Genomic DNA, 285,568 nt, shown 5'->3' on the forward strand with positions numbered 1-285,568 from the left:
TATCTATTTTTTGATTTCCTCTTTGATTTCTTTAGTGATCTCTTGGTTATTTAGTAACGTATTGTTTAGCCTCCATGTGTTTGTGTTTTTTACATTTTTTTCCCTGTAATTCATTTCTAATCTCATAGCGTTGTGGTCAGAAAAGATGCTTGATATGATTTCAATTTTCTTAAATTTACTGAGGCTTGATTTGTGACCCAAGATGTGATCTATCCTAGAGAATGTTCCGTGTGCACTTGAGAAGAAAGTATAATCTGCTGTTTTTGGATTGAATGTCCTATAAATACCAATTAAATCTATCTGGTCTGTTGTGTCATTTAAAGCTTGTGTTTCCTTATTTATTTTTATTTTGGATGATCTGTCCATTGGTGTAAGTGAGGTGTTAAGGTCCCCCACTATTATTGTGTTACTGTTGATTTCCTCTTTTATAGCTGTTAGCAGTTACCTTATGTATTGAGGTGCTCTTAGGTTGGGTGCATATATATTTATAATTGTTATATCTTCTTGGATTGATCTCTTGATCATTATGTAGTGTCCTTCCTTGTCTCTTGTAACATTCTTTTTTTTTTTTTTTTTTTTGCCAGTTTTGCTTTATTTATTTATTTATTTATGGCTATGTTGGGTCTTCGTTTCTGTGCGAGGGCTTTCTCTAGTTGTGGCAAGCGGGGGCCACACTTCATCGCGGTGCGCGGGCCTCTCACTGTCGCGGCCTGTCTTGTTGCAGAGCACAGGCTCCAGACGCGCAGGCTCAGTAGCCGTGGCTCACGGGCCCAGCCGCTCTGTGGCATGTGGGATCTTCCCGGACCAGGACTCAAACCTGTGTCCCCTGCATTGGCAGGCAGACTCTCAACCACTGCGCCACCAGGGAAGCCCCTCTTGTAACATTCTTTATTTTAAGGTCTATTTTATCTGATACGAGTATTGCTACTCCAGCTTTCTTTTGATTTCCATTTGCATGGAATATCTGTTTCCATCCCCTCACTTTCAGTCTGTATGTGTCCCTAGGTCTGAAGTGGGTCTCTTGTAGACAACATATAATGGGTCTTGTTTTTGTATCCATTCAGCAAGGCTGTGTCTTTTGGTTGAAGCATTTAATCCATTCATGTTTAAGGTAATTATCAATATGTATGTTCCTATGACCATTTTCTTAATTGTTTTGGGTTTGTTTTTGTAGATCCTTTTCTTCACTTGTGTTTCCCACTTAGAGAAGTTCCTTTAGCATTTGTTGTAGAGCTGGTTTGGTGGTGCTGAATTCTCTTAGCTTTTGCTTGTCTGTAAAGCTTTTGATTTCTCCATCGAATCTGAATGAGATCCTTGCCGGCTAGAGTAATCTTGGTTGTAGGTTCTTCCCTTTCATCACTTTAAGTATATCATGCCACTCCCTTCTGGCTTGTAGAGTTTCTGCTGAGAAATCAGCTGTTAACCTTATGGGAGTTCCCTTGTATGTTATTTGTCGTTTTTCCCTTGCTGCTTTCATTAATTTTTCTTTGTCTTTAATTTTTGCCAGTTTGTTTACTATGTGTCTCAGCGTGTTTCTCCTTGGGTTTATCCTGTATAGGACTCACTGTGCTTCCTGGACTTGGGTGGCTATTTCCTTTCCCACGTTAGGGAAGTTTTCAACTATAATCTCTTCAAATATTTTCTCTGGTACTTTCTCTCTCTCTTCTCCTTCTGGGACCCCTATAATGCGAATGTTGTTGCGTTTAATGTTGTCCCAGAGGTCTCTTAGGCTGTCTTCATTTCTTTTCATTCTTTTGTCTTTATTCTGTTCCGCAGCAGTGAATTCCACCATTATGTCTTCCAGGTTACTTATCCATTCTTCTGCCTCAGTTATTCTGCTCTTGATTCCTTGTAGTGTAGTTTTCATTTCAGTTATTGTATTGTTCATCTCTGTTTGTTTGTTCTTTAATTCTTCTAGGTCTTTGTTAAACATTTCTTGCATCTTCTCGATCTTTGCCTCCATTGTTTTTCCGAGGTCCTGGATCATCTTCACTATCATTATTCTGAATTCTTTTTCTGGAAGGTTACCTATCTCCACTTCATTTAGTTGTTTTTCTGGGGTTTTATCTTGTTCCTTCATCTGGTACATAGCCCTCTGCCTTTTCATCTTGTCTGTCTTTCTGTGAATGTGGTTTTTGTTCCACAGGCTGCAGGATTGTAGTTCTTCTTGCTTCTGCTGTCTGCCCTCTGGTGGATGAGGCTATCTAAGAGGCTTGATGGGAAGGGCTGGTGGTGGGTAGAGCTGACTTTTGCTCTGGTGGGCAGAGCTCAGTAAAACTTTAATCGACTTGACTGTTGATGGGTAGGGCTGGGTTCCCTACCTGTTGGTTGTTTGGCCTGAGGCAACCCAACACTAGAGCCTACCTGGGCTCTTTGGTGGGGCTAATGACAGACTCTGGGAGGGCTCATGCCAAGGAGTACTTCCCAGAACTTATGCTGTCAGTGTCCTTGTCCCCACGCTGAGCCACAGCCCCCCCCCCCCGCCTCTGCAGGAGACCCTCCAACACTAGCAGGTAGGTCTGGTTCAGTCTCCAGTGGGTTCACTGCTCCTTCCCCTGGGTCCCGATGTGCACACTACTTTGTGTGTGCCCTCCAAGAGTGGAGTCTCTGTTTCCCCCAGTCCTGTCAAAGTCCTGCAATCAAATCCCACTAGCCTTCAAAGTCTGATTCTCTAGGAATTCCTCTTCCCGTTGCCAGACCCCCAGGTTGGGAAGCCTGACGTGGGGCTCAGAACCTTCACTCCAGTGGGTGGACTTCTGTGGTATAAGTGTTCTCCAGTCTGTGAGTCACCCACCCAGCAGTTATGGGATTTGATTTTACTGTGATTGCGCCCCTCCTGCCGTCTCATTTTGGCTTCTCCTTTGTCTTTGGATGTGGGGTATCTTTTTTGGTGAGTTCCAGTGTCTTCCTGTCGATGATTGTCCAGCAGCTGGTTGTGATTCTGGTGTTCTCACAAGAAGGAGTGACAGCACGTCCTTCTACTCTGCCATCTTGGTTCCTCTCCCTGGTGTTTATAACATTGATGTCTGGGGAAAATACAGTCCCTCTCACCCCATTTGCATAATGGAACTTGGTCATCTTGTGTTTGTCTGATGTTTCCTGGCAATTCGATTCCAGTTATGCATTCTTGTCGACAATACTGCAGAGGTGATGTTGCTTCGTTCTCAATGAATCAAATCTGGAGTCTCACCATGTCCGTTTGCTCCTCGTTGGTGATGCTCACTTTTACCACCCAGTGGAGGTGTTGGTCTGATTTCTCCACTGTAGAATTACTATTTTCCTTCTTTCTGTTAATGTGCAGTCTGCTGGAAGATATTCTGTACCTTATCAAAATGTCCCCCTGGGTTCAGTATCCATTCAGGCTTCTAGCCTGATTCAGTGTTTACTAAGATGGTTGTAAAATGCTGGTTTAAACTCTCAAATGTAGCCCAAAGACAACAGAATAGAAAAGAAAAAAATATGAGAGGTTTTTGTTCTGATTATATCAGAACCTGATAAACGAGAACTGGGTACATTTTCCCAGCATCTGGCACAATGCTTAAGAATAATGACTTGCATGTCTACCTGATATCACTAGTTACTAGCTATGTGATCTTGACCTTGGGCAAGTTACTTGGTTTCTCAAATCTATATCTTGCTCCTCTGCAAAATGAGGTTATTCGTATTTGACTCAGAAGATTTTTTTAACATCTTTATTGGAGTACAATTGCTTTACAATGGTGTGTTAGTTTCTGCTTTATATCAAAGTGAATCAGCTATATATATATATACATATATATATATATATATATATCCCTATATCTTCTCCTTCTTGCATCTCCCTCCCACCCTCCCTATCCCACCCCTCTAGGAGGTCACAAAGCACCGAGCTGATCTCCCTGTGCTATGCGGCTGCTTCCCACTAGCTATCTATTTTATATTTGGTAGTGCATATATGTCCATGCCACTCTCTTACTTTGACTCAGAAGATTCTTATAAGGTGTGATGGTTAATTTTATGTGTCAACTTGACAGGGCTAAGGGATGCCTAGGTAGCTCGTACATGTCATTTCTGGGTATGTCTGTAAGGATGTTTCCAGAAGAGATTAGTATTTGAATTGGTAGACTGAGTAAAGATCACCCTCATTAATGTGGGTGGGCGTCATTCAATCGTTTGAGGATCTGAATAGAATAAAAAGGTGGAGGATGGGGATACATGTATACGTATAGCTGATTCACTTTGTTATACAGCAGAAACTAACACACCATTGTAAAGCAATTTTACTCCAATAAAGATGTTAAAAAAAAAAAAGGTGGAGGAAGGGTGAGTTTGAATTTCTGTTGTTTAAGCCACAAGGTCTCTGGTATTTTGTTATGACAGCCCAGGCTAAGATAATTACTGAGTTTTTTGACACCCTCTTAAATTTTGCACCTGTGAGACACTTACCTCACCCTAGTCCTGGCCTTGCTGCACTGTGAACATCCTGAGGTCATATCTCATCTGTCTTGTTCACTGCTGAATTCCTAGTATGTTGTACCCAGTAGGCCCTCCACAAATATTTGTTGAAGGGTACATGAATGATTGCATTTGGGCATCCCACCTGGGCTCTCTGGCCTTGCTGACCTCGTGGTGATTATTTACACCATTCCCACAAGAAAGGACATGCAGTGCCTGCCTTGCCCTGGAGTAGGATTCGTTGTCAGGCATCAGCCTCTTGTTAGTTACAGTCACATCCAATTCACATACCACACAACTCACCACTTTAAATCACACAATTCAACAGTTTTTAAAATATATTCAGGGGGCTTCCCTGGTGGCGCAGTGGTTGGGAGTCCGTCTGCCAATGCAGGGAACACGAGTTCGTGCCCCAGTCCGGGAGGATTCCACCTGCCGCGGAGCGGCTGGGCCCGCGTGTCTGGAGCCTGTGCTCCGCAGCGGGAGAGGCCACGACGGTGAGAGGCCCATGCAAAAAAAAAAAAAAAAAAAAAAAAAAAAAAAAATATATATATATATATATATATATTCAGAATTACACAACCATATACGTTCAGAGTCATACAGCCACATATATACACATACTATAGAACTATTATAGCTCTACAGTGTTGTACTATCTTAGCAGGACAAACACCCCTAAATTGCAATCTTTCTCTTAGCTATTATCATCTGTTTATTCTTTTTCAAAACACTGACAATATTTTATCAGTTTTCAAATATGGATTGATCTGTAGATTGGAATTGCATTCAATCTATATAAATATTAATGGAGGGTAACTGACATCTTTAAGTGTTGTCTTTGTAGCAGGAATATTCAAGCCATCTTTATCTCTTAGTAAACTTAAAACTTTTTCTTTAGGAGGCTCCTGTACATGTCTTTTTAGTGTTAGTGCTAGAGATCCTATGCCCCTGTAGATGAGGTTTTCTTCCCAATGTATTTTCTGTTAGAAAATCAATAGGCAGGGAATTCCCTGGCTGGTTCAGTGGTTGGGACTCTGTGCTTTCACTGCTGAGGGTTCAGGTCCTATCCCTGGTCGAGGAACTAAGATCCCACAAGCCATGTGGCATGGCCAAAAGAAAGAAAGAAAAGAAAATCAATAGGCAAGTGTTGTGTCTTGTATTTATCCTGTATTCAGCCACTTTACCGAGTGCTCTTTTTAACTCTAGGGGGTTTTACATTATTTCTCTTAAGTTTTCTAGGTATGTCATCATTTCATCTGCATTCCTCTTAATTTTTGAAATCTCTACAAGAAACAGCACTCTAGTTAATGTTTCCCTGACTTCTCTTACGCAAAGCCATTTGGTTCTTCCTTGATGCTGTCTGTTAGGCCTCTTACTTCTACTTCTCTTTTTCCTTCCTAAGCCCCAGAGGACCCTCATCCAGTGACCTAGACGGTTCCCAATCTAGCCCATTCCTTTCCCCTCACTTCGCGATCCATCTTGCCAACTTCCCTCCCTCCCCACTCCTCTTACTACATCCTTCAGAATTACATCTGTATTCATTAAGACTGTCAGTTTCAAGTGGCAAAAATCCAGCTCAGACTGGGTTGAGTATTGGATCACACTTCTGAAAAACGTGACTGGATCCAAGGGTTTTATACTGATATCAAGACTTGCTCTCCAGCTCTATTTTCTTCCAAGATGAGTTAATCCTCAGACAGATTCTCTCCTTGAGATCACTTCTAGGTACTACAGACTAACTTCCTACAGTTTATCAGTGTCAGTGGAATAAGAGGGCTTTTCTCTCCCAAGGATTCTTTTAAATTCCAGAACGAACTGTTGTCAGACTGGCTTGGGTAAAACATACAGCATCTGTGCTAATAATAACCTCCTCCCTTTGCTTAGTGTTCCTGCCATAGTACTCATGTTTATAGGAGGCTTTCAAAATCTTCTATATTTCTCTGTAAAAGAGTGGTTTGTTCATATATAAAATTTTAGGGGGAAAGAAGTGCTTCCCATTAATAAGTTAACATTTCCACCTGGAGCCATTGCTGTCCCTTTAAAGACTAGAAGCCTTAGAGAGGCAAAGGCCTTGATGAGCAAAATCCCAACCTAGAAACCATTAAGGAAATGACTTCCAAACAAATTTAACTCTATGTAAATTGAAAACAAAGTTTGAAAACTCCTAAAAAATGTCAAAAGGCAAGAAAGAAACTGAGATGATTATTTGCAACATGCGACAAAGGGCCAATTTCCTTAAGTTGTAAAGAGCTCTTACAAATCACTAAGAAAAAGATCCACAGTCCAGAAAAGGGGAGGGAGGAAAGAGACAAGGATTAAAGATGAAGAAATTCAAGTGGCCTTTAAGCATAAGAAAAAAAAAGTCTCAACCTTCTTTACAACTAAAAGAAAGTTGCAGCAATCTAGACTTTTGATAATACGCAGTGGTGCCTGGCAGGCCATATTATGATGGAACTAATAAGCATCTTTGGGCCCTGCTGGGAATGTATATTTGTGCATCTTTGATGGAGGACAGCATGGCAATGTTGAGCAAATTATAAAATGCACATAAACCTTGACTTAGCAATTCCACTTAGGAATTTAGTATCCCACAGTTCTTCATATATGTGTGCCTCAAAGTCAAGTGTACGGCATTATTTATAATAGCAAAAAACTAGAAACAACCTAAACACTAATCTCTGGGGTCTGGTTCAATATTTTATGGTGAATTCACACAACAGGAACCTACACAGCCATGAAAAAGACCATTAACCAATACAGTTGTGTACCTGGAGCGTCTACCACCTGCTGAGGTCATTTTGAACACCTCTCTCTTCTATACAATAAAACTATTTTCAGTAATAATCATGAAATTAGACAACAACAATAGTCAGAAAAAAAGTGGAGAGAGTGAAATTTGTCTTATTTCACTTTTTATTGGGTTGGCCAAAAAGTTCATTCGGTTTTAAGTAAAAGTAAAAGACGTTTTTCGTTTTCACCAAGATTTGTATTGAACAACATATTCACTAAACGAATGAACTTTTTGGCCATCCCAATATATGTAAAATCATGCCAGTAAAAAAAAAAACTTCAAAATTAAAATATTTCAGTACAAAATAGGAAAAGAAGTAATGGATCAGAACTTTTTAATTACATTAATGTGTTTTGTGACAAAAGGGGGAAAAAGTTATGCCTACATATTTTCTGTCACAGTGATGAACAGTAACATTACATTTTGAGTTTTTAAACCTTAACTTTTGCAAATATTGCCAACATCTTCATGGCTACCGTTCTTTTTTGCATATGCATGTTCAATAGATGTGAAGGCCATGCAAACAGTTAGAAAAAGTCTTAAAAACATAAGGATAAACTTGGTAGATACTCATAAAAATTCGTTTTCACAATACATTCCAGAAAAATGCAATATCGTCCATGTCTGTTTCTTCGGCTCAATTCTTGCAACTTTCCAATGTCTCCAGAGATGAAAGTTTCCAGCACAACAATTTTATTAGAGAATTCACTATATTCAGTGAAAATTTCTGAAGTTTTTCTTCTGCAAAAATCAGTGAAAATGGCTGAATGACAGCAACTGTGGAAATAAATGAAGATCAACCGAATGAGAACAAACAAAGGCTATTTATTCAGAGCTTGGGACAACAAGGGAGTCAGCCACCATCATTTGTGTTTGGGCAGGGAATCAAAGGCCGGGAGAGCAGTGAGAAAGCCTGCATAGTGGGGAAAAAGGGAAGGCATCAGGGATGCGTCAACTGGATGTTGTTGGCACAGGGAACTGGACGTGGGCTAACTAGAAGCAGGGCATCCTCTGTGATTATCTAAGGGTACATATTTGGCTTTCTCTAATTGGTCCTAAGTTGGAAGTGGGGACAAAAACTAGGGAAGCCGGCAGTTTTTAATCAAGTCCTGGCCATTTTGAGCCAACAGTTACGGAGTTATTTTTTGGCTTTCCTGGATTATTACTGGAGATGGTTGGCAGGTTGGCTTCCTGGGCTGTGTGTTATAGGTACGGTGTTGGTTTCCTGAGCAGGTAGCTACAGGTTGTGAGTCAGAGGTCTGATTTTATATGTGGTCTGGCTTTTGTCCATTTATATATCTGTCTCTTGTGTACACTGATGTTATTTCATTCTTTGCTTTAGAACAAGCTTCCAATCATGGGTGGAAATAAAATGTCAGGGTTTAAATGCCTTGATTAATTTTTTTTCCAGTAAAACCATTCTCTTTTGTCTTCTGTCACTCTTCTTTGAAATTTGGAATTTGTCTGATGTTTTCTCATGATTATTTCAGGGTTATGGGTTATTGGGAGGAAAACCACAGAGGTAGAGTGTCATTTTCATCACATCACATTGAGGGTATGTCCTATAAACATAAGTTATGACTGGGACTTCCCTGGTGGTCTAGTGGTTAAGAATCCACCTTCCAATGCAGGGGATGCAGGTTCGATACCTGGTCGGGGAACTAAGATCACACACGCAGTGGGGCAAGTAAGCCCACACACCACAACTACTGAGCCAGCACACCACAACTAGAGAGAAACCCACATGCTGCAACAAAGAGCCCGTGCACCGCAGCGTGCCGCAACTAAGACCCGACGCAGCCCAAAATAGAATAAATATTAAAAAATAAACCAAAAAACCCCCATAATTTATGACTGTTGATGTTGACCTTGACCTGACCTCTTTTTAAATTAAAAAAATATATATTATGACACCATAAGAACTGTTACACCTGGTGATTTCAGCAAGTTTTCAAGATAAAAGATCAATATACAAAAAAATCAATTGTATTTCTGTATATTAGCAATGAAGTATCCAAAAATGAAATCAAGAAAATAATTCCATTTACAAAAAGTATCAAAAAGAATAAAATAATTAGGAATTTTGTTAAATTAAATAGTAATTATTATTAAATAATAATTATTAAATGGGAATTTTGTTAAAATTTTGTTAAATTTAACAAAAGAAGTGTAAGACTTGTACACTGAAAACTATAAAATACCATTGAAAGAAACTGAAGAAGACCCAAATAAATGGAAAGACATGTTCATGGAAAGAATGGTTTAATATTGTTAAGATGGCAACACCCATAAACTGATCTACAGATTCAACGCAATCCCTATCAAAATCCCATCTGGCTTTTTGCAGAAATTGACAGGCTGATCCTAACTCAGAATAGCCAAAATAATCTTGAAAAAGAAGAATGAAGTTGTATTACTTAAATTTCCCGATTTCAAAACTTACTACAAAGCTACTGTAATTAAGAGAGTGTAGGGACTTCCCTGCTGGCGCAGTGGTTAAGATCCGCCTGTCAGTGCAGGGGACACGGGTTCGAGCCCTGGTTCAGGAAGATCCCACATGCCGCAAAGTAACTAAGGCTGTGTGCCACAACTACTGAGCCTGTGCTGTGGAGCCCGCGAGCCACAACTACTGAAGTCTGCGCAGCTAGAGCCCGTGCTCCACAAGAGAAGCCACCGCAATGAGAAGCCCGCACACCACAACAAAGAATAGCCCCCGCTCGCCGCAACTAGAGAAAGCCAGCACTCAGCAACAAAGACCCAACACAGCCAATAAATAAATAAATATTAAAAAACAAACAACCACAAAAAGACTGTATAGAACTGGTATAAGGATAGGCATGTAGATTAGAAGAATAGAATTGAAAGTCCAGAAATAAACCCATACATTTATGGTCAACTGATTTTCTACAAGGTTGCCAAGACAATTCAATGGGGGAAAGAAGAACTTTTCAACAAATGGTGCTGGGACAACAGGATATCACATGCAAAATAATGAAGTTAGACCCTCATATTTAAAAATTAACGCAAAATAGGCCAACTATAAAATTCTTAGAAGAAACATAGGTGTAAATCTTTGTGACCTTGGGTTAGGCACTGGTTTCTTAGATAGGGCACCTAAAACACATGTAACCAAAGAACAAACAGATGAATTTGGCTTCACTGAAATTAAAAACTTCTGTGCTTCAAAGGACACTATCAAGAAAATAAGATAGGGACTTCCCTGGTGGTCCAGTGGCTAAGACTCTGCACTCCCAGTGCAGGGGTCCCAGGTTCGATCCCTGGTCAGGGAACTAGAGCCCGTGCACTGCAACTGAAGATCCTGCATGCCACAACTGAAGATGCTGCATGCTGCAACGAATATCCTGCATGCTGCAATTAAGACTCAGCACAGCCAAATAAATAAATATTAAAAATAAAATGAGGAGACAACCTACAGAAAAGAAAATATTTGCAAATTATTTATCTATTAAGAGTCTAGTATCCAGAATATGCAAAGAACTTTTATAACACAACAATAAAAGAATGGATAGTCCAATTTAAAAATGAGCAAAGGATTTGAATAGACATTTCTCCAAAGAACATATACAAATGGCCAAAAAACACATGAAAAGATGCTCAACATCATTAGGCATTAGGGAAATGCAAACCCAAACCTCAGTGGGATACTGCTTCACACACACTAGGGTGGCTATAATCAAAAAGAAGAACAATAACAAGTGTTGGCCAGGGTACAGAGAAATTGGAAGTCTTGTACATTTCTGATGGGAGTATAAAATGGTGCAGACACTTTGGAAATTTTGGCAGTTCCTCAAAAAGTTAAACATAGAGTTACACATAACTTACCAGCAATTCCACTCCTAAATATATGCCCAGGAGAAGTGAAAACATATGTACACAAAAACTTTTACATGAATGTTCATAAAGCCATTGTTCACAATATCCAGAAAGTGGAAACAACCCAAATGTCCATGAGTAGTGACTTAAGTTTTTTTTTAATTAATTAATTTTATTTTATTTATTTTTGGCTGTGTTGGGCCTTCATTGCTGTGCGAGGGCTTTCTCTAGTTGTGGCGAGCAGGGGGTACTCTTCGTTGCGGTGCACGGGCTTCTCATTGCGGTGTCTTCTCTTGTTGCAGAGCATGGGCTCTAGGCATGCTGTAATAGTTGTGGCGTGCGGGCTCAGTAGTTGTGGCTCGCGGGCTCTAGAGTGCAGGCTCAGTAGTTGTGGTGCACAGGCCCAGTTGCTCCACGGCCTGTGGGATCTTCCTGGACCAGGGTTATGAACCCATGTCCCCTGCATTGGCGGGCAGATTCTTAAACACTGCACCACCCGGGAAGCCGCGAGTTAAGATTCTAAGCATGATCTAGTGAAAGCCTACTGGGCACTGAAATGCCAAGAACTCCAAGCTGAATCATTGAGTAAAACTATCAAATTGCAGAACTTTATATACCATATGATACACTCGCATAAATGTGCACATGTGATCATACCCCTACACACAAATCAACACCGTACTTGTTATGGGTACATAGACAGGCACGTACATGCATAGAAAAAAGTCTGGAAGGAAACTCAGCAAGAAAATAATGGTGGACCCCTGTGGGGAGGGGCCTGCAGAGGAGGTGGGCTTAACAATGACGATCTTAGCTATAATATTAGTACTAACACTTAGTGATGCCACTGGTGCCAGGCACCTTTCCAAGTGCTTTACAGGTATTACGATCCTCGTAACAGCCTGGGGAGGTGGTACCGTAATCCTCCCAAGTTTTATACAGCAGGAAACTGAGGCCCAAGAGGGGAGCCACTTGCCCATGGTCCTTCTACATCCTATAGGGATCGTGGTGGGGGTAACAACACAGATAGCTGCTCCACAGAAGTCTGTTAAATAGAATACAACTTGACAAACGTAAAATTAGTTCCAGGGCTTCCCTGCTGGCTCAGTGGTTAAGAATCCTCCTGCCAATGGAGGGGACATGGATTCGAGCCCTGGTCTGAGAATATCCCACATGCTGCGGAGCAACTAAGCCCGTGCGCCACAACTACTGAAGCCCACGCGCCTAGAGCCCGTGCTCCACAACAAGAGAAGCCACCGCAATGAGAAGCCCGTGCACCGCAAGGAAGAGAAGCCCCCGCTCGCTGCAACTAGAGAAAGCCCGTGCGCAACAAAGACCCAACGCAGCCAAAAATAAAAATAAAGTTATTAAAAAAAAAATTAGTTCCAAGCCTGGAAGGGGGACCAGCTCTGAGTTTCACAACAAAGCCACCTGCAGTTCCACTGCCTCCAAAAACCTGAACATTGTAATTCTTTTTTTTTTGTTCTTCACATATTTAAAAAGCCTTTATTCACATGTAACTCTTTTTAAACAATACAATACTGAGGTTTTTTTATTTAATTAATTAATTTATTTTTGGCTGCGTTGGGTCTTCGCTGCTGCATGCGGGCTTTCTCTAGTTGCGGCGAGCGGGGGCTACTCTTTGTTGCGGTGGTCAGGGTTCTCATTGCGGTGGTTTCTCGTTGTGGAGCATGGGCTCTAGGCACGTAGGCTCAGTAGTTGTGGCATGTGGGCTCTAGAGCACAGGCTCAGTAGTTGTGGCGCACGGGCTCTAGAGCGCAGGCTCAGTAGTTGTGGCGCACGGGCTTAGGTTGCTCCGCGGCATGTGGTATCTTCCCGGATCAGGGCTCGAACCCGTGTCCCCTGCCTTGGCAGGTGGATTCTCAGCCACTGCGCCACCAGGTAAGTCCCTGAGATTTTTTTTTTTTTTTAATGGTTTAATCCCATTAGAACATAAGCTCCACGACAGCGGGGATTTTTGTCTGTTTTCTTCCCTAGCATATACGAAGCACCCAGACCATGCCTGCCACATAGCAGACACTTATATACTGGTAGTTGAGGAAATAATTACAGCAAAACTAAACAATAATTAAAATATCAAGAACGCTACTTACTCAAAAACTTCTAAAGGGACAGTAATATCATGAAGTTGCTGTCTGCACTTATCGATACCCTGTAAGCCAGTAACAATAAAATTCCTATCTCCTGATTGTCTTTTCAAACAAGGAATTGCCAATACTGGGGGGCAGGAACCAATAGGAATAAGGGCAGGAGGCTTTGAGAATCTGATGAAAAATACGAGCCTTCTCTCAAAAACATTCACCCTGAGGTGGCGGGGATTTTGTGTGCGGTGTCAGACAACGCCCGGGGTGGGCGACTCCAGTTCAAGCATCCATCCTCAAAGCAGCTTCTGGTTGAGCCCGGCCTGGCTGCTGGGCTGGAAGTCGCTGATGATGATGCCGAGCTGCCGGATGTTCTCCACGAACTTCTCCAGGTGCTCCTCCAGGTGGTCGAACTTCTCGGCCATCGCCCGGCCGTCCGCACCGCCGCAGGCTCCCTCCCGTCCCGGCGCCTCTTGTAATTCTTTTTAATTTCACAAAATTTTCTTTTTAAAAAAATTTTATTGAAGCATAGTGATTTATAATGTATTAATTTCTGCTGTACAGCAAAGTGATTCAGTTATACACCTATATATCCTTTTTCATATTCTTTTCCATGGTGGTTTATCACAGGATGTTGAATCTAGTTCCCTGTGCTCTACAGGAGGTCCTTGTTGTTTCTCCATCCCTATATGTAATAGTACTGCATCTGCTAACCCCACCCTCCCCATCCTTCCCTCCCCCACACACCCTCCCCCTTGGCAAACACCAGGCTGTCCTCTCTGTCTCTGAGTCTGTTTCTGTTTTGTAGATATCTGAACATTGTAATTTTTTTTTTTTTTTTTTTTTTTTTTTTATTTTTTAAAATTTTTTTTTTAAACCCACATTTGTTTATTTATTTTTATTTTTGGCTATGTTGGCTCTTCACTTCTGTGCGAGGGCTTTCTCTAGTTGTGGCAAGCGGGGGGTCACTCTTCATCGCGGTGCGCGGGCCTCTCACTATCGAGGCCTCTCCTGTTGCTGGAGCACAGGCTCCAGATGCGCAGGCTCAGTAGCTGTGGCTCACGGGCCCAGTTGTTCCGCGGCTGAACATTGTAATTTTTAAATGAGGCACACATGCATGATATTTGCTTCTGAAAATGAATAAAATGAAAATAAGAGAAATCTCTGGGGAGAGCCAGAGTCTCCATATTCTGGATCTTGAACTTGCCCTGTCAACTTGCTTCCTTGAAGTTGGAGGATGTAAAGTTTTCCAAACAGAATCTAGAGAGGGTTCCAAGAGGATTTCTGCTAAGCTGGATCTAGGCTGGGAGGTCGGGAGAATTTTTACTTTTTTAGCATAGCTCACTGAAGGACCTGATGGCGACCTGTCAGGAACGTAAGTGACTAATCAAAGATCAGCAGTAGCTGTAACATAATCTTGAGGGAGGTCCAGTTTCCAGTTCTTATCACTCTCCAGCAGCCCTGTGTGCACACAGGGGGGTGGCCATAGGGCGCAGTCACTGCCTCCCGTGATAAATTATGAATACTGCTCCGCCCAGCAAGGTAGAGTCACCTCATACTTTGCTACTGAGCGTCAGGCGTCGCAGGAGCATAAGCCAGTGGGAAGCAAGCTTTGAATGGCTTAAGCGGAATCATTGCTAACAACCCAGTCTCTTCTGTGCAGGATGGCATCCAAGGTAATGGGACTCAAAGGTGGCCTCGCTGTGACATTCTCTCTTCTACCTGGAGCCACCTAGACACAGTAATACCTGGGCTTCCAGTAGGCATGGGGAGAGAACAGGACTCATGGATAAGATTCTGAAATTGGTGAAAATTTTATTTAAGGCAGTCTTTGGATGCCTCCCTTTTGTTGGTTGGAGGAGGTGTGATCACTGAGAACTGAAATGTGGTGTGTTACAGATTCATTTCAAATTGGTCTAGAGCAGAGCCTTCAATCAAACATTCTGTGGTGATGGAAGTGGTCTGTATTCTTGATGTCCACTGTAGTAGCCCCAGGCCATGTGTGACCTTTGAGTGCTTGTGATCTGGCTGCTGTGACTGGAGAACTAAATTAAAAGTTTTTCTTTATCCTAATAGCCACATGTGGCCCGTGGCTACTGTGTTGAGCAGCCCAGCTAGAACCTTAAATAATAGATGGTGACCTAATAGTGAAGAAAATCGTAGGTAATTATTGCCCTTAGATGTAAGACTACCTGTAAATTTTCTTTTTTATCCCAGATATATTGTGTTTATTCTTAGACCTGGTAACTCCAAATTATCCCAGGTAAAAATCACCTTAAAAAGCGAAAACAGATATTTTCATTAGCCTGTAGACAATGAGAAAATTCTCCTGAGGTGACTGAAGATAGAATTTGAGTGTCAGACCTATTGCCTTTTTCCAGGAATTAATTACAAGGCATAGATCTAGAAGGACACTTTTTTTCTGGTTCCCCCCCTTTTTGGGGGCATAACCGTCCCATACATTATCTATTCAGAAAAAATTATTTGTTGAAGGATTATTTCTCCTTCTCTAGACAGTCAAAAAGGTTACAGAAGCATTTATATATATATAGTTAGAATAATTTAGTAGCTGGCCACAGAACCCTCCTGCACAATGAAGAAACTCTAGATACAGCTTGTCATCGAGCCGTTCAGTCAATGATTCATTTCTATAGCACCTAATACTGTCTCCTTGGCAACCGGTAACTCCAAAAGGCACTGTCCTTGACCGAAAATGTATTTGAATGCCCAGAGGTCCTGGTTTCACTTGCCATTCCTGCATTATATCTTTTTTTTTTTGTCTGCGTCGGGTCTTCTTTGCTGCGCACAGGCTTTCTCTAGTTGTGGCGAGCGAGGGCTATTCTTCGTTGCGGTGCGCGGGCTTCTTATTGCGATGGCTTGTTGTGGAGCACGTGCTCTAGGCACGTGGGCTTCAGTAGTTGTGGCTCGCAGGCTCAGTAGTTGTGGCGTGGGGGCTTAGTTACTCCACGGCATGTGGGATCTTCCCGGACCAGGGCTTGAACCCGTGTCCCCTGCATTGGCAGGCGGATTCTTAACCACTGAGCCAGCAGGGAAGCCCCCTGCATCATATCTTAAAATAGGAACTCTGGGAAGCCTGATTCACTGGGAAAAATAATTTGGTTGATTGGTGGAGAGGAGTATTCACTGTGGATGGGGTCTTCAGAGGAAATGGCACAGGTAGACCTGTCCTCAAGCAAGGTCATGTGTGGTATTTTCTATTGTCATGGCCATATGAAATTCATGTAGAAATTCATGCAGATGTATCTATATGTGGTTATACTTTTTTTTTTTTTTTTGCGGTACGCGGGCCTCTCACTGCTGCGGCCTCTCCCGTTGCGGAGCACAGGCTCCAGACGCGCAGGCTCAGTGGCCATGGCTCATGGGCCCAGCAGCTCCACGGCACGTGGGATCTTCCCGGACCGGGGCACGAAACCGTGTCCCCTGCATTGGCAGGCAGACCCTGAACCACTGCACCACCAGGGAAGCCCTATACTTTTTTTTTTAATGAAGGAAGTTATCCTTCCTTAATTGGTGAATTAATTCCCAGACTCACTTGGTAAACCATTATTGGAATGGAATACTACTCCATAATAAAAAAGAACAAACTATTGGTCCATCCAAGTTGTTGGGTGGATCTCAAAGTCATTATGCTGAGCGAAAAAACATGTCAAAGGTTTGTATACTGTACGTCTTCATGTAATTTTTGAAATGATATTGATTATAGAGATGGAAAACAGATTCCTGGTTGCCAGGAGTTAGAGAGAGGATGGTTGATGTGACTGTACAGGGTAACATATCTTTAGGGATAATGGAGCAATTCTGTATCTTGATTGTCATGGTGGTTACATGAATCCTTACATGTGATGAAATTACATAGAACTACACACACACACACACACACGAATGCATGTAAAAACTAGTGAAATCCGAATAAAACCTGAAAACTGTCCCAATGTCAATTTCCTAGTAGTAAAGTTATATTACCTCTGGGGGACTTGGGTAAAGGTTACATGGGATATCTCTGTATTATTTTTGCAACTTCTTATGGGTCTATAATTAGTTCAAAATAAAAAGTTGAAACTTATTTGGAAATATTAGAGATGAAGCCGTTTAAAAGTGATCTCAGAGGGAGCTGGGTTTGATGAGAGAAGCAAAATGACGAACTTAAAGACACATGAATAGTGATGCTGATAATAACTGAGTACTTCGCTCCTGCCGCTTGACTGGGCATCATCCATGTTTGCGTATTTCCATATGCTCCTCACTTTATGCAGATCATGTGGTCAGTTGCCTCATTCCTTCAAGTTAACTGGATTGTAGGGACTTGGTCAGAAATCAGAAAACTCTCCTATCAGGTAATAAGGAAGAGATTCATAGTTTACATCCATGTTCAATATCTATAGAGGATGGCTTTCATCATGTTTCAAATAAGTACTTCGCCATGGTTCAAGTATATTTTGTGACTTTATATATTTTGTGCCTTTATGACACATCAAAGAGTCAAAATGCAGGCTTCCCTGGTGGCTCAGTGGTTGAGAGTCCGCCTGCTGATGCAGGGGACACGGGTTCGTGCCCCGGTCCGGGAAGATCCCACATGCCGTGGAGCGGCTGGGCCCGTGAGCCATGGCCGCTGAGCTTGCGCGTCCAGAGCCTGTGCTCCGCAACGGGAGAGGCCACAACAGTGAGAGGCCTACGTACTGCAAAAAAAAAAAAAAAAAAAAGAGTCAAAATGCAATAAGCAATTTTTAAACTTTTTATTTTTAAAATATAGACATAAAAAGTTTCAGAAATTGTACAGAGAAGATCCCATGTACCCTTAACTCAGTGTGCCTCTATGGCTACATCTTACAGAGGTATAGTCAATATTTAAACCAGGACAGATGACATTGGTACGAAGTGCATGTGTAGTTCCCTGCCACTTTTTTATCACATCTGTAGATCCATGGAACAGTCACCACAATGTATTTATTTTTATGCTGGTGTCTTAAGTGCTAATTAAGTGAGCTCATTAAGCCTCTAAGAAATTTATTCTCCTGTTCTGTTAAGAGGTGGTTTCACTAGAATGTAGGTGAAGGTGGTGTCCAAGTAATATGATGGGTTCAGAGAATAATTGGTCTGGATGAGTTGCATCTTGGGTTTCATTTCCAATAACTTCATTTTTAATTTTGCCACTAATTTTGGTGTGGCTTATTTTTAAAGCAAAGCTGCATCTAAACCAGGCTGCATGTTTTTGTTATTACTACTATGAAAACTCTTATGAACGCTTTCCTCCAGTCCACTTCCACTATCTTACCTTATTTTTTGACTAGCAAAATAAATATTTTATACTAAAATCTTGAAGAAAAGCAAAATCACACAGAATTTTACAGCAGGAACTTATGACACTTTTAAGTAACTTTGTAGTTAACCACTTTTTACTAGAATCAGAGAAAAGCCATTTAAAAGGTTAGTCATTGAGTGCAGGCTTGTTGTCTTGTTCACTGTTCCTATAATTGTGTTTTATTTCTAAAGAGATTATAAATTCCCGATAAGGACCAGGTACCAACCACAATGCCTTGCACACAGTAGATGATCAGAAAATATTTGCTAACTGGTTGATCAGGTGCTGTGTTCATTTGAAAAATAAGAAGAAAGCCCCCATAATTATGATGATTTTGATTGTGCTCATTGTCGTGGTCTGAACGCGGGTTGGGGAAGAATTTCCAGACACAAGGCAGAATGTAAAGAAGACAGAATTTATTAGAGGGAAGGGTCGCTGCCAGAACAGACTTCCTAGTAGTCTGGGAGAGTTGAGCCCGAACGTGTGCTATTGATCAGTTTTTATAGCCAGAAAACAAGGAATGGTCCGAGGTGAAAATTTCATTTACTGATTGGTCAAGGCACATATACCTTCCTTCTATAGGGTGGAAGTGGGACAAGGCATATGCCTTTCCTTATTTGGGACAGGTCCCGTTGCCCAGGTGGGCATTGCCCAGGTGGGCTCAGGAATTTCTTAACCATTGGTAGGGAGGCGATAAAGAGTCCGATAGGGGGTGTGTCGCTAAAGCTTTTTCAGGCAGGGTCGTCCTTTGTCCTTGAAGCACCATTGTCCTTGGGGCACCACATCATGTCCCTATTTAATTGGATCACTCAAATTTCCAGTGTGATCATTGGCTTCTTAAGTGGACAGTACAGATTCTAGGGTCAACATTTCCAGTAGTAGTTTTAGCAGGCTCTGTAAAATTTTCTCTGCTTGAATCTAACGTAAATGATTCCATGGTAGTTGGAGAAGCTGGTTCCAATTATGCTTTTTTACCCCCATCACTTTCATTTAAAGAAAATAAAACTCTATTTTCTCTCCCCTTTGATTTTCTAGATGTTCAGGATTCTGTCAGATGAGCTTTACTCTCTCTCTTTGCTTCAGAATTTGTTTTACTAGTGGAACAAGAGGATGCCCTCAATATGGTTCAGAAGATGAAGGTTTTTTTCCTCTTTTCAAGGCTAGATCCTTTGTTGTCACAGAAGCCTGGCTCTGCTCATAATTCCACTTTTAATGAAGTCTTTAAAAGATGACATGTAATGATGAAAATAATTCTAGTTCTTAATACTTTAATATCAGGGGTACTTGGCCATAAGACTTAAACAATACCATTGTGGCCCAGAGAACTTATTGGGAAATTAACTGTTGCCTGAATTTTGATTTCTAACCTTGTAATTCTGCAGGTCTCAATTCCAGATGATCTTATACCATGTGATCTTTTATAGTGTCATTCTTAATTTATGAGAATCATGTTATTTTAGAAAAATGACATAAAATCACATATAAAACAGTATCCCAGTATTTTTACACACACACATACACATGGGTGGGAAAGACTAAAAGGAATATTCCAGAAGGAAAACAGTGGTAATTTCTGAGTGGTGGGATTATGGGTACTTTTTATTCTCCTCATCACATTTTCCCAAAATGTCTAAAATGAACATGTAATTCTTTTATAATCAGACAGGAAAAGAAAAGATAGCATTTTAAAAGAGCTATATTTATGGGGGGCTTTTAATAGTTGCCTATTTAATAAGTATACTTTTCATCCTCATCTCCCTACTTTATCTCATCAGAAACCATTCAGTGTTTTTTGTTTTTGTTTTTTTCTTTTGGCTGAGCCGCGTGGCTTGCGGGATCTTAGTTCTCAGATCAGGGATTGAACCGGGACCCTGCAGTGAAAGCGCAGAGTCCTAACCACTGGACCAGGGAAGTCCCAGAAACCATTCAGTGTTAATAGCAAAATCCAGAAAAGTAAATTTAAAAAAATGGTACACATTGATCTTTATTTGTGGCATATTTGTCCCCAAGGGATACGTGTGGTCTCCCCTTTTCTCCTCTCTCCCAGTCTCCCTCTCTCCCCCTCCCCTTCAGTGAGCCCTTTTCTCAACACTAATTCTTTCTCCATTTTCTCATTCATTCTGCCTCAGGGGAATTACAGTTTCCTTTTACTTTCAATCTTCCTTAACTTAAAAATTTTTCCTAGATCACTGGGTCTTAACATGGGTTTTCTTCAAACAGTAAGGTGCATACCAATCACAGAGGGCTATTGTTAAAATGCAGATTCTGACTCACTAGTTCTGGGGCAGAGCCTGAGACTCTGTAATTCTAACAAGCACCCAGGTGATGCTGATACCTTGCACCACAGCTTGAGGAGCAGAGTTATAATTATGGTCCTGGGCTACCTTCATTGGAATGGCCTGGGGTACCCGTTAAACACGCAGATTCCTGGGCCTACCCTCTGCACGGTCCCAGGCTTCACCCGGAGATCCTCCTGCGTGTTGAAGTTTGAGAACCACTGCCTTAGCTTTAAGTGATTGCTAACTGTGCTGGACGCCACAGCCATTTTTCCCTGAGTGTTAGGAAAGCACCCCTTTGGGGATGGGGAATAGTTTAAAAAGCTGTGTTGAAAGTTGTCTATTCTGTGATGTCTGTTAATTTCCTCATTGTCCCACAAGGATGTGGACTGGGTAGGGGGGTACCCTGGGAAAATTCCAGGCCACACATTAGCATTTGTTGTTCCAGATAGGTTTTAGTATAATCCATGGCCAATGTCCAGTTTCTGTTGAGTGTTTGCAAGGCTCCCAGACCACGAACCATCTTTCTTTCCAGTGAAAGATAGCTGAGGATACCAGGAAGATTCTCCTTCAGGCAAGAAAATGCTTCTTTTATAAATTCATCTATAAACTCAGGGAAATGGGACTTCAAGAACTTCCATGGACTTGAGCAAAGGCTAAAAGTAATTAGGATAGATATCCTCCATTCAAAATTACTAGGTTGTACCACCATATTCATTGCAGCATCATTTATAATAGCTAAGACATGGAAGCAACCTAAGTATCCATCGATAGATGAGTGGATAAAGAAAATGTGGTGTAAATATACAATGGACAATTAGCCATAAAAAAAGAAGGAAATCTTGCCACTTGTGACAGCATGGATGGATCTTGAGGGCATTATGCTAAGTGAAATAAGTCAGGCAGAGAAAGACAAATACTGTATGGTATTACTTATATGTTGAATCTTTTTTTTAATTAAACTATTGTTGATTTACAATATTGTGTTACTTTCAGGTGTACAGCAAAGTGATTCAATTTTATATATATATATATATATAATTACATATTATATATATATTCTTTTTCAGATTCTTTTCCATTATGGGTTATTACAAAATATTGAATATACTTCCCTATGCTATAGAGTAAATCCTTATTGTTTATCTATTTTACATATAGTGGTCTATACCTGTTAATCCCATGCTCCTAATTTATCCCTCCCCTCCCCCTTCCATGCTGAATCTCAAAAACAAAATAAAACAAAAACCCAAGCTCATAGATACAGAGAACAGATCGGTGGTTGCCAGAGTTGGGGGTTGGGCAAAATGGATGAAGGTGGTCAAAAGATAACAAACTTCCAGTTATAAAATAAATAAGTCATGGGGCTGTAACGTACAGTATGGTGACTACAGTTAATAATATTGTAACTATATTTGAAAGTTGCTAAAAGAGACCTTGAAAGTCTCATCAAAGAAGAAAAATTGTGTAACTATGTAAGCTAATGGCTGTTAACTAGACTTTGTCGTGATCCTTTCCTAATGTATACAAAAATCAAATCATGTTGTACACCTGAAACTAATATAATGTTATATGTCAGTTACACCTCAATTTTAAAAAAAGGATGTGTATGGAGGAAAACAATGTTGTAAACATCCAAAGATCTTTTTTCTAATATTTACTGATCTAATTTATTTACTTATTGTTGGGAAGTAGTGAGAGAAGTCTAGCCCTTGCATTTGTTATTGTTTAGTCCTTTATGCTGAAAAGTATGTGCAGTTAATGGCCACTTCTTTCTCCACCTGCAACTCCCATGGGGCAATTAAGGCTCCATGAACTGCTCTAATTCTTACTAGGAGACCATCTAATCCCTAAAGTAATTTAGAAGCATTATTCTGTTTACTGATATTCATAATTATATGCATTCAGTCACTAGATTAAGAGGCCGCAGTTGGATAATCAAAAGCTGACGGTTTTCTTGTCGTTACATGAAAAGATAGTCCCTCTTTTCAGCCGTTGAGCCATCAGTGTTGAGCAAATTGGATACATAAAAACTTGCAATATTATAATGCTCTTATCACTCAAGTATGAGCCTTGTAATTTCCACAGCTGAGACCCCTTCAATCAAAATACCAGGCCATGCTTTCTTTCTGGAGGTCTGTTTGGTTTAAATTTTAGCTGCCACTGAGTGCTATCATTCAGACTTGGGGATGGTGCCTTCAGAAGGGTTTTCTTGAGAGCTAGAAGTGTTGTCTGTTTATGGAGCAAACACTAAGTTCTACTCGAGAAACTGCTACCTACTGTTTGCACACTAATTTTTGGTTTGTGTTTGGTGAGCAAAGAAGCAGCTGTGGGTCTGGAAAAGGAACATCTCACCTCGAGTTCTCAACGACCTTATTTTTCAGCGTCTAACAATGCTAACTGTAAAAATCTTAACTAAGAAGAATCCTAGCCACAGTTTGAGGGATGTAGCATAAACTATCAAACGTTTGTTTGGAAAGGGTTATATCTGAAATTCCACTATGCTTCTGTTGGTGTGTGCAGCTTTTAAATACCGTGGATTCAGAAGTCTGGTTCTAAGGAATAGAGACATTTTTTATAAAGGACCAATAGTAAATATTTTAGGTTTTGTGGACCGTCAGCCTCTGTTGCAACTACTCAAATCTGTCATAGCAGGAAAGCAGCCACAGACAGACAAACACAATATCGTGGCTGTGAATTTCATATGATTTTCTCATGTCTTAAAAAAAAATTATTATTATTTGTTTTTGGTAAAAACAGGTGGTTGTCTGAATTTGGCCTGTGGGCCATGGTTTGCTATTCTCTGACACGGGGCATCAAAACTGTTTTGTTTTTAGAATTTCATTGACCACTGACTGAGCTTCTGTAACTAGCTTCATTATGAATTTTGCTTTCTCCTTAAGTACCCACTGATTTTCTCCAGCATCTTTTCGCTGTTTGACTCTGTGACCAGAGGCAGTTTCCTATGACACATCAAGGTGATAATAAGAAGCAAGTGTAACATGCAAACCTCAGGATTGCTATAAAAATAACCATAAAGTGACATGAGTCATTTTTGAGAATCTATGACAGCCAAGCCCATCGGTACTCACTGGTTTCTTATCAGCATCACTAGGTGGTATATAATCTTCATACAGTTGCAAAGTAGAAACAGCGCCAGAGGTGTTTTAGATTTGTACATATTCCCGTATGGTTAGCTACATCTTTTTTTTTTTTTTTTTTTTTTTTGCTGTACGCGGGCCTCTCACTGTTGCGGCCTCTCCCATTGCGGAGCACAGGCTCCGGACACCAGGCTCAGTGGCCATGGCTCACGGGCCCAGCCGCTCCGCGGCATGTGGGATCCTCCCGGACTGGGGCACGAACCCGTGTCCCCTGCATCGGCAGGCGGACTCTCAACCACTGCGCCACCAGGGAAGCCCTAGCTACATCTTAATCTGGCCAGACTTTCAAGATGGGATTTTCCCCACCACCTTAGGGAAGGATCCTCTGGTGTTAAAACTATTTTATTCCTTTGAGTACCTTTAAAAAATTGGCTCTAAGATAAATGTTTCCCAACTTTTCCTACGAATTGGCTTCTAGGTCTTTGGGTCTGAGTTTTGAGTTAAATTTTTTAATGGAGGCATGAAAGGAATATAGATACAGCCCATCGGGAGTTGGCATGTAGTCTTTCGCTGATGGAGCAAATGTTTCAAACTGTTGTTATTCAAGATGGTTTTCAGTGTCTGTGCCCGGGAGATGGCCCTTCACTACGGGAGGGTGGGAGGTGACTGGGAGCTGCCTCACTAACTAACAGAACTGCGGGCCGGATTTCTGGCCTGAACCCAGACGTGTCAGCGCCTCGTAGCTCCTAGGGAACCTGACAGGCAATTGTATTATGAAAGCTGACATGCTGAATGGGCCGCTTTTAACGATATTCTTTACCTGTCTCTTTGTGTTAAAGTGGGAACGAGCAAAGTAGGAGAGGAGAGAGTCAAGGAGGGCGGGAGGGAGCCGGCAGGTGGACTAAAATATCGGGCGGGTTTCATGTGCGGAGCCCAATGTAGACTGCGTAACAAGAAAGGGTTGCACAGAACAAATCTCTTTTGTTTCCTGTCATCTTTAAATGAGTGTCAAAGTAGGCAGGGGGGCTTTGACCGTTAACCGCACAATTTAGCCAGCCTGTTGTGTCCTGTGGGCCCCACCTCCTTGGAGTTTCTCAGATTAGAAAAGAAGACCCCAGCCCCTTATAAATGGGGCATCTCTTGTTCTTTGTGTCCAGACTGCCCAGTGTGAAATCCACAGTGACGTTAAATGTTTTCTAATGAATAATTACTGAAAGGAAATGGAGGACTATATGTGTAATGGATTGTAGCGCATTAAAATGTTTTATTTTGCGCACAAAAATGTTGTCCTTCACAAGCACCGTGATTGTTGCAAAAAGGCCTTTGTGCCGGACCTGTTTCAATGGATTATCTGCAAGCGTTTCCATCCCAAATGGGAATCAAAGGCCGCTTTTGGCAAACTAATGTTTTTCAAGATGGCAGCCATGAAACACATTTAGTATTTAAAGTTGCGGGGTTTAAAGGAATGTTTGAACTCGGGAGATTTTCTCACTTACTTTCCCCCCTTTTGATTTGGGAAAGGGTAGCAGCTCCCCACCCCCGACCTCTGTCCTGTTCCAGCAGCCGAGGGACGGTCCTCCTTTAGTGACTCTTGGAGCCTATTTCTTAGAGACAAGCAAAGATGTCCCAGGCGTGGGTGGTTGGCACTTTCTCTTGGCTAAATTTCATTTTATTTTTTTCTTGGATGCATGTGGATGAATATGTGACTGCAGAGTATTGCAAATGTCACCTTGTGGTGAACTTATTAAGAACTTCCCGGTGGGTTTTACGGGGCAAACTATTGGGATTTGAGTGGCTATTTAGTGTCTAAGCATTGAGATCCTTGGGTGTGTGTGCCAGCTCTAATCGGTTTATGACAAAACTAATGGGAGTTTCTGTGCTGCTTGAATTGGCGCGGGGATATCTACTTCAGAGTTTCAATACTGTTTTGTTGCCAGTGAGACAACTGCCAAAGCAAGGGTCTTCTCTCTCTTTCCCTGGAATTTTACTAGTACTAACGTGAGTGTGCTGAGGACAAGAATAGCTGTGCCTGATGCTTGGCGAAATTTTTCTGGAAGGTAATGTTCCAAACTCTTTGGTCATCTGCTTTCATGGGGTCGAGGGTAAATGTGTTCATTCCCTGGAAGAAGTCTCATTGGTCCTCATGGATGTAGCCAAAGACATCCACAGTCTTGCTTTTTTCCATGGGATTAATCATATTGAAGTATTGTACTAAGAAAAAAAGACCAGATACGCATTTCTCATCTGCGAATTAAAGATGTCGACAGAAGTGGGTCTTGCTTGCAAGATGCTGCCTGAAATCCTCGTTGGTTTTTAAGCTTTAGATAAGAGACACAGCCACAGGATTCTGTGTTAGAAATAGATACAAAAATCAACAGTTTTAACAGGTACAACAGAGTATTGATCTCCTTTCCGATAATGTAAACACAACTTCCATCCCCCGAGTCTTTCTCTGTTGGTTTATCCTGGTTACCTGCTGTCTTCACAAGTCTAACGAATTTTCCAGGTGAAACAAGGCTTCTCAGTGACTTAGCTTTCCCAGCTAAGATTTTATAGAGAATAAATGAAAAATAAAAGTGTGCACTTGCTCACAGGCACTGCTCTCCTACATTCTTTATCTTGAGAGGAAACATGACGATTAAGATGTGATTTTTTTTTGGTTTTGTTTTTTAATTTAGTTATTTTTGGCCGCATTGGGTCTTCATTGCTGCACACAGGTGTTCTCTAGTTGTGGTGAGTGGGGCTACTCTTTGTTGTGGTGCATGGGCTTCTCATTGCGGTGGCTTCTCTTGTTGCGGAGTACGGGCTCTAGATGCGCGAGCTTCAGTAGTTGTGGCACACATGCTCAGTCGTTGCAGCTCACGGGCTCTAGAGCACAGGCTCAGTAGTTGTGCTGCACAGGCTTAGTTGCTCCACGACATGTTGGATCTTCCTGGACCAGGGCTCGAACCCGTGTCCCCTGCATTGGCAGGCAGATTCTTAACCACTGTGCCACCAGGGAAGCCCCAAGATGTGATGTTTTTTAAAAGGCTTTTTATTGTGGGGTATAACCCACACACTGAAAAGAGTATAAATAAATGTGCAGTTTGATTAATTATTATAAAGCTCACACCCATATAACCACCATTCTGGTTACCCCAGAAGCCCCTCATGTGCCTCTTTCATTCAACTCCTTTCATAGCTACTATTCATGACTTTTTTTTTAATCAATTGCTGAGCATTTGCAAACAAAAATTACAGTTTAAAAAAAATCAGACTAGTTTCACAAAGTGGAAGCATCTAGATGATTTTAACTGGTACAGAGATGGCATAGTTGTGTGCTCATGTGTATTGGGGAAAAGAACTAGCAAACCGAATGCATCACTGTTCAGATACTATTACTTAGAACAAAATGAAAGTAGGCCTTGTTGCTGATCTTGCATCAATACAAAGAAAAACAACTGAGTCAGTAATAGAAAAAGGTCAGACTTGGACCCAGCAAAAGTCACAACTGAAACGTGCAGTGACTGGATTCATTAATGATTGTCTTTTGGATGGAGCAGATTGCTTCCAGTTTAAGTTTGGAAAGAGAAAGCAGATATCCAATAGCCTTTATTGTTCAGCCACCAAAGCCTTTGTAATTCTGTCAGCAAAAATGAGAGCTTTTACCCACAAGCTACAAGTCACCAAATAACTGTTGAGGAACATCAAGGTGTGTCCTTGTTATTTCGTTGATGGAGGGCAGGGCGCCACTGATCGAGAGATTTATTGAAAGGGCATATCCCTGTATTGAACCTCATGGTTTAAAATTTGAGCTCTAGCTTGAGCCCAAAGATCATCCTTTTTCTACTGAATTTATAAAAAAAATTCTATCCATTATGTTATTGTTACCAAACGCAAATTCATGTGCCTGATGCACAGTGAGGCCAAACAAACCAAAACCCTGGAGTTTGGAGCAGAGAAAGGTTTATTGCAGGGCCATGCAAAGAGGCGGGGGCTTGTGGCCCCCAAACCCCCAAATCCTTGAAGGGTTTCAGCAAAGCACTTTTTTTTTTTTTTTTTTTTTGCGATATGCGGGCCTCTCACTGTTGTGGCCTCTCCCGTTGCGGAGCACAGGCTCCGGATGAGCAGGCTCAGCGGCCATGGCTCACGGGCCCAGCCGCTCCGTGGCATATGGGATCCTCCCGGACCGGGGCACGCACCCGTATCCCCTGCATCGGCAGGCGGACTCTCAACCACTGCGCCACCAGGGAGGCCCAGCAAAGCACTTTTAAAGGCAAGGTGAGGGAGGGCCATGGTTACTTGTTGCAAACTTCTTGGTGTGGGAATCCTTTGTTTTTGCAGCTGTCCACATAGGTCAGGTCACCTTGTTCCTGTAAACCTCCAAGACAAATTTTATTCTCTGTTCTGCAACTTTTTATCTCTGTGTGAATGGAGTCTTAAAGGTCAGAGCCCTGAGAATAGGCTACCCTGTATATTTCAGGCTATAGGCAAAATTCTTTTACAAAAGATGCAGAGCCAGCATGACTAAGCACAGGAAAAGGAACAGATCTAATATGGAGTCAGATTTGTTCTTCCCTATTACATTATGTCTTATTTCACTGGTTACAAGCAATAGAAATAACCCTAATTAGGCCAAAAAGGAATTACTTTTTTCTTTTCTTTTGACCTTAGATGCAGGTGACAAAGATGGAGTGTCCCCAGTTCATATCACACATTGTGGTCTTTGTGAAGCCTCTCTCCCGATTTGTTCTCCTCCTTCTTCTCCCCGCCGTTCACCTTCCCAGTTAGAGATTCCCTCCCCCTCACGGCATTTGGAACACATCCTTAAATATGGCTATATCCATGTGCAACATGTAGCTTTGTTTTGCATGTTGCTTAAAGGGTAACTTTGTTTCTTTGTCCGTCATAATGCATGTAATATCTTTCCACGATACTGTGACTTCCCTGGCGATCCAGTGGTTAAGACTCCTTGCTTCCACTGCAGGGGGAATGGGTTCTATCCCTGGTTGGGGAAGCTCCACGTGCCTGCAGTGCAGCTGGGGGAGAAAAAAAAAAAGATTCCCTGGGGTGCATCTCCCATGCTATTCAGTCCCTAGTGGTAAACACTGAGGTGACCTCCAAACTGAGCTGTGAGTAATGACCATTTCCCTTCTTTATATTGCTGCAATCAAGGTCTAAGTCCCTGGAGAGAGAAATCTGGAAGTCTGAGCTGTGTCTTCCACCCTCTTCTTGGCTAAAGGAGGTGGGAGCATCTTACTGGACTGGACCACCTGACACCTTCCAGTGGGAGAGAGGACATACCTGTGGCAGGGGTGTAGTCAGAGGAGGAGGTACAAGGGCTGTGAGAGCAAAAACAGACATTTAGTACCACGATAGGAAAAAGAAATAACAATACTCTTGGACTCAGTGTCTGACCAGGCACTGGAAAAAGCAGACAGACACAAGAAGTGGGAACAGTGTGGACAACCGAGTACCTGTCACCTCATGTAACTCTGGCCCACATCCCAGTCCAGTCTGGGACTATTAGCATATATTTGCATATATATTTTGCAGTCACAGTACACATGTACATTTGTACTCTGCTGCTCTCCCTTAAAAGGGAGAAAACATTGGCTGCATAATCTCATAAACATTACTTTAATCTCTATACATACTCTCTCCAGTTGGTGTAATATACTTGACTCTTTACTGTTGTAAATTTAATGTAGATTTTAGAGAACACCACAAAAACATAGAAACATCAGTTGTTCGAAATATTTCCTTAGCAGAAATTCTCAGGCACAGCATTACTGGACCAAAGGTATAATAATTATTCTAATGATTTTTTTTTTTTTACATATGACATTACCTTTCTAGAGAGAATCAAAACTTACTATGCTACTTGCAGTATATTTGGTTTTAATCTCACCTCAACCTTGCAAGTATTGTGTATTATTCTCTCCCTTACTTGATATTTTCTGGTAAAAGCATGATGCTGTTGTTATTTTCATTTGTATGAATTTAAATATTACTGATGTTGAGCACCAATAGGTAATCTTTGGCCCAGATGTCAGGTACTGCACAGGCAACAGTAGGGATGGCAGTAACGTAGCTCAGTCCGGGGCATGTTCCTTATTCCAATTTTGTTGCAAAACTGAAAATGCTTCCCAGGCAAGTGGCAGTATGTAGGCAAAGCCAAAGGAGATCAAGCTTCTATTTAAAGAATGACTTTGGGATTTTTCTTCCCATCCTTTGCTTCCATCTCATACTTTTCCCCTCTGGCACTTGGAGCCACGTGGGGGCGGGTGGTAAGCTTGGAGTTGGGTGCAAGAGCTCTGGAGTCAAGCCTCCCTCACTTACCATCCGTGGGCCTTAGTTCTTTCCTCTTTTGAAAAATCAAGATATGTGCTATTATCTTTGTAATGGGGCTTTGTAAGGAATAAATGAGATGATGAGATGGTTGACATAAGGCTAAGGACCCAGCACCAGCACCCAGGGTGCATTTGTGGCCCATCCTCCATCACAGAAGGAGGGTGAGATGCCTCTCTGAGACCCACTGCCACCCAGACCACGGAGATGTGCCTTCCCTGGAACTTCATGTGCTTTTTCTTTTCAGTTCACTTCTTTTTGCCAAAACTTCTCAAACCTGTGTCCCATCAACTTTAGGCACTACAATCGAACCCAAAGCAAAGGGGTCCAGTGGTGAGTTTTTAGCCAAAGCTACAATCTATCCAAGATAGGGGGGTTTGGAGAAGTTTGGGGGTCCCCATCTGTACCCCTCAAGTCTAACCACATAGAGATCCTTGAAACAGCCCTAGAACTGGCTTTGAGGCCATTGTATCTGGTGGTTTTATTTTGTGGTTTAAGTAGGATGAGCAAATCGATTCAAGGTTCCAGAACAATCTCCTTGCCACAGAACCAGAAGCTCTAAATGCAGGACACATCTGTGGTTCTCACTCAGATGCAGATAAACCTGTTATATGAAAGGGATGAAGTACTATGTTGGAACATTGAAACAGACATAGAAAAACACTTGCATTTGCTACATAAAAGGCCAAATTGAGTAGAGAAAGAAGAATGAGTTGGGAGTGATGGGTGTGTGTTGAATCCCAGCTCAGCCCCTTACCGGCTGTAGGAACTTAGTCAATTCTCACTATTATTACTACATCCATTGTTATCTTATTATTTACTACTTCTGGGGGAGGGACTACTTTTTATTTGGTGCTACCTCGTATCCTTACAACAAACCTATTAAAGAAATATTGTGGGCTTCCCTGGTGGCGCAGTGGTTGGGAGTCCGCCTGCCGATGCAGGGGACACGGGTTCGTGCCCCGGTCCGGGAAGATCCCACATGCCGCGGAGCGGCTGGGCCCATGAGCCATGGCTGCTGAGCCTGCACGTCCGGAGCCTGTGCTCCGCAACGGGAGAAGCCACAACAGTGAGAGGCCTGCGTACTGCAAAAAAAAAAATAATAATAAATAAATAAATAGTGTGGGCTTCCCTGTTGGCGCAGTGGTTGAGAGTCCGCCTGCCAATGCAGGGAACGGGTTCGAGCCCTGGTCCGGGAGGATCCCACATGCCGTGGGGCAACTAGGCCCATGAGCCACAACTGCTGAGCCTGCGCTCTAGAGCCCGCAAACCGCAACTGCTGAGCCCGCGTGCCACAACTACTGGGGCCCGCACGCCTGGAGCCCATGCTCTGCAGGGACAGGCCACTGCAATGAGAAGCCCACACATCGTGAACTCGCTGCAACTGGGGAAAGCCCGTGTGCAGCAAAGAAGACCCAATGAAGCCAAAAATAAATAAAATAAATAAATTTATTAAAAAATATATATATATTGTGACCTCACGTTATATGGTAGCAACCTATTTGGGAGATTCTTTATAGAAGTTCTTTATAGAAGAACCTTTATAGAGTTCCATTGTATTGCATGTACCATAATTTAATTTACCTGTTTCCCTATTGATGAATATTTGGACTTTATCTTTGTGAGATCATATATAATAGGATAAATACAAATAAAATTACTGCATCAAAGAATGTGTACTTAATTTTTAAAATATAATAGCAAATTACATTTCATTGCCGGACTCACAAAGAGTATGTTCTCAAACTTTACCTGTCAAATTGCTAAAAATGAGAAATGGTATTTCAATAGTATTTTGATATATTTTAAATAGCATTTCTCTTTGGAGAGAAGTTAAGTATTTTTTCCTTGTGTTTAAAAGACAAATTTTCATGTTCTTTTCTGTGAATTATTGTTTATATCCTTTGTCCACTTTGGGGGTGTATGTATGTGGAAGGGTGTTCAATTTTTTCTTATTGATTTATGGAAGCTCTTATATTAAGGAAATGAGTCATTTGTCTGAGCTGTGTGTTGCAAATATTCTTTTCCAAAATTGTTTTTATCTTTTGGCTCTGCTTTGGATGTTTTTTCCTAGGCTGAAATTTTTCTATGTAGTTGATCAGTCTTTTCTTCTGTGGCTTCTGAATTTTGTATCATAGTTAGAAAGGCATTCCTCCCTTCACCTGTATTTTCTTCTAATATTTTATTTTATAATTTTCTTTTTTAATGTTTCAATCTGTGATCCTCTGGGATTTGTTTTGGTTTCTATTGTTTTTGATAAATGTAATTATCAAGAATGAAATGAAACTTTATCAAATGCCTTTTCAGAATCTATGAGATGCATAGTTTTTCCACTCTTGATCAATTGATATGGTAGATCTATTATTAATAGATTTTCTAATATTGAATTCCTGGAATAAATCCCACTTGGTCACGTTTTACTATTCCTATATTGTTACATTGAATTCTGTTTATTAATCACTTATTGAGGAAATTAGTATTGATATACCTAAATGAAGTTAGCTTAGTTTTTTTTTTTTTTTTTTTTTTTCGGTATGCGGGCCTCTCACTGTTGTGGCCTCTCCTGTTGCAGAGCAAAGGCTCCGGATGCACAGGCTCAGCAGCCATGGCTCACGGGCCTAGCCGCTCTGCGGCATGTGGGATCTTCCCGGGCCGGGGCACAAGCCCGTGTCCCCTGCATCGGCAGGTGGACTCTCAACCACTGCGCCACCAGGGAAGCCCTAGCTTAGTTTTTAAAAATATTTTTATTACAAAATACCATACATGGAAAAGAATATGTATGTGTGTGACTTAAAGAATAATAACTATATGCTTCCACCCAGTGTAAGATACTAAGTACAGTCCTCGGTTTTCCTGGTAGTTGGATCACCTGTGAATGTATCCTTAAGCAACATACTGCTTAATTTTGCTTGTTTGGGACCTTGATTAAAACAGAATGAAACTACAGATATATGTGTATATTCTTATGTGACTTGCTTTCTTTGAATGATGCTGCTTTTTTTTTTTTTTTTATAAATCGAACTATGTTGATGGGCCTGATTGTGATTCATTCACTTTCACAGCTGTGCACAACATAATAGTTGAATTAAACCTCTTTGTTGAATCTCCTTATCCAGGATCTGGCATGTATTTCCATTTCTTGAAGTCTTGTTTTGTGTGCTTCTGCAGTGTGTTAAAAAGACCATGGATTCTGGAATCAGACTGTTGAGGTTTGAATCTCTGTCAACTATACTATCTGTGTGGCATGTTATTTAACCTCTCTGAGCCTCAGTTTTCACACCTGAAAAATGGCAGTAAAGTACCTATTACCTCATAGGGTTGTTGAAAGGTTTCAAATGAATTCATATATGAAAAGTACTTGAGGTAGTGCATGGTGCTCTGTATAACTGTTTGGTATGGCTATAGCATTATGTGATAGCGATAGCCATGTATTTCATTATTGTTAGAACTTGAGGTTGTTCCCTGTCTTAGCTCGTTACAAATAATACTGCTGAGTGCTTCTTGTGTTTGTCCCTCACTGCACATAAACAAGAGGAATGAAGTTGCTTGGTCATAGGGTGTGTGTCCTCAACTTTTACTAGGCTATGCTAAATTGTTTTCCAAAGTAGTTGTACCCATTTATACTCCTATCCACAGAGTTTGAGAATTTCTGTTGCTGGACATTTTTGCTATCCTGTCCTATCAGGTTTTTAAAGTTTTACCAATTTGTTAAGTATGCAGTTGTATTCCATTGGGGTAAAAATTTGCCTATTTTGTATTTTTATTGGCCATTTCATTCTTCAACAAAATGCCTGTTTGTCATGGAGCCGGTTGGTTTTTCTTATTCATCCCTAAATTCTCTTTATGTGTTAGAAATAGTTTTTCTTTCACGCTGTACCTTTTCTTTTCACTTTTTAACTATCTTTTGATAAACAAAACTCTTGATTTTCATACAGTCAAGATTGCATGTCATTCCCTTTATGGTTGATATATTTTTGTATGAATTATGAAGAAATCCTACCCCATGGTGATGAAGATAACTTTTACATTCTCTCCTAAAGATTTATAGTTTTGCCTTTCACATTTAGATCTTGATTTTTGTCACATCTTTGAGATATAATTCACATACCATTCAGGCAATTCACCCTCTAAAATGTACAACTCAAGTTTGTTATTATCAATATATTCAGTTGTACAACCATCACCAAAATCAATTTTAGAACATTTTCACCACCTTAAAAAGAAAACTTGGGCTTCCCTGGTGGCACAGTGGTTGAGAGTCCGCCTGCTGATGCAGGGGACGCGGGTTCGTGCCCCGGTCCGGGAGGATCCCACATGTCGCGGAGCGGCTGTGCCCGTGAACAATGGCCGCTGGGCCTGCGCGTCCGGAGCCTGTGCTCCGCAACGGGAGAGGCCACAGCGGTGAGAGGCCCGCGTACCGTGCAAAAAAAAAAAAAAAAAAGCAAACTTTTATACTATAGCAGTCACTTCTCATTTCCTCCCAAACCCACTAACACTTGGCAACCACTAATTAACTTTCCATCTCTATATATTTGCCAGTTCTGGACATTTCATATAAATGGAATCATGTGATCTCTTGTGACTAGGTTCTTTCACTTAGCATAGTGTTTTCAAAGTTTATCCATGTTATGTATCAGTACTTCATTCCTTTTTATTGCCAATTAACATTCCATTGTATGGATACACTACATTTTGTTTTTGCATTCATCAGTTGATGGACATTTGGGTTGTTCCCACTTTGGGGCCATTATGAATAATGCTGCTGTGAGCATGTCTACATGAGTTTTTGTGTGGACACATGTTTCCATTTCTCTTGGGTATATACCTGAGAGGAGAACTGCTGGGTCATATGGGAAGTCTATATTTAACATTTTGGGGAACTGCTAGACTGTTTTCCAAAGTGGCTGCACCATTTTATATTCCATCAACAGTGTGTGAGGGTTCCAATTTTTCCACTTCCTTGCCAACACTTGCTGTTGTCTGACATTTTGATTGTAGCCATACTAGTGGGTATGAAGTGATGGCTTATTGTGATTTTGATTTGCATTTTCCTATTTCAACTCTTTTAATATACAGACTATCTTGCAGTGTTCTCCCACAAATGATGAAGAAACTAGATAGTTTGTTCCATAGAATTCCCCAGGCTGGATTTAGGTGATTGTGGTGGAAGCATTTTTTCTTTAAAGTGTTTCTCATTCTTTGTTTTCCTTAGAATTGGAAATTAGATTCCAGACCTGTGCAGCCTAAACACTAGTCACTAGCCTAAACACTTTGGCTATTTAAATCTAAATTAATTAAAATTAAATTAATATTTCAGTTCCTCGGTCTCATCATATTTCAAATGCTCAGAGGCCACGTATGGCTCATGGCTGCTACATTGGACAGTGAAACTGCAGAATATTTTCATCATCTCAGAAAGTTCTATTCTTTTGAAGTGTTGGCCTGATCAGGTTCAGTGAGGCTTAATCAAGATTAAGCTGTGCGAATTTAGAGCTTCCGGGTAAGATGGCGGAAGAGTAAGACGCGGAGATCACCTTCCTCCCCACGGATACACCAGAAATACAGCTACACGTGGAACAACTCCTACAGAACACCTACTGAACGCTGGCAGAAGACCCCAGACCTCCCAAAAGGCAAGAAACTCCCCACATACCTGGGTAGGGCAAAGCGGAGAGATCCCCACACAGAGGATCGGTGCCGAGCGGCACTCACCAGCCCGAGAGGCTTGTCTGCTCGCCCACCTGGGCGGGCGGCGCTGGAAGCTGAGGCTCGGGCTTCGGTCAGAGCGCAGGGAGAGGACTGGGGCTGGCGGCGAGAACTCAGCCTGAGGGGGGCTAGTGTGCCACAGCTGGCCGGCAGGGAGTCCGGGAAGACTCTGGAGCTGCTGAAGAGGCAAGAGACTTTTTCCTCCCTCTTGGTTTCCTGGTGCGCGAGGAGAGGGGATTAAGAGCGCTGCTTGGAGGGGCTCCACAGACGGGCGCGAGTCGCGACTGAAAGCGCGGAGCCCAGTGACGGGTGTGGGACGCTGGGGCTGCTGCTGCCGCCGCCAAGAAGCCTGTGTGCGAGCACAGGTCACTGTCCACACCGCCCTTCCGGGAGCCTGTGCAGCCCGCCACTGCCGGGGTCCCGGGATCCAGGGGCGGCTTCCCTGGGAGAACGCACGGCGCGCCTCGGGCTGGTGCAACGTCACGCCGACCTCTGCCGCTGCAGGCTCGCCCCGCACTCCGTGCCCCTCCCTCCCCCCCAGGCCTGAGTGAGCCAGAGTCCCCGAAGAGGCTGTTCCTTTAACCCTGTCCTGTCTGAGCAAAGAACAGACGCCCTCCGGCGACCTACACGCAGAGGCGGGGCCAAATCCAAAGCTGAGACCCAGGAGCTGCGAGAACAAAGAAGAGAAAGGGAAACCTCTCCCAGCAGCCTCAGAAGCAGCGGATTAAAGCTCCACAATCAACTTGATGTACCCTGCATCTGTGGAATACATGAATAGACAACAAATCATCCCAAATTGAGGAGCCAGGAGTCAGTGCTGTGCCTCTGAGGTGGGAGAGCCAACTTCAGGACACTGGCCCACAAGAGACCTCCCAGCTCCACATAATATCAAACGGCGAAAATCTTCCAGAGGTCTCCATCTCAACACCAGCACCCACCTTCAGTCAACGACCAGCAAGCTACAGTGCTGGACACCCTATGCCAAACAACTAGCAAGACAGGAACACAACGCCACCCATTAGCAGAGAGGTGGCCTCAAATCATAAAAAGTCCGCAGACACCCCAAAACACACCACCAGACGTGGACCTGCCCACCAGAAAGACAAGGTCCTGCCTCATCCACCAGAACACAGGCACTAGTCCCCTCCACCAGGAAGCCTACACATCCCACTGAACCAACCTTAGCCACTGGGGACAGACACCAAAAACAACGGGAACTACGAACCTGCAGCCTGCAAAAAGGAGACCCCAAACACAGTAACATAAGCAAAATGAGAAGACAGAAAAACACACAGCATGAGAAGGAGCAAGATAAAAACCCACCAGACCTAACAAATGAAGAGGTAATAGGCAGTCTACCTGAAAAAGAATTCAGAATAATGATGGTAAAGATGATCCAAGATTCTATTTCCCAGATCCAAAATCTTGGAAATAGAATAGACAAAATGCAAGAAACAGTTAACAAGGACCTAGAAGAACTAAAGATGAATCAAGCATCGATTAAAAACACAATAAATGAAATAAAAAATACTCTAGATGGGATCAATAGCAGAATAACTGAGGCAGAAGAACAGATAAGTGAGGTGGAAGATAAAATAGTGGAAATAACTGCTGCAGAGCAAAATAAAGAAAAAAGAATGAAAAGAACAGAGGACAGTCTCAGAGACCTCTGGGACAACATTAAACGCACCAACATTCGAATTATAGGGGTTCCAGAAGAAGAAGAGAAAAAGAAAGGGACTGAGAAAATATTTGAAGAGATTATAGTTGAAAACTTCCCTAATATGGGAAAGGAAATAGTTAATCAAGTCCAGGAGGCACAGAGAGTCCCATACAGAATAAATCCAAGGAGAAATACGCCAAGACACATATTAATCAAACTGTCAAAAATTAAACACAAAGAAATCATATTAAAAGCAGCAAGGCAAAAACAACAAATAACACACAAGGGAACCCCCATCAGGATAACAGCTGATCTCTCAGCAGAAACTCTACAAGCCAGAAGGGAGTGGCAGGACATAATTAAAGTGATGAAGGAGAAAAACCTGCAACCAAGATTACTCTACCCAGCAAGGATCTCATTCAGATTTGATGAAGAAATTAAAACGTTTACAGACAAGCAAAAGCTGAGAGAGTTCAGCACCACCAAGCCAGCTTTACAACAAATGCTAAAGGAACTTCTCTAGGCAAGAAACACAACAGAAGGAAAAGACCTACAATAACGAACCCAAAACAATTAAGAAAATGGGAATAGGAACATACATATCGATAATTACCTTAAATGTAAATGGACTAAATGCTCCCACCAAAAGACACAGAGTGGCTGAATGGATACAAAAACAAGACCCATATATATGCTGTCTACAAGAGACCCACTTCAGATCTAGAGACACATACAGACTGAAAGTAAGGGGATGGAAAAAGATATTCCATGCAAATGGAAACCAGAAGAAAGCTGGAGTAGCAATTCTCATATCAGACAAAATAGACTTTAAAATAAAGACTACTAGAAGAGACAAAGAAGGACACTACATAATGATCAAGGGATCGATCCAAAAAGAAGATATAACAATTGTAAATATTTATGCACCCAACATAGGAGCACCTCAATACATAAGGCAAATACTAACAGCCATAAAAGGAGAAATCAACAGTAACACAATCATAGTAGGGGACTTTAACACCCCACTTTCACCAATGGACAGATCATCCAAAATGAAAATAAATAAGGAAACACAAGCTTTAAATGATACATTAAACAAGATGGACTTAATTGATATTTATAAGACATTCCATCCAAAAACAACAGAATACACATTTTTCTCAAGTGCTCATGGAACATTCTCCAGGATAGATCATATCTTGGGTCACAAGTTAAGCCTTGGTAAATTTAAGAAAATTGAAATTGTATCAAGTATCTTTTCCGACCACAATGCTATGAGACTAGATATCAATTACAGGAAAAGAGCTGTAAAAAATACAAACACATGGAGGCTAAACAATACACTACTTAACAACGAAGTGATCACTGAAGAAATCAAAGAGGAAATTTAAAAATACTTAGAAACAAATGACAATGGAGACACGACGACCCAAAACCTATGGGATGCAGCAAAAGCAGTTCTAAGAGGGAAGTTTATAGCAATACAATCCCACCTTAAGAAACAGGAAACTTCTCGAATAAACAACCTAACCTTGCACCTAAAGCAATTAGAGAAAGAAGAACAAAAACATCCCAAAGTTAGCAGAAGGAAAGAAATCATAAAAATCAGATCAGAAATAAATGAAAAAGAAATGAAGGAAACGATAGCAAAGATCAATAAAACTAAAAGCTGGTTCTTTGAGAAGATAAACAAAATTGATAAACCATTAGCCAGACTCATCAAGAAAAAAAGGGAGAAGACTCAAATCAATAGAATTAGAAATGAAAAAGGAGAAGTAACAACTGACACTGCAGAAATACAAAAGATCATGAGAGATTACTACAAGCAACTCTATGCCAATAAAATGGACAACCTGGAAGAAATGGACAAATTCTTAGAAAAGCACAACCTGCCAAGACTGAATCAGGAAGAAATAGAAAATATGAACAGACCAATCACAAGCACTGAAATTGAAGCTGTGATAAAAAAATCTTCCAACAAACAAAAGCCCAGGACCAGATGGCTTCACAGGCGAATTCTATCAAGCATTTAGAGAAGAGCTAACACCTATCCTTCTCAAACTCTTCCAAAATATAGCAGAGGGAGGAACACTCCCAAACTCATTCTACGAGGCCACCATCACCTTGATACCAAAACCAGACAAGGATATCACAAAGAAAGAAAACTACAGGCCAATATCACTGATGAACATAGATGCAAAAATCCTCAACAAAATACTAGCAAACCGAATCCAACAGCACATTAAAAGGATCATACACCATGATCAAGTGGGGTTTATTCCAGGAATGCAAGGATTCTTCAATATATGCAAATCAATCAACGTGATACACCATATTAAGAAATTGAAGGAGAAAAACCATATGATCATCTCAATAGATGCAGAGAAAGCTTTCGACAAAATTCAACACCCATTTATGATAAAAACCCTGCAGAAAGTAGGCATAGAGGGAACTTTCCTCAACATAATAAAGGCCATATATGACAAACCCACAGCCAGCATCGTCCTCAATGGTGAAAAACTGAAACCATTTCCACTAAGATCAGGAACAAGACAAGGTTGCCCACTCTCACCACTCTTATTCAACCTAGTTTTGGAAGTTTTAGCCACAGCAATCAGAGAAGAAAAGGAAATAAAAGGAATCCAAATCGGAAAAGAAGAAGTAAAGCTGTCACTGTTTGCAGATGACATGATACTATACATAGAGAATCCTAAAGATGCTACCAGAAAACTAATAGAGCTAATCAATGAATTTGGTAAAGTTGCAGGATACAAAATTAATGCACAGAAATCTCTGGCATTCCTATACACTAATGATGAAAAATCTGAAAGTGAAATCAAGGAAACACTCCCATTTACCATTGCAACAAAAAGAATAAAATATCTAGGAATAAACCTACCTAAGGAGACAAAAGACCTGTATGCAGAAAATTATAAGACACTGATGAAAGAAATTAAAGATGATACAAATAGATGGAGAGATGTACCATGTTCTTGGATTGGAAGAATCAACATTGTGAAAATGACTCTACTACCCAAAGCAATCTACAGATTCAATGCAATCCCTATCAAACTACCACTGGCATTTTTCACAGAACTAGAACAAAAAATTTCACAATTTGTATGGAAACACAAAAGACCCCGAATAGCCAAAGCAATCCTGAGAACGAAAAATGGAGCTGGAGGAATCAGGCTCCCTGACTTCAGACTATACTACAAAGCTACAGTAATCAAGACAGTATGGTACTGGCACGAAAACAGAAAGATAGATCAATGGAACAGGATAGAAAGCCCAGAGATAAACCCACGGACATATGGTCACCTTATCTTTGATAAAGGAGGCAGGAATGTACAGTGGAGACAGGACAGTCTCTTCAATAAGTGGTGCTGGGAAAACTGGATAGGGACATGTAAAAGTATGAGATTAGATCACTCCCTAACACCATACACAAAAATAAGCTCAAAATGGATTAAAGACCTAAATGTAAGGCCAGACACTATCAAACTCTTAGAGGAAAACATAGGCAGAACACTCTATGACATAAATCAGAGCAAGATCCTTTTTGACCCACCTCCTAGAGAAATGGAAATAAAGACAAAAATAAACACATGGGACCTAATGAAACTTAAAAGCTTTTGCACAGCAAAGGAAACCATAAACAAGACCAAAAGACAACCCTCAGAATGGGAGAAAATATTTGCAAATGAAGCAACTGACAAAGGATTAATCTCCAAAATTTATAAGCAGCTCATGCAGCTCAATAACAAAAAAACAAACAACCCAATCCAAAAATGGGCAGAAGACCTAAATAGACATTTCTCCACAGAAGATATACAGACTGCCAACAAACACATGAAAGGATGCTCAACATCTTTACTCATTAGAGAAATGCAAATCAAAACTACAATGAGATATCATCTCACACCAGTCAGAATGGCCATCATCAAAAAATCTAGAAACAATAAATGCTGGAGAGGGTGTGGAAAAAAGGGAACACTCTTGCACTGCTGGTGGGAATGTGAATTGGTACAGCCACTATGGAGAACGGTATGGAGGTTCCTTAAAAAACTACAAATAAAAGTACCATATGACCCAGCAATCCCACTACTGGGCATATACCCTGAGAAAACCATAATTCAAAAAGAGACATGTACCAAAATGTTCATAGCAGCCCTATTTACAATAGCCCGGAGATGGAAACAACCTAAGTGTCCATCATCGGATGAATGGGTAAAGAAGATGTGGCACATATATACAATGGAATATTACTCAGCCATAAAAAGAAATGAAATTGAGCTATTTGTAATGAGGTGGATGGACCTAGAGTCTGTCATACAGAGTGAAGTAAGTCAGAAAGAGAAAGACAAATACTGTATGCTGACACATATATATGGAATTTAAGAAAAAAAAATGTCATGAAGAACCTAGGGGTAAGACAGGAATAAAGACACAGACCTACTAGAGAATGGACTTGAGGATATGGGGAGGGGGAAGGGTAAGCTGTGACAAAGTGAAAGAGCAGCATGGACATATATACACTACCAAACGTAAGGTAGATGGCTAGTGGGAAGCAGCTGCATAGCACAGGGAGATCAGCTCGGAGCTTTGTGACCGGAGATCAGCTCGGAGCTTTGTGACCGCCTGGAGGGGTGGGATAGGGAGGGTGGGAGGGAGACGCAAAAGGGAGGGGATATGGGAACATATGTATATGTATAACTGATTAAATTTGTTATAAAGCAAAAAATAAATAAATTTAAAAAAAAAGATTAAGCTGTGCATGATTTGAATCCATTGAAATCTGAGATTTGCTTTATGACCCAGGTGGTCAGTTTTTGTCGGTGCTCTATGTGCTAAATGTATACTGTGCGATTGTGGGGTGTAGTGTTATACTTGTGTTAGCTAATTGTGCTGTGTAGATTTTCTCTGTCCTACTGATGTTTTGGCCATTGTTTTCTGTCAGTTGCTGACAGAGGTTAGTTAAGGTCTTCCACTATTAGACTGTCTGAATAAACTACAGTGCAGTTGACCCCTGAACAACATGGGGGTTAGGGGTGCCGACCCTCTGTGTAGTCGAAAATCCACTTATAACTTATAGTTCATCCTCCGCAGATTCAACCAGCCACAGGTCCTGTAGTACTGCTGAAAAGCAGTTTACTCTTGAAAAAAATCTGCATTTAAGTGGACCCACAAAGTTCAAACCCGTGTTTGTTCAAGGGTCAACTGTATAGTATGAACATACAGTGGAGTACTTTGCATCTAAAAAGGAATGAGGAATGTCATTTTAAACAACTCTGAAGGGATCTCCGGGATAGATTTCCCAATGAAAAGACAGGTGGAAAATTAGCATGTAGAGTTTCCAAGCGTATGCCTAAGAAAGGGGGGAAACAAATCTACGTGTGTATTTGCTTCCATTTAAGAAAAGAAACAATTTTAGCATTTTAAAGCTTTTGAAATTGTTGTTTACAGTGGGAAGAAGGGAATAGGGTGGAAGGGACTGGCGTGGGAGCTAGCTCTTTGAATATGCTTTATTTTGTTTTTGGCACCATTAAATACATTTTACATAATGATAAAACAAAATTTTAAAATTAGTCTCGCCAAATAAGGAATAAAACAACAGGAATGAACCTAAATATGTATCTGGTTGCTGGTATAGATGGCCACATGGAAACCAACTATTTCAAGGGAGCTTAAAAACACAGTAATGTGCCTATACAAACCCAGTGAAGTACATTCTGAAGACGAATAATTTAAAAAATTTCAAACTCTCTTCAGTAATCATGTTGATGATGGTGTTCGTATTGCTATTTTGAGACTGGTGTGTGTATTGTGGAATAAAGCCAATGAGTAATTGACTGTGTCACTGAACTGGAATTTTAGATAGGAGAAAGAGGAAGAGATATAAGTAAAATAAGATTAAGCACAAGCCCCTTAGTTGTGTGTATGAATTGGTAGAATCAGAATAAACCCATGACGTATTTTATTTTAAGAATACTTCCTTGCTCTCTAGTGAAAAGCCTTAGAAACAATGATCAACCCAGTGGCAATGAGCACCCCTAGTGTCTAATTATGGTATCTACCACCTCCCCCCTGAAAGAAACCAGAGCTCCTTGGGTAGATTCAAGGTCTGGGCTGACAATATATAAAATAAACCTAAAAACAGCTTGGCATTTTAATAAGCATGGGAAGCTATCAAAGACTATTAAGGCCATGTCAAAAGGACTAAAGAGCCCACTTAAAAGGTTCCCACAGGCCAAAAATCGGATAATTTTAGCATCAGTAAGGATAAATAATTGCCATGGAATGAAATATATCAAATACATTTAAACCTACTAGCTCATAATATTAAAAACTCATTGTCCCCTTTGAAGGATGCTACAGAACTAACTGATTATTCTGAAAATGGGAAATCAAGCATTTATCCTGCCTTTTTTTTTTTTCAAACTGTACCTCAGGGTAACCAAGTAATTGATAAGGTTTCTCTTTATAGAAAGATCCCAGCTAATAAATGAAGAAGTGGTAGAACTGGAACGTTACCATTTTTTTTGCAGTCTTCTAAGAAAATGTGGATTTAGGCAATGTGTATAAGAGCACTGACATCTCAAAATGACAGTGAGACCTTATGTGCCTTCCGCTGGAAGTACACTTCACTGCCTATAAAGTCTTTTTGCCTGAGTAAAACTCAAGCCTGTATTTGATAAGTCCTCTAAGTCAAACTACCAGTTTTTAGGAAATGCAGGGCAAAGAAAAACATGTTAAATGACCCCATAAGTATGCAGTCAACAAAAATCCAGAAGGTGGGAAATTCTATAGGACAAATGGTCCAATTTCTTCAACAAATACACTGCAAGAAAAAAGGAGAGGGAGCCCATAGAACAAGAGAGACTTGAAAGACCCATTGAGTAAATTCAATGTGTAGACCTTGTTTGGATCCTAATTTGAGCAAACCAACTATACCAATATCATATAAGATAGAGAAATTTGAACACTGATTGTGTATGATAATTAACATCAAGGAATTATGTGAAGGTCTTTAAATATGATAATGGTGTTGTGTACATATAATTTAAGAGCTTTTTACCTTTTAGAGATACCTACTGAAATATTTATAGATAGTGATATGGTATCTGTGACTTACCTTGAATGAATCCCTCCAGTGTCAGGAGGAGTGGCGAGGCATAGCTGAAGTAAGAGGGGCCGTCAGTTAATATTTGTTGAGGCTGAGTAATGGGTACATTGGGTTTGGTATGCATTTGATACTTTTGTGTGTGAACATTTTTTCATAATAAAACTTTAACTGTATATATTTACAGGAAAAGAGTTCTTTAGGGAAATATTTGAGGTAAAAAATAGTACTGGTGGTATACTGATATGACTATAAATGTAAAGGAAGTCATCAAATAATGAAGATTGGGGAACATGATACAGGGGACATGCAGGGGTTTGCAAACTCTCCTTTGCCCTCAGGGTTCCTCAGACTCTCTCCCAAGGAGACTTTCCCTTCCACCTTAATCAGAAAGTCTCTGCTTTTTAATTTTGTATATTGAGGTTTCTTATGACTTACCTTGAACAAAGTGTTCTGAAGTATAAAATAAAATTCAAAAGCTACAACTCTAGGACTTACTTTCTCCCTTAAAAAAATGCCTCCTCATTTTCCAAGCTTAAGGATAGTAGCCAAACCTGTTGGCTGAGTTTAACATGCAAGAGCTGTGGTTCACATTCAAACTGCTATTCTACCAATGGAAAAGCCTTTTGGCATCTGTATTAGTCAGGTTAAGCAGCCTTAGGCTACAGTAACAAACAGCCCCCCAACTCTCAGAAGTTTACCATAACAGAAGTTTATTTCTTGTGTTCACAAAGTCTACTAGGGTCTGGATGATTCTTTGGAACTTCTCCATGTGATGACTCAGGAATCTAGGCTGTTTTGGTTTTGTGGCTCATCCATTCAGTGAGAGAAATTCTCAATCATTGCAGCACTGAAGGAGTCCTAATAACCCACCAAAGGGTCTGGCACAAATGTCACTTCTATTCACAACCTGTTGTCTAGAAGTAGTTATGTGACACCACCTAAATGCAAGGGGAAATGTGGGGCAGCCCATGGAATATCTGGCAGGCATTTCTGTTGCTGCCAAAGCATCTCACCATCTTTATTCACATTGTGCCCACCTCCTGCACTGCCCTCCATCCCCCGGACACACTGGGTCAAGCACTAGATTGTGTAGAAGGTGATATGATCAGATCACCATTGACAACATGATGCTTCCAAAACATTGGTCCCGTTGGGAGCATCTCATTGAATCCCTTGCCTTCAGATGAGTGAAATACCGAAACCATCCAAGACAAAGGGTGGCCTGCTTTATTTTGCAGTGTCTGCTGCAGAGCTTGCAAACTAATGTCCCATGAGGCTAAATACATGCTATAGGACTTTACATAAAATTCTACATTTTAAACTTCTCTTGAGGAATTGAAAGGTTTGGCAACACAAGCCGTATATCCGTCAACCAGCCAAAACTGAGCAGTGGCTGCACACAGATGGCCATTCACTCCCTAGTCTTAAGTGAGTCCCGGCCACCTGCAGCTTGATTGAATCCCAGTACCTGCTCTTTAGGTAGCAGAGTTTGTGATCACTGCTGTGTGTGTTTGCGTGGTGGTATCTACTACAGTTTTATTACCCCAAAGATGGAGTTATTTCATAGGTATAGTAAAGACCTCTCACTCTTTAATTTCCCTCTTATCTGGTCATTTATGGTGTTAATGTTCTCTTCTTGATAAAGTCTCTTAATCGTCTTCTTTTTGGTCAAAGCTGAAACCCTTCAATTTCTTTATTACTGTCCCCCTTTCTGCTCCAATATTCATCCCTCTGACCATTCTTGTCAATATCATTAGGATCCTCTAGCTTGTTCACACCTTCTAAAGGTTATTTTGAAACAAACTAGATAAAAGAAATCCAGATATTAGAATTGAAATACTGCAACAAACAAAACTCCAGGCTGACATGGATAGACTGTGTTTTGGCCCTTGCAGGTTAAAATTATTGTCACATTCCTTAATCTAAGAGGTTTTGTCAAATATCTTTGGGCTGGAAGTTCGCATAAGGCACTGGGGCTGACTGCAGGACTCACTCCTGTAAGCATGCTGTGGCTCCCATCTCTAGGACTGGAATAAGAAAGAAGCTTTGTTACGATCTCTGCACCCTCCACCCGCAGAGATCTAACTGCAGTGATATTTGTGGGTACAGCTCCAGAAATTACTTCAGACTCCAGCCCACTCCTAAGTTAATATGGGGCTTGTTGACTACTTACCAGCGGATTTCTTTTTTGCTTTATTATGGTCTTGTTTCTAATAATCTATTAATATTAATGAGGACAGAAGCCAGTACTCACAGAACTGATATTGTATCTGGCACTGTTCCAAGAGCTTTCCATGGTTCTGTTCAAACCAATAACCCTATGAAGTAGGTACAATTATATTCCATTTTACAGACATGAAACAGACTGGGGCTTGGAGAGATTAAGAGACTTTCCCAAGGATTTGAAGCTGGACAGACTCATGTTCCACAGTCCTTGTGCTTCATCACTATGCTATACTGCCTCCCTTATAAAAAATATTTAAAACGGGAATATTTGTAATCACTAATATAGTTTGATCTAAATGCATCGTTTTCATTCTTAGCAGGTGATTGTGCCTTCTAGCTCCATTTAGCTAGTGAAGGGAGACACCTGGTGGTGATCTTGTTTTTTAAAACTTTTCATTATGGAAAATTACAAGCAAATACAAAGTAAACAGAAGAGTATAATCCCTCCTGTACCCATCACCTGGCTTCAACAATTATGAACATTCTGCCATCCTGTTATCATTTTTACCTCCACGTACTCCCTGTCCTCTCCCCACTTGATTATTTTTTATGGTTCTTTTTAAAACAAAATGTACATGTATCATAATGTCCAACATCGTAACCATTTATCTTGACAAATAGATACACCCATGTAACTCAGAGTCCTCTCAAGTTAGGGTATATTTCCATCACTCCAAAAATGTCCTCGGCCAGGCAGTCCCCCCATAACCAGGCAACAATTGTTGTGATTTTCACTGTCGATTAGTTTTGCTTGTCCTAGAATTTCATATAAATGGAATCATACAGCGTGCAGTCTTTTGTGTCTGAGTGCTTTCACTCAGCATAATGTCTGTGTCATTGTGCATACCTGTCATTTCTCTTTTATTCCTGTACCCATTCGATTGTATAGATGTTCCACAACCATTCTCCAGTTGATAGGAATTTGGACTGTTTCCAGTTTGGGACCATCATGAATAAATTTGATGCAAACCTTCATGTTCCAGTCTTTTTGTGGATATATGTCTACATTGCTCTTGTGTAAATACTTAGGAATGGAATTGCTGGATGAAAGGGTAGAGGTTTGGTTAACTTCATTAGAAACTGCCAGACTTTTCCCCAGTGGTTCCATCGCTTTACCTTCCTGCCAGCAATGTATGAGAGTTCTGTCTGCTCCACAATCTTGGGAATGTTCGATGTCATCAGTCTTTTTCGTGTGAACTCTTCTGGTGGCATCTCATTGCGGTTCTGATGTGCATTTCTCTGATTACTAATGATGAGCACTTTCCTATGTGCTTATTGACCATCTGTCTATCTTCCTTTGTGAAGCAGCCATTCAAGTCTTTTGCCCAATTTCTGTGTTTTTTGCTTTTTTTTAACTGAGCTGTTGGAGTCTTTTATTCTAGACACAAATTCTTTGCAGGTATATAGTTCATGAACATTTTTTTTTGCCAGTCTATGGCTTGCTGATTCATTTCTTAACAGTATCTTCTGATGAGAAGGTTTATATTTGATGAAGTTCTAATTTCTTTTTCTTTTGTCTCTTATAGTTATTTCTTCCTGTGTCCTAAGAAAATTTTGCCTTTCTCTGGATGAAAAGATATTCCCCTCTATTTTCTCCTAGTAGCTTTACAGATCTTGCATTTATATCTAGATCTAAAATCCATCTCAAATGAATATATATTAACTCTATATACTTATATATACATATATAAATGTATATAATATACAATATATTTTATTGTATAATATACATATGTATGTAGTCTGATGTAGGGGTTGAAATGCAATTTTTCCTTATAGATATCCAGTTGTTTGTACACCATTGGTTGAAAAGATTTTCCTTTTCCGCACCAAGTGGTTTTGGTACCTTTGACAAAAATCAGTTGACACACAGTCTTGATTATTTAACGAAGTGTGAGTCCTCTAGCTTTGTTTTTCTTTTTCAAGATGGTTGCGGCTATTCTAGGAACTTTGCACAGCCATATGTGCCAGGTGTCCATTTATTGTCTCTCAGATCCAAATTCACCATTCCGTACCTGCTCTGGGATAATGAAGTGGACTCCTTAAACATTTCTCCTTGAAGAAGGCATGATGTCAGTCTTTGTCACTAGAAGGTGCTGGAAGGACATTGCAATAGCAGACGGTTTCTCCTCACAGCTCCTTTTGTGATGTTTTGCTTTTCCTTGCCTTTCAGCTGCCATCAGCTGCACAGTGGGATGTGGCAGGCAGACATACACGGACTGTGTGCCCAGAGCACAGAGTCCCTTGTGACTTTGCAGCCCTGGCCTGGTCACCACCTTGCCACAGTCCTCCCAGTACAGACATCACACACTCCAGCCCTCCTACCCACAGCAGCTCCCCACTTCCTCTGCACACCCCCAGCCTCAGCTTCCCTGAGCCCTGGAGAGCTGTTTCCCACGGCCCTCCCAACCCAAACAGGGCAGCACCAGGTCTCCCGCCCAGCGGTGATCCGGCTCCCTTTGCTTGTCTGTTCCTGGGAGGGTTGTTCTGCTGCCTGGTCTGCCCTTAGTAACCTAGCAAGATTCTCCACCATCCAGCGCGCTGCCACCAACCTTCTCCGGGGAGGTCTGAAGCCCAGCCTTTGGGAGGAGACCCTCCAAGTTTGTCCTTTGTCGATGTTGAAATATTCCTCTGCAACAAGATAGTCTCCTTTTGACCAATGTTCTCATCACTCATCTTTGAATTACATAGCAAGTTGAGGCAACTAACATTCAGTGAGTACAGCATGGTCAGGAAAGCAGGCTATAGGGCCAGGCTATCTAGGTGCATATTCTGACTCTGCCTTTTGGCAGGTCTTGGACATGTTTTATAACCTCTCTGTCCTCAGTGTTCTCGCCTGTAGAATGGGCATGATAAGAGCATAGGGTCAGAATGAGGATCAAGAGAGATAATACATGTCAAGCATTTAGTGTAGTGACTAACATAGTAAATGCTCAGTTCCTGGCAGCAGCCGCTGTTACTACAGTTATTGCTTTTACTATCATTACTTGTATCCCTAACTGGATCATAAATGCTTAATGAAGAGAGCATAATTTAATCTCTGCTCTCAGCTATCCCCAGAGTTTGGGATCTTACTATTTCCATTTTAGACGAGCAATAAAAATGACAGAATAAGCGAGTTGCTGAGGAATGTTCTGTTTCCTGTAGAAAGAAGAAGTGGGACGGAAGCACATTCGTCTGCACATGGAAGGCGCGCTGACTGCCCGGGACAAGGTCGGGGTGCAGGATTTTGTGTTGTTGGATGCCTACACCAGTGAATCTGCTTTTCTGGACAACCTTCGCAAGCGTTTCAGCGAGAACCTCATCTATGTAATGTAACCCGTTTCTCAGCTGTTTTTCCTAGAGTGGTGGCTCCCTTCTGGTCTTGTCTCGATGATCATGAACAGTATCACTCTAATTAGGTTAGGCATTAAAGGGGGGTGTCGAGGGACCACTGTCAGGTACACTTTGATTCTTTGAATTAAGACTTTTGTGTCTGCTGGTGGCAGAGACCCAACTTAAATCAGCCTAAGCTGCAAGAGGGAATCTATCAACCTATGTAACTTCAGGGTCCAGAAATAGATCTAGGGTCTAAGGGTGATGTCTTGAGGACTCTTTCCCATCCCTCTGCTTTCTTTTGCATCAGTTTCCTTCTGGAGCAGCCTCTCTGCATGGTGGCGAGGTGACTGCCAGCAGAACCAGGCTGATATGTTATCCTCTTAAAGCTGCTACTGAGGGCTTCCCTGGTGGCGCAGTGGTTGAGAGTCCGCCTGCCGATGCAGGGGATACGGGTTCGTGCCCCGGTCCAGGAAGATCCCACATGCCGCGGAGCGGCTGGGCCGCTGAGCCTGCGCGTCCGGAGCCTGTGATCCGCAACGGAAGAGGCCACAACAGTGAGAGGCCCGCGTACCGCAAAAAAAAAAAAAAAAAAAAGGAAAGCTGCTACTGAGAAGGGAGCAAGTCTTCTGGGAGATGGAGGATTGGCCCATGTTGGGTCATGTGTCTATCTCTGAACCAATCCCCATAGGTAGAAATGAGGAATATTCTGACTGGCCAGGCTATTCCCAGGCCCACTTCTAGAGGTGAGGGATGAGGCCAGTGGCCCCCTGACCTCATGATATGGACTGAGAGCTGGAGAAGTTCTCTCAGAGGAATCTGTTGGAAGAAGGGGGACTTGATGCCAGGCAGGCAAAAATAAGAGATGTCCACCATATCCCAGGAATCTTCAAGGGTCAAGACTGCATTATTTTACCAGAACTCTGTTCAAGTTGGTCTCCTTGCTTCTAGTGGTCAATTTTTATTAAGATCTCCATTTATCACTCCACCTTGGTTTGATTGGTTGCTGTTCAGGTAAATTCCTTTAAGGGTGCAGTCAACAGTGTTTCTGTGTGTGTGTGTGTGTGTGTGTGTGTCTGTGTGGGTGGGTGTGTTATTGTTTAATTTTATTAGCTTTTGCTAAGAGTAAATGAGATGATCAGAAGCAGTTTAAAAATATTAAAAAAATTAAAAAAATTTTTTTTTCTTATAGTTATTTTGTTTGTAATAGTGCATGTGACTTAGTCTACATGTGGAAACCAAGGTTACCAAAAGAAACAAGCAAAGTGTTTCTCAGAGTGTACATTTTTAATCGTGGAAATAAATTTCATCTATAAGTTTATGTATAAGCAGAAGAGAAATAGTATGGTTTGGGGAAGTATAAGTGGGATGATAGGATCATCATGGATAAACGAAATGTTTCCAACCTGAACAGGTAAATTTCAGAAACTGTGTTCTATCTTGGAAGATTTCTACTGATGGAAGCGATGCAGAGTTTTAGTCAAAATACTCATCTGTGATCCGGTTCTCTGAGTTTGTCCTAGAGATTGGAAACAATAGTTGGAATGATTTTAGCATAATTTAATGTAGGCTTGAGTACCTCCAGCTTTTGAGACTCTGAAATGAAAAGCAACAAACAAACTCAGAATCTGAAAATACCAGATATATTTTTTGTACCATTTTTATTTATTTATTTTTTTTTGCGGTACGCAGTCCTCTCACTGTTGTGGCCTCTCCCGTTGTGGAGCACAGGCTCCGGATGCGCAGGCTCAGCGGCCATGGCTCACGGGCCCAGCCGCTCCGCGGCATGTGGGATCTTCCCGGACCGGGGCACAAACCCGTGTCCCCTGCATTGGCAGGCGGACTCTCAACCACTGCACCACCAGGGAAGCCCTATACCATTTTTAAAGGTTACTTTCCATTTACAGTTCTTACAAAATATTGGCTCTATTCCCCGTGTTGTACAATACATCCTTGAACCTATCTTACACCCAATAGTTTGTACATCCCACCCCCAAACCTATATCTTGCTCTCCCCCACCTCTCCCCACTGGTAACCACTAGTTTATTCTCTATATCTGAGTACCAGATGTATTTTTTTTTAATACTGGGATTTTTAAAAATAAATTTATTTATTTTACTTATTTATTTTTGGCTGCATTGGGTCTTCGTTGCTGCACGCAGGCTTTCTCTAGTTGCAGTGAGTGGGGGCTACTCTTCATTGCAGTGCAGGGCTTCACCGCAACTACTGAAGCCCACGCACCTAGAGCCCGTGCTCCAGATGTATTTTTAAAGGAGCCTAAATATTTATTTTTATATATAAGAGCTTAGAACTTTTATTCATAATCATATTCCAAGAAGCTTTCTTTAGTGGCTATATTACACATATAAGTACTTCAAACGCTTGAATATTAGTTGAATCCAACAGTGAGATCTAGAGAAATAAATGCCAGTAGTGGGAGCGTTTGCCCAGTTTTAGATGGCAGGTATATATGCTTGCCCTGCTTTCACTCAGTCACCAGAAGGACCTTTGTGAAACACAAATCAATCAGATTATGGTGTACACCCTCAAAGTCATCTCTTTTACAGAATAGTTCAGGGCAGTGTTTCATTTCAGTAGCGGGGAGTGGGCCCTCTGACATCCATTGCATGTGGAATGACACCCTGCATGGTCTCAGCTCACACCCTCCCCAACATCCTCTCTACCATTTTCTAGTCTCCCCTCCCTCACTGGCCTCCAACGTAGAGCCACACATGTCCCCTCAGCCTGAGATGCCCTTCCTGCCTACATTTTTCATGACAGGCTCATCATCCTTCAAGTCTCAGCTCAGATGTCATCTCCTTAGAGAAGCCTCCCAAAGCCCACTAGCTAAGGTGGCCTTCCTTAGTCATTCACTCACTCATTACTCTCTTTATGCCTTTCTTAGCACACTAATTGAAGCAGTCGTGGTCCCTCGGCTGTTTGTCTGCCTGCCTATGTCATGTAGGCTCCATAACAGCAGAGAGCGCCCCCCCTCCCCACCTGTCTTATTTATCGTGTTATAGTCCCAGCACTGAAGGAATATAGCACGTGATGGTCTTTTGCTGTAGCCATTTGCACCCCGAAATTCCTCACTAGGGCTTTGGTCTGTTCCTCTAGACGTATATTGGGACCCTCCTTGTGTCTGTGAACCCATACCAGGAGCTTGGAATCTACACTGTGAGCCAGATGGAACTTTATCAAGGGGTCAATTTCTTTGAACTGCCACCGCATGTGTAAGTAGCACCCATGAGGTCAGCAATAGGAGTATTTTCCTTGCTTTCTACCTCTCTTTTTTTCCCCTCTCTCCCTTCACCCCACCCATCCACCTACCACCCATCCAGCCATTCATCTACCCACCCACATACCCACCCATCCACCTATTCACCCACCCATCCATTCATCCACCCACCCATCCATCTACCCATCCATTATCCATCCACCCAACCATGTACATCCTTGATGCATGCTCATTAGGTTGTGTATCTCACTTAAACTGCTGCCTTTCAACAGTGGAAAACATCAGGAGATCAAATCTAAGCTTAAATATGATGAGAAGTAGAATCTTTGTATGACTCCTGAGAAATCTAAATGTGGCTAGGGAGGTGTCTTCTCTTGGAAATGGATTGCTATAGTGCCTTCTACTGCTACCTGAATGTCATGGCAGCTGAGAAGAATGCCCATTAGTAGGAACTTACCAGGGCTGCAGATCCATAGGAAAAGCAATTTCCTGCCTGGTCTATATATGACTTGGGCTTTGCTGAATTTCCCAGTTCTCCTCCTTGGTTGACTTCTGGGCTAATATCTAGGTTCCCCCTTCATTTTTCTTGGTGATTCACCTATTCCACTCCCAAGGCATTTATGAACCTTTCTGCCTCACCACCACCAGTGATTTCTGAAATACTCAGCTTTCAAACTCAGCCACATACTAAAATTATACCCTTGAGAGACCTTCCTGCTTTGTTTTCTGATATTGTAGATAAAGCTCTTATACTAGTTTTACCTCTTGTCCTAAGGTTATCACAGAACTTTTCAAATCTTTTTGGTTTCCTGTCTCTATACTCTTAGTACTTTAGGTTTCGAAGGGAAGGAAACACGAGATCTTATATCTATTGAGTTACCCAATATTTAGACAAAATGTTATTTCCACCTACAGTTAATAGAGCATCTCTTGGGGATGTAACTTAGTATGTAGCTTATTCTTATAAGAAGTGTTGATAGATTTTTAAAAAATTGGTAAATTTTGAAAAATCTTTTTATTCCTGCCCCAATTCTTCACTGTAACTCTTCTATTGTTAGAGTTTTGATATCTAGTATACACTGTGAGTGATCAGTCAGTGGGTCATGGTGAAGGTTTGCTATCTGTCTGAACTAAGTGCCTTGTACCACAATCTGGACGTGGCTTCTGGGAGGCAGAGTACTTTGTCCTTCTGCTCTGGTGGGCATCAGAGTCAAGGGAAGGAGTGTTATAGTCACTTCCATTCCTTGCGTTTCTGTCTCACTACTTCCCCAGCTACGCGATAGCTGACAACGCTTACCGCATGATGTGCTCTGAGCTAAATAACCACTTCATCCTCATTTCTGGAGAGAGCGGGGCAGGGAAAACGGAGGCCTCCAAGAAGATTCTCCAGTATTTTGCAGTGACCTGCCCAATGACTGAGTCACTACAAATAGCCCGTGACAGACTGCTACTCTCCAATCCAGTGCTGGAGGTGAGCGATCTTTGAGGACCTAGAGAGGGCAGTTCCAGGGAGGTCACCAAGTAAGAAGAATCTTCTGTTCGGGTAGGTCGGTCAAAATGGGCAGGTCTGGAAGTTAAGAAGAGGGCAGTGGATCACATGGGTAGTATTGTGGTTGAAGGGCGTGACCTTGAAGTCCAGCAGGCCTGGAGACTAACGCTGGGGCAGTCATGCACCAGCAAGCTTCTGCAGTCACTCCCCATCTGGAGAATGGGTCTACTCATAGTACCTACCTCTTAAGAGGTTTTGAGGATTAAACAAGATGAATGCATAAAAAGCACACAGCAGAATTAGTAAGCACTAAAATAATACTCTTATTATTTATTAATATTTTTATTGTTTAATTAAAATCATTTTGATGATTATTATTTCTACTATTGCAATTCACTGACTTGCTGGATGATTTTGAACACGTTATTTTCTCCTGTGTTTTGGTTGCTCTTTGCATAAAAGGTGTTTATGGTTGAAGGGATTTTCCCAGTAGACCTTTGGCCTGAACAGTTTACATCTTTGATATAGGAAGGTGTCTGGTGATGGGGGCCATTAACTGTGCCCTTCTAGAACAGCAAGGGCCTAGGGTCCTACCTACCTCTCCTTAGGCCATTTCCAATCTATTCCTAGATTGGATTCTAGGGAGAAGATATTTTTCCCTTCTTTTCTCTGGTCCAGCCCCAAAATTTGGCATCAAATCCTCTGTAAATAGTGATTCCTTCTTAGAAGATAAAGTATGGCTTTCATTCCTGGTTCCCCCTCCCCTCCTCCAATGAGCATGTCATTTAGGGTCAGGAATTCAATGAGCATGGCGAATGACTTAAATGGCACTGAATGACACTTAATGTCATTGAGTGACACATTAAGTGACACTGAATGACACTTAATGACTTAAATGGCAGTGAATGACAATTTGGTTCAGTCTCCCCTCCCTTTGTATTCCAAGGCCTTTGGAAATGCCAAAACACTCCGGAATGACAACTCCAGCAGATTTGGAAAATACATGGACATACAGTTTGACTTTAAGGTACACTGAAGTTCCTATTACTGCTTCATGGGGACCCCTTAACTTGCCAGTAATGGAAACCCATCTCAAGGCACCTTAAGGGAGGAAGGGCATTTATTCGCTCAAAAAGTTGAAAAATCCAGGATTAGTGCTAGTTCTAGGAAATGCAAATAAAGACCACAATGACATATTTTACTATGTGGGCAAAAATTAAGAAGTCTGATAATACCAGGTGTTGGTGAAGATGTGGATCATTAGGAACTCTCACACATTGCTGGCGGGGAGGACATTGGTACAGCCCATTTGGAAAACAATGTATCATCTTGTGATGTTGAAATCACATAATCTAAGGTGGAGCCATTCCACGCCTGGAGATATTCCTACAGATGTGCAAAGATGCCCACAACAGCACTGCTCACGATGGTAAAGGGACTGGAAAAGAACCAACACATCTCGAGAGAGCTGAATGCCCATCAACAGGAGAATGGCCAAATAGTAGGATGCTCACACAATGAGATGTTTTATGGCAGTGAGAGCATGTGAACGCCAGCTACGCACAATGTAGACAGGTCATGAGAACGTGCTGGGTGTCAGTGTGATGCCATTTCTTAAAAAACTTGAAAACATTCCAAAGTAAACAATATATTGCTTATGTGTACATAATTATATGACATGGGTTGGCAAACTTATTTGGAGAGGGCCAGATAGTAAATATTTCAGGCTTTAGGGACCATACAGCCTCTGTCTCAACTACTCAACTCTGCTCTTGTAGCATGAAAGTAGCCAGAGACAACACATACTGAATGAGTGTGGTAGTGTTGTACACAGAGTTTAAATGAGGCTAATGCAAGTAGGAGGGGTAGACAGAGTTCTCAAGGACATATAATTCCAAGTGACAAAATGACACTTAGGCTAGAGAACAGTAACTGGCTGAGCATTCGGTGTAGTGGTGAGGACACACTGACTCAGTTTCCCAGAGGCTGGAACATGGGTGTCTGGTGGTGTGTGCATAGACTTTGAAAAAAATTTAATAATGATATATATTTTTTCACTTTTTATTGAAAGTCAACACATAGTAAAAAGGACACAAATCATGTATACAGCTTGATAAATTTTTTACATACGAATCTACCTGTGTAACCACCACTCAGATCAAGATATAAAAATTTCTAGCACCTAGAAGGTTCTCCTACCTGTCTCTGACAATACCCCCCCCTTCCCAAAGGTGATCGCTCTTCTGACCTCTATAATCACAGATTAATTTTGCTGCTTCTTGAACTTCAGAAAAATGGAATTATACAATTGTTCTATTTTGTTTGGCCTCTTTCAATCAACATGTCTGTGAGATTCAACCATGTTGCTGCATGGAATTGTTCATTTTTTGATTGCTCGACTTTTGTCACCATTTATCTGTTCTCCTGTGTTGGACATTTGGGTTGTATCCAATTTGGGGCTATTGCAAATAGTGCTGTGAACATTCTTGTACCTCTTTTAGTAGATATAAGCACATTCCTTTATGTTGGGTATATATCCAGGGGTGGCATTGCTGGGTTCTTACCAGCAATGTTATAATTGAGAGTTTCAGTTTTTCCACACTCTTGCCAACATTTGGTATTGTCAGTCCTTTTAGTTTTAGGCATTCTGGTGGGGTATAGTGGTTTCTCACTGTAGTTTAAATTTGTATCTCCCTGATTTTTAATGAAATTTTGCCCGTTGGTCATTTAAAAATTCTCTTGTATGTTAAAGTCTCTTGCTCATTTTTAATTGGGCTGTCTGGTTTTTTTTTCTTATTGATTTGCAAGTGTTCTATATATGTTCTGGAATACAAACCCTTTATTGGATATCTTATTTAAAGCAATAATTAAGACAGTGTGATGTTGGCACAAGAATATATAAAGAGGCTGATGGATCAGAAGAGAGTCGAGAAAGACCCCTCCCCCCACCCCGCTCACGTATATGGTCACCAGACTTATGACCAAAGCACCACTGTGATTCAGTATGCATAGAATTGTCTTTCCAATAAATGGTGCTGGTCAACTGGAAATCCATATGGAGGATAAAGAGATCTTTGGCCTCAACTTCACCCCATATACAAAAATTGAATAATGAAGGATCACAGTCCTCAACGTGAATGGTAAAACAGTTGCTTCTAGACAAAAACACAGAAAATATCTTCATGACCGTGGGCGTAGGCAAAACTCTTTTTGAAACGGAACCCAGAAAACACTAATCCTAGAAGATCGTTAGATCAGACTTGATTCAAATTCAGAATTTCAGTTCCTCAGAAGACACCAGTAAGAGAGTGGTTTGATTATTGGGGTTTTTTTTCCCTGAATTTTTTGTTCTCTTTTGAAGGGCATTCCTGTAGGCGGGCATATCATCAGTTACTTGATAGAAAAGTCTCGAGTCGTCTATCAAAATCACGGTGAACGGAATTTCCACATCTTCTACCAGCTGCTAGAGGGTGGGGAAGAAGAGCTCCTTGCTTACCTGGGACTTGAGCGAGATCCCCAGCTGTATAAATACCTCTCACAGGTTGGAAAGACCAGCACCTGGTTCTGGTGGCCCTTGGAGGGGGGGATCAGGGGTGTTTGGGGGACTTCTGTGGGGTGTTCAGTAACTTTCTCATTACCATTGTGGAGGTATTCTACTGATTGGTGTCTTGACCCCTCCTTTTACACCTGGCAGGTATATCATCTTGGTAAAGTAACCGATATCTCGGTGAGTGGTTCTCAGCCCTGGCTGAAGTTAGAATCACCCAAGGAGCTTTTGAAACACACAAATGCCTGGGCTCTACTTTCCAGAGATTCATATTTAATTGGTCTAGAGCAAGACCTGGACATCAGGGTGGTTTTATTATTTTTTTCTTATAATTTTTTTTATTATAAACATTTTCAGTTTTCAGAAAAGTTGAATCAATATCATTACACGCCTCACTCACATTAAAAAATTACCACTTTGCTATATCTGTTCTATCATCTAACTTCTGCTGAACCATTTTTAAAGCAATTTGCGATTTTATGGCACTTCCGTCACAAATAATTCAGCATGTAGCTTCTAAAAATAAGAGTATTTTCTTATACCGTGCTACCATATTGAACCTTAAAAATTAACAATAATTTCCTTATATCATCTACTAACTAGTCTATAGTCAAATTTTCCATTGTCCTCAAAATACTATCTATAGCAGTTTCTTCTAACTAAGATAAAATCATGCATCAGTTATTATGTTTCTTTCAATCTAGACTCTTAATTCTTTTCATAAAATTAACAGTGTGAAGATGCTAGAGCAGTAAATTGAGATTAAATATTTTTGTAAGGACACTGCATAGATGCTCTGCGTAGGCATCCTGCATCATCTCAGCAGACACATGTTGTCCATTGCTTCACTGTTACTGATGCGAATTTTTTTTTTTTTTTTTTTTTTTGTGGTATGCGGGCATCTCACTGTTGTGGCCTCTCGCGTTGTGGAGCACAGGCTCCGGACATGCAGGCTCAGCGGCCATGGCTCATGGGCCCAGCCGCTACGCGGCATGTGGGATCTTCCCGGACTGGGGCACGAAACCGTGTCCCCTGCATCAGTAGGCGGACTCTCAACCACTGTGCCACCAGGGAAGCCCGTGATGCGAATTTGATCACTAGGTTAAGGTGGTGACAGATCTTTCCACTGTAGAAATATTTTCCATCAGGTTGTTTTAAACATTCCTTGGTGATTAAATGTAATTCAGTGAATCCCCTGGATATTCTAATGCACAGCTGCGGTGAGAGCTTCTGGTCTAGTGTGATAGAAACACACTGTCTATCTGTGTCCACAGCCTATGGTACTTCATTCTGTTTCAGAACTAGTTTGGCAAAGACTTTTTGCACCTTCCTGCCTTCCATCCCGAGAACTGTTTTCTGCGAAGTGAATTAACATACTCCCTTATAGAAATAGTTCAGACCATTTCTATGAGCAATCCTAGGATGTAGTGTTGTACAAAGTGGCTTCCAGAATTTAACTTCCCAGCACTAATTTTTTTGCAACCAGCACTAGGGTGTGGGATGCTCAGGATGTAGTGTACCTCTCAGTGTTTGATGTCGCTAGCACCTTTTTGCCCCAAGATTTTTGGATTTTTCTCTTCTCTCTGGGCCTGGCTTGAACGGAGGTCACTTGGCAGAGTACAAAGCAGGGACATCATTTAAGAAAGAGAGCCAGGTCTTATAAAGTGAATATTGTAAAATCAAGACCAGCGTGTTATAGTAAATCATGGAGGAAAAGATGACTTGATGGAAATGTATTTTGAAAAATGCAGCTAAATCAGGAAGATAAAAGAATCTCATTTTATACTTAACAAACTTTGTACTAATTCTTAGAACAAAGAATAAATCAAATTTGATTTTTTTTCTTTTTGAGGACCTCATTTTTCCAACAGAGCTGTATGGAAGCATCACCTTTGGCTTTTCATAGCATGATCAGAGGATCAATTTGTTACACTCCTTGAGGACTTCATCCATTAAGGATGGATTTCATCCATTTAAGAGGACTCCATTTATGTAGGGCTTCTCCTAACCATTCGATTATCAAATCACTCTCTTTGGGAATGTATCACGCCTTTATCCTTGCCGATTTTTTCTGGCCCGATTAATTTGGCAAGATCCTCATGCCACAGTGGCTTTGGAAATGGCTCAAGCAATTCACCAGTATTATTTTGATCGATTTCCTATTCTCCTGTAACTTTGGCAAACTTTGTGACTGCTTTGTAGTATATTTGCACTGCTTCCAAACCTCTAGGTGTCCTCTGAGGACTGACTTAGACTAGCCCTGCCCTTGGAGAGGCAAGGGCAGATGTTGCTAGTTGTGTGGGATAGCTGGGAGGTTGCAGATTTAACATTGGCCAGTTCACTGGTGAATATTTTCATGGTATGACACCTTTGTTTTCCCCACACAACAAGGAACTCTTTTAAGGTAACAAATCTTCAGATAATCAGGAAACTAGGAATACTCTGCACTACAAAAGCAAAAACAAAAATAACAGCGACAACAACAAACCCTCATCTAGAAGGTTTTCTCTTTAAATTGTGGTACTGGTAGTCTGTTACTTGTTTAAAAGACAGCCTCTGAGTTAATGGGGAAAGTCTTATTGCACTTCCTGCAGAATCTGTGTTTCTCTAGCTGCCAAACTTTTATTTCCTTGAGTGAAGGAAATCCTGCAGTGAAGTTTCTGATGTTGGTTGCTAAGTGTGTCAAGATTGTTTTCTGAATTTAAACACTGTCATTTTCCTGTATGTTTCAGCAGATACCTATTGAGACAAGTGTTTCCAATTTATTCAGAAAAATGGCAAGAAAACCTATCTATTTTTAAAAACACACTAAAGATATACCACTGATATGTAACTTTGAAAGTTTTCCCAGACAGATTTTTAAACAAAATTACAAATAAATTTGAAAAAAGCAGCAGTTGGCAAATCGTCAGGTGCTAAACAGTTAGAATAAAATCCATTTTTTTCACAGCTCAGAACATTATAGAACTAGCTTTTTCGTGCTTGTAGAGAAAATCATTTTGATTAGGAGTAGGTGTTTATAAGCCTAACTGTCCTTATAAAAATGCTGTTAAGAGACCCAATTCTGTGTCAACAGGGCCACTGTGCCAAAGAGTCGTCTATTAATGACAAGAATGACTGGAAAACTGTTTCCAATGCCTTTTCTGTCATCGATTTTACTGAAGATGATCTTGAGGTATGAGCCCCCCGAGGGCAGAGATGCCAGTAGTCAGGTCTGGGATTGTGGAAACCATCCTGGTTTCTTGGTGATTACACAGTAGGGTTGCCAGATTCAGCAGATAAAAACATAGGACACTTAGGTACATTTGAATTTCAGATAAACACTGACTAATTTTTGAGTAGAAGTATGTCCCGACATTGCATGGGACAAACTTCATACTAAAAATTAGTCATTGCTCATAAATACACTACCATGTGTAAAACAGATAGCTCGTAGGAACCTGCTGTATAGCACAGGGAGCTCAGCTCGGTGCTCTGTAACGACCTAGATGGGTGGGATGGGTGGGGGGGAGGTTCAAGAGGGAGGGGATATATGTATACATATAGCTGGTTCACTTCATTGTACAGCAGAAACTAACACAACATTGTAAAGAAATTTTACTCCAATAGAAAAAAGAAAAAAAAATTAGTCATTGCTTACTTGAAATTCAAATGTTAACTGGGCATTCTGCATGTTATCTAGCAGCCCTGAATTTTCCCCATGTTGGGTGCCAGCAGGTGGTCATGTTTCCTCTTCCCCTTAAACCCAATCTCAAATATTTAATCCCTTAGAATGCTAGGAATATCATTTATTTATGCTTCTATATTGGAACAAACTGGACCAAATTGTAGGATTTATAAACAGTTCGTTTTTACATCTTTTTGTCCTTGTTTTCTGGGTGGGGGGGGTGGATTGTTAAACTATTGATCTTTCAAGGACCAGGATATAATTTAAAAAATATATATATATGTATGTATATATACACATATGTGTATATATATACACACACATATACACACATATATCTGGGATCGTGACATTTGAACATTAGATGGGTGGGGAGGCACAGGGTGATATCAAAATAGCAGTGTCTTGTGCTGGAGATGAGTGAGGCATCATCCTGCCCTCCGCCCAGGCTCTTTCCCGGCTTCCCTTAATATCTGGGGAAGGAGGAAACTCCATTCGTTCTGTGAGCTCCAGGCTGGAGTTCAGGGGCGGGGAGTTCTCCCTCGGGTATCTCCTCCGATGATATTTATCAATTAGAAGGCCACCGTCTTCTCTCCCTGCCTTCCTCACCACTTCCCACATTCCTAGAATCTCTTTGGAATTATTGCCAGTGTCCTACACCTGGGGAACATCTGTTTTGAAGAGAACCAGCAAGGCTGTGCCTCCATACCAGTCACCCACGAGATCAAATGGATTGCCAAGGTGATGGTCCAATTTGGGAGAGCCCCGGTGCGGGGGGAGCAGACACTCTCAGAGAAGGAGAGGCGGGGGAGGGGAGCGAGGCAGCCGGATGCCCATGTCCCACATGGCTCACATCGTGTTCTCCCAGCTGACACTGGTTAGGAGGTTTAAAGAGCATGGGGGTAGATGAGGGAGTGGGAAAAAGCCAGTTGGTTGAAAGACCAAATATGATCTGTTTTGCCTTAAAGCACAATTAGTAGGGCAGGTACACCTGGACCTGGAAACGCTTTATTAGTGAGTAAAGTTGGCTTACTGAATGGCATTTTGATTTCCATTTATTCAGCTCCTAGGGGTCCACCCATGGGTCCTTCTGGAAGCTCTCACCCATAGAAAGATTGAAGCCAAAACGGAGGAGGTAAAAATGGCTCTAGGTGGAAATGTACCCGCCCTTCCCACCACTGCTGCCAGCAGGATGGTGGCCCTAGGGGAGGCCAGACGCCTGAATCCTGCCCGCCAGGTCCTGTGTGGTCCAGCTTCTGTCAGCATCTCCTGCCTTAACTTGCCCATCCCCCAACATCCCACCATCACAAGCTCTCTGTGCCTCACACTCACCCTGCCTTCCCTCCACAGAGTCTTTGCATATGCTGTTCCCTCTGCTGGAACACTTTTCCCTATGCTTCTTTTAGTTAACCCAGCCTTATCCTTCAGTTCCCAGGGATCATTTCTTCAGAGTCCTTTCCCTGCTCATCCCACCCCTACCCTAAAGCACCATATGTATCTCCTTATAGCACTTGTCACTCTCAGCTTGAGAGCAACATGATGCTTCTTTGTGTGACTTGTTGAATGTCCCCCTGCCAAATGTGAGCCCACAAAGGCTGGAACTGTTTGTCTTAGTCATGGCTATATATCAGCAGAGTGCCTGGCACTCAAGAAATAGCATGAACAGCACAGGCGGGAGGGGCATCTTTCCCCAGCAAGTATCCTTCCCTAGTCATCTTTAAAGCCTAGGTTGAACACTCAGGAGGCCTTTTAATTCTTTTAACCTCTGTAAAGGGTGTTACCTGTCGTTCTTCTCAGGTCATATGCCCATTGACGCTAGAACTCTCTGCCTACGCTAGAGATGCAATGGCAAAGGCCGTTTACGGACGAACATTTACTTGGCTGGTCAACAAAATCAATTCCTCCTTAGTGAACAAGGTTGGTCCACACACATTGGATAATGTGCTCACTAACACGGTAATGTTTTATAACCAATATCTTTACTCTAAAGAATTTGTGAGAATTGACTGTATGCTCCTGGTGGGCAGGGATGGTGTCTTTTCACGTCTACATTTCCAGTGTCTAGCACACAGTAGGCTCACAAAAGTGCATGCTGAATGATCTTGGCTGTGTGTTCCCAAGTGTGGGACACACAGCGTTTCAAGTATGCCAGGTGGCTTTAAGTATACACAGAAGCTTTTCCTTTTAACAGTATATTTTAATGTGTATAAGAAAAAACAGGCTGACTCCTTCGAATTTACCCTATGGGCATGTTTCCTTTTTAAGTGGAGTTATTTAAATTAAAAAGAGAGTTTACTCAAAGCTGGAAATTAAGGAAATGATGTGAGGGCAACGGGGGTACATAGATGTGGTGAGACTATTGGAGGAAGCATGCAAAGGACAGATTTGGATACATGGACTCAGCACATCATATACAATGTTAAATTGTGTCCCTTAAAAAAAAAAAAAAGACATGCTCTCTTTAAATAGCCATCCTTGTGGGACAATACTTGGTCCTCTGTTGAAAATGATATCCAAAGTATCTGCCTTCCCTCCTGGATAAACATCTCCTTCCTGCTGTTTATAGCTTCCTTCTTTCCTTCCCTCCCTCCCTCCCTTCCTTGTTTTCTCTTTTTTTTTCTCTCTCTCTTCCTCTTCTTTTCTCTCCCTCTTTCTCTATCTCTTTTTTCTTTTTTCTTTTTTGGATTGAATGTGGGATTGGGAGGCTGAAGAGGGCTGAAGCAAGGAAGTGAATCAGAAGATGAAGGTTTCACTGCTCCGGTGATGGATAAGGAAGCTGGGATGGGATCTGGGGAGGCTGCAGGCAGGAAGAGGCAGGCTGTGAGCCATTGCTGGAGAGAGAAGGCATGAGATTTATAGCCAAATCCCAGATTCGGGGACAGCTACCAGGTTTTGAGGGTCACAAAGTAAACAACCTTAACAATTAATGGTGTGTGTTACTTTGACTAGGATTTCACTGGGAAAACTGTGATTGGATTGCTGGATATCTATGGGTTTGAAGTCTTTGACAAGAATGGGTGAGTTCATTGTTACCCACTGGTTCTTTGTTTTTCTTTAAGGTCTGAGTCTGGTTTATGGCATCTCTGATGTTATTGGAAGTCATTTTCCTATTTCTAGAAATTCTCCAGATTTGCATAGCCCCTACCTAATAGACTTTTCTAGAACCGGAATAACTATAAAAAATGCAAATGTCTTTTAGCTTGACTCTTCTGGTCTATTTAGTAAATGATTTTTTTAATAAGGGGTTTTGGTTTTTCTGTATGGAAAAGCATCCTTAAACATAAGTAAAAGCAATTTTTTAAAACTTGGTCTACTCACGTAGCTTTCGTTACTTAGATCTTTTGCACCTCTAGTTTTGAACAGTTCTGTATAAATTACTGCAATGAGAAACTCCAGCAACTATTAATTGAGAGAACCCTAAAGGCGGAACAGGCAGAATATGAACTGGAAGGCATAGAGGTAATTTCGATGTTTCGATGTTTTCTCCTCCTTTGATTTCTTAACCGAGCAAAAGACATTTACTTGAGAAATATTATTTCATTGGAGATCTTTCCGGATTGGTACTAAGGATTATTTTTCACTCCTTCTCTGCTTATTTCATGGGAAGTTATTTTGATATTCAGCAAGTATTCTTTGTGAAATGTTAGAGATAAAAATCAGATTTGGGAAAAACAGTTGGAAAATCAATTTAAAAGAATTATATTTGATGTTCATCTTAATCCTTCTTGGAGAATATTTTTCCTCTTTGTCATTTTAGTGGGAGCCAATTCAGTATTTCAACAACAAGATCATCTGTGACTTGGTAGAAGAGAGACACAAAGGAATCATTTCCATTCTGGTGAGAAAATTAACATTGACTTGGGGCCCATTCAGTGGTATTTACAATACCCCGGAAGATCTTTTCCCCAGGCTTACAAAGGGTTAAGAGTGAAATCCACTGGATTATTGAAGGATGCAAGGTGAACTTTTTTGCTGAATTTTTGCTCCAGGCTTTAGGCTGAGCTTCCTCCTCTTGTTCAGATTCACAGACCTAAATTATAGCCCATCAGGAGATCACAAGGAAAGACCTTTTATAATGAAAGCATGCGTGTCTCTCTTCGATAGACATGGCAGGATGAGCCAGGGAACTGGGGACCTGGTTTAGGTTCTTGGGGGAAGGGCTGCTTTCACCCTTAGCACTGAGCAGGGAGACAGAAGACTTAAAGGAAGGCTTTATAAAGAATATCCACGGATCCTGAGCTGAGGCTCTGTGAGGTGGGCCTGTGACCTTGTTTTAAACTATTGTGACTTCTGAGAACATCAGGGTCCTCGAATCCACAATTGTTCCACTTCAAACATCAATGTCTCTAACAAATTCTGAAGGCCAGTGAGAAATGACTTCCCTGCCTTGCCTTCCATTCAGGATCATCTGTACTACGGTTTGCCTCCCTGTTAATGAGAATTACTGGTCCCCTTCCTCCTCCTGCCTCCCCGACAACTAACTGCTGTGTGAACCCACGATTCTGAAGCACAGCAGGGACATTGATGGGTGGTGACTGTAGTCGCCAGGAACATAGGCACCACCTCGATTCAAATCCCAGCCCTACTGCTTATTAGCTGTGTAAGCTTAGGTAGGTGTCTTAACCTCTCTGAGCTCCAATTTCATCATCTTTCAGTGGGTCCAATGATAACAGCACTTACCTCAGAGAGGAGCTGTAAGGACAAATTAAGTGAAATAATACATGCAGAGGGCTTAGAACTATACCTGGTGCATGGCAAGCATTCAGACTCTATCCGTTCAACAAATACCTATTGAATGCTTACTTTGTGCCAGGATTCTGCCTTGTGCTTTGGGACATGGCAGTGGACAAAACAGGTCAAAACAGCTGCACTCAGAGGCTTTAAATTCTAGCATGGAGAGACTAACAACAAACAGGTGAATGGGCAAAATGCATAGATTGTGCAATGGAGAAAAAAGCAGGAAAGATTAGATGTGCTGGAGAGGGAGGTTCAATTTTAGGTAAGATGGCCTAGGAAGGATTCTCTGAGAAGGTGACATTTGAGCAAAGACCTGAAGGGGGGGACAAGCTGTGTGGACGTCCAGGAAGCACAGACTGATGTAAGCCAGTACATGTATGTTCAATGTGCCTGCAGATTGCTAGACTAGTATTTTTAAATACCTTAGTAATAAGTACTTGTTTCTATTTGGTTTGCCATAGGTGGAATCAGAAAGCATAGAAATGTTGCATTGTAAGAATTGTTTCACCAACATGAACCCAGCTTTTTTGTTGTTTTAATAAAAGCTACAGGGTTGATTCATTTTTTTAAGATAGTCAATTAAATGTTATCACTGTTGAGGACCCAAAACAGGAAATAGACATAGCTTGTGAAATAGGAAAGGTTAGACTCAACTAGTTTTACGGCTTGCTTTCCCTGAGGGCTTTGCTCCTAGTAAAAGAGGGTATGTTCTTGGCCAGCTGGTTACGAGTGGTTAAGAGACAATGAAGTTGAGTGTTTCAGCTGGTTATGAAAGCTGCGAAGTGTCCCTGGGAAGACTTTGGACATAGGCGTCAGACAGGTGGGAGAGTTGACTTTTCATGGAAATTTCCAGTCTCTCGGGTTCCAAGGTTCCCTGATCAGATTTGAGAAGCTGAGCACATGTGATGGATTACCCTTCCTCCCCCAGAAATGTTCACCCAAACTTGTGTGAGATGATATATTTCAATCCACTACATTTTGCCCCAGCTGGTGGGAGCATTTAAACTTGGAATTGATGGAGGGTGGTGCCATGAACAGACTTCTCTTTCTGTTTTGTAGGATGAAGAATGTATTCGTCCTGGTCCTGCTACAGACTTGAGTTTCCTGGAGAGATTGGAAGAGAAAGTGGGCAAGCACGCACACTTCCAAACGTAGGTGTCTCATTGCGAGGCTGTTGCATGGGGGAAGGTCATTAGAGTTGACCTTTGAACAACACGAGTTTTAACTGCATGGGTCCACTTATACATGGGTTTTTTTTTTTTTTTTCAATAGTAAATACTTATAGTACTACGTGATCCCATCCCCTGTTGGTTGAATCCATGGATACGGAAGGCCAGCTATGAGTTATACACAAATTTTTGACTGCGTGGAGGTCGGTGCCCCTAAACCCAATGTTGTTCAAGGGTCAACTGTATCTCCATTATCTTGGATATATGGACAGTACTCTCCAAGAGTACAGATACTTCTTCATTCCTAGAAATATCACGATGATACGCCAACTGCACACCTTTTGTTGGTAGGGGTCAAGCTCATGTGAATTCCAAGTAGAATTTTTTTTTTAAGATTTTGTGTCTTTATTCATCATCATTTCATTTTGGACATGTCCACATGCATGAAATGTCTCTTCTTAATTCAGGTATAAAATTCATGCAGTGGTGTATGTAGATCTGAATTGTACAACCAGATGAATTATGATATTTGTGTCTACCCACATCACCATCCCACAGATGAAGACATAGAGCATTTACAGCACCCCAGAAAATCAACTAGAAATTTAACATAGTCTTTGAGACAAGGAGGAGAGAATTTAAGGGCATGTGCTCTGGAGTCGTAGGGAGCTGGTTATGAATCCCAGTTCAGCCACTTATTAGACACGTGACTTTGGGCAAGCAATACTCCTGAGTTTGAGTTTCCCCTTCTACAAGATGGGATAATTAATATACCTACCATATAGCATTGTAGATGACTACATAAATCACCTAGTGTAATTTCTGCCCATAGCAAAGATTCAGTAAATTGTAGTGGCTTCATCAAACCTCTTATAGACTATTGAAAGGCTGAATAAGTGGAACTGGATAAGTATATGAATCAAGAATGGGAAAATAAGTTGTAACATCTTCACAAATGGGATAATATATGGCCATGAGAATGAACAATCTATAATACATGCAATAATGTAGGTAAACCACAAAAGCATACAATCAAGAGAAATCAGACACAAAAGAGTACATACTATATGGTTCCATTCCTATGAAATATCAAGCCAGGTAAAAACAACCTCTTCTGTTAGCTGTCAGGTTGTCCCTGGAGAGGGCTCAAGGTTGGGAGTTCTCAGGGACTAGTAATGTTCTGTCTCTTGATCTGATGCGAGTCACACAGAAGAATTCAGCTTGCAAAAATTCACTGAGCTGTGCACTTGGGATACGTGTGTACATAATATATATGTGTATACATTTCAAAAAATTTATTAAAACTTATGAATCACCAGGATCTGAAAAACAATGTTTCATCAGTATTTTAGTCTCTCAGCATCATAAAAATGTAAAGTAGTAAAACTGACTCTTAGGCATCACCTAGAAAAATGGAAGTTATTTCATTGTACACATAAATGTGTTTCTGTGACTCATGTATTTTTTTTTTCCATTCCTCGGTGCTTATGAGAAGGAAGGATCTAATTTTAGAGAGACCTTGGTCTGTAGCCAGAAGAAATAGGAGGCAAGTTTTCCTGGGAGCTGCCCTTTGTGGTTAGCTTTCAGTGCTGGCCTTCAGCTGATTGTCACAATCCTAAACAACTCTTTTGCTTTATATGTTGGTGCATTTTGTTGCAGTGAAGTAGAAAGTTTCAGTTCGTGTCTATTTCTGTCTTGCTGCAGCCGGAAGCTGGCAGGTCCAAAGGGCAGAAAGAGGATTGGCTGGATGGAGTTCCGGCTCTTCCACTATGCGGGAGAGGTCACATACTGCACCAAGGGTGAGTGTCTGTGGGGCACAGGTTACAGGTCACAGCCATGCAGGTGCCCCCGAGTCCACTGAAAAACTGCTGCACATCTGTCTCAAATGTTCCCTAGCCCCGCGTGCAAACATGCCATTTTAAAAGTATTTTAAAAGTTTTTACTTTTATATATAACCACTTTATTGTGATAATTCACATAGCATCTATTTCACCCATTTAAAGTGTGCAGTTCAACGGTTTTTAGTATATTCACTCTGCAACTGTGCAATTATCGCCGCATTCTGTTTTAGAACATTTCCCCATCACCCCAAGAAGAGCCCCTTTACTCATTAGCAGTCACACCCCGTTTTCCCCCAGCCCGCCTCCCCCAGCCCTAGGCAACAAACCAGTCTACTTTCTGTCTCTGTAGATTTGCCTATTCTGGACATTTCATAGAAATGGAATCACACAACATGTGGACTTCTGTGTCTGGCTTCTTTCACTTATACAATGTATAATGTTTTCAGGGTTCATCCACGTTGTCATTCCTGTTTAATTGCCAGATAATATTCCATTGCATGGTTACACCACATTTTGTTTATCCCTTCATCAGTTGATGGGCATTTGGGTTGTTTCCTCTTTTTCGCTATTATAAATAATGCTGTTGTGGACATTTTTTCAAAGCATTTTTCAAACACTTTCTTTTGTCACTTCTGCTTTAGGTTCTAGATAATTTTTACTTCTAAATAAGTTTATTTTGCTAAAAAATCTTTAAAAAGTAAAATACTGTATATTAGGTTTTTTCCCTTAAGTACAGAGTGGTATAAAAAAGAAAAAACGTTTTACATAGGACAAATCTCTCTATGTATATAACATTGATTTTTGTTTAAAGAATAAAGTAATACACATGCAAGGCTAGAAATTTCTGACAGTACAGAAAAGTACAAAAGGAAAACTAAAAACCCCTTTTATTCTTAGTCTCTCCCTGAGGTAAATACAAGAACCAACTGGAAAATACAAATGTCTTATGCATATACTTATACACGTGGGGACGTGCATGTGTGCGCACACACACACACACACACATCTAAATAACACATATTGTTATTTTGTGTTATCTCTTTTGCATTTTTCATTTAATGGATATTAGCAATCATTTGGACTCCAACTAATATTCATTGAGCTGTCACGATGGGCCAGGCACTGTCCCAAATGCTTTACCTCTGTTGCTCATTTAGACCTTACAGAACCCACCCTGTGAGGTGGGTAGCCTTATTAGCCCCCTTTTAATCTATGAGACACTGAACTCAGAGACGTTAAATAACTTGACCAAGGTCACACACCCAGGCCTCTTGCCTCCAGACCTGCATTTGCTCTCCATAGCAGCAGACAGATTCCTCTGCATTTCTTCTGAAAAGCTACAGGTACTCCCTGTGGGGCTGTGTCCTGTCATCTGTTTGATGGCCTCTCGTTGTTCCCCGCTTTGTCTCTTGTAAACACTGGTGTGTTTGACATTTTTGTCTATTCCACTTAGCCAATTTGTGCACATTATATACCTAGGATAAATTCCCAGAAGTGGCATTGCTAAGTTAAAGATTCTATCAGAAGTTCCTTTTGACCACTTCTGGGCGTATATCCAAAAGAACTGAAAGCAGGAACGCAAACAGATATTTGTACAGCCATGTGCATAGGAGCATTATTCACAATAGCCTAAAGGTGGAAGCAACTCAAGTGTCCATCGATGGATGAACGGATAAACAAAATGTATTCTATCCTTTCAATGGAACATTATTCAGGCTTAAAAAGGTAAGAAATGCTGGCACCTGCTACAACATGGATGAACCTTGAAAACATTATGCTAAGTGAAATAAGCCAAACATGAAAGGACAAATCCATTCCACTTACGTGAGGTACGTAGTCAAATTCATAAAGACAGAAAGTAAAGTAGGGGTTATCAGGGGCTTCAGGGAGGAGGAATGGGGAATTAGTGTTTAACCAGTACAAATTTTCAGTTGGGGAAAAAGAAGTGTTCTGGATATGGATGGATGGTCGCACAACAATATGAATTCGCTTAACGCCACTGAACTATACACTTAAAGATAGTTTAAATGGTAAATTTTATGTTATGTATGTTTTACTGCAATAAAAATGTTAGTTTTGATAAGTCCAAATTGTCATCTAAAAAGGTTGTATCTTAGACATTGCTGATGCATCTTTTTTTTTCCTGATGCATGTCATCTTTAGCTGGTTTTGACTTTATAATGCCATCTAGTTACTAATTTTTTTTTTTTTTTTTTTTTTTTTTTTTTTTTTTTTTTTGCGGTACGCGGGCCTCTCACTGTTGTGGCCTCTCCCGTTGCGGAGCACAGGCTCCGGACGCGCAGGCTCAGCGGCCATGGCTCACGGGCCCAGCCGCTCCACGGCATGTGGGATCCTCCCAGACCGGGGCACGAACCCATGTCCCCTGCATTGGCAGGTGGACTCCCAACCACTGCGCCACCAGGGAAGCCCCCTCTAATTACTAATGTAATTACTAACTGGCTAGGTTTTAAGTGAGCATTGATAAGCCAAGTTTTAAAATTCGAAATAATGTGTCTTCCTTTGATGCCATTGGGTACCACTAGTCCAAGTGCTTGAGCTTGATTTTTGTCAGTGGTGGGGTGATTTTCTCATCCATCTACATAGTCTCACCTGGCCGCCCTTGGAAATCAGCTCCCTTCCATCGTTTCAATGTCATTCATTGTATGTGTAGTTCTTTACTAGCACGTGTACAATACTCAGTGTAAAGACTCTACATTCATGTGATAGCTCATCGGGGTTTAGCGTGTAGCATGTGAGCTATAGGTCAGTTCTGAGGACTTGGTTCTTGACCAAGGATGGAGTTATCCCCCCAGGGACATCTAGCAGTGTCTAGAGATCTGGCATCTAGTGGGTAGAGGCCAGGGCTGCTGCTAAACATCCACAATACACAGGACAGCCCCCAAAACAAAGAATGATCCAGCCCCAAATGTCAGTATTGCCAAGGCTGAGAAACTCTAATCCTAAAAGATTATTTTAGAATTTCCCTTTACAATCAGTTGGGACGGAATTGTATTTTTAGTCAAAAACATTGATTCAGGGATTTCTTATTCAATGTTTTACAGGATTCTTGGAAAAAAACAATGATCTCCTCTACAGACATCTGAAAGAAGTAAGTCGGAAACTTAAGTACATGTATTTCTGATGATTATGAGATATCACCTGTGATACTGACTTTGGGGTGGATTTGGCCTTCTGGATTTTTCTCTTCCATACATTATATTAGAACTCCAGCATGTCATGGCCGGAACAGACATTTAAGATCATCTGTATGAACACTTGACTCAACAAACCCATTCATATGTGTGTGGTGTCCCTCCTGTGTGCCAGGCATGGTACTAGCTCTGGGGTCTCACTGGTGAACAAGACAGTCCTCGTTCTCATGGGGCTTATCATCGGGGGCTGGGGGCAGGGTGGGGAGGGAGGGAGGAGTGGCTGAGAATAAATATATACACAATTAAGTTATCCATCAGTGAGAAGTGCTATGAAGAAAATAAGGAACTATGATTGAGAGGGACATGTTTTTGTTTTTGTTTTTTGCGATACACAGGCCTCCCACCGCTGCGGCCTCCCCCGCCGCGGAGCACAGGCTCCGGACGCGCAGGCCCAGTGGCGATGGCCCACGGGCCCAGCCGCTCCGCGGCATGCGGGATCCTCCCAGACCGGGGCACGAACCCGCGTCCCCTGCATCGGCAGGCGGACTCCCAGCCACTGCGCCACCAGGAAAGCCCCTGAGAGGGACATTTTAAATTTAGTTTAAGTGGTCAGAGAAAACACCCTCGTTGAGGTGACTTTGAACTGAAACCTGAATGAGAAGGATCTTGGCCTTGGAAAGATCAGGGGCTACTCCAGGTAGAGAGACCAGCATGTGCAAAGGCCCCAAGGCCCAGGTGAGCTCAGCATGTGTTCAGTGAGGGGCAGTGTTAGAGGGGGCTGAGAGCTCAGCAGGATGAGGTCCCCAGGGAGGAGTAGAGATCTTGTCTTGCAACAGTGGGAATACACTGGGGTGACACAATCCAAGGATGAAGAAACTGAGACCCAGAGAGATCATGACTTGTTCAAGATCATATCTCAAGGTGGGGCTGGAACCCGGTTATGCCCCTGGGGCTACCAATGAAATTCCATCTCTTTTCATATGCCTCACTGATCAGAGAAACCTTGGGGTTTTTTAAGCCTTTATTTTGTATTAAAATAGTTAACTGTTTTTTAAAAATTGGATCGTATTTAATGAGCTTGGTTTATAAAAAGCTTAAATAAACCTAGAGAGACATTTTCAGAGAGAACATGCAAATGGTTCATCTCAGGAGTGTTTTCTGCCTTTCCCTATTTTTCTCCACCACTTTAGGACCACTTGTCCCAACCTCTGGGATTCAGGATGGATAAGCGATTCCTAACTTTGGATGTTTGCTCCAGGCGGTGCTCTCTGGGTCTGAGTCTCAGCCTGACCCTGTCCCAGCTCGGGGGTCTCATGGCAGATTTCCCCATCGGTGAAGTGGGTCTGTTGATGCCTTCCTCTTGGAGTGGAAGGTCCTGTTGGACAAATGGGAGACAGTATTCCCCTTGTGGCTTTCCCCTCTGTGGGCATTGCCCAGCCCCTTCACAAACCCATCCATGGAGGGTGCTTCCCACAGGAAGAATCTCTAAATCTCCCACTTTTTCCACCAGGGCTGAAGTTCCCTGTACTTTCTGAGATGGATGCTTTCTAATTTTTAAAATTTCCTATCTGCAAATTACTCTCTCATGCCACTGTGAGTTTAAAATTGGGGTGAGTTTTTAAAAATTCTTTTCTAAATTTTAACTGTGGCAAAATACACATAATATGAAATTTACGATGTCAGTCATTTTAAAGTGCACAGTTCAGTTGTGTTAAGTACATTCCCATTGTTGTGCAATCCACCTCCAGAACTCTTTTCATCTTGCAAAACTGGAACTCTGTACCCGTTAACCACTAACTCCCTTATTCCCCCTCCCCTCCAGCCCTTGGCAACCACTATTCTACCTTCTATATGAATTTGGCTACTCTAGGTACTTATATAAGTGAAATTACACAGTATTTGTCTTTTGTATCTGGCTTGTTTCACTTAGCATCATGTTGTCAAGCTTCATCCATGTTATTGCATGTGTCAGAATTTCCTTCCTTTTTAAGGCTGAATCATTCTCCATCCTATGGCTATAAGGAAAAAAAATTTGTGTGTGTGTCAAATTAAAATTTTTGAAAAGATATGCACAGAAGGAAAAATCAGACATACCAAAGCTGATGTCCTTGGACCCATGTCACCAAGTCCCTCTCCTGAGAGCCAGTTTATTGTGTATCCTCCCAGGGATGGTACAGACCACGACGTGTGTATGTGTGTATGTGTGTGTGTGTGTGTGTATGTATGTGTGTGTCTCCCCCTTTTTCTTTTCTCTTCATACACACTATGCATGTGGTCCTGCATCTTACTATTTTTCACTTAACACCATATCTTGGAGATCATTCTTAAAAAGCTGGTTTGTTCTGTAGCAGCCTAGCTGGACTGGAAATAATTATTGCTTCATCATGTCCAAGGAAAAATAATCAGATGGCCTCACCAAGTAGACAAAGCACTGGATATAGTACAGATCTTCCTCAACTTACATGGGTTACATCCTGATAAACCCATCATATATTGAAAATATCATAAACTGAAAATGCATTGACTACACCTAACTACTGAACATCATAGCTTAGCCTAGCCCATCTTAAAAGTGCTCAGAATGGTTACATTAGCCTACAGTTGGGCCAAATCACCTAATACAAAGCCTATTCTATAATAAATTATTGAATATCTCATGTTATTGATTGAATACTGTAATGAAAGTGAAAAACAGAATGATTTTGAGTATATTGGTGGTTCACCCTCATGATCGCATGGCTGACTGGGAGCCGTGGCTTGCTGGGCTGCCCAGCATCATGAGAGTGTTGTAAGCCCGGGAAAAGATCAAAAACCAAAATTCAAAGTATGGTTTCTATTGAATGTTCATCACTTTCACACCACTGTAAAGTCAAACCATCGTAAGTCGGGGACAGTCGGTATTTGAACATTTTCTTCTACATATGATTGTGTTGTTTTTTTTAAATTAATTAAATTTTTTTGGCTGTGTTGCGTCTTCATTGTGGTGCATGGGCTTCTCGTTGCAGAGCACGGGCTCTAAGTGTGCAGGCTTCAGTAGTCGTGGCACGCGGACTCAGTAGTTGTGGCTCACGGGCTCTATCTAGAGCGCAGGCTCAGTAGCTATGGCTCACGGGCTTAGTTGCTCCGCGGCATGTGGGATATTCCCGGACCAGGGCTCGAACCCGTGTCCCCTGCATTGGCAGGCGGATTCGTAATCACTGCGCCACCAGGGAAGTCCCTATGATTGTGGGTTTTTTTTTTTTTTTTTTTTTTTTTGCGGTACACGGGCCTCTCACTGTTGTGGCCTTTCCCGTTGCGGAGCCCAGGCTCCGGACGCGCAGGCTCGGTGGCATGGCTCACGGGCCCAGCCGCTCCGCAGCATGTGGGATCTTCCTGGACCGGGGCACGAACCTGTGTCCCCTGCATTGGCAGGCGGATTCGTAATCACTGCACCACCAGGGAAGCCCCTATGATTGTGTTTTTTCCCCTCTTCTTCTTCAAGTGCTCCCAAGGCAGATGGCTCTGGTCCATTGTACACACTTACGTGAACTTTCCTGAAGACCCCTTACTGATTTCTGAAGCAGCAAATGTGGTACTCATTTCTCTTTACCTACAGGTGCTGTGCAGGTCCAAAAACAGAATCCTGAAGGAATGCTTCCGGGTGGCCGAGTTAGAAAACCGGAAAAGGCCACCAACAGTGAGTGGCAGGGGGAAATGCCTGTGCAAAATTGGAAAGGTAGCAAAAATCACCCAGAGGGTGCAAGTACTTTAGTTACCTATGCTTTTTAAGCTATCCTCTCCTTTTTTGGGAAGTATTACTCTCTAAATGTTCTACTAAATATATATTTTCCAAGGTTAGAACCAGTGTGTTCATTTGCAGACATTCATTGAGCACCTACTGTGTGTCAGGCACTGTGCTGGGCACAGGGGTATCTACCAATAACGGAACATACAGTGTTCCTGCCCTCGTGGGGTTTACAGTCTAGTGGGAGATAGTATAGGAAGATACAGTAAGTCCCCTACACACAGACCTTCAAGTTGCGAACTTTCAAAGCCGTAGATGTGCATGCCAACAACGTCAGGCATGAGTGAAATTGCAGCTTGCCCTCCATCTCCCATTGCTGACGATCCTTCAGCTCTACCGTCTCCCACCTCCTCTCCCTCCTCCAGTCAGTAACTTTTCTTGCCTGTTCCCTCGATGCCAGCCCCTGTGTGCCAGCTGTTGTACTATACTACTGTACTTTTCAAGGTGCTATACTGTAAGATTAAAAATGTTTTCTTATTTTTTGTGTTTGTTTTTAATTCACTGTTTGTGTGAAAAGTATTATAAACCTATTACAGTACAGTACTACATAGCCGATTGTGTTAGGCCAGTACCTAGGCTAACTTTGTTGGACTTATGAACAAATTGGACTTAATGTGCTCTCAGAACGGAATTTGTTCATATGTAGGGGACTTACTGTATCATCAAATAAAGAAAGAAATTACAGCAGTGCGAGTGTCATAAAGGAAGCTTGGTAACAAGGAAACAGGAAGGTGGTGGAGGGTGACTGGCTCAGCGGCAATGCTGGCTCCTACGAGGTGCTCACTTTGTATTCTCCAAGTGAGGGAAGCATCCTGGAAAGATGCTTGTCCAGCCTCCACTTGACCAGACTGAGCTTGGGCTTCTCAGGCCAGGACATCCAAAGCGTTCTCTTAATGGACAAAACAATCTGTGACAGGTAACAAGCAGAACAGTCTGTCGAGCATTTGGGTCTAAAGGGCCAGTCTTGTGATTTAACCAGTCTTCTCTGTATAAATGGGGAGCAACAGCGTCTGTTTAGCTCATTCTCTCTCTCCCTGCAGGTGGGGACTCAGTTTAAAAACAGTCTGAGCAGCCTTCTGGAAATTCTCATCTCTAAGGAACCTTCGTACATCCGTTGCATCAAGCCCAACGAGAGTAAAGAACCCAGTGAGTTGTGAATTGTTCAGGACACTGAGCTCAGAGAAATGAGGCTGGGTGGAAAACCAAGATGACAGTGGGCAAAGTCCTAAAAAACACCACAGGCTTGCTGCTTGTTCTCTGTATTAAATGATAGAAGGCAAATGAATAAGGAGGAGGGTTCCTTTCATGGTCCTGTGTAAGCTTTGCTCAGAGCGTGGCCAGTTTCAGGACTAACACAGCTGAGCCAAGCAGACCTCAGAGGTGAGGGGAAGCAACCCTGCTTCTCTCCAGCCAGTGAAGAATCTTCCAAAATCGTCTATGACTTGGGTATTTTCTAAGCTCGTGCCATGGTCTCATAACAAAGCTGTACAGTCAAAGGCTTATAGAATCCAGGCAGGAAGAGCGAAACAGACCAGCTGTAATGCAATAGGGAACAGAGGGGACTGTGGCCAGCTGGAGAGAGCACACCCTGTCTAAAGGGGCAGTCCTCCTTCCTTAGGGCCATTTGTTGCCATGTGGGGCTCTAGGCCCAGAATGGCCAGATCTCATGGGTTTTCAGGAGAAACCAGAAATTCAGACTTTCCTGTAAAATTCCCCCATTAAGAGAAACACAATTAGGACCTAACAAAACATGCCTCGTGGCCAGACCCAGCCCACATATCGTCAGCTTACAGCCTCTGGTCTGCCTTGGTTGAAACAGAGCCACAGGGTCCTTCACTGTCACTCTTCCTTCTGTGTTTCCAAAGGCAAGTTCGATGACTTCCTCATAAGGCATCAGGTCAAGTACCTGGGGCTGATGGAGCACCTGCGGGTGAGACGGGCTGGCTTTGCGTACCGACGGAAATACGAGCATTTCTTGCAAAGGTAAAGTTTGTTTTGTTGATCTGAAGCCAGTGAAGTGTGTGGCGATGAACAAAAGGCCACCCCCCAGGGAACTCCATTTGCTTCTTAACTGCTGTAGCGGTGACAGTGATGAACACTGACATTTCAGAGAATAGGAAGCTGACTTAGTTTGCCACCTTCTCTTCATTTCGCTAAGTCCCTAACTTCTTGGAATCTAGGAAGTACAAGACGCGATGCACAGACTTGCCCCCAGGGGGCAGACGTGGGACATGCACCCTTGGGGTCTGTACTTGGCTGGGGAAGACCCTTCCCATGGTGACCATGGGTGCTGGTTTTAGCGCGGTCAGTCTGGGAGCAATCCCCTTGGCCTCGTGGGCTGTCCAGAGACACAGGTGTAGTGGTGATAACATGGGCGTTGGAGCCACAGATTCTTGGGTGGGAATCCCCATTCTTTCTCTTCCAACTGAGACCTAATTCCTCATGTGTAACACGGGGATTAAATTGCTCTCGAGGAGTTTGGAAGGATTTAATCATACATCCACCACCACTATTACTGTGGCCCAAATTGCTTGTGCATGCAGTTGGGCTGCATGTCGTTTGTGCTACCAAGAAAACAACACATTGTTACACTCGCAAGAGAAGCATAATCAAATGGTTCTTTTTGTGGGTCAGCATGGTTGAATATCAGTAATTTCATATTTTAACTTAATATTAGACTTCTTTTTTATTTAAAAAAATTTTTTAAGTTGTAGTTGATTGACAATGTTGTGCCAGTCTCTGCTGTATAGAAAAGTGACTCAGCTATACACATATATACATTCTTTTTTTAATATTCTTTTTCACTATGGTTTATCCCAGGAGATTGGATCTAGTTCCCTGTGCTCTACAGTAGGACCTTGTTGTTTATCCATTCTAAATGTCATAGTTTGCATCTATTAACCCTGAACTCCCAGTCCATCCCTTTCCCTCCTCTTCTTGCCCTTGGCAACCACAAGTCTGATCTCTATGTCTGTGAGTCTATTTCTGTTTTGTAGATAGGTTCATTTGTGAATATTAGGCTTCTTTTGAAGTACAACTTCATAATTATAAAAAGCACATTCATGAGGTTACATTTTCAATCCAATTCCTCGCATTTTGCAATTTACATCAAGATCCTGTGCTCTGAAACTTCATTTTTTGGTGCTCTTATTTTCAGCCCCGCATTTAATCTCAGATTTTTCTCTACCCACGGATCTTGCTTATTTTTCTCCCATGAGCCTCGTGTCTTGATAATTAATATCTGTTTATATGCATTTATTAAGTAACCATCTCTTTCCTCACTGTTGTTTTTTAATGATTTACCTGCCGATCTAAACCTCTGATGAGTATCATCAGCATTAACCTTTTGAGTTGATACAATTTCAGCTAAATACACTGAGGATTTTATTGACCTGTGTGTTTCTATCTTGAGAAACAGTGTAAGTGTCTTTGGGTTTTAGAAACAGTAAAAAGAGTTACAGACAACCCCACCCCAAATACTACCTTGGAAGGCTCAGCGGGGCCCGGGACCCCAGCCTTGGAGATCTCTGCCCGGCTTTGCTCTACGCTATAGGTACATTTGGATAAGCATCTCCATCCCAATCCTCACAGATGAAACACCATCACAGGTGTCCCCCTGGAGGCCCGTCTGGAAGGCAGGTAGGAAGGAAACATGGGACCGTCAAGCAGCCTAGTGTCAGAGGCTGGTTGTCACCCCACTCTCCTTTTTGTCCTCTCTCCTTTTTTCTTTCATCTGTCACCATTTGGGGACCACATTGCCAGTGGATAGCCATGGTTTTCTTTCCCTAAACAGCTTCATTGAGATATAATTCACCGACTGTACAATTCACCCACTTAAAGCATCAGTGATTTCTGGTATTCACAGATCTATGCAAGCACAGTCCATCTGAGAACACTTGCATGCCCTCAAAAAGAAACCTCATACCCTTTAGCTATAAATGCCCTAACTCCTTACCACCGTGCCCCAGCCCTAAGCCACCACCACTCTCTACTTTCCGTCTTTATAGATTTCCCTATTCTGAACACTTCATACAAGTGTGGTCGTATCATATATGGACTTTAGTGTCTGGCTTCTTTCCCTTAGCATGATGCTTTTTTTTTTTTTTTTTTCCGCGGTGTGCAGGCCTCTCACTGTTGCGGCCTCTCCCATTGCGGAGCCCAGGCTCCGGACGCGCAGGCCCAGCGGCCATGGCTCACAGGCCCAGCTGCTCCGCGGCATGTGGGATCTTCCCGGACCGGGGCACGAACCCATGTCCCCTGCATCGGCAGGCGGACTCTCAACCACTGCGCCACCAGGGAAGCCCAGCATGATGCTTTTAATGTTCATCTCTGTTATAGCATATGTCAGCACTTCATTCCTTTTTATGGCTGAATGATACTCAATTGTGTGGACAACATTTTATTTATCCATTCTTCTGTTGATGGGCATTTGGGTTGTTTCCATTATTTGGCTATTCTGAATAATGCTGCTGGGAGCACTCAAGTATAAGTTTTAGTGTGATCATATGCTTTCATTTCTTTGGGCACATACCTAGGAGTAGATTACTGGGTCAGATGATAACTCAGTGTTTGTTTGAGGATCTGCCAGTCTTTTTGCCAGGGTTTGTGTGTGTGGTGGGTAAGGGTTAGGTGGGGGGAACCTCCTTGACACACCAGTTTTGTTCATCAGCGACTTGTCATTCACCCTTATCTCATCCATTTTTCTGAATCTGAAGTCTAGTGAAGATGGAAGCAGCGCCACTGCCCACCCCAGCCCCAAAACACACAGGCATTTGCCGTTCCAGTCTTCCTGCGTTTTTTCCTACTTTGCTGCTGTCGGGCTTGTTTATTCTTTCTGTAAATACTAGTGAGCCCCTGCTTTGTACCAGCACTGTCCAAGGTGCTGGCTAACAGCAGTGAACAAGACAGACCCCACCCCTGCCCATATGGAGTGTACTTTCTACTGGCGATAACAAGGAGATATAGGAGGTCAGGTGGGGCGTACATTCTTTGAAGGAAAATGAATCCGGGTTGGGGAAAGAGTGGTCCAGGAGGGCCTCTCCAAGTAAGGAAGGGAGCCATGGGGATAACTGGAGGCAGCTGTCTGGGCAGGAGAGCCTGGAGGTGGGAAGTGGGCAGCTTGAGGACCAGCTAGGAGGCTGGCATTGTTGCAGGACAGTGGCCCAGGGGAAGGCAGGAGAGGCCCATGGGAATGGGCTGGAGATGTCCGAATGTGTGCACCCTCCCTGGCACTGCTTCCCTTGACCAGGGAGCGACTGCATCTCAGAGTTAAACAGGACAGACGTTATGAGTCCCTCTACCCTGCAGGCATTTAAAGCATCTCCCCATCTCCTCTGTGTCTGTCTAGCCCATGTTTAGACAGCTTTGATGGTGTGTGCTAGTGATGGGCCTGCAGCAGACAGGAGGGAGCAGGGCCCGGCGTTGCTCTGCGTTCCCTGGGGTTGGCATGTGTCTGTACCTTTGTGTGTGGCAGTAACAGAGGGAAGTAATCAGGGAAGAACATGTGACACATAATGCCTTAGTTCAGGCTGCTATGACAAAGTACCATAAACTGGGTGCCTCATAAACAACAGAAGTTTATTTCTCACAGTTCTGGAGGCTAGAAGTCCAAGATCAGGGAGCCAGCACGGTCAGGTTCTGGTGAGAGCCCTCTTGTGGATTGCACCCTGCTCTCTTCTCATCACGTCCTCACATGGTGGAAAGAGGGCAAGGGAGATCTCTGGGGTCTCTTTTATAAGGGAACAAATCCCAAGGGTGAGGGATCCACCCTCCTGACCTAATCACCTCCCAAAGGCCCCATCTCCTAATACCATCATATTGGGGGCTAAGATTCTTCAACATATGAATTTGGGGGTGGGAGGGCACAAACATTCAGTTCATTGCAATGTCCTTAATGGATTTTCTCATAAAACATAATTCCAGGAAAATAAACATGTTCTTAATGGTTTGACATTTGATTTTAAAGTAATACAAACCATATAATGATATTAAGGGAAGTGTAATAGGAATACCGTAGCTAACATTTTTTGAAGTCTCAGACTGTGCCAAATACTTTCCATGGGGTATCTCATTTCAACCTTGTGACGACCCCACAAGGAAGATCCTGTCATTCATTGTTTATGCTGCAAAGTGAGGAAGTGAAGCGACTTGTTCAGCTCCTGAGATGGGCTCCAACCCAAGCAGTGCGGTTCTAGTCCCGTGGCTCCAGTTGTATCACTTCTAGCCTTAGTCCACAGGCACTTCTGAATTCTGCATTCACTTTTCATTATATTACAGACATCATGGTTATCTTTATCGTGACCACATGTTAGAAGGGAGTTGCATTTTATACTGAAATCAGGTTCTTAAGTCAACCTTGGCTCCAAAATTACCCTTGAAAAATCCCTCCGTCACTTATCAAGCATGATACCTTTTCTTCCCGTGCTGGACCATACTTGTTTATACATTCCTTTGTCTGTTGATGGACATTTGGGTTGTTTCCACCTTGTGTCAATTATAAATAAGGACGCTCCGAATATTCACGTATAAGCTTTTGTGCGGACATATGTTTTCATGTCTCTTGCGTATACACCAAGGAGCAGAATTGAGTTTCTTGGGTAGAGTGTCTGATGAGGTCATTGTTCTATGAAGACAAGCCAAACCTCCCACCCTGTTGAAACAGTTCCTCGTTTCTTTATTGCTGAGTATATATCGTTGAATTCTAGGAAGTGGGTGTGATGAGTCTACTCTGTTACTCTGAGTGGTTGGCGTGCCCAGCGGAGTGAAGCTGACCTCTAGGGGAGCTAGTTAGTGTAAGGTCTGCGGCTTCCTAAACATGCCTCTCCCCTCCCTAGGTACAAGTCCTTGTGCCCAGACACCTGGCCGCACTGGCACGGGCCTCCAGCAGAGGGCGTAGAGCGGCTGATCAAGTACATTGGCTACGAGCCCGAGGAGTACAAGTTAGGGAGGTGAGTGTCCCGGAAATCACTGTCAAAGTGTTTTCCTAATCGATCTGTATCCATCTTGAGCCTGGAGATTCATTCTTCAGGAGTTTACGTAGATTTATAAGCAGATACTCGCATTCACTCAATTTAAATGCATCTCTGTAAAGAAAAAACTCTCCTGTGTGTCTCTACTCTCAACGCTTCCCTCACACTCAAAACACTCCATCACACTTCTAACACCAGCTGGGTGTCCTATAATTAAACTCACTTCTGACAGTCTACCTGGAGATGGTGTCAGATCCCGCAGGTTAAGGGCTCAGTATCCCAAGACTGTCCATCCTCCCTTCAGAGACCAATCACAAGTCCAGTTTGTCACCTGTGTTTCTGACCAATCAGCTATAAATTGGAGGTCCCCATGACCCCCTCCTTGGGTTTGATTAATTTTTCTAGAGTAGCTCAAAGAATCAGGAAAATACTTACTGGATTACCAGTTTATTACAAAAGGATATAACTTGGGAACAGCCAGATAGAAGAGATACACAGGGCAAGGTATGTGGGAGGGGGTGCGGAGGTCCCATGCTCTCTCCAGGTGCACCCAGATCTCTAAATCATGCCTTTTTGGGGTTTTATAGAGGCACAAGCATGACTGATAAATTCATTGGCCAGTGGTCATTCATTCAACCTCACGCCCCTCTCCCCTCCCCAGGAGTGGGGCTGAAAGTTCCAACCCTCTAATCTCAAGGTTGGTTTCCTTGGCAACCAGTTCCCATCCTTAGGTTATCTAGGGGCTTTCCAAACATCAGCTGTTAGCATAAACTCAGGTGTGGTGTGGTTGAAAGGGGTTTGTTATAAATAATAAAAGACACCTGGAGAAAGGGGGTGGGGAGGGATAAATTGGGAATTTGGGATTAGCAGATACAAACTACTATACATATAAAATAAACAACATGGTCCTACCGTATAGCACAGGGAACTATATTCCATATACTATAATAAACCATAATAGAAAAGAATTTTTAAAAAGACACCCATTTCCCCTTTATCACTTTGAAGCTATTTCAGGAACAAAAACCAAAAGATTATAGCAAAAGATGCCCCATTGCTCTAATCACTTAGGAAATTACAAGGGTTTTGGGAGCTGTGACACTGGAACGGGACAAAGACCAAATACATATTTCTTATTATAAAGCACCACATCACAAGCGCTAAATGGTTAGAAAGGCTACATAGCTGCCTATTGGAGGAGGTTAAGTATAAAGGAGCCCTGGGTTCTAAACCTGCACTGGAGACTGGGATGAGTTTCTTTGTGTGCAAAATGAGGAGGGTGCCAGTGTGAATTCCCTAATCTCTCTGTGCCTACATTCTTTCATTGTTCAAAATGTATGCATGACTTCTCAGAGGGGATATCAGGACTTCTGCAATGAGAAAGCTCCTCTAGCATCTCCCAGAAAGTGGTGTTCTAGAACTCTAGGTATCATTACTGTAGAGTTGTCGTCCGTGAGCAGGAGGACTTTTCGTACACATTGAAAGCGTCAAGGCAGAACTCAGTGGGGTGAACCAGGATAATTTTCATCTGTTCTCTTAGACATTTTGGTCAGCGTTCATTTGATTGCGAAGAACAGGGCCCACGCATGAAGAGGATCTACTCCCAGGCCGCAGAGATTCCAGCGTCAGGGATCTCTGCCTTTGAATCTGTCAGTGGGCTTTCCCTGCCAACTTGTACATGGCCCTCTGTGACCACCCTGGCCCCATTCCATCCTTTATCCTTCTATTCTGGGCCCTGCTCCAAGGAGCAGTCACTTTTCCAAGCCAGATTTCTGAGGAATAGGGCTTAGCACATCCAGTGGGAGGTGGGTCATGGAGGTCAGAGGTGTTATCTGTCCCCGGTATAAAACCTCTGATGGGTTCACGTGGCACGATGCACTGCTGTCCCCCAGTGGCTGGCCTGGGAAGTTTCCCTTAAAGGGTGGGTTACCGGGGAGCCTGAGAGGGCAGGCAATATGAGCTCAATATTTATAATTTATCTTTGCTGGCTGATGGGATCTTCTCCTAAACTTAGACCCATATTCTCTGTCATCACTTTTTAAAGCCCAGGGAAGTCACTTTGGGTTAGGAAGGTGAATTAACTTCCTAGGGCTGCCTAATGAATTAACTACAGACTGGTTGGCTTAAAACAACAGAAATTTATTTTCTCACATTTCTGGAGGCCAGAAGGCCAAAATCTGGGTGTTGGCAGGGCCGTGCTCCCTCTGATGTCTCTCTGGGAGGATGCTTCCTTGCTGCTTCCAGTGGCTCCTGACATCCCTTGGCTTGTGGCAGTATCTCTGCCTGCAGTCTTCACGTGGCCTTCTCCCCTGCGTCTGTGTCTTTCCCTCTCTCTTATAAGAACACTCTCATTGGATTTAGTGTGATTTTATCTCAATCTTTACCTTGATGACATCTGCAAAAACCGTATTTCCAAATAAGAATCACATTCTGAGGATCTAAGTGGATGTGACTTTGGGGGCGGGGGGAGGACACTATTGAATCCACTACAGATGGTGATGACCAGTTAATAATTAAAACATTTTTTTCATTTCTAGATCCAAAATATTCATTCGCTTCCCCAGAACTTTGTTTGCTACTGAAGATGCCTTTGAACTTAGTAAACATCAATTAGGTATGTTTTTTTTTTCCTGCCCTGATTTTAACAGAATGTGATATGAACAAGCTTAGCTTGGGAAACATCTTAAACATGGGTGTTTGATATAATGTTAGAAGCCCGGCTTTGGAAATCCAGAACAAGGTAACAGGATTATAAGATACAGGTGAATTTATGCCTTAACCCAGAACAAGGCAACAGGATTATGAGACACAGGTGAATTTATCCCTTATGTTTGGAGGGCTGTCATGGATGCACCTGGAAACTTAAACACTGCAGTTCTGCCTCATTTTTAGTTTGGATCCAACTTTGTTGTGCCACACCAGGACCTAAACCGATGGAGTCCATCCCCCTTAAATGAAGGTTTTTTTGTTTTGTTTTGTTTTTTTGCGGTACGCGGGCCTCTCACTGTTGTGGCCTCTCCCGTTGTGGAGCACAGGCTCCGGACGCGCAGGCTCAGCGGCCACGGCTCATGGGCCCAGCCGCTCCACGGCATGTGGGATCTTCCCGGACCGGGGCACGAACCCGTGTCCCCTGCGTCGGCAGGTGGACTCTCAACCACTGCGCCACCAGGGAAGCCCAAGGTTTTTTTAAGACTTCATTTGTGTAAGTGTCTGATGTCGGAAGGTGTAGCTGTGAAGCCCACAGCCGGGGAGTCTGTTGTGAATATGGTAACTGAGAAAACTTAGACGGGAGGAAAATGCAAGAAATCACAAATCAAAATGACCAGGGGGTAGGGGCTTCCCCTTTGAGGTCTCACCTGGCCGGCTGAGACCAGCTCTGCCCGAGTCACCTCAGTGCTTTGCTGTATTCAGGATCTCATCGTATTCTCGGAACAAACCTGTGGACGACTGCCATTATCTCCACTTTACCTGTGGGGAAGTTGAGGCCCAACAGCAGCAGACCGGGGGTTTGAGTGTGTGTCTGTCTGGCTTCAGGGCGTGGGCTCGTAACCACTGTGCTTGGTGGTCTGTTTTTGACCCCTCCGGCAGTGGACACTGATCACCCAGATCAGGTTCATGGGCAGGTGCTGAGTGTGGGAGCCTGGGTTAACATTTCTCCCCAGCTCCCAGGGGATGTGATGCTGCTGGTGTGCGGGACCCTCGAGGAGCTTGGTCTGTGGGGGGACCCCAGTCACTGGGTGGAGGGGGCACGCTGTGAATGGAGGAGCTACAGGGCCTGTGTGTGGTTCCACAGCCCTGGGTTCACACTCCTGCTTCATAGCCGCATGGTTGCCTCGCACCTGGCAAGGGTCTTCACCGGCTGGGTCTGTGATCCCCTTTGTGAAATGTGCTGATGCCTGCCTGCCCGCCTGCCTGCCTGCCTTGCAGGGTTGGGTGGGAGGATGAAATACAATGCCTAGAACCAGGGGCCAGCAAGCCCTCCAGACGGTGGTTCTGTTCCTTAGCTGGGGGAAGGCAAGAGGAAGAAAGGGAGCCCCAGTTACTGGCCAGCTCTGGCGCTCAGGCTGAATGTAACCCGCCCACTCTCGTTTCTGTCCTATCGTATCCCGTGGCTTCCTGTCACCTCTACCCTGCACGCCCCTAGGGCCACTGCCGACACCTCCTCTGAAGGTCACACCTACCAAGCTGCGCAACTGAAAGCCATTTCACCAAAAGTTTTGTTTTCTTTTAAGTTGCGAGAATCCAAGCCACGTACAAAGGCTGCCTGGAAAGGAGAGCATACGTGAGAAAAAGACAAGCAGGTAAGAACTGAACAGGACCTCTCAGGTTTGCCATGGCCCCCAGTTTCCCTCTTATCCACGTGGCACCTAGACCCACAGGCTCCTTTGAGCATCCTTTTTGCCTGCCTGGCCTTGAAACCTCGGTGTCGGGCATTCTCGGGGTCTGGTTCTGGGGCCTCATTTTTACTCTATATAACAATGTAGCCTTTACTTGTTCCACACGTTTTATTTGATCCACAACATATGCATGTGTTTTTTAAATTTATTTTTGGCTGAGTTGGGTCTTCATTGCAGTGCGCGGGCTTCTCACTGCGGTGGCTTCTCTTGTTGCAGAGCACAGGCTCTAGGCATGCAGGCTTCAGTAGTTGTGGCTCGCGGGCTCTAGAGCGCAGGCTCAGTAGTTGTGGCGCACGGGCTTAGTTGCTCTGCGGCATGTGGGATCTTCCCGGACCAGGGCTCGAACCCACGTCCCTTCCACTGGCAGGCGGATTCTTAACCACTGTGCCACCAGGGAATTCCATGCATGTTTAAAGAATAATTTTTTTAAAGGTTACTAACACCATGAGTGCACTTGGAGCCCCTGCACTTTGTCCCTCCCCAATCACTTCTCAGCAGCCCCCCCAACACACACACTATTCTTTTGAACTTTGCATTATTTCCTTGTTTTTCTTTATAATTTTATCATCTATGGATGCATCACTAAATAATATACTTGTAGGCTGGAATGTTTTGAACTCCATAATATTATGCTGTTTGTATTTTTCTTCTGCGACATTTCTATTGCAATAAAACTTTACTTACAGACACAGGTGGCCAGCCCGAGGGCCGCAGTTTCCTGACCCCTGTGTGCTATATGAGCGTACCATAATTTAGCTGTTCCGTTGATGGACATTTGGGTTGTTTCCAGTTGTTTGTTTTTGTAACAATGTGGCCATGAGGAATAAAATAAAAGCATTTTAAATATCTGAATTAACTGGAAAAACAACCTGAAAAGCATTTAAAAATTGGGACACAAGCCAGATATCTGATTTTTGTGTCCCAATTTATGTATCCCCATTTTTTAACGTAGACAACTAAAACTAAACGCAGGGTGAGACAAAGCAAATGCAGTGGCGAGACTAATCTGTGCTGTCAAGTGCCACTCCGGTCCCTCAAGAAGACCTCAGAAAACTGACCCCTTGCATAATTTTGGAGCTTCCCTTGATGCTTCCCAGCACCCTCTGCTCCTCTGTCACTCTGGTTCAGTTGTCCGTCTGGGCACGTCCAGGTAGAGGCTGATGACTCTCATCCCACTTTCCATCTCGAGGGCTAGCGGAGTGCTGTGCTGGGCATCCAGGTGTTTGTGGAGTGGATGAATAATTCTGGAAAAGGCTTTTGTATTTAAGTGATTGTGCTCACCTTCTAATGCCAGCAGTGAACTCTTTCAGCCATTAAACTTGAAGCCCACTGGCGTGGAGCCCTGGCTCGGAAGGAGGCCAAAAGGAGAAAGTGGGCTGTGCAGATTATAAGAAAGTAAGTTCTCAGTTGGGTCCAGTAGGGAGGAAAGGTCTCTAAGTGCTATTGTGCTGCAGAGGGTGGTCATGGACTTGGAGGTTTTGGCTTTGGGCAGAAAAGTAATCTTCCCTGCAGGATGTCAACCCTTAGGAATTCTGTTCCATCTCCTTCCTCTGAGCTCCCTAATTTGACAGGGATCACAACTCAGAACGTTTGTTGTTTCTCTTAGCCTAGTTCAAAAGTCACAAAGTCGAATGCCTTCTGAGGCCAGGCAGGGACAGCAAGTCTCATGAGCCTGGGATAAGGCAATAAAGTAGGGTAGGGACTGCGGCAAACTGGAAAGCTCAGTCCACCTAAGAGGGGCAGTCACTACTCCACTTTAGCAGACTGTGGCCAGGCCAGTGTTGGCAGATCTTTTTTTTTTCAAGGAAAGCTGGAAATCTGGCTTTCATGTAATACTTCCCAGTTTGTTGTTGTTGTTGTTGGCAATGAATTCAAGTCACTCAAAACAAAACAAAAAAAAAATGGTGTGGGTGAAATAGAACGTATCTTTGGGCCAGATTTGGCCTGTGGCCCTACTTGGCGAACAAAATCATCTCCACCGTTTTGGCCACCGTTGAATCAAACCAGTGGGGGAGAGAACGCAAGTTTCAGTGAAGAAATGGGAAGTGAAGAAATAGAAAACGAACAAAACTCTCTCCCGCTTAGGTTCATAAAGGGATTCATCAATCGCAACAAGCCCCTCTGTCCTGACAATGAGGAGTTCGTTGTGTACGTGCGGAAGAATTACATCTTGAATCTTCGGTATCATGTCCCAAAGAACGTCTTGGACAAGAGCTGGCTGAGGCCTCCTGGCCTCTTGGAAAATGTAAGGACTGTTCTAGAACTCACGTTGCAAATGACGTGGGCACGGATGGAGCTTAACTTGTGTACTTTTTGGTGCTGCTTCCCTTTCCTTGAAAGGGCTGCCTCAGCGGACAAACCACTTCCCTGCAAGAGCGATGCCCAAGGAATTTAACTCTTCACAGTTCGTATATCCTCTCTAGAATTACAAAGCCCGTGGAGGTCTGTTTACACAGAGCACTCTTGAATGGTTTCTGTCCTTGATGTAACATTTCAGATGGGTTTAGGGACTGTTGCCTAGAACAGTGTTTCTCAGAAGATGCTCTGGGGACCCTCTGTGTCTGGAGCACAGAGTGGGGGTGACTAAGATTCCTGGGCCCCAACCCGGGCCCATTGAATCGGCGTCTCTAGGAACCTCCTGGCCAGCAACTCAGGTGGCTCAAAACTCATTCAGGATTAGGAACAGGGCTTCCCTGGTGGCGCAGTGGTTGAGAGTCCGCCTGCCAATGCAGGGGACACGGGTTCGTGCCCTGGTCCGGGAAGATCCCACATGCCGCAGAGTGGCTGGGTCCGTGACCCATGGCCGCTGAGCCTGCGCGTCTGGAGCCTGTGCTCCGCAACGGGAGAGGCCACAACAGTGAGAGGCCCGCATACCACAAAAAAAAACAACAACTAGGAACCACTAGTTTAGCAGTAGCGAACAGTGAGTCCAAGACTGGAAGATGAGCTGCTTTCTTTGACTAGAAAATATTAAGGCTGTCCTTTACCTCAAAGTGAATTCAGCTGTGCTTTCAAAGCTTCTGTTTTGGCAGCTGAAGCCTAAAGCGGGGGCGGGTGAGGGAGGCAGGTGGAAAAGAAGAGTGTTCTCCACGCAGGCATCGAATCTGCTCAGGAAAATGTGCGTGAGGAACCTGGTCCGGAAGTACTGCCAAGGGATCACAGCCGAGAGGAAAGCCCTGGTAGGGACGTGGCGTTGCGGGCAGGTGGCAAGATGCTGGAGGGGTGGGTGCTGGCCTCTGGAGGGTCAGCAGTCCTCACCCACCATCTCACCTGTAAGCCAAGGGTCACACAAGGCTCATGCCTCATACATGCTTTGAGGATAAAATGCATGGAGACCACTTAGCACAGAGCCCTTGTTAACTGGCAGCTGTTAAAAAGTAGCATCGCTCTTTTGTTACCATGGGAACACCATCTAGACGACCTCAGAACTGCAAAGCATGCAGGGCCCCTTCTCTGCTGGTGGCATAGTTCTGTTTATGTTCATTTGCTGGTCGGCAGACTTTTTCTGTAAAGAGCTAGAGGGTAATATTCTAGGCTTTGCCGGCCACACCATCTCTGTTGAAATTATTCTGCCCTGGTACACACAAGCTGCCAGAGACAACCTGTAAATGAATGGCATGGCTGCGCTCCAAAAAATTTTTTTACTGGATTTGGCGCACGGGCTGTAGTTCGGGATCTCTGACCTAGAAGAAACTGGCAACTCTGAAAATTCCACTTCCAGGAAGTCAGTGCAAGCAGAGACAAGCGTAAGTGTCAACGTCAGACTCTAATCAGTAGAATTTTTGGAGCATTTTGGCCAAAGCCAAATGTGTTTGACTTCTATGTGTTCTGACTCCTATGCAAAAGTATGACAAGGCTCCTGAGGAGCCTTACTTATTCAGGGAAGCAAGCACTAGTGTGGACCTCTTTAGGTCCCCAAAAGCCTCATGGCTACCATTTTGTACTTTTAATTATGTATTACCAGATGCAGCAAAAGGCGATTACAAGTGAAATATTCAGGGGAAGGAAAGAAGGCTATGCAGAAAGCTTAAATCAACCCTTTGCCAACAGCCGAATAGGTAAGTCCCTTTTTTCATCTATGTGCTCACTTCCCCTATTTAAGAAAAAAAAAGTCAAAGGAAGATGCTTGATCCACATTTCCTGACAGCTATCTCCCAGGTTGAGCTCTTGGTCACAGAGGGACAGAAAACCAGCAGATGCCAGTGGCTTGTGCACTGGGGTGGTATTTAGTGATGATTCGCTGTGTTCTGGTTGCTTCCTTAGATGAAGGAGACATTAATCCCAAAGTGCTTCAACTCATCAGCAGTGAGAAAATCCAGGTAAGGAAATGTGTGTCCTTGCCTGAGACGAGACTACCCCGTGGGGTCTGAGAACAGGGTCTGTCTTCTACGTGAAGGGGGTCTGGAAGCACTATTTAAAGGCAGGGGTGCGTGTGCGTGGGCCGGGCTCTCAGCTGTGATGCTCTGGGTGTTAAGATGACAGGGATCACGATAACGTGACTGTTAGGTACCTGTGGCTGTTCTTATGGTCCTCATCTGTCACCCAGGAACTGTGTTTGGCTTTCTATGAAGTTGAGAGAAACGCAGGCATACACTTAATCATTAAACATCCCCTATCAGAAGCAGTGTGCCTGGGCGCCGACGTGGGTTTCATAACTTAGCTGTGTGATCCTGGGCAGGTGACTTGTGATCCTGGGCAGGTGACTTACGCCTTCAGTGCCTCCATCCTTCTGTGAATGGGGAGGACGGAGGGGTTGATGGTGTGAAGGGCACAGGCCTGGCATGCGGCAGCTGGTGACTGGCTCCAGTGGCTGCTCGGTCACTTCGGTCCCTGGGGACTAGACACCTGTGACTAGGTTGGATTATCCTCTGGCTGTCAGGGCTCTTAATGCCTGCAGAGCATCTTCATCTCTGCTGACCTTTCAGAGCAGCCCCGTGAGGCAAGTGGCTGTGGCCTTGAATACCTCAGAAGGTCAACGCCATAGGCAGAGCCAGGAATCACAGCCTTTCACGCAGAGAGCCAGGGTTCAGGGAAAACTCGTTTATGCAAAATCCATTTGAGCCCCTCTCCATTCGGGCGCTCGAAGCAACGTTTCCAGAGGCCGAGTAACAAGGCACTCGGTACGCGGCCGCCCTCCCCCGCGAAGCAAGCGTCGCCTCGTAGTGACGGTCACCTCCTTGCAGTACGGCATCCCGGTCATTAAATATGACAGGAAAGGCTTCAAGACACGGCAGAGGCAACTCATTCTCACTGAGAAAGCAGCTTACGTGGTGGAACTTGCCAAAATCAAGCAGAAAATAGAGTACCCTGCGCTCAAAGGTAAGAAGCAGGCAATCTTCAGAAAATTCACTGGGTTGACTCAGCTCCCGGGCACACCAGCAATGAAGCAGCCTTTCATTGAAAGAGTGAAGAGTGCCCACAAAACCCAGGGCCGCCCGGGCTGTGCCTCTTATTCTAGCATAAACGCCAACGGCATCTCACTCCGGCATCCGGGTCGGACACTAGGCACCTTTAACAGGGACCAGCTTTTTATTCTGAGCACAGGTGCTGACTGCAGGGCCACCCCACTTGGCCCAGCTAGGAGGGAAAAAGCCTGGGGTTGGGGACCCCCAAGGCACGCCTTTTTTCTGTATTAATGTCAAGTTGTCCAGTTCCTGGCCTCTAACTTTGGATCTGTCCTAAGGTGTCTCTACCAGCAGCTTCAGTGACGGAATCTTAGTCATTCACGTTTCGCCAGAACACAACAAGCAAAAGGTAACACAGCTACAGGGCTGCTAACAGAGGGAAACACTGCCAAAATCTTTAGCTGCCCCCAGTGAAACCTCAGTGATGTTCTTCTTTGAAGCCGCTACCACTGAACCGGCCGTGTTCTCTCCTCTCTGTCGCAGGGGGATGCCGTCTTACAGTGCAAACACATATTTGAGGCAGTTACTAAACTCGTCATGCTGGTTAAGAAGGAGAACATTGTAAATGTTGTTCAGGGAAGGTAGGTGGTTGCGTCTGTACTCAGGAAGTCATTCAATGTTAAGTGTCTATTAACAGATCAAGGAAGACGCAAATGTTAATCGTTTCACCCAGGCCTGCCCCTCCCCGCAAAGTAAGAACTGCCTACCCGCAAGGGGTGGGGTACCCTTGCCCCCTCCGATCACCAGCTTTCTTCCCTCCTCACCCCCTAGGACTTGGGCTCCACAGAAATGAAGTCAGTGATCACTTATTCACCCAAGGGAATAAACAGTGGTTTCACCATCTAGTTTTCAAAGGAGGTGCTTATGGTCCTAAGGGAATTTGTCACCCAGTGAAATGGGGACCCCCCCTCCCCTGGGCGAGAGCAGGTGCCAACCACACCTCTGCTGTTGATGCCTGTGGAAGAACTGTGCTAAACTGATTTGAAAATAACTACAGGAAGGCATGGCCATTTTCCCAGTTGCAGAAACGGTTTTCTTTCGATCACTCAAATAGACGATAAAACTCTGTAATGAAACAGGAATTTGATCTTGAAACTAGTAAGCACCACAAGTGAATTTCTTTTGCAGACCCAAAGCTGAAGGAAAAAATAGAGTATGCCAGTAATTTATCACTTTGTGTATTTTAAGTTTGCAGTTTTATATTAGTCCTGGAAAAGAAGGCACAATAGTTTTTGACACCGGACCAGAAGAACAAATCTATAAAGATAAAAACGGACAGTTAACAGTGGTGAGTGGCCGTGTCTGGGGAGGGGGAGGTGTAAGCAGTTTCAAATAAGACTATAGGTTAAAATTCTCCCTATTTCAGTCCTCCTGTCGATTGACCAGAATCAGAATCTAGTTTATTTCTCCCTCTGTCCCTGATTCTACGTTGAAAAATAGGAAGGAATGGGTACTAGAGGTGTACATTCAAAACTGGATGAAAAGGAAAACAGTTTACTCACATTTGTCAGTGAACCAGAAGTTGACATTAAACTTTCCACAATATTTATTAAATGTCAAAGCCCAACTCTTCACTGGGTGTCAAAGGCCTTGTGCCCTATCATGTGGTTCTCAAGTGAGTCTCCACGGGGGAAACTCCTGGCGAGCTTCGAAAAATACCAGTGTGTGTGTCTCCCCCGACCCGCTCCCCGACACCATGACGTAACTGGCTGGGGATGAGGCCTGGGCTCTGGAAAACAAGGATCCCAGGACTGAGGAGGAGAGGTTTGGGAACCAGGCACATCTTAAGAAGTCGAGCCTGAGTGCTCGGTGCTTTTGCCCTCCCTAGCAAGTCTGATCCAATTCTGCTGGCAAATGACAAACTGAAAGCTGAGGGGGATGAATCTTTAAAACGTAGTTTGTAGCAAATTATGAATACCTGGTATATATATACAAACTAAAAAATGGTCTGACAACATGGACTGTCTCATACACATTTAACGATGAAATTGTTTTGTGGACAAAGAGTACATGTAATTGCCCCCAGATACCGTTAACTCCTTTGGGGACAAGTTAAAATACTGAAGCATGAGTTTTAATGTAAAGTATAAGGTGACTTTTCAGTTTACATGCTGTAAACTTACCCCCATTCCTCCCTGGCTGGCTCAGGCTGAAGCTGAGAGGCCTCAGTGAGCCCACTTCTGGACGTGGCTTGTCTCACGGGAGGTGGGGCAGGAGACGGTGCGGGGGACGGGGCTTGGCCGCTCGCGGCTTGTCCACGTCCCCCTCAGCCACGTGGGCGGCTGCACCGCTAACTGCCGCCTCCTGAGTGAGAGGAGAGACCTCTAAACCTCAGCGTGTACCTTCCCCAGGTGTCGGTCCGCATGAAGTCCTGATGGAGGATGACGTCTGATCTCTCCCATCGCCGTTTCTGCTGCAACTGAGGAAAGCACCCAGGAAGCTTGAATTTGGTCCAGCTAGCGACACCTTCAAGCAAAGGTTCCAGCAGCTCTAGGAAAAGGATCGTCCCTGAAGAAGCAGAGTGGCATCTTATGCCAAAGGCCAAACCCTCAGGTGTTCTGTCACACGGCATGTTCTCTTTAGGGAGCCAACCTCAAGTCACCCAAGGGGGTGATTTTAAACATCCCCAATAGGACCTACACTTGACGGGCACTTGAACGTGTCAGTATGGGGGGATGACAGATTCTCTTTGTCATGCTGCCCCTGAGGCACAATGAAGTATTATACGTGGTCTGAGAGCATAAAGCTGCAAAATCTGAATTCTGCTTTAAATAAATGGAACTCAGAAACATACCCAATTCCTTCACGGCTTTAGGTTCCACGTGGTGAGGTGTAGCTCTCCCCACCCCAAACCTGCAGTCGGGGGCAACAGCAGCCAACTGCTGTTTCACAAGCCCAGCAGCATTTCCACCCAAGACTTCCTTCCAGTGTTTGAGTTCAAACACTGGAAAAATGACTCATCTTTTCCACCCTGAGCAGCAACCTTTAGGTGGTGAAGTAGAAGGTGGGATCTCTGCTCTCTTTCCTGTGAACTGCACTTCAGTTCAGTGGCTGGACTGTGCTGGGTGTTTCTGAAAAGACCCAGAAAAACAGATTTAAGTAGAAGCGTTATATAACTTTTATTTTACATATGTCCACAGATGCTTGTACAACACACAGTGACTACTTCTGAAGCTCATAGCGTTTTTTTCCATGGCACAAAGAGACAGAAAGGTTAGTGACACAGACGTGTTACAGTGACTCTGGGGTGGAGCCCTAGAGAACACACATTCCAGAGGGAGGGCCAGGGTACCTGCACAGCGACCCCCCCTGCTAAGCCATTACAGGAGGACGATGGAGAGGCAAGGCCCCCAGTCACCACAATCAGATGACTTATTTGAAAAAAAGCCTCATTACGAGGGACCCAAAGCTGTTCTGCTTTTTCCATTGTAAGTTATTACAGTGAAATAAAACTTCGCTCTTCACCAAATCTTAGGCCAGTGTTTGTTTGTTTTACTTGGATGGTTCTTAAATACAAATATTGACTTTTGTTGCCCTTTAGTGCTCACATAAGAAATCAGTTCTTTGTAGAATATGTTTGATAACAGAGCCTGGACCAGCCAACACTTTGTCATGGTCAGCTCACGGCTGTATGCAACTAACAGTATCACTCACCATGGAATGTTTCATGAACTTGTTCATACCCCAGGGAAGCAAAGACTCCAAACTACAAGTGCAAAGTTGAAGGAAATGTGAAAGTAGAGAGACGGCCAGAAACATTTGGTCATAAGGTGTACAAGCCCCAACTAATCAGACTGTTCCACAAAGTTAGTTACTCTTCACGTAAACATTTGAAAAACAGAACTTACATGATGGCTTTTCCATTCCTACAGAAAACATCAGAACTGACATTCACTTTAACTTTCTAAAAAAGTTCAACCCAAACAGCAGGGTTGGTGTTTAAAACTTAAACAGTATAAAATATTTACAAAACATTATTTAAGCCCCCTCCCCTCCCCTCCTTAGCACTTAATAAAGTCCAAATGGCCTAATATGAAAGTTTCCCACACAACAGTTTAAAAAGCATCTACCCGATACATGATTTTTAGGTTGGGTCATGATTGTTTTAAAGTTTTATTGTAGGCTTTGCTGCTGGATACAAAATAAAGGCATACAACTGTCACAAATAGGGCAGGATGTACGAAGTCTAAGCTGTAAAAACCATTTCAAAATATAAACTCGTTTTGTTCGAATACACTGTATCAAAGGCTGCCCGTATTAATACCTTTGGTATAAAATGGAAACGTTTCCCTTGAATAGCAGACAAAACCCATCCATACCTTACACACGTCCGAATCTCCTTGCAACTACTCTACCAGCCTAGTCTCAACCACCCACGTTCGTCACCACTCCCTCTGTGCGTCACGGGCGTGGAGACGGGGAGGTAGGTAACCGAGAACGTCCGTCCCACACGAGCGCCGTGCAGACAGCAGGGCTCCAGCGCAGGCCGCCCAGGCACCATGGGCACACATCCTCATCCACATTTGCACACGTCCCTTAAACAAACATGAACACGCACACTGACCGGACCCAAAAGGATCTGCACGTCCTCTCCGTCTGCTCACCAATGGCCACTCCACACTGTGTAAGAATCAGAGAGACAGGAAGGGATCTCCAGGCGACGGCTGCGTTGACAGCAGGTGAGCCGTCCTGAGGCTGCTGGTGTGAGCAGTGGTCCTGTCTGGACACCAGAACAAAGGGCAGGGCATCCGCTGGGGGCAGTAAGCCCTGCTTAACGGGGCACAAGGCCAAGGAGGAAGGAATGGAGCCCACCGGGGTGTGGTTTGTGCGCTGTGCCTGTAAGCAGGCCAGGCAGCCTTCCTGGAATGGAGTGGGTCAACAAGGAGGGCAGGGGAAGGGGCAGCTCTGCTCTCGGCCAGACCCTGTGGGGTCCCAACAAGCACCAGCCCACAGACCAGCCGAAGGGGCGACAGGCCTGCCCGTTCAACAGAGCTGGGCATCCAGAGCCACACTAGGAACAGCGGCTGAGAGGCAGGAACCCCCAGGTGGTATCTCCACTGCCATGAGCTGTGGTCCTTCACCAACAAGCTCTAGGATCGATACCCAAGGCGGGATGGGCTGTTCGCAAAGCCGTGGAGCCTGTGCCGGGCACGGGAATGGGGCCAGGGTGCTGGGGTGGAAACACTGAGCTCGCAGACACCGCTGCTGACCACCGACTACAGGACCCGTCTCAGAGTTGACAAACCGAACCCTGGAGGGAAGGCGACCCAAGAAGCTCAAAGAGGCAGTCAACACCCACAGAAATAAATACCGCAGACAAGTTCTCACATACACACCACACCCATTCATCCTCTTCCTCCAGAACCAGGAAAGCCTGGCTCCAGTGCTTCTTGGATTCTCAGGAAAGCAGAGACCTTGGACCCAGCTTGGTCAATAGCAGGGGTGTGTTCACCTGGGTAAAGACAATCCATTCACCTGGTCGAGAAATACCAAAATCGTCATCTGGCTTTTTAGGCAGTCTCTCTGGACGTGGGGGGAAGCGGGAGGCCCGGGAGCTCTCAGGGAATCAGTGCACAGCGGGGAGGAGCAGGGCAGGCGGGGTGCAGTCGGGGGCCCCCTGCCCGCTCACTGGTGGAGGTGGGCCCGGTCGTCCGGGCGCTTGATGTGGATCCGCCGCACGCGCTCGATCCGCTCCCGCTCCCGCTCCTCGTCCTCGTCCAGGTGGTGGGAGCGTCCGGCCGCCCCACCCGTGGCCTCCAGGAGTGCGTTGTCAGGTCCCCGGCCATCCTGGGCCTCATACAGCAAAATATTCAGGGTCTCCTCATAGATCCGGGCTTCAGGGAACTCTACCTGTAGCCCCACAAAACACAAGGCAGGTACATTAGCATCTCAAACCCCTCACCCCACCAGCTCCGCCACCACCCAGGACTTCTGAGCAGGGCCATCTGTCTACACCAGGCCCCTAAGACTCCGTAAGACCGTCGTTATTATGTTTAAAGCAGTTTTTATTGTCCGTACGCAACACTTACACATGGCGCTACATTCACAAGAGACAAAAGGGACACAGTGAAACAGATCGCTCTGCCCTCTCTGCCCCCCAGTTTGCCTTCCTTTGGACATTTACGTCGTTCCCAATGTGTTGCTTCTAACAATCAGGGCTGCAGCCTTGTACACGAGGCATTCCACACCTTAAAGCAGCGTGCTTTCTGAACAGGGACCAGCTGGGGACCCTCATAAAATGGACATAATCCCTCCCACTCAGTAAATCCCTGCGCGCGCTTACTGCCCTTCGGGGTCAGGCGCCGTGAACTAGAGGTGGGTCCCAGGCAATCAGTAAGAACTGGTAAAGCACTTGAAACGTTCTGCCAGGGAAGATACCGATTATGCAGAAACCCAGGTGGAACATCTGTGCAGTTACGGGAGACAACGAACCATGAGTGTCAGCTCCAAAGCACAGGTCCCGGAAGTGTGGGATGGAAGGAGAGGAAACTGTGCCTGAAGGGGCAGCCATCCCAACACCAACTCCCTGGAAAAAGGAAGGAGCCCTGAGGGACAAGAGGCAGAGCGAAGGGAGCCAGGAGAGGGGCTCTGGCCTCCACCCCGGCTCCACCACTAACCAGCTGCACGAACATGAGCACAGGCTCACTCAGGAACCCGTCCACGAATCTATACACAGTTGGGATCCAACCACGAGGTCTCTGAGTGCCTTTGCTCGCTGTTAAGCTCTAAAAACGTAAAGTCACTATTTTAAAGTTTAATCAATATTATGATTAGCTTTTGAATATCCAAGGGCAGAGGCAATCCATGTACATAGAAAACCAAACTATGACAAATGGAGAGTCTGGTTACAGGTGGAATTCACAGCCCTAAAGAAAAGAGGCACGGGCTTCCCTGGTGGCGCAGTGGTTGAGAGTCTGCCTGCCGATGCAGGGGACGCGGGTTCTTGCCCTGGTCCGGGAAGATCCCACATGCTGCGGAGCAGCTAGGACCATCCGGAGCCTGTGCTCCGCAACGGAAGAGGCCACAACAGTGAGAGGCCCGCGTACCGCAAAAAAAAAAAAAAAAAAAAAAAAAAAAAGAAAGAAAAGAGGCACGTCCTGTTAACATAGGAGAAAAAGTGAATAATTCTGGTCCCCCCACTATCTTTGAAAGGAAAAAAAAGAAACTCAGTGTTTTTCCCTTCCTGGCTACCTGACTGTTGTCATACCTTTTAGGATACATTCTAAATACTAATGAATCAAATGTTCTAAGAAGCTAAAAAAAAAAAAAAGGCTTCCCTGGTGGCACAGTGGTTGAGAATCCACCTGCCAATGTAGGGGACAGAGGTTCAATCCCTGATCCGGGAAGATCCCACATGCCGTGGAGCAACTAAGCCCAGGAGCCACAACTACTGAGCCCGCATGCCACAACTACTGAAGCCCGCGTGCCTAGAGCCCGTGCTCCGCAACGAGAAGCCACCACAATGAGAAGCCCGCGCACCGCAACGAAGAGTAGCCCCTGCTTGCTGCGACTAAAGAAAGCCTGAACGCAGCAACAAAGACTCAATGCAGCCAAAAATAAACAAACAAAAAAAACACGTACCCTTTTAAAACAAGAAAAAAGAAGTTAAAAAAAGATTTTAACTCTGGTTTCTAGTTTGTGGTCCGATGTTCTCTCATTTGCGTTTTGCCTTTGAGGCTGCTCTAGCATCACACAGAGCTGTGGGCTCCCTGGACTGCAGTGAGGATAATAACCTGAGCAGATGACCTACAGATCTGTATGAAGGTAACTAGAGGCATGACCTGCTGCATGTGTCCCTGGTCATCAGATTTCCCCAGATAGGTTGAAGAGGAAATGACACAGTGTATGGGACGGTTAAAAAAAAAAAGAGCACAATCAAGATGGTAGAATAGTAGGACATGAACCTTACCTTCTCCCCCAAATACAGCAAAAATATATCGACATGTGGAATGATTCTCACAGAATATCTACTGAACACTGGCAGAAGACCTCAGACTGCTGAAAGGGCAAGAAAATCTCCATGAAACTGGGTAGGAAGAAAGAAAAAAGAAAAAGGAAAAGAGAAGAAAAAGAAAAGAAAGTGAGAAAGGAATGGGACAGGACCTGTGTCACTGGGAAGGAGCTGTGAAAAAGAGGAAAGGTTCCTGCACCCTGGGAAGCCCCCTCACCGGTGGGGAGATGGGCTGGGACAGAAGGAGAGCTTGAGCCTCAGAGGAGAAAACAGCAGCTGGTTGGCGTCAGCCAAAGCAGACGGAGGGCTGCACAGTCAGTCAGTCAGTGCTGCCGCCCTGCACTCCCCAGCCTGACACACGAGTCTGCCAGTGCTGGAACTCGGGCTTCAGAGATCAGAACTGGGGAGAGGACTGGGGTTGGCATGTTGTGCAGATGGACCGGGGGGGCTGGAATCCAGTGTGACCACAGCTGGGGGTGTATGCAGGGGAAGCCTGGGCCACCTTAGAGGCCAGTCGCCATTGTTTGGGGGGGTGCATGAGGGGAGGGGAGGGATCTGCATTGTAGCCTTTTTCTCTGTGCGTGTGCTTGCAGAGGGCAGGACACTACCTGCATGGGCTCCAGGAGCAGTCGCAGCAACCCCCCACCCCGGACACCAGGAGTGGTTTCAGGCTACCACCACCTCCCTCCTGGACCCCAGGAGGGGTTGCAGGGCCCCCACCGCTGCCCGCCCAAACTCCAGGAGTGGCTGTGAGATGGCATCACGCCCATCGTGTGCTCTGGGGGTGTGCCTGAGCTGCCCGCCGCCACCAAGAACCCAGGACTGGGCATCAGCCACTGCATCTGCACACCCCCATCAAGGGGATAACGACCAGCACATGCTGAAGAAAAAGGCCATGGGCATCCATACTAAAAACTGCCCTAGGGCTTCCCTGGTGGCGCAGTGGTTGAGAGTCCACCTGCCGATGCAGGGGACACGGGTTCGTGCCCTGGTCCGGGAAGATCCCACATGCCGCAGAGCAGCTGGGCCCGTAAGCCATGGCCGCTGAGCCTGTGCGTCGGGAGTCTGTGCCCCACAACGGGAGAAGCCACAACAGTGAGAGGTCCGCGTACCGCAAAAAAACCCAAAAAAACTGCCCTCACGCCAAATATATTAAACTCACAAAAGCTACACAGGGACAACCCCACATATAAATAGCCCTCCAAGACCACAGTAGACAATTGTTTCTCCTAAACTCACAGAGAAATATGTAAAATGAAGAAGCAGAAGAACTACTCCCAGATAAAGGACCCCTGAAGGAACAAAGAGTGAAACAGACCCCTTCAGTCTAACAGGCACTGATTTCAAAAAGAAGATTATGAAAATACCAAAGGAATTAAGAAAGCCTATTGAAAGAAACGCAGAGTACTGTAAAAAGGAAGTAGAAACTATAAAGAGGAACCAAAAAAAATTAGAAAACTCATTTGCAGAGACAAAAGCTGAGCTAAAGGCAATGAATAGCAGAATAAATAATGCAAATGAATAAGTGATCTGGAAGATAAAATAATGGAAATCACCCAATCAGGACAGCAGATAGAAAGACAAATGAAAAAAACCAAAAGCAATCTAAGAGACCCATGGGATAATATAAAGTGTGCCAACCTATGCAGAATAGGGACTCCAGAAGGGAAAGAAAGAGTAAAGGGGATCGAAAATGTATTTGAAGAAATGATGGCTGAAAACTTCCCAAACCTAAAGAAAGACACATACCCAGGTACAGGAAGCTCAAGAGTCCCAAACAAGATAAACCCCAAAAGACCTACACCAAGACGTATTATAATAAAAATGGCAAAAGTTAAAGAGAGGATTCTAAAGGCAGCAAGAGGAAAACAGAGTTAATTAGAAGGGAACCCCCCCATAAGACTATCAGCTGATTTCTCTACAGAAATGTTGCAGGCCAGAAGGGAGTGGCAAGATATATTCAAAGTCCTAAAAGGGAAAAAATCTGCAACCTAAGATACTCTACCCAGTAAGACTATCACTTAGAATAGAAGGAGAGAGAATTTCTCAGACAAGAAAAAATAAAAGAACATAGCAATATTAAACCTATCCTAAAGGAAATATTGAAAGGTCTTCTCTAAATAGAAAAGAAGTAAAAATCTATAGGAAAGAGAAAATCACAATTGGAAAATAAATCACTTAAAAAAGCCAGTACAGGGCTTCCCCGGTGGCACAGCGGTTGAGAATCTGCCTGCCAATGCAGGGGACATGGGTTCGAGCCCTGGCCCGGGAAGATCCCACATGCTGCAGAGAACTAAGCCCATGAGCCACAAATACTGAGTCTGTGCTCTAGAGCTTGCGAGCCACAACTACTGAGCCCACGTGCCACAACTACTGATGCCCCCACGCCTAGAGCCCATGCTCCACAACAAGAGAAGCCACCGCAATGAGAAGCCCTCACACCACAACAAAGAGTAACCCCCAATCGGCACAACTAGAGAAAGCCCGTGAGCAGCAACAAAGACTCAACACAGCCAAAAAAAAAAAAAGCCACTACACAGATTAAAAAAAAAAAAATCAAAATATTTTCTACGAAAGTGATGATAACCACAATGAACAGCAAAAGGATGAACGTGAAGATGTCAAAGAGGACATCAAAATCATAAAATGCTGGGGAGGAGAGTAAGAAAATGTAGATTTTTTCCCCCTAGAATGTGTTTCAGCCTATATGACCACCAGTCTAAGGCAAATATATGTAGGAAGGGCTTAACATACTTGAAAAACAGGGTGACCACAAATCAAAAACATACAATAGATTCACAAAAACCGAAAAAAACATAAGTATAATGCAAAAGAATATCATCAAGCCACAAAACGAAAAACAAAAAGAAAAAGGGACAAAGAATATAAAACAACAGGAAAACAAGGTTTAAAATGGCAATAAATACATATCTATCAATAATTACCCTAAATGTCAATGGACTAAATGCTCCAGTCAAAAGACACAGAGCGGCAGATTGGATTAAAAAAACAAGAGCCAGGGCTTCCCTGGTGGCGCAGTGGTTGAGAGTCCACCTGCCGATGCAGGGGACACGGGTTCGTGCCCCGGTCTGGGAAGATCCCACATGCCGCGGAGCAGCTAGGCCCGTGAGCCATGGCCGCTGAGCCTGCGCATCCGGAGCCCGTGCTCCACAACAGGAGAGGCCACAACAGTGAGAGGTCGCGTACAGCCAAAAAAAAAAACAAAAAAAAAACAAGAGCCTACAATACGCCGCCTACAAGAGACCCACTTCAGGGCAAAGGACATACACAGACTGAAAGTGAAGAGATGGAAAAAGATATTTCATGCAAATGGAAGTGACAAGAAAGTGGGGGTTGCAATACTAATATCAGACAAAACAGGGCTTCCCTGGTGGCGCAGTGGTTGAGAGTCCGCCTGCCAATGCAGGGGACATGGGTTCGTGCCCTGGTCCAGGAAGATCCCACATGCCGCAGAGCGGCTGGGCCCGTGAGCCGTGGCCGCTGAGCCTGCGTGTCCGGAGCCTGTACTCCGCAACAGGAGAGGCCACAACAGTGAGAGGCCCACGTACCGCAAAAAGAAAACAAAAAACAAAAAAACAAAAACAGACTTTAAACCAAAGCCCATAAAGAAAGATAAAGAAGGACACTATATAATTATAAAAGGATCAATACAAGAAAAGGATTTTATACTCATCAACATATATGCACCTAATATAAGAGCACCCAAATACATAAAACAAATACTAATAGACATAAAGGGAGAAAATTGACAGGAATACAATATTGGGTTGGCCGAAAAGTTCGTTTGGGTTTTTCTGTAACATCTTTCAGGAAAACCTGAACGAACTTTTTGGCCAAGCCAACAGTGGGAGACTTTACCACCCCACTCAAATCAATGGACACATCTTCCAGACACAGACTCAATAAGGCAACAAAAATACTAAATGATACAATAGAACAGTTAGACTTAATTGATATTTTCATGACATTACCTCCAAAAAAACCAGAATACACATTCTTTTCAAGTGCACATGGAACATTCTCTAGGATTGACCCACATACTAGTGCACAAAACGAGCCTCAACAAATTTAGGAGTACAGAAATTATCTCAAGCATCTTTTCTGACACAACAGCATGAAACTAGAAATTAGCCACAGAAAAAGAAATGAGAAAAAAAAATTACACGGAGACTAAACAACATGCTACTAAAAGACCAATGGGTCAATGATGAAGTCAAAGAGGAAATTAAAAAATACCTTGAGACAAGTGACAATGAAAACACAACCATACAAAATCTATGGGATGCAGCAAAAGCAGTTTTTATAGGGGACTTCATAGAGATACAGGCCTTCCTCAAAAAAACAAGAAAAATCTCAAATAAACAACCTAACCTACCACTTAGAAGAATTAGAAAAAGAAGAAAAAAACAAAATCTAGTCACCAGAAGGAAGGAAATAATAAAGATCAGAGGGGAAATAAATAGAGATTTAAAAAACAACATAAAAAAATTAATAAAACCAAGAGCTGGTTCTTTGAAAGGATAAACAAGATTGATAAACCTCCGGCCAAGCTCACGAAGAAGAAAAGAGAGAGAACTCAAACAAATTAGAAATGAAAAAGGAGACATAACAACTGATACCACAGGAATACAAAAAACCGTAAGGGAATACTAAGAACATTTATATGCCAACAAATTCAACAACCTAGAAGAAATGGACAAGTTTCTATAAACATACAGCCCACCAAAATTGAATCAAGAAGAAATACATAATTTGAACAGACCAATCAACAGAACTGAAATAGAATCTATAATTTAAAAACTCCCTACAAACAACAGTCCAGAACCAGACAGTTTCACAGGCAAATTCTACCAAACATACAAACAAGAACTTATACCTATCCTTCTCAAACTCTTCCAAAAAATTGAAGAGGAGGGAACATTCCCAAGGACATTCGATGAAGCCACCCATCACTCTGATACCAAAACCAGACAAAGACACCACCAAAGAAGAAAATTACAGGCCAATATCTTTGATGGTATAGGTGCAAAAATTCTCAACAAAATATTAGCAAACCAAATCCAACAACACATAAAAAAGATCATACATCAAAACCAAGTGGGATTCATCCCAAATTCATAAGGATGGTTCAACATATGCAAATCAACGTGATACACCACATAAACAAAAGAAAAGACAAAGACCACATGATCATCTCCATAGATGCAGAAAAGGCACTTAACAAAAATGCAACATCCATTCATGATAAAAACTCTTACCAAAGTGGGTATAGAGGGAACGTATCTCTAAATAGTAAAAGCTATTTATGACAAATCCACAGCCAATACTCAATGGTGAAAAGCTGAAAGCCTTCCCTCAAATCTAGAACAAGACAAGGATGCCCGCTGTCACCATTTCTATTCAACATAGTATTGGAAGTCCTAGCCACAGTAATCAGATAAGAAAAAAAAATAAAAGGTATCCACATTGGAAGGGAAGAGGTAAAACTGTCATTATATTTAGATGATATAATACTATATACAGAAAAACCCTAAGGACTCCACACTAAAACTACTAGAACTGGTAAATGAATTTCAGCAAGGTAGCAGGACACAAGATTAACATACAGAAATTGGTTGCATTTCTTCACACCAACAATGAAGTATCAGAAAGGGAATGTAAAAAAATCAATACCATTTAAAATCACAACCCCCCAAATAAAATACTTAGGAATAAACCTCACCAAGGAGGTGAAAGACTTATATGCTGAGAACTATAAAACGTTAATAAAGGAAACTGAAGATGATTCAAAGAAATGGAAAGATATCCCATGCTCCTGGGTTGGAAGAATTAATATTGTTAAAATGGCCATATTACCTAAAGCAATCTACAGATTTAACATGATCCCTATCAAATCACCCATGACATTTTTCACATAACTAGAGCAAATAGTCCTAAAATTCACATGGAACCATAAAAGACCCAGAACTGTCAAAGCAATCCTGAAGAAAAAGAACAAAGCAGGGGGCATAACCATCTCAGACTTCAGATAATACTACGAAGCTACAGTAATCAAAACAGTGTGGTACTGGCACAGAAACAAGACATATGGATCGATGGAACAGTACAGAGAGCCCAGAAATAAACCCACACACCTACAGTCAATTGATCTTCAACAAAGGAGGAAAGAATATACAATGGGAAGAAGTCTCTTCAGCAAGCAGTGTTGGGAAAATTGGACAGCCACATGTTAATCAATGAAGTTAGAACACACCCTCTCACCACACAAAAAAATAAACTCAAAGTGGCTTAAAGACTTAAATGTAAGATATGACACCATAAACCTCCTAGAAAAGATCATAGGCAAAACATTCTCTGACATAAACCATACCAATGTTTTCTTAGGTCAGTCTCCCAAGGCAATAGAAATAAAAACAAAAATAAACAAATGGGACCTAATCAAACTTACAAGCTTTTGCACAGTAAAGGAAACCATAAACAAAACGAAAAGACAATCTACAGCATGGGAGAAAATATTTGCAAATAATGCGACCAACAAGGGCTTAATTTCCAAAATATACAAACAGCTCATACAACTCCACAACAAAAGAACAAACATACCAATCGCAAAATGGGCAGAAAACCTAAAGAGACATTTCCCCAAAGAAGAAATACTGATGGCCAATAGGCATATGAAAAGATACTCAACATCACTAAATATTAGAGAAATGCAAATCAAAACTACAATGAACTACATTCTCACACCAGTCAGGATGGCCATCATTAAAAAGTCTACACAACATCGTTAATCAACTATACTCCAATATAAAATAAAACTTTAAAAATTAAACACAAAAAAATTAAATAAAATACCTTCACAAAAAAGAAAAAGGTCTACAAATAACAAATGCTGGAGAGGGTGTGGAGAAAAGGGAACCCTCCTATACTGTTGGTAGGCATGTAAGTTGGTGCAGCCACTGTGGAAAACAGTGTAGAGAATTTCCTCAGAAAACTAAAAACAGAATTACCATATGATCCTGCAATCCCCGGGCATATACCCAGACAAAACTATAGTTCAAAAAAAGATACATGCACTCCTATGTTCATAGCAGCACTATTCACAATAGCCATGACATGGAAACAACCTAAATGTCCATCAACAGATGAATGGATAAAGAAGATGTGGTACATATATACAATAGACTACTATTCAGCCATAAAAAATAAAGAAATGATGCCATTTGCAGCAACATGTATGCAACTAGAGATTATCATACTAAGTAAAGTAGGTCAGAAAGACAAATACCATATGATATCACTTATATGTGGAATCTAAATTATGACACGAATGAACCTATCTATGAAACAGAATCATAGACACAGAGAATAGAATGGGAGAGGGATGGATTGGGAGTTTGGGATTAGCAGATGCAAACTAGTATATATAGGATGGATAAACAACAAGGTCCTGCTGTATAGCACAGGGAACTATATTCAATATCCTGTGATAAACCACAATGGAAAAGAATGTGAAAAAGAATGTATATATGTATAAGTGAGTCACTCTGCTGTACAGCAATTAACACAACATTATAAATCAACTATACTTCAATAAAAAGAAAAAAAAAGAAGGGAGGAAAACAAAAAAACCAAAAAACCCAGTCACATAGCCTAAGGAGGAGGGTAGGCAAGCAGAAACCTAAAGGGAGTAAATATCCATTAACAGTGGACCAGATCTCTAACCACACTCTTCAGCATGATCTAGCTTTGGAAAACAGCACAGGGACAGAAGCCAAGGGAGAGGTCAGGTCCACTGGTTTGCAGAGGATGACATAAAAATGGGTCCAGAGTCCAGATCAGTCAGGCAGTCATGTGCTGGGACGAAGCCACCCAGGTTCACGAGGAGTGCTGAGAGGGCCCCGTGAGGGTGGAGGGCTGCCCAAGTCGGTGGGTAAGAGGAGGACAGATGACAAGGAAGTAGTAGCTCACAACTAGAAGGCCAAGGTCAAGACCTTGAAGGTAGCACTGCTCCTGATGAGTGAGACGGATGGGCCCAGTGTGGTGGGAAACAGCGTTGAGCGGAAGACGGCAAGGAGCTGGCACAGGTGGGGTCAGATCGTTGATGACAGAGGAGAAAATGCAGGCAGCGGGGTACACACGGGTACAAGGACCCGTCTGAATCAACCTTTACAGAAAAGGAACCCAGGAGCAGTATGACTGTCTATACTTACTGGGTGTCAGAGAGGAAACGCCATTCTGTTTTTCCAAGCCTACATTTGGATCTTTCCAGGGCCCAAAAGAGAATGAATATTTGAACAATGAGCAGTCATGAGCCAAGGAAAGCATTTTTAGAGCCTTTCCCTCTTGAAGTGTATTTTGCTCAAGGAGAAAGGGAAGTTTTTCAAACACAGATTTCAGATTAGCCACTCAGAACTGTCCTCTGGAGGCACTTACCTTGGTCTGTTTCTTCTCGGTGGCGTAGACGATAGAGGTACAGCAGACTTCAGCGATCTTGCGGCCCTGGCCGTAGAAGGACCAGCAGCAGATTTCGTCCCCAATGACATCCTTTATGAACAGGACCCTTCCATTAAAGCGCAGGGACAGCTTATCAAACAGTTCGATGTTCTTCAACATATTGTCGTCAGAATTGCTGCAAAAGAGCATTTGATAAGGTGGTTGATTACAAGCTGGTGTTAACAGCCACCACTAGTGGGGGAGTGTTTCCACACACCGGGCCCATCATCTCCACCATCCCTTTTCAACCTCACAGTAAGCCCGTGAAGAAGGCACTACCATCCCCAAAGCTCAAAGGAAAGCAAGGGTCAGAGAAATTAGGGGACTGCCTGACGCCAAAAACTAATAAATGGCAGAGCTGAGCCTCAAAAAGACAGCTCTGGCCTCTAAGTCTGCACTCCTCACCAGCGTGCTAGAGCAGACGCCCTGCTGCACAACAGCCAGGAATGAAATGCTGAAACCACGGGGTCTGCAGGCAGAGGCACCAGGTGGGGGACATGGAGGAGAGCCCCACGGAGCCACATGAGAGGCTGAGTGACCTGCCCGAGGGAGACTTTTGATCCTGGGTCCGTTTATGAGTCTTGAGTAACTTCATCGAATACCCCTACAACCCATAAGTTCCTGATTTAGAGCCACATGTTCCCAAGAGCCAAAAGGCATTCTAGAAACCTGTATATATTGCTAGTGGGAACATAAAATGGCGTAGTCACTTTGGAAAACAGTTCGGCAGGTCCTCAAGTGATTAAACGTAGAGTTACCATATGACCCAGCAATTGCACTCCTAGGTATCCACCCAAGAGAAATGAAAACATGTATGTGTACATGCATGTCCACAGCAGCGTTATTCCTAAAGGCCAGAAGGTGGCAACAACCCTAACTGTCCATCAACTGATGGATGGACAAACAAAATGTAGTCTGTCTGAACAATGGAATATTTTTCAGCCATAAAATGAATGAAGTACTGATGCGTGCTACAACACGGATGAACGTTGAAAACGTTATGCTAAGTGAAAGAAGCCAGACACAAAAAGCAACATATTATAAGATTCTACATATATGTAATGTCCGGTGTAGGCAAATCCATAGAAACAGAAAGCAAAATAGTGGTTGCCTAGGGCTGGGGTAGATAAGAGGGTGGGGGGACATGGGGAGCGACTGCTAACAGGTACAAGTTTCCTTCTGAGGTGATGAAAATGGTCTAGAATTAGGTAAGTGGTGATGGTTGCACAACTCTGAATATACTAAAAAACACTGAATTGTGTATTTTTACACGGTGAATTTTATAGTATGTGTGAATTAGATTTCATATCTATCGATCCATCTGGGCATTCTAGAGGTGCAAAAAGGCCACCCTCATCTGAGGGGAACGAGGGGAGCTGGGCCTGGCTGGTGTGAGTGCAGATGTCTTTTCTGGCCAACACCTTACCTGGTATACGAGTATTTGTTGTTACTTCTGTTGTAGAGCAACTTCACGGCTGGCTGTGGGTTGTTTTAAAAAAAAAGGAAGAAGAGAGTCACTTGGAGTGCAGGTGCGAAGGACCACCGGCTTCCCACAGCGCTGGAGCCCTGCCATCCGCCTGAAGAGGCAGGTAAGCGTAGCCTGCTGGCTGGGGTGGGGCTGGAGAGGGAGACTGCGTGAGCCAGCACCAGGAGAAACACAAGATGAGCTGTACGCCCCCATTCCTGACCCCTTCTCAGGCCTTGCCAAGGCAATTTCGCATATTTTTATTCCAAAACTTACTCAGAAGAGCCTCCACCACTTTTGGTAGCAAAAGAAATGCCACAAGGTTGCCTCCACCATACCTTATTTGAAGTCGCTATAAGTTTCTGTTCTTCCTTGGATGAGGTGATGACAGGAACTTTGCAGAAAGGCTCATAAGTATCTTTGTTCTGCTGGAACAAAACATGCTTTCAGCCTGGGAGGCCTGCCCAGCACTGGACTGTTTAAGCTGGCCTGCCGGGCAAAGACGGACTCTGGTGAGGGGAGATGGGGCAGCCATGGCTGGGAAGAGAGGAGGATTCTCAGCACCAGTGAAGTAGGATGGGGGACGACCAGGAGTGGAGTTCTCCAGTGAACCCGCTCTTCGGCCAGGACTGTTATATGCCAGGGCGCTTGGCATATAAATACTAACAACAATGACACATTTCACAGCCCAGGAAGCCACTCAAAAATAAACCCTGAACATGGCAGATGAAATATGATTGCATCAAAGCTCCTAAAACCCCATTGCAATGACTGCAGAGGAATTATAAGCCCATGAGGAGAGAAAGAATGGGAAAAGTGAGGTCAGCAGACAAAAGATGTCAAAAATTCAAGTCTGGAAAGCAGGTCTCAAGTGAGTGATAACTGAGGAGGAGAACGCTGAAACCTAAGTTGCCGGATGGGAAAGAATCCACAGCTTTGAAGGCTGGTGGGCTCAGGGCAAGAGCAGAGGGTCGCGTGCTAGTCGGCAGAAGCACTGGTGAGCCCTCCAGATGGATCCCCTACCCCAGCTGGGCAGGAGAAAAGCCCACTTTCCTGGAGCAGTTTGCACAGGAGAGGACAGGGCTGAGTTGCTATTCCAAAAAGGGGAGATTCAGTGAACGATCTGCACGCTAAATGGTGAGCCCTACGCCCACCCCAGCCCCTTCTCCTACTCAGATCTCAGAAGGCAGCCAGTCAGGCTTATACCTACCAGGCAAGAGAGTGGAGGATTCCTCTACAGGGAGCCACCTGTCCAAAAAAAATAAGGCTACAGATTCTGACATTGAGAGTTCCCACTGAAAACGCCAGCCTTATCATCTGCCACTGAAGCCCACTGGACAACAATACATACAGTGTTTCAGAGCCTTTACTCTTGAGTTTCAACAGACCAAGGACCATCAGATTATACCCAGAAAGCCTCTCAAATATGAGACTGAAACCAAAACAAAGAGAAAAAGTAAGAGAAGGAGTCACACAATGAAGGCAGCAGAAAGAAAACTTCAAATAGTATCATCAGACAGATGAGAGCAGATATCGCATCCCATGAAACAAGATCAGTGTGCTATATAAAAAAGAGCACTCGGAGAACAAGAAAAGGCTCTCGGGAGTTAGAAATACGATAGCAGAAATGAAAAATTCAATAGAAGCGTTGAAAAGATAAAACTGAAAAAACCCTCTGAGAAAACAGAAGGATAAAGGCGACAGAAACTAGGAGGTCAGTCCCGGAGGTTTAATCTCAGACTAACAGAAACCACAAAAAGGAACCCAGAGGGCATGTCTCTAAGACAAAGATGAAACAGAGATTCCCTGATGTGTCTGAACATACCAAAAGGAGACTGAAGTTTCTGAGAATTTAGGGCTGAATTAGGGATGTGTGCTTAGAAAACCAAGCAAACGAAAGACAATGAAGCAATCACTAATTCTGGCAAACTGAAAAGTTACACGAGAAAGGAAATAATCACCGCATACTCTGTGGCTCAACTGTTAACAATATTTACACGACTCAACGTAAACTCTGAGTACGGATTTAATCAAAACTGTGATAAACTATACTGGGAGAAGGAATATGTGCATGCAAGTTTGGTAGTGGCTGGGGGTGGTGTATGAGCTAAATTTTAATTTTCTACAGAAACGCCAGTAGATAATGTGGTAAACTGAAAACTCAATAAACAGTATAAGAAACAGGTGAGTAAAGAAAGAACTGCTGCAAGAATTAAAAGAGGCTGCTGCAGGGGTGGGAGTGGGTGGAAGGCATATGGTAGATTTTTGACATCAACCTAGCTTACAATACTAACTTGACTTGGTAAACGCTTTACATGCATTACTTCAATAAACATACAAATGAAATAAAAAATAACAAAGTAAAAGCTACAACATTCAGTTAAATTTACAGGGAGTTCACAGACTCGCAGTAGCGGCAGGGGTGGTGTGTGCAAATAACAGCTCCTCAGGCAAATAACAGTTCCTCAGGCAGACTGGCATTGTGGGTACTGCCCCAGTGGAGAGCCACCCAAGAGCCTCACGTTTACAGATCCAATTCCTAGGACAACGCAAAGGGGTTCTTCTGATTCTCTGCCATGTTTTAACTTGCCTTGAAATAAATGGCTGCTGGCTACATCTAGAAGTGTTCTGGCTTTGTAGGGATTTTACTGTCCCTAGGCTTGACCCCAGCGGTCCTGTCCCAGCTCCAGCTGAGGAGTGAGGGGTGTCTGTCTGTAGAGATTACGCTGGGCTCTCAACAATGACTTGTGGGATGAGAGTAAGTCTCCCAATGAGTCCAGAAAAAGGATCAGGTTTTATACCCCATGGCTCGGTACTGAAGGGTTACAATGCACACAGGGAGAGGACCCAACACCATGGGGGCTGAAATAAGCCAGAGAGCAGTCAGGTGGCCTCAGCATCACAGGGAAGCCTCTCGGGGGTCGCGCAGGCCAGAGGGGAGCAGCTCCGGGGCCAACTCATTAACTCTCGCAACAGCTCAATGAGGGAGGGGGACAATGAGAAAGGCAGATGAGTCTGGGGCTCCCCCCGCCCACACGGGGAGAAAGGGTGATGCCTACTTGCAGGGCTGCCTGGCACTCTTCCACCAGGCCCTGGACCAGGTAGTACTTGGCTTCTGCCAGCAGCTCCTCGATCTCCCGGCGGCTCTCAGGCAAGGGGACCGCCCCGTCACGAAGGTAGTTGAGTATGGTACCAAAGTGCTTCCCACACCGGTCAATGAGGATCCAGCCTGCGGTGGGAGGAGGGGGGAGGAGAGCTGGGGTGTCTCTTGGCTCCCACCACCTCCGAGGAGAGCAGGACCACAGAGAGGGTTGAGGCCCCGCCTGCCCAGCTACCAGCAAAGGGCTGACCAGGCCCCGCTGGCTGTAGACAAGCACACCCCAGACTCACTGGTTTGGGCTCCTTTATTTTATTTATTTATTTTTTACTTTTTTGGCCACATCGAAGGAAGGATTGAACCGGTGGCCCCTGCAAAGGAAGCACGGAGTCTTAACCACCGGACTGCCAGGGAAGTCCACGGCCCCTGGGGCCTAAAAGCATGTTCCTAAAGTACCTCAAAAATCCCTTTGTTAAGAATATCGCAAGAGGGCCTACCCCACACCTGGATAAAATGGGTCCAAATGAGCACATCCCATTGACAGGGGAAAGGCTTCTGGTGTGAAAATACCTATTCCCTTTTTCAACAACGCTTTTTTTTTTTCAGACTCCCAAATAACAGAGCCATTTCTAAGGAAGCAGACGGCTCACTGCCGCAGGCTCTGGTATCTGACTCCCAAGGGTGACCCCCAGGCACTCACCAGCACCACCACAGAAAATTCCATCCGTAACCCCCCAAACAAGTGTTTAGTGGCTAACGACAGCGATCAGAGATAAAATGGTGACCAGCCAGACCCTGCCCTCAAGCAGTTCAGTCTAACTCGGGGAGATGGCGCTGGCATTCATGAGATACAGAAACACGTCCCAGCTGCTGACCAGAGCCAGGCACAGTGCGAAATCGTGCCTTTTGGGTGGGGACAAGGCGAGCCCTGCTGCTTCTCAGCGTCTTCTCCAGTCTCCAGTCTTGGCCCTGGTCTGCAGGGCTGCTATGCGGCTTCTCGAAATTCCTCCGCTGAAATGCAAATGCTACTGGGAAGGGGAAAGAGGACTGGAGCCTGGGAAGGGGAGGAGGAGGTACCAGAAGGGGAAGCAGGGATGAAGTGAAGACCAAGTACATCTCAAGAGAAAACGTGAAGCCAGACAGATGGAGAAGTCCCAGCCTTCCTGATAAGCAGGGTCACCCCGGGAAGGGGGCCCCAGGTCTCCTGCTGCACACTGCAGGTGAGGAAACGCCAGCGCCCAGGGAAGTTAGGAGGTTCACACAGGAATCACTCCTTCTCTGCCCCTGCTTTCCCTCAGTTTGGGAAAAGAGCCAGGTTTCCACTCCTAAGACCACTATGTCTTCCCAAATCCTCCTCAGCCCCCGGGCCCTGGAGCAGCAGCAGAGGCCAAGGGCAGCCAAGGCACCTTTTCACGTCCGGTCACAAGTCGGCCCGCCTCCCCCGAGTCCAGCCCCACCAAGTGTGCTCAGGTGTTCTAGTGCACTGGTTAGTGTTCTTTGCCGCCATCACCAGGAGAGTTGACAACGAGGCCACTTCCACGTTCCGCTTTGCAACTACTCCTCAGTCCACAGTTCCTGGGCCTTTGGTTAAAGGTCCCGTCTCGTCCCTCCAGAGCCTTCTGCGTGGCGCTTCCACGCTGCTATGGCTTCCTGAGTACCGCAAGAAGTTCATCCCCAACCTCGGCAAAAACAAAGCAAATGTGTGGCCTGGAGTCAGGCCCTGGATCCGAGCAAGGACAACGAGGCCTTCACAGGTGTGGTGAATCCTGTCACCTTGACAGTGCCCGCTGGACATTACGTTCCCGCTCCTTTCTCCAGCTGAGACAACAAAGTGTGGACTCAGCATCTGTTCTGCAGCTCAGGTGCCTACAGGGGCCCTGAGCACACAGGATAACCAAGTGCGGGTGGGCAGGGCGGACCACAGCCCAGGCCCTGCCTCTCCCCGCCCCGCCCCAAGGGGGTTCTTCCCACTCCAGCCAAAACTGGCCAGGCAGGAGTGAGGCCCAGGCCTGAGAGAGCCCCTGATGTTCCAGGAGACGCCAAAAATGCAGATTTCCCTGTGAAATCTCCTGACTTCTAAAGAACAGTAAACTGATTTTTTTTTTTTAAAACCTGTCATTAACCCACCACAGGGCAGCCAAAGCAGGGCATGCTGGCCACCAGCCTGTGACCCCTGTTGTTACTGTGGATCAAGTGCTCTCCTTCCAGCGAGCCGACGAGGTATGGAAAGACCGTATTATCTTCCCAACAGTTCTTGTTGATGGAGGCTCATTCCCCTGCATTTTCCTCAGATGAAAACAGGCTCGGAGAGGTTCAGGGACACTCCCAAGTTGGGGAGGCAGAACTAAACCACAGAGAACAAGCAAGGAACTCGTAGGAAAACTTTTCATCATCCGAAATTGAGAAGACACGTAGAACCTCAGTCTTTGGGAGAAAGGGCAACAAATTCCACCCAGCTGCTCTGGGAAGAAAATGCCCTCGTCTGCCTTTGATGCGTGGACAACGCAGCCGCTCAGAAAGAACAGGGCCCCTGAAATCAGTTACCCAAGTGACAGTCCAGAGTTTCCATAAACGAACAGGCGGACCGTGACACTGGGCTCTGGCTCAAGAATGCTGTCAGGAAATGCTTGTGGTGAAGGAATCATACTTTGGACAAATAAGGGCAAAAAAAAAAGAGCACAGCCAGGCGCACTCTCCATGAGGTTTCAATTAGCATTTTGACTTCAAAATATTTTAGTTGCTTTCAAAGCAGGAATCGATCCCTTTGAAACAGTCAGCTCCAGTCCCCAGCATATAGACAAGCTGAGGGAAGCCAAGCCAGGTCCGGGCGACCTGGGCTCCCTGGCCCCTTCGGCAGGGCTGGAAAGAAGAGTGAGGGGTGTAGACCCGGAGGCGCTGGGACGGGTTGAGTGAGACAGTACAGGCCTGTACTGGAAACCCAGCTCTGCACCTACTTGCTGGATGACGTCGGTGTCTCACTTAACCTCTCTGTCCGACGGTTTCCTGTTCTAAAAATGGTTCCTCCCTGGGCTGGCATAAAGGTAAGATGAGAGAATGTACAGGAAGCACAGAGCACAATGCCGGGTCTGCCAGCAGCCATCACATAGGTCTCTGATGGTGAGCCCTTTACCTATGTCATCATCACTGGAGAACAGACAGGAGTGGCAGCGGCATCCAGAGGCGGAATGTTCCAGCCCCCAGGAAGGGGGTCTGCGTGGTTTCTGGGGTGCCTGGGAGGAGGCTTGGCTCAGAGACGGGGGACTGGACCGCTGGGCTTGCCCCCTCCCAGCCCCGCCAGCAGACCAGGTACTTCCTCTCTCCTTCCCTCCCCCACCTCCTCCAGGGAGCTTTCACTGACCTCTCCTTCTCCACACTAAGGTATTTAGATTTTTATGGTCCCCAAACTTGCCTGTTCATAAGTTGCCTAAGGTACTTGGGTCCTTGTTACAAATTCAGACTCTTGGAAGTAGCCTCGTTCCTAAATCAGAATCTCTAGGGCAGGGTTTCTCTGCCTCAGCACTGACACTTTAGACCGGGTAATTCTTTGTTATGGAGAGACTCTCCATAGGGTAAGTAGCAGCATCCCTGGCCTCCACCCAATAGCATTCCCACACCCAAAATGTGACACCCAGAAATGTCTCTGGATATTGCCAAGTGTCCCTGAGGGTCAAAAATCATCTCTGGGGCTTCCCTGGTGGCGCAGTGGTTGAGAGTCCGCCTGCCGATGCAGGGGACACGGGTTCGTGCCCCGATCCCGGAAGATCCCACATGCCGCGGAGCGGCTGGGCCCGCGAGCCATGGCCGCGGAGCCTGTGTGTCCGGAGCCTGTGCTCCGCAACAGGAGAGGCCACAGCAGTGAGAGGCCCGCGTACAGCAAAAAAAAAAAAAAAAAAAAAAAAAAAAATCATCTCTGGTTGAGCACCACTGACTGAAATAGATCAAAGACCTAAATGTAAAAAATAATGTACAAACTTAGAGGTATCAAAGTCAACAAATCAGATTGGGAGAAGATATTTACAACATAAGACCACAAAGAAATATGATCCAGAATATATACTTATACAAAGAAAGAAAAAAAGGAAAACGGGAAAATGTGTAAAGATACTGGCCGGCAGCTAAATGATGAAACACAACGGCCAATAAACATAAGTCACTCAATGCACTGGATATCAGGAAATGCTAAATAAAACAACAAAGTACTGTATCATAACCATCAGACTGGCGGCAAGTAAACAATGACAGGTGCCCAGTGTTGGCAAAAATTCAGACCCCTGTGGGGAGGATAACTGACACAACCGCTAATACCTAATCAAGCCGAGGATATGATCCCCAATTCCCCTCTTGGGAATCAACTCCAGGACAGAGCTCCCAATGGTGGGTAGGACCTTAATGCTGTGGGCCCTGGCGGGGGGCTGGCTGGGGCCTGGGGACTCCAGAGCTTCTTCATTCACCAAAGTAAAAATATGATTTTCTGGGTGTGCCATGATGTGGCAAAGGCTGGGAAGCAGAGCCCACACGTGCACTGGGAGAGTGTTGGAGAATGATAATATTCCTAACAGTGAATGCTAGAAACAGCCTAAATAACCATCACAGAACATGGATCCATAAACTGCATGGAACACTCTACTTCAGGGAAATGTGTGAACTAGAGCTGTTTTTTCATGGATCAATCTCACAGGCATAATGCTCACTAAAGCAAAAGCTAAAAGGCTAAGTACAAGCTATAACACGTAACACCGTTTATATGATGTTTAAAAATGCACCAGCTATACATTGGTTATGGACATAAACAGTTGTAGTAACAGTAATTCATGCAAAGCCCCACACCAGTGGTTCTCAGCCCTGGCCGCGCATTAGAATCCCACGTAGAATCCCACGGCGAGCTCTTAAAGTCCTAATGCCCACCACACCCTGTCCGGTTACATCTGGCTGAGGAGGGGGTGGGGGACGGACACGACAGGCATCAAGGTTTAGCTCTGAGGGTGACTCTGTGCAGCAAAGACTGAAATCCACCCCAGTGACCCCATAGTCAAGCTACTTAGAGGTCATCGCTGGAAGGGAGAGAGGCAGAGAGGGTAAAGAGAAGCCCCATGGGTCCAGGTAATGTTTTAGTCCTTGTCTGAGTTGGGGCACAGGGGAGTTTGTTACATTATAGAGTTTAAACGCTTTCAACTTATTTCAGAATTTTGCATAAGGCAGGAGGCCTGGAGAGCTCAGGGAAACGGGTACTGCAGTTTTCCTGCTTATTACACTGCCCCACTGGTTTTCTAGGGAAGGTCTACTGATAATTAGATTAATGACTCTCTTCTCTGATCTAGTGTATAGACTTCCTTACTCCAAAAACATAAGCCAGAGACCAGACACCATTTAAGGCGGGAAAGTACTACAAGCAACAGGGAGGGATGAGGCAGGCAACTACAGGTGAGGGCCGGACAGAAGTCGTGTTACTAAAGGTGCCACATAAATCCACCCGCCAATGACGACAATGACAAGGGCTCCGGGAGAAATTCTAGCACTGCAGGAACTGAACCTTTCTGGGGAGGTGTCTGGGAAAGGCCTGATCACTGCCACCGTGTTCTCTCAGAAGAGCGACCCCTGTAGGGGGAGTGTGAGACCGCAACACCCTCATCCCACAAGGCCAAGGCAGGCCACTTCTCCCCAGCGTGCTGAGACCCTTCCCCATAGCCCCGCCCCCTCTACACCCCAGCCCAGGCAGGACTAAAGCAATAACAGACAGCCCCCATTTACTGAGTCTCCCAAAGTGCCGGGCATTCTGTCAAGGGCTTTCTAACGTCCTCATGTAATCCCCATGGCAACCCCGAAAAGCATTATCATTTGCAATTTTGAAATGAGGAAAGAGGCTCAGAGAAAAAGTCACTCACCCAGTGTCACATCACCAGTGAACGGCACATGAGCCTGTATGAGCACAATGCCCAATACGTGGAAACTGCTCCGTAGCGGTTAGCTGGGACAGCTACCATGTGACAGAGCAGGACTCAAATCCAGGTCCACCTCCAACACCCACGCTCCTCTCTGCTGAGGAATTACGTGCACACGGTATACAACTCAGGCAGGCAGAAGGGTGTGTAGTGCAAGAGAGTCTGCCACCCACCCAGGACCCCAGGGCCCCTCCCCAGAAGCAACCAGCTTCTCAGGTATCCTGTACAGATTTCTAGCAACACAATGCATATACTGTTCGGTATCTTCAGAGCCCTTGTTCTTTAACCAGTATGCCGTCCTGCTGGCTTTACTCGCCTGGGTGAGCCGCACTTGGCAATTGGGCCTGTTTGTGGCAAGCTTCACTGCTGCCGACAAGCTTCCTGCCTGAAGGCCAGGGTGAAGCTGTGAGATGCGGAAAATCGACCGCATTTTGTAGATCCAAGGGTGTGCTTAGGCCACGGGTCAGGCTGGGCAGTGTACTCCCCAGGGGCCAACAGGATCGCTCTGCCAGCACAGCGCTGGCTGGAAGACCAGACACCCAGCCTGACATCCCAGGCCCAAAAGGGCTTCATCTCTAAGCTGGTGGTTGGACCATAAGGCTGCCACACTCAGACGACCAGGCCTAGGGCTGGGCCCACATCAAACCACGCACAACAGACAGTAAGAGCCAGCAAGTCCTGGGTTCAGTAGCTTCATCATTTCCAGCCCTGTGGCTTTTGAAAAAGCATTTCACCTCTCTGAGATGTGGATTTCTCACTTAGCAATCGGTAACAACAGCAGCCACCCCTTAAAGGGTTAAGGTGAGGCTTAAATGAAACAAAACCCATAAAAGGCCATACTGTGAGCTTTTCATGATGACTTGAAGGGGGCTGGAGTTCTGTGAAGTGGAAATAGCTGAGGTTTGGAGTGTCAAAGGCAGCACTGCTTCCCTGGAGATGATGGGTTTTCCACGAAGCACCGAGAAAGGACATCCTCTAGCAGCTGTTTAGAAGCCTGCGCAGGCCCACTGGTTCCACTCTCGTGCGTCTCCCAGTTGGGGGATGGGAAAGCTTGTGGACTCTGTCTCCTTTGTGACATGGCATCAAGCCACCAAGGTGAGGGCTCTCAAGGAGACACGGCTTCCACTTTGCCTTGGAAGCAAGCCAGCCGCTTTTCCTGAGCCCCGCCAGAGACTGGGCAGGGTGGAAGAAAGGCCACAACAATCCTGGGGTCTCAGATAAGGTCCACTTCCTTCAGCAGCTGGGGTGCTATTGTCTTGATTTCCACAAATACTCCCGGGCAATGCTGGGTGCGGCCCAGCAGAGGGGATCCTCCTACTCATAAAAACCCTGGTGTTTTCTGGGTGGGGCACGGAGGCAGCTCTGGGGCTCTGACCTCATTCACCTGCTGCTGGGCCAGAAACCCGAGTTTGTGGGGAACCCAGGGAATTGGGACTGCAGGTCCCCCAGCAGCCTGGCTTCTCCAGGACACAGAGGGAGACGCCCCACTAGCCGAAAGTCCAGGGTGTGGTCCTCTTAGGATAGGAGAACACGCTGTGCACACCAGGCCCAGAGCCCCCAATCCCACCCCCTGTGTCAAAACTCGCCACTCTTCCAGGAACTACCATCTCGAGAAAGGCAGGGGAGTCAGCACAGAGGCCAGCCTCGGAAACAGGTAAGGTAGGGTCAAGCCAAGCTGTGGTCTGGCCTGGTCTCAAGCAAGCTCAGGCCAAGGAATGAAGGATGGGGCCATCTTTAAACCTCATGTGACCTGCCCCATAAACCCAGCCCAGGAAGGATGCTCCCTCTTGCAGGGGTCTGAGTGTTCCAGGCGGGTGGAAGCAGTTATGGGAAGTAGGACCATTTTAAACAATCCTTTGCCCTTCATTAACATGACTTTCCACAAAAAGAACAAAAAAACCACACACTGGGGACTTCCCTGGTGGTCCAGTGGGTAAGACTCCATGCTCCCAATGCAGGGGGCCCGGGTTCGATCCCTGGTCAGGGAACTAGATCCCACATGCATGCCGCAACTGAGAAGCTCACATGCCGCAACTAAGAAGCTCGCATGCTGCAACTAAGAAGTCCGCATGCCACAACTAAGTTCCCATGCCACAACTAAAAACAAAGAAACAAAAACAAAAAACCCACGCATTGAATATACATATATTGAATGCTTACTATGGGCCAGTAGTCCCCCCGGGGTGGGTGTCATTGTGCCCATTTACCAGATGGAGAAATGAGACAACGACAGGCTAAACAACTTGATTAGGGTCACCAGACAAGAAAATGGGGAGCTGAGACTCCAAAATCCAGGTTTATGAGTCTTTTATCAGGAACCCATCCTAGGAGGACAACGGTCCAGAAAAAACGCTCTCACCTCTGTCACACTTGAGTTTCACTCTGACATCACAGAATCATGACCGAGAGAATGGGAAGAGAGCCAACCAGGGCAGCCAGTCCAGCGTCCACTGTACAGAGCTGATGCCTGGGGCGGGGAAGTGACTTTCTCAAAGTCACACTGCAAATCAACAGCTAAGTCGAGATTATGACCCCCCCATCCCGCTGACTCCTACTCATCTTCAGCTCTCAGCTTAGGTGTCACCTCCTCAGGGAAGCCCTCCTTGACCACCTCCCCCACCCCCCCGATTAGATCTAGTCTCCCTGTTACTCACTCTCAAGGCTCCCTGCACGCCCAGTAACACTGAGCACAATAGGAAACCTGGGCCTGTGGACACTGCCTGTTTCACGTTGGTTTTCTGAACTGCAAGGAAGCCCTCGACCACAAGCACATCCCAGGCCCCGGAGGCTGGGCTTACCTTCACTATCCGTGAGCACCTCCATGCGCCCGCTGAACATGGCCTTCAGCATGGTGTCCTGCTTGGTCAGCGTCTGCATGGTGGTGTAGTACAGGGCTCCACCCACGTTCAGCTTCACGTACTTGGAGCTGGGGCTCGTGCCCTTGAACGAAGTGGTGCGGGTCGCAGCCGCTGGCACCGCTGAGCTCACCACACTTTCTCCTGACATCTCTTCCTGCCAGGGGACAAACACAGGGGCACTAGGGTCACAGCACCAGGCCTGATTTACTTTTTTCAGCCAGTGTGCTGCAGCTGGCCTCCAGATGTGTTCTGCTTAGTCCAAGTGTATACTGCATTGAAAACAAAGTTTGCTCCCAGCATTGACAACTCGGGAGAATTCACAGGAAAATCTGGGTTTCTGGCTTCTCTTAAAATCAGAGGCCAACTAGGCCAGCAGGGGAACCAGTGGTGGGAGCTGGGGCGTCGGCTGCCCCATGGGGAGGAGCATGCACTCCCCAACCTGCCCCAAACTCCAAGCAGACAGCCTCATACACTGGCTTCACTGCTGACCCTGCAAGTACCAGTTTGACACTCAAGGCTTGCATTACAAGGACTTCCTTTGTGCCCACTACTCGTATAAATGAACACCCTGGCTGTATCCTAAAGCGGCCGAAAGCACTGCCAAGGTCTCGTTTTCTTACTGCTACGCACCACGGAACAGCTAAAAGTGCCACTTTTCAGTTGAATTACCCATGAAACAAGCTTTCAGGAAATTGAGTGGGGTCTCAACTACCATTCCCTTACAGGGAAAAAGTGTTTCTAAGGACTCAACAGAAGACATAAAAACTCTCGGAAGCAAGTTATTGCAAAATGGAGACTTCCTGTACTAGTGCTACCCCAGACAGCAAGGTCCGCTGAGGCTCCCTAAAGAGCACTGCCAGCGACCACGTACATCCCCGAAAGAGAAATGGATGCAGTGTCTGATCTAAGCAGACGTAGGAAAGGAGAGTGGTAGCTGGCATGTGTGTATTCAAAGAAAACTTCTTTTTCCCAAATTCTGTTTTTTTTAAATTGTAGTCTAGCTGATTTACAATGTTGTGCCCATCTCTGCTGTACAGCAAAGTGGCTCAGTTATACACACATTTTTAAAATAGTCTTTTCCATTATGGTTTATCATAGGGTACTGAATACAGCTGCCCGTGCTATACAGTAGGACCTTGTTTATCCATCCTATATAGAATAGTTTACATCTGCTAATCCCAAACTCCCAGTAGAAAACATTTCTTGAATAGGGAACATTCTATAGCTGAAGATTCCAAGAGTGGCTGAGTCTTGACTTGATCTGGAGTACAGCACTGAGAAGGCAGCCCCCGCTGGCCAGGAGCTGGCCCAGCACTCACGCCGAGGCCTCGGGGTTCCCACAGAATGTGAATGACTTCACAGCACATCACCAGCAGACAAGGCAACTCGGCGGCTGATGCATCAAGACACAAGCGAGGCCACTCCGTAATTATGTCCGAACACAGACAAAAACAAGGACATTGTCCCCCCAAAAATGACCAATAAGAGTCATGGCTGCTTCTTACCAATTAGAGCCCCATTCCATCCTTCCCGCCTTCAAGTGAGGAATTATTAAGACCCAGTCCCAGAATTAGCCCTGTTTCCCGGCAGCATTCAACAGAGAGCAAAGCCCCACTTCCCTGAGTCCTTCCCACAATCACCCACCACCAGAAGCCCGAGTCCTCTTTCTGAGACTCTCCACAGTTCTCCCTCAATGCACCAAGGAAACAAACCCAACTATGACTACAGACATACTCTTGGTGGTTTCAGCTAGAGGGCACTGACAACACAAAACCTTTAAAACTATACCCTGGACTGAAAAAGGACTGTTTTTTTTTTTTTTTATTCTTTATGCTTTTCTTTTTCAGACCTCCCACAATAAACACATATTACATTTATAGCTGGTAAAACACAAATGTTATTTTTTTTAGGATTTATTTATTCATTTTTAATTTATTCATTTATTTATTTTTTGGCTGCATTGGGTCTTCGTTGCTGCGCACAGGCTTTCCCTAGTTGAGGTGAGCGGAGACTACTCTTCCTTGCGGTGCGCAGGCTTCTCATTGCAGTGGCTTCTCTTGTTGAGAACACAGGCTCTAGGCAGGCAGGCTTCATTAGTTGTGGCACGCAGGCCTCAGTAGTTGTGGCTTGCGGGCTCTAGAGCGCAGGCTCAGTAGTTGCGGCACACGGGCTTAGCTGCTCCGTGGCATGTGAGATCTTCCCGGACCAGGGCTTGAACCCAAGTCCCCTGCATTGGCAGGCGGATTCTTAACCACTGCACCAACAGGAAAGTCCCCACAAGTGTTATTTTTTAAATGGGGTAAGGGACTAACGGGTGGCAACCTGCCATCCACCAGTGATAGTAGAGGCAATGGCCAACTTGCTTGACCTCCATCCCCTCAAAAGAGTGGCCTGGAAATCACCCACTGGGGAACCCACTGTTGTCAGGGCACTGCAGAATGACATGGATGAAGAATGGCCTCCTGGAGAGAGAGGTGTTTTCTCAAGAAACTGTTCCTGCTTCATTCATCAAGTGAAAACATCACAAGAAGGTTAAGTTTTCAAAAGCTCAGGCTTAGCTCACGTGGGGTCTCTGTGGCCTGATGTCAAACACAAAAGACAGAGGCCAAGAGGAAGTAGTGATGCCTCCCTCCTAGCTTTCCTGTGAAATCAGGCCTCAGAGACCTGCCACTAACAGTTATGACCAACCATTTCCCCCAGAAAGACACACTGTCCGTTTGATGACAGAAATGGCTTACGGGAGTAAAGAGTTTCAGAAAACTCTGATGACCTGGAGCAGGGGGGAAAGAAAAGCTTATAATTATGGATTGGGAGGTTTTTTTGGGGGGTGGGGGGTTAGTTAAGGAAATTTGCCCCCAAACGGAAATACTTTTTTAAGCACTTATTTCAGATCTAAATTTATACAAAAATAAATATGTTTTTGGGAAATGGTGTGGCATTTTGTAAGGCACTTACCGTGAAACAGACAAAAAAAGTCATAAAGTATAATTTTATGTGCTGTACCTTTTTTGCTTTCCAATACCTTTTTAAAGATAATTTGCATACACTAAAGTGTATTTTAAGTGTAGAGTTTGATGAGTTTGGGTCAACTTATGCACCTATGTAGCCCCTACTCAAATCAAGATAGAGAACATTTCCATCACTTCCAGAAAGCCCCTCCCTGACCCTTTCCCACTCCTCCCTTCCAGGAGATACCACTGTTTTAATTTCTATCACCACATACTACTATTTAAATCCAAACAATGCTGGAAGACAGTTATCATTATTTCCATTTTGTGGATTTGGATACCTCAGCCCACAGACAATCAGTCACTTCTCCAAGTGCACGGGTGACGGAGGTGTCTTGAGGAAGCGAGTGAAGGATGTGGGCAAGTCCTGCCTGGCCCCAAGCCCATGGTTTTACCAGTGGTCATGCTTGGTATACACAGAGCTGTGACACAGAAATTGAGAAGGGGGCCCCACCCCCCATTCTTCAGAAAGTACAAAAAAGCTCTGAAAGACAGCAGGTCATGTGTGGCTGAGGGCTTGGGTTTGGAAGTCACACCTGAGTTTAGGCCCCAAGCCCTGCCACTTACCAGCTGTCTGAGTCTAGTCCCGTCTAGCGAGTGGGGACAGCGGCCACACCTTCCAGGGCTGCGATGCCCCCAGACAGCACTCAGCCCAGCCCCTGCCTCAGAACAACACAAAGCACTCAAACTACGATGATCTGGGAATGCGCTCCAAGTCTCAAATTATCTTCTCTTTGAAGTCCATTTCCAGGTCTACTGACATTCGACCGAATCACTAAGAGAGAAAGGCAGAAACCATCCTGATCTAGCTTGAGACTTCCAAGGAGACAGAGAAAGCCCTGAACCTTTCCAGAGCCCACCCCTCCAAAGGTCAGTCACTTCAATACTAGGAGAGGCCCTTGGAAAAAAGATTCTGGCTGTGTTCATCCCTAAGCCTGAGTCACAGGGAGCGGAGGACACAAAGCAGTAGACAATATGCCTCTCACAGCAAACCTCTCTTCGGAGGCCTCCCCAGCCATCCCTGCTGGGATCCTGCCTTTGTTTCATCGTTAATGAGGTTGGGGAGGTGAGGCAGGAGAGAGCACAACTGGTTACAAGAAACAGAGGTAATTAACACTTGCCGTATTGGTTACTGATTCTACTCAATCAGAAGTTTATTCCTGTTGGATCAGTAAGTCCAGGCTTCTCTTTCCAACCTCCCCTGAGCATACTGTTGCTGATTCTGAACAGTGGCTCTTCACTTTAAAAAAATCCTTATGCCTGGGCCCTACTCAGGGAAATTCTGATGCAATTGGTCTGCGGGTGTGGCTAGGCAATAGCACTTTAGAATTCCAACTCCCTAGGTGATTCCAATGTGCAGCCAAGATTTCAACCAGCTGTTCTAAAAGTTCTGTGTCGCCCCACTCCAATCAGCCTACATTTAACTTCCTGGTCTTGGAGAAGCTCCCCAACCTCTGGCTCTATAAGCCCTATGAACTTCTGACCACACAGAAAAACAAACCAAATCAGAAACAAAAGCAGGCCCCTGCTTCACAGCTTCAGGCCACACACAGACAAGAAGCAACTGTATGCATGCTTAAAAATAAAAATCAGCCTAAGGGGTAAAACCCCTGACTCGAAAGGAGACCCAGGCAAGTACAACAGGAAAAAAGGCACCAAATCCCTCACCCTTCGAAGTTCCCTCTACCTCTCTCTGTAGAACTGTCTCTCGTGTGTGTGCGTGTGTGTGCGTGTGTGTTGGAGATGTGTGTGGAAGGTCTGAATAAGAGTTCAGCAAACCTAAACCTGCAGTTCTGTGTGACGTTCAGACAAACGGTTTCACCGAGTCTCAGCTTCCTAACTTGTAAAGTGAAGTTAAAGCCATAATCTTCAGAATAACCCGCAAGGAATAAATATTTAAGTATTTAGTGTAGTTTCCCTTTTGCTCAAGTTGTCCTTGAGGCCAGAGCTTCCCAGCCTTGACTGAACTGGAATCACCTGGGTGCACTTAAAAAGTGGTGATGCCTTGGCTTCACCCAGAACAATTAATCAAATTGGGGAAGGGTGCAGCAACTCAGAAACTAGTGTTTAAAAAGCTCTTCAGGTGATTTTAATGTGCAGCCACAAAGCTCAGGTGTTTCTTTAACTAGCTAAGAGTTATTGTCTTGAGGCTAACTATAAAACTCCCTCTACCCCCCAAATCAGGGCACTTCTACAACTCAGAGGTCTGCTGTTCCATTTCAACAAAACTAAATTCAACCAGTGGACTTCCCTGGTGGCGCAGTGGTTAAGAATCCGCCTGCCAATGCAGGGGAAACAGGTTTGAGCCCTGGTCCGAGAAGATCCCACATGCCGCGGAGCAACTAAGCCCGTGCGCCACAATTACTGAGCCTGTGTGCCACTACTGAAGCCCGGGCGCCTAGAGACCACGCACCACAACGAAGAGTAGCCCCTGCTCGCCGCAGCTAGATAAAGCCCGCGCGCAGCAATGAAGACCCAATGCAGCCAAAAATAAATAATAAATAAATTTATGAAAAAAATAAAAATTCAACCAACCACATAACTGTAGCATTATTTTGCATCCAAAACTTACAGGACAGCCACTGATATTTCCAAGAGTTTTGTCGAATTACTTTCTCTTCCTGTGTTGAGCACACAAACCATTGGCCTATTTCTTTCAGCAGGCTAGTGAGGAAAAGGTTATCATCACTCCCATTTTTAAGGGGAGAAAAGTAAGTACCAGAACTATTAGGATCCTCTGCCTTCCACTCTCATGCACCTCTCATTATAGAGCCCAAATCAAGAAATCATCACTCTCATCCGCTGCAGGGCTTGCTAAAACAGATTGCTGGTCCCCACCCCCAGACTGACTCAGTAGTCTGGTAGGTCTAGAAAACTTGACCATTTCTAACAAGTTCCCAGGTGATGCTGCTGGTCTGGGAACCACAGTTTGAGAACCACTGCTTTAATGACGTCTCTCCCTCAAGTGGAACTTACTTTGCACAAAATGGAGCTGTTTAAAGTCAGATACAGGTTGAATCATTTTTTTCTTCAACATTGGCCTTGGGACCGGTGTTCCCTAAAGACTGCACTTGCCAGGTTAAAGACTTGGGGCAAACAAGTAAAAAGAGGGTCTGGGCTGAACTTTGGTCATTCCCACCCAGGGAAAAAGGGCTATTCAAGAACAGACCTTTGAAGGATTCCAAGCACAGAGAAACTTCCCACAGCTAGAAGATAAGAGTGTGAGGCATCCCCAGCTCCTTGGGTGTGGCCACCCCAGGTCTCGACGCAAGTGACTAGATAGGTACCCAGGCGCCAATTAAGGCGCTGGATTCCGTGGGCGAAGGTACCCTGACCTCAGGACCCCGGCATCATACCTCCGCGGAGTTCCCAGCACCGAGCGCACGCCCGCCGGCGGGCTCCCTCGGTTTCTTTCCTCCGCTCCACTGGCCCGTGTGTTCAGACGCACTTGTAAGCCTCGTCCCCACTTCACCGAAACCCAGTGACTCTAGCACAACTTCCAAAAACCCCGAACACTCCGCTCCAAGGAATCCCACTTCGCCCTCTCATAAACTACCCATTCTCCTTCACAACCCTGCCCAAATCCTCATTTTCCACTCCAGATATCCATCTTCAGTGACATCTCTTTGTTCTCTTTACAATCACCAATTCTCATTTCCGACCAGCGCTGAAGTCTCAGAGACTGCCCCCCCTACTCATCCATGCACATATCTACTCCCGAAGCCCAAATGCCCTTTCCCGGATCCCACAACAGCCAGGGACAGCACTCCCCTACACACACACACACACACACAAGCACACGCACACACTTCTCCGTCCAGAGCCCTTCCCCCATCCCCGGCCTCGCCCCCCATCCATTCCCCCAATCACCTCTCTCCTATCGCGACAGCCCCTTATCAAACCCCCTCCTCTCGGTCCCTGCCCCCTTTATTCTACCTCTGTCCCGCTCTCTCGCCCGCCCAGAGCCCCCAGTCCGCGGGCAACGCCCTCCTTACCATGAAAAGCCGGAGGACGCCGGAGTCTCCAAACCCGGACTAAGAAAGACAGGAAACACCCAGCTCGCTTGAGCCTAGGGCGGAGGCGGGGCCGGGGCGAGAACTTCCGCACTAGGCCACGCCACTTCCGCCCCGCAGAGGACACCTTCCTAAAGGGTCCGTTGTACTCCTAGATATCGGCCGCTTTCCTTCCAAGTTCCCTGGCTGGAATGGGTTGCATCCCTTCTCGGATGGGTCAGGCAATTATCCCGCTCCTAATGCTCCGCTTTTTCGGCTTCCATAGAGGAGGACAAGGTGCAGGGAGGTTTTCCTTTCCGGACGAAGAAGCTCTTCGGAACTGTCGTTTCCGGGACTGGATAGTTGTTTCCCGGCGGAGCTCTCAGAGTGAACACCCCGGGGCAAGATGGCGGTCGGGCCTCGGCTGCTGCCCCGGGTCAGGCAGAGCTCGGTGGTCTTGGGCTGAGGCGGTGGTAAACTGCGGCCCCGACCCCGAGCGCGGGGGCCTCGAGCGGATAAAGGTCTACGGCCTGCGGGTAGCGAGTGGCAACAGGGTTGTGGGTTCTCTGGGTAGTGGGGCCGGGGACTTGGAGGGAGGTGCACCTGGGGCTGGGTCCCTGCTTCGCCTGGTCGGAGGGGCAGTGCTGGGGACTGGCTTTCGGGTTCCGGTGCGGGGTGGAGAGGGGGAGGGGCTCTCCGTGACCTTTTTATCTCTGGGGCCAATGAGATAAAAAGGGGCAATAGGCCTTTATAAGCGGACTAGCGCTGGACGAAAAAGATTTGTTATTGTGGTTGTTGATGCCAGGGAAAGTCGCCGGGCCGCAGGAGTCACCCAAACCGGAGTTCGAACCCTACTCACTGTAACCTTGGGTGAATTCCTTCTCTCTGAGCCTCAGTTTCCAACTCTGTAAAATGGAGTAATTAGCTCGTGTCACAAAGGGTGTTGTGTAATTTCAAGTTTTAGAACCATGTCTGACATTCAGCTCTCAATGGAAGCAGCTGGTGTTAATGATACCAATAAAGAAAAGCTTGGTAGTAATCTGACTTTTAACTTAGCCCCACGGGCAGCCTTGCATTCTCGATTTTTCTTTGCCTTCCGTGAATAGTGGCATCCCTGGGTCTTCTCTGTTTCACTTAAAATAAATAATTGCTTTGGGGTTAGAAGTGGGTTCAAATTCAGGAGCCTAGTGACCTCTGACAAGTCATGTCCCTTTCTACATTTCATTTTCTCTGTGTGAAGGTGGGATTTGATAGGATGCACCTACATAGGCTGTAGCCTTCAAAATCTGTTGCTTATTCTTAAGAAAGTTACACTGTTGAGACCTGATAGAGCTGAAAAGACAGAGGTGGTTAAATATCTGTACAGTGTCTGATCCATGGTCCACCCTTAACAAATGGTCATTCAACCAGGTCATTCAACCTGGCTGCCCAGCTATTCCCACCATAAGCGGAAAATTTTCTTGGGCTCAGACAGCAGTCATTTATGGTGCTTCACCTTTGGACTACACTCTCTAGACTGTCAGGCTCTTTCATAGTGCTCCATGAAGCTGGCCTGATCCAGAAAAGATTGATTTTGAACAGTCTCATGGAACTATAGAAGTAGAGAAAAGTCCTGACTCAGTATTAAAATCTTGACTCTGCCCCTTTTGGGATTATGGGAGATATTAAATGGGATTATGGGAGATATTAAATGATCATATAGGGTTGCTCTTCTTGTTAGATGAGATCACATAGAAAGGACTTGACAGGCAGTGGGTACTCAAATCAACATGTTTCCTTTTGCTTTTCAGACCATCTTGGTTATCACCAATCTCTTGTTTCCTAATCTTTCCACCTATAACATTTTTGTTTCCCTAACTGGATTGTAAACTTCTTAGAGACAGAACGGTAAAGCTCACTTACCTGCTGTCTGCTTTCAGATACTCCATATTAACATTTTCCCATTTAATCTAATCCCAGTATCCTGATGACTAAATCAAGATACAAGAAGGGTAAATTTTCATTTAATCCTTTTAGCAACTCTAGGAGGCACGTACTATTATCCTCAATTTACAGATAAGGAAACTGAGGCCTAGAGAGGATAAGTAACTTGGCCAAATAAGGTAGAACCAGAACTAGAGAGAATCAAGGGCTACTTTGATGCAAGGCTTTCTCTGCTACACACAGCCTTTTCTATGCACAGCCTTTTCTTTGATTCTCCAGGGCATTTAGCAGAGTAAGTACTTAATAAATACTTCTGATGTGTTTTTATTTGATTGATGAACTGTAGTAGATGTTATGCAGGTAGAGAAGGTGAATAAGAAAGAATTTGAAGAACTGCAAAGTATAGACCATTATGTGGTGTAAACAGAAACCAACATATAGCGTTGCCAAGGAGATGATGATCTCAAGGAAGGGATCTTATCCTGCAGGGCCCGCTGGGAGAAGTGAAGTTTTGACATAGTCTTAGAGGTTCTTAGTCACCGTTAGCATGCAACCTCCTGTTTTTCTATTGGGAAAAAGTGCTCTCTTCTCCTTCTGCTCCCTCCCCTTCCTCCCTCTGCCCCCCAAGAGGGACTGTCTCCACGTTAAGGAAAGAGTATACCATTGTGCTCGTGGCTTGGGCCGGCTTGTTTGTAGCTCTCAGAACCTTGAAGCTGTTACCCAATATAAACAGGGCCCAGGGTTCATAGCCCAAGTGACAGGACTGGTGAGTCTTAGTGCACCCAGGGGTAGAAAAAACTCTTAACGGGTGACTGTTATTTCCTACCCAGAGAACCATAGTGCCTGTACAGAGGAGGGCCTCTGCTGAAGAGTTTTAAAAAAAAATCTTTGTGTCTATAAAAATAATACGTCAATTAGACTTACTGACTGTGCGCCCCATCAGCCACCTCTATAGGTGCTTGATGTCGTCATCTCATTCAGTGTTCATGATCGGCCTCTAAGCTGATTAACAGACAAGACAGAACGACTCCGAGATATCTCCCCCGCGGTACATGGCAGAGCTGGGGGCTGGCTCCAGCTCTGTGTGACTCACAGTGCCATGTCACGCTACCACATGCCTTCTATGGAGAATTCGGAAAACAGACTAGTTAGGGAAGCAAAATTCCCACAGTTCCCCTACCTCAAAACAACCATTCTTTTTTTTTTTAATATTGAAGTATAGTTGATGTACAATATTATATATAAGTTACAGGTGTACAATATTATATATAAGTTACACGTGTATAATATGGTGATTCACAATTTTTAAAGGTTTTGCTCCATTTGTAGTTATAAAATACTGGCTATATTCCCCATGTTGTACAAAAGATCCTTGTACCTTATTTTATACCTTACAGTTTGTACCTCTTAATCCCTTACCCCTATACTGCCCCTCCCTCCTTCCCTTGCCCTGCCGGTAACCAGTTGTTCTCTGTATCTGTGAGTCTGCTTCTCTTTTGTTATATTCATTAGTTAAAACAACCATTCCTAACGTGTTTTTTCCCCCCAGTTTTGTGTCTACCTGTGTACATGATTTTTTCTGTTTCGTTATGTAGTTGGGATCATGTTGTACTAGGGAAGAACCCTTTGTATTCTATTACAAGTTAATCACTAAAGGAATGTTGTCTGTAAGCTTAAATTATACATAATGGCCCGCCTCTGGGAACCCTGCCTCCCAGGTAATGAGCATTAAGCTAAAATACCTTTGTTTAGCTCACAGGAAACATCCTGACCAGGCCCACCTCTGAAGGACTGCAGGGAGGAAGAAATTAACACATCCCCTCTGGAGGCTGACCAGAACCAGGAAATGTTTGACTTTACTCCCTCCCCTTTTAGTATAAAAGAAGCCTGAATTCTAACTCAGGCAAGATGGTTCTTTGGGGCATGAGTCCACCATCTTCTCAGTTTGCTGGCTTTCCAAATAAAATCGCTGTTCCTTGCCCCATCAACTCATCTCTCGATTTATTGGCCTGTTGTGTGGCAAGCAGTATGACCTTGGACTCTAACAGTGTTGGTTCGCAGCCAGCCTCCTTTTCATTTCTTAGACATAAATATTTTTCCAACTTGCTGAAAATGTCAAACATAATTTGCAATGGCTTTTAAACATGTCATCCCCTCTGTTATTCTTGGTTGCCATCACAAAACATTTACAGCTTTAATTCAGCAACTTCTTTGGGCTTATTCTCAACCTATTCCCTTTAAACTGTGAGGACTGGGGAGATACATCTACCATTTAGATCCAACATTAGCTAGAGAGGACACAGATGTTTTTTTTAAAACCAGAGGCACTGTCTTTATTACTTTTTCTCAGTGAGGAAGATATATGATGCCTACCTATAAAACTAATCCTAAATCTGGATTTTTTTTCTTCTGCTTCTGCCAGAAAACACAAGCTCCTCTGAAGTGAGAAGATGTCCTCAGCAGTGAGCCCTGTGCAAAATCACTAATGACTGATTACCTGACATTTCTGCGTCACCGGCAGGTCCTCAGGTGAGTGCTCCAGTCTTCCACTTCTGGGGCAGAGTGAATGGTTTGGAAGACTGGTACCTTTTTATTGCCTGTCTTCTCACACTCCCTCCCACCATCAGGTAAAAGTTTCAAGATAGTCTTACAGGTACTTAGTCACAGTTTGTGTGCAACCTCCTGTTTTACTATTGGGAAGAGGCTCTCTCTTCTGCTTCCTCCCCGCCGACACCCCATGAGGGACTGTCTCCATGTTTGTTTGTCTTGAGAATTACTGATGAGAGACCCATGTGTAGGAAAAGCCTTACTGTTTAACAGATGTGAATCAATGTCCAACAGGGGCCACAGAGGTCCCCCGATGTGTTGACATGGGAGGAGCCTCTCGTGACCTTCTTATCCTTAATGTTTTCAAGTGGACACTGCTTTGAGTGAGGTAACCTGGTAAAGAGATGGTTTACAAGAAGTCTAGATTTCTGAGTAATTCATTTCAGTGCCCATGTCAGCTGGTCTGATTATATATTTTGGATAGAATGACAAAGTTTTCAAGCATCTAAAGACATCATCTCAGTGTGGGAGGCTCTGTGGACCAGTGCTGTGTGCTCTAGGCTGATAGCCAAAGCCATCCCTTTGGGAAAAGACAGTTACTGATGATTTAGATTAAAATGTATTGGCTAATTTAGAGCCTCTGTCCAAAAATACCAGTCTGTGGATGGGGGCCTTTCTACTCTAACGTCTTCCTCAGCCCTTGGCAGTATGGGAACGGTGAGGACAACAGAATAAGTTATGCTTAAAACCAAACATGTTCGATTTAATGGATTGTCTGCCATTCTGGAATCATGTACCTTTGGCTGTTTTAGTGTTTAAGTGGCCCTTTAAAAAAAAATGAAAGGCTTCTTTTGTGCTGGGCACAAAGTAGGTATCAGTAAATATTTGTTGAGTGAATGGATGAATAAAATAATGGTGCCAGTAAATAATTATGTTTAATGTTTTGCCCTCAAGTCTTTACTTGGCAAAATAAAAGTTGACTGCTAAGTGAAATATCCAGGGACCTTTGACTTAGAGGATGCCTGGTTTGAGTTAGAGCTTTGTGGATGGAATTGATTCATGCTTTGTTTATTCATTAAACCATTGCAGAGCCCGGACCCTATGCCAGGCACTCTGTTCTTTCTCTTAAAAAAATGTGATTACTTAATACAGGAAAAGGCATCGCTGGTCTGGGGAGTTGCATGCAAGGAGCCGACAGGAAGTTGGGACTTGTGTGGGGACAGCTATCAGCCCTTTGGGAGGGAGCTGGGGGGTCCCGAGTAGCTTTCTGCTGCTGCCCAACTCCCTTCCTGCCCTTTGCTCCTGAGCCCCTTTCCGTGAGTGTTTTTAGTATAATGACCTACATCAGCCACTTGCCATTTTCTTTGCAGGGTTTTTGCAAGTTTGCAAACATGTTCACTGTTTCTCAGACCTCGAGAGCTTGGTTCATTGATAGAGCCCGTCAGGCTCGAGAGGAAAGGCTGGTGCAGAAGGAGCGGGAGAGGGCAGCTGTGGAGATTCAGGCCCACGTACGGAGTTTTCTCTGTCGGCGTCAACTGCAAAGAGAAATCAGGTGGGTGTCAGGAGCTCCTCAGCACGTTTTCTTTTGTTTCCAATTCATAGCAAAAAAACCCCAAACCGATTGCTCTTAAGAGTTCTTGAACAGCCTTCCAGCTGCTATGAGCTCCTAATTTAAAACGTCTTTTTTTACCCTTCCCTCCCTAGGAGAGAGATTGATGAGTTTTTCAAAGCAGATGACTCTGGGTCCAGTAAAAGAAGTGCACTTTGTATTTTGAAGACTGCCAGGAAACTGCTGTTCTTGTTCAGAATTAAAGAGGATGATGAGGTAAAATAATAATAGCAAACCCACATCGTGCTTATGTGTCAGACCTTTTTGTAAGTATTTGATAGATATTAACTCATTTCGTCCTGACAACAACTCTATGAGACAGGTTCTGTTACCCCCACATCCTGCCCCTTTTGCTTTCTTGGAACCTGTTGCGTAGGGATTATGCCCAGTGCTGGGAATCATCACGATTGTTTTCACATTGACTCTTACAGGCACTTGTCCTCAGATGCGTAGGTTAGCAGATTTAGGAGACACAACATGCTACAAGTCATAATAAATGGAACTGACAGGCGGTGGTGAGGACGTCGGAGGCAGCGGTGGGCTGTGGTGTGCCGTCAGAGGGGTGGCCGCTCCCCTGCTCCAGCCACCGGGGGACTGATACTCTAATTTGTTTAAAGACACTCCAGAGCTCTTTGACACTCAGTTTTCTAATTTGTAAAAATCGGCCGCTAATTTGAAATTTCTCTTAAAATCCTGCAAACCAAACAAAACAGGCTAGTTGTACCTTTGGAGTTAGAAAAATCAGCCTAGAAAGTAAAATTCCAGGGGAGCAGCTAGTCATCTGTAACAGTACTAATGGAGACCCTTGAGGAGGGCCTCTGTGTTCCTGGGGGTTAGGCATCCATTACTGCTAAGCTTCACATTGTGCCAGACCCTCTTCTGGGTACGGGGCCCCAGAAGGAAACAAAGCGGGCAAGGTCTCTACCCTCGAGGAGCCTGTAGCCCAGCAGGAGAGAGAGAGAGAGGAGGACGCTGGCAGTAAACATAGTCACGCAGATGAGGACAGGCAGGCGCAGGGAGGTGACGCCTGTTTACAGAGGAGGAATCCGCAGCTCAGTCTGGTAGGGCAGCAGCCAGGGCCACTCCTCTTTTAAGGGTGGATCCAGGGTTGGTACAGCCAGGGTGTACCACTTTTCTTGCTTTTGCATTTCAAGATGAAAGTGGTGATATGACAGTTTGTGAGGCAAAAGTCAGTATCCGTGGTGCTTACCAAATGGCAAATGGCTGAGCACAATTTAGGAGACAGCTGCTAGTCTGCAGGAATCCAGGCCCAGTTTGCCAGGTTGATCTTGTTTTTCAAAAGGAGCCCCACTCTAAAACACATGTAGGGCTCATCCTGCCTGCAGGTCACCAGTTTGAGAGCCTTCCCTTAGGCTTTCTGATCCTCGGTCTCCACATCTACAAGTCGGAATTAAATAGGATCCTGATGTGAGTCATCTGGCATCAGGCCGGCACATCCATGCCAGGGGTCCACGGAACATTTGCTGCTTTCTGATTTCTCCATTCATTGTGAGAATTTATAACCCCCATTCTGCCTCTCTGCAGAGATTTGAGAAGTTGTGTCGCTGCATCCTGAGCAGCATGGATGTTGAGAATGAACCCAAGGTAAGTGGGGCGGAAGCCAGAAAGTCTCCCACGACCCCTCAAGCTGGCCTGTTTGCCTCTGAAAATTCCTGATGAATGTTCTGACTGTTGTGTATGACTCTGCATGTTCACACCCATGTGTAAATAAGTTATGGATGGAAAACATTAACAAAGTACAGGTGAATTCCGTAGTCTTTGCATTATCCAAGAAGCCGTGTTCTGTTCTTGCCTCATACTCAGGATGGTAAATCCGCTTACCAGGCTATTTTTACCTTTGGGTTTAGTGTCAAAATAAGTCCTCCTTGCTGCTTATTTTTATGTTCATCCCCCTGCCTTATCTGGCTCTGGACCTAGATAATTGGTCCCATTCCAGTAGCTGGAATGTGTGTCATTTGATCCCTGTAACTGCCCATTACATTTCTCTTTTTCCTGTTTGTAGGTATGGTACGTGTCCCTGTCTCTTTCCAAGGATCTCACCCTCCTATGGATTAAACAGATCAAAGACATTATGTGGTATTGCTGCGAGTTTCTTGAGCAGCTCAAGGTAAAAAATAAAAACAAGACTGTAAATCTGTCCTTCCCACTTGAGGCCTGTAGAATGTATTTTCAGAGTCCTCGTGGTTCCCTCATAGGTTATACCTTTGTGATATATCAGTTGGAGTCTAGTAAAGAATTACTGGAGCCCCTGTTCCCAGAGAGAGTGAGTTAGATGCTGTTAGCAACTTGAGGGCTTCTTTCATGCAGGGTATTTTGAACATTGACCTGCACTTACCACAGTCTTGATGCCAGGGAATCTTGTCTTCCTTTCAGTGCTTTTGATATAGTGGATACTTTGTAGCTGGCATTATTATACTAGTCAGGCCCCTCGTTACAGTGCAGAAACCCAACACGAGTGCAGCTGGTAATACATACTAGAGCCAGGGGGCTTCTGGATTTTCCCTCTCTCTCCTTCTTTGATGTGTGCTCCCTTTTGGAATCACCTTGTCCTCTCCCACTGTAATCATGGCAGCTGGCAGTTCTAGCCTCACATCCTGACTCTGTCTTGACCAAAAACAAAAGGGAGGCTTCCCCCATTGATTCAGAAATCTGAGAGGACTCATAAAGGTCCAGTGGGATCCTGGTCTCAACCCTGAACTGGTCACAGTGGCAAGATGGGTGGGGTACTGCCACCAGCCCTGCCTGGTCCAGTGCCCACCCTTGTGTTATGGGAAGGTGGGCAGGGGTGTGAGTGTGCACAAACAGCAGCCATTTCCACTTTGCACGTAGGGAGGGAGAAGTTTCAGGAGCAGAGGCTTGGCAAGGACTCTGGTAGTAACTGAGCAATGGAGCAGATGTCCCCAGAGCACCCAGTGATCCATTCCCAGACATCTCTCTCAAGGCACTTGTGAATGGCTCTCTTGGCCTTGACCCAGCATCAAGCATGAATTATAGTCATCATTATAGTAATAGCCAATAGTATCAATACATAGTGTTCTTTGTGTGCGAGGCACTGTTCTTAGTGCTTTATGTTCGTTAATCCATTTATTTCTCACAACAACTGAATGAAGAAAGCAGTGTTACTGTCCCTAGTCAACAGAGGAGGAAGCTGAAGTACAGAGAGGTTAAGAAACTTGCCCAAGATCACACAGCTAGTAAGTGGTAAAGCCAAAAGTCTGAGCCCAGAGTCCTTGTTATGTTCAATTGCATTTATACTCTTGCTCCAGTGTACATTCATACATATGTTAAATACTAAATGCATACATGCAGCAGGGCAGCCCTGGTCATCTTGTTTTCTAAGAATTCTCAATTCTCCATTCCCAGGAGTATTTCAGTTCTATGGTCGAGCACTAGTGTGCTGAAATCCCTGTTGTTTAACTCTTATAGTGGTCATTTCTCAAGAGAAAAAGAATAAAGACTTAGAATCCTGACTCGTTTGCATTCAGAAAAGTTGTAAAATGGTTGCTCTACTGTCTTGGACTGGAGGGCGTGTGTCTTAATCTTACTCTCTTTATTGTTTCTAGCCTGAAATTTTACAAGACTCCAAACTCATCACACTGTACCTCACGATGCTTGTCACCTTTACAGACACTTCAACATGGAAAATTCTCCGGGGAAAAGGTCTGTGGGACTTGCTTCAAAATCTTTCCTAAGTAGCGTTTCCATGGAGAGTTCGGGGACCTTTTCAAGAAGTATTTTTGCCGCCACAAGCCTCGGAAGGCCCTAGAACCACACATGGAGACGCTGCACTGTGGTATCTAGGATAAGTTCAGTATCGTGTGCTCAACTCTCTCCCTTCTTGGAATTTACGTTTGAAGGCACAATCCCTCTGAGCTCATTTATTACAACTCCCGCAGCACCTCAGCCTTCAGACTGATAATATTCCCTTAAGCCTCATCATTTCATTTGGAGAATATTCGGCAGCAAATAATTCTGTTTTGCCCATAAAATTGCATGTAAAGCTGCCTTCTTCCTTGAACACTGAACTCGGCCTTACATGTTTCATACGTTCACTTTATTTATCCATTCACCCAGTAGCCTGCTGTGTGCCAGACACTCTGCAGGCACTGGAGATCGGGGAGAGGTCACTGCCCTCCAGGGGCTTGAGGTGCTGAACTCTGTGTGCCCGCCCTTCCTCCCAGCACCTGAGTCTGGCGGGGTGGGGAGGAGACAGACACTAAAGAGAGGTCATATATATATGAATATCTGAGTAGTATACATGGGTATGTAGGTCATGACAACAGTGTGACAAGGGGCGCTTGGAAGGAAGAGCCCAGGAGAAACGAGAGTGCAGTGGGGAGGTAGGCCTTGCCTTGTGTGGGGCTCGGCCTTTCCCGAAGCAGTGACATCTGAGCTGAGAGCTGCAGGGGGAGGTGGAGTTTGCAGAGCACAGATGTGGGGCAGGACTCTGAAGCAGAGGAAACTGTGTGCCAAGGCTCCAGGCCAGGAAGGAGGGTTCATTTAAGTCATGATCCTGGACTCCAGGGGGGATTTAAAACTCGGTGCATTCTGGGCCCTGCCAGGGGGCTTGTATCCCATTGGGGAGAGGAGGTAGCCACCGGGGGTAGAAAGTGCCAGGCCCTCGGAGGGAAGTAGAAAATGGAGGCCGGGGATGATACTTCTGGGAAACCATAGGTCCCGTCACCTAAGAGGTTACGCTTCCACTGGGCCTTGCAGGAGAGAGAATTCTGGAGATGTGGCGTGTCCCTGTCCTCTGGTGCCAGACCCAAGGGGAGCAGGAAGGCAAGCCAGAGGAGCTCTCGTTTCCTTACAGCCTGGGGCCTGGGGCATGTAAACAGTTCACATTATGGCCAGAGGTTTTTTTTCTCAGACTTTTTTCTTCGTTTAGGTGAGAGTCTTCGACCAGCCATGAACCACATTTGTGCAAATATAATGGGCCATCTCAACCAGCATGGATTTTATTCTGTGCTGCAGGTCTGTGACCCCATCCCTAATATGGGACTCACTCTCCATACCTGAACTTGGGTTTTTACCTCTGGTTTCGGCATATCTGCTGCCATCCTCACAGAAGCGCTTTCTGCAGGAAGTGCCCTCTCCTCCCTCCCCAACCCCGGCTTTGAGACCCTCTCGATTTGTGTGAAGGGAGGACAGTGACTGGGACCCCTTCACTGTGCTACGTTTTTGACTATGAGGATAATCCAGTCATTTGAGACTTAAACTCAGGAAGGAGGCCTCAGGATGTATTCCCTCAGGTTCCTTCTTGGTTGGTGTCTGGAATCGTCTTTCCAGCTCTGTGTCCTCAAACAGCCTTCCGTCCACACTGCATGTTATCTTGCCAGTTTGTACATCCAGGGAATTGTCAGAGATATAACTAATCACTGTTGAAAAGTATTGACACTTTGGAATTTTTGAGTTTGAGGAGTGACATTGATCTAGGCTGTCCTCCTGCCTGGCACTGAGATGGGCTCCTGGTTGGGTTTCAGTTTCTCCTCACGACAACCCTGCGAGGTGCTGTGGCAACCAAAGGTGGATTCTCAACAGTTCATCTCAGTGGAAGTGTCTACTTGATGCCATAATTCTGAATTGCTTCTAAAATAATTGAGATTTTAAATCTGTTGTTCTTTTAATCGGCTGCTAATTTTTTTAACTATTTATTATTTTTTAAAACTCAAGTGTAATATTTAAAGTAGAGAGAGGGTGGTACAGTGAATCTCCATACATACCCATTGCTTTTCTTTCATTTTTTTAGAAACATTCCAATACAGTTTTTTATCTGAAGCACTTACTGTGCATTTTTTATGTGCACATGAATATAAAGTTGGTGTCGCCCCCTGACCAATTACAATGTTCTTTGCAGGTATTGTTAACCCGCGGCCTGGCGAGACCCCGGCCTTGTCTGTCCAAAGGCACTTTAACAGCAGCCTTTTCCCTAGCAATGCGGTGAGTAAGAAACTGCACCCGAGGAGCCGGCATGCTTCTGAAGGCCCGCTCCTCCTGCTTTTCTTCTCTTGTTACTGGTATTAGTTACGGGCTTGCCCACTTTGTTAGAATTTACAGGAAGCGTTGTTCTTGAAAATGACACATCTGTGACTGCCCTGTTCTTAATCTTCCGGCTGTACCCTTGAATGTTTTTGCATCATGATTTGAGGGAGGCTGTTCAAAATGAATTGCTTTTATTCTGCCAGGGGCCAAGATATGACCATTTTTCCTTTTGAGCTTTTAATTGATAAAGGAAACCTAAGAGCTGAAAGAGGCCCAGCAAAGGGCAGGGTGAAAGGATTCAGGGAATAGTGTTGCGAACACGGGTTTAAGACACTAGAGTTCGGGGGCTTCCCTGGTGGCGCAGTGGTTGAGAGCCTGCCTGCCGATGCAGGGGACGCGGGTTCGTGCCCCGGTCCGGGGGGGATCCCTCATGCCGCGGAGCGGCTGGGCCCGTGAGCCATGGCCGCCGAGCCTGTGCGTCCGGAGCCTGTGCTCCGCAACGGGAGAGGCCACAGTGGTGAGTGGCCTGCATGCCGCAAAAAAAAAAAAAGACACTGGAGTTTGGAGGACCAGAGAGGATGTGATATTTATCTTCACTTAGTCAGTTTGGAGATGTAAAGTACATAAGAAGCTACATATTTCCTGATAGAAATCATACCAGCAAGTCTGAGAACTGCCAAGTGTAAAGAGCTGTGCTTGTTAATGGGTCCAGAACATACTTAAACTGTTGAAAGGAGCAGTGACCTGGGGAGTTGTTAATAAGATCTCTTGGTAATCTGAGATCATCTTAATCCCCAAGGTAATAATAACTTGGGAAAGAAGGAGTGTTGTGGTCAAACCAGCTTGGTAAAGCTGCCCGTCTGCCCTTTCCTGGTAATTCACCGGGCACCTTCCTGCTGAAAGCTTTAACAGATCCTGTGGTAGCAAACTCTTTGGGCTTGTTTAACCTGATTTGACCCAAACATATCTGAACATGGAGTACTCTCGCCCAAGTTTTAGATGATGGAACATGTCTGTTACTATCCTGTGGAATCATTTTCCATGGAACACCAATTTGAAAAATGATGGTCTAGATTATACGTTGGCAAACTTTTTCTGCAAAAGGCCAGCTAGTAAATATTTTCGGTTCTGTGGGCTACACAGCTTTTGTCACAACTACTGTGCCACTGTAGCCACCAAGCAGCCATAGACAGTACGTACACAAATGAGAACGGCTGTGTGTTCCAATAAAACTTTATTTACAGAAACAGGCAGTGGGCAGTTTTTGACCTGTGGGCCACAGTTTGCCGACCTGATCTAGATTGTGTTTTCTACTAACCATTAGCCACGTGGGGCTATTTAAATGGAAATTTATTAAAATTAAATAAAATTAAGAATTCAATTCCTTGGTTTCATTAGCCATATTTCAAGTGCTCAGGGGCCACGTGACTAGTTGAAAACCATATTGACAGCACAAATGTGAAACATTTTCATCATCACCAAAAGTTCTATTGGACAAGGCTGGTCTACACCATCCAATAGAAATATGATGAGAACCACATTAAATAAGTCAAAAGAAAGGGGAAATTGAGTTTAACGATATATTTTATATAAACTGCTGTATCCAAATTTATCATTTTTGCATGGAATCAATACTTTTAAATTATTTATTTTAATTAAAATTAGATAATTTATTAATTTTTCTTTCCGTGCTGAGTCCTCAAAAAGTGGTGGATATTTTACACTTAAAACATAGGAATTTGACCTAGCCACATTTTATGTGCTCAGTAGCCCCTGACATGTGGCCAGTGGCTACTGCATTGGACAGCACCCCTCTAGAGGCTAGACCTTCATAACAGGAACAGAATCCAACCAGTTATGCTATGATTAAAGAAGTAGAACAGATTATCTAGGTAACAGTCATATGTTCGTTACATACTTTGAGAGGAGTTACATAGAGATGTATTTAATGTGTCATAACACATGTTTTCCTAGATCAGGTTTACTGCAGCTCCCTCTCCTGAGTCACCTGAGCAGCTCATTCCAGCAGCATCGCCCACCCTCTCCTCTGTCAGAGACAGCAGAGGATTGACACACAGACGCCTGAGCCCAGGAGTGCAGCAGCATCCTCTAGCTCCCCTGTCTTCCATCTCCCAAGAACACAAGTCCTCTTTCCGTCCCAGCATCCTTCCCCTGTCCCACTGTGGCTGCAGTTCACACTGTGATCCACCAAGGGGGTCATCTAGTCATTCCGCCACGTTTCTTCTCCTTTGAGAATATAATAGCGTCCATGATTTTAAGTTTTTTCTTTCCATATGTCAGAATCCATTGACTCACTTGTTAAGGCCGGGCTGTTCTGAAGCCTTTTTCTTTGCACAGTGCACTTTTTTTCCTCCTCTGAATATTTGTAAGTAATTGAACAGGACCAGGACCTTGTAAAACAAGATATTCAGTGGTTTTGTCATACAATATGTAGATACTACTACTAAAAGTCTATGAAGTCATAACTGATATGTTTAGATGTGATCACCAAGTCCTATAATACAAATAGTTAACATTCATGGGCTGCACGTTGTTTTAAGACCTCTACACACATTAACTGACTCCTCACCACATTCTCTTATCGCCCTTTTATAAATGAGGCAGCTAAGGCCCAGAGAGGTTAGGTCTCTTGCCCTTGGTCACACAGCCGGGAGGGGCAGGGCCTGGAATTAAAAACCTGGGCCATCTGACTCCAGAGCCCACACTTTTTATTCCTTACTCTTTATACTTGCTTCATATATTCAACACATTTTTATATTCTAAGATCGATATATATTTCTTAAATTAATGGCCCATGGGAACCTTCCCAAACTCACCTTGTTCCACTTATTATCTGGATATATATTCAGAATAAATTGCTTAATTGAAGTATGAGTTATTGGTGACTTATCACCCAGTAAACATACCCATGTAAGCCCCACCCCACTGTGAAATAGAACAACAGCAGCAGCACCCCAGGAGCCCCTCTTCTCCTCCTTTCCAGTCACTACCCCCATCCTCCTCTCCCATGTATATAGTTTCTCATTCTGCTTTTTTTTTTAAGTTGATTATGGCATGAGGATTCTCTCATGTCAGTAAAAACTTCAGTAAATTGATTTTTCATAGCTGCATCATAGACTAAAGTACCACTTATTCAAACTTCCCCCAGTGAATGGGCCCATTTTCAGCCTTCAGTCTTCCTAGAAGTCCTGTGAAGCATAATTCCAAGGGATTTGGGGGTGTTGGTAGGGTTGTTCTTTTGTTCCAGGTTCACATTAAACGTGTCTGAGTAAGGTGATATGTCTGTGTCTAGCCCTGTGATTGCTGCACAATTTTCAGACAATCTGATCCGGCCGTTCCTCATCCACATTGTGTCCGTGCCCGCTCTCATGACACATCTCAGCACAGTGACCCCCGAGGTGAGTGGGCTCTGAATTCCCCCAATTCCATCTTTGCCTTTGTCCTTAAAATAGAAAGTAAAATGTTTTCTCTGTTAATTTCTACCTCGTCTCCTGATGGTTCTCCTAAATCAGTAGCTACCGTAGACACACTTGTGTTAGAAGCCCAGAGAAAAGGGGTCTCATCTTTGTTCATTTTCTTCTTGGTGATGGATAACATGTTTGGCAGCTAGGGGGTGATCTGCAGGGATAGAGTTCACACTCTGGTGGGAAGCTCCTTTTATCAGCTTCCGCTTTAACAGTCTACGATTGTTTGCAGCGCCTCACTATTTTAGAATCTCATGACATGCTCCGTAAATTCATCACGTTTTTAAGAGACGAAGATCGATGCCGTGATGTATGTGAAAGTTTAGAAGGATGCCATACACTTTGTCTCATGGGTAAGTATCTATGGCTGGAATTTTATTGTGTTCTGGGCGTTGGGAAAAGCCCAGGTGTTTTGCTTTCCACCATTCTGGAGGCCACAAGCTGTTTTTAATAAAAGTTGGAAGTGCTTACAATAAAAGACAGGTGATGAGGTAAACAGTTTAAGTAGACACAATGAAACTGAAAATCACATGGAAAAATACATCAGCCTGGCAAACTAGCTGAGTGACTGTAAATGAATGTTAAGTTTCAGCCCTTAGCTTCCTGGCAGCCAAGGGAAAAATGAAAACGTGTTGAGTTACCTGGATAACTCTCATCTCAAGAGAGAAGAGAGCACAGTTGGCTGGGGCTTAGATCAGAGTAGGGTCTACAATGTCTATTTTACAGTGTTTTCATTTAGATGAGGAAAGGGTTTGGGGATAGAGAAGCATCTGAAACAGCAGAGGTACACAGGTCTCGTTGCCTAATGAGAGGAAATTTATTTTACATAGAAAAAGGTTCTTGGGGCTACATTTTAAGGGAGTCGATGGTAAGAGTCCTCCCAGAAAACGTTAAATAAATTCAGTGAACACTGAATAACTGATTTTCCAGGACTTTTCAGCTATTCTTCAGGAGGTCATTTCTTGTGTTGACCCTTGGTTTTAGAATCTTGATATAAGAAAATGTTATACTAACTTAAAAATCTGTGTACCTGACATTTTACACGTTACTTCACATAGTCCTCACATCAAGAGTGGGGATCATCACTCCAGTCTTACCGATGAGCAAACAGACTCAAGAAGTAGGTTGAGGATCACCTAGCTCACCTCTGGCAGAACCAGGATTTGAGGCCAGGTCTGCCTGTTTCTAAGCCCTGCACAGCACTGCAGCCCCAGCACTGATGGGTTCCTCTCTGCGTGGAATTTCTTCCTGCACGTAGACATGGACGCATGAGCCCCAGGCAGAGAGCAGGGCTGGGAGGTGAGGAAGCGTGTCTGTCCGGGCCTACCGCATTCAGCCTTCTCTCTTCATAGGCAACCTCCTGCACTTGGGCTCCCTCAGCCCCAGGGTGTTAGAGGAGGAGACAGATGGGTTTGTGAGTTTGCTCACCCAGATGCTCTGCTACTGTCAGAAGTACGTGTCCCAGAAGAAATCCAACCTGACCCACTGGCACCCTGTCCTTGGCTGGTTCTCCCAATCCGTGGACTATGGGTGAGTCCTGGAGGCAGATCACTGTCTTCCTTGTCTCGGCCTGCCTCTCTTCCACCACTTCCCCCTTTTCATCGAGATTTGTGGGCCAGGCCTGCAAGCCGGCTATGAAGAGGACAACGCGGTAGGCATCAGGAAGCTTTTGTCGACTGGGCGGTAAACAGGATGGAATTAGCATGAAGGACAGATAGAGGGTGTCTGGGGAGTGACTGTGACACGTGGGGCCTGGGGGGAGCAACAGTGCTGCTGGCAGCACGGGAAGCCCGTGTGGAGCGAGAGAGCCGAGAAAGAGGTTGGTGCCTTCTGCATCCAGGCCTCGGCGGCGATTTGTGGATCCCACTTCTCTTTTAGCATCTGACTTGCCGTGCTGAGTGGCAGTCCCCAGCTACCCTTCCGTGTGGCCACCCGGCGGGTGGAACTGACGTGCCCGCTCTCCTGCTCTCTTCTAGCCTTAACGAGTCCATGCCCTTGGTCACCAGACAGCTGCAGTTCCTGTGGGGGGTGCCTCTGATCCGGATCTTCTTCAGTGACATCCTGAGCAAGAAGCTGCTGGAGAACCAGGAGCCGGTCCACGCGCCACCAGCGTCCCCACAGAATGTGCTTCCCGTGAAGAGTGAGTGGCTCTCCTTCCCCGAAGTGCAGCGCCTGACTGGCCCTGTGTACCTGCTCCCCTCTGTCATGTGACCTCTGACTTCTCCCCTGAAGATTTTGAGACAGCTTAAATCAAGTTCACGTTTAGCAAAACAGTGACTGGAAGTCCTTAGGGATAGTAAACAAGGACTAGGGAAATGTAACTATGTGAACAAAATCAAGGTTGTGTGTAGAGAACATCCGCAGATGATCCATGAGGGCTGCTGTGTTTATCTCTGAACTTCCATTTGGCTCTGAATTTCCAGTGGCCAAAAATGAAAAGGGATTTGTGGACCCTTTATTACTTCTCATTAGTAGGAAGAAGGAGGAAGATCTATTTCTTAGGGGAAGTAGAGCTTTTCTGAGTTCCTAATCATAAAATAAATCTCCCCTGTGGAGCTCCTTATACAGGTGGTATACTGACCAGGCTACCACCTCAGCGGCATCCCCGTTGCAGGGTCACAAATGGGTTCCTTGGAAAGGTTTCTTATTGCGGACTCTGATAAAAGTAAGGCAATGCTGTTAACACATAATTCAGTGGAGTTACTTGCCTATGACAGATTGCCAGGTTCGGTGCGGTTTTTCTTCTGCCACCCAGTGTGTCACAAAGCTCCATCTTGTAGCTGTCAGTGAGCATGGGCTCAGTGTAACTTCAGCAGGATATAGATGCGAAGGTGTAAAACGAGAGTACAACCCCAAACTGATGAGTACTTGAGGTTGATGCTCCTACTTCCCTCTGAAAGCACAGAACATTGGGAATTAGCCAGGCCCCCACCTTTGCCCCTCTTCCCATAATTCAGTCCTTGGAAGGTTCACCTTTGTGGGTTCTGAAGTTAAGTGGTTACAGTAAAAGAATCCACGGTAAGAATCAAATATGTTTGGCTTGTTCTGACAGGTCTTGTGCTGTTCTAAAGAGGTTGTTGTGTTCTGTCTGAAAACCTTTTGTTACTGCTTTTCTGATTTATCCAAAAGAGATGATTTGAATCAAAGCTGCAGCCTCTCTGTCTGGCTCTGGCTGGAAATTAGGAGCTTTACTGAAGTGCTCTCCCCTTTATGGGGTGGAGTTTGGCAGATGGCTGAACTTCTGCTCACACGTTCCTCCTCCTCTCCACGCCAGCTCTCCTGAAGCGTGCATTTCAGAAGTCGGCGTCAGTTCGGAATATTCTCAGGCCTGTTGGGGGTAAACGTGTTGATTCTGCGGAGGTACAGAAGGTTTGCAACATCTGCGTCCTCTACCAGACCTCGCTGACGACTCTCACCCAGATACGGCTGCAGATACTCACAGGTCTGGAGTCCTGAGGCAGTCTCTGCCATCTCTCACATTTGCCAGACAAGTTTTCTTAGAAGTTGATTCTCTCCTGGCTTCCTTGACTCAGAAAATAGATTCTGAAGGGTGTTTTTGAGCTATTCTTAGAACTTGATTCTCTTCAGTTAAATCGCTTAAGGTCACTGTAGTCCTGGCACTTCTAGTTTGTTCCTGTGACCTGGCTTTTATTTTCACTGTGAAGTGCAACTTGCTTTTTTAAAAGTTAATATTTTTTTATGAATAGAAAACTAGAAAAGACAAGGAAGCAGAAAAAATAAAACTTAAACCACTCTTAATCCTACAGTCCATAGATAACCACCTGATCCTGAGTCTGTTACATAAATATATATTTAGATTGAAATACATAGTTTTATTTTTCCCTTTCCATTAATCACATGATAAGCATTTTATCATGTCAGAATTCTTTAAAAACCTCATTTTTATTGGCTGCGTAAGAGCTCATTGCGTGGATCTGCCCGACATTTTCCTTTTTAGTTGAGCAAAGGAAGAAAGTCCCCGCTGTGAGCAGCTCAGGAGTTGTTAGTATGACGGGTGTTATGAGGACAAAACGTCTATAAGCCTTGAAGCTGTTGACTGCATAAAGGGTTAAGAACGTCTCTGTTACATTTTACATTTTTTAAATCAAAGTGCTGCTACTTCCGTCTTTCACACTTACTTACTCATCTTCGGATATTTATAGAGCACCTGTGTGTGCCAGGCACTGAGGATGCCGAGGGGAATAAGACAGCCAAGGTCTGTGTTCCCAAGAGGATTGCACTGTAGTAGTGAGGAGACCAATGATAAGTGAGAGGAAAGTATATTTAATATAATGAAGGACACTGTGACAATGAAAATAATGAGAGACATTGTTGACTTGGACTAGGGCAGGGTTTCTCAGCCTTAGCACTGTGGACATTTGGGGCCAGATAATTCTTTGTTGTGGAGGGCATCCTATCCATTGTAGGATGTTTAGCAGCCCCTGACCCCTACCCATAAATTCCAGTAGCACCTCTCTCCCACTTTTGACAACTGTACATGTCTCCAAACATTGTCAAATGCCCCCTGGGATGGGGCGGTGTGCAAAATCATCCTTGGTTGAGAACCACTGGGCTGATGGAGGTGGAAGCAGGAGGATTTACAATCCACTCCAGGAGTGGAGTTTACAGGTCTTACTGGTAGATTGGATTTGGGGGAGTGAGGACTATAAGTTTCAAAGATATTGCCAGATTTCTGGCCCAAGCAACTGTGTGGATGGTGGGGCCATTTGCTGAGCTAGGGGATGACCAGCTTGGATGCGGGGGGCAGGAGGTGGAGGGGGGATCGTGGGCAATCGAGAGTTCTGTTTGGCTGTGATGAGTGTAAGGTACCTGCTGGACCTGCAGCAGAGATGCCAAGCCAGCATACTGTGTACTGTGTGGAGGCTTGAGCAAAAGGGTGGGGTGAAAGGCCTGGGCCTGAGGGCCATTTCCCTAAGGAGAGTACAGAAGGAGAAGGGGCCCAGATGAGCTGGCACCCCAGCACAGTGTGAGGGTCTGGGAAGCATACTGAGTGAGATGATTTTGAGGTTATAGCCTGTGTCCACCTTTATAAGATAACCACATTAAGCATCCCCCATTGTCCCAATGAGAGAATTGAAAAAGAAGTTTTTTGGCCAATTTGAAAGCATATGATTTTAGGGAATTCCCTGGCTGTACAGTGGTTAGGACTCAGCTCTTTCATTGCCAGGGCCCGGGTTCAATCCCTGGTCGGGGAACTATGATCCCACAAGCTGCACTGCGTGGCCAAAAAAAAAAAAGGGGGAAAAAAATACATGATTTTTAAAATGAAGATGAGCTAGTCTAAAGTATATGTATAATATTCGTTCTATTAGCTTGGCTATACACAAAACTATACACAAACTAGATTATAGAAAATAACATACTTGTTTTAAAAATACTGCTGTTTTTCTGCTCTCACAATTTAGAAAATGTCTTTGTTCGTGCTCCTCACGTACGTGTGTTGGTCCTGGAGCCACGTGCTGCTCCTCTGACCCGGCTCACCAGAGCATGGCATCTTCATTCCTATCTAAGTTGCTCGGGATGCAGCCCTCATTGAATTGGTATATCATGCTGTAAATGAGTATATTTGTCCTGTAGAAGTATACCTGTGATCTCTGCACTGTAACTTCTTACTCCATTTTTTAAAATTGAGGTATAGTTGACATGTAACATTATCTTAGTTTCAGGTGTACAACATGATTTGATATTTGTACACATTGCAAAATGATCAACACAGTAAGCCTAGTTAACATCCATCACCATACATTGTTAAATTTTTTTCTTTTTTTTCTTGTGTTAAAGACTTTTAAGATCTACCCTCTTAGCAACTTTCAGAAATGCAGTGTATATTATTAACTATAGTCACCATGCTGTACTTTACATCCCCATGATTTATCTTTTTTTTTTTTTTTTTTTTTGTGGTACATGGGCCTCTCACTGCTGTGGCCTCTCCTCTTGCAGAGCACAGGCTCCAGATGCACAGGCTCAGCGGCCATGGCTCACGAGCCCAGCCGCTCCACGGCATGTGGGATCTTCCCGGACCGGGGCATGAACCCGTGTCCCCTGCATCGGCAGGCAGACTCAACCACTGCACCACTAGAGAAGCCCCTGATTTATCTATTTTATAACTTGAAGTTTGTCCTCTTTGATCCCCTTCACCCATTTTACCTTTCCCCTACCGCCAACACCCTGACCCAGCAACCATAGGTACACCAGTCTGTTCTCTGTATCTATGAACTTGGGTGTTTTTTTCTTTGTTTTTTAGTTTCTGCATGTAAGTGAGATTATATGGTATTTGTCTTTCTCTGACTTATTTCAGTTAGTATAATGACCTCAAAGGTCCATCCATGTTGTCACAAATGACAAGATACCATTCCCTTTTATGGCTGAATAGTATTCCTGTGTGTGTGTGTGTGCGCGCGCACACATGCACACCACATCTTTTTATCCATTTGTCCATTGGTGGACATTTGGGTTGTTTCCTTTATCTTGGATATTGTAAATAATGCTGCTGTGAACAAGGGGGGTACATACATCTTTTCAAATTAGTGTTTCTGTTTTCCTCAGATGAATACCCAGAAATGCAATTGTGGAATCATATGGTAGTTCTATTTTCAGTTTTTTTGAGGAATCTCCATACTGTTTTCCATAGTGGCTGCACCAGTTTACATTTCCAGCAACAGTGCACAAGGGTTCCCTTTTTTCCACATCCTCACCAACACTAGTTATTTCTTGTCTTTTTGGTCATAGCCATTCTAACAGGTGTGAGGTGATATCACTGTGGTTTTGATTTGCATTTCCCAGAGGGTTAGTGATGTTGAGCACCTTTACATGTGCCTGTTGGTCATTTGTATGTCTTCTCTGGAAAAATGTATTCAGATCCTCTGACCATTTTTTAATCAGATTACTTGTTTTTTTGTTGAGTTACATGAGTTCTTTATATATTTTGGATATTAACCCCTTATCAGGTATATGATTTGCAAATATTTTCTTCCATTCCATAGGTTACCTTTTCATTTAGTTGATGGTTTCTTTTGCTCTGCAGAAGCTTTTTAGTTTGTTGTAGTCCCACTTGCTTATTTTTATTTTTGTTGACTTTGTTTTTGGAGTCAGATCCAAAAAAATCATTTCTAAGATCCTTGTCGAAGCGCTTACTGCCTGTGATTTCTTTTAGGAGTTTAATGGTTTCAGATCTTACATTCAATTCTTTAATCCATTTTGAGTTTATTTTTATGTATGGTGTAAGGTAGTAGTCTAGTTTTATTCTTTTGCCTGTGGCTGTCCCATTTTCCCAATACTATTTATTGAAGAGACTGTTCTTTCCCCATTGTAAATTCTTGCCTCCTTTGTTGTAAATTAATTGACCATATATGTGTGGGTTCATTTCTGGGTTCTCTATTCTGTTCCATTGATCTGTGTGTCTGTTTTTACGCCAGTACCATACTGTTTTGATTACTGTTTCTTTGTAATATAGTTTGAAATCAGGGTGCATGATGCCTCCAGCTTTGTTCTTCTGTCTCCAGATTGCTTTGCATTCAGGGTCTTTTTTGGTTCCATACAAATTTTGATTCTATTTCTCTGAAAAATGCCATTGGAATTTTGATAGGGATTGCATTGACTCTATAGATTGCTTTGAGTAGTATGGACATTTTAACAATATTAATTCTTCCAGTCCATGAGCATGAAATATCTTCCATTTTTTTGTTTCTTCTTTGATTTCTTTTATCAGTGTCTTTAATTTTTTTTAATTTAATTTTTTATTTATTTATTTTTCATTGCATTGGGTCTTCATTGCTGTGCGCGGGCTTTCTCTAGTTGAGGCAAGTGGGGACTACTCTTTATTGTGGTGCGCGGGTTTCTCATTGTGGTGGCTTCTCTAGGCTCACGGGCTTCAGTAGTTGTGGCACGTGGGCTCAGTAGTTGTGGCTTGCGGACCCTAGAGTGCAGACTCAGGAGTTGTGGCACATGGGCTTAGTTGCTCTGCAGCATGTGGGATCTTCCTGGAGCAGGGCTCGAGCCCGTGTCCCCTGCGTTGGCAGGCGGATTCTTAACCATTGCACCACCAGGGAAGTCCCTTATCAGTGTCGTATAGCTTTCAGTGTACAGGTCTTTCAGAACTCCTTGGTTAAATTTATTCTAGATATTTTATTCTTTTTGTTGCAGTTGTAAATGGGATTACTTTTGTAATTTCTATTTCTGATAGTTCATTTCTGATAGCAGCGGATTTTTGTATATTGATTTTGTATCCTGCAATTCTACTGAGTTAATTTATTTTAACAATTTTTTAAATGAAATCTTTAGGGTTTTCTATATATAATATCACGTCATCTCAAATAGTGAATCTTACTTCTTCCTTTCCAACTGGGTTGCCTTTTATTTACTTATTTTTTCTTGCCTAGTTCTGGCTGGGACCTCCAGTACCATGTTGAATAAAAGTGGTGAGAGTGGGCCTCCTTGTTTTGTTCCTGACCTTAAAGGAAAGGCTTTCAGCTTTTCACAATGTTGTTAGCTATGGGCTTTTCATATATGGCCTTTATTATGTTGAAGTACATCCCCTCTGTACCCACTTTGTTGAGAGTTTTTTATCATAAATGACTGTTGAATTTTGTCAGATGTTTTTTCTGCATATAGTGAGATGATCACGTGATTTTTATCTTTCATTTTGTTAATATTATGTATCCCACTGATTGATTTGCAGATACTAAACCATCCTTGCATCCCTGGAGTAAATCCCATTTGATCATGGTGTATTATCTTTTTAATATCTTGTCAAATTCAGTTTGCTAATATTTTGTTGAGGATTTTTGCATCTATGTTCATCAGGGCCTGTAATTTTCTTTTTTTGTTGTGTCTGTCTTGTTTTGATATCAGGGTAATTCTTGCTTTGTAAAATGGGTTTGGAGGCATTCCCTCCTCTTCAATTTTTTGGAAGAGTTTGAGAGGGATGGGTATTAATTCTTCTTTGAATGTTTGGTAGAATTTATCATTGAAGTCATCTGGTCCTGGACTTCTATTTGTTGAGAGGTTTTTGATTCAGTTTTCTTACTAGTAATAGGTCTATTCAGAATTTGTTTCTTCATGATTCAGTCTTAGAAGATTGTATGTTTCTAGGAATTTATCCATTTCTTCCAGGTTATCCAGTTTGTTGGCATATAATTGTTCATAATAGTCTCAGGATATTTTGTATTTTTTCAATCAGTTGTCTCTTCTTTCATTTCTGATTTTATTTGAGCCTCTTTTTTTTTTTTTTGGTGAGTCTAGCTAAAGATTTGTCAACTTTATTTCAAAGAACCAGCTCTTAATTTCATTGATCTTTTTGGTTGCCTTTTCAGTCTCTATTTCATTTAGTTCTCCGCTGATCTTTGTTATTTACTTCTTTCTACTAACTTTGGGCTTCATTTATTCTTTTTCTAGTTCCTTAAGGTAAAAAATTAGATTGTTTGAGATTTTTGTTGTTTCTTGAGGTAGGCATGAATCACTATGAACTTCCCTCTTAGAAGCACTTTGTTGCATGCCATAAATATTGAAATGTTTTATTTCCGTTTTCACTTGTCTCAAGGTATTTTTTTAATTTCTCTTTTGATTTCTTACTTGACCGATTGGCTATTTAGTCACCTTGTTGTTGTTTTTTTTTAAACATCTTTATTGGTGTATAATTGCTTTACATTGTTGTGTTAGTTGCTGCTGTATAACAAAGTGAATCAGCTATATGTATACATATATCCCCATATCCCCTCCCTCCTGCGTCTCCCTCCCACCCTCTCTATCCCACCCCTCTAGGTGGTCACAAAGCACTGAGCTGATCTCCCTGTGCTATGCAGCTGCTTCCCACTACCTATCTGTTTTACATCTGGTAGTGTATATATGTCAATGCCACTCTCTCACTTTGTCTCAGCTTACCCTTCCCCCTCCCCGTGTCCTCAGATCCATTCTCTACTTCTGCATCTTTATTCCTGTCCTGCCCCTGGGTTCTTCAGAACCATTTTTTTTTTCTTTAGATTCCATATATATGTGTTAGCATACGGTATTTGTTTTTCTCTTTCTGACTTACTTCACTCCGTATGACAGACTCTAGGTCCATCCCCCTCACTACAAATAACTCAATTTCGTTTCTTTTTATGGCTGAGTAATATTGCATTGTATATATGTGCCACATATATAAAGAAGAATTGACATTTAGGTTGCTTTCATGTCCTGGCTATTATAAATAGTGCTGCACTGAACGTTGTGGTACATGACACTTTTGAATTATGGTTTTCTCAGGGTATATGCCCAGTAGTGGGATTGCTGAGTCATATGGTAGTCCTATTTTTAGTTTTTTAAGGAATTTCCATACTGTTCTCCATAGTGGGTGTATCAATTTATATTCCCACCAACAGTGCAAGAGGGTTGCCTTTTCTCCATGCCCTCTCCAACATTTACTGTTTGTAGGTTTTTTGATGCTGGCCATTCTGACCAGTGTGAGGTGATACCTCATTATAGTTTTGATTTGCATTTCTCTAATGATTAGTGATGTTAAGCATCCTTTGATGTGTTTGTTGGCAGTCTGTATATCTTCTTTGGAAAAATGTCTATTTAGGTCTTCTGCCCATTTTTGGATTGGGTTGTTTGTTTTTTTGATATTGAGCTGCGTGAGCTGCTTGTATATTTTGGAGATTAATCCTTTGTCAGTTGCTTCATTTGCAAATATTTTCTACCATTCTGAGGGTGGTTTTTTCGTCTTGTTTATGGTTTCCTTTGATGTTCAAAAGCTTTTAAGTTTAATTAGGTCCCATTTGTTTATTTTTGTTTTTATTTCCATTTCTTTGGGAGGTGGGTCAAAAAGGATCTTGCTGTGATTTATGTCATGGAGTGTTCTGCCTATGTTTTCCTCTAAGAGTTTTATAGTGTCTGGCCTTACATTTAGGTCTTTAATCCACTTTGAGTTTGTTTTGAGTTTGTTTTTGTGTATGGTGTTAGGGAGCGTTTTAATTTCATTCTTTTACATGTAGCTGTCCAGTTTTCCCAGCACCACTTATTGAAGAGACTGTCTTTTCTCCATTGTATATTCTTGCCTCCTTTATCACAGATAAAGTGACCATAGGTGCGTGGGTTTATCTCTGGGCTTTCTATCCTGTTCCATTGATATATATTTCTGTTTTTGTACCAGTACCATACTGTCTTGATTACTGTAGCTTTGTAGTATAGTCTGAAGTCTGGGAGCCTGATTCCTCTAGCTCTGTTTTTCTTTCCCAAGATTGCTTTGGCTATTCGGGGTCATTTGTGTTTCCATACAAATTGTGCAATTTTTGTTCTAGTTCTGTGAAAAATGCCATTGGTAGTTTGATAGGGATTGCATTGAATCTGTAGATTGCTTTGGGTAGTATAGTCATTTCACAACGTTGATTCTTCCAATCCAGGAACATGGCGTATCTCTCCATCTGTTTGTATCATTTTTAATTTCTTTCATCAGTGTCTTATAGTCTTCTGCATACAGGTCTTTTGTCTCCTTAGGTAGTTTTATTCTTAGGTATTTTATTCTTTTTGTTGCAATGGTAAATGGGAGTGTTTCCTTAATTTCTCTTTCAGATTTTTCATCATTAGTGTATAGGAATGCAAGAGATTTCTGTGCATTAATTTTATATCCTGCTACTTTACCAAATTCATTGATTAGCTCTAATAGTTTTCTGGTAGCATCTTTGGGATTCTCTATAGTATCATGTCATCTGCAAACAGTGACAGTTTTACTTCTTCTTTTCTGATTTGGATTCCTCTTATTTCTTTTTCTTCTCTGATTGCTGTGGCTAAAACTTCCAAAACTGTGTTAAATAATAGTGGTAAGAGTGGGCAACCTTGTCTTGTTCCTGATCTTAGTGGAAATGGTTTCAGTTTTTCACCATTGGGGACAGTGTTGGCTGTGGGTTTGTCATATATGGCCTTTATTATGTTGAGGTAAGTTCCCTCTATGCCTACTTTCTGGAGAGTTTTTATCATAAATAGGTGTTGAATTTTGTCAAAAGCTTTTTCTGCATCTATTGAGATGATCATATCTTTTTTTTTTTTTTTTTTTTTTTTTTTGCGGTATGCAGGCCTCTCACTGTTGTGGCCTCTCCCATTGCAGAGCACAGGCTCCGGATGCGCAGGCTCAGCAGCCATGGCTCATGGGCCTAGCTGTTCCACGGCATGTGGGATCTTCCCGGACTGGGGCACAAACCCGTGTCCTCTGCATCGGCAGGCAGACTCTCAACCACTGCACCACCAGGGAAGCCCTAGATGATCATATCTTTTTTATCCTTCAGTTTGTTAATATGGTGTATCACATTGATTGATTTGAGTATACTGAAGAATCCTTGCATTCCTGGGATAAACCCCACTTGATCATGGTGTATGATCCTTTTAATGTGCTGCTAGATTCTGTTTGCTAGTATTTTGTTGAGGATTTTTGCATCTTTGTTTATCAGTGATTGGCCTGTAGTTTTCTTTTTTTGTGACCTCTTTGTCTGGTTTTGGTATCAGGGTGATAGTGGCCTCGTAGAGTGAGTTTGGGAGTGTTCCTCCCTCTGCTATATTTTGGAAGAGTTTGAGAAGGATAGGTGTTAGCTGTTCTCTAAATATTTGTTAGAATTCACCTGTGAATCCATCTGGTCCTGGGCTTTTGTTTGTTGGAATATTTTTTTTTTTTTTTTGCGTTACGCGGGCCTCCCACTGTTGTGGCCTCTCCCGTTGCGGAGCACAGGCTCCGGACGCGCAGGCTCAGCGGCCACGGCTCACGGGCCCAGCTGCTCCACGGCATGTGGGATCTTCCCGGACCGGGGCACGAACCCATGTCCCTTGCATCAGCAGGCAGACACTCAACCACTGCGCCACCAGGGAAGCCCCTTGTTGGAATATTTTTAATCACAGTTTCAGTTTTAGTGCTTGTGATTGGTCTGTTTATGTTTTCTGTTTCTTCCTGGTTCAGTCTCGGAAGGTTGTGCGTTTCTAAGAATTTGTCCATTTCTTCCAGGTTGTCCATTTTATGGGCATATAGTTGCTTGTAGTAATCTCTCATGATCCTTTGTATATCTGCAGTGTCAGTTGTTATTTCTCCTTTTTCATTTCTAATTCTATTGATTTGAGTCTTCTCCCTTTTTTTCTTGATGAGTCTGGCTAATGGTTATTCAATTTTGTTTATCTTCTCAAAGAACCAGCTTTTAGTTTTATTGATCTTTGCTATCATTTCTTTCATTTCTTTTTCACTTATTTCTGATCTGATCTTTATGATTTCCTTTCCTTGTGCTAACTTTGGGGGGAGGGTTGTTCTTCTTTCTCTATTGCTTTAGGTATATGGTTAGGTTGTTTATTTGAGATGTTTCTTGTTTCTTGAGGTAGGATTGTATTGCTATTAACTTCCCTCTTAGAACTGCTTTTGCTCCATCCCATAGGTTTTGAGCCATCGTGTTTTCATTGTCATTTGTTTCTGGTATTTTTTAATTTCCTTTTTTATTTCTTCAGTGATCTCTTCGTTACATAGTAGCGTATTGTTTAGCCTCTGTGTGTTTGTATTTTTTACAGTTTTTTTCCTGTAATTGATATCTAGTCTCATAGTGTTGTGGTTGGAAAAGATACTTGATATGATTTCAGTTTTCTGAAATTTACCAAGGCTTGATTTGTGACCCAAGATACGATCTATCCCAGAGAATGTTCCATGAGCACTTGAGAAGAAAGTGTATTCTGTTCTTTTTGGATGGAATGTCCTATAAATATCAGTTAAGTCCATCTTGTTTAATGTATCATTTAAAGCTTGTGTTTCCTTATTTATTTTCATTTTGGTTGATCTGACCATTGGTGAAAGTGGGGTGTTAAAGTCCCCTACTATTATTGTGTTACTGTCAGTTTCCCCTTTTATGACTATTAGCATTTGTCTTATGTATTGAGGTGCTCCTATGTTGGGTACGTAAATATTTACAATTGTTATATCTTCTTGGATTGATCCCTTGATCATTACGTAGTGTCCTTCTTTGTCTTTTGTAAAGTCTGTTTTGTCTGATATGAGAATACTACTCCAGCTTTCTTTTGATTTCCATTTGCATGGAATATCTTTTTCCATCCTCTCACTTTCAGTCTGTATGTGTCCCTAGGTCTGAAGTGGGTCTCTTGTAGACAGCATATAGATGGGTCTTGTTTTTGTATCCATTCAGCAAGCCTGTGTCTTTTGGTAGGAGCATTTAATCCATTCACGTTTAAGGTAATTATCAATATGTATGTTCCTATGACCATTTTCTTAATTGTTTTGGGTTTGTTTTTGTAGATCCTTTTCTTCTCTTGTGTTTCCCACTTAGAGAAGTTCCTTTAGCATTTGTTATAAAGCTGGTTTGGTGGTGCTGAATTCTCTTAGCTCTTGCTTGTCTGTAAAGGTTTTAATTTCTCTGTCGAATCTGAATGAGATCCTTGCTGGGTAGAGTAATCTTGGCTGTAGGTTTTCCCTTTCATCACTTTAAATATGTCCTGCCACTCCCTTCTGGCTTGCAGTGTTTCTGCTGAAAGATCAGCTGTTAACCTTATGGAGATCCCCTGTATGTTATTTGTTGCTTTTCCCTTGCTGCTTTTAATATTTTTTTCTTTGTATTTAATTTTTGATTGTTTGATTAATAAGTGTCTTGGCATGTTTCTCCCTGGATTTATCCTGTATGGGACTCTCTGTGCTTCTTGGACTTGGGTGGCTATTTCCTTTCCCATGTTAGGGAAGTTTTCAACTCTCATCTCTTCAAATACTTTCTCAGTCCCTTTCTTTTTCTCTTCTTCTTCTGGGACCCCTATAATTCGAATGTTGGTGCATTTAATGTTGGCCCTGAGGTCTCTGAGACTGTCCTCAATTCTTTTCATTCTTTTTTTCTTTATTCTTCTCTGTGGTAGTTATTTCCACTATTTTATCTTCCAGGTCACTTATCTGTTCTTCTGCCTCAGTTATTCTGCTATTGATTCCTTCTAGAGACTTTTTAATTTCATTTATTGTGTTGTCCATCATTGTTTGTTTGCTCTTTAGTTCTTCTGGGTCCTTGTTAAATGTTTCTTGTATTTTCTCCATTCTATTTCCAAGATTTTGGATATCTTTACCATCATTGCTCTGAATTCTGTTTCAGGTAGACTGCCTATTTCCTCTTCATTTGTTAGGTCTGGTGGGTTTTTGCCTTGCTCCTTCATCTGCTGTGTATTTCTCTGTCTTCTCATTTTGCTTAACTTACTGTGTTTGGAGTCTCCTTTTCACAGGCTGCAAGTTCGTAGTTCCCGTTGTTTTTGGTGTCTGCGACCAGTGGGTGAGGTTGGTTCAGTGGGTTGTGTAGGCTTCCTGGTAGAAGGGCCTGGTGCCTGTGTTCTGGTGGATGAGGCTGGATCTTGTCTTTCTGGTGGGCAGGACCATGTCCAGTGGTGTGTTTTGGGGTGTTTGTGAACTTAGTATGATTTTAGGCAGCCTCTCTGCTAATGGGTGGGGTTGTGTTCCCGTCTTGCTAGTTGTTTGGCAGGGGGTGTCCAGCCCTGGAGCTTGCTGGCCATTGAGTGGAGCTGGGTCTTACCATTGCGATGGAGTTCTCTGGGAGAGCTGTCACCAATTGATATCATGTGGGGCCAGGAGGTCTTTGGTGGTCCAGTGTCCTGAACTTGGCTCTCCCACCTCAGAGGCTCAGGCCTGACCTCCGGCCAGAGCACCAAGACCCCGTCAGCCACATGGCCACATATGTGGGGAGTTTCTTGCCTTTTGGGAAGTCTGAGGTCTTCTGCCAGCAGTCAGTAGGTGTTCTGTAGGAGTTGTTCCTCATGTAGATGTATTTTTGATGTATTTGTGGGGAGGAAGGTGATCTCCAAGTCTTACGCCTCTGCCATCTTGAAGGTCCTCTCAGTCACCCTGTTTTTTGTTTTTGTTTTTTTTTAACTTATTTTTAAATTGTGAGGTTTCTGCATTTTATAACCACATCCCCTTACCCTTGAAAATGTGAGGTCAAACCCTTAGGAATAATAATGAGATGGGTGTTAAATTTCTTTGCCTCCATTACAATCCCTTCACTTCACCCTCTAAACATCCATAAGTAACGTTGATTGAGTCTGCCCCCAGGCTAATATATCTTCCCCAAACAGTTCTTTGTTCAAAATTAAGCCATTCAAAGTGCTCTATAAAGTGAGAGGCATTATAAGGACTCAAATATAAGGTGACTCCTCCTTTTCTGAGGAATAATTTGAGGAACACATCTTACTGTACATTCAGTGACACGTGGAACTTTAGAGCCACACTTTCTAGGTCAATAGCCATATTAAAAGCCTTCAGAGATAACAGTGATGCAGCTTGTGTGCCTGAGGCCTAGCCATCGAGAAGCCCTCTGCTTCTCCCGGGGTCAAATTTTTGTGTGACACTTCAGAGTATCTCATATGGTCATTCGCTGCTTTCCCATTTTTAACAGAGATAGAATAATAGCAGTAGATGAGAGGAAAGCTTTGCTAAATGTGGATAAGCCTCCAAGATAGTTTAAAGCAGGGGTTGGCAAACTATGGCCCATGGGCCAAGTTCAGCTCACCACTTGCTTTTGTAATTAAAGTTTTGTTGGGAACACAGCCACATCCATTTATTTACCTATTGTCTATGGCTGCTTTCATGCTGTGATAGCAGCACATTGAGTAGTTGTGACAGAGACTGGTCCAGACTGAGAACCTAAACATACTGACTGTCTGGCCCTTTCCAGAAGAAGATTGCTGATCCCTGATTTAAAACGTAAACACTGAGTCAGCAGATCTGGGTTCTGTTCTTGGCTCTGACACTTAATGGTTGTGTGATTTGGGGCCAGTTACTCAACCTCTCTGAGCATCAGTGTCCTCCCTTAAAATGGTGATAACATCGGGTTTTCCAAGGTGAAAAGGAAATAGTGCCTGTAAAGTATTTAGAATGGTGTCTGACACATAGTAAGCACCCGTTAAATATTAGCTGCTATTGTCATTGTTGTTCTCATGGTGATGTTATTCTTCGTAATTGCACCTTCTTTCTCTCAACGTGCGTTAAATGGTCACTAATAGGTTTAAGTGTTTTGTTTTCCTGAAGGAGAGGAGACGTAAGGGACCAGGTGGAGCCCCACCTGAAGCTTGGGTTTCTCTATCCTTTTCCAGGTCTCACTTACCTTGATGACCTGCTGCCCAAACTTTGGGCGTTTATCTGTGAACTGGGGCCCCACGGAGGGTTAAAGCTCTTCTTGGAATGCCTCAACAATGACACTGAAGAGTCTAAGCAGCTCTTGGCCATGCTGATGCTGTTCTGTGACTGTTCCCGGCACCTCATCACGTAGGTTGACTGCTGTGGGGCTGAATTCCTTTCCTGGAATGTGGAGAGACCAAATTACAGTGTCAGCAAGGAAGCAATTGTTAATGTGATTACTGCAAGCATTTGGACCTGTCATTAGAAGAATTAGACAAGACATTTACAAAGTGGGTGGCACTTAGTAGGGATTCAGCAGTTGTTAGTTCCCATCCTTTCAGGAGAGCTGGGTCATTACCACTTGATGTGGTCTTTGGGGTCTTCTAGAGCTGGGTTCAAATCACACCTCGGCTATTTACTCACTGTTGTAGGTAGTTAATTGGAAAATTCCAGAGCCAGTGTGCAGAACCTGGCTCAGCCACTCACTGAGACACCCTGGGCCAGAGGGGAAGGGACTCCACCTCTCTGGGCCTCAGTTTCCTTATCTATAGATAGGAATTCATAGCACCTACCTCTTAGCCGTGTGGGAAGGTACAGAAGAGATCAGTGATAGGCATAGTCCCAGGCACCGGAAGCAGTCAGTATGTGTTGGCTGTTATTCTTACAACTGTTGTCAAGCTGACCCTGGGCAAGTTGCTTAACCTCTCTGAGCCTCAGTTTCCTCAACACTGGAATGGAGACAATATTACCAATCTGATAGGGAGTAAATGAGAAAAGGAATGTCAAGTACCTAGTACAGTGCCTGGCACAGTGAGAAACTAACAAATGTTAGTCCCATTCAGTTCCTTTCCTTTGAGTTTATGTGTCTACTTGAGTATTTGGTATTCTTTTAATTCCACTTTTTCCCAAAAGGTTGGTGAAGAATTGTAAGATAGAATGGACCTCAGGAAGTTATATTCGGTCTGGGAGAGATCGGCAGGAGGGGATTAGGGGTATGTAGGTGGCGGATTGGGTATGAGACATGGAGGGAGGGCCCAGTGAGTAGTTAGAGGGGAGAGCAGGGGTCTGTAGCTGCTGGTGACACACCCTTAATTGCCTGGTCAAGGGTGACCCAAGAGTGAGTCAGGCTCTAAAGTGAATAGAGCAGTTATAGCAGATTTTCAGATAGAGCTGCATCTTATGGTTCATTTATTCATATATTCTTTCAGACATTTATTCATTCACCCTCAAATACTTATCAAGCACTTACTCAGTGCCCCTAGTGTCTGTTACAGGTGCAGAATAAGATTCCACAACTTCCCTCAGTAGACACAGGCTCTCAGTCAAGATTCCTTGATAATTCAGACATGAATTCATAAGCAGTGTCACAGCCAGATCCTTATGAATAAGAAAAGGGTAGAGCGGAACATGTCGTTTCTTTCCTTTCTCAGTTGTATTTTTTAACTTCTTACTACAGACAATTTCAAATAAATAGAAAGTGGAAAGAATAGTATAACGAACCTTCACGAACCTGTCACCAACTTCATTAGTTATTGACTCATGGCCACTCTTGCTTCATCTATACCTCCACCCACCCTTCCATCATAGCCTTTTACCTGTAAATTTTATCTAAAAGATACAGCTTATTTCTTAACATTATTTTGTCTAGTATGAGGAATAGATCTTTTTTTCCCCTTCTTCTTAGTGGGAAATTGTGAATAATTTTCTGTCTGACTTAGGATCCTTGATGACATTGAAGTTTATGAAGAACAGATTTCATTCAAACTAGAAGAACTGGTCACCATCTCCTCTTTTCTGAATTCCTTTGTGTTTAAGATGATCTGGGATGGAATCGTAGGTAAGGTAAAGATGTAAGCTGTTGTTTAATTGCTGCTACACATGGGAAGTCTAGAGTCTATAACATCAACTGATTCTTAGCCTTGTTGTCCATCAAAGTTAATTGAAAATGCACATTTATTCACATAGTTAGAAGTTTTATTTCTCCACTCTTTATGACCTCTTAAGATAGTAGTGTGGTTATGGAAGTCTTACTCTCCCAGGCATCCTTCAGGATTTACATGTGTGTGTGAAGGATTATTCATGATTAATTTTGCCCTGAAACTCCTCTTGATTCTTTGAGTTGATCTTCATGAAGATAAAACACGTGCCTGGTCCCACTTCAAGTTAGAGTCTACCTCCTGAAGTGTTTCCAGTCGTTCAGCACCAAACTCCTTAGATTAAAAGGTCCTTTGGATGACATACAAGTGGGAGGCAGCCCGAGTGACTGTGTCTGAGACATTCCCGGGTCCCACAGGCCCTTAGAATGTACCCAGGGAGCCTTTTAATTCTGTTGATTCCATGTAACGTTCAGCATGAGGGAGACGAAGAACCGCTGGGCCTCGGGGCTGACGAGAGGAGACACGGGCTATCCTCCTGTCCCCTCCAGTTCTGAGCAGCTCCGAGACTGTGGCTCTCCTGGTTGTTTGCCCCACAGAGAATGCCAAGGGTGAGACCTTGGAGCTGTTCCAGTCCGTCCATGGGTGGCTGATGGTGCTCTACGAGCGGGACTGCCGGCGGCGCTTCGCCCCCGAGGACCACTGGCTGCGAAAGTGAGCACGGGGTGGGAAGGGGGTTTACGGAGGCTGGAGTCCCTCTGTCATGCCGCCAGCACCAGTGTGGCCTGATGCTCAGCACTCGTGTTTTAGGGCAGAGAGGACTTGCTCCGTCTTCTTCATCTTGTCCTTTCATCTGCATACGTCCCTATAAAGCACCTGTCAGGACAGGTCACCTCGCAGTTGCTTCTGTTAGGACACAATACACTGAAGATGATTAGAGCTCATTATTGGCAGCCAGAGCCAGCTCGCATTGAGCAGATGTTTCCTACGCAATCCGGAAAGAAAAGTTCTTTCAGCTGAACTAAGCAACAGGTTATGATGATTAAATGGCAGTTTTTATCAGCAGAATTAGGGCGATAAAAACCACAGCTAGGGGCTTCCCTGATGGTGCAGTGGTTGAACGTCCGCCTGCCGATGCAGGGGGCAGGGGTTCGTGCCCCGGTCCGGGAAGATCCCACATGCCGCGGAGCGGCTGGGCCCGTGAGTCATGGCCGCTGAGCCTGCGCGTCCGGAGCCTGTGTTCCGCAACGGGAGAGGCCTCAACAGTGAGAGGCCCGCGTACCGCAAAAAAAAAAAAAAAAAAAAAAAAAAAAAAACACCACAGCTAGGCTTGTTGGGGGCAACAACTAAACATAAGGTCGTGTCTGCCTTTGTTTAATCAATGGCAGATCAACTCTTAGGTAACTACCGAAGTTGTGGCATTAGAATAGCAACTAGCAGACGTTTTCTGTAAAGGGCCAGACAGTAGCTATTTCAGGCTTTGCACAGCAGACAGTGTCTGTTGCACCTACTCAACTCTGCCATTGTAGTGCAGAAGCAGCTAGAGACAGACCTAATGAACGGGTGTGACTGTTCCATGAAAACTTTCTTTACAAAAGTGGGCAGCAGGCTGTATTTGACCCATAGGCTGTAGCTGGCCAGCCCTGCGCTAGAGGATGGTTTTCTTTTTTTTCATCCCAAATCCATGTCTTTGTTTTTAAGGGATCTCAAACCTAGCGTGCTCTTCCAGGAACTTGACAAGGACAGAAAACGGGCCCAGCTGACCCTGCAGTACATCCCGCACGTCATTCCTCACAAAAACGTGAGTTGCCCTCAGAGCTGGCGTCCTCCCACCAAGTTCCTGACTGTCCATTTTTGTTATAGCGGTTACTAGAAATGAAGAAAAACGACCATTCAGTAAATGCAGATGCTGACTGGCTCTTACTCTGTTGCAGCTGTTATGCCGAGTGCTGGGGGTGCAGAGATTGAAGACAGTGTGAACTGTCCATTTGGCTAGTGTGGGATGGATGCTACGGGGATGGATGCCGTGGGCACCCAGGGCAGGGGCTCAGGAGAAGACTCCACAGGTAGAAGTGGACAGTGCTTGCAGGCCCAAGGTGAGAGAGAATGTGGTGCCAAGGGAGAGCCAGGTGGAGTCCAGAAATGAAGCTGAGGAGGTTCGTAGGAGCTGGAGCAGGAAGGGCCTCGTAAACCAAGGGCGGGAGCGTGGATTTTGTCCAGAGCCATTGGAGAGTTTTTAGCTGTGGAGGCACCTGGTCAGAGCTCTGCTTTAGAAGATTCCTTCTGGCCATAGCGTGAAGGACTGGCGAGAGGCAGGTGTCGTGGCCAACTGGCCTGAACGCAGGTGGGCCCACGGGAGTAGAAAGACAGTGACATCCAGAGATTCTGAAGGAGGCAGCACCTGCAGGCCTTGAAGAGCGATGGCACTCGGTGGGAAGGAGGAGGAATTCAGAGCGCGCTCGGGTTCCCGGCCTGGGGGCCTGGCTGCCCGAGAGAGCCGTTGCCAGAGGTGGGGGCACAGGCAGGAGCGGGACTGGCAAGAGCCGGGAGCAGGCGGCGTGTCTGCGGCTCCTCGAGGCCAGTGGACACGAGGGTCTGGAGTGCAGGAGAGAAGATGGGGCTGGAGGTGGACTCGACATGCGGACGGCTTGCGACCTCCTCGGTGCATTCATGGACGAGGCTGAGGTGGTCAGGGAGCCAGAGGGAGTGAGCAGACCGGGGACGGAGGCCAGAGCCCTGCATGGGGAGAGGAGTGATCAGAGGAAGGAAGAGAACGGGGGGTGTGTGGCATACAGAGCCACGGGGCGTGAGAGCCTTGGGAAGGGCCGGGTGCTGCGGCAGGGGCGCCCGGGAGATGAGGGGCGTCCCTGGTGTGTCGTGAGCGCTCCAGAAATGTCTGCTCCTTCGGGGGGAGGCTCCTTAGAACCCACAGGTGCCCTTTCCTTTCTCTCCTGACTTACTTAGTACTCCTCACTGTTCTCTGGTATGGTCTTGACCTTGATGTCATACTTTTGGTTGCCCTTCTTTACCTCCCCTCAGGCAGCGGTTCACAAACAGATATGGCTGTTTAAATTCTTACTGCGCCTGACAGCAGAGCCTCTCAGAAGGCTTAGACAGAACTAAGCCTCTCACGGAGATGACTTAGTCACGCGCCCTCTATGCATGAGCCCCTTCAGCGGCATCCCTGCCCCTGCCTCAGATAGAGGATGCGCAGCTTTGCAAAGCAGGCCATTGTATGGCTTCTGTCTTCCCAGTGGTGGAACATCCTTCCTTGTCTTACACGATCTACTTCTCTGTAACTTCTACCCTTTGGTCCTTGAACAGCCACTAAAAGTGGACGGTGTCACCTTCTGCGGTTTGCTTTCTGGGTGGTCTGTTTTCCAGGGGTGGTGCCCTGCCCTTCTCCAGCCAGTCCTCCTTTGAAGTGGGTTCCAGCCCTTCACCTCGTGAGTCTGGTCCAGGTTGGTGGAATCGGACTTGAAATGCGGCTCCTCGCTCCGTTCCTGGGTGTCTGTGACTTCAGCGCTGGCCCACAGCGTCTGGTCTGGAATCTCCACTCCGCGTGTCTGCAGTTAACAAATGGTGTGCTGGGGCACCCTGGTTGCTACCGGATATTTTAAATTTTTGAGGGAAACACAGTGAAATCTGTTGGGCACCATGTGAAGTACTTGCTTGAGTTCACAGCGTCAGCGTTAAATTCTGCTCCATTCTTCTCGATGATGTCCCATTTGCTAAGCTGGGTTTAAAAAAAAATGAAATTAAAATATTTTTAATTTCAATTGATGCGTGTTTTTTAAATACAGCTACTAAGTTCTTAGGACATAAACACTTATTAAGTTGTCAGGACTTAACTGTCTACTAAATGGAACTGTTAGGTATTTCTTTTGACCTAAGAGTGCGGTGAGAAATATTACTGAGCCATTAGGGGTGCTGAGAACAAGAAAGTCTGGGAAGCTCTGGGTTTAGCTGACCTGACTTAAGAGTCCAGGCTGTATGGTAATCCTCACCAAGGGGCGGAGTGGGGGGCGCTTAAGATCGACAGCATGAAGATTATGAGCCATTCGTCCTTGGCTCATAAATCTCTTGCCTCCCTTGGGAAAATAGGGCCCTTCCTCATGTTCTGGCCCCTGTCCTGCTCCTGTGATGGCACCAGCAGGTCTGGGATAGTGTCTGAGGCTTGGCATGTTTTCTGTGTCTCAGGCTTCCCTTCTCTCTTCACAGCGTGTGTGCTGTTTTCTTCCGGTGACGTTCTTACTGGGGCGTACAGGGGGTGAAAGCCTCTCTCCAGGCCTGCGTTGTCTCCCTCATCCGTTACTGTTATGCCATCTGCCCTAGACACCGAACCTCTCCCTCGTTCTTGATCCCGCCTCAGTGGGTGGCTTATCGTGCCTTTACTGCTTTCCTTAATATTTTTTAAAGTCTCAGCTCTGCCTGGTTCACACATGCAGCACTTCAACCCCTGCACTCTCTTATGTTGCTTTTACATGTTTACGTGCAGTTCCTCTCCTGACTGGTACTTAAGGCTCGCTCGCTCGCTCTCTCTCTCTCTCTCTCTCTCTCTCTTGCTTTGGCCTAGAAGGCCTAGGCCCACGTGTGGTGGGTAGGGCTGGGTAGTGTGGTGGTCTGTGCATGGGCCCTGGTCCCCGGTGCACCAGCTGTGTGACCTTGCATGACAGTTTCCTCATCTGCAAAGTGAGATGATGATCCTTACCCAGATGTCCACTGTGCTCACTGAGGTCTCGTAGCCCCTTGAGAGCTGGTGACAGTTACCCCAAACCTTCTTCCCTGCCCCACGGAAATCCAGAGGCCCATCCAGTCTTTCTGCGATTCATGGGAGGCCAGCAATCTTGTGGTCACCTCTGTAGTTCTGCCTCTGTGTCCGCTGTCTCTGCTCCATACGGCATTAACCTTGACAGGAGGCTTATCTTCTGCCTCAAGTTCCACAAGACAGCACCCCTTGTTCAGGTGATCATGCTAAAGACTTGGGGGTCACGGGAAGCAGTCATGCCACATGGCCCCCCACGAGTTAAATACCTGTGCCTGACTCCAGCTCCCCAGCACAGAAGGCAGAGGCGGGAGTCCCCGGCATGTGCATCTCCAGCCACCCTCGCTGTCCTCAGCCCACTCTCTCCCTTCTGCGTTGCCCAGGAACCCCGAGAGCTTTTGCTGTTTTTCAGGGCACTTCAGTCCCAGTTTCTAGACTTGTAAACCAGCCACATGGCGCCCCTTCACTGACCAGTCCCTCCACTGAGCACATCCCCCATCTCAGGAGGTTGTCGGCAGTGGCTTTTCCTGTCTCAACCATATTTACTTCAGGGAGCTAATAGAATGATCAAATGAAAATGCGGTAGCCTCCCCTCGTGTATAGTTAGCTCTTATTACTACTGTGGCTGTTACTATTATTCCTGTTATTATTTGTATTTAACAATGCTCTTGACTTTGGGGAGATTTCCATTTTTCAGAAAAACAGCTGAGGTTGGAGTTATTCGTTCATTCCGCTGACATGATTTGAGTGCTATTACAGGATGGGGCCAAAGGTCAATGCTCTTCTAAAGGAGCCTATCAGAACCTTGAGAATGCGAGAGGCTTCTATTTACATGATACTTGAGAAATATTACTGGTGGGACTGCGATGTGCTTGAGGAGACAGAGGAGGCAGGTGGAAAGGTCAGCGACCTTTATACTGTAGGGTCATTTACACATTTCTGACAGTAAAATATATATATCTGTGAAATGTTTCTGTGTTTTAAATTCATGCTATTGATTTCCTCTAAAGCAGGCACGGCTATATAAAGCACCCTCTGTAGTGCATGCTGCCGCAAGGTTTTTACGGTGGATTATTGACTGAACAAGGAGAATGATTTTTCTCCCAGACTGTTCTTAGCTGGGCTCTGGCTGCAGCCAGACCACTCTTTCTGGAACCTTTCCCCTTGGCATGTATTCAGCTATATTTCTAATTCCCAGGAGCGTTTGGGGGGATGTTTACTGTCCTCACAAAACACTTCTAACCTGTAGCACACATCAAAGCGTCCCATTCTGGGAGCCTCTCACGTGCTTACATTTCATTAATTTTGTACAGTGTGTTTTAGGGGATCCTCAGTTGTTGACCCCTTTATCGGTCTCACCTTTGCTCATTTCAGAGAGTTCTCCTGTTCCGAAACATGGTGACCAAGGAGAAGGAGAGACTGGGGCTTGTGGAAACCAGCTCCGCCTCCCCTCATGTCACTCACATTACCATCCGCCGGTCCCGGATGTTGGAGGTGAGAAGCCGGTTGCAAAGTGCGCTCTGTAAACCGGAGGGTTTCTAGTGGGTGACCTGTTGCCTCTGAACTGTTCTTATCACTCCTTGATCTAATGACACTGAAGCCAGTGCTGTGGGTGCAGGAAGGGCCTGTTTGTCTTGCCAGCTGCTCTGAGCACTGCTTGATTAAACACGCCCTCAGTTCCGGAGACCCCAGCGCAGCAGTTCCCTCCCTTTACCCCACAAGGTGAGAGTGGCCAACAGTCTGTGCCTCTGAAATGAGGACAGACGCGCTTATACCTGTGCAGACTCTGTCTGTCCTGGCAGGCGCTTTGCCCGGCCGCCCAGCTGTGAGTGTGGAGGCTGGAGTGCGGGTGTTAAGTTACTGAGCCATCCTGGGCAATACATCGATCACAGAGCTACATGTTCTTTTTGGACATAAACTTAGGGGCTGCACGTGAAGTGGCCCACCTATGCCAAACCCAGCGTCCAGGGTTCCTCCCATGCAGCAACTTTGTGTGACTTTGAAATAGGTTCCTGTCCTCAGGACACTGTCCTCCGTATGTCAGGAAGTTGTCATGATATGTTGATTTTGCTGGAACAAGACCCTGAACATTGTCATAATAAATGCGCGCACCTGCAGCGTCTGCGTCGTGCCTGCCGCACGCCCCTCCGGCATTGTGCAGTGTTATGTGCATGTATGGTGATTGAGCCCCATGTCCCCATTCCCAGGAGCGGCTTGGCTTCATTGATTTGCCCATGCTTGCCCTCTTGCCTTTCATCACACTCCAGCCGCAGTTCCTCATCGGCATGTTCTGCAGTGTAGAACAGTCAGGGGATCCCAGGACAGCACGGGGCCGCATCGCCAGCCACCAGCAAACGGCATCGGCAGCAGCCCTTCCTCCCCACGCGTTTTCATTTCTGCCTCGGGGCATCTGTGCTGTGTTTGTCGCTCCTGGAGAACTTGTTTAAGTTCTCTGACCACTGGTGATTGACACTGAAAGTTGCCGGGGAAAGGCAGCAGGTGGTGAACAGATGATTTTGACATTCTCAAAAGTAGGGATAAGAAATGTAAGTGCCCCCAGGGGCGCTGCCAGTCATGGAGATGAGTAACGCTCGCTGAGAGTGTCTCGGCACAGGGACATTTTGTTTGCATGCTAAATGAATAGAAATATTCTCCACTTCCACTGCTTGCTCCCGTTTTTCTTGAAACACAGCCCTTGGACTGACCTCACAAGTTAGTTGATAATGACAACTGACAACCAGCCTCAGTGTTGGGGCGCAGGAGAGGGTAGGCAGGTGGAGAACACATTCCTCTAAAAGAGGCCACCTTGTGGAGATTTGGGCTCTATAATGCTCCGGCTTGTTAAGAAAAGACCAAAATTTAGGGTTTTGTGTGAAATCCACAGATCCTTTGTGTTGTGAACTAGTCAGTTTTTGTAAAGTACCTGGAAGGTCAGATAACACCTGTCTGCCCATCAAATTCAACCTGCTGGCCACCAGTTTGCAGCCTCTGCTTTGACTCAAAGAAAAAAAAGCCCAGTTGTGTTGTAGGAACTCACTTCTCCAGCACTTTCTTTGTTGGACCCAGATGCACCTTTCCTGTCTCTTAAACTCCTCCATCCCACCGCCCGTCATACCCACTCCTGTGTGGCCTGCACAACGGGGAGTCTTGGTGGTGGAAACTGGGGTGTCTCCTGAGAGTCACACAATCCCCGATGCCCTCCTCAAGTGTTACTGGGAGATTTACCAGACACCTACTTACCCTGGGCCAGCTTGTTTAAACACATCCCTCAGGGACATCGAAGGAGGGATTTCTGTCTTAGATTTTAGGCAAAGTCCATTTTCCTCTTTACGTTCCACTGGGATAGATCCTGTCATGAAATTGATCACTGGTGTTCGTACTGAATGAGGAAGGAGAGAGGGTCATTGATTCAGTGATCCCAGTTCTCACGATTCAGTGGTTTGGGTACCAGAACTTGAGAGCCCAGTGGCCTTTGCTTGATGAGGACACATGGGGGCATCAAAAAGCCGATATTTGACCCATGATATCCTGGGCTTTTATTCTGTCCCCTTGTTTATGGTTTGTACTGAAGGTGAGGCTTGTGTATTAGGCTTCCAGGTGGTGGTCCAAAGTCCTGCAGGAAGGCCTCTCCTCACAGGGGTGAACGGGGGCCAGAACACCAGCACTGCAGAACTAGAAGGAGCCGTGGACACACCCTTGCTCATCCCCTTCCCCTCACCCCGTCTCGAAGGCAGGACTGAGGCCAGAGGAGTTCAAGGTCACTCAGGTGTCAGTGACAGAGCTGGGCCTGGAAGCCAGTTCTCCCGCCCCGCCCCCGTCAGCGTTCTGTGCATCCGCTCTTGGAGATGCAGAAGAGAAGAGGAACGCCCTGTCCCCTTTCACCTTCCCCTGGGGCACAGATAGAGAATCCTCCAGAGAGGGCAGTGGGGTGCAACAGGAAGTATGTCAGGAGGTGGGCAGCAAATTCCTCTCTACAGTGTTTCAAAGGGAGACTAAAGAGGGGCTGATCCAGCAAAACTGAGATTCGAGTCCAGCAAACATTCCTGGAGCACCTGCCATGAGCCTGACCACTTGCTAAGAGCTTTCACATGGACCAGCTCGTTTAATCTGCATGACTCTGACACACCTCCTAACACATGCTAAGGTTAGGGAGGCATCATTTTAAAGCAGAATGGAGGAAGTCCTGCAGGCAGGGGCATGTTAGAATTCTCTCCCCGTCCCCACTCAGTGCCAAGATAATTACCTTACATTTAGGCAGAATGATTGAAATGCTGCAGCAGCTGCCTGGTGACTCCCTGTTTTTCTCTCCTTTTCGTCTGACTTAATGATTTTCATATTTCATGTGCATAAAAAAGTACTTTTCAGGATTGTGCACTCAAAACCGTGTTCTTATTCCTTCAGGTGATTTAGGGGACTTCAGAGGTAGTTTTTTTTCCCTGCTCACTAACTTTGGAACCTAATTCCTAAATAAGATGGGTAGCCACCATGGCACAGGCCTTTGCATCCGTAGGTGAGCACAAGGAAAACATGATCGGCAGGAAGGCAGCAAGCGTTCCCCAAAACGGGTCTTGCCATACTGGCCTCATTTGCTTTGTGACAAGGAACCAGACTGGCAGGTGAGTGGGTGCTGTGGAGATGGCCTGTCTGATGTCAACAGAGCATCTGAGAGCACTGCACTTGTGCCTGAGGGGAGGAACGTGGGGTGGCCACAATAGGACGTGGCAGCTGATTTGTAACCTATTCTGTGACAGTATCTAAAGACATCGGTTTGACCCTGGTTATGGGGCCTCTCAGGCTGGGCCGAAGTACTCCTCCCTGGGCCCTATCGTGTTCTAAGCACGGTTTTTTATAATCACTGCTCTGAAATGAAAGCCTAAGCAGCTTGCCCGTCAGCACCCACCTGCCAGGAATACATTTGAGGACAGGCTCTGGAGCCAGGAAGGCCTCGACAGATCAGAATCAAGAGATAGACTGTGCACGATGATTTAGCAGGAGAGCTCCAGAGTCATGTCCTAGCTTTCTGGACAGGGAGACATGCCCAGTGGCTGTGTGTCTCAAGGGAGCTGACCGCAAGCCGGAGGTGCTGAGGCCTCTCTTCCCCCTGCTTCTGCCCTCCTCCAGGCCCAGCAGCACTCCTGGCACCCATCTCCCTGCTTCCTGCCATCCCTCTGCTTTGCTTCCAACAGAAAGATCTTCCTAAGACAGAAAGCCAGCCATGTGACTCTCTGCCTAAACTCTTCTGTGGCTCCCCAGCGCCCTCAGGAAATAACCTGAATTTCCCAGCGTGACTCACAGCCTTTCATGATCTGGGGAAAGGTACCAGGAGTTGAGTGGTGGGGGGCTACTCTGATTTTTCATCTTACAGCTTTCATCTTGTCTCAGCGTCTTCTGTCCTGTCTGATGACCGAGAGCTTGTCGTGGCTCATCTTGTCTGACCTCTCCATCTCACTGCTCTGCATCCTCCTGAGGGCAGTCTCCCCTTGCCAGAGAGTGGTAAAGTCACATCCCCAAAATGAGTTTTTCTTTTAACAGGCTCTCGTCTAGAAGCAGGTGAAAACTGCTGGCTCTCCTCATGCACCCGTGCGTCCTGACACATTTAGTAATTACACTGGGAAGGCTTCCCACAGGGGAGAGGGAGCTTTGAGGAGGGAGACCTGAATTATGCAGGGGCCCTTGGGTTCCTAATGGGCTATAATTCTGCCCTTGGCAGGACGGCTACGAGCAACTTCGGCAGCTCTCCCAGCACGCCATGAAGGGCGTCATCCGCGTGAAGTTTGTCAATGACCTCGGGGTGGACGAGGCAGGGATTGATCAAGACGGCGTTTTCAAGGAGTTCTTAGAAGAGATCATCAAGAGGGTGTTTGACCCAGCGCTCAACCTGTTCAAGGTATTTAAAGGGCACGAGATCGTGGTTGATGGCAGCCAGATTCGAGGTGACAGATGAGAAGTGAAGGCCTTGCTCGTTGCAAGGCATTTAACTTCCCTGTCCCTACCCGTCCTTTTGCCTTGCAGACGACCAGTGGGGACGAGAGACTCTACCCTTCGCCCACGTCCTACATTCATGAGAATTACCTGCAGCTGTTTGAGTTTGTGGGCAAGATGCTGGGGAAAGCTGTGTATGAGGTAGGCACGTTAAGGACCAGTGAACAGAATTGGAAAATAAAATGTTCTAAGTACCGTGGGCTTCGTATACATGTAAGTGATCAGGTACATAGTGGCAACTACCTGCCACAAGGATAAAGGCGAGGAGAGAGGGACGGGAACCAGCACCAACTGCTCTCGTCAGTGAAGGGGGGATAGTAGAGCTACGTTATTGGTTGCTGTAGGTGGTAAATGAGGTAATACAGGTAAACATCTCCCATGGTGGCTGGCAGCTGGTCACGGGGGAAGTCGGAGCTGCCATCCTCACTGTTATTAGGAGGAAGGGTGTCTGAGCTTCTGCTCCCGGTGTTGTGGGGTCGGGGTGGTGTGGCCTTCCGCAGGCTCTGGGCCAGCCCTCCCGGCTCCTGGTCCCTCTCCCCTGAGAGCCCACCAACTGGCAGGACTGCTTCCAGGTGGCGCTTTACCCCCTGCCCTTAGGATCCTGCTCCCCAGGAAGGAAGTAAAACTCCAGCTTGAGCTCATCAGCAGCCTGTCCCTGTGGCCTCACAGTGGACTCCAGAGCCGCAGGAGACCAGTCCGTCCCCACCCTGCCTCACTCCCAGTGGCCGCCTCCTGAGTAGTGCTCATGTCACACCCATCACAAAGCCAGGGAGGCCAGGATGCCTTCCAGAGGCAAAGAAGCTGTAGCGGGCCAGGCTGGGAGAGGAGGCCATGTGGGTGAACGTGCTGTGACTCTCGACTAGTCCATCATTCTCTCTGTGTAAACAGCCCTGGTCCGCGGCCTCAGCCCTTGCTGTGATGATGTCAGGTGCCCCGTCTGAGTCCAAGCACCCTCCAGGCCTCCTCCTGCCTTGGACTGGTTGGGTGGCTGGGGCTCATTCTCTGTGCTTCTGTTTCCACATCTGCAAAATGGAGACAATTTCTCAGTTGATTCCCCTTTTTTACAAACAAAACAAAACAAAACAAAACAAAAACCCCATGAGGCCCTGCCTGGGCATATGCCGTGTTTTTCCTTTGAACATGTAGTTGTGATGAGACCCAGGAGAGGCTGGGCCAGCTGAAAAACACCACTTCCTCGCTTTGTAAATGTCCTCCCCCACTTCCTGGGCCTCGTCTCCGTCTCCTCCCTCTCCGGCAATAAGGACCTCCTGGGTCCTGATGAGGAGTGGCCTGTGTTAACTCACTTCACACTCGTCCTCAGGACAGGCCCGTCGTGGGGTTTGATTGGCTCTCCCTTCTCCGTCTTTCCAGCCTGCACACCTCTCTCCACCCAGTACAGTCTGTCTGAAGTTCCTGGTGTTGTGCAAGGGCTTCTGGCCTGTGTCCCTGCCTCCAGGCCATTCCCTACAGGAAGTACCCGTGCGGGGAGAGCCCTCCCAGCGCTCCCTGCTGCCCTCTGGATGGAATCCAGACTCCAGGAGGCTTATGAGCGCTTCCTGATCTGCCCTGTTCGCCTCCCTGGCCTTCTCGCTAACCCCCTCCTTCACACCCCGTGCTGGGGCCAGACAGACCTGTGTTCCAGCCCTGGAGGGCACCTGTGAGCCTTGTACTAAGGGCCTCCTGCTCAGCTATCCCTTCCTCCTGGAAACTTTCCCCACCTTGCTCCTTTAACCCTTAAAACTGAGGCTCTTCTGGTCCCCATTTACAGACGATAAAGCCAATGCCCCGTGGCCTAGCAGCAGCGGAGCTGGGATGTGATCCCTGAGCTGTGCAGCTGCAAAGCCTGGGCCCTTAACCACTATGTGGTAATGTCCCCAGGAGGCGCTCGACTGTGTTGAGGTGGTAGGGAGGTATTGCTCTCCAGATTGAAAATGTAGGAAGTCTAGAGATGTCATTGGCGCCCTCGGAGCCCCGTCTGCAGCCCGAGCCGCCCTGGATGAGATCATCGAGACGGGCTCCTGGGCGGCAGGTGGCAGCTCCTGTCTCCTCTCTGGCAGGGAATTGTGGTGGACGTGCCCTTTGCATCCTTCTTCCTGAGCCAGCTGCTCGGGCACCACCACAGTGTCTTCTACAGCTCTGTGGATGAACTGCCTTCTCTGGACTCCGAGTTCTATAAAAACCTCACTTCCATTAAGGTCAGTGTGGAAGGTGGCATGGCTTAGCTGAGTGCTGGTGTGAACTCAGCCAAGTGACGCCCCGTGGGGTTCAGCTGTACCCCGTCGTCATGGGGTGGAGTGGGATTTCCTGCTGTGGTGAAGTGGCACACTCCTTAGCCACTGCAGGGGCTCGTGTCCCCTCCTGAGCACTTCCTCCCGGGACTGATGCTCACAGCCTCCTTCCTCCAGGTGATGAGTGGCCTTTTCCTTTGTTTCAAGTTGTACGGCAGCCACAGTGGTAGCTGCCCAAGCCAATGTCATAGGCGGGAGTGTTAAAACCTTCAAGGATGTAGCACTCCTTGACCCCTACCTTGTCCCTTTCTCTGTTGCTTTAGCGGTACGATGGGGACATTGCTGACTTGGGCCTGACACTGTCATATGATGAGGATGTCATGGGTCAGGTAGGTGGGCCTCTGGCTGAACCTTCTTCCCCCTCCCCCCTTTGGCTTCCTAAGACCTGCCCTACTCTGGGTGTTTTCCCCAGGAGACCCACAGACTGGGGCTCTGTCTGTCTGTATGTCCACCCTTCTCCTCTGCCTCCCCAGCCCCTTTGCCACCTGCCAGGAGGGAGGGCGCTCCCCTCCCCTTCCCAGCTGACCTCGCCTTGGCCCGCTCGCCACCCAGAGAGCTCCCACAGAGACCCTGGTCTGCTTCCAGGGCACTTTGGGGTCATTTCTGATGGAAGCTGTGACTCCTACTTTGTACACTGCCTTTCGTTACCATGGTGAGGATTAGCTGTTCCAGAGGATCATGACTGAGACATGGGGAAGAAACCACGTGGCAGGGTGGTGCCTCTAACAGAGTCCTGTCCTTGCTCCTCCTCTGCTTGGAGAGCAGAGCCGGGAAAAGAGATCCTTGAAGTCGTGGCAGCAGAGGGGCTTCCCTCAGCCTTGCTCTGTCCTGATTTTCCTTGCAGGGCTCCCAGCCCCTCCATCTGCATCCCCGGACCCCTGCACGAGCCCCAGTGTGCATGTGGTGTTAGGGCTGCTCTGGAGCTCGTAGTACAGGGCCTGCTTCCCAGGGCCTCAGCGAGGTCACTCAGTCTCCCTGAGCCACACTTTCCTTATCTCAACAAATACCATTTGCCAAATGAGTCCTTGCTGGGACCAGTGTCACCAGACGCCCTCTAGACCACACGCCCTGTCCTCCTCCTGAAGAGCCACTGAGCACGCTGGCACGTCAGGGCCCTAAGAGAAAGAAACCTGCTGTGGTTGCGTTAACCTCAACCTTCCCCAGCTCATTTGGTCACAGAACTCCTTCAGGGAGGACACACCACCTCACAGAGAGATTCTCCAGATGGTGGTGCACAGGCCAGGAGTTCCCTGGAACCTACTGTGGGAAACACCAGGCTGGGCATTCCTTAGGGCCATCCAGCTTTAACATCCTGCGGCGTCAGCCCCGAGATGTTGATAGCAGTGGGACTAGAGGGCACCGTTAACTCCTTTCCAGGTCTCTAGAGTTACAGTATATTATGTTAGTAGAATTTCTATTAAAATTAGCTTTGAAATGATGCATTCTTTGATTTTTAGGCTACACACAAGACTTCTTGAAGTTGAGGAAAGCAGTTGATTCTATAGCGTTTTTGAATCTTTAATCAGATTTTGAGACTTCTTCCTGACATTCTTAATTTTCTGGCCTGACTACAAAAATAATGCAAACTTCTAACCAAAAATTCAGCTACAATAAAAGCATAAAGGTAAAAGTGAAAACCACCTATATAGTGCTGGTGCCTGGAGAGCGCCACTGTTAACATGTGGCCTGAGCCTTTTTAGGTTTTTTCTCCCTGGGCACGTATATAATTTTTTGCATACCTTGCCTGCTGTTATATAATCTGCTCTTTCCCCCCATCTTTTCAAGAAATATACTTTTTCATCATATTTTTTAATAGCGCCACTGTATTCCAAGGTATGGTTGTACCAGCATTTATTTATCCGTCCTCCTGTGCTCTTCATTGCTAACACGTTCCCCTCCACGACACCCCGGAGCCTTAATACACACGTTTGAACGAGGATCAGATGAGAAGGAACCTGTCGTATTGATCATGCAGGGCCGGCTTGTTGATATTTAAGCCCTGGCTTTTTGTGAAAATGATTATTCCCAAACATGTCTCATCTTCCTCTGTCGTTATTATGGATGTCAGCATCAGGCCCTTTCATCTTCAGGAAGCTTTATTTTCTCATTAGAATTCTCTTGAGTAATTGTTCCCCTTCCTCTCCCCCAGCTTGTTTGCCATGAACTGATTCCTGGAGGGAAGACCATTCCTGTTACAAATGAAAATAAGTGAGTATGGCAATTAGATTTTTAAGGTCACCACTTGAAAAGACTTCATTCTAGCTCTCTGGGCTTACTTTGAGAATTTATTAAGATAAATTGAAGTAGAAAGAGGCCATAAATATCATAATGGAATTGACTGGTTACAGTTCATAGGCCGAAATCGTATTAAATTCGATTTGCAAAATAAGAATTGACAATTTATATTTTGCAATAGCACTTCTAAGGTCAGAGGCACCCAGGCCGTGGTGTTCCTAGGAATTTAATGACGGCTCTAGATGGAGACAGATGGGTTCTGAGCCGGTCGGGCACGAAGTCCTGAACCCAGAGGGCACGGAGGCGGGAAGACTCCTTGGAGGGGCAGATCATTTTGGAATGAGGGTGTGTGGCAGTTGAATAAAACACTGTTCTTGAGAAGACACAGTGATGAATTCAGATGCAGCAGACAGGTCCTCAGACGTGGGGAGACCCTGAGGCCCAGCAGCTCTTGTCACAGATAACAGGCTTTTAGGAATCTATCATAAATGGTCCCTCAAAGCAAAGCCCTTCCATGCATGTCTCCACCCAGCCCTATACTCACCTAATTAAACAGTAGGACCCGGCTCAAGGAGTAGATATCGGCCCTTTTGTCAACCTGTCAATCTCCTGCCACTAGGCTCAGCTGAGCATCTGAACTGTTAATCTGAGCATCACTCTCTTCAGTGACAGGTGAGAGCTTAGTCCTACCTGGTGAGTCATTTGGATCAGATGCACGTCACAGCCCAGTGTCCCCAAGCATCGTGTCCCTCTCGGGTCGGATCAGTCAGTCCACGCGCTCGGGGAGCTTTTATTTAGACTGTCAGAATAGTCAGGAGAGCAGACCCAAATCTCGTCATGATTGAAATACACCCATTTTGACTCTTGGCCACGGAGCCTTAGAGTGACAGCTGAGAAAGAACAGGGGCCACAGGGTGGGTGGAAGCTGCCTGGGGCTGTCAGAGAGCAGGGTGGGTCCTGAGCCTGCCCACCGTGTGCCTGTCATCATCCCTTCAGAGGGTTTCACATGAGAGCGCATGTAAAGTACCTTCCAGGATGTCTGGCTCAAAGGAGGCCCTTAATAAATGAAAGCAGTGATCTCACCATCATCAGATATGTTACCCTCAGATGGGCCCTGGTTTGCCAGGCATGGCACGGGGATGATGGTAGGAGCCATATGTACAGCAGCCAGTGGAGGTGGGTTGATACAGCCTGGGTTGGAGTGAGGTTCCTGTCCTGCCTGGAAACCTATGTGGAAAGTCATTTCACAAACTCTTACGTGTTCTTAGCATAAAACCTCAGTATAAGGGCAAGGACGTTCAGTCCTGCAGACTCTGAAAAGGCCTGACATCACCAGGACCTGCTCCTGCAGAGTGATGCTTGAGCTTGCACTTCCTGGGTGTTCGACGGGAAAGTCTCCGAGGCTCCCTCCCTCTTTTGGTAAAGTGGAACAGTATTAGTCACCTGCTTCAACGAGTACATGAAAGGAGTAGCAGTGATAGAAAAAAATCATATTTAAGTATGTCAGTGTGCAAGCTTGCCACTGGAAGCTTTTTTTAAATAGGCATATTTTCCAGCTGAGTAACTCAGATCTGAGCATCGTGGGGTAAAACAGTTTTATTTGGACTGTACTAATTTGGAATTTTGAGAGTTGTACCTGGGCTGGGCTCACATTCTTTGATCTGAATAAATGGTTTGCTAAGAAATCAGCAATGCTGGCAAGCCTGTGAAAAGGGACTTCACCTGGGCAGAAGCATTGCATTGTGCCATGCAGCTGCAGATGAAAAGGGACTTCACCTGGGCAGAAGCATTGCATTGTGCCATGCAGCTGCAGATGAAAAGGGACTTCACCTGGGCAGAAGCATTGCATTGTGCCATGCAGCTGCAGATGAAAAGGGACTTCACCTGGGCAGAAGCATTGCATTGTGCCATGCAGCTGCAGATGAAAAGGGACTTCACCTGGGCAGAAGCATTGCATTGTGCCATGCAGCTGCAGATGAACTACTTGTGTTGGTGAAAGCAGACCTGCAAGGCCGGCTGCTTGGAACCGTTGTTAGTGCTCCAGCTTCCTCATTAAGCCTGATCGTCAGCCAGCTGCGTGTGGTTAAAACTTTCCGCAGCCTTACCTTCTCATGGCCTAGGCTCCTTGCCCGGTCTAGCAAGGTTTTGGTTGAAGTTTCAACATGGAACAATTTTTCTCTGGAGGACTGAACAGTATCTTAATTGGGTTATGTCCAAAAGGATGAAGTTAAATAAAAGTCCCTTTGTCCTAAGAAGGGCCCTCTCCTTAGCTGGAGAATGCCTCACTTTGATTCTTGACAGTGAGGTTACCCCAACGTCTGACCCACTGGCTTTCGGGAGGAGTGCATGAGGTGACACCCTTGACACTAACGCTTTCACAGTGGCACACCGTGGGCCGTTCAGGAGGCCTGTCATCCTCGTCGCCGTTGTTCTGGTGAAGTGCTCTGGTGCTATTTGTGTTTTTGTAAAACGGTTCAGAACTGACTGGACTCATCTTCCAGCCCATCAGCAGCTGCCCACCCTGTCTTGTTAATTTCCGTTGTTTTTTTCCCTTATTGGCAACAGAATTAGCTACATCCATCTGATGGCCCACTTTCGAATGCACACTCAAATCAAGAACCAGACAGCTGCCCTCATTAGTGGCTTCCGTTCCATCATCAAACCTGAGTGGACCCGGATGTTCTCGACCCCTGAGCTACAGCGACTCATCTCCGGGGACAATGCTGAGATCGATCTGGAAGATTTAAAGTAAGGAGTGAGTGCAGGGGCAAGGTTGAAATTCTTAGGCCTCCAAGAAAGCAAGCTGCTCCTTTGCTGGGTTCCTTTTGGAGAGTTTTCAGGGTCCTGTCTCCAGATGCACTCCTCCTCCCTGATCTCTGGGTGAGTTGCTTTGGAAGAAAAGCTCAAGCCCTTGTCTGCCTGGAGACTGAGAAGCAGAAGCAGAGCTTGAGGCCTATGAGGCTCTCCAAAGTCCTAGGAAACAGTGGTGCAGGGTCTCCTGTCGGCTTCTGCTGGGAAACAACAGGGCCTACAATGCAATGCTCCACCCACTGAGCTTCCGGGACCTGGGGTTACTAAGGCATGAACTTCTGGCTTAAGAGAAGTTTGTCATCACCCAGGCTGGCCAGAGTTTGCTGTGCCGCTTGTCTAAATTCCATGCCTGCCTGTGTCTGTAAGCGCCCGTCAGAATGTGTGGTTGAGCCCTTGTCTGCATTGTTTTCAGGAAGCACACAGTGTACTACGGTGGTTTCCATGGAAGTCACAGGGTCATTATCTGGCTCTGGGATATCCTGGCCTCTGACTTCACGCCCGACGAGAGAGCCATGTTTCTGAAGGTATTTCATATGTTACCTATACGTGCAGGGGGACATTCCAGAAGTTGATTCTCAAGAGAACCAGTTTTTCCAGCAGGGCCTCTTGTAGGCATAACAGTCTCTGCCAACCTGTAGAGCTGCTTACCCCCCTCTCCTAGAAAGAGGAAAGCCGGTCTCTCCTAACCACGTGGTCAGTGCCCCTCACAGCAGGCATGTTTATGTCTCTGGGTGGCCTGTCACCACACCTGCAGTTCCTTGTCCTGTGCCTGCCCTTTTCTGTGGCTGCAGACAGCCCCAGAGCCAGGGGGAAGCCACAGAACTGTTGTACAGGAGAGAATGTGACTGTACTTTCTTTAAATATAATGATAACAGAGCCCCAAGGCTCTCCCTGCCCTCCAGTCCTCCTCCTCCTGTCCCAGGAGACTGACCACCCCTCCCTCCCTGGACCAGCTCTGGCTGGCAGCGGGCAGCAGGCCTGATCGGCCTGAACGGGGAGGGGCACAGACTCGCCTGCGTCTGTCTCCTAATCCTTCACACGGGTTGAGTCACGCAGCACCTGTGGTATGATTAGCTGAGCTCGGGTTCACAGAGGACACGGCACAGTGTGGAGATGCTTCTAAATAGGATCCGCTGCCGCGGTCTTCATGGTGGAAAGTACAGGGTATTAGGATAGTGATATATCCTGTCAATGCTTCTTGTAAAAACTGGTTTTTTTTGGTTTTTTTTGCGGTACGCGGGTCTCTCACTGTCGTGGCCTCTCCCGTTGCGGAGCACAGGCTCCGGACGCGCAGGCTCAGTGGCCATGGCTCACGGGCCCAGCCGCCCCGCAGCATGTGGGATCTTCCCGGACGGGGGCACGAACCCGTGTCTCCTGCATCAGCAGGCAGACTCTCAACCACTGTGCCACCAGGGAAGCCCTAAAAACCGTTTTTGAAGCATGACACGTAAACTTTTTGGATCGTCTTAGGAATCTCACTACCATTTATGACATTGTGTAAATGGTAGTATTTATTTTAAGACCCAAACACTCAGCCTGACACGGAGTTTTGAAGCACAGCTCGGTGTTGTCAGTAGCAGGTCCCTAGATCCCCTGGAGAAGGGAGAGCGTTGGGCTAATGTTGAACTAAAGAAAGCGAACGGTTTCTTAGGATTTCCCTGTGCAGGTTAAGCACTTGGATGTCCAGGTGGGTAGATGCCTCTGTCCACGCAGGACTAGTCATTTTGGGAAATGACACAAGAGCTGCCATCTGGAAAATGCAAGGAATTCCGAGTGTAGCAAGGAAGCAAGGCTGGCTGCCCACAGGCCCCATTTGGGGCATCCAGTACCTTGGTCTGCCCTCAGCCCCGCTGGCTCCTGAGGCCTGGTTTCTGTTAGCGTGCTGAGAGGAGGTTAGGAACCAAGCCCACAGGGGCCGCCCGGCAGCCCAGCAGGCCCGCGCGCACATCCTCTGTGCGTGGCGAAGAAGCCGAGCGGGAAAGCAGGTGCGGAGCAAGCACTCACGATGGGTGGTGTGCTGCGTGCCCCTGGCCCCGGCCCTTGGCCCTCGGCCCAGGCCTCCCCCTGACATGCTGAGCAGGCCCACCGGCTCCTCCCTCTCCGGCGCTCTTGTCGAGTGGTCTCTCCCTGAGGACGGCGTCAGCCAGGCCCACTCTGACTCCCGGCCCTGCTTTGTGTTGCAGTTTGTGACCAGCTGCTCCAGGCCCCCTCTCCTGGGATTTGCCTACCTCAAGCCTCCCTTCTCCATCCGCTGTGTGGAAGTGTCGGATGATCAGGTACCGCTGCTGGGGAAGAGCCGGCCCCTCTTGGTGGGGTCTGCTGCACCTACCGGGTGGGGCGCTTACCCAGTCGTATCCACAGGGCGGGCAGCCAGGCTCCTTGGCCGGGTGAGAAGGTGTCGTGGTTCTTGGGCCAGGAGCACAGGCGGGCCACTTTGAGGCCTCAGCTCTCCTGGAGGTCCATTTCTCGTTACTCCCTCAGGGAAGAATACCTGCGGGGCGTTTTTCGTAGCTGCTGGTACAGGTCTGAGCGGCAATGTGGGAGAGGGGTTGGAACGTGGGCTCAGGAATTGGACAAGCGCAGGCTTCAACTCCTCCACCTGCCGGCTGTGCACACCTGGGTGCGCGGCCTCATTCTCTCCTCTGCAGAGGGAGAGTGGACGCCCTAGGGGTTATCATGTTCTGTGTGCCACAAGCCTGACCCATAGTGGGTGCTCAGATGGTAGCCGTTGTTATAAGTTTCTCACCCCCCATAAAAACCCAGTGGCCTCTGAGTGTAGCAGCCTTCCACGATGCCACCACCCTCACGCCGATCCCTCCTCTTAGGTGACACTAGACGACCCTCAGCCCCCTTACTTACGGAAGGCTGCCCCAAGTTACGGTCTGTCGCAGGCTGCAGCGCTCGCAAGGTCAGGAAGGAGTTTGTTACCATAACATTTTTACAGTGTTCCGGCTCTTTGCACATTGGTTTACCGATGGTTAGCAGTTAAACCAGAGGTCCTGTTTCCAAGTGCTGCTTCATGCAGGCTTCTGCAGTGCGGGACCCCAGGAGCCAGGCTTGCTTCTGTGCACCCACCTCTCCAGGCTGGTTGTCCTCCGCAGGGGGCCGGTCCAGCCCTCTCCCCAGGCGCCCCCCAACCTGAGGCTGTGGGGTGTGCTTGCAGGACACCGGGGACACCCTGGGCAGCGTCCTGCGCGGCTTCTTTACCATCCGCAAGCGGGAGCCAGGTGGCCGCCTGCCCACCTCCTCCACCTGCTTCAACCTGCTCAAGCTGCCCAACTACAGCAAGAAGAGCGTCCTGCGGGAGAAGCTGCGCTACGCCATCAGCATGAACACGGGCTTCGAGCTCTCCTAGCTCCCATCCTCGCAGACTCTGGGCTCCCAGGCACCCTCAGCCCCAAGAGGCGGCGTTCCCCTGGGAGCACGACTGACGTGCCAGGGGACGGTGGCCCCCAGACCCTCTCTATAGCCATGAGACCCCCCTGTGGCCTCAAGAACTTTGGATGCATGTGACAAAGCTACCCAGCACTCTCCAGGTGACACTGACAGGAAGGGGGTGTTGAAAATAAACCTCCAGGTTCCGCCAGCATTGGTCCTTCTTTCCTGCTTTACAGTGACCTGAAGCCGAGGCCTGTGATGGCAGTGGGGCTTCCCTTGTTAATCTGGTCTTTTCTTGAGTTTCTGTTCCTTAACCTTCTGAGCGAGCCATGCATGAACAAGTCCCAGGAACACCAAGGCTCCGGAGTGGTTTTCAGGGCATGGGCCTGAATGCACGAAGCCGACCAAACGTGAGATGCTCCCCTTCCGTTTCTGAAAACTCTTTACTCAGGTAAGGCCTCGCCAAGCCTCTATGCACCCGACAGAGTCTCAGCCTCCGTCCCGTCCGCAGCAGCCTCTCTCCAGATAGCCAGGCCCACCTGCTCCCAGGCAGCAGAGGTGCCTGCCGGTGAGACCACGGAGCACCGGAAGCTCAGGGCACTGCTCCCACCTCAGAGCCACGAGTTCCACTCGGCGGCGGTCCTCTGCCCATTCTCACCTCAGATGCTCCGGGTCCGCAGCAGCCGGGCTGCCAGGGAGCCCCTTCTGGCTTGCTCCCGTCTTGGGCACTCACGTTGGCATCCCAGGTTTGGGAGAAAAAACATATCGGTCCTTAAGAGCAGCTCCGTTTCCAGAAGGCGCTGGCTATTACTCGAAGCCTGCTGATTCCTGGGGAGGGCGGTTGCCTTTCCCCTGCTTGTTGGCCACACTTGTCGTCTAGTGAGGAACAAACACCAGCTGAAGGTACCTGTCCCATCTGGGCAGTGGCTTTACTCTGTAGACTGTAAAAGTCCCAAGAAACTTGGGTCTTGTTTCCCGTCCTTCTTCATCACTGGGAACCCGGGAGCCCTTTGCACTGACGGAGGCTCACGAGGCCGAGGAGACTCACGGGCCCTCCGGGGTTTTTGGTTTTGGGTTTTTCACTTTGTTTTCTCTTCCAACCCATTGCACTCTTCTGCCGCCATCCTTCACCTTTATCACGAGAACTGTACTCTAGATCCAGGGAATTGAGGCAGAAGCCATGGTAGTGTTCTGTGTGGACAGCCACCCACCTCGCCCACGTCACCACACTCCCGATGCATCCCCACCAGCCAGATTGAAGCCAGACTAGAGGCCAGGAGCCGGCAGAGGGCTCGCAGCTCTCTTCCAAATAGCAAAACACCTTCCAGAAAGAACCTTCATGTTGGCGGCAAAGCGGGCAGGACCTGTCTCCATGGCCTCCGGCAGAGGGTTTCAGCCGGGTGCCGGCGTCCTGCCCACGCCCAGGTTTGGCCATGTTTAGAGCCCCAGGCTTCTACAAAACAGAGCACGTGTTTTACCTTGATGGGGAGATGGCAAGGAATTTAAAGACAGATAGGAATTTATTACTCTTATTAATATTTGTCAGTAATCTCCGATTCTGTGGACTTGCCACTATCTTTAAACACTCGATTCCTGGGAAAATTCCTTTTAAACGTGCGTGTTGTGCTCTGGGCAGGTGGGTACATTTATGCTGGTGCCTAAAGGATTGTCAGCCTGCACTGAGAGGGTTGATTCTTGTTCCCTATGGGCCTGCCAGTGTGGGGTGCAGAGAGTGGGTTCCTGAGCACCAGCATCAACTTTGTTCTTCTGACGAGGAGGGGTAGTTTGTAATTTCATTTAACTTCAGCAGCTGGAAGTATTGCACTATCTGAAACCCTGAGTCTGTACTTTTCTAGGTGGTGTTCACGGACACCTCGATGGCTCTTGATGGCTCTAAAAAGTTGTGGGGTGGAGCTTGTTTTCATAGATAACTTTGGATTGAAACAACAAAAGCTTTATTAAATTTGTACTCAGCACACAGTGGCTTTGTTCTGCTTTTTATGTCGGGAAGGAGCACTTTCCAACCGAGGGCCTGGAGAGCTCAAGATGGGGCATCCGGGGCTTAAAGAGCATGCAGGCTCCCACAGTGGGAAGAAGACACAGAGGATGACACAGCAGACAGCTGAGGCTCACTGCCTCACCAGGGTCAACAGTGGTGGACAGTGTGTCACCTTTCAGATAAAGCTAAAGGCCCCTTAGGCACCCTTCATGCTCCCCATCCTTCTCACGCATTTCCCAGAGGCAGCCACCACCCTGGATTACATACCTTCCACAGTAACGTAAAATGGTGACAGGTGTTGGTTGAAAAGAATCCAGATAATTCAAAAGTGCTCAAAGTAAGATTTTCCAGCTAATCTGGGTGTATTCGGCTTTCCTCCATTACTGAGGGTTGCATTTGCAGGACACGGCCAGCCCTGTCTCTTGCTGTTACACAAGCCCAGGTTTACACTCAGCAGAAAGCCCATCTCAACCCTGCCAGTCTTTCCAGCTCCTCCCATGAGTTCTTGCTGCCTCCCCTGGCCTGGGGGCACCTGAGGATCTGAGCATCAGGAGAGAGGTCTTGAAAGCCTGCCAGTTGGGCCACCTGGGCTCCCAAGAGGAATTCGCATATGCCAGGCTCCCTCCCATAGAGCATTTATATCCTGCAAAGGAAAAACCTTCTGCAGAGTCCCCCAAGTCCATCAGTGGCCTCCAGTGTGGGACAAGCCCACCTAAAAAACTAAAGCCTTATCCTGTGATATTTTGGCTTTTAATTACAAGTTAGTACTGCAAAGAGAAAGTTTGTCTTTATAACTAGGAAAAACAAGTGGGGTGTTTTCCATTACTATTAAAATGAGGACAATTCAATACACTGATAGAACTTGCAGGTGCCTAAGAATATTTAGGTGGAACACAGTTCGAGGAACACAGGTCACCACAGTTTCTGACTCCAGCAAAGCCATCCAACCTATGTTTGTGCTGCTGATGTAGCCGATACACGCTGCTAACTGAGAGGTATGGACAGGCAGGTTGTCTCTAAACCTGGCTAACATGTAGACCCAGGGCCCCCCTTAGGCTGAAGTCTTATTTCCTGGAAATGTCTTAAATTGATAAGAGCTGGTGGGGAACTGTGTAAAGTGTTCATTTGGTGTCTTTTCCAAGAAACAGGCACGTGTGCAAACCCGGTCCCTCACTTCCTGCTCTAATTCGCATGGGGCGGCCTGGCTGTGCGCGTTTCCAGGAGTCCTGGTGCCACCATGGGGGCGGCCAGAGTTCCGTGGCGTGATGTGCACCCAGCACGAGTCAGCACTGAGATGTCAGCCCTCTTCCTGCCCTTCCTCACCTTTCATGTTGTGAAACCCGGGCTACCCTCGCACCTGGTCGTCGGGCTCTGGCCAGGCTTCCAGAGTAGCTTCTGGTGCTACCGACAGTCACAGCAGGATGTCGAGAGATGACACAGAGGAGGGTCCTCTGTGATCTCTGTGGAGCTTATGCGGAGCGGGGAGAAGCACACGCTCTCCTCTGCACTGCCTGCGGTGCGGGGCTGAGCAGGAAAGGACACAAGCAAGAGCACGTCAGCCAGAGGATCCTGGCCCAGGTGTTCCCAAGCTTGTGCCCCCCATCCCCCAACCAACATGCGCGCACACAGCCACACACCCACACAGTGTGACACTTGAGTAACACTGAGAAGGGGCTGCTCTGAGGCCCAGACGGGATCCACGGTTTTCTCCAGCCTTTGGAGCATGGAGTCAGAATGAAACAGCCTCTCATTATAATCATCGTGATGGTTAACATTTGTTACAAGCATGTGCTTAACAGGTGGCAGCTGACTCCCGAGTCGGGCGGAGTGCAGCTCTAACTGAGGAGGCTAGAGAGAGCAAGGGCTTCGGAGCATCTGGAACTGGGTTCGCGTTCCAGCTCTGCCTCCCACCAGCGGGGAGGCTGTGGGCGAGGCCCCTCGCTTCCCTGGGCTTCCATTAAGTAGGCGAGCGGCACTCACCATGCCATGGAGGAGGAGGAGGAGTCAGCGGCTGCAGGACCCTAAGGAGCTGGGCTCCACGCTCAGCCCAGCCCCAGGGGTGCAGGTCCTCCTCTGCCCGAGCCCTGGCTGAGCTCTGCGCTTCCCCGTGCGCTCAGGCCAGGCATCTCCCCAACCCAGGACTCACAGCTGCATTCCCTTTGTGGTTTTCTCAGCTCTTGGAAATTTTGGGGGGACTGGCTACACCGAGAAGCCAGACTGCAGGGATCCCCCAGCGACAGCAGAAGACACCCCACTGAAGCTGGGCCGCAGAGGAAGCCAAAGCAGAGCGTCGAAAACACGTGCACACGAGTCCCCAGGGAGACGCTGCTTCAGCTGGCCTGGCTGGGGCACTGCGCCGCAGACCACGCTGAGGAGTAAGGGTTGGAGTGTCGTCTGCCAAGCCTCAGCGATCAGGCTAAGACCCTGGACTTGGCATCAAAAGCTGCGTGACCCTGGGTAAGTTTCCAGCTCCCTGAACCTTCTTTCCTCATCAGTAAAATCATCCCAGTGATGGTAGTATCTGTCCTGAGAACCTCACGAACAGCTGGGGTGGAAACATGGGCTGTGGGGTCACAGACACGGGTGCCAGGCCCATCCTGGCCACTGCTCGGCTGCAGGAGCTTGGACCACCTCCGCCAACCTCTCCTTATCCAAGAACTGGGCATAGTGAGTCGTGCCTTAAAGAGCATCGTCATGGTAACAAGTAGTGTGCGGGGGTCAAAGAAGAGGGGTCACATCTGTTTAGGCAGGAGGGGGCCGTAAAGGAGGTGTTCTTTCATTTTCACTTAGAAAGAGGGTTTCCACTTCAGAGATGGGAAGGGAGGCATTTGGGCAGAGGAAGCAGCCAGACCAAAGGTGTTAAGGTGGTGGATGGTGGGAATTAGAACACATCTATCACCAAGGACGGGAGTGGGAGCGTCATACCATAAACGTAGTGGCAGTAGCTGCCATCCCCCGGGCCTTCGCCCAAGCCCAAGACTGCGCTCAGCCCTCTGCACAAGTGGTCACATTCAATCCACCCAGGGACCCTGGGCCCTGGGAGTGTAACTGGTCTGTTCTGCAGATGAGGACACAGGTTCAGAGAGGTGGGTTCACTTGCATGAGACCACACAGCTCAAAAGTGCCAGAAGTGAGATTCGGCCCTGCGTCTGTGAGACCACGGAGGTCCCCCTTCCGCCACGACTAGCACTGCCGCCACAGGGAACGGTCCGTGTGGGACACCCCATGCCGTGAGGGGCGCTGGAGGTGGCAAAGCCTAGGGGGCTAGAAGTCACTGGGTGCAAACAGACCCAGGGGGGCTGCAGGGGAGGAGCTTCCAGGGGGAGGCCAGGGAGCCTGAAGTTAGAGGCAGAAAGAGACAGGTCGGGGAGACACAGTGACACTTTGTCCTCTTGACAGTTTGGGCTGCTCTGGACACCTATCCCAGACGTCAGGCTCCATGGTCCTTTCACCTTCCCTCTGGGCCTGGCCCCACTGACTCCCCACCCTGCTTGTGGCCCACCCAGGGACGCTGTCCAGGGAAGGGACCATCAGCCAAGTGGGGCAGTGCAGGGCCGCATGGAGTCTGCTGTGCAGCCTGGATGGTTTGGTCACCATTACAGATGGTGCCAGATGGGCCTGGCAGCTGGCAGGTGTCCCAGCCAGGAGCTGGCCCAGGAAGCCATACTGCCAGGGAGTTCAGGCTCATGTCCATTCATCTAACAGATAGATAGCCAGGACCTACTATGCTCTGGGCTGGGCTCGGTGCTGGAGGTACAGAGGGAAGAATGTGGGTACCACCCTGCCCTGCAGAGCTCGATATGGGGTGGAGGAAGGGGCGTAACTAATCCAAGGAGGACGTGTGTGAGCACATACGGTCATCACTCATCTCCAGTGCGCTGCTGCTAGGATGCTCACTTCACAGCTGGGAAAACTGAGGTTCAGAGATGGTAAGCCCCTTGTCCGATGTCTCAGCATTAGTAAACGGCAGAGCCAAGGTTTGAACCCAGGTCTGCCACACTCCAGAGCCCTTACCTGGTTTGAGCAGGCAGAAGAGGGGTGGGAGAGCCTTCTAGCCAAGGGGCCAAGCTGGAGGAAGCCCCAGGGGCTGTTCTGTCCCTTGTCCAGAGCCCGCTGTGTCTGCTGCTGTCCCCTGTCCCACCTACCCTCTCGGGGGCTGAAGGAAACAGACAAAATCGCGCCCACTTTGCAAATAAGGCCCTGCAGCATTTTTAAGGACTTGCCGAGGACCCCAGAGCTCAGTCTCCCTGAGTCCTGGCAAAACCAGGAGAAGTGACAGTTTGCACAGCAGCGCAGGTCCCCAGCTAAAGAGCTAAAAGGCAGGGTTGGATTTGGGAGTCTACCTGATAAAGGTGTGCCCTGCCCTGTCGTACTGTCACTCCCCCTGACCCCTCACACAGGTTGGGGGCTGTGCCTGTCTGACCCTCCAGTGTATTCCATTGCAGCTTTAGCCTCATGCATTCCTCCCTCCTTATAGAGGTTTATTAAGACACCCCGTCATAGAACTACCCCTGCTTCCTTGAACCTTCCCCAAAGCACCTGACACGAGCCCAAATCCTCTAGGTCCTTTCTAACACCCTGTTCCTGAAACACCCCGCGGCTCTCCATATTGTGTGCTCTCTCGTTGCAACAGGACTGTCGATCTGACTTTGCTCAACTACGGGTGTGGGTGTGTTCTTAGAGGTCTTTAGCTGGAGGTCACTGTAAATTGGAGACCCAAAAATGTCCCCTTGAACAAAGCATTTGCCTCAACTAAATGTAGCACTGCAGGGAGGGGAGCAGGACCTGGTCCCTAGCACAGCAGGAAACAGCCTTAGAGGGAACTGAGAGGAAAACAGCCCAAGGAAGCGGCTTCCAGAACTATAGCCCTTGCCCCTAGGAGACCCGCTTGCTGGCGAGAGGAGGGATGGATGATGGAGGCAGAGGCTGGAAGTGGGCTGGGGGCGGGAGGTGTCACGCCACTTCTCACTGGCTTTAATCTTGACTTTGCATGTTTTAATGTGAAATGTAATTACAGATTCTAAATTCTGCTGGTGAGCTCATCAGGGCTGACTGATCAATTAGTCAGACTTACAAGTGTTTGGGTCTCAAAGATCTATGACCCTGGTGTGTCGTCTCAAAGCCCTGAGAAATCCCCGTCTTGCTGGTTTGCTCTCTTGGGGAGCTGTAGGGTTAGGAGAACCCTTAGGCAGCCTGAAGACCCATACCTACCTCTGAGGTCCCCACCCTTTTGAAATCTGTGAGGGATTTGGCCCAGGAATTCAGAAACGTCAAATACACATTATTTATTGCATTACCTCCGTAGGAAGCCATGGCAGACATTACTAATGGATTACCAAACTCCTTCCTGCTGAATCGGATCCAGCTTCAGGCTCCTTACCACAGCCCTTTAGGCAGCCACTACCAATCAGTTGAAATTGGCATTTCTTGCCCATCCCTGGGATAAGCCCTGTCTCAGCAGAACAGAGTTGGGAAAGGAAGCTGGATTGTGATCTAGGAAGCCCGGGTTGAGTGCTGGTTTTTCCACTTGCTGACTACGGCACATAGGATTCATTACTCTACCCGATGGGGCGCCAGTTTGTCCAGGTAAAGTTAGGGTGATAATCCAGAACAAAAATCCACATAAAATAATTAAATGTGAAAGTCCACTGTCTACTCTCAAATTCTGTACAAGTTAAAGATGCAGCAACCAACGGAGGACAAAGAAGGATGCCAGCATCCTCAACATCTTGTGAAAAGCTGGTGTGATTACCCGCCGGGGGCGCTTCAGTGGGGCTGCGATCATTTTTCTTCCCTCAGCTGTTGTCCTAGAATGGAAGCCAAACATCCACATTCAGGCTGCACAGGGGCTGCACTCCAAACAGCCAGCTGTCTCCAATAGAACGAACGCAGGGCACACTCTCCAGGCTTCTAGTTTTTGGAGGGGCCCCGTGGCTTTGGCTGCTGGTGGGCGCCCTCCCCTTGGGCTGTTCTCTTGGCTCCAAACATCCCAAGGGAGGTAGATGATTTATTATAGGCAGGGAAAGCAGTTGTCAGTTTCTTTACACTTTTTCAATCATGTTTATTATACAAGTACGCCTCTGTCAAATCTAACCCAAATACACTGTAAAAAAAAATTAGGAAATCCAAACGAAAATGTAAGTAAAACCCACCCAGTAATCCCACGATTTAGAGATAAGCATTATTAACATATAGAATGAATCCTTGCCTCTTTTTTCTATGGTATATTTACACTCATGTTTCTTTCACAGGATTTGGATCATTCTATACCTATCATTTTATAATTTGGGTTTTTCCCCCCACTTTAATAGATTGTGAACACTTTTGCATAGTAATAAATATATAGGCACCATCATTTTCAGTAGCTTTATGATATTTCCTACAGTCCCTTATCGTTAAATATTTCTTCTTTAATAATAAGCTCCCTATTGTTGGACATTTGTTTCCAGTTTTTCTCTGTAATGAGCAGCATGCACTGAAAAGAAAAAAAAAACCACCCTATGACTCCACTGATGAATCTATTTCCTTCCGAGAAATTCTCAGACACGGAATTGCTGGGCCAGAGGGACGCACATTTCCAGGACTGGGATAGGCATTGCCAGATTGCCCTCCTGAGAGGTCGTACCTAACTCCACCCACCACAGTGGAGTCAACGTTTCTCTCTCCCCGCTGACACCTGCAGGTGGAGATCCACAGGCTTAGAACTCACTCCAGCTGCCAGTCCTGCAGCCGGACCCCTGAGGGCTGCAGGAATCAAGTTCCTCCCCTTCCATGCCCCACCCCAAAGCGCCTGAGAGAGCCCGTCTGCCAGGCAAGGCCAGGGTCCCGATGCCACCCGGTGTGGCCACCCGCAGACCCTGACCTCCTCCCCTTCCACGTAGGCGCCTGATGTCTCTCCTTGAGGCCTGTAGCCCACACCTTGTGACGGGACAGCGAGCTTCTGAGTTATCGGCAGCCTTATTTCCCTCTACAGCTCCTACGGAGTTAACAGATGTACGCACGTCTGAGGCAGTCATGCGGCAAGAGACTTTGGGGCCAATCCTTCCCGTTTTGACAGTGTGTAATCGAGGTGAAGCCATAAATTTTATAAACAAGAATAAACGACCCTCGGCAACATATGTCTGCTCGACCCTTCCAAGGTGATCGTAAATAAAGGCACCTGCTCGCTGGGGAGGGACGTGGGCACTGCAGATGGCCGGAGACAAGGGCCAAGGGTCTGTGCCTTGGGAGCAGCTGGTGCGGGGAGGACGCCCAGGTCCTGGGTCAGCTGGACACCTTTCTGCCATTTATTCAGCCCCTTCCCCAGGCTGCCTTTGCCCTGGTGCACGCTGAGCTGGCCTGCTGCTCATCCTTCCTCAGAGAGGTAGCTTGTAGGGGGTCCTCCCGGGTTTAGGTCCCCTCGTCTCCTCCTCTGCCCCCGTTATTTGTCAATCATGTCCTCTGTCCCAAGAGGGCCCCTTGCGGGAATCCGAAGACCAGGCTCTGCTGCTGCCCGCAGGGCACTGATCCCTTTTGGCTCTCGCTGTTCTGTGACCGGGTCACCCTCCCTTTCACTTCGGCCTGTTGCTCCTGGAGCCACATCCCCCTGGGCTGGCCTGGCCCAGGACCCTCTGGAGGCCCCCATCTCCCACCGGCTCAGGAAGTCTTAACAAACCAGAGGTGCTGCTCCCGGTCCTGTGCGCTCCACCTGGGCCTGAGCTATTTGAAAGTGCTTTGAAAAAGGATAAAACCTGATTCAAAAATAGCTACATTTTATTTTTGTTGAGCTGCTGCCGTGTGCCAGGCCCATGGACATATTTCCTGAACCCTTGGAAGTTGGTATCATTGTCCCCAAAAATAAAAGTTGAAGATTGAGGCTCAGAGTGGTTACAGATTCCCTCAAGGTGACTCAGCTAGGAAGTGACAGAGCTGGAACTTGATTTCAAATAATAATAATAATCAAAATAATAATAGCTAACATGAGACGGGGGAGCATGCTAAGCCTTTTAAACATTGCCTCATTAAACTCTCCCAGTGGTCCTGTGGGGCGGATATGATTTTCATTCCCATTTTACAGATGAAGAAGCAAGTCCAAGGAAGATGGAATGACTTGCCCAGAATCGTGATGCTAGGAAGTAACAGAGCTGGTCTTGGACCCAAGTCTGCCTGAAGCTGATGCCCATGCCGAGCGTCTGACTGTTGCTCACACTCCAGTGCTCCTTCTCGCACCACAAGCCTGGGGCTCCGCAGAGCCAGCAGTGAGGCCGCTGGAGCAGGCAGCCCTGTGCATGGATTCACTCCTGAAGTGGGTGCTGCACTGGAGAACTGAGAGCAGAGGTTCTTCCCCGGGGCTTCCACGGGTTGTATGCAGACTGCGAACACGTGTCTTTGTGTCTGTCTAGGGAGAGGATGCACAGAGCCTTCATCAGAAGTTTGTGAATCTGTGGAGTGCGAGAGCACCGGGACACCCCCAAAGTTCCTGGGTGTCCCCCAACCTTCCAAATCCTGGTGTCCCCAACCAGCTCATCTCCTGCCTCTGCTTGCGCCCAAGCACTGTCTTCCACGATGGACTCGAGAGAAGAAAAGTGACAGGTCAAGGCAAATGAACACTGCACCCTGGCTGGGCTGCAAAGGGGGCCTCAGTCCTCTCCCTAAGCAAGGTGGGACCAGCCTGGGTCCAGTATCGCCAGTGGGCCTGTTCTGAAGGGAGGGGTGAGCCACAAATCCTCCCAAGGCACTGACTTATGTAGCATTCATGTGGAATTTATTACACAAAGGATTTTATTCAATTAAACTTGAAATGCATCTGGATTCTTAAAGGTTCAGTAGTGATAACTGGGACAGAGGGATCATAAAACTGTATGGGTTGTCGGAGGAAGGCGTGAGGGTGGGGTGGGGGGAGATGAGGGTGACATTGCAGCTGACGGGGGATTTGGTACCGGGGACGTTTGTCATTGGGATGTGTTACAAGTTCGGGTTATGAAAATTACTCAGTGAAAAATGCACATTAACAATAGCCATGAAGTATCAAGTTAAGGGAAAGTAGGTTGAGGAATGAGACAGCAGAATCTATTAGTGCCTGACATCGTTCTCAGCGGCCCAGGGCGTGATTAAAATGACTGTCAAGTGGCAGTGGGGGGAGGGGCACTGGGCCGGGAGTCACAGGGCCGCGTCCCTGGCCCACATCTTGGCACTGACTCCCTGACACAAGCTGGTTCGCAAGTCTGTTCCCCCCTCCTGCCATAGACAGTGCCTCCCTCGGGGTTGCTGTGAGGTTTCAACGCGATGATGTCTGTGGAGCCCCTGGCCTGGGGCCTGGCAATGTCAAGCCCTTCGACAACGCTGGCTGGTGGGCTTCTCGCCGCTGGAATATCCAACCACCTCTGACTGTGGCCCTAAATACAATCCTGAGAGCCAGACCTGGACCAGGGAGAGGCAGATGGAGCACTTTCTTGGGTGCAAAATGTATGGGAACACCCCCAAATCCAGGAAGTGAGAGAAATAACTTTCATGCAATTTTTTTTTTACATAATTTATTCCACTGCAGTATTTTTTTTAGGATTTTTTTTATGTGGACCATTTTAAAAATCTTTATTGAATTTGTTACAATATTGCTTCTGTTTTATGTTTTTGGTTTTTTTGGCCGCAAGGTATTTGGGACCTTAGCTCCCTGACCAGGGATGGAACCCACACCCCCTGCACTGGAAGGTGAAGTCTTAACCACTGGACTGCCAGGTAAGTCCCTCACCGCAATATTTTTAAAAATCAAATTTATGCAAAAACAAAATCTATGATCGACAAGGTATCACCATTATAAATAAAAACAGCCTGCCATTTCTCTCCCGACCTGCGTTGCTGTGTGATGCGGACAACCATTTACCAGGGTTGACAGCGGTTGCAAACGGGCTTTATATAGTCATGTGTTTCGATCACAGAGCTTTCATTAACTTTTCCCACTGGGTTTGAGACCGGGGAGGATATTTTGCTAAGTGTACAGGGGTGAACACATTTTTCCTTTTGCTTCCAGCTCCCACATGGCTATGTAAGGCACAGCAGAGGAGCGAAAGTTTCAAACTGACCCATCCCCTGGGCGAGCCCCTCCCCAGCAGGCCTCCTCAGTTCTTCCCAGGTCAGTGGCACAGGACATGCCTGCACCTGCACGTTTCTCAGGGGTGTTTGTTTCTCCGGGATGTTTGCTGGTGGAAGGGATGATGCAGGGGGCGCGGGGCCTGGGAACCCAGAGTTACCATCTGGCCTGCGACAGCCCCTCCCAGCAAGGGCTGGTGGGGAGGGGATTTGGCTACAGGAAAAGGCCTTGTTTCAGAGATCATCCCGTGAGGACGCTGTATCTACTCAAAGAACTTCTCTTGTCCTTTGCAGATGTTTCACTACGGTGGGGAGTGTGGGACTGTTGTTTTATTACGTACGTCCTGCTCCTTCCAGGAAGATGCTAAGGTGTGGGTAGGATCTAGTCACTTGATGGATTTGCTGTGAGCTCTTGGAACATAGCCCTCCCCGGTCCAGCCTGAGTGCCTGCCCGACAGTGAACCGCCCTTAGCCTGTTCTGTAATGTTCTCAGTTCTGTTCACACAGGCCGAGCGCCCACCATGCACCAGACCTGGCACCAACTGCTGGCCGGGGCCACTTCCTGGAGGGTTTTCACTTTCACTCACGGTCACCTGCACCTCGGCCACTTTGCCCAAGTCCAGGAACGAAAGGACCCAGAAGGGACGAGATAATGATGTTCCTCCAGCAAAATGAGCAGGTAAGGTGGTTAAGAACGAAAGCAAAAGCAAGCACAAAACTCATCATTTTAATGTTTCCTAACTGCTGGCAGGGATGGCTGGAGGGACTTCCGAGCTTCAGGCTAATAAATGATGGCTGGATGGAGTTCACTGGGCGTTTCTGCCCTGACAGTTAGTGAGAGCCTGCCCTTCCCAAGTTGTTTCCTGCAATTAGTGGCGTGGAATCTTCAGGTTCTCGGGGCTGCCTCCTCGCCCTTCATAAATATCCCCCTTCCCAAGGACACAGCTGGCACTGGCAGGGTCACTCCATAGCGGGAAGGAGCAGCAGTGACAACTGAAATAAAATACAGCTGCGGCCCGGATCTCAGAGGCATAAACCAGCCAAGTGCAACATCAGAGAAGTCGGTCTGGTCTGCGTCAGCCTCGCTGGAAACATAAGAGCTTATAGTCTGAAGCTGAACGCAGTTCACCTCTGACCCTGGACGCCACCTGCCCGGGCAGGACACACCCTCCTTAAAGTGGTGGTGTTCCTCTCCCAGGGATGTCCGTCCCTTGATGGAGGAAGGCTCCCCTTTAGAGAAGATTCTCCGGGCTGCACCCTCGCCACACGTGCACTTCAGTCCAAGTGTTTCCGAGGCCTCGCCTGTCAATCTGCAGCCGGCCTTCCCCCTTGATGAGTGGCTCAGAGGTGACTGAACTCCAAATCCTGTCTGCCTTCCTCTTTATAAATGTGACATTTTAAAGCCCCTTTGGCACAGGTAAATCACAGTTACATTTCCAAGGGCCTCTGGTACCATTCCAAATAAGCTGCCAGTGGAGGGCATCTGTCTCTGTCACTCACACACACACACACACACACACTCACTCTCTCTCTCTCTCTCTCTCTCTCAAGCCTTTCCCACTTTTATTCTTTTTTGGAAGGCTGAGGAGAGCCCAGGGGAGGGGGGGGCAGAATTCTCCACCGGCCTCAGCTCCTGAAGGAAGTGGCGGGGCCCTGAGAGGAGGCTGAGTCTGGACAAAAGACCAGCTTCTGGCCCCTCTGGGTGAGATCTTCAGGAATCAGGATATGAGGGCAAAGTCTTCCTTTCCCATCGTCACTGTGGAGTCTGCAAAGCTCCCTTTTTCCATTATTTCCAAGCGCCTCAGGCAGGGACCGACAAGTCATTTTTCTTGTATATTTTTTCTGGATTCCCCTCCTTCATGGCTGTGTATCTGGCTAACGTGAAGAGATAGTCACTGAGTCTGGAGGGGCAGAAGAAGGCAAATGGAATGATCTGAAATGAGAGATCAATGCTAACAGGGTCCTCCCTATATTAGCCTTCAAGGAGGAAATATAAGTCACGTGCCCCAGGAGCACTGGGTGGGACAGCGGGTGCTCAGCCAACCTGGGCTTGATGGATGGCGCTCCAGGCTGGCTCCCTGAGAGCCCCGCGCCCGACTCTGGCGCCAGGGCTGGGGTGTTTCCTGCAGGATGAGGCCACTACTCTGACGTCACAGGGCTGGTGACTTTGGGCCACTCCCTGGTTTCTGCACCTTCCAGTGAACAGGACTGGTGCCTCCCAAACTGGGGTGTGCACACAAGTCAGCTGGGGATCCTGGTGACATGCAGATCAGGTTCTGATTCGGGAGGGCCGGCTGGGCCCGGCCCAGGGTTTGGCAGGTCTAAACCGTGCCCAGGTGCTGCTGGTCTGCTCTGAGTAGAGGGAGCCTAGAGCAGGCTTCTCGACCCCGGCGCTAGAGACGTTCGGGACCATTTCTTGTGGCTGGGTGATTCTTCGCGGCAGGAAGAGGGAGCTGTTGTGTGCGTCGCAGGACACTGGGCAGCACCCCTGGCCCCCACCCACTTGTCTCCAGACATTTCCAGGCATCCCGGTTGAGAAGCACTAGCCTGGAATGTTCTAGTGGGCTAGACCCTAGTGCCCCTCTCCCTTCTTTCTTTGACCCAGCAGTGATGGGGCCTCTGGGCAGGGGTGGGTGGGGAGGGAAACAGGACAGGAAACAGTGAGCCTGCCCCTAAGGGGCTGGCAGTTAGTTTGCGAAGCTGCTCTGTGCTCTCCCTTGTTTCCGTGCCTCACTGACCCCACCCTCCTCTTCTCTCCCTGCCCCAACCCTACCCCCTGAGGCCAGCTCCATGCCAGGTCCTGCTGGAACCTTCCCTGACCCATGCCCCATCCTGGAACCATGCCCCCCTCCTCCTGATGCCTGGCTGTCTCTCTGGGAGTGGGGTGGAGGACTGGGCAGTGGAAGAGACTGCTCTGGGTGATCCCCCCCGCCGCAGAGCTGTCATATGCTGGTTCCTCATCTGCGCAGTGATGCCTTCCTTGCTAAGAGAACGAACTGGCTCGGCCCACACAACCTACATGGCCGGAGGGCTCCCCAGGGTCACTACTGTGACATGAACAGAATGGTCCTCACTCCCCTCAGACCCACTCCCCTCCCAGGAGGAAAGGAGCTGGTCAGGACCATCAAAGCCCAAGCCATGTCCTGGGGGAGGAGTGACCACATTAAGGGGCCAGACCCTGGCTGTGAGGTCACTTTCTGGACCCCAGGCAGCTCCTGGGGTCCCTCAGCTCTCAGCCCTGGCCTGGCCCACGCTGGAGCCGCACGAGCCAGGGCTGGAGCCACGAAGTGCCTACTTTTTCAGAAAGACTCTCCAGATCCCATCTGAGTACCTGTTTAAGAACTTGGCCACGTTTGCATCCGTCTCACCGGACTGGACAAGAGGCACCACGCTAGAAGGGGAGGAAACACAGCATCACACTACGTTCCGGGCTCAACACGCTTGGGGGCAGGAGCTGCGTCCTGAGCCAGCATTTCACTCCCGCTGCAGCCTCGCCAGTCTGTGTGCAGACACTCTAGATGGTGCCGTCTGCTGAGCACCAGTGAGCTGGCAGCCCCTCCATGCACGTCGCCTCTGCTACATAACCCCTGCTGGGAGGTGCTCGCCCCAAACCGAGGCCCCAGGTTTGTGTCTCCTGCCCCAGGGGCTTTGTCACCTGGGCACGGGTTTGGTGTCCTCAGGATCCCCCCTCTGCTCGGCCATTCCCTGATGTTGGGCCTTTGGGTTGTTTCCAATTTTTTGCTACTATGAGCACTGCTGATGTGGACAGCTTTGTACAAATGACTGTTTTCCTTTTGAAGCTGAAGCTCTTTTGTGACTCAGCATCACTTTAGGAACCACTTGGCCCCAAGGGCCTTTTATGAAAAGTGAAATCTTTATGACATGGGGCTATGGAAAGAGCTCAGGTATGGAGCAGACACACCTGGGCTCAAATCCAGACTCTGCCATGGACCACCCAGGTGACCCTGGCCACAGTGTCACCGCTGAGCCCCAGAGTCCTGACTCCAGTAGAGTGGGGGCTGCCACCACCTCTCTCCCAAGGTTACCACAAGGAATCAATGAAATAATGGATACAAAGTGCCCAGCACGGTCCTGCCGGTTATATAAAGCAGGGCTTTATTCCCATTTCTCTGTAAAACCTGGTGGCAGCCTGGCCTATGAGTGGTGTAAATGGAAATGTTGCAATTACTCTTTTAAAGTTTCCTTGAAAAGGCAGTCAGGAGCTTCTGGCGGGGGGCGGGGGGGCGGTCCCTCCTCTCCTGACTCTGAGTTGGGGGACTGGGGTAGCAGGTGGCTGGTCTGGGCCCTTCTCCACCCAGCAGCCAGCACGTCATCTCATGGCCTAAAACCCATCAATGGCTCGCAGGATAAAGGCTCTCAGGATAAATGCAGAGCTCTCGGGGCGCATGAGGCCCTGCCCGGCCTGGCCTCCGCTCAGCCTCTAGCCTCGTCAGACCTCATGCCCCTCACTCTGGACCAGACACTCGGCATCCTTTGTGTGTGTTCCATGCAGACTGCCACCTCTGCCCTTGCTGTCCCCTCACCCCAGGCACTGTCCACTGTGCCCCCAGTACCCCCCATGCCCCATCCCAGGCTGGGTCACTCTGGTGCCAAGTACCCTCCCTCATAGCTCTTATCATGGTGTGGAGCTTTTCAATCTTTTCTGCTCAGCTGAGACAACCCCCACCATTTAAATTAACCCCAGGAACAGGGAGTCTTCACTGAATACACACCTGAATTTCATACCACGTGAATGTTATAATTACAAATAATCACCTAGACGAGCTGGGCCTCCCCCGCCCGTTTCCTGGAGCTGCCTGCTTCTGAACAAGCTCTGATCCCGACGTGCTTTCCCCACCCCCACCCCCACCCCGGTCAGGATCACTGTCTCTCTGCCCAGGTCCCGCTCCCTCGGCCCCGCACCCCAGTACCGTCTCTCAGCTCGGCGGCACACGGCCCGACAGAAATGCAGTGCAGAGCTGCTCTTGCCTCCGGACTGAAAGGAGAAAGCGGGTGTTGGCTGGAAGGGCGGGGGGAGGGTGCCCACTGCAGGCAGGGAGCCTGGATGGACGGAGGGACACACAGGCCCCGCCCACAACGGGCAGTGTTCTGTCTCCAGGGGCCCTGCCGGGGCACACCCACTGGGTACCCCTCTCCAAAACAGGCAGGACTGGGGAGGGAGCCGTGACGGTCTGGAGGGGACTTGGGGGCTGGGGGAAAGCTTCTGTCGCTGTTAAAAATTAAAAGGGGGGGGCGCTGAATCCCTGCCTGTGTGTTTTGGTCAACACACTGGCCCGCAGCCACCCCCAGGTTGAGGCAGCCCAGTACCTACAGGCAGGATGAAAGTGGTGAGCGGGGGCAGCTGGCTGGAGTATCTGTCGATCCACTGCTCCAGCTCCAGGATGGGCCCTGCCTCGAATGTGGCGTGTTCTGTGGAGCCCAGGAGAAGGACGCAGCCGTGAGGCCACTGCCCCCGGATCAAGGAGCCCGCCCCGTCCCTTCCGCCTGGGCGCCTGCCAACCACTGGCCTGGCTCAGAGGGACCTTCCATCTCAGGCTGCACAGGCCAGGTTGACAGGGGTCCCAGGCAACACCCAGGACAGAGTCATTCCCCCCGCCCACGGGCCCAGGCCCCCCGGGGCCCTCTGAGCACACACAGTGGGTTCAGGGAGAGAATTACTTAAGTGAGCCTCCCTGGCTGAGGAGCGCGGTGTTGCCAGGGCAGAGCCGACGTCCTGCAGGGAGCACTGGATCTGGGGAGGAATGGAAGGCGTGGGTGAAGACCCTGTCACGCGGGCCAAGCAGGGGTCTCGTGCGTCCACCTGCAGGGGCGGGCCTGCCGGGAGCTGTCAGACCTCTAAGGAGCCGGCATTTAAAGGCTCATCAGCAAACTCTGTCTGAACCTGCAGCACAGCACGTCTGCCCTGTTGGGAGGGGCCCTGGCTCCCTTGGAACGCCTGGGTGACACAGACGGGGAGTGTCAAGCGCCCAGGGATAGTCAGGAGGAATCTTCTCACCCCGACCCTCCTCTCCCATGTGCTGGGCCCTTCAAGGTCTTTTTCTTTTGTCTAAACTGACAGCCTTGGTTTTCTAACCTATAACACTTGGGCGGAGAGACCCAAATTGACAGTGCTTTTTAAACTATACAGGACAGGGCTGTGCCCTCTGATGAGACAGCCACCGTGGCAGTGTGCCGGGAGCAGGACACAGTCGGTGAGAGTAGACGGTGCCCACCCGGGAGTGGACTGGAACCCTCCTGAGCCACCAAGCAGCAGACTCTGGGTAAGTTACTTGACCTCGTGGTGTCTCTGGCTTCCAATGGAAAGGGGCGTCACAGTACTACCCCGCCGCCGGCCACCTGCAGCATTTACCCCGGGGGCTGGAGAGAGGTGGCCCCAGTCTAGGAATCCGATCCCAGCCCCGCTGATTCCTGGCTGTGCGGCCTTGGGCTGAGCCTCGGTTTTGTCCTCTGTAAAACGTGAAGGCTGGCCTCCACCTCGTGGGCTTCTGCAGGGAGAGCCGAGAACAGGCTGCCTGGCCTGCCATAGGCCTGGAGCAGCCCCCGGGGGCCAGGCGGGGCACCCAGCTGAACAAGTCACAGTCTGCGCCCTTGGGGCACCCAGGCCACACTCCTGGTGATGCCTTTAGGGGCAGAAGCACAGGAGCTGTGGAAGCCTGGGAGAGGCACCAGCTGGAGGCAGGGGTGGCCAGGGAAGGCCCCGGAGGAGGTGATGTTGAAACTGTTACCCAAAGGACATGGTCTAAAGCAAGGTAGGGGCTCATCACGCCACTGCCTCCCTCTTCCCTCTGCAAACCCCGCTCAGAGGTGAGCACGGCAGACAGAAACGACCACTGTAGATGCCAGCAATTCCTCATTATGAGGCTGAAGACCAGTCTTCCTCATACGGGAGGTGCCTCATTCATAGAATGTTCCAGCAGTTTAGGCCTCCCATCTTTCTGCAGCCCCTCACTACCCTGTGTCTGCTCCCAGGGGCCCCAGTGGGCTCCAGCCTGGCCTGGAGGACTGAAGCAGGCCGAGGGCTGACCCTTCAGGGAGCAGCTGACTCGGGTCAGCACGCAGACTAAAACCCCAGGTACGTTCTCCATGTTCTGGGGGTGGTGGCCCTGCCTCTATTTCTGAAGTCCTCTCTGTGGGCCAGAGCCCCTGCTGCCTCTTAAGGAACAGAACAGTAATTCTAAGAACCCTATCATCCCCCCCGCCGAGGGCTAACCATTGCTGGGCCTTTCAAGTCTCTCAACCTCTGGGCCACTGACACTTTGGCCCAGGTCATCCTATGTCATGGGGGCTCTCCTGTGCGTTGTAGGACGTTTAGCTGCATCCCTGCCTCTACGCACTAGATCCCAGTAGCACCTCCACCTCCAGTGTGACAACTCAAAACATCTCCAGACACTGCCCTGTGTCCCCTGAGGGGCAGAACTGCCCGGGGCTGAGACCACTGCCCTTCACATTTCCCTCTCTGAGGGCAAACCTCACCACTCGCCTGTGAGGGAGGGTCTTCTCTGTGTGTCCCCATCTTACAGATGAAGAAACTGAGGCTCACAGAGGGTAAGTGAACTAGTCCCAGGTGACGCAGAAAGGAAGTGATGGTCAGTTGGCAAATCCAGTTATGGCCACCAGGCCTCGGGGTTGGAAAATCCCAGCTTGGGGTGAGACGATGTTACTCACTTTCTGAAGCTCTTCCACAAACGGGTGGCCCTTTTCTGCAATTAATTCCATAGCAAACCTGTGAGGAAGAAGGAAAAAGAATCTGCCTTGAGTATAACATCCCCAGGCCCTGTCTTGCTGGAAGGCAATACATTCTCAGGGGTTTGGCCATTTTGCTAATTGAGCTATCACAGGAAGGCCGTTATTTTCTTGCTGACATTGAGAACATCGTAACCTTCCATGTGGTTGGGGGTATTTGTTTTTCGCTGCTCATCCAGCCAATAACTCCTCTTTCAGCGCCTACTCTGGCCAGGTTCAGGTGGTTCAGTATGAACAGAGGTGACACAGTCCCCGTTAGGCAGGACAGGGAGATGTGAATCAGATGTCACACGACTGACAGTGAAGTTGCAAACTGAGGTCAGTGCTCTGAAGGAAAGGGTGAGAGTCCTGGGATATTTGGCCTTGATTAGGGTTCAGGGAGGGCTTCCTGGAAGAAGCGATGCTGGAGGTGGGACTTTGAAGGCTGAGTAGGAGTTTGCTGGTAAGGCTGGGTGGGGCAGGAAAATCAGAGTGCTCCCGATGCAGGTCAGGACTGTGGCCCTGGCCTCCCTCAGAACGCTGCACCCTCTTCTGGACCAGTCAGGGTCCTGGCCGGACAGTGGTGTGTTTGAAGGGTTCCTGGAGAAAAGCTTCACGAAGAGACTACTGACAGAGTGGGAAGGCTTATGAGAACTGCGGATGGATCCAGAGATGAGCAAAAGCAAGAGCCTGAAGGGGCAAGGGAGGGTCACAGGCGCTACCAACCCTGGAGAGAGCTGCATTCTGGGCAGAGGTCACCGCCAGGAGCTGGGCAGCTGGGAGAAAGCAGTGGAGAGCCCCACAACTGCCAGAGCCACACAGGGCTGGGGGCGGGGTCACAATACCCCTACCCCTCTCACCCTTGTCCGATCTCCTGCTGGTGTTGCCCATTGGCTGGACCAACTCTAAAGCCAGAGGACAAGGGAATCGGGGTGAGACCATCTCCAGGCCAGCCTCCCAGGCACAGGAGAATGGCTTTGAAAGGGCAAAAGAAGAACTACTGTGCATCTTCTCGCCCATCTTACAATCAGAACTAAATAATAAGCACACACGTAAGCTGTCCCGCGTTGGTCTTCCCCTCTGGATGGTGAGGAGGGGGCGTATGCCTCAGGCCTGGCGCATTGGAGATGCTCGGGAATATCTGCTCACTGAGGATGTTCCCACGACAGAGGCCAGCGGGAGGCCCCTACCCATGCTCGCTCCATCCCCGCTCCCACCACTTGTGGCTGCCCCTCCAGCGTCTGTCTGCTCCGCCCCGCCCGCTGCACCGCACCCCGCAGACCACAGGCTCCATGAAGGCAGGGCTGAGGCTCCCCACTCAGCAGAGCCTGGCACACGCAGATGCTCCGCCAACACCTGAGGACGGAAGAATCCACAACTGAGCTGTGGCCAGTCCCCTGCACCACATCACCTGAGGGATGATGGCCTGCTGATGTGCTAATTCTAAACAGACGATGCTAGAACCCGCCTTCCCGCCCCTCTGCCCACTTCATCTTGTGTGCACTTCCCCCTCGCCACACCCTTCCCACACACACCAAGGGGTCTGCCCTCTCTCCTCTGCTGGCAGACTAGCTACATTATCTTTCCTGAGAACCTCACTTAGGCCCATCACTGAGAAATGGCGACCACGAACAGGTAAGTTTTAATAATTATGATGATAATAATAGCTAGCATTGATTGGTGCTAGGTGCTGTCGTCCTAAGGGGGAAACAGGGAGTTCTCTCATTACATCCTCGGAAGAACCCAATGAGATTGGATACTATTACTAGGATCATTTGAAAGAATAGGAAATGAGGCTCAGAGAGGCCAGGTGCTTTGCCTGACGTCACACAGCCAGTCAGCAGTGGGAGGGAATTTGAACCCAGGTCTGTCTGATTACCAGGATCTTCACCCAGAAGGCTGAGTCAGAACTTGGGAACTAGTACTTACAATAACTGCAGCTCATGCTGCCGACAGCTTGCTGAGCGTGGTGGCCTGAACTTTGTTCTCAGATATTTGCGGCCCCTCCCACCCCTGCTGCTGTCACGTGTGTCCATGTCCCTGGCTCTGGCCAATGAAATGTGAGCAGAGGTGGCGTGTCACTTCGTGGAAGCTTTAAGAGCCAGCGTGGGCATCACCGTGATCTCTCTTCCCTCTGCCACAACTACCGGTGTTATTCTAGACAGAGGCTGTCCCACCAGCCTGGGTCCCAGAGTGAAGGCCAGGCGGAGAAGAAACATACCCAACCCACGATGGGCTTGAAGTGAGAGGGTGAACTCCGCCTCTGGTGGTTTAAGCTACGAAACGTGGGGGTTGTCTGTTACAGCAGCATGGCCCGGCCGATCCTGACTACTTCCCCGAGTCCACCCTCTAAACCCTGGCTGTGTGTATGCTTGTTTACAAAGTAAGTCTCACGAAAGGGATCGTGCCTGACGCCCTGCGTACTGTGCTCGACTCGCCTGTCACTTAGCACGTGCACCTCAGTGGCACACACATACGAGCACAGGGAGGGGGCAGGGATGGAGGGGCAAGGCAGCATCACGCGGAGAGGGACGGAAGCCACAGGCCAAGGAAGGTTCTTCGAGGGCTGGCAGCCTCTGGGACTGGCGGGCACTCGGGAGAGCTGCACGTCAGTCATGACCTCTACCAACCAACTCAAGCCCGACCTCAAGGCCAATCCCGTCCCCCTTACCCAATGGCTGAACTTAATTCATCTGTAGTTCCCACGGCTTCAAACGCCTGGTCGTCTTTCGGTCTCCTTTCTCCGGTGAAGGTGCTGGAAAACCCTGTGAGAATGTTTTGCTGCCCAAATTAAAGAGTTTTTTTCTTGATAGGCTCTTTTAAAGCATGTTTCCACTTGAAGGATAACATACACAGAACAGTGCCCGAATCGAAAGTGTACAAGTTGATGAATTGTTACTAACTGAAACAGACTTCTGTGATCAAGCAACCAGATCAAGAAATAAAATATGAGCTTCACCCTAGAAGCCCCCATGTCCCTGCTTTCAGTCACCGCCCCCCTCCCCAGGGGTAACCACTGTCCTCACTTCTTTCCTGATCTACTTTATTTATTTATTTATTTATTCTTGGCTGCGCTGCTTGGCTTGTGGGATTTTAGTTCCCCGACCAGGGACTGAACCCAGGTCCTTGGCAGTGAGAGCGTGGAGTCCTAACCACTGGACCGCCAGGGAATTCCGTCCCTGGAGTCTTTGGCTGGAGGGCATCAACACTGTCATCCCTTTGCATCTTTTCTTTTCTTATTGTGGTAACATAAACATAATGTAAGATTGGCCATTTTAACCATTTTTAAGTGTACAATGGCATTAAGTACATCTATGAATGTTTTTATCTTCTTACTACATAAATATACCCCCAAAGCAATAAATACTGGTAATCTGCGTGTTTCTTTTTTTTGGGGGGGGGCATGCCACGCAGCATGCGGGATCTTAGTTCCCCAACCAGGGATCAAACCCGCGCCCCCTGCAGTGGAAGTGCCAAGTTCTAACCACTGGACCGCCAGGGAAGTCCATGGGTGGTTTAAAACTTTAGAAAATGGTATCACACTGATATGTTCTTCTGCATCTTTTTTTTCTGTACATTATGTTCTGGCATTTTTTTAAATTATCAAAGCAATATATGCTCATTACAAAATAAATAATAGAATAAAAGTATGTATAGGAAACAATGAAAGCCCGTCTATTCATTCCCCTCTCCCAGAATTCAATCTCTCTCCCAGGTAACAGTCCAAGGTATAACCTTTCACAATGTTCTGTGCACACCTGAACACACATATAAATACACACACACACTTTTATCCAATGGATTCCAACTATTTGGATTGTTCTGCAACTTGCTTTTATCACTTAATGTATCTTGGGCATCTTTCATTTCACATCACATTTGGGTGATGCCTATTGAGATCTGTCACATACTTTTAATGTCTGCAACGAATTTGGAAGAACTTTAAAAAAAATATTTTAAAGCTATTATTTATTTAATTCTCATTCCAGAATTTTCCATCAATTTCTAGTGCCGCGTGGCATACAGGATCTTAGTTCCCTGACCAAGGATCGAACCCATGCCCCCTGCAGTAGAAGCGTGGAGTCTTAACCATTGGATTGCCAGGGAAGTCCTAGAATTTGGAAGAACTTTAAGATGGAATCTGCCATGTCTTTCTTTGCATTTTTCACCTGTCCCCACCCTACCTTTGTCTCCTGTTTTGGTGTAGATCTTGGGGAGCTTGGGTGTGTTCGAGGAAGGCTGTGGCCTAAGGAGAAATAAACATCAAGAGATGATGAGCGAGGATGGCGTATATAGTGGGGCACGTCTTTCAGTGGGTCACAGTTTGCTACCCATATCCTCAGAGGCAGCACTTACCCCTTTCTGCTTGGATCTCTTGAAATCTTTCCCCTCTGTTCCTTTTAGTTTTAAGCCCTTTGTGGGCAAGTTCTGTGTCTTGCCACACCAGTACGTGCAGAATAGGCGATGTAGCCCATTGCTCAAAGCAGACGCTCAATAAATATTGGCTGAAAGAATTTATCGATCACCTTCCACAGTCTCTGCACTGTGCTAAGTGAATTACAGGCATTATCTCCTTGAATTATCCCTGGAACCTTCCCAAGCACTACCTATGATGTTCATTTTGTTTCTGAGGAATCTGTAGCTGACGGGATGAGACTCACCCTCCTAGGTCACCAAGGGAAGAAGCGGTAGGGCTGGGATTCTTGCCCAAGACTATCTTATTTGACACCCCAAAACTGTTACCTCTGCTCTACCAAGCCAGGGACTCTTGGAAGGAAAAATCCCTGGGCCATTTCCATACTGTAAAGCTTCAAGTATACTCCGAAATGGAGAATTGCCAAAACAGGGTTCGAAAACTGGCATTTTCAAATAGCAACACCTTTAATAAAGACTTCAACATTAAAATGTGACATTAGAAGGTTATTCAAAGGTTAAATTACTGGATCTGTGAATTAGATTAATCCATTATTAAATCAGGTTCTGAGGTCCGGGAACGGGGTGCAAGTTTCAAGGTATATGATGACAGCCATCTTTAGACCGCGTTGGTGTATCTCTCAAAGTATAAACTGCTTTACAGATAGGTTAATATCCGAATTGAGGCCCCTCCTGATTGTGAGGCCAGGCAAGATGACCCTCTTGGCTCACATGGGATATGCCCTGTCCTGATGGATGCTGGGCTTCGTTTGGACTTGTCTTGTGCCAAGAAGCCTTGGTCTCTGGCTTCCAAGGAGCCCACGTTGCCACGGTGACGTCACGACTAAAGAGGACGTCACCTGGCGACTACTGCGGAGACCTCCCAGCGGTTTGACGGAACCACGGCGACAACATAACTCAGGGCAGGTGCCTGAGTTACCCTCCCAGCCAGGTACTCACCGGTCCCCGTCTTCCACGCCCTGGGGGCCACGGCTCTGGAAACGGGGACACAATAGCTTGCGGGCGCCGAGGCACCCGCGCAAACCAAGGCGACCTCCCAGGCCCCACATAGCCATGCTCCAGGGCTCTGGTAGGGGACTGACCCTGCCAGGCTCCCGTCCAGATCCCGGGGTGACTCCACCTACCTCCGGCCGCACCACCCATCAGCCGCCATCTTCCATTGGTCCATGGCTCTCTCCCCAGGGCGGGACACTCCCAGAGACTTGTTTTTCATTGGTTCATGGAAGGAGATGGGCGGGGAAACCCGTGAGGACTTAGTTAGCAGCAGCTATTGGCCAACTCTCAAGCCAATTGGTAAAGAGGCTCTCGGTTCGCGCGCTCTGATTGGCTGGGAGAAGGAAGAGGCCTCTTCTCCCCCGCCGCCCGCGAGCTTGGGGATGGAGTCTCGGAGCGGCTCGGGCTCGGAAGCAGAGGGCCTGTGGCGACAGGTGAGAGGTCGGGGTCCCGGGACAGGGTGGCGCGAAGTCCGAGGCCGAGACCCAGGACGACCCTGTACCGGGCTCCCGGCTTCTCTGGCTTAGTTTCCCCAACTCTGAGAACCCTGACGAGCCGGCAACCTGGAATCTGACAGACCGGATTTGGAGTTTCGGACAAGCAATAGGTCCCCCCACTCCGAGCCTGAGTTTCCCCCCCTAAGAAACAGGGATCACTGTAGTATATACTTAGCGCATAGTGCGGTTCTGCTCTCATGCTATTGAGGTAAAGCCTTAAATGGATGGTAGTTTTGCATTATTTATAAAAATCTAAAACGCGCACACGTACGCCCAGCAAGTCACTTTCTAGGACTCTGTCTTGTAGAGATCCTGACTTAAGTGTGCAAAAAACAAACAAAAAAAAGGTATAACAGCTGTTTTCTGCAGCCTGTTTGTAATTGTGAAACGTTAGAAACAGCCTAAATGTCCAGGAAAAGGTTCCTTCCGGTCCATGATTTCATTTAAATTTCTGTCTTTAATAGTAGTAATAATAAAAGCTGGAACCAAGAACAGAGCCATTAATAAGTAACTATGAGTATTTGAGTGATTATGGTGTGCCAGACCGTAAGTGTTTCCCTTGCATTATTTAATTTAACCTTCTCAAAACCCATTGAGGTCAGTACAGTTATTGTCCCCGTGTAACTTTTGAGGTTCATAGCTATTTGAGTGAGTTAGCTAAGATGACATCACTGGGGAGTGGAAGAGCTGGATTTGAACCCAGATCTATTTGATGTGTCTAGCTGACTGCTACCCTGCACTGCTTTTTTTGGGCACATAGCAAATGCTGATGGTAGCTGCCTTTTTTATTACAATGGTGAGCTTGATCTAGGCATTCTCTAAGTTCTGGGGACCTTCCGTCCTCTTTCTGGCTTTCCTTTGCAGGACTCCCAGGAGCCATGTTGTCAGAAGTCCTGCTGGTGTCTGCTCCAGGGAAAGTCATCCTTCACGGAGAGCATGCCGTGGTCCATGGCAAGGTATACAAGGCCCCCTGAGCCTTTGAGGATTAGGAACGGCTTCTCCCTGATGCTAACCTTAAAAGAAGCTGAAAGGAAGCCTTGAGGCATAGCTTGGGAGTAACATCAGAGAGGAGGTCAGTTTCTCCCCAGCTGGGCAAAGAAAAGACAGGTCTCAGGCCCTCCGAAGGGCTTCTCTGGCCCAGCCAGTAAGAGAGCAAAAAGATGACATGGAAAGCCCCGTGGGTGGAATGAGGTCACTTAGGAAGTGAGCTTCGGTGGAGAAGAGAAGAGTTTTAAGGACTAAACTCTGGGGAAAACGAATAGGATTCTGCAAAGGAGTCTGAGACATGCATTGTCTCATTTACCTCTTACAACTACCCTCTGATGTTAAACTTTTATTATCCTGTTTTGCAGACGTGGAAGCTGGGACTTAGGAGGGGATCGGTAACTTGATCAAGGTCCCGTACACCTCGGTAGAGCTAGGAGTGAACCTAAGTCTGCTTGAACCCAAAGCCATGCTTTTTCCACTCTTTCAAGCTGTCGTTTTTCATATTTTTTTTTTTTTTTTTTTTTTTTCTTTTTGCGGTATGCGGGCCTCTCACTGTTGTGGCCTCCCCCGTTGCGGAGCACAGGCTCCGGATGCGCAGGCCCAGCGGCCATGGCTCACGGGCCCAGCCGCTCCGCGGCATATGGGATCCTCCCAGACCGGGGCACGAACCCGTATCCCCTGCATCGGCAGGCGGACTCTCAACCACTTGCGCCACCAGGGAGGCCCCGTTTTTCATATTTTTAACTTATATTTTTCTTTGAAAGCATGGTGATTATGGGGAAGCCATTCCTTGGTGTTCAGAACGTGTGAAGTTTTACGTGGGGAGGGCAAATATAAGTAGGTATTAACTCCTAATTGATTGGTAGTGGCTGTGCCTAGGCGTGTGGGAGAGGGTGCCAACGTTTGATTAGGAGAGGGTGCCGAGGTTGATTAGCAGTGTCTGCCAAGGGCATAGGTGAGAGTGGCCTGTGTGCTAGTATTTGCCCTCTCTTCTCGGCTCATTGAGAAGGGCCCCTTTTTCCTAAGACAGGAGCCATGCTTGTTGCCAACCACCCTCAGGCTAACTGCTTGTGCCCTTCATTCTATAGGTAGCACTGGCTGTGGCCTTGAACTTGAGAACATTCCTCCGGCTTCAGCCCCACAGCAATGGGAAAGTGGGCCTCAACTTACCCAACATTGGCATCCAGCGGACCTGGGATATGGCCAAGCTTCAGATGCTGGACACCAGCTTTCTGAGTAAGTGCAGGGAGCAGGAACCAGGTGCGGGAAGAGCCTGGGCCCCGAAGAGAAGGGGAAGGAGGACAGCTGGGCTGTCAGCCCAGGCTGTCCCCAAGGGACCAAAAGCCAGACACTCTGGGGGTGTTTTCTCTCCTGTCCCCACAAAAATAGCTTCACTTATTTATTAATTTTTTTAAAATTTAAAAACATAAAATGATGCACTGGGTCTATGTGAGCCGTTGGGACAGGTCATCAGGGCCTACTGTTGAGTGAAAAAACACAAGATGCAAAACAGCACGTATAGATTAAGTATCAGTGGGTATGTAAATGCAAAGAGGCCTGGGAAGATGTATATCCACTGACAGTGGTGATTAGTTATGTCTTGGAGGGTCCTACGGTCGGGGAGTGGACAAAGGGAGCGTCCCTTCTACAATGTTGTTTTAACCAAGAGAATGTTTTGGTGTTTTGTGTGATTGAAGATCGTTAAAAATAAAAGTAACTTATGTTACTGGAAAATACGGTCAATGCTGAGACGTGCCAGGAAAAAAAAAATCCCCAATTGTCACTGCCTCCCACTCTACCCCCCGCCCAGAACAACGCTAAGCATTTTGGTGTTCATCCTTCTCGGTTATTTCCTGTAGACCAGTAATTAGATTGATTGATTGAGATAGGGAGAGAGCTTGTTTTTTGCCCAAAATTGGATCAAGCCACATAAACTTTTTTTTTCTTTTTTCTTCTCTTTTTTTTCCTTCTTTTTCTTTTTGTTTCTTTCTTTTTCTGTTTTCTTTTTCTTCTTTATTTTTTTTTTTCCGTATAAACTTCTTAGAAGCGTGTGGGATTATTGCCTTCTTCAATATATTGGGGCTCTCTTCCCATGCCAATAAATAAAGGCCTCGGTGCTTACTTTTGCTAGTATTGGGACTGTTTTGTCCACTCCTGAGCAGACACGGTTCGTTCATCAGCGGAGTGACTGTCTGCAGCAAAGCTGCGGTGTGTTCTTCACTCTCAGTGTCTCCTGTCTGGGCTGATGCCTCGTCCTTTGGAACAGTGTCTCCCAGCCAGGGTGGGGCAAGTGAGACTCCTCCAGGGGCCTTTTCTTTTTTTAAAACTCATTAATTAATTAATTTTTTATTTTTGGCTGCGTTGGGTCTTCGTTACTGCATGTGAGCTTTCTTTAGTTGCGGCGAGCGGGGGCTACTCTTCATTGCGGTGTGCGGGCTTCTCATTGTGGTGGCTTCTCTTGTTGCGGAGCACGGGCTCTAGGCACTCCGGCTTCAGTAGTTGTGGCTCGCAGGCTCTAGAGCGCAGGCTCAGTAGTTGTGGCACACGGGCTTAGTTGCTCCACGGCATGTGGGATCTTCCCGGACCAGGGCTCGGACCCATGTCCCCTGCGTTGGCAGGTGGATTCTTAACCACTGTGCCACCAGGGAAGCCCTAGGAGCCTTTTCCAGACGGTTCCCTGTCCCCCATGAGAATCAGTCCACATCTAGTCACTCAGCCACTCCCAAACCCTGCAGGGAGATGAAGGAAGAGTTTAAAACCCACAGTTTCAAGCAAGCCTCAGTTCTTCCTTGAGATCCCTGGGGGAGGTTTTTGTTGTTGTTTTAACAGTACAGATGGCTTCCTGGCCGTGCCCCTCTCCTATTGAGAATCGGTAGTGGTGGTAGGTGACCCGGCCTGTGTATTTGGGTGATTGCAGGGACAGCCTCAATTCAGAGTCACTACTTTGGAGCAACCTGGCCCTTGCTCTCCGTGCTACCCCAGGCCACTCAGCCTGGCCAGAAACATTCCATGAGAACTGGCTGCTGCTTTTGTACGTCAGTAGCATGGATTGAGCAGCCAGGTATAGCGGTACACGTCTCAGACCACCTGTCTGAGACTCCCTGTGTGAGCCTGGGAGGGTCACTTACCTCTCTGAGCCCCTGTGAGCAGCGTCGTGATGCCTGGGAGGGTTGCTGTGAGGATCCCGCAGGGTGGGTGGTGGGTGGAGGCTGTGATATACAGTGTAGTCCGTTCGCAAGGGCTCGTTAGGCTACTTCTCCAAGGAGACAAAGGGGATCTGAACCTTTTGGTGTCAAGTTTTCTGCTAGGTTGCCAGCGTCTGCCACGTTTTTCTTCATGTTTTTTGTTCCCTCCTAACAGTCCTAAACATGGTGAACATTCGGGCATTTATGTGTCCTGGTTTTATGTGTGTGTCCTGTTCTCACTAATTATGTTTTGGGAGAGGGACATATTGGGGAAATAATACTTTGGTTTTGATTTTGTACCGTGGAGTTCAGTCCTAGGCCTTTGAGTGATTGTGTGTGCGCGCGTGTGTGTTTGCTTGTGTGTGTTTGAAAACTACTAGCAATTAAGCCCTTACTGCGTGCCAGGAGCAGTGCTAAGGATACTCTGTACCTTATTTAAACAACCCTGGGAGGATGTACTGCTGTTATCTCTGTTTACCAAGGAGGGAAACTGAGGTGCAAATAGATTAAGTCACCTACTCAAGGTCACAGTAACTGGCACAGTCAGGGCTCAAACCCAAGTCCGCCTGCCTCCCAAGCCTGCAGTCCCCTGACACCCTCGGCTGTGGTGCTTGGACCCTGAGTCCATGTCCATCCCGATGCTGACTCCCGTGATTGCTCGGCCTTGTGTATTCTGGTGTCTGTAAAAGCCCCGAGGCCCTCTCACTCACCCGCTTGCACTTGTTTGCCCATGTGACAGAGCAAGGTGACGTCACAGCACTCACCCCGGAGCAAGTGGAGAAGCTGAAGGAGGTGGCGGGCTTCCCCGAGGACTGTGCCGACCACGAGCACCTGGCTGTGCTGTCCTTCCTTTACTTGTACCTGTCCATCTGCCAGAGTCAGAGGTGTGTGCATGGTCGGGGCAGGGAGTCTGGGTGCGGCCTGCCCCGGAAACTGAGCCAGGGTGGCAGTAGTTTTGGCTGCTGGACGATGCACGGGCTCCTTCCCAGGCTCTAAATAACAGCAGCTGTCCTCGCCACGTGCCAGGAGCCGTGCTAGACCCTATATGTATGGTCTGCTTTCAATATTCATGGCAACCCCACGAGAAGGACACTCTCCTCATTTTGCACAGGGAGAAACTGCGACCTAGAGACATAGAGACATTCAGGGCCACACAGCTACTTAGTAAGCGGTGAGAGCTGGGAAATCAACTTAGTTCCCTTCAGTGTCAGCACCTGCCCTTTTAACCCCACACTGCCTCCTCTGGCCTCTTCGATTCAACCAAAGCCAGATTCCATTCTCAGATCCACTGTGTCTTCTTCAAGCCATGCCCAGAGAGGCACCCTTGTTCCACATCCCACAGGCTCCAGGGGAACTTCGTGATTAGCAGAGTGAAGCCTGTGTTATGATAAGATCTGGGTTGTCTGCTCTCTCGGGAAAGCCTGCTCCTAGAGGGGCACATTCCTGCTGAGGTGGTATCACATGGTGACAGAGGGCACAGGCTGAGGGTCAGACAGCGTTGGTTCACACCCCAGCGTGACCATTTACTAGCTTGTGTGAGGTTCTTACCCTTCCTGAGCCTCAGCTTCCTCATCTGTAAAATGGGGGTGGTAATAGCACTTACCTCGTAGGGTTCCTGTGAAGTTAAATGAGTTCATTTACTTAAAGTGTTTGATTCAGAGCCTGGCACGTAGCTTGATAAATGTTAGCTATTATTATTATCACCTTCCTCAGAAAAACTATCAGAGGATTAGAAACATTATACATGAAATGGGCCTAGCACTGTAACTGGCACACAGTGCGTGTTCATTGTGATTTGTGGTCCAGAGCCTGAAGGGAAAGCCTCGAGGTGCAGCCCTTTACTCGTGCAGCAGACGCTGGCTAAGCGGCCACTGGGCCTGGGCGCTGCGCTGCAGACACATTCAATCACGTCTTGACACTTGCTGTCCAATGCCAGGGTTTTTACCTTGATTGGGGAGTGTCCCCTTCCGGGGTGAGGGCGGGGGACACATTCCAGAATCTGATGTGGGTGGGGGTGGGCATGTGCAGTTTGAAAAGGCAGATTCAGTCTTATAATGTTATATTTGGAAAACGGGAAGAGTGCTTAATGGAAATGATAGAACCTGACGTCTGACAGTTCTCGCTGGGGGGAAGTAGAGGTAAGATGCAGCGATTGGGAACTCTCTGCTGATCCAGAGCAGGCCTGTGTTACACGCGGCTGGGAAACGCGGTCCAGCGGGAGAGGCATCCCATGAACACAGTATCAGGGCCCAGGGGGATCATTTGAGGACGGTCTTGAGGATGGGTAGGAATTCCTCTGGGGGAGAAAGGGGTGCAGAGCTGTCCTGGGCAGAGGGACCAGCCTATGCTGAGGGCAGGGCCTTGAAAGAGCCTTGCTTGTGTGGGGAGCAGGAAGGAGTTTACAGGAATGGTCGGTGGATCGCGAGGCACTTTTAGGAAGAGCTCCGGTTGGACAACAACATAGTGACTTAAACGATCCTCTCCCTATTTTCAAGTTGTCTGATTCACCATGAGTTCCTGCCATCCAACAGGGGTGCCTTTGGGGTTGGGAGATCTCCCCGAGGTCAGAAAACCGGGCCAGACAATTAGAGTCAGGCCCTGCCCGTGTCCAGTCCTGGGTCTGGGCCACCGGTTCAGCGCTGGCCCCTCACGGCCCTTCAGGAGAGTCACGCTCTGCTGCCTGCTGTGTTTCAGAGCCCTGCCCAGCCTGGACATCGCCGTGTGGTCAGAGCTGCCCACCGGGGCCGGCCTCGGCTCCAGTGCCGCCTACTCCGTGTGTTTGGCAGCTGCCCTCCTGACGGCATGCAAGGAGATCCCAAACCCGCTGAAGGATGGCGAGGCCGCCAGCAGGTAATCAGACCCTCACCTCGCTCCTTGTCCTTCCTGGGCTCCGCACCCCGCGCCAAGAGGAGAGAGGTGTCCCTTGGCCACCTTACAGCTGAGGACGCTGGGGGACAGGGCGGCCACACAGCTAGTGATGGCAGAGCAAGATCTGGACCCGGCGGTCTGAATCCAGAGCCTGAGCTCTTTGCCCCCCACCTGCCACCCCTCCTTGCCTCCTTTGGGTTCAGGTGCCCGTGATTTGGTAGAAAGAGCCTGAGCCCGGATGTAGAGGGCAATGGATCAGAGGAGCCATCGGGCTGCCCCTGCCATCGACTCGCTGAGGGACCTTGGCCAGCCTGCTGCCCGCCCCGCCACCCTGGGAGCCTCACTCAGTGCTCTTTTCTGTAAATGGCGATACGGATACCCGGCGGGTGTTGCCAGCCGGTACCAAATGGTTATGAAAAGCAGTGTAACGTGCTGAGAAATAAACATAGGAGGAGTGTCCGTCAGGTCAGGGCGCCTCCCCTCCCGCGGGTCCTCGACCCACGAGGTCGCAGCGTCTCCTCCGCGGCTTATTGTAAGTCACTGAGGCTTGTCCAGACAGGGCTGCCGGCAGACTGTTTCTGTTACTTGGGGAAACTTGAGAAACCGGCCCAAGCGCAGATAATGCAGTTTGCCCTAGGAGTTGGGGATGAGGCCCCAGCATCCAGCCTGGCAGCTTCTTGGTGACGCCTGCCTTGGGCCCTCATGGCTCCGGGGAGCCCTCCCACTGGGGGGCCTTATGTACCAGCCACGTGGGCCCAGCTGTGCTGTGTCGGGGGCTCTGCTGGCTAAGCCTGGAGGTCGCTTTGGTCCCCGTGGCCGCAGCAGGTGTGGGACTGTTGATGTGATTCCCGGTCCAAATTCCCCAGGGCTGCTCTGAAGGGCTTGTGTGCTGGAGAGAGGCTGGGGCGGGGTGGGGGGGGAGGGGCCCGCAGAGGTGGCCGTGGGAAGCATCTGGCAGGTAATGAGCCCGTAATGATTGCACCTGCGGGGGATGTGAGACAGCTATTCTCCAGAATGGTTTTCAGGAATCTCAGGTTTGCCGGTTAACTGGCTTCTCTCTGGGGCTCCATTTCCTCATCTGAAAGTGAGGGGCAGCACCTGTGATCCCTTGGGTGGGGGGAGCTTCCAGCCTTGACATGTGCTGATCCCGAGATAAGATGGTGACTCAGGACGGAGGCTTCAAGACAGCCGCTCATCACTGTGTGCTGATCACTGATTCTAGCCCAGAGCAGTGAAGGCCGTGTTGCCCTGGGTGTCCCAGATAGACACCTGCCCACAGGCCGGCCAACTGGCTCTGCCTTTCAAAGGATATGGGTGTGTGCGTGCGTGCATGTACACGCCTGTGGGTGAGCTAGTGTCCAATGTGCGTGTGGGTGTGGTCTTTCTCTTGCTGCTTCCTTCCACCCAGTTCTCCCATCATTCCTTCTCAGAAGCTGTGAAGAGAGCAGACCCACCCGCCCTGCCCCCCAGCATTTCCCAATCGTAAGGAAGACTGGAGTTTGCAGAGTGGGCCAGGCCCTGGGCTATGTTCCGCTACCCCTTCCCCACCTTGCTGGCTTGCTCACTCGCTCGCTTTTCGGTCCTGGAAAGGGCCAGTTCTTGTCCAGTTCCAGGAGTAACACAGGCTGCACGGCCTCGGGCTGGACTGCTCTCCCGCTGTGTCTTGCCTCACTGACCTACCTTGTCCCTCAGCCCCTCCATTCAGAACAGGGTGTGCCCCATCCAGCCGGCATCACACTTCCCAGAGGCTGTAGTTAAGTTCTGGTGGCTTCCTGACATCTGCTCTGTATTAGACTCCAAGCTGCAAGCAGTTAAGGACCACATCTGTGTGGGCTTAGTCACAGGCACATAGTAGGTGCTCAGTAAATATTGGACAAGTGAGTGAGTCTTGTCGGCACCAAAAAGTCAGTAGTTAACGAGCTCAGGCTTCCATTAGCAGATGTGGTTCTGATGTCGCAGTGAGTGGTACTGTGATCTGAGCCTCGGTGTCCTCTGCTGTAAAAACGGGGATGGTAATTGTACCTTCCCTTTTAAGTTATTGTGATTGTGAGGGTTACAGATGGTCCATTAGAGAAAGCCTTTAACGCAGTGCTTGGCCCTGGGTAATCAGTAGCTTTGAGCAGTGTTAACTCACTATGAATCATAGCCTCACAACCACCGTGTGAGTCTCAAGTCCCTAAAATCCTCATCTGACAGATGAGGAAAGAGACTCAAAGTGGGTGATTGACTTGCCCAAGGCTCCACAGCAAAGGAGTGGGTGGACCAGGCTTGGAGTGACTCCAGGTGCCATGATCCCAGGTGGCCTCTTTTTCCGGAGCACATACTCTCCCCTGGGCATTTTACAAAGCACCTGTGTGTTTTTCCATCCCACAAAATCCTCTGTGAGGTGGACATCTTTATCCCTATTTCCCAGATGAGAATACTGAGGGTCGGAGGTGATGCAGTTGCTCAGGGATGCCCAGTGAGTCAGCAGCGGGATGGGGTTCACACCAGCTCCCTGCTTGATTCCCAGCTCAGCTGCACAAGCCCCAGTGGCTTCTGCCGTTTCACGGGGCAGGGACTCGACAGAAAGGAAACAAGAGCTGAGAGAGAAGGTGGGGCAGTGGGGCTGAGCTCTTGCCCTCGTTCGATACTCACATGTTTTGGGTCTGTTCACTGAAACCGTCATTGAGTCCGCATCCCTTCTGGGGAGGCACCGTGGCCGCGGGCTGGGGAGGGATCCCGAGATGACCCACATTCCACACCCCTGTGCTGAGCCTGTGAGGAGGGAGGAGTTACCATCCTACAGAGGAGAGTGAGGCTCAGAGAGGGCAGGCAAGGGGCCCAGGGTCACTCAGCTCATAAGAGGCAAAAAGCAGGATCCCGTGAACTCAAAGCCTTGGCTCTTTTCACTGCACCAGGCGAAAAGGCATGCTTTAGGGCGTGCTCTTTAGCCGGAGAGGTTCAGAATTGTTTATTTTTCTCTTCTTTCTGAGTTCGGGGGCCCAAGCCCCTTTGCCTTTTGGTCTCCAGCAAGCCCAGCCTGTGACCCCTGCCCTCTGCTTCCCTCGGTGACCCCCAGCCCCCTATTCACCACCGTGGACAGTAAAGACGAATCTCTGTGTCTCCTTCAGGTGGACTGAGGAGAGCTTGGAACTAATTAACAAGTGGGCCTTCCAGGGGGAGAGGGTGATTCATGGGAACCCCTCCGGAGTGGACAACGCTGTCAGCACCTGGGGTAGGTGCTGCCTCGGGCCTGTGTTCTTTATTTTTATTCTTTTAGAAATTCTTAGGACAAGCGTAGCTGCCCAGGCTCTGTGGGTTTGGGATGAGCAGCGTCAGTGGGTTCTGAAGAAGATGGCATTTTCCTGGTGGAGGAGGGATGGGGGACGTCTCAGGGCCTCGCACGTCCTGGATCCCAGTCTTGGGGGGTGGGCCAGGGCCTGGGAAGCTACGGTTTCAGTGGGACCCCCAGCCCCAGGGGTCCAGACGGTGAAGCTGCAGAACCATTGTTGTGGGGTCTGCAGACCACACCAGCTGGGCTCCCCTCCGGTGAGGACGCCTGCTGTGGTCCCACCTCCACCCCATCGCCGTGCAGCCCGTCGGAGGGAAGCTGGATGCCTGGATGTAAGGGAGGGACCCCAAGTCCTGGGCGCAGAGCGCCTTCGCGCCCTCCTGGGCCTTTGCTGCCTGAAGTGAGGTGCCTGGTTACGGGGTTGAGTCTAGTCACAGTGACACTCTACCCCTACCCCAAACCCAGCCCCTTTCCCAAGGGGCACAGGTACGGAGCTTTTCCTACGACTCTGACCCACTCTTTCTTCTCTTTAGGAGGAGCGCTCCGATACCAGCAAGGGAAGATTTCATCCTTAAAGAGGTAATTCTGGGGGAGCCGCAGCTTCCGCGTCTGGCAGGGAAGGGGGAGCCCCATTTCTGTGGGAAGGAGTGAGGGGCACGTGCCTCTGGGCGTCCCCTCCCCTGTGTGGTCCCACAGGGCGTGGGCCGCGAGGAAGCCTGCTCTTTCCTCTCCACTTCAGCTCTTTTTTTTTTTGGCTGCGCCGCGTGGCTTGTGGGATCTTAGTTCCCTGACCAGGGAGGATTGAACCCTGGCCCTCAGCAGCGAGAGTGCAGAGTCCTAACCACCGGACCGCCGGAGAATTCCCCACTTTAGCTCTTAAATTGCAGAGAGGTCAGAGGGGGAGGTCATGCGAGGCTGCGCCATTCCGCTTCCAGGAAGTGGCTGTTTCCCCAGACCTTCATTCAGTTACCTGTTCATCTGTTCAGTTACCTGTTCATCCGTCCATTTGTTCAGTAAACAAGAACTGATACCATCCTGTGTTCCAGATGCCACTGCATTAGGGCCTAGGGGTATAAAGATGAATCTTGGACATAGTCCTGGGCGGTTAGGGACAGACATACACACACAAGCCACCAGAAGACAACGTGGGAGTTGCCATAGTGACGGCACCATGGCCGAGCAAGACTGGAGCCCGCAGCAGGCTCGTGGGAGTCTGAGTGGAAGGGACATTTAGCAACTTTCAGCTTGTTTTATATTTCCTTCCACCCTCCCGCCGGAAGCCTTGGAATTACAGACATGCGTGTTAAATTCCAACACCCTCTGTTCTGTTCGCACTCAGTGTGGAAACGTGAGCGGCAGGAGTGGAGCCCATGGCCAGCAGGAGCAGGTGACTCCTGGCTCTTCCCTGAGCCCTCCATCAAGGTGGGGGTGGGTGGGCAGTGGTTGTCCCAGGGTGCTCTGCGGCCCTGGGGCGCGTTTCCACACTCTGAGGGTCCCAGGGCTCCCTGTCACCTTCTGCAGCCAGGGTGGTCTTCTTGGCAGCTGGACAGCAGCTCCCGGCCCTCCGCCTCTGCCAGCTGGGCCACTCCATTCGGGGCTCAGTGACCTGGCAGGCCACGGTGCGGACTCCTTCTGCCTGCACCTCTGGCATCTCCCCACCCCTGCTCTGTCAGCTTCTGGGAGCCAAGCCTGCCTTCCTGAGGCCCCACATCAGCGTTTCTTTAGCCTCGGCGCTGCGGACATTTGGGGCTGGAGACTTCCTTGCAGTGGGGGCGGTCCTGTGCAGCGTGGGATGTTTAGTAGCATCCCTGGGCTCTGCCCACCGGATGCCCGTAGCACCTCCCCTGCCTCCCAGTGTGACAACCAAAGATAGCTCTAGACATTGCCACCTGTCCCCTGGAGGGCAAGTCCCCCTGGGTGACAACCACTGCTCCACACAAAGGAGGGAGCGGAGCCATTTAGGAGCTCGGAACAGCTTCCTCCGGCTGCTTGTGGAAGCGATGGCAGGGGGGCCTTGTGCCCAGGTGGCGGCTGGCCCTGCCAGGTGGACCGAATCCATGTGCAGTGAGGGCAGGAGCGAAGGCGGGATGCAGAGGTGTGTGGGCCCGCGCCTGCCCTCAGCCCACGGGCTTTTGGAGGAGGCAGCCATGACTGTGGTCCTCGGCACACAGGTGTCTTCGGGGTTCTGAAGCCGCTGGGGATGACAGTCACAGACAGGCTGCAGATCTGGGGAGTCCTTCATGGGGCAGGGGCAGGTCATTCACTCTGTTTCCTGCGAGCCTGTTGCATCCTAAGCCCTGAACTGGGCCCTGGGGACAGAAGATCAATGCAGATGTGGCCGGGCACATGTGTGGCCTGTGGGGGGAATTAAGAGCTGAGCGCTGGAGGGTTTCCCAGGCATGCGGAGGCGTGGGGAGAGGCCCCAAGGTGTGCACAGTGGCCGGTGGTGGTGGCGGGGTGGTGGCAGATTCTCTGGGGTCCACAGGCTCAAGTTTGAACCCAGCTCTGCCATTTGCCTGCTGGGGACCCTTAGGTGAGTCACTTCTCCTGAGGCCTCTGTCTTCTCATTTAAGTAATAGGGATCCTGGGCATGAAATCAGAAACGGTATCTATCAAGTGCTTATTCACTCCTTCCTGACCAAATTCATTCATCCAGTCTACAAATATCTCTGAACAACTACTGGGTGCTGGGGCCTCAGCAGGGAACCCAAAGTCCCGCCTTCATGGAACTCCCACTTTGTGGGAGGACAACCCACAGACAGATGTCTCTGTAAGAGCACGGCAGGCCATCCCCATGGCCTTAGGACACATAAAGCAGAGTGAGGGCCGGAAAGTGAAGGGGGGAGTTGGATAGGCTGATCAAGGGAAGCCTCTAACCAGACGGCATTTGAGCAGAGCTGCCGAGGCCAGGGCAGGTCTCTGGAGGAGGAGATGCACATGCAAAGGCCCTGAGGCAGGAGTGTTCCTGGCGTGCTTAGCAGCAGCCAGGAGGCCAGCATGGCCGAGTGGAGTGAGCTCCAAGGGAGAGCAGAGATGAGATGAGGCTGAGGACATAGCCAGGCCCAGATCACTTACAGGGCATAGCCCCAGGTGGTGGTCACTGGATGTCATAGGGCCCTGAGTTTTGTGGGGCCCGCAGGGCTAGCAGCAGGCCCGTTTGCAGAGGACTTTATCTGAGAAAGATGAAGATGTGATACCCAAAGTTCTCCCACCCCGATGGATGGTGACACAGAGCGACCGACCTTTGCTGCTGGCTACAGGGCGCTGCGGCGAGCAGATGGCAGATTCTCTGAGAAGCCAGGAGGCCAGACAGCACAGTAATCCTGCCAATGGCTTAAAGAGGAGCCCTTGCACCCCAGACCACGCCTGGTGCTTCTCAATTAAAAAAAAAAAAAAAAGCATTGTTTGCGGAGAGGATCAAGATGCGACCTCCCAGAATGCTGCCCTTTTGAGGAACGGCTTGTCTTTAAAGGGAAGAGAAAAGCCAAATAGAATGTTCATCGTTTGTAAAGTTAAAAAAAAGCCAGTCTCCAAGGCTGAGAATCGATATTAATTTCATGGGCTTATGGGCGGTGAGAACAAGCAGGTTTCTGACAGCCTTTTCCAGCCCTGTTGGATTTTACAATCTTGATCTGTGAAAAGAAAAGCGAATAAACGTATCAGGGGCCTGTCCATCTCCAGCTATCTCTGGCTAGAGCTCATCCAAATTCTCCACTCTCTGTCTCTGGCCTTGGAGCAGTGCTCTGAAAGGCAGGTTGGGATGACAAGAAACAGTGGCTTAAGTCCCCAAAGACAGCCAACCACAAGGACAATTGGGGTTGTGGCTTTAGGAGGGATTAGAAAGCCCAGAGGGCAGATGAGGGCAGCGGGGTCGTGCTGGAGAGCCGGCTGACCGTGGCCACCCCAGGCCCTCCGTTCTCCCACCTGGGGGGTGACTGACTTCCTCTAACCACACCTGGTATCATACCAGGGCCACCGGTCTGGGCACCGTCGAGGCAGGGCAGGCAAGAAGTGGCTCAGCGCTGGGACCCTGACTCTCCCATAAGGCTGCCCTCCCCTCGCATTCCTGTGCCCACTGGAGCATCCTTCTCCCCCCACGCCCCCTCCATGACCCATCCCTGGTCCTGTGGCTTTTTCTTTTTGAATCTCCAGCACCCTCCTCTCCAGCTCCCTGGGGTGGCCCACAGGACAGAACCTCAGCCCCTTCTTGTACCCTTTGAACTTCTAACTCCATGCATGCCAGGCCCTCCATGTGCATGTTCGCTCGAGGTTGATGAATGAATGAGTGAGTCACAAGCCAAAGGAAAATGTCCGTCCGCCCAGGGGCCAAAGCAGGGAGGCAGCTGTAGGCGGTGGTGGGCACCCCGGGGTGGGCGTCAGGAACCCATGCTCCCTGGACCTGTCTCCAGCCTGCCATTGACGTCGCCTCCCTGGGCCTCTGCTTCCTGCACTTCCTGGGTCAGGGTGGGGCGGAGTACAGGCGGGCCCCCAGCCCTGACCCAGCTTCCCCGTCCTGGGCTCACCGTGGACCCTCTTCACCCCACAGGCCACCAGCTCTGAAGATCCTGCTGACCAACACCAAAGTCCCTCGCAGCACCAAGGCCCTGGTGGACGGCGTCAGGAGCAGGCTGCTGAAGGTGCCGCTGGCTCCACTCCTGGGCGGGTTCCCGGCAGGGCCACGGCACTCACGTTTGGGTGTCCAAGCCCTCCCTCTGCCTCGTGGGTTAGTGTAGGGGAGTGGGGTGGAGGGGACCTGGGAAGGTGCCGTCCGTCCATACCCCCGCCGGGAGGCAGAACAGGGATTGTTAGACGTGCTGGCTTTGCAGTGAGAACCCCCGCTTGGGTCAAGCGTGGCTGGACAAGGCGGGGACCAGGCCAGGAGGAGAGCGGGTTTCCTTAGAGGGTGGGTGTGGGCCCTGGGGACACCTCCTCCCCCTGCCCTGCTGCTGGAGCAGCTGTCCAGTGTCTGCCAGCCCCCAGGCCTCATGGGCCCTCGATCCCTTTCCCTGCAGTTCCCAGAGATCGTGACCCCCCTCCTGACCTCCATAGACGCCATTTCCCTGGAGTGCGAGCGGGTGCTGGGGGAGATGGCGGCGGCCCCGGCCCCAGAGCACTACGTCGTGCTGGAGGTAAGAGCCCGCCTGCAGGATCGGCGTCCCTCACCCATGGAGCTGTCCCAGGCAGGGGCTCCCCATCTGCGCTCAGAATCCCTGGGAGTTAAAACACAGAGGCTGGGCCTGGGCACCCATGTGTGCACCCATGAGCAAGCGTGCCTTCTTTTGAAGCCTCTTCCCAGGTGATTCGGAATAATCAAGTGAACACACAGCACTGAGGGCGGTGCCTGGCATGTGCTAAGTACGACAGGCCGAGTTGGGGATCGTGCATGTAAGGACACAGTCCTCCATAGGTCCAGGAGCAATGTCTCCCCTGGCCGCTTCTTTCCCGTCATGTTTGCTAAGTGCATCTATTCATGCAGTAACTGTTTCTCACCTGCATGCTGTGGATCAGACATGGTCTAAAATTGTTCTCTCACTGTCAATACTCCAGCCACCACCCTGTGCCTAATTCTAGTGTAGAGGTTGAGACCTCACGCTTCGGATTTCCTCAGGCCCAGGTCTGAATGTGGCCTCACTGGAGCGTCTTAAGAGTGCAGCGAGGCCCTGTGGGTAACACGCGAGCACAATGCCTGATGATCCACCGGCTCAGCCAGAGGGCCCAGGCTCATTCCCAGACCCGGTCCGTCTGGCCCAGTGAATGGACTGCATTAAAAAGCCATCTGGCTTCCCTGCAAGAATCAGAAGATCCGGCAGCCCCAGCTGACATAGCTGTGTGGCAGCGGTCAGCTGGAGGTGCCCAGGGGACCCCCTTGAGAGTGGCCCTGGGGTCTCCATTTCTCCGTAGTCCCCACCACTCCCTAAGTATTACCCACAGCCACTATACTCTTTGCCTGGTGCCTCCCTGTCCCGCTGTAGGCATTTGAGTCTGCAGCCCCTGTAATGAGTGGGAACTGCTGCTCTCCCAGGTCTCTTCACAAATGATTCCTCACTTAGTCCTACAACAACCTACCTGTGAAGTGGATAAGTTGCCACCCTTTTACAGATACAAAAACCAAGACCTAAAGAGAATGACTTTCTCTAAGGTTTTCCAACTAGTGAGTGGCCCTGAGCTGGGGAGTCACAGACTTATCTGTTTATTCCTTTAGTCAACAATTTTTTTTTTTTTTTTTTTTTTTTTTGTGCCTCGTCGCACGGCTTGCGGGATCTTAGTTCCCTGACCAGGGATTGAACCTGGGCCACGACAGTGAAAGCGTCGAGTCCTAACCACTGGACCACCAGGGAATTCCCAACAAATTTTTAATGAGTATCTACTACAGGCCCGGTGTCGGGACTCCATCTAATTCATTTCTGGGCTTTTGCCCTCATTCCCCCAGCCTTTGCCTGCTCATTCTCAATTCCTTTCACGTAGAAAGGAAGGGAACACAGTCCTCCCGAGTAGGAAATTAATAATGATGGAGTGCTGCCTAAAATACACCCTGTTGAGCCCCTGGAGAATGCCTCAGAACAGCACGTCGATTATACATCGTGTATATTTTTGGCTTCGGCAGCCGCTGAAATGTGCAGCTCGCCTCCCGGACAGCTCTGCACTCAAGCCAGCGAGCTGTTCTCCTGTGTCACAGCCTGTCATCTGATCCTTGACAGATTTTGGATCAGAATGTGACAGGTGTCTGGAACCTGCCTTGGCAACGTGACACCTGGTGTTCAGGCGCAGAGAGAGGCCCCCAGAAGTTTTCCCTCCCATCCAGCCCTCGGGGCTGGTGAAAGGCACCCGAGGCTGCCACTGGGCCATCACGCCTGTCTGCTCGTTTGTCAAAAGTACTGGGGTGTGTGAGGCGGGCTGTGGGGAGGAGGCAGACCCGACCCTGCCCAACGGCTCCAGGCAGGAGAACCAGGTGGGCCTCGGCAGACAGCCCTGTGATTGGCAACCCTTATGGCACACAGGCGCTCCCAGGACCCCGGGGCAGAGCTGCATGCTGTCAAGCCGCACACGGCAAGAAGTGGGTGGCGGGAGGGATGCCAAGGGTGCTCTCAGAGACGGGGTAGATACACGCTTCACATCAGGCAGACCCGGCTTCCCGTGCCAGCTCAGTACCTTACTAGCTCAGTGACCTTAGGCAAATCACTTTCTCCTCTGAGCCTCAGTTTTCCCCTTTGAAAGCTGGGGATGATGGTAGTGCAACCGTAAAAGTACTAACAGCAGCTGACGTTTGCCAATCACTTACCCCGTTCCAGGCATCATGCGAACAACACCTTATTCCATCCTCACAGCAATGAGGCAGATACTCTTACAATCCCTGGTTTACAAGGGGGGAAACTGAGGCTCAGAGTGAAAGACCTCTTCCCAAGACACACGACCAAGAAGTGGCAGAGCTGGGACCCAAACCCAGGCCCCTCTGCCTCCAGATCCCACATTTGTAACTTCCCTGCAGACCGGAGCTCATCCTCAGAGCCTCAGCATCTAGCAGGGTGCCAGCAGCATGTTGAAGGGATTTGCCAGACACCGATGGAGTAAATGAAATGTAAATAGGGAATGCCTGGTCAGTGAGGGTTGTTAGCTTTGTTATTTCATCAACCTGCATCTTGTTTGATCTGCAGGAGGGCAGGAATTTTATTATGCATAATCAAAGGAACCTGAACAAACATTTAGCAGTTTCCCCCACTTGTGACCTTCTTAGAACTACAAACCCGTTCTTATTCTGAAGATCGGTACCTGAGGGAGCTGTAGGATGGCATATTACTTGAGACTTCTTTTCCTGCAAATGACAGAAATCCATCTCAACTAGACTTGAGCAGAAAAGGAATTTATTGGCTTACAAGTGAGACGACCAGAGGGGACAGCTTCAGGCATAGCTGGATCCAGGGGCCAAAGATCTAGTCTGAAATCTCCATCTTCTCTGTAATCTCTGACCATGTGCAGGGAAGATAACTCTGGCGGCCTACCTCTGAAGTCAACCAGTTTTGGCAGCTTCCAAGGAAAGAGGCCGAGTAAACCCTGGGAGGGATCTCACTGGCCCAGCTGGGGCCACAAGCCTGATCAGTCCCCATGGCCGGAGACTTCTGTGGCCAGGCCTGGGACATGTGCTCACCACCAGCTCCATCCCAGCCCCGTGGGACGTCCTGCAGGAAGGAGAGGTTCTTTTATCAGTGGAGAGGGACAGTGTGCTGGGTAGTCAGAGCCGTTTGCGTTCCCAAACCAGCAGCTGTCATGTGGACAGGGCGGGCACAGGACCTCGACCTCAGGCAGACCAAGCAGGAACAGAGACCTCTCTCCCTCAGGAGCTCATCGACATGAACCAGCACCATCTGAATGCCCTTGGTGTGGGCCATGCCTCACTGGACCGGCTGTGCCAGGTGACCATGGCCCACGGACTTCACAGCAAGCTCACTGGCGCGGGCGGCGGGGGCTGTGGCATCACGCTTCTCAGGCCAGGTACCCAGGGGATGGGCAGGGTTCCACCTGGGCAGTTCCCTTGGGAGAAAGAAGAGGCCTCTGAACAGTCTCAGCTCTGCTCTATGGCCTTGGTCAAGTGAATTAACCTCTCTGGGTCTTTGTTGCCACATTGGTAAAATAAGGGTGCTAACAATCTAGTTTATGTAAGATTGTTGCCTAGATTCAAGGAGGAAAAATGCATTTAGAGAGGCTGGTGCCGGGCTTGTTCCTACCACCTCCTTACCTGCCAAGCCTCCCACAAGCTTGAGAAGTAACCAGGACATTGTCACCACCAACCCTACCAGCCTTGCATCCCCTGCTGTCACCTCTTGATGGGGCCACGATGCGGACTGACCTTGCTACAAAAGAAAGGGGTCTCTTTCCTCTTAGTCTCTGGGGAAAGAGCAGGGCCGAGGATGAGGAACGGGCTTATAGCAGCCCCTGTGCTGGGGTGGGAGTCACTGCTCCTTTTGGTTTCCTTTCTCTCCGTCTCTCCTTCTTGGCCTCCTCCTCCTTCCTTTTCTTGTCCTGCTTTTCCCCTTTGCTCTGCTGTAAGCCCTCAGTGGCCCACAGAGGCCCCCTCTGCCTCAGTGGGACTCCCAGGCCTCAGGGAGTCACCGTGTCCTAACTTCAGGAGACCTTGACTGTGGGGACCTAGTTCAGGCGGCGATGACGATGGCGAGAGAACATTTCTTGAGCGTGTGCGGTGTACCAGGGGCTGTGCCAGGCTCTCCATCTGCAGTAGCCCATGCCAGCCTTGAGCCGTGACCCTTGAGGGGTAGGTCTCATTATTGGCCCCTTTCCCAGATGAGGAGACTGAGGCTGAGAGAGGGGAAGTCATTTGTCTGAGGCCCCACGGCTGAGCCAAGGCCAGATCCTTGTGACTCGGGATCCACAACCCTCCCGGGGAGGGTGCCAGGCTCGGCATACCAACAGGAGGACCGGCCCCTGGGCCTGTGTCGTGAGCACAGGAAGTGGATCGTTGTCAGGGGTGACCTGCCGCCCTTCCTCCCCACAGGTCTGGAGCGGCCAGAGGTGGAGGCCATGAAGCAGGCGCTGACCAGCTGTGGGTTTGACTGCTGGGAAACCAGCATCGGTGCCCCTGGTGTCTCCGTCCACACGGCCGCCTCCCTGGACGCCCCTGTCCGGCAAGCCCTGGATGCCCTCTGAGATGAAACCACCCCGCCACGAAGCCCCTTCCCGGATTATTCTGGGCACTGGAGTTGACCTCTGTGCCGGCCAGTGGGCACCCAGCTCCTGACACTGACCGGGAGGCCCCCAGCCCCTCTGTGACGTCCCTCCCACTGGCCATGCCCCCCAGTCCCCGGAGTGAGTCAGGCGGCCCAGAAGCCATGTCTGTGTTCTACAACATTCTCTGGAGCCGGCGGGCAGTGGGGCCATGTGGAGTCCTCTGAGACTCAAGGGCCTCTTTCCTGTCCTCCCTGAAGCGCCCACAGACCCACAAATCCCCTGGCAGGGCTGCTTGGATCCGAGATGCAGGGGTCTGGTTCCCAGAGCAGCGGGCCTTCTCCCTCCTTCCACCTCTGCTCACCTCCCCCAGGAAGCCTTCCCAGGCTGTTCTCTCCAGCTAGATTGTGGGTCCCCTCGGGGGGTGTCCGGGTGGTGGTCTTTGTCTTCTACCCTGCAGCCCAAGGGTTGGCCAAAGGCAGGGTTGATGTGCAGTTTCTTCCAGTCTGAACCCAAGGGATTTGCAGAAAAGATGGCAAAGGGAGAATAAAAAGATCTTGAGTAAACGGTGCTTTACTCGTGTCCGGAAAGAGGGGGAGGGTCTGGTAGTGTCCAGCTGCCCACACCTTCCTCTCCTGTCCTGTCCCTTCTGCAGCCACTTTCTCAGTGGAAAGAAAGGCTTTAGGTCACTTGGTTGTGTGTCTCGGGGGATGGGACGGGGTTTCCCCAGATGGCCCTGGCCAGACAGGGACAGATGCCTGGACATCAAGCTCTCAGCCCCTCAGCAGAGCTCCAGCCCGCTTTTCCAAAAAGGGGAATTTTAAGCTTCCTTGCTTCTCAAATCGTGAGTACCCACTAATCCGCAGACTTTTTTAAGAAATGGAAACAGACCTGCTGTAGGTCATGGAACATTCCTTTCTTTCTAAAATTGGGGGTGGGAAAGAGACGAGCACTGGTAGCCAGTGCCTGGCGCCTGCTGGCCCTATTTGAACTTTGTATTGCAAGTCAAGGCTCTTTATGAAATGGCAGAATCCATACAAAAACTCTGGTAGCTAGCACATTGCCACCAGAAGCTCTGGAAGCCCTGGGTCTGCAAGAGGCCGGACAAGAAGTTTGGGGGGCTGGGGCAGGGAGTGCAGGATTTGGTTAAAATGGCTCTGTGCTTCTGCCCTTGACCACTAGGGGGCAGCTGGCTTCTTTCCCAGCATCTTCACGGGGAGGGTGAGTAGGAGCCAGCCTTAGAGCAGTCTCTCTGCCCCCCACACCAGGGTTCTCCAGGTTCCGCCTGGGGTCACTGCCAGGAATCTGAGGGCGATAGGAAGAACATCTGCCCCAGCTTAACATGTGAAAATGGCCCTAGCATCACTGATGGGGGGTTGCCTCTCTCCGCCCTTCAAAACAAATAATGCATAAAATGATAATACTGAGGGCACTGTTCTAAGCACTGTCCCTCAGTCATCGCTTTTCATCTACCCCAATCTTGGAGAATAATTACCAGTCTCAGTCCCATTTTACAGATCGGGAAACTGAAGCTCAGAGAGGTTGAGTAACTCGTCCAAGGCCACACAGCTAATCGGCATCCAAGGCAGGATTCCAACTCAAATGGTCTGACTCCAGCCCGTGCCCTCAGCCCCTATGTGCTTCTGCCTGGACACAGGTTTGTCGTGATTCTTGCTGTTTTCCACGCTTGGGCGGCTGATTTCCTCCAGACTCTGATGTACGTGGTCAGAGTGGGGCTTGGGCCTGGGTGTTTTTTGAAAGTTCCCCATATGGCTTGAATGAGCACTCAGGGTTGCAGATGCTTTCTCAGGGATGAGGCTGGTTGGCAGCATTTCTACACTGCAGGAGGCGGGCCTGAGAGGAGGGTGTCCAGAGGCTGAGGCCCCAGAACCTACCTGCTCCTTGAGACGCTCCCTCTTCCTCGCTCCCTGGGGACCAGGTGTCACTCCTGGAGCAGAAGCCAACCCGTAACTCTTGCCCCACTGAAGCAGCCACCTGGCGTGCCTTGGCCTGCAGGCTCTCACCCCAGCCACCGTCACCGGCCACCATATGGGCCTAGTGGCCCCCACTCCTGGCCACCTGTCTTTGATATAACATTTGTACGAATGCCTCGCCCCACCCCCAGCTGTTCTGATTTAACAGATCATGGCGGGACTCAGTCATGGGTAGTTTGTCCAAGCTCCTAGGTGACTCGAGTGTGCGGCCAGGGCCGAGGACACTGAACTAGATGACACCTAAGGTCATTTCTGCAGCCTTCACAGCACTGAGAGCTCGCCTCTGCCTGGGCCCCCATTCGGCTCTGCCAGCCACTAGCCACGTGACCTCGGGCAAGCCAGTCCACTCTCGGGGCCGTGGGCTCCTCATCGGGAAGATAGAAGTAATAGTAATGCCCACCTTACAGGGTGTCATGAAGACTGAATGAGAAAATGCACGTAACGCTCTTGGCACGGTGCCTGGCACAGTGTAAGCGCTCAGTAAATGCTCATTTTAACTGTCCTGAGCTGAGAGACGGTGTCTCTCAGAGCCCAGAAATGGTTTACAGAGCTGGTTAGATGCACACAGCTCCGTCTGTTCAAAGCCCCTAGGTGGAGAGCCCAGGGGTCGCAGTTCAAGAAACACAGCGAATGCCAACTGGCTTTCCAGCCTCCTGGCTTCCTCCCCAAAGAGGCGGTGACGTAGCCCCAAGCCCTCTCTGGCTGCCAGAGGACAGCAGTTTCTCAAGTCAGCATTTGGAGCAGCTCCCAGCCTCTGCAGCCAGCTTAACACTCACCCCCCGCCCCCCACCAGCCAGAAGTTCGCAGGACATTTGCCCGCTCTGGCAGAGGTCTCGCGATGGGAGACAGGCAACAGACGTTGTGATCCACAGCAGACAGAGGAGCCACTACAGTCACACCCATGTTCTGTCGGTGGAGATCTTTTTCTCCCTGAGACTGGCTCCCATGGACGGCTGGCAGCCTGTTGAGTCAGGCGCTGGCTGCAGGTCAGCAGGTTGGTCGGGCCCGCCCTGCCATACCAGGCACATACCAGTGTGCTTGGGCCCATCCCTTTGCCTCTCGAGGTCCCCATTTTCGTTCTTGTTCTCCTGCGAAAGCTTTTTGTTTAAAAAAAAAAAAAAAAAACTAGTAGGCACCCCCTTCCCCCGCCCTTCCCACCTTCCAGCTCATTTTGGACCAGCTCCTTGGCTGTCTCTTAGCACTTACTGTGTGCCAGTCTCAATCATCAGCTTACGTGAGGAAGGCAAGGCCCAGAGAGATTAAGCAACGTGCCTACGGTACGCTTTCATCTCCAGTGCCCAGGCCATAGTCACATTTCCTCCCAGTTGTTCCCCAAATGTCCAAAATCCTGTCCAGGACCACACATCTGGCTGTTATAGCCAGATGTGCCTCAGTTTCTTCACATGAAAAATGCCAGGCAGCATGCTAAACCCCGCAGGCGTTGTCACATTTAATTCCCACAGCAACTCTGCAGTGCCTGTAGGACAGGACCACAGTGCCTTATCTGAAACCCTGGGACCAGATGTGATTTGGAATTCAGAATTTTGCAGCTTTAGGGATAGACACCCTATGTTCCAACCTTTGTGGCATCTGGGGCAGCGCCACTCCAGACTGCAGCGACGGGTGTGAAGGGTAAAGGTCACACATAGTGTGTCAGCCCGTGTTGCATCTGCTGACAAGTGAGTTTTGGTGCCAAGCTTCTGGGTTTCAGAGGGTCTTGGACCGTGGGCCTGAATGGCCGTCCCATTTTGCAGAGGAGCAGACAGATGCTCCCTGAGAGAGTTCAATGACTCACCCAAGGCCACAGATCTAAGCGGGTGAAGCCCAGGCTTGAACCCCATCTGTCAGGCTGGACACGACATCCCTCACTGCAGGGTCTGCCCAGGGCCCATCTTTGGCCACTGGGGTGAGAGGGCTGGGGTGTCAGTACAGACTGAGGGTGAGGGGCGCTGGGCTCCAGCTGGTAAGTCAAACTGGAGTCGTCCACCGTATTTGTTTCTTTCCCACGGTAAAGCTTGTAATGTGACAAACGCAACCGCAGGAAATGGCCCAGTCCAGCTGCTGGGCCCTCTTGAGGGGTCTGCTTCTTCCTGAAGACTGGGGGCAGAAGTGAGGGGCCATAGCCTGAAGGGGAGGGAAGGGGCCTCCCTCTCCTCCTGGGCCGCCCCTCCTCCCTCCAAGGCAGCGAGAAGGGGTGGGGAGGCCGAACGCATCCATTCTCACCACACTCATGGGCTAACAGGGGGAGGCCACCTAACTACACACGTAGGGGAAGAGACGGGGGGAGTTGGGCCTCTTTCGCAGGCTGCTCTGCCAAAACCACCCGCCCCCCGCCTGCACAGAAGATGAGCTGGGTCTGTTCTCACACACTGTTTTAAATCTGATAAGGAAAACATCCATTTCAATGCATTTACATAATGTGTTGGCTGAGGCTGAGGTGTCCCCCATGAATGCTGATGGGGGCACACGGAGGCTTTCCTGGGATGCACCTGGCCTCCCCCCGGGCATCCTCCCTGCCCGGAGAGAAAGGGGTTGCCCTCCTCCCCACGACTGCCAAGGGCTGTAGGCAGATCCTGGCCCCTGAGCTCATGGACGATATTCATTCAGCAGATATTAAATCTGCACCTATGCATGCCAGGGACTGGGCTGGGCCCTGGGGAAGCTAGGTGACTGATGGAGCTGCTCCTACCCTTGTAGGCTTGATGGCCTGTGGCTCTGGATGCTTTCATGATCATTCTCTCCACCTGTACCCACAGCAAGCCTGTGAGGAAAGTGTGGTGAGCCCCATTTTACAGATGAAGAAACTGAGGCCCAGAGGGAGTCCCTGCTCCAAGCCACGAAGTCAGCGGGTGCAGGAGCTAGGCCCTGAGGTGGGTCTCTAGACACCAGTACAGTGCTCTTCCTAAGATGCTCTGGCTGTGAAGAGAAAACCAAAAGGCAGCTTGCTGTGTGACTTTAGGCAAGTCTCTTGCCCTCTCTGGACCTTGGTTGCCCCATCCATAGAAATCATGGGGCCCGTTCACCGTGCCAGGAGCTTGCCCTTGTGCCCTCGTTTCATCTTCCCAGTGATTCCTATTTTGTGGTCTCTGAGGTCAGACAGGTCTGGCCTTGTTCTGTGGTCTGATCACCTCCAGCTGTGGGGCTTGGGGTGGCTACATCACCTCCCTGAGCGTCAGGTTCCTCGTCTGTAAAGTGGGAATACTAGGTAACAATGCACATCAAACACTTAGCCTGGAGCCTGGTACGTGGAGTGAGTGTCCAATAAGCAGGGGCTCTTCTTATTATCAGAGATCGGGAAGCTGAGGCTCAGAGAGGTGACCGGACAGCTCGGAGGTGGCCGAGCCGGGATTGGAATGCAGCAGTGTCTGACGGCAAAGCCCGGGGCTTCCTCCGCTTTCCTTGCCGGGAGAGGGGTTCCTCCGCTTTCCTTGCCGGGCGAGGGGTTCCTCCGCTTTCCTTGCCGGGCGAGGGGTTCCTCCGCTTTCCTTGCCGGGCGAGGGGTTCCTCCGCTTTCCTTGCCGGGCGAGGCTGGGCTTTGCCGATGCGACGTCCTGCCCTAGGAGAGAGAAGGTTGGGTGCTGGGACCTCCCCTGACACGCTTAGGGAGCTTCGACCAGAGCCTGCTTCCAGGAGGGGTGATGTGATAGCGCACAGATGCAGGAGTCTTCATGGCTTTGATGGGGAGCGGGGAGGGGAGGTATGGTGGGACCAGACTCACGACCCCCCATCTCCCCACCAGCCTCATGTGGTTGAGGAGAGCACTACCCACGAATTGGGAGATTTCTAAAATGCTGCGTGACTTACACTTGAGGCCTTCCCTCTCTGGGCCTTGGTTGATCGTTCCTGAGGATATTATTTTCAGCTCCATGAAAAGTACCCTGGGGTGTTCCACCTGACCCTCAGCCCCGCTCTGAGGAACCCTACCCACCCAGGGGTCTCACATTCACAAGCCTCCAGGGGCCAGCCAGGCAACACAGAAAAACCAGGCCTGGGAGAGGGTGCAGCACCTCCACCCCAAGCTCCGGACAGGTGTTGCCTTGCGGGGTGGTAGGTCCTCTATCGCCCAACATTTCTATTTAGTTTTTAAGGAGAATTCAGACATCTGGGTTTTGGGGGTAAAATAACCTGTTTTTTAAATGCTGTCAACCAGTTTTTAAAAACCCCGAATGGTCAAATCAAGCTCTTCTGCAGATGGAAAACCGCCAGGGCTTGAGACCTCTTTCAGAGCCCATCTCCCCGGGGCTCTGGAGAGTGAGCCTGGGAGCAGGGGCTCCACCTGTGGGAGGGCACCCCGCCCCCAGCGGAATCTGATTACCCCCGGGCGCCCCCGCCAATGGCAGGCGGCGGGAGGCAGGGGCGGGCCGGGGCGCCAGAGGTTGGGTTCAGAGCGCTTCCCCGTCAGGCACAGATGGTATTTTTTTTTTTTTCATCAGTGTCAGCATTGGCTTCTTTCTGCTCTGATGAATAGATTCTAAAGAGGCAGTGACATTATTCGAGATAACAGAGGGAACAGAGAAAGGGTCAGCGACGGAGAGAAAATGGCAGAGCCAGCAGATAAAGGGGAGGCCGGAGGGGGCGGAGTGCCGCGGCTGGGGCGCCCCCCGCCCCCCATTACTGCGATGCCCCGCCAAGCCCGGCTTCCTGCAGCGGGGGCTGCGGTGCTCGCCCGGCCCAGGGCAGGGGAGGCCCACGCAGCTGCGCGCGCGCGCCTGCTCCCTCCCGGCGTCCCGGCCGCCCATTCCGCCTTTTCAATTCGATTCAATTAGGCCTCCCCGCTCGGAAGCTTGTCTCCTCTGATATCCAGTTTAACTGACAGGGGATTAGAGCTGTTTGTATTACACACACACTCTCTCGGGCTGCTAAACCACAGGCAGGGCCCGGGGACCGGGTTATTTATGGAACGTGCAGCACTGTTTCTCTCGACCTGCTTCCTTCTGGGGGGAGCTAGAGGGCCTGCTGTCTGCTACAGCCCCACGCCTCCCTCACCCCCACTCCAGGCCTGGGCAGTAGAGCAAAAGAGCTCGGGGAGAACTGAATCTGAATCCCAGCTCTGCCACTTGCTGGCTATATGGCTGCGGGCAAGACTCAATTTCTTCATCCGGCAAATGGAGACAGCCAACTCCATCGCCTCCATTAAGGCAGGTGTAGGGACGACCTGCAGAAACAGGTGTAGGGCATTTAACACGGTGCCTGTGCATTCACTTGGCATATCACTCAACAAATATGATTGAGGGACAGCCCTGTGCTGGGCGCTGGTCTGCGTCACTGAGAAAGTAAGGCCCCCTGTGCCTGCCTTCAGGAAGCTTACATTCCAGTGCAAGAGTTGGAAAATAAACATGGACTCCCTCCCGGTGCTACATGGGGAGGACCAGGCAGGTGAGAGTGAGGATGGTGGTGATGGTGATGGAAGTGAGTACCACTGCAGGGCCTCTGCCTCTGCTGTTCCCTCTGCCTGGAACGCCCCCACCCCACCCCACCTCTCTCTTTGTTTTATTTCCAAAGTGCCGTCATTTGCTCTTACATCACCTGTCTCCCCAGTCAATCGCCAGCTCTCCGAGGGCAGGCGCCAAGGCTGTCTTCTCACTGCTGCCCCCTCCCCAGGTTAGCACAGTGCCTGGCACATGATAAGAGTGAAGAGTGAATGAGTGAATGAATGGATGGATGGATGGATGAGAAGGCAGGGAGACAGAAAGTGGCCACTCTTGCCTGCAACGTGGCTACCCTGCTCAGCTCAGGAAACCTGGCCATCCCCAAGCCCACCTCTCCAGACCACCTCTCTAAAGGGGTTTTGCTGGGTTTAGGAATGGGTGGGGGTCGGGGTCTTGGTCAGAAGGCAGGGGGCTCTTTCCTTCTTATCCTATTTTCACTCAGAGGGAAAGAAGGGCCTCCACACACCCTCCCTCTCCCAGCAACCAGGGGCTGGGGAACAAATAGCATTTCTGAAGTCTGGGGCTGGGGAGGAGGAGGAAGTGTCCTCATTGTTGGGGGAGGGGTGATGCTGCCAGCACCCATCTGCACCCTTTCCTCACTCCACTTACCAGACCTTGAGGGGGCCCTGGCCCTAGGGGAGTGCAGGTCTGGACGCTCATAACATTCAGTGCAAGAGAATAACAGCCACCAGTAAATGCACACATTCCCCGTGTCAGGCTTGACATGCAGGACCGAATTATTTCCCACAACAGTTCTCCATTCTCCAGAAGAGGAAACTGAGGCTCAGAGTGGTGGGAGGGCAAGCCCAACATCACCCAGCCAGGAAGGAGTGGCACTGGGATGGAACCCAGGACTCTGAGGTTCAATACCTGCTTGTTCATCTAACGTCTGCTGTGTGCCAGGCACCTTCATGTCTCCAGACATCCTGAGAAGTGGGTATTCTGTCCCCCATTTTGCAGAAGGGAAAACTGAAGCTCAGCAGAGAGGTGAAAGGGCTGGCCCTCAGTCTCACAGCCTGTTAGAGGCAGGCAGGGCCAAGTGGAAACACAAGTCTGCCTGACTCCAAATCCACTCTGCAGTCTCTACCCTGCAGTTCGCTCCTCAGCTCAAGTGTCCAGGTTGTTTCAGATTTGTATTAGGCCCTGGGTAGTGAAGGGTCAGATCAATCAACCAGCAGTTGTTGGGTCCCTCAAAAGCCCCTAAAGTATGACACTGTCCCTACAGGTAAGGAAGATGTCATCCAGTTGGGAGGGTGACATATTAATATGTAAAGAGTTATAAGAATTAAATGACAGAGAAACTTTGGGCACTCTCACAAGGGCATGTGTATGATCCACAATTCTGAGGAATTGGTCAGGGAATGTGGCCTTGAAAGAGTTTTTAGAGACAGAAGTCCACATGATACTCATTACAATTACAATGAATCGATCATCATTATAATGACAAAAACCGTTAATAATCACTATAATTAGGCCCCATTGCTGTTCCCATTTCACAGATGAGGATGCTGAAGCTCAGAGAGAGAAAACGACATCCCCAAGGCCGGCCAGCTGGTAAGTGAGACTCAAGCTCAGGTCCTCTGACCCCAAAGCCAGTTTCTCTCCCCCTACCCTGGGCAATCTGAGTGTCACAAGCAGGAAAGTAACTGGCCCAGGTCTAGGTGGCTGAGCTAACATTTGTTCCCAGAGCCAGCTTCTTGGCCAAGGCCTGAGTTTGGCTGGGGCCGAGGGATCAAGTAGACATACTACCTGACCTCGAACAATGTGCTGGGTGCTAGGGTCTCAGGGGTGAATGAGACCTGTCCCTGCCCTCCAGGGCTCACAGGCAGAGCCAGCTAAGCAAAATGACAATGAGAGTAAAGAGCAGCAGGTTCCGAGTTACCATGGAGCCCAGGGAGGCGTGGTACATGTCCCAGCTAGAGTGTGGGCAGGGAATCAGGGAAGGCTACCTGGAGGAGGAAGTGTCTTTGCAGAATTTTGGCTGAGCTGGGAAGTGAGCGAGGGCATTCTAGGCAGCAAAGGCACTGAGGGGAGCAGTGCTGGAGTAGGTGCAGAGAAGGCACACATGGTTCGGTGTTCAGATGGCACCTATTGTATGAAGCAGGGTCTGGGCCAACACGAAGCAAGGGCCCTGGGGAGCCATGGTGGGTGTTAGACATGGGACGGCAGGTCACAGTTGTGCTTTGGTGAGTCCTCTGGCTGTGGTGTTACAGAGGCAGGGGGATAAGGGGAGGTGAGAGATGGCAGTGGCTGGAAGGGAGTGGCAGCAACGGGAACAGACGGACTGGAGGTGACAGATGGAAGGATTACCCAGGTGCCCAGAGGGGCCTTTCAGTTTTGGAGTCCCACTACACTCCCCCATTCAAGGAGCAGGTTTCCCCTTTTTGGATAGTTTCCTGCCTGGGGTGGGGCCTCTTCGCTACTTCTTTAGTTGGCATGCAAGCCCCTCATATTAGCGTCCAAGGGCTGCTGGAACACAGTACCACACACTGAGAGGCTGAAAACAACAGAAATTTCTTGTCTCACAGTTCTGGGGGCCAGAAGTCTGAAATCAAGATGTCAGCAGGGCCATACTCCCTCTGAGACTCTAGGTAGAATCCTTCCCTGCCTCTTCCCTAACTTCTGGTGGTGGCTGGCAATCCTTGGCATTCCCGGGCTCACAGCTGCCTCCCTCCCGTCTCTGCTTCTGTCGTCACGTGGCCATCTCCTCTCTGTGTCTCTGTCTTCACACGACATTTCCTCTTCTTATAAGGGCACTAGTCACATTGGATTCGGGTCCACCCTCGTGACCCTGTCTTAACTTGATGACACCTGCAAAGACCCCATTTGCAAATAAGGTCACGTTCACAGGTAGCAGGGGTTAGGACCTCACCATCTCTTTTGCGGGGGATGCAGCTGACATCATAACACTCTTCAGAGCAGGGGTTTTCCGGGTTCGTTTCTGCATCTGCGGTCCCTGGCACAGAGCCTGGCGTATGTCAGAGCTCAGAGGGAGTCGTGGGATGAACAAATGAGCGGACTGAGTCCGGGCGTCCAGCCTCTCCTCCGTGGCTGACCCTAGCTCCTCTTGTGACTGCAGCCACCGCAGCCCGAATGGCACCCAGGCCAGGCAGGTCTCGGGGGCGGCCTCTCCCACGGGTTGTTCTCCGAAAGAAGTGCTGTCGATGTCAGCAGATGCCTATCACTTTCCTTCCCCAGCAGAGTCTCAGCTGTCAGAGGAAGTGAAATAGTCATTGCCTATCCTTGCGTTTGAGATTTTATTGACAGTTTCATTGTCACCCAAAAAACCCTCCTTTTCTCCAGTGGCATTTTCATCAGGAGAGCCTGGGGGCAAGAGGGGAGGCAGGGCTGGTTCCTGAAAACTGGTTTTGGCAGGCAGTGAGCACTGACTGGTTCCTCCCGTCTGGGGTCAGTCGGGGTAGAAGCCCCCTGCCACCAGCCTTGGCTCCAGCCCTGCTCGGCACCCCCCTCCAGGGGACAAGAGGGAATGAGAGGTAGGAGAGGAAGGCACCCTGAGGGGCCCTGGAAATAGCCACGGTGGCCAGATGGGGCAGCCCGGACCCCATAGGGGGTCCTCACACCTTTCTCCAGCCCTCCACGGTGGACATTCAGTGGCATCAGGGGGCTGGGTGAGAGCACGGGCTGTGCGATCAGGCCCACTGGGGTGCAGTTCTCAGCTCGGCGATGCACCTCAGGGCAAGTCCTTAACCCTGCGGAGCCTCAACGGCCCCATCTGTCCAATGGGGTAGTAACTTGTAGCTTCAGTGGCCGAGGCTCCATCTGAGCCAAGCACCCATTATCCTATTCAGTTCTCCCCAGAACCCAGAGAGCTGGTGCCGTCAGTATCCTCACTTTAATGATGTGGAACCGAGGCTCAGAAGGTGGGGCAGCCTGGCCAAGACCTCCATGGCTGGAAAGTGACAGAGGCTGTGTCTGAACCCAGGTTATGATACGCCAAGCCTGGCTGTGAACCACCTCATGGTGTCAGTGGGAGGGTGCAGGCATGAAAGTATCACGGTGCCTGTGTGTGGGAAAAGCCATCTGCTATTATTATCGTTGTTGTTTTTGAGGGGTGGAACCGGGCCCCTCTACAGCCACTCTGCCCCGAGGACTCTCTGGATGTCACTGGGAGGTGTTGGCCACACAGCAAGGTGAGCTCAGGGGCTGAAGGCCCTATCAGCGGGTCCTATCCTGCTCCATGCTGCAGCCCCCTCTGCGCTCCCCTTCCCTGGCCCCCAGCAGGGCTCCAGGCAGAGCTGTCAGTTACCAAGTGGGCAAGGGCAAGGTCAGCTGACCACAGCATCAGCCTGAGACCTTGCAAAGCCGCTTCACCATGTCCAAGCCACCCAATGGGAAATGAGGGCTGGACAGCTGCCCCTGCTTAGGGCCGCCGAGCGAGGGAGGTGGATACTGTAGTCAAAACAGATCCTGGAGTCCACGAGTTTGAGTTCTGGTGTGGCCACCTGCTGGCCGGCGAAAGTTGCCAAATATCACTGAGTCTAAGTTTCATCTTCCGTATGATGAGATAATAAAAGGTCCCCCTCGTAAGGTCCAGGGGCTAAATAACACTGCACAGAAAACACTTAGCACAGGGTCTGGCACAAAAAGAAGACAGAATTTTAGCACCTAAACGCTTCTTAAAGGATCTCGGGCTGCCAACCCCTCCATGGTGCACAGGAGGGAACAGAGGCCCAGAGAGGGGAAGGGTTTCCTCTTAGCCAGTCCCCAGAGCGGGGCTCGCACCTTGGCCTCCGGACTCCCAGTTCAGTGCTCCGCCACCTCCCCACCCAACTTGTCAGCCGAGTCCCTCCGGCCCTCGCCCATCCTTCTCCCCGTGTCTCCGGTCCCCGTGGCTTCGAGAGCCCGAGCCGCAGGCCCCGCAGCGAGGCCCGCCATTCTCCCTCTCTCCGGCACACTGAAGGTTTTGAAAGTTAAAGTATTACCGTCGGCTTTGTTGTTGCCTAACTACGACAGACAAATTGAAAACCAGTTGTCAAAATGTCAGTGCACAACAAATCAACATGCAGAACGAGTGGCGGCCCTCTGCGGTGTATAATTAAACAAAAAATCCCTTTTAGAAATTTCAGCGAGCGTTGGTTCCACTTTATATTTGTCTGTGTGATTAATAAAGGCAGCTAATTTTCAGACTTTAAAAACAGCTAGAAAATAGCTCCTAATTACATATTAGGTTCCTAGCGGCCCCCGCTGAGCTGCACCGGCATTGGTGGGCCAAAGAATTTGGCAGAAGCTTAATTGCATTCTGAGCATCATCTAATTTTAGTTAAATGTAATGTAATCAGCAGCAGATGTCTGAAATAAAATATGAATTATGAATATGATGAAATTTCATTCTTGAATAAAAAAGTAATTTGCTATTTAGTTCATTAAAGTCTTAGAGTTTTATTAGGAGCAGGTATATACAGCCCGGCGAGGTGATGTATTAAATGATACCTGGGGGAACGAGAGAAACCCCAAAGGGATGGAAAACTTTATCCAGAGTGTCCAGTTATGATTAATTACTGTGGGGCCTGGGGAAGCCCCTGGGGACCCCAATGAATCTCTCAGGCTCCTTGAGGTGGAGCCTGAATTTTAGGCCAAGAAGCTTGGAGTGGGAAGCCATGGGTGCCGCTGAGGCCTGTGCCACCCCTGGCATCCCACCCCTATCTCCCTCCCACCCACAGCTGGCGTCCCCTGGCTTCTGAGATGAGTATGTGGAGGGCTTGCTCCTGGTGACACTTCTCCATGGCGGGCCCCATGCTGGGCTTGGTGACACCGTGTGGGACGGCCGTGGGCATCCCAGGCAGGGATTCAGTCTCTGCCTCTCACTGTCTGTGTGACCTCAGTTCAGGGCCTCAGTTTCCTCTTCCATAAAATGGGCATCATAATAGCGCCTATCAGACACTCAGAACAGTAGCCGGCATGTGGCAAAGCCCCTGCTTCATGTTTGCTATTGTTGGAGTTGTTACTACTCTTCAGAGAGGTCACAGTAAATCAGTATTAAAATGCCTTCTTTGGTTTCGTCTCTCGGAGCAGCCCATGATGCAGACTGTACACTCTATCTTGTTTTTCAGCTGAAGCTCAGGGAAGTCACACAACTTGCTCGTTGCACAGCTGGTAGTTACCAAAGTCAGGATTTGAACCTGGGACCATCCCTGCTTCCAGTGTTTCCCACAGCATCCCAGGAGAGCTGTCCTGGTGGGAGGCCTGGGCTGAGGATTCTGGAACGGGACTGGGCAGGGTGCAGGAGGGAGCAGGGTTCATCTGCCCCAGATTCAAGGCATAGAGAAGTGGGTAAAGGCGGGAGGCTGGGCAGAGAGTCTAGGCCGGTATCCTGGGCTCTGCCAGGAGCTGCTCTGGGCAGGTGGGGGGGACAGAGGCCACCTCTCCACCCTCACTTCACACCAACCAATAATTTCCTGCAATTATCTGGAAAAGATTAATTAGCAAAGTGCACCGTATTGACTGGAGGCTGCCCTGGCAATCGATAAACTTGGGACAGTCTCCCGGGTGCTTGGAGAAAAGGACCAGAACTTGAAAGCGGGGGAGGAAGACCAGCTCTGGCAGGTCTGAGCCTTGTTTTCGAGCCCTGGGGAGGGCTGGTCGGCTTCCTGGGTGGGGCTCAGCTCTGCGTGACCTCCTGGTGGCTTTGAGGAAGTCCCTTTGCCTCTCCGAGCCTCAGTTTCCCCACCTGTAAGATGGGGGTCTGGGCTGCCCCCAGTCAGGGATCTTCCTTCTTCTCTTATAAGTTCTGGGAGGTGTAGGGGAAAAGGGGGTACAGGGGGCCAGTAGGGCAGCAGCTGTGGAGGGAGCCCCTCTTCTTGTGGCCTCAGCTTCCCTTTGCTGACTTGGGAGCCTACTGGGGACTGAGGAAGCAGAAAGGGTTCACCGAGACTGCCTTTTAAGGACAAAATTGAACATCTGGTCTTTCTGAGGAATCATCAGTGTACAGCCCCAGGAGCCCTCCACTGCCCCAGGTTCTGGTCAGCCTAAGAGCTGAGTGCGCGCAGCCTGGTGGGGAAGGTGGCAGAGCTAGAGGTCAGGCGAAGGATGGCTCAGGTCCCGACACCCCCACCTCCCCACTCCGCGCCCCAGCCAGTCTCCAGGCCTCCTGGGGCCCCAGTGCTCCCCTCTGGAAATCGCACACCCCACTGAGCAGTTGGGAGTTTCCAATGGGCCAGGGGATGCCGGCGGCCCAGCCTGGTGCCGGCACAGAGCAGCTGTGGGGAGGATGGAAGCTGCTGTCCATGCAGATCCCCACCCCAACCCCACCCGCATCCGGCAGCGTCCAGCCGTACCCAGTGTCCCCCCTCGGATGGTACAAGTGAAGAGAGTTCTGTGGAGGGATTCTGTGCACAGAGGTGCAAGCCAGCTGGGGACACTGAGGCCCCCGCACTCAGAGGGACACGGCCGCTTCCAGGAATGCCACACCAAGGCAGACATACCCCAAACTCACCCTCTCCCTCGACCCCCAGCCTCCGATCGGGTGATCCTTCCTGGAAGCCAGAGGGTGGAAAGCCTGTGGAGGTCAGCTTCCCAGGGCACAGAGCCGGGCCAGAAAAGTTGGGAACAGACACATGGTAAAAGGGAAGAACCCACCACCGCCTCTCTTCCCAGGACTTTGGATAAGTATTGGGGAGAGGGGAGGCTTTGGGTGGGAGTGGGGATGAGGGGGTCCTAAGCAGGCGTGGTGTTCCCCCATGTTGCTGATGCTGAGTCCCATGTGACCTCTGCCCGTGGCTCCTCCCCTCCCCCCCTGGGGCCTCATCCCACCCATCAGAGTCTCACTTGGCAGCAGTGCTCCCAAAACAGTGCTCCCTGGGGAGTCAGAGAGGATTCCAGACAGGCTGGGTTCTCTAGTTCTCAACTTGCTTGTGCCCTAGGCTTAGGGGCTCCACCTCCCTGAGATTAATTGAGGCCACATCAGCCAAGCACCTCGCACAGTGCCTGACACATAGTAGGTGGTCCACAAAGCATCCCCTTCCCCCCCTCGCCACCCTCTTCCCAATCAGTCCCTGGGGCATCAGGCATTCATCTGATAGTGATTGGGCTCCGGCCCCCGACCCAAGCTGCAGGGAAGCCGGAGTCATTTGTCCTGCGGCGAAGACTGACAGAGCTTCTCCTACGAGCTGGACTCTGGGGACACGGCAGTGAGAGGACAGTGCTGGACTCTGCTCCTGCGAGGTCCACGGGGTCTTATGGAGGCAGACTTGGAGTGGGAGTTCCCAAAGTTTGAGGTGCTGTAGCAGGGGGTGACCCAGAGGGCTGTGGGGTGAGGCCCCTGATGTCAGTCGGCAACACGCTTCCAGGAAAGAGCCCCTTCCTCTGTCCTGTCCTTAGATGCAGGGGGTGCTCGTGTGCAGAGCCCCCTAGGTGGGTCCAAACAGCCCTAAGTCCTGTGCCTGGAGGGGACCAGGAAGGCTGGACGGCTCCAATGTCCCACCTCCACTCACCTCCCGGGTGCCCCCTCACCACCTCACCTCCCGCCAGGCCCTGAGGCCACCTGCCTGCCTGCCACCCACTGGCCACTCCCCAGCCCAGGTCAGCTGCCTGTCCCTGCTCTATTCATCAAGGGCATGACAGCTAAAACTCATTTGAAGATGAAGAAAGTGCCCGCTAATCCGTTCTGGAAGACATTGATAGACCAGCAGCTCAGGGAGAATTGCACAGCAGTAATGAAATCAGGCTAAAACTGCTGGCGGATTGCAGATAATTGCCCTTGTCTGTCACTAGGAATAACATCTCCCAAATCCAACACAAGGATTGTTCAACTTGCAGGAATTTCTTTTCTTTTTTTCTTTTCTTTTCTTTTTTTTTTTGAGACCGAAAGCCAGGGCTTGGAATCTTTGTCTGGGCAACAGCCCCAGGAGGGTTGGGGAGCAGACATCGCTGTGGTGACTGCCTTCCTTGCCCCTAGAGACCCCCAGGAGCCCCAGCTGCAGCCAGAGAGACAAGAGGACAGGAGGAGGGGGCTGAGCCACGGTCCCGGGACCGTTCCTCCACGGCCCTTTGTGGGTCCCACCCTGAGCCTTGGTTTCTCCTTGATGCCCACCAGCATGGTCCAGCTGGCAAGGCCCTGGGTAGAAATCAGGGAGGAGGGAAATCTTAGAGAACTGCACCTACAGGAATGATGGCTCTGGGTTCTGGGGGGACAGAATCTGGTTGGAGGAGGGCCATAGGACTTTGTATGGAAGTTACCTTTGCATTATGTTGAGATAAAATCAATCCTTCATATAAGAGGATGGACTGTGGGAGATGGGGGCAGCTAAGGTCTCCTGAAGCCACTCTCTGGGCCACCATGGGGGTCTAGATTCCTGGAAAGGAAAGTTCTGAGGAGGGACAGTTTATGGACTCACAGGTTTCCCCTGGCTGTTGGTGTGACCAGCACACAGCTGGCACTCAATTCACACTGATGTCATAGAGCGTTCCATGTCAGCCACAACCCCTGTGAATGTCAGCATAATGTCTTTTCACGTGTTAGTATTATAGACTGTTGGATGTCGATATCACTGGATGATGTCACAGAACATTTGAATGTCAACGCCATGCTACGTTCAGATGTCGGTGGCCCGGAAAGCTTGAATCTCCCTCTCACAGGAGGTCAGAGTGTCAGTCAACGTCAAGGACCATTAGTACATGAGTATCATTGACTCCGAGAATTTGGGAGCTGTAAGGAGTCTTAGAGATTGATTTAAACTCTTCATTTGACAGATGCAGAAACCGTGGCCCAGAGAGGTTAAGTGATTCGCCAAAGGTCACACAGCGAGAAGGACCACCCCCCCCAGATGTAAGTTTCATCAAGGTCACAGTTTTCTCTGGGTCAGCTGTCAGAAAACATGTAACTCCTTCCTCTCCTCCAAGCCCCACCTGTCCCAGTCCCCCCAGGGTGCTGGTCCCTGGTGCTCAACTCTTGGGGATAGGCCCATGTTCTGGGATTCATAGCAGGATCTCCCAGGATCCTCTGGTCTGCTACCCACGGTTAGCCGGTGTCACTAATCAGCCCCCGCCACTGGCCGAGTCACACTTTCCATCTCCTCATTCTTTTGGATCAATGTGGTTCTGCTGAGGACTTATTATGTCCGATGAGGGCGCTGAGAGTGAGGTGAGGCTGGAAGAGAGAGTGGACAGGAGGTTCAGAGGAGGGAGACACAATCCTCGCTGAGGGCTTGTGTTCAGGAAGAACTTGACTGTGAACAGGATCTCGAAAGAGCCAACGGGTTTCCATTAGTAGCTTGACTTAGGGTTGGGATCAAGGGAGGAGCTGCACGTGGGGATGGAGGACACTTGCCCCGCAGAATGCAGAGGCAGCCTGATGATAGGGGCAGGGACGGTGGTGTCCGATGATGGACAGCAACTCGTTAAGGACCGCTTGCCCATCAGACTTCATCCGCGTCTTCCAACACCTCTAGCGGCACCGGGGATCATCACCCTGGATCAGTGGTTCTCAAAGTGTGCTCCACAGACCTCCTGGGACACCCTTCAGGGAGCCTGTGAGATCAAGACCATTTTCATGATAATCCTAAGTCCCTACTTGCCCTTTTTCACGTGTTGATGGTGTAAAAGTAATGGGTGGATAAAGCCTGCTGGCCTCATAGCATGAATCACGGCATTGGCACCAACATGGAATAGAGGTGTTTGCATTTTTTATCCTGAACACTCCCTTGGTTAAAAATTTGACAGCTATTTTCACTTAAGAATGTTCTTGATGAAAAATAAAAATTTTAATTTTTAAAAATCTCAACTTTTGAGTACACATCTTTTAAATACTCCATGTGACAAAATAGGAAGCACACCCGGAAAGGCCCAGAAAAGTGCATGTGACTGTTTGAGTTGCGAGCTGCACTAGCCACTTTTTTCATTCAGCATCATTTTCACTCTAAATAATGACACACAGACAAACTATAGCCTTGCTGGCTCGGCAATTTGGCAGGTATTTTCTCGAAAATGCACAAAGTTGCCTGTCAGCTGACAGTATTTGTTGCCAATGATAAAATTTGACTTTCAAGCAAAAATTTGAATTTCGGAGAACTTGTACCTGCTGCTCTGGGTTTGACAGCTTCCTACGGAAAGGCTTATTACCAAAGAGCTGGGTGGTAATAGTGAATGTGACTTTTTTTTTTTTTTGGATATTGTATCATGAAATATGTCAACATTTGGAAGAGCTACATAACTCAGTAAACCAGTACGTTCCCAATGACTAATGCAGAGTGTTACAAAATGAGTAAAAGAGCCATTCAAAGTGCAAAATAGACCAATGGGTTTTAATTTAACAGAATCTGAGAGTTAATGGATGTGGTTTCAGGTGCCATACTGCAGCTAACCTTTAGTGAACTGCCACAGAAGGACTTTTGGTTTAATATCAAAGTAGAATATCCATAGTCATCTGAGAAGGCTATTAGAATATTCTTCCCTTTTCTAGCACACATCTGTGCCAGGTCAGATATTCTTCCTATGCTTCAACCGAAATAAAACATAGCAACAGATTGAAATGCAGAGGCAGATGTGGGAATCCAGCTGTCTCAGTAGGCCATATGTTAAAGAGATTTGTAAAACTGTGAAACAATTAATGAACCGCTCCATTTTACAGATGCAGAAACTGAGGCTTAGAGGGCGACAGAGGTAAGCCTTGGACCAAATCCCTTTCCCCATCTGGGCCTCCATCTCATCTGGTTGCCGACCTCCAAGAATCCCCTGGCCAAGCGTCTTCTCACGGCTCCTGCCCAGGCATCCGGGAGGCGGAGCGGCGCAAAGCCAGGCCTCGCCTCCCTGGCCCCTGCCAGCCCGCTTCTTACCCTGCTGCCCAGGGTGGGCGGGGTCCAGGCCAGGGCAGCTGGCAGCTGGCCCCACGTCCCTCCGGCTGGTGAGGAGGTGACCAGGGCCATTTGCGGTAATGGATTGCGGGCGGGTGGTGGCTGGGTGAAGGAGTACATTGGCCGCGGCCCTTAATGCCTCACAAGCCAGCTCTGGCATGGGTAATTTACTGCTGCCGACAATAACATATTTCACTTCCCGTCGCCCCGATGAAGATTAGTTGTGTTTGAAAGTGGCTGAGTACACAGTCAATTCCGCTTAAACGTTTACAGTCAACTGAGCACAGATAATGCCCCCTCCAACATGTGTCTGGGCCTCCTGTGGCTAGAGGAGGGGCCCGGATCGGGGGCAGGGGGTCGCAGCCCAGGGAAGGGGCTGCAGCTGCATGGAGGGAGGGATTCGGGAGCTGGGGGCTGGGCAGAGGTCTACGGCTTCCTTCGGCCCCACTTTTCAGATTGTCTTTTATAATCATCCGTGCAACAAATGCTTCCCCGGGACTGGCCAAGGACATCTGTGTAGATGGGTATGGGGAGGATTCAAAGCCATGATTATATTTCATCCTGACAACATCCCTGGGAGGCAGGTCTTATCTCCAGTTTCCAAAAGAATGGAAACTAAGGCTCAGAGAGGCTCATTAGCTTTCTGGATGTCACACAGCTGGTACCAGATGGGGCCATGATTTGAACCCAAGCCTGATGGAGTTTCTGAGTCTTGAGTTGTTTCTAGTGACCTGGATTCTACCAGCTTAAGCCCTGGGCTGGGCAGGGTCGTCTGTCCAGGGCTCCCGGGTGAACTGTAGACTTGCATCCTCTGTGCACCCATGTTTGGGTCGACTACCAGGCTCCAAGGCTCAGGCTTAGAATCCCTGGGTCATATGGAGGGTCCCGCGGGTGCCATGAGTCTGATGGGATTGGAGGCTGGACAGAGTCCCAGGCACAGAACTTGACTTGCTGGGGAGGGAAGTTTCCCCTGACAAGCAAGCAGGCTTCTTGCCGTCTTTGGGAGCAGAGTGGTTTGAGGATTGGGTGCAGCTCCTGCCAGGCCTGCCGGTGACACTCTGAAGGCTCTGGATCGGGTACAAATGGAGGCCCCAGCACCAGCCCCGGGGCCTTCTCTTCCCATCATGGGCCATGTCCAGAACTGGAGGGGCCTCACTCCCACACAGGGGGACACCAGCCTGCTAGGGTCACACCACCCCCTTCAAACAGCCACCTCTTGACCTTGGGCTTGGGGGTGCTCACATCTGTGACAGGTTTGTTCTGGGAGGATGGACCTCGGAAGAGGACTTCCAGGCCTTGGAAGTGGGCTCGGGGCTCTTAGAGAAGGGGATTCCAGGATGCCGGCTTCCTGAGTATGGTCAGCAGAGGCACAGGCTCCTGGTGGGCACGTCTCTTGGGCCTGTAGATACTTCACCCTGTGGGAAGGGGCGTGGTCAGCCCTGTAAGACACAGGTGGCGCCCATCCAAGGTGGTGCAGCCGCCCAGCCAGACTTGCTCACGAGGCGGGGGGAGAAGGGGTGAGGGGGTGGCCTGGGCTTCTCCCCTCCTCACCGCTCCCCAACCTGAGCCAGCCCCGAAATTCCTCCGAGGGGCATCCACGCCCGGGGACGCTGCAGGCACTGCACCCAAAGCCTGCCTGGAAGAATCAGAGGCTTGCCTGTCTGGCCTGAGGCTGGGCCTTCCACAGCCGGAACCATGCTGTAAACAACAGCCTTTATTGAGCGCCTGCAGTATGCCAGCTCTTCTCCAGGCCCCTCCAGCATTATTCCACTCAAGCTGCATGGTATCCTGGCTGGTGGCTGTTCCCTCTCCCTTTCTCAGAGGAGAATGAGACTCAAAGCGGGGAGGAGGACACACAGAAGGAGGGATGGAGCCAGGATTCAACCCTGGGTCTGCGCTCCTTTGAGGGGGCCTGGCCTCTGTGCTCGGGACACGTGGTGTGAGAGAGAATGTGATTGTGTGTGTGTGTGTGGCCACTCATGTCCCTGTGTGACAGATGGGGTGTATCCCATGCTGAGTGTGATACCGTGTCTGGTAAGTCATGCCCGTGGATGCCATGGGCAATGCGTCTCCCAGGGTTACACTGTCCCAGTTACGCTATGTTTTTCCATGTCTTTAGGACACGGCCATGTGACCCTAAGTTGTTTGTGTGATATCAGTGTCGGTGTCTATCCGTGCCTGATGACACCATCTGGGTGACCTGTGTCTGTGTGACCCCCATCTATCCGTGTCTCATGACATTGTTGGGTCACCTTGTGTACGGGTGGTGCTGTCCCCAGTGAGGAGCTGTAACTGGGTAATTCGCAGGGTCGAGAGGCCGCGCTGGACACTGGGTGCTGGCAGAGCTTGGTGGCTGCTGGACCCATCTCTGCAGTCCCGGCCACCCTGCCTACCTACCTGGCCATGCGGGGACCCTGAGGCCTGGGCCCCCGAGTGGGGGAAGTGGCCCCAGAGGCTGCGGTCCTCGATCACACCGACCAGAGTGCCTGCCACTGGGCAGGGCTGACCCCATGTCATCTTGTCATCCCTCCACCCCAGGGGGCACCTCTCACCAGCAACTCTCTGTCCTCAGCAGCAGCAGTGGCAGAGCCCTCCGTCCGGGGTTGCACCCCATCCCAGCCATGTCCAAGTCTGGCCCCTCTGTGGGGCCCCCAGGACCCTCCCCCCCATCCACTTATCAAGCTCCAATGAGCCAAGCCTATTCCAGGCACTGGGGAGTCAATCAATTCCCTACCCTCACCAAGCACAATGAATAGATGTGCTCAGGCCTGGAGCGCCCCCATTAGACCACCCTTGGATGCTGAGCCCCTGCCTAGCTTCTGCCCCCGCGGTAACCCCAGCACAGCTGAAGCCTCCTGAATTGGAGGATAAGGAAGTCGGGATGGGATTTTTGAGCCTGCCCGATGTCCCCTTGCTGTGTGACCTTAGATATATTGCTTAACTTCTCTGGTCTGAGACATGAGATGACCTAAGAAAGGGCTTGACGGTTTGGAAGGGCAGCAGAAACAGCAGACTGCCCTGCATGGCACAGAGCTCTGCGGTGTTCAGGGGGCTGCTGCCGCCACCACCGATGATGCCAGAAATGGCAACTTCCGTCTCTTAGCACAGGCCTGGGGCCAAGCTCTTTGTGTGTTGTAGCTCCTCGGAGGCAGGCCCTCTTTTATTTTCATTCTGCAGATGGGGAAACAGGTTCAGAGAGGGCAAATGACTTGCTCAAGGCAACCACAGCAAGAAACGAACAGGCTTAAACCAAACCTGTATTCAGAACAACTCCCGCGTCCCCTACCATTGTCTCCAGTATGGATGGGGCGTGGCAGGAATGACTATCCCTTTTACAGCTGGGGAGACTGAGGCTTAGAGAGGGGATGTGACGTTTTGGGGTCTCTGGCCTCCCAAAGCCAGTGCTCTCTCCCACCCCTCCCTAATCTCTCTACCCTCCTGAGTGCAAATCACCATGGTGGGGTGGGGGAGGGCTGGGAGGCAAAGAGAGAAGGCTGTCAGAGACAAAGAGCCGCTGTGGCCGCACAATGGTGACAATCCAAGCCAGATGACAGGCACTGGGCTTCAAGAGCAGCTTGGAGCCCACCTGCAGCTTCCTCCAGACAATGAGAAGCCTATGCTCCTGGGGGGTGGGGCACAATAGGCACCCTGTGTTCAGGGGCCTGCCTCTCCCTGCACCCTTCTGGGGATGAGAGATGGCCCTGGCAGCCACTGCCTGGCCTAGGAACAAGGGGCGAGGGGCTGGCGGGCTCACACATGGTGGTGGTGGGAGGGGGAATGGGCAGCCCACCCACATGGCAGGATTAGGAAGGTCTCTCTTTCCCGACCCAAACACCCCTCTGTAAGTGGTCTCTTACCTTGCCTGAAAATGTAGAAGTAGCTCTCTATTCCCTCTGGGCAAGCAACTTAAGTTTATCTCCGAACTTCTGGTTCTCCACCTGTAAAATGAAGATGATAGATTTCGCTTGGCAGAGGTGCTATTAGGATTAGATGAGGGAGACACGTTGAATGACACGTAGTAACGGTGTGAGATGTGTTAGTTCCTTTTCATGATGGGTGAAAGGATGGATGGGTGGGTGGGTGGGGTGATGCGTGGATGGGTGAACGAATGAATGGATGGAGAGGAGATGAGTGGACGGATTAGATGAGTGGAAGGATGGCTGGCCGGCTGGCTGGCTGGGTGGATGCGTGGATGGATGTATGGATGGAGGGGAGATTAGATGAGTGGAAGGACTGGTGGATGGAAGGATGGGTGGGTGAATGGATGGATGGGTGGGTGGATGGATGGATGGATGAACGGCTGAAGGAGACAACAGATGAATGGAAGTATGGATGGGTGGATGGATGAATATCACATTAGGGTCTAGGTAGCAGGTGGATGGAGGAATGGCAGATGGAAGGAGGGGTGATGGCTGGGGAAGTCTGAGAAGGCTTCCAGGAGGAAGTAAGCTGCAGATAAACAGAGAGAAGGGTATTGTGTGTTCCTCAAGGGTAGGCAGTGTGCATCTCCCAGCTTTGAATCCCCATCTTCTGGCCCGAGCCTCCACGCAGAACAGGTGCTCAGAGATCCCCTCTCCCTGGATCTCAGGTCTGTGCCAATCAAGGTCCCAGTGTGTCCCATCTCTCACCAGCCCCTTCCAGTGGACGGGATGAGGACTCCAGTCCCTCTCCATCCTTGGTGGAGGTGGAAAGGCAGGAGACTTGGAGCCAGGTGGCCCTGGATCCGAGTTCCAGCTCTACCTCCTACTTGCTGTGTGACTTCAGGCCCGTCCCTTCCCCTCTCTGAGACTCAGCTTCCTCTGCTCGTACGCTAGGCACCCTCATCCCAACCTCACTGGCATTGTGGGTAGCAAGAGAGATGATGGAGACAGAAGCTCTCGGCACACAGTCGCTGCACAGTCACGAGTCTGGCTGAGACTTAGGGCAGAGGAGAAGCGGACGGCAATGAGGAGGATCAGGACTCAGAGCCCCTGCCAGGCCTGACCTGTCCCCTCCTGAATCCGAATAGTCCCCTGTCTCCTGTCCTCTGACCCCTGAAACTAGAAGGAGCCGACGGGACATTTCATAATTTAAAGAGAACAAGCAAGAGACACTCGCTCCACAGCCACCTCTTAATGGAATTACCATAAAGGGCTTCTTAATTAAAAACAAGAAGCTGGGGACAGGTTCATATCCATGATTCAGGGCCCGGTACTGCAGCCGCCCATGGTTTCATTTCCCTTTATTTGTGTCTCACTCTCGGCATGAACTCTATTGTTAAAATCCTGCGTGAAAAATGGGCCCAGCTTTTCAGGTGGAGCTGTAAATATTTACCCTGCCTCATACGGGTCCCCCTGTTGCGGGAAGCTTGGGGGCTTTTCAATGCAGCTTAAGACATCCCGGCGATGTCTCATTAAAATTTAGTCTTGCCTTTTTCGTCTGCTCTGATTAACGCTCGGGGCATGGGAGAGGCAGCTGCGGCGGGGGCGGGGGGGGGGGACATAGACGTTGAGTGGGGAGCGGGTTAGGGGATCCTAGCTGTACGGAGCTGACGCCCTCCCTTTTGGGGTCACAGGCGCCCCAGCCCGGAACAGCGGACAAGGCAGGGGACATGGCCGGGAGCTGGTTCTGCCTCTGGGAAGGGGCTACTCAGGGCCGACCTGTGGGCTGCTCCAACTCTACCCTCCCAGCCCCTTCCTCACAGAGCCAGGGGTCCTTCCTCGTCCCTCCCAGCCCCTCGTCCCTCCCTTTCTTCTTCTGGATACACCATGCTCTCTTGAGCCTCTAGGCCTTCGCATCTCCTCTTCCCCCTGCCTGGCTACTTGTCCACCCCTGAGCTCCTTCCCATCTCTGCCTATGTGTCCGTTCCTTGGGAGATGGTCCGGGTCCCAGGCTGGGTTAGGAGCCTCCTCTCTGTGCTGGCCGGGATTGTAGCGATGTCACACTGGGCTGTCATTTCTGCCTACTTGTCAGCCCCACTCCATCTGTCTGTGGACTCCCTGGAGGTAGGGAGTGTTTCTTGCTCCCCACCAAGTCCCCAGCTCCAGGACTGAGCCTGGAATGGGGAATAAAGGTTGAACGGCCACGTGGGTTCAGAGACGGGCGCAGAGCATCTCGTATGGCGATTCCCTGTGTCACCCCCTGGGCTGTGCCACGAGGCCCTGCCCAGGTTTGGTGGGGAGTCTGAAGGCCTGGGGGTACCCCAGCTGGGCTCTCCCCTCAGTTCAGGTGCAGGGCCTGAATCGCAGAGACACCGGGCAGGGGTCTACTCGCCGGGGTTTTGGGAACAGCTTCAGTGAGTTATAATTCACACGTTCGAAGTGTATCATTCAATGGTTTGCAGTATCTGCACAGAGTACAGATATTGCAACCAGCACCACAGTTGTACAACATTTCCCCGTTTCCCCCGGAAGGGAACTCCCTGCTCATTAGCGCGTGTGCACACGCGCACACACACACACGCAGCCTTGGCAACCACTAGTCGTTCTGTCGTGTGGACTTGCCTATTCTGGGCATTTCATATAAATGGAATCATACAACACGTGGTCTTTTGCTACTGGCTGCTTTCACTTGGCATCCTGTTTTCAGGGTTCATCCACACTGTAGCATGTATCAGCATCTCATTCCTTTTTAAGGCTGAATACTATTCCATTGTCTCGATGGGCCACATTTTGTTTATCCCTTCCTCAGCTGCTGGACATCTGAGTCGTTTCTGCCTTTTGTCTGTTATGAATAATGCAGCTATGCACATTTGTGCACAAGTTCTTGGTGTGTGCGCATGTTTTCATTTCTCGGGGGTGGAAACTGCGGAAGAGAGGGAGTTCCCTGGCGGTCCAGCGGTTAGGAGTCGACACTTTCCCTGCCGTGGCCCTGGGTTCAATTCCTGGTCGGGGAACTGAGATTCTGCAAGCTGCATGGTGTGGCCAAAAGAAAAAAGAACCTGAGGAGGAGAATATGCTTGGGTTTCGTGATGGCATTTTGGCAGCTCTGAAGCTTTTTGGCAGCCTTCTAGGTGGCGAGGGAGGGACTGTGCTGAGACGTGGTGGGAGGGGTGGGAGCACCAGCAAGAGGGGAGCACAGCAGTCCCTGTCTGCCTGCCAGGAACACAAGAGTCACTCTGTCTCTGAGCCTTGGGCTCACCATCTGCCCAACGGGGACAACCAAGGCGCCTCCTAGAGTTGGTGGGGGCCACGGGAAACAACAAGGCTGCAGGAAGAAGGCTCACAGGAAACATTCTCCTTTGCTGGGTGTGGGAAGGGCCCTGGAGATGCCGTGTCGACTGTCCAGGACTGCCACCCCTGCCAGCAGGGGATGGGGTGGAAGAGCCAGGATTAATGGCACTGACTATATCGCCCTGAGAGGGAGATGTCATTAGGCCCCCATTTTGCAGATGAGAACACGGAGGCCTCAAGAAGCAAAGTCACTTCCCGGGTCACAGTTGCAGTCCCCACATCTGCCGGATGAAGTCTTTCCCTCAACCCGCTCCCAGCCTGGCCCTGCCTCCTCCTGGCTGCCGTGAGAAGCAACGAGAAGCCAGGTTCCTTTTGTGGGTGCGAGTCCCCAAAGGGCTGGGACGATCTGTCTTGTCCCCTGATGTGGTCCCAGTGCCCAGAACAGTCCTTGGCACAAAGCGGGCGCTAGGCAATTTTGCCAGAAGGATGCATGATTTGGAGACTCTGTTTCCCCATCTGTGAAATGGGCATAACATCCAGCCCCTGCGCTTGTGAAAGCACAGGGCACAGAGCCTGAGCTTTTCAGATGGCATTCCCGCCTCTCCCTCCTCCCCCACCGGGATGGTGTTGGGGCAGGGCTGGGAGACCAGCCCTCACCTGGGGGCGGGTCCCCTGGGAGGAGAATGGGACGACAGTCAGAGTCCATGGCTGGTCCTGCCCTAGAGCTTGTGGGGGCACCTGGCGCCTCTCCTGCTGCCCTCTCCCTCTTCCCAGGCTGGTCCCCGTCAGTCAGCTCCGGCACACTTCTCTGGGGTCCCGACCTCAAGTTCTGCCCATCCTGGGGGTGCCGAATGAGTACGTCTTCTGCACAGAGGTGCCCTCGCCCCTTTTCCAGCTAATGGAGCCAATTAGTGATGTCAGGAGGCCTCTCCCCTGTGATTCCACTACAGCAGCCAGATTTTTAAAGTCCAGATTATCAGAGGCCCAGCCCTGCCCCTTGCCCACCCAGAAGTGGTAGCAGAGGGAGGGGTGTCCCCAAGGTGGAGGTGGTCAGAGGCCTGGCTTCGAGGGGGCCCTAGCTTCCCTCCCCCCATTTGCAGGCACCGCTCTGCCAGGGAATCGGCCCCTGCCCGCTGTGGGCTGTGGGCTGGTGGGAAGGGGAGTGGGACCAAGGCCTCCCCACTTCCCAACGGCCGGCCTTTCCCTGAACCAGCTCACAAAGGTAGCACCATTGATTGCAGAGCTGAAAGTCCCCTGGGGTTGCAAGACCCAGAGCCTGTGCTTTGTCAGCCTCAGCGACAGGTCGGTGCTGCTATTGCATTATTATTATTGTCAACATTCTCCACAGATACACTTTGCAAATTGCTGCCCTGGTGGAAAAAACTGTGGGGTGGGATTGAGGGGCCTGGGTCCTGGCCCCTATCTGCTATGGCCCAAGTGATCTTGGGAAATCCCACCCCTCTGAGCCAGGAGCCACCCTCCGTACAGTGGCAGTGTCTTGCGGTGGCCGAAGCCCAGGCTGGGAGCCAGGTTGCCTGCTCTGCTCTGCATAAACAGGTGAGCTGGGAGAGGTGACTTAAACACTCAGGACCTCCGTTTCCTCACCTGTAAAATGGGACCATAATAGTCCTCACTCAGCTGGGTTGTGGTGAGGCTATCTGTCGGGCCTACGTGTGCAACGCCCGGCTCAGCAGATTGCTATGCAGCGGACCGAATCAGGGGGTTATAGGATCAAGACCACAGGGTGACACCTGACCCCCTGCCTGTGGCAACCGCCCAGGTAGATGTTTGAGGGGGGCGGTCCGCGCATCACCCAGGGGCTGCGGTTGGAGGAGAGCCGTCGTTTGTGTCATTTTCCAACCTGCCACAGGGAATCAAAGGCTCTGAGGGGCCTGTTAGCACCCATTCTCTGCGGATCACTCAGACAATTTCCGCAGTGCTCCACGACAATGGGCCGTAATTAAGGTGTCAGCATATCATTTAGCCCTTTCAGCGCAAAGCCCAGAGACAGGCCGGGCAGTCTTCAGCCCCTTTAATGAGAGATGCTTAGAAGGAGTGGGAGGGTGGGAGGTGCGCATGCGCGAGTGGGGGGCGGTGCACGTCCCCCAGAAGCCTTCACTGACCCAGGGGGACCGACCAGATGGGTGTCTGAGCAGTGGAGTTGGGAGGAAGATGAGATAGACCTGGAGGGGAGGAGGGGCACAGAGGACCAAGGACAGGCTGGCTGGGTGCATCAGCTGTGCCCTCAGCCCCCTGAGTCCCTGCCAAAGCCCTCTTGAGGCTGTGTGGCCAGCGGCCTGTGCAACCTCCCTCTCCTTTCTAGACAGTGAGCTCCTTGAAGACAGGCACCACGGGTGCCACCTCTGTCTCTGTGCCTCCAGTTCCTTGACCAAGAGCGGCTTAAAGGTTGTAAGAAAGAATGGAGAAAGGGAGGGAAAGACAGAAAAACAGACAAGGTAAGAGGAACCAAAGGCAAAGGTTTGATAGTACGAGGGATGGGGTATGAAAATGATAGAAGCCTGAGAGAAAGGTGCAGAGGAGTGTGTGTGTGTGTGTGCACGTGTGTGCACACGCATGTGTGTGTTGTGGGTTGAATTATGTCCCCCACCAAAAAAAGATATGTGAAGTCCTAACCCCCAATACCTGTGAATGTGACCTTTTTGGAAATGGAGTCTTTGCAGATATAATCAAGTTAAGGTGAGGCCAGGGAATTCCCTGGCGGTCCAGTGGTTAGGACTCGGCGCTTTCACTGCTGGGGCCCCGGATTCAGTCCCTGGTCGGGGAATTAAGATCCTGCAAGCTGCGCAGCATGCATGGCCAAAAAAAATAAAAAAGTTAAGGTGAGGTCATTAGGGTGGGCCCTAAACCACTATGACTGGTGTCCTTTTAAGAAGAGGAGAAAAGACACAGACGCACAAGGGAAATGCCATGAGACGACAGAGGCAGAGATTGGAGTGATGCAGCTGCAAGTCAAGGATTTAGGGCCACCACCAGAAGGTAGGAAGAGACAAGGGAGGATTCCACCCAGCGTTTTAGAGGGAGAGTGGCTCTGCTGACATCTTGCTTTTGGACATCTGGCTTCTAGAACTGTGAGAGAATACATTTCTGTCATTTTAAGGCTTCCAGCTTGTGGTGCTTTGTTATAGCAGCCCTAGAAAATTAAAGTAGTGTGTATACATATGTGTGTGTGTGTAAGAAAGCGAGGAAAGACGAGAGAGAGAGATGAAGATGCAAAAACACCGTGCGTTAGTGCCTGTGAAAACGAAGTCTTCAGCGTAGCCTGGCCTAGTGCACTTTCTGTGTTGAAAGACTCTCTTAACAACAGCACCACTATCCCCATAACTACGTCCACCCCCATCATCACCACCATCACCATCATGACCACCACTGTCATCACCATCAACCACCATCATGACCACTATCACCATCACCACTACCACCATTATCACAACCACCGTCATCACCATCATGACCATCATGACCACCACTATCATCACCATCATGACCACCATCATCTCCCGTCATCCCCACTGTCACTATCATGACGACCGCTATCACCATCACCATGACCACTACCATCACCATCACCCTCATGACCACCACCACCAAGTGTGGGAGGAGAAGCAAAGAGGGAGAAGGCAGAGCCCTGGGGAACACCTGCATTCAGAGGCAGGCAGGAAGGAGGCAGCTGTACAGGCAGACAGCCAAGCAGTCACATCTGGGGAGGCAGGAGGAGAAGAGAAAGGAGGAATCTCAGACTCTCAGGGAGGAGGGAGCTAGAACAGTGTCTGGTTCCCCAGAGAGGCCTGTGAGGTGGGGCTGGCGCACATCCCAGGGTAGAGGAGAGCATTCTTAGGGGATGGGGGCCCAGAGCAGATGGCAGTGGGTTGAGGGGTGAATGGAAGGTGGGAGTGGATGAAGGCACCAGGCTGGGAGTTGGAAAGATTCTCCCGGTTGCTGGGTGGAGAATGGATGGAGGGGACAAGCCTGAGATTCCCAAGGAGACTGGGGAGGGGCTGGGCTGGTCCTCCAGGTCGGGGGACAGGGGCAGCCCCACCTGGGACAGAGGCCTGTGGGAGGGGCCTCGGGAGCCTGGAAGGAAGCAGCCTTGGCTGGGCTGCCTCACTGGGCAACTCATCCTCATCCCCTCTGTCTTAGTGTCCTAGGGCGGCTGTAACCAAGTACCATAAAGTGAGTGGCTTAAAACAGCAGAAATGTATTCTCTCAGAGTTTTGGAGACCAGAAGTCTGAAATCAAGGTGTCAACAGTGTTGGTTGCTTCTTGGGGCTCTGAGGTCAAAACCATTCCACGCCTTTGTCCTAATTTCTAGTGGTTGCCAGTAACTCTTGGTGTCCCTTGGAGTCTAGATGCATCACTCCAGTCTCTGCCTCTATCATGACATGGCGTTCTCCTCTCTGTGTCTGTGTGTCAACTTAGAACACCAATTATTGGATTTAGGGCCCACCCCAATTCAGTATGAGCGCATCTTAACTTGATGACACTTGCAAAGGCCCTATTTCCAAATATAGTCACATTTACAGGTACTAGGGGTTTTGTATTTTGAGGGTTGGGGACACCATTCTACCCACTACAGCCACTGGCACACTGGCAGCTCTTTTTCTTTTTTTTCGGCCGTGCCACGTGGCATGTAGGATCCTAGTTCCTCGACCAGGGATCGAACCTGCATCCCCTGCAGTGGAAGCGTGGAGTCTTAACCACTGGACCGCCAGGGAAGTCCCCCTTTTATTTTAGCAGCTCATTACTAGAGGCATTTAATAAGCACCTCATGGGCACTAGAGCCAGCCCAGGCATGGGGCTCCTAGTCTCACGAAGCTTACAGTCTATGACCAAAACATGTGGCAGAAGCTTTGGGGGACAGGACTGGGGCTCAGCAGGGGGTGTGAGTGCCAAGGGGCCACGTGTTGGAATGCTGCCCTCAGAGCTGGACTAGGAAAGGAGGCAGGCTGGGGGGAAGGGGCTGCACCCTCGGCTCCCAGCCCTTCCCCACCTTCCCTGGCATTTGGATAAACCCACAGAGGAGCTTGTGACATCTGGAGCCCGTGTAAACGGAGCATAAATTAGCTCTAACAATCACATCTGCAGCCGCCATGCTGCAGTCTGTTTCCTGCTGAGCCCTGGGTGGGCTTGGCGTGGGCAGGAGGGCAGAAGCTGGCCCCATATGTGCCTGAAACCCTCACTGATAGCATCGCCGTGTTTAGAAGCTTCTGCTGAAATGTGTTCGTGTTCGGGACACATGGGACCCAGGATTCTCTTCATAGATGGTGGAATTGGGGTGTTAAGAGATGTGGACATAGGAGGAAATTTGAAGGGTGGAGAAGGAGGGAAGGGGCACCTCCGGGGCTGAAGGAAGGTAAGGGCAAGACCCAGTGGCTAAGAGGCCATGGGCGGGTGCACAAGCAAGAGCCTCACACCCTTCTCTGTGCTCCCTCCCTCCCACCCTTCTCCGTGCTCCCTCCCTCCCACCTCACGCTGGGGGTCCCAGAGCCAGCCAGGGGTGTGGGGGAGCAAGGGGCCACCGTGGACCAGACCTTTACATAAATTCAGTCATTGTCCTTCATCTAACCTTGACCATGTCCTTGTGAGGGTGGTTTGTATCATGCGCATTTTACAGATGAACAAACTGAGGGGCTGAGATCGTACCATTAAGAGGCACCTATACCAGGGCCCAAACCAGGTGCTTCGACTCTTCCTCATCTTCATTGTGTCACCTTGCACCTGATGAAGAAAGGGTGTTGCACATGTGTGTGCATGAGTGTGAATACGTGAATACGTGTGTGCAGTGTCAGCGTGTGAGTGTGTGTGTGAAAGTGAGGGGAGGCAGCCACAACCCAAGATCAAAGTGTGGGAACCAGAACCTCCTTTCCCCCTCCTGCCCCAATCAGCAGGGCCACCGTGGATAGTCATCCTCCGGTCTTAAGCACCTACTGTACACAGGACCAGCGCTTTGACGTGCACAGCCGCTTACCCACCTACTCATTCATTCCATTTCACAGGCCATTTCATGAGCACCTACTACAATCCAGTCTCTGCACCAGGCACTGGGGACACGAGATGAGTGGGGCAGTCCCTGACCCTAAGGTGCTCGCTCTCCAGTGCAGGGGGGGGCAGCCATGGAACAGCTGAACTTGGTAGCAAACTGTGGTTGGCGTCCTAAGAGATTAAAGAGATAGGTTTCCAGAGGGTGGCGTTTGGAAATTTGCTTCCGGAGCACAGGGACCATGTCTGTCTGGTTCATGCTGAATCCCAGCTCCCAGCGCAGTGCCAGGCACACCACAATTGCTTGCGCCTGTACGTGTTTGTTGAAAGACTATTGATTGAAAGATGGGCAGGTTCTCAGCACACAGAGTTGGGGTGGCTGGTCATCCTGGCTGAGGACCCTGCGGCGCAGAGGTGGGGAAGCACTAAGATGTCTGGAGGAACGGCTTTTTGGGGAGGCTCGACTAGGAAAAGCATGTCCCCGAGAATGAAGTAGACCTGAGGGAATCCTGGCCCCAGCACTTATGCACTGGCTGTGTGAGTCTAGGCAGGTTTCTTAACCTCTCGGATCCTCTGCATTCTCATCTCCAAAGCAGAGCCTCCTGTATTTGCACGGTTATTATTATTTGGGGGGAAATGTTTTCCTTTTTATTGTGGAAGCCTTTAAACACATAATGAAGGGGAAAGAATAGAATAATGAACTCCCACGACCCCATCCTCCAACCTCAACACTTACCAACATTTTGCCATCCTGGTTTGAAGATACTTAGATGGTGATTAAACCCAGTAGATGAGTGACAATAGCAGTACCTCTGATGGGGTTAGGACACGAGGGCAATGACAATTCCACCGTCACTGCTGCCTGGCAGCAGGAGGTAGAGGGTTGAAGGGAGCGGGACTGGAGGCCACAGCTACTGCAAGGTGCACCCGGATTTCAGAGACGTTCAAAGGTGAAGAAACGCGCATCCTAGCATTGATGAAAAGCAGCAGTGAGGCCAGGCTGCATTTTACTTGTGAGACATAGAGTTTGTACCTAAGGTGGGGAAGAGGTCAAGATTTTCCTCACTCGATGTTTCGTGAGTTTCCCTGTTTGTTTGTTTGTTTGTTTGTTTCAGAGAAGAGCCCCTTGCGAGGTTATTAGGATCAAAAGTGATCGTGGGGTGTAGGGAGGTGGCTGCTTGCGGTGTGGTTGGGTGTGGAGGATAGCACCGGGAGAGGCGACCCTTGGGCTGAAACCTAATTAACACGGAAGAACATTCCAGGCAGAGGGACAGGCTAGAGCTGACCTTTAGGTTTAGAAATCTGCATGAAGTTAAGTGAGCTGTTGCCTGCACAGTAATGGGGGGGAGCAGGAAACGAGGCTGGGGCAGCAGTCAGATCACCCTCGGCCTGGGAGGCCAACCTGTGACGTTTTCCATCTTTATTTGCTCCATGTCTGCCTGTCCCCTCTGGAGTGTCAGCCACTTGGGGGCAGGGACTTTCTCACTGTATTAGGGTTCTCCAGAGAAACAGAATCAATAGGAGATTGTGTGTGTGCGTGTGTGTGTGTGTGGTGTTGGTTCATGCAGTTATGGAGGCTGACAAGTCCCAAGACCTACAGTCAGCAAGCTGGAGACCCGGGAGAGCTGATGGGGTAAGTTCCAGTCCGAGTCTGAGTTGGAAAGTAGGAGAAGATGGGTGTCCCAGCTCAAAGACAGTCGGGCAGGGAGAGAGACAATTCTTTTTCACTCAGTTTTTTCTATTCGGGCCCTCAGTGGATTGGTTGGGGTCCACCCACATTGGGGAGGGCAGTTTGCTGTCCTCAGATCACAATTCAAATGTTAAGCTCATCCGGAAACACCTTCACAGATACACCCAGAATGATATTTGACCAAATGTCTGGGTACCCTTGGTCCCAGGCAAGTTGACACATAAAAATAACCCTCATACTCCCAGCATCCAAGACAGCCTGACACAGAGTAGGAGCTCAATCCACATTTATTGAATGAATGAATGATGGGGTTGGAGAGACTTGACTTTGACATGGGATCCCCCCTGTATGGCTGAAGCCACTCTTGCTTCAAATCCACACAAAACCCACCTCCTTGTCTGGGGCATCTTCTCTGCATCTCCCCCTCCTGGATGTACCCGACCTCGCTCTCCTTGGGCCTCCCAGAGCCCTGGGTCACGTTGTCTCTGTTGGGACCCTCCAGGTTGTCCCCAGGGATGCCATCCCAAGAGAGGACCCCTCCCCGCCGGTAGATATCCTCGGGGGCAGCATCTGGATTCCATTCACCTCCACATCCTGAACGTGCAAATGGCAGATGCCCCCTCCCTGCCCCACTCAGCATAAAGGATTCATGGAGTAGATGCTTTTTTTTTTTTTTTTTTTTTTTGCGGTACACGGGCCTCTCACTGTTGCGGCCTCTCCCGTTGCAGAGCACAGGCTCCGGATGCGCAGGCTCAGCGGCCATGGCTCTCGGGCTCAGCCGCTCCGCGGCATACGGGATCTTCCCGGACAGGGGCACGAACCCGTGTCCCCTACATCGGCAGGCGGACTCTCAACCACTGCGCCACCAGGGAAGCCCCGGAGTAGATGCTTTGAAGGATCTTCTAACCGTCAAAAGGGCTCCCCATTCCTCATAGGGTGCCTGGAATCCCCTGGAGCATCAGTCTGAACATACGTGTGGTGTCCTCAGAAGACCCCCAGGGAAGATGTGGAGGGTGCACGTTGCCAGCCCCTGGGAGTCACGAGTGTGTGGACGGAGCACAGGCAAGATGTGTCCCCTTGAGCCCTGGGAGGTAGCCACAGTGGGTATCGTCTCTGTGCCCACGTTACAGATTGGGAAACTGAGGCTTATTTGTCGAGGGGAGTCGCGGCACTGAGAGCCTGAGTGACCCGCCTAAGGTTTCCTGCTGCTTCTCAGAGGAGCCCAGACTCAAATCCAGGGCTTTCTGACTTTAAACCCCATTCGCTTCATCCCAGACCATTTTGTAGACCACGTCTGGGCCCGGGCCCATCTGTATTAGATTCACGGAAGGAACTGGTTTGCAAAGGCAGGATCCCAGGCCTCACTCTGGAGATTCTGTTTCAATGGATCTGAGTTGAGACCCAGGACTCTGCCTTTTTAGTCAGCTCCCAAGCCAATCCTGATGCTTTCTGAAGTGTGAGACCCACGGGCTACACTCTGCTGCTTGTAAGGGGGTAAGACGTGCATCTCAGGACCCACAATTTTTTTTTTGGCGGTACATGGGCCTCTCACTGTTGTGGCCTCTCCCGTTGCGGAGCACAGGCTCCAGACACGCAGGCTCAGCGGCCATGGCTCACGGACCCAGCCGCTCCGCGGCACGTGGGATCTTCCCGGACCAGGGCATGAACCCGTGTCCCCTGCATCGGCAGGCGGACTCTCAACCACTGCGCCACCAGGGAAGCCCCAGGACCCAGAATTTTGAAAGCAAGAGTGATCCGGTCTCTGCCTCCCTGATGGGGGCTGGTCCCCCGGAGCCCTGCTTGATGGGGACTCGGGCTTCTGCCTCTGCCCCCCTACCTCCACAGGGGCTGCTGCCAGCAAGTGCAGCTCTGCTGGTAAAGTCTTTATCGGGAATGTCGCCTAATGCATTCATATCAAACAATAGCGCCTCATACATCATCCCTGCCAGAGGCCACCTCCGCTAGGACAAGCACAGTCCATTACCCTGACGGGCGCAGGCTGTGCGCAAAACAGATAACGGGTCCCAGCTGTGGGAGGCATCCATGGGAGGGGAGTTGTCACTGCCCCAGCCATCATCAAGGGGACCCTGGGCGCCTGCCATTCTGTGCAGTGGGGACAGAGGTCCCAGTCTCACAGCGCAGTCGGTAATTGGTTGAGAACCTGGCTCTGCATCCTCAGGGAAGTAACTTAACTTCTCTGAGCCTTGTTTTCCCATCTGTAAGAGGGGCTAAGCATAGTATTTGCGTCACATAGAACTGTAGGTGGGGCTTAAGAAGAGGAGGCCGGTAAAGTGCTGGGCACAATGCCTGGGGAAGAGGAAGCAACCTGTAAACAGTAGGTGTAACTATTGCTTTATCAGCAGGACCCCATTCACGCTGGCCTGCCCCTTTCCAGGGATGGTTGTCAACAGTCCTCATGACCCCCAAGCTCCCGTGGATGCGAAGGGACCAGTCACCCTTCCCAACTGCTGGCTCCCCAGACCCTGAGACAGGGATTTGCAAGCCTGCAAGTTGTTTATTTTGGAAATGAAGCGCACACCACGAGGAGAGTGGGGAAGTGCGGCAGGGCAGGAGGCCGCCAGTAAAAGGCGTGTTATGAAGCCCAGCTGCCACTGTGGCGAGTGAGGGAGCTCTGGGATGCAGCTGGGAACACGCCAGCTCAAGGAGCTGGGAGCTGGGGTATTTACAGATCAACTCCCATCACCACTGGGGTTGCTTCAGGGGACATGAATCCCCCAGTTTGGCCTACAGGTGACAAAGCAGGCTTCACACACTGGTAGCTAGAGGCTGGATTATGGTGCACCCAGGTGGCAAGGGTGAGGGGCTATGGTGGGACACAGCTATGGGCTGAATTGTGTCCCCCGGAAAATTCGTATGTTCAAGTGCTAACCCCCAGTACCTCAGAATGTGAGTACATTTGGAGACAGACCCTTTACATAGGGAGCTAAGGTAAAATGAGGTCATATGGGTCACAGCCACTCCAATATGACTGGTGTCCTTATAAGAAACTATCAGGACACAGATGCACACAAGGGGGAAGCCCATGTGAAGACACAGGGAGGAGAAGATGGCAGTCTCCAAACCAAGGAGAGAGGCTCTGAAAAATCAAACCTGCCCACACCTTGATCTTGGACTTCCAGCCTCCGGAATCGTGAGAGTAAATTTCTGTTGTTTGGCGCTAGTCCTCTGGTTAACATCACACATGACTTTGAACTGTATGCAATTGAATGCTTTGGCCCCTACTTTTAAATATTATGGCAGGGGGTTACAGCTTAGAAAGCATTTGAACAGTACTGTGTAAGTGTTAGCTATTATTATTAATCCCATTTTAAAGATGACAAACCTGGTGCCAAAGCTGGCAGCTGGCAGAAGGCCAAGGGCAGGAGAGGGCATTTTGGTGCCCCCTGACATGTGAGGACAGGGTGGCTTCAGATACCTCCATCCTCCCCAAGGGGCAAGGGGCAAGGGTCCCAAGGGGCAGCAACTTCATTACATGCCCCAGTCTCTCCACATCATCTGAGTCAAGTGAAGGGATCATAAACCAGGGTTTTATTAGCTGCCCTATTGGTGGGTGGGCTGGGCTCGGCTGGGTCTCCTCCCTGAGCCCCTGAATAATCCAGGAGGGCATACTTAGGGCAGACAGGAATGGAGGTTGGGTTTGGGGTTGCATAGCAGCCCAGAGAGTAGGGGAGTGGGCCAGGGTCTTAACAGCATGTGATTAAAGACCCTAGTAATTGTGTCTGACAGGGGACTCATCCCCAGGGCTGGAGAGGAGGGGGATACCAAAGCCCAGATGTAGCCTGGGGTTGGAGGCTGATGGGGGTAGGGGAGAACCCCACTCGGAGCCCCTGAGCAGTGAGTCCTGTGCCATACATCACCCGACACGCCTTTCCGTGGGACCGGCCTGGCTGACAGCAGCCATTTATCTGAATGTCATTGGCAGTAAACTGGCGCGGGGGAGGGCAGCGAGGAAGGAGGCAGCCAGGGGGCGGGGTCTCCTTGGGAATTTCCCAGAGGCCAGTTCGCAGCCCCAGCCTCGGAGGGGAGCTGTTATAAGCGGGGAGGTGGCACTATCCGTGGTGCTGAATCCCACCTGCCCCTTTCTCTTTCTCCCTGGGGACAAAGAGGGCAGAGGTGGGGGAGTCCTGTGAACTCAGTGCTACCCTGTAATCAGATGGGAGCTGGGGGCAGCCCCAGTGGTGAGACACTGACAGGGGAGGAAGGTGACAGTCATATACTTTCATGGTTATGGACATGAAATTTGGAGCCATACTCCTATTGTGTTCATTCATTTAAAGGATATTTATTTATCAAGAACAGTTTCCCCAGGACATAGTCCCTGAAGATGTCAATCAGTCATACAACCTAAAAAATGTCGACACTAACTGTGTGACCTTGGGCAAGTTACTTAACCTCCCTGTGCCTCAATGACCTCATCCATAAAATGAGGGTAATAATCATAGCCACTTCAGAGGGTTGTGAGAGGATTGTGATTATGTAATTAAAGTGCTTAGAACAGAGACTGGCTCATGGAAAGTGCTCAATAAGTCTTAGCTCGAGTTACTGTCATTATTTATACTATGAACTGTACAGGGAGCTCTCAGAGGCAATAACAGGGGGAGCCAGACTTTGTTCAGAGAATCAGGGAAGACCTGAAGGATGATGAAAGCTTGCATGTGGCAGGGTGGAAGGCATTCCAGGCAAAGGGGACAGCATGGGCAAAGGCCCTTAGGCAGGAAAGGTGCAGGACACCATCCAAGAGCTAAAAAGAAGCCAGAGGGGCTGGACCATTGAGAGTGATGGAAGAGCCTCAGTTTCTTAATCTGTTAAATGGGTATAATAGTAGAACCTACCTCCTGCAAAGCTGTGAGGGTTAAATGAGATGGTGTGTTTAAAGTTCCCAGCACAGAGACCGAGCACTCATGGTGATTGGTTAGCTTCCTGGTTCCAAGCCCAGGGAAGCCACATTCAGTTTGCCACATCCCATATCAAAGCTGGAAAGGACTTCAGAGGCCATTTATTGTACAGACAGGAGCACAGAGGACTTTAGAGAAATCCACTGGAAAGGGAGGCTGCTGGGGCTGCTTGTTCCAGCCTCCTTAGATGGGAGAGAGTGTGGGGCAGTGAAAACAGTAGAGGCTTGGGGGGCTGAGGGGTGGGGTGAAGTCCTGACCCCAGTGCTAACCTGTTGTGGGACTTGGTGGGATGGATGCCTTGAGGCACTCAATTTCTTCATCTGTAAAATGGGGATAATAACACCCAGAAGGCATTTATGGTTATAAGAGTGGGTCAGACACTCAGATGCCCACAGGGACCAGGCAGACAATGTAAAGGAGACTTCCCAAATTAGTCTCACTTCTCAAGAGAGCCCTAAATCCCGATTTTATGTAGGATATCCCTATTTGTAAGTGTTAGAAACTAATTTAAGCTTTTTTAAAACACAAGGTGGGTCAAAGCTACCACGTTTGTGGCTTGAATTTGATCTGTGGACTGCCAGGGTGTAGCCTCTGGCGGAAGGTGATGTACTTAGCAGGTGCTCGATAAGTGAGGTCCCTTTCTCTTGGGGAGCCTCTCCTTCATCCACCTCTATGCCGCCACCTGCCTGCTAGGAGTTCAGACCTTCCTAGAACCCTCGAGTTCAGGAAGAGGCTGAGTCCTACCCAGATCTAAGCCTCTGGCCATCCTCACCCCTCCTCTGTCCCCATCCCTGGAGATCCTGTCTTACCAGGAAGGCGCTGCCTGCCTGGGGACCCAGGATCATAGAGCACACAGGTGGCTGGTGTGGGAGGTACGTGTCACAGCCTCGTCATCAGCACGGCGGCCCCCTCCTCCTGTCTGTGGCATCAAGAAACCCTGAGAACCAGGTGACACAACTCCCCAGGGAGTGTACGTGCCTCGGGGAGTGGTGGCTGTGACTCAGAGGTGCAACTGGGCTCGGATGCTGGTGGATGCACCAGTAAAACAGGCAGAAAAGGAGTGTTAGCAGGTCAGAGCTACATGGGGCCTTTTAGGGCAGCCCAACAGTGTTCCGTGGAGAAACAGAGGCCTGGAGAGAGGAAGGTCATATGTCTACTGATTCGCAATTGAGTGCTTTTTCCGTGACATCTTCCTGCCAGACCAAGATCTAGAGCAGGGATGTCAGAGTCTGGGGAGGAACCACATTTCTTGGTCTTCATATCCCCTAAGTCATGGGAAGAAGAGGCCTACAGACTTTGTTTCCATCCTGGTTCTGCCACTTACTGTGTGTCCTTGGGCAACTCACATAGCCTCTCTGGTCCTCAGTTTCATCATCTGTAAAGTGAGAATAAATGCTTTGCCAAGGTTAAAATGAGAGCTTGTGTAAAATGCCTGGTTCATAATGGATGCCTAAAAGTCTTTTTCTAAAGGCACTTATATCTGGCCTCATTTCAAAAAAGGCTTAGAAGTGGCTTACAAATACACACTGCAATGCCAATGCAGGAAAGACCTAGATGAGAGGACAGGATGACAAGATGGTGGGGTAAAGTCTTGTATGGTTGCGAGCAGGGGGCCAAACATCTGGATCAGAGTTTCCTGGCAGCCACAGCAAAGGGAGAAATACGACCATTATGTGACTTTTGGTATCCATAAGCTGAGAAACTACTGCTTGCTTAGGGAAAAAAAAATAACTTTTCTTGGTAATGGGATATGAGTGATTTCTCATGTGAGTCTTCAAAAACAGGGCCTGTGGGAAGAGTAATTCTCTTTCCACTCCCCCACTTCCTTCTCTAGCTATTCCTTGGGGTCACCCAAACCCTACAACCATAGCTGATGGCATAATGGTTAAGAGGCCCAGCCCTGAAGACAAAAGCAGTCTCCACCTCTGCACAGCTTTGGGCTCGAGACCGCCCCTCTCTGAACCTCAGTTTCCTCATCTGTAAAATGGATGGTTATAGAAAGAGCTACCTCTAGGTTCTCGAAAATTAGAGGTGGTGAAACAGCATGTAAAACACTGACCAGCTTAAACTGGTTTTGCTTCCTTAAAAATGGGTCGTTGATTAATCTAACCTGGAGTTATTTTTACAGACAGCATTGCGCATGTGCAAAATGGGAACGCATGTCTCCAGGATGACCCCGGAACCAGGAATCTTCAGCTGACGGGACTTAAAGAATAGAAATGTTGCCACCGGAGCCCTTTACGAAACGTGCAGTCCTTCAATAAGGAGACTCTGGCTTCCAGCAGTAGCTTATTTGGACTGATTCGAGACTAGCTAATCAGCTTCCAAGTTTGAAGTTCCCTTAACCCTTTAAATTTCACCCAGAACCCTGGATTGAGGAGAGAGATTTGAACCCTGCTTCCTGTTTCCTTGCAGGTCGACCTAGCAGTAAAGCTCTTTCTTTCCTCAAAAGCTGGTGCCACAGTATCAGCTCCTACATGCATCAGGCAGCCAGCACTTGCTGGGTAACAGAGGTATCTTCTATGAAGACCTTCAAGTGACATCTTGCACACAGTAAGTGTTCCATAAATGGTGGCTGCTCTTATAGCAGGAACTCAATAAATGGTCACTGCATGAGTATCATAGGGCAGCAAAAGCATTTTCTCTTCCAAACCGTCTCTTCAGTGCTTCTCAGCAGCAGGCGTTCTCCCCAAACCAAATTGAAACTGCGTGTGTGTTTTAATCAATTCCATGGTTTGTGGGAGCCAAAGAGCCCAGGTTAATGGAACACAGCCGAATCCCCCGTGAATTTCTAACCCTTCTTGAAAGGCCTCTGCTTTTTCCTGCTCAGCCACTGGGAAGCTGTTGCCTCCACTCGGGGAGGAGAAATTGAATAATTGATGCAATTTGAATAACACTAGGATTTATAATGATATTGAAATGTAAAGATAAAAGGGGGCGTGAACGGGAGGGGGGCTCATAGTGGAAGAGGCAAGTTGTTAATAGGCGCTTAGGGGCTCTGTGGGGTGGGGGGAGCTCCCCTGGAAACATGTGCTGAAAAGTCATTTGAGAGAGGAGGCGCTGGGAGGGGGGTGGGCTGGGAAATCTCCACCCGGAGAGGGAGAAAAGCCATATTCATAAATAAGATTCGGAAATTTCTCCCGACTCAGCACCACTAACAGGGAGTGGATAATTATTTAAATGCCAAATCATTCTGCTCATTAGAATCCCAAATCATATCTGAAGAAACTGATTGCCCAGGGCAGGAATGAGAGGGGGCGGAGGAGGAAATGGGGTGGCTAGGAAAGCAGGAAATGGGAGGGTCTCCCCGACTTCTGGTCCAGGCCAAGGGGAAGATGGGGTGGAAATGATGGCAGGATGGTAGGGAGGGTAGGAACATGGGGTGGAAGGAAGTCAGATAGTCGTGGGTTCAAGGCCAGGATCTGATACTTCCTTATTGTGGGTCTCCTTTGTTACCTTACCTGTCTGAGCCTCAGTTTGCCCAGCTGGGAAATGGGGTTGATGCTAAGATCTCCTTTGCAAGCAGCGAATGTTAGCTGCTGTGATTAGGGAGGCAGGACGGAGAGGGGCTCAGGATGGGGCATGGGCTAGGGCTGGGGGAGAAGCCTCGCATAAGCCCCAAGCCAGGGCTCCTTTCCCTCCCAAACCTACCCTGTCTGTGACCCCAGTCACAGACAGGAGCTGACTTGAGAGGTGGAGACCGAGTCCTAGAGAGGGTAAGGGTTAAGGGACTTGGCCAAGATGACACAGAGCCAGGGACCCCAAGTACACACACATCCTATCATCCCCACGAGTCCACAACTCCCAGCCTGATCTGGCTGCCCTCCCAGGTGCCGGGAGGTCTCCAAGTTGGGAGTCGGCTCAGCCCCCAGGAGCGTTATCATGTCTGTGGACCGGAGTCACAAGGGCAAGTCGGTAACAATCCAATTATGCCGAGAGATTCCGGGCTGGCTGGTGCCCCCTCCCATGGTGGATGACCATGCCACCCCTCAGAGACGAGCAAGCAAGCGGGGGCCCTGGAGAAGGGGGGCCACAAGGAGCGCTGGCTGGGCTCAGCAGGGACAGGAAAACCCAAAAATAGGGAAGCAGCGTGCACTCACGTACTCTCAATATAACACTATGAGTAGTAGTAATAAGGCAACCGCACACCTGTTGTGCAATAGCATGTCGGCTTTTATTCTGTGCCAGGCCCTGTGCTAAGCATTTTATATAATTTAACTCTCATTAGAACCCTGTGAACAGAGGCGATGGGGAAGCTGAAGCCTGGAGAGGTGAGGCGACTTGTTCATGTAGCTCAAAAGCTGTGAGGCTAAGGTTTGAACCTGTTGGCCTGAAACCCAAGCCTCTTGGTAGCTCTGGGCTGCCCCCCAGACTCAGTCCACAGCCAGCGCCTGGCTTTCTCCTCACCATGGCTCTGGGAGATGCCTTAGGTGCTGTTTGCAGGCGAGACCCTCCGTAGCCCCACAGAGAGATTGAGAAGGAGCTGGGATTCAGACATGGGTTGTTCCAATCTCGATCTCACACAGCCCTCTGTCTGACCCCTCTGGAGCCTCAGAGCCTTCCACGTTCCAGCCCACCTTGCTGACCTCTCTCCACCCTCCCCCACCCCCATGGCCTTCTGGTCAACGCAGAGAGCAGCCCAGCTGCCACTCCCCCATCCCTTCAAATAAGACTTCCAGCAGTCACCTGCCTGTCCCCAGAAGCCTGGGGAACCAGGTGGGGCCCCCTACCCGCTTGCTTAAGGTCACCCTGGCATTCGCATTCAGTAGAGGTTGGGGGCCAGGCCTTCCAAGGTTCCCCAAGTAGTAACTGAAACATTAGCTCAATTAATATTTCAGTGGCCCAGTCCTGGCTGGTGATTGCTGCAGCTGGGAAGCTGGATCCTTTCTCTCCCCAAGAGGCCAAGCGGAGACAGCTGGGAAGCCTTGGGGCCAGGGGCAGTCAGAGGATCTGGGTTGGAGCCTGCCTGCATGGCTGTGTGGCCTTGATCAAGACCCTTCCCCTCTCTGGGCCATGTCTGTCAAATGGAGACATCACTCTTTCCTGCTTATAGTGTTACTGGGATTAGCCTGGGGCCTGGCATATGGTCGGATAGTATTCGCAATACCTGTGTTTTCCAAGGTGAGCTGCCCATTCTACCTGCTCCAGAATTCCATGGGGTGCTTGTTACAAATACAGTCTCCTGGGCCCCGCCTGGACCAGCAGAGCCTGGATGCTGGGGCCCTGGAGTCTGCACTTGTGCCAAGGGCTCCCAGTGACTCCCCAGCACCCCTGCTTCCTAGTGAGGGAGTAGGAGCCTAGGCTCTGAGACACGCAGTTGCACCTCGGTTTCCTTGTATGTAAATGGGAACAGAGACATTGACCTCTCAGGGCTTCTGGGAGGAAAGAATGAGATTAGGGGCTGGCACATAATAGGTACTCAATAAATGATTTCCCCCCTCCCACCACCCACTCCCCTTCAGTGGAAGACCAAGCATCAGCCCCCTAAAGAGGGGCCAAGGGGGGTGTCCTGCCCCTCAGGAGCCTTGTCAGCAGGGCCCGCTCCAAATCGATCTTTTTCCCCCCGTTTTCACTCACAGTGTCAGCATCTCTTGGGGCGGGAGAAAATGCCAGCATCAGCACACTGCATGCCCCAGCCAGACACCGCTGCTCTTTATTAATTAACCACCAGATGTTAGTTTTGCATCTTTTATCAGAGGGAGGTTTATCACCGGGACCCTGTATGTCAGACCATTAGGGAGAGGCAGGAAAACATTCCTTGGGGGGCCCTGGAGTTGGCAGGGAGCGGGGAGGGGGACAAGAAGCATGGTCGCCAGCCCAGAGCACCCCTCCGCCCTGGCCACCCCCCACCCAGTGCCTCCATGGTCACGTCCACAGTGGCCATTTGGCCCATTTGAAGTAGCTACTTGTACATCAGCTCACAGGGCCACCATGATGAGCAAACCAGGCCCAGTCCCTGTTCTCCAAAGCTCACAGTCAGTTGGTGAGACAGCCACGTTCCAGTAAACCCAAGTAAGTAACACTATGACAAATTGTAAGCGGTGTCATGAAGGAAACTGACAAGGTTTTCAGAGCAGGCAAATAGCTGGCAGGGGACCTAATTTAACGGAGCAGTTTCCCTGGGGAGGTGACATTTAAGTGGCCTCATGGAAAAGGAGCCGAGGCAGAAGATTCCAGGCAAAGGGCACAACAAGGGCAAAGGCCCTGGGGCAGGAACTGGCTCAGCATGTTTAAGGATCTGAAAAAAGATCCGAGAGGCTGGAGCGTGATGAAGGAGGAGGCCACCAGGATGCTGAGGTCAGCTGGGCGGGGACCAGGGGTCCTCGTGGGGCATACGGAGGAGCATGGATTTCTCGTGTTGAGGGCACCAAGGAGCCACAGCAGGCTGTTGAGCAGGGGAGCGATGTGATGATGGGATTTTGACATGAGAAAGAGCCCTCTCTCTGCCCTGGAGGGTGAGGAACGGGTTAGAGGGGAGGGAGGGAAGCCCGCCAGGTGGTCAGTCTGGGAGAGATGGTGAGCCCTTAGTATTGACTGGACCCTCACAGGGTGTCGGGCAGTGTTCACATGCAAGAAATATTATGAAGCAGAAACGGGGGGCGAGGGTGAAAGAAGGGTCTAAGGTGACTCCGGGTGCCTTGCTCCAGACACACCCGAGTCCTCTCATGCCCCCAGCACCCACGAGACTGGAATTAGGATCATCTTCATTTCACAGATGAAGAAATGGGGGCCCAGTGAAGTGTAGCAGCTTGCTCAAGGTCACACAGCGAGGAGCAGCAGATCCCACACTTGAACTTGGTCTGCCTGCTGCGCTGTCTTTCCTGCAAACAGCTGCCCAAGCTCACGCAGGCTGCAGGTAACTGCTGTCTTCCTCCTGCTGTTTCACGAATGCTGTGCTACCCTCCACCAATTACCCAGCGAAGACCACTGGGCGGAGCAGAAGGGGCCCGGCTGACCTGAGCAGGTAAGGGGCAGTGGGTCCAGATCCAGCCCTTAACTCGTCCAAGGCACAGCAAATCCAGACACGAGTCTATGTTATCTCCTTTCAAATTGATGTGACACCGTTACCCAGGGTGATTATTTTCTGCCTGATCCACTCACCATCCGATAAACAGGTGATTACTTCTCCCAGTTCAGTTTCTGATTTGCATACAATAAATATCACCCCCTGGAAGTGTGTGTGTGTGTGTGTGTGTGTGTGTGTGTGTGTGTGTGTGTTGTGGGTGGAAAACAGGTCTCATGTCTTATTTATGAGAAATAAACAGGAGCACGAGCTCGCATAATCAACACATATTTAATCTGGCTTTTCGCCCTTTTGACTCTAATCAGGCCAGGTCTGTGCATGGCTCTGTGTGTGTGTGTGTGCACCCGCACACTCACAGGCTGCAGGGAGACACCCCTGCCAAGATCGTCATCCCAGCCTGTTTAGGGCTGATGGTTGGGGCACAGGCTGCCTAAGAGGTCTCCTGAACCCCAGCGCGCTTAGTTTGAGAATCCAGGCTCAAGGTATGGGAGGGGGGCAATTGCATCCCCCCAACAACTTTGCAGAGGGAACCTTTATTTTAAAATTGTCGAAATATGTTTGAACTGTCAAAAGTACCAGCAATATAATTGGGCAGCATTAGCCACAGTTCTGTTGGCAGTGACACCCAACATCACATATATATATATATATATTTTTTTAATTAATTTATTTTTGGCTGCATTGGGTCTTTATTGCCGCGCGCGGGCTTTCTCTAGTTGTGGCGGGCGGGGGCTTCTCTTCGTTGCGGTGCGCGGACTTCATATTGCGGTGCCTTCTCTTGTGGTGGAGCATGGGCTCTGGGTGCGCAGGCTTCAGTAGTTGTGGCACATGGGCTCAGTAGCTGTGGCTCGCAGGCTCTAGAGCGCAGGCTCAGTAGTTGTGGCACACGGGCTTACTTGCTCTGTGGCATGTGGGATCTTCCTGGACCAGGGCTCGAACCTGTGTCCCCTGCATCGGCAGGCAGATTCTTAACCACTGGGCCACGAGGGAAGTCCCTCAACATAACATATTTTTCATCAAGATAGAAAAGCCAAACAGAAAATTAAAAAAAAAAAAGCTAAGCATTGCATGGAGAATCAAGGTCACGTGCTCATAAATGCCAGAGCCAAGGCTTGAACCTGGGACTCTGACTGCAAAGCTCAAGTTAATATCACCCCATGATGCTGCCTTCCTGACATGATGAGTAAGAGATCTGGGAGAAACCAGCAGTGTGATCACCTACTGCCATCCAGCTGCTGTTCCACTGGTAGAGAAACTAAGACCATAAAAGTAAAGGGACTTGCCCATGGTCATACCCAAACCATGTCAGGGCTGGAATTCAAATCCGGGTCTTAATTGTGTGCGTGTATGTTTAAAAAATAACTGTTTTGGTATGTTGACCTAGGCAGAGCACAGAAGGGATAGCTTGTGTTTGCTCACCAATGACTGGGTCCTAATTTGGAGTGGTTTGAAAGACTAGAAATATGTCTGGGGTGGCAGTTCTGGCTGCCAAATGGGCTCCTTGGTTCTTCTCCAAGTTGCATGTGCTGGGACTGAAATGTCCAACATGGCTCGCTCACTCGCATATCTGATGCCTGGGCTCAATGGCTGGGACAGCTGGAGCTTCTTCAATATCTCCCTCCTTTCTACACAGCCTCTCCACTTAGCTAGCTTGGGCTTCCTCACAGCGTGGCGGTCTCAGAGTAGTCAGGCTTCTTTCGTGGCGGCTGACTTCCACCAGAGAAAGAAATGTGAAATCTTGGGTGTGTTTTCTATTTTGGTATGCTTGTTTATTTTTATGAATGTATCATTTTTATGCAAGCACATATGATGGATGTAAAAATATGTGGTGTAAAAATTCAAACACTATGGAAAAGTGCAAAGGTTAGAGGGGAAAAAAAACACTCAAGATCCCACTACCCAGAAATTAACATTTGGTGAACTTTAATCAAGGAAACTTTTTCTTTTAAGTTTTACTTATTTATTTCGCTGCGCCGGGTCTTAGTTGCAGCAGGCGAGGTCTTTAGTTGCTGCATGTGGGATCTTTTAGTTGAGGCACGCGGGATCTAGTTCCCTGACCAGGGATCGAACCCGGGCTTCTTTCATTAGGAGTGCAGAGTCTTAACCACTGGACCACTAGGGAAGTCCCAAATCAAGGAAACTTTTTACAACAAAAAATAAAAATCGCAGAATGGGGAATTCCCCGGCTGTCCAGTGGTTAGGACTCGGCACTTTCACTGTCGTGGCCCAGGGTTTGATCCCTGGGTGGGGAATTAAGATCCTGAAAGCCGTGTGGCGAGGCCAAAAAAAAAAAAAATTGGCAAACGGATGGATGGATAGATGAGGGAGAGATGGGTGGATGGATGGATGGGTGGGTGGGTGGTTGATGCATAGATGGAGAAAACAAAAGATAGAGGAAAAGTCTGACGGTTGAGGATTCTCAGAGCTGGGAAGAGAGACAATTAAGTTTCTCAGTGTTGGAAAAGTGGTGATGAGAGGCCTGTCACCCCAGACCAATTACTACTATTACTGCCACTATTGCTAGTAATATTACACTATTACCACTATTCCTATACGATTACTGTTCATTTCACCACTATTGCTACTGTTGCTTTTACTGCCTCCAGTACTGCTACTACTCTTACCACCACCATTACTGATATCGTCAGTACTATTGCCATTGTTACTAGTGCCACCACCACCATCACTACGATTCCTAGTACTGTTTCTACTATTACTACTACGACTTCCCCTATCACTACTCTTATAACTACCACCACTATAGCTGCTATTACTACCCGTATTGCTACTATGACCACTGTTACCAATATTACTATTACTGTTGCTGCCATGATCACTATTACTGTTACTTCTTCTCCTTCTCCCTTGTTTTCCTTCCGCTGTAATTTTTATTGTTATTTTTAAGTTATTACAAAGGTAACACATGTTCATGATAGAAAAATCAAGAAAGAGGTCATTTCAAAGACAAATTAAAACGCACCCTCAAATACCACCATCCACCATGTTTCGAGGTATCAGCCCCTGGCAGGTCCCATTCCTCAGTGGGGTCTGCAAGGCCCTCCATGGCCAGCTGCTGCCCACCTTCCCATCTCATCTCCTCTCTGACCATGCGCTCCGGTCAGACCAAACCTCTGATGCCCCCAGACCCACCTGCCTTCCCTCCCCTTGTCTCTGGGCCTTTGCACGGGCCTGTTCCTTCTGCTTGGCATGGCCTTCCTCCTGTACTCCATCGGGCTCACCCCCATGCTCCCTGGACTCTGAGCAGAGACACAGATCCTCTAGGGAACCTCTCTGAGCACCCCACCCCTTAGACTGGATCAGGGGTCCCCTCTGGGCCCCAACCATCCCCGAGTGTCCCCTGCAGAAGTACACCTCACCCTTCTTTGTTTGTCTGTCTTTCTTCTCCACTGTAGAAAGCAGGGAACGTGTTACGTCACCTCTGTGTGCCCAGCATGGACCTGCCACATAGTAGGGGCCTCCATATGTGTTTGTTGGGTGAATAGGTGAACGTGTCAGTCTGGAAAGGTTTCCTAGAAGAAGTGGCCTATGACCCATCCTCTCCGGGTGGTATTGGGGAAGAAAGCAGTCAGGGTATAGGGCCAGGCAGCTTTTTCTACACCACATGACAGCTGTCTGCGTTGACTTTTGATCTGGGCTGTCACCTGGGCCCAGGGGCCCCATGTTTGCAAACTCACCAGGCTCCCAGTGGGGTGTTTGAGGAGGGCAGGGTGCTCCCGCCCTCCCGCACCACTGAAGAGGCAGCGTCAGACACGAGAAGCAGGGTTCCTCTGTGCACTATTGATTTGTCATAACTGCCTGCCGACAGACAAGGTGAACAGTTCACTTTTATGAATCCTTATTAACAGCGTTGCAAGAGATATTTCACTTTAAGTGCCCCCTTTTTGCTGAAAAAGAAAAAGAACAGAAAATGTAAATTATCTCATCACAGAGAGATGCTGAGAGCTCCGAGCTGGGGCCTCCAGAGGAGACAGAGCAGAGACTGGCTGGGACACGAGGAGGGGAGGCCCCTTCACGTCCCCTAAGTGGTCAAGGCTGGGTCTGTGGAGGTCCCCAAAGCCGAGGTCGGTGGGGAAGGCAAACTTGGCAGGGGGAGCGTGGCCATGCAGCCGAGGGCTGTGGAGCAGGTGGTTACAGCATGGAAGCCAAGTCTGTGCTTAATGGGCAAAGAGAAAAGTACAGGAATGCTCATGGCAACCTTAAAAAAAGTGTAAAACTGCAAACGGTCTAAATGTCCTTCAACGAGGGACTAGATACACGTATATTATAATACAGCCATTTGAGTGGAATACTAGGCAGCTAAGAAAAAGAATGAGATCATCCTGTGTGGACCAATAGAGAAGAAAGTATATGAGATATTACTGAGAGGAAAAAGCAAGTTATAGGACAGTTTATAATGTGCTCTCATTTACATAAAAGTAGGCATATATGTGCTTGATGTGCATGAAAAGTATGTAGAAATAGTAACACAAATATCTACTCACAGCAATTCTCTCTGGGAAGTGAGACCAAAGAACCGGGGATGGGGTCAGTTTTTGATTTTCATTTCATCCACTTTCGTGCTAGTTTAATTTACTTTTTACTATGTGGAGTAGGGCTTGTATTTTTTAAAAGTTTTAACTCTTTTAAAATGTTCAGCTCCAGGGGGGTAATTTAATCGTCTCCTTTATAACCTTCTCCATGGTTTGAGTTTTTTTTACAATAACCAACTAAGATGTCTGTAAGTATAAAAATGTAATACAAAATTTTTAAACAAAACACTGGCTTTGGAGTCAAGCCGATCTGGTTCTTGTTCTCAGTCTTCCTTCTACCAGCTGCGTGACATTAGGGAAATTACTTAATCTCTTTGGGCATCAATTTCCTCCAGCAACAGTGGATGTTAATAGTATATACAGATAATCTGCAAAAAAACCCACAACTGAATCCCTATGCTGTATACCTGAAACTAACACAATATTGTAAATCAACTATACTTCAATTAAAAAATCGTATATACAGAGCAAGCACACAGTAAATGGTAGCTTTAGCCTTATAATTATCATTATCCCATGGAGAGAAATGGCAAACCCTTGCATGCCCTCCCAGTTGGTGAATTCATACCCATCCCTGTGACAGACCCTAGGAAGCTATTTTAAATGATCCTCAAACAGTTTTTAGGTATGTAATTCATTTACAAATGGAATCTTAGGTGGAAACCCAATACGTGTAAAACAGGAACAAGAACGTTTTAGTAGCATTCAAAGCGTGACATTTGTACTCAGGGATGTTTGCAGCCTTCTGGCCATCCTGCATCCTTTTTCCTTTTGGTGATAACATCCTGACCTTCCTTCAGGGGGATTGTCCTTCCCCCTCTCTCAGCTCCCCACCCCCACCAGAGTTGGCATTTACTCAATGCCAAAGACATCCCCTGGCCACAGGGAAAGGTTCAAGGACCAGACTGTGACCAATGTGAGCCAGTCAGGCTTATGATTTCCATACAAACTATAGAGGGAAAGAAGGTCCTTTTTCTCCTAGATTTGAGCCTGAGATGGGGGTTGGGTAAGCCTAGAGCTGTCAGAGTTCACCCCTGGAGTCTAAGAATGAAGCCAGTACCCTGAAAGGCAGAGCTCAGAGATGGTGACTACTTGCACCCTGGTGACATCACGAGAGCCCCTGAATCACGCTGTGCCTGAAAGTAGCACCACCTCTGGAGACTTTTGTTGCAAGAGCCATTTATGCTCTAGCCAGTTGGGTTTTCTATCACTTGTGACCAAAGATAGGCTAAATAAGATAATATATGTATTCATAAAGCCAGTTAGGAAAAACAAGGAAGTTGCTTTGACAGATGTAAACATTTGAAATCAGGAGTTGGGGATGACAGGTGCTGTCTTGTATCAGCCCCACATCTAATTTATTTCCATATTTGTTTCTGTTTTTTTCTTTTGGACACACTGTACGGCATGCAGGATCTTAGTTCCCCAATAAGGGATCGAACCTATGCCCCCTGCAGTGGAAGCGTGGAGTCTTAACCACTGGGCTGCCAGGGAAGAACCCTGTATTTGGTTTTGATTGCCCAGTGTCAAGAAAATTTGGAATCACAGGTAAGTAGAGCAGCAGTTTAGTGTAGGGCTTTGGTGCCCAGGCTCTGGAATAAGACAGTCTGGGTTCAAATCCCTACCCTGATCCTCAGCAGCTGTGGGACCTGGGGCAAGTCACTTGACCTCTCTGAGTCTCCACTTCCTAACGCCTACCTCACTGGAGGGTTGGAAGCAGTAGATGAGTTGCTCCACGTGAAAGCATTTAAATAGTGCCTGGCACCTGGCCTGGGTGAGCTCTTGTTATTATTATTATTTTTTAACACCTTTATTGGAGTATAATTGCTTTACAATGGTGTGTTAGTTTCTGCTTTATAACAAAGTGAATCAGTTATACATATACATATATCCCCATATCTCTTCCCTCTTGCGTCTCCCTCCCTCCCACCCTCCCTATCCCATCCCTTTGGGTGGTCCCAAAGCACTGAGCTGATCTCCCTGTGCTATGCGGCTGCTTCCCACTAGCTAGCTATTTTACATTTGGTAGTGTATATATGTCCATGCCACTCTCTCACTTCGTCCCAGCTTACCCTTCCCCCTCCCCGTGTCCTCAAGTCCATTCTCTAGTAGGTCTGTGTCTTTATTCCCGTCTTGCCCCTAGGTTCTTCATGACCTTTTTTTCTTTTTAGATTCCATATATATGTGTTAGCATTCGGTATTTGTTTTTCTCTTTCTGACTTACTTCACTCTGTATGACAGACTCTAGGTCCATCCACCTCACTACAAATAACTCAATTTCATTTCTTTTTATGGCTGAGTAATATTCCATTGTATATATGTGCCACATCTTCTTTATCCATTCATCCGATGATGGCCACTTAGGTTGTTTCCATCTCCTGGCTATTTCATGTACCAAAATGTTTATTGCAACTCTATTTACAATAGCCAGGAGCTCTTGTTATTATTCTGCCATGTTCCTGCTCGTCGGAGCACCTGTGTGCTGCCTCGGGCTGACAGCTCTGAGTGAAACCTCGCCTCCTACGTCAGTTTCATTGACAAACATCCCGAGATGGCAAGGTAAGCTTTTACAAAATTTATTGGCAACTGCTTATCTGCGGCTTAGGGTTTTCTGGAGAATGATCTTGGTGCTGTGCTCCAGGGGAAAGAGATTCCTAGAGGAGTTTGAGGGACATGAGCTTGAGCTCAGAGGGGACTATTCCAGTGCCTGACGTTGTCTAGGGATGGACCAGGCTGCCCTCCAGGCAATGAGCTCCCTGCGTTGGGTAAGAGTTCACAGTGAGGCTGGGCTCCCGTGCGGTAAACATGTC

General features: G+C 48.0%; 5 protein-coding genes and 1 long non-coding RNA gene across 12 annotated transcripts; 4 read left to right on the forward strand and 2 right to left on the reverse strand.

The window, feature by feature from the left end:
- Positions 1 to 50,080: 50,080 nt before the first annotated feature.
- Positions 50,081 to 96,578, forward strand: MYO1H (myosin IH; the record flags this gene model as incomplete). Of its 2 annotated transcripts, XM_082641073.1 has the most annotated exons (31): positions 50,096 to 50,221; positions 53,346 to 53,461; positions 54,739 to 54,937; positions 55,902 to 55,982; positions 58,317 to 58,496; positions 61,579 to 61,677; positions 62,797 to 62,910; positions 63,233 to 63,304; positions 63,967 to 64,086; positions 65,119 to 65,186; positions 65,523 to 65,628; positions 65,927 to 66,007; positions 67,966 to 68,057; positions 69,780 to 69,874; positions 72,979 to 73,025; positions 76,664 to 76,744; positions 77,893 to 77,998; positions 78,718 to 78,835; positions 83,686 to 83,799; positions 86,358 to 86,434; positions 88,053 to 88,121; positions 89,528 to 89,612; positions 90,303 to 90,462; positions 91,313 to 91,396; positions 92,182 to 92,275; positions 92,481 to 92,536; positions 93,401 to 93,536; positions 93,901 to 93,971; positions 94,106 to 94,203; positions 94,811 to 94,910; positions 95,974 to 96,578. In XM_082641073.1, 31 exons carry the CDS (start codon positions 50,096 to 50,098, stop codon positions 95,995 to 95,997), a joined length of 3,069 nt encoding a protein of 1,022 aa, XP_082497199.1. In that variant the 3' UTR covers positions 95,998 to 96,578. The 2 variants fall into 2 exon arrangements, with proteins under 2 accessions (XP_082497200.1, XP_082497199.1); XM_082641074.1 differs by having other exon boundaries at positions 50,081 to 50,221; positions 94,811 to 96,578.
- Positions 96,579 to 96,716: 138 nt separating this feature from the next.
- On the reverse strand, positions 96,717 to 130,540 carry KCTD10 (potassium channel tetramerization domain containing 10). Of its 2 annotated transcripts, none has more exons than XM_082641075.1 (7): positions 130,450 to 130,540; positions 123,387 to 123,600; positions 114,612 to 114,781; positions 111,891 to 111,980; positions 111,514 to 111,566; positions 110,028 to 110,223; positions 96,717 to 99,472 (listed from the first exon to the last, which is right to left on the reverse strand). In XM_082641075.1, the coding sequence occupies exons 1-7, from the start codon at positions 130,450 to 130,452 to the stop codon at positions 99,248 to 99,250; spliced, it is 951 nt and encodes a 316-aa protein (XP_082497201.1). In that variant the 5' UTR covers positions 130,453 to 130,540; the 3' UTR covers positions 96,717 to 99,247. The 2 variants fall into 2 exon arrangements, with proteins under 2 accessions (XP_082497201.1, XP_082497202.1); XM_082641076.1 differs by having other exon boundaries at positions 111,891 to 111,977; positions 130,450 to 130,539.
- A 150-nt stretch (positions 130,541 to 130,690) lies between these two features.
- UBE3B (ubiquitin protein ligase E3B) lies at positions 130,691 to 188,456 on the forward strand. Of its 3 annotated transcripts, none has more exons than XM_082641070.1 (28): positions 130,691 to 130,982; positions 134,792 to 134,898; positions 136,287 to 136,468; positions 136,621 to 136,741; positions 138,071 to 138,130; positions 138,549 to 138,653; positions 140,110 to 140,206; positions 141,435 to 141,520; positions 142,404 to 142,486; positions 145,842 to 145,947; positions 146,246 to 146,366; positions 147,366 to 147,543; positions 147,990 to 148,153; positions 149,288 to 149,455; positions 163,123 to 163,294; positions 164,866 to 164,984; positions 165,621 to 165,735; positions 166,723 to 166,822; positions 171,161 to 171,280; positions 175,497 to 175,673; positions 175,799 to 175,909; positions 177,826 to 177,963; positions 178,320 to 178,385; positions 180,206 to 180,264; positions 182,857 to 183,039; positions 183,515 to 183,626; positions 185,286 to 185,378; positions 186,266 to 188,456. In XM_082641070.1, the coding sequence occupies exons 3-28, from the start codon at positions 136,308 to 136,310 to the stop codon at positions 186,455 to 186,457; spliced, it is 3,207 nt and encodes a 1,068-aa protein (XP_082497196.1). In that variant the 5' UTR covers positions 130,691 to 130,982; positions 134,792 to 134,898; positions 136,287 to 136,307; the 3' UTR covers positions 186,458 to 188,456. The 3 variants fall into 3 exon arrangements, with proteins under 3 accessions (XP_082497196.1, XP_082497197.1, XP_082497198.1); XM_082641071.1 differs by having other exon boundaries at positions 130,691 to 130,967; XM_082641072.1 differs by lacking the exon at positions 130,691 to 130,982 and adding an exon at positions 133,116 to 133,135.
- A 6,923-nt stretch (positions 188,457 to 195,379) lies between these two features.
- LOC309814834 lies at positions 195,380 to 197,164 on the forward strand. The gene is made up of 3 exons (XR_014295754.1): positions 195,380 to 195,618; positions 196,536 to 196,763; positions 196,861 to 197,164. It is a non-coding gene; the product is annotated as an uncharacterized lncRNA (long non-coding RNA).
- Positions 197,165 to 199,257: 2,093 nt separating this feature from the next.
- On the reverse strand, positions 199,258 to 211,815 carry MMAB (metabolism of cobalamin associated B). Of its 2 annotated transcripts, none has more exons than XM_082641409.1 (9): positions 211,661 to 211,815; positions 210,472 to 210,533; positions 208,959 to 209,052; positions 206,231 to 206,288; positions 204,224 to 204,296; positions 203,877 to 203,974; positions 203,476 to 203,540; positions 201,876 to 201,935; positions 199,258 to 200,445 (listed from the first exon to the last, which is right to left on the reverse strand). In XM_082641409.1, the coding sequence occupies exons 1-9, from the start codon at positions 211,774 to 211,776 to the stop codon at positions 200,346 to 200,348; spliced, it is 726 nt and encodes a 241-aa protein (XP_082497535.1). In that variant the 5' UTR covers positions 211,777 to 211,815; the 3' UTR covers positions 199,258 to 200,345. The 2 variants fall into 2 exon arrangements, with proteins under 2 accessions (XP_082497535.1, XP_082497536.1); XM_082641410.1 differs by having other exon boundaries at positions 199,258 to 200,477.
- Positions 211,816 to 212,081: 266 nt separating this feature from the next.
- MVK (mevalonate kinase) lies at positions 212,082 to 232,766 on the forward strand. Of its 2 annotated transcripts, none has more exons than XM_082639932.1 (11): positions 212,082 to 212,148; positions 213,076 to 213,167; positions 214,287 to 214,434; positions 217,123 to 217,267; positions 219,078 to 219,233; positions 222,365 to 222,468; positions 223,059 to 223,104; positions 227,072 to 227,162; positions 227,538 to 227,654; positions 230,859 to 231,012; positions 232,031 to 232,766. In XM_082639932.1, the coding sequence occupies exons 2-11, from the start codon at positions 213,090 to 213,092 to the stop codon at positions 232,180 to 232,182; spliced, it is 1,191 nt and encodes a 396-aa protein (XP_082496058.1). In that variant the 5' UTR covers positions 212,082 to 212,148; positions 213,076 to 213,089; the 3' UTR covers positions 232,183 to 232,766. The 2 variants fall into 2 exon arrangements, with proteins under 2 accessions (XP_082496058.1, XP_082496059.1); XM_082639933.1 differs by having other exon boundaries at positions 230,859 to 230,933.
- Positions 232,767 to 285,568: the final 52,802 nt, after the last annotated feature.

This window comes from Mesoplodon mirus, assembly GCF_964341445.2.
Source record: "Mesoplodon mirus genome assembly, chromosome: 13".
NCBI classification, from domain to species: Eukaryota; Metazoa; Chordata; class Mammalia; order Artiodactyla; family Ziphiidae; genus Mesoplodon; species Mesoplodon mirus.

Coding starts and splice junctions, on each gene's coding strand:
- MMAB (XM_082641409.1), bottom strand. CDS start 211,776: ATGGCTATGTGGGGCCTGGGAGGTCGCCTTGGTTTGCGCGGGTGCCTC. Junction 209,053..210,471: donor CACCAAAACAGGAGACAAAG/GTAGGGTGGGGA, acceptor ACATTCTCACAG/GGTTTTCCAGCACCTTCACC. Junction 201,936..203,475: donor TGCCGCCGAGCTGAGAGACG/GTACTGGGGTGC, acceptor CTCCCCTTCTAG/CGTGGTGCCTCTTGTCCAGT.
- MVK (XM_082639932.1), top strand. CDS start 213,090: ATGTTGTCAGAAGTCCTGCTGGTGTCTGCTCCAGGGAAAGTCATCCTT. Junction 227,655..230,858: donor AGCACTACGTCGTGCTGGAG/GTAAGAGCCCGC, acceptor TCTCTCCCTCAG/GAGCTCATCGACATGAACCA. Junction 231,013..232,030: donor CATCACGCTTCTCAGGCCAG/GTACCCAGGGGA, acceptor TCCTCCCCACAG/GTCTGGAGCGGCCAGAGGTG.
- UBE3B (XM_082641070.1), top strand. CDS start 136,308: ATGTTCACTGTTTCTCAGACCTCGAGAGCTTGGTTCATTGATAGAGCC. Junction 149,456..163,122: donor ACGGCTGCAGATACTCACAG/GTCTGGAGTCCT, acceptor ATCCTTTTCCAG/GTCTCACTTACCTTGATGAC. Junction 166,823..171,160: donor ACGTCATTCCTCACAAAAAC/GTGAGTTGCCCT, acceptor TGCTCATTTCAG/AGAGTTCTCCTGTTCCGAAA.
- KCTD10 (XM_082641075.1), bottom strand. Junction 111,567..111,890: donor TTATAGCGACTTCAAATAAG/GTATGGTGGAGG, acceptor AACAACCCACAG/CCAGCCGTGAAGTTGCTCTA. Junction 110,224..111,513: donor AACAAATACTCGTATACCAG/GTAAGGTGTTGG, acceptor GCTCTTTTGCAG/CAATTCTGACGACAATATGT.